Here is a 243,793-nt window from a genome sequence, read left to right on the forward strand (position 1 = left end):
TTTAGAATCATTTCATGCCTGGCAGACTGTAAATAAATCCTCATAGGAAGGAGATCAATATTTCTATTTGATAATGCGGTGCTATTTTGATGATGAAAAAATAGAATCTGTTTAAAACAGTTTAAATCACAAACTAATGCCACAGTAATAAAATCACACAACTTCTATTTGAGGACAGCTGGCCAAAAGTTCGCAATGAGTACTATTTTGTATTTTTATATTACTGGGTTGTTTGTCTTAATAATGCAAAGTCATCTGAAAAACAAAATGATAACCAACCAATAACTTATCAGTCAATAAAGAAATGAAAAGGTCTCAATACAGTTAGTAAAGGCCATTGGGCATTAGGCCAACCAGGTGGAGATTTTAATAATGTAAAGTGGAAAGTATTTTTGATTAACAAAATTAAATAAACATCTTGTTGAAGCTTTCACATATACTGTACCACTTCATTCACCATCATTCTACTCAATGTTGCAATCCCATTTAAACAATGAGCACCAAATTACTTATGTATTACATTGTATTATATTCTGAGATCTCTCTATTCATTTTTTGCATACCTGAAATATAAAATTCATATAACTATTTGTAAAACAAATACAGTACACTACTAAAATAATTCTAATAGTTTTAAGTGTCTGAGGAGCTCTATATACTTATTATGCTTTTCATTTTTTTATAAATAAAATTATTATTTTTACACTTGGCAATTTAAGTTATATAACTAAAGTTATATATATATATCTCTCTAATAACAATACAGTAACAATATAAATTCAGAGCACTATTAACTAATCTCTCTACAGCTTTTGTATATGTATATATCTTTGTTTAAAGTATTTCTATGTTTAAGTTACTGTATTTTGAATGATCTCCCACCATTTTCTTACTAAAAGCCATTAACCTATTGCAAAGGGCTTTAGGACCTTTGTCTATTAAGCACCAAAAGACATTTCAGTCTCATTCCAGCCTTGTATATAAAGCGGAAATAGAGTATTGATGCTCCATCTGGATGGCTGGCTGCATGGTACCTGACCTTCCTACAAATGAAGAGCACACTCATTCTGCTCCTTCAAGCATCACATCTAAGTAGTTCTGACACCAGGACACTCTTTTCTGTAGCTAAGACTGAAGAAAGGCTTTGATTTTCTGACACTTTTGCCATGTTGTCGACTCTTTCCAATACAGATAAAGATGAAATCAAAAACCTAAGGCTGTTTCCAGTTCAAATACATGGGTCTTAAATAAATTCACGCCACCTGCCACACACGTTCATGGTGTCCTCCATTTCAGAGTACGTTTCAAACTGTAAATGGGTAAGCAGAGAAGTTTAAATACATGGAAAATATCTGCATCTGGTCTGAAAATTAATATACAAATTATCCTAAAGAATATAACCTATGTGCATGTGTTTGGTCTACTTTAATTGCTAGTGTGTCTTCGGTGTTTTATTTATTTCTGACTACCTTCTATAATTAGCATTTTACCTCAAAATAAATCTAAAAAAATTAAATAGTTAACAGGCCAATATACTAACTAATATCTAATAGCTAATATAGTAACTAATATCCCCCTTTTTAACAGTAGCTGTAACTGCTATGGGACTAGAGTCCACTGTCCTTAGATGAACCCATTACTGTTATGAAAACCACATCCCTAGTTGTGTATAAAGCCATTGTCCAAGTATGGTTTTCTATCTTAATCAGCACTTCATGATATTGCATTTTGACATCTTGGTGAAATGCCATTTCTACACCATTCAGGAAAAAAAAATCACATTTGATAAATATAACTTGGCTGAAATGCCATTGAAAATGAACCAGAGTCAGAACTAATCTACTTATGGGTCAAGTTAGGTAATAAAGATGAATGTTTGAGTGTTATTGACCGTGATACAGCAGATCCAACCACAAAAAAGAATTCATTCTGATTATATATTAAGTAAGTTGTAAAATGTTTGAAATTTAGAATCACCAATAAAGGTTTAATGGACTGCACACATGAAGGAAGTTAAAATGTGTAATTTAAATCTAAAGATACAGATGACTAATAAAAAAGAAAGGGCAGGTTTCTATGGTTAAAAGTTCAGTATAGACTTTTAGAGTACTGTGAGTTAAACAGTCCTCTTCAGAATTAGATGTCATCAGGCATTCTTGTTACATTGTGGCTCTACTGTAAAACAATTTTACATTGGTTTATTCTTCTTTCAAAAGATAGACTCTATTCTTTGTTAATTATGAAAACAAGACTGGATGATATTTTCTATTAGAGCTGTTTTTTGTTCTCGTTTTCAGAAAGTGTATCTTTTCCATGTTGGCATGGATTTTTAACTCTTTTCTGAGTTAGAATGGTAAGAATTCTACTAAACCTATTGAAAACTAAGTACAGTATCTTGTCTTTTTGAAAGTCATGATGCTTTTACAAGACATATTGTCAAATTCCATATCCAATGATATTCTAATCCAGTTTTAACAGTTCAGAAGTATTAATGCTACCACTTGGATTTTGTGATAAATGTGGAATCCTTACTTATGACTACTGTATATTTTTTAATGCTATCTGTAGCTATTTATAGATTTTCAAAATGGATACTGCAGCAAAAATTAGAGCTTTTTTACAGTCTCAACTTCTTCTTACAATGTAAAGAATGTAGCAAGATGTCTTGAACGTGGACACTATGAACAGCAAATGCGAACATTTCCAAATGCCAGATTTTGGAACCAAAACAGACATTCATTTCTTTTTTTAATAGTATAGATGCCTGGTACAACTTGTGTGAAATCATTTAGCACAAATCATGCATTAAATCCGAAAATTGAGCCCCAGTAAGAGTATGTAATTGCTACCTTATGCAGTCTCTGAGGTTCAGCGTTCAGTTGAGTGATCAAGTGTGCTGCAAGCGATTGCCAAGCTCTTGAAATTTCACTGCAGGTCCATAAATGTGTGGCATGTTTCATACTCTATCCCCAGAGGGAAAGCAAACCAGATGGGATTTTAAATGCTAAATTTCATGTTCTACCGTTTAGTAGGTTAGTTCACCCCTCATTTGCTTACCATCTGTCATTGTTTCTGTTTTATTATCTTGCATGCCTTTACTGAAATTTTAGATATCCATTTTTTGCAGGGTCATCATAAGATACTGTACTCTCTATATTACAGTACAGTACTCAATACATCTCAATTTAAATAGTGCAAACTACTATTAGTACTTTATAGAAAACACCACCTAAGAAACTCTCCTCATTGTTCTTCTGAAACTATAATTTTATCTTTGATCTAAAAAAACTTATATGATCTTTCTTCTGCAAGAATGCCAATTTAATTGATAAACAGAATGTAATTGTAGGTATCTCTGCTGGGTGTCTAGAATTTGCAGTGGCAAAATACACATGGATGAGTACTTTAAGGGGATAATACTCTTGGAATGTGATTATTGTAAATTCTGTTTCTTCAGTAGTGCAGTGACCAGTATCATGTCCCAGTCTACTGGATGCCAGATCCTAGGGAATAGAAATGTAAATTAAATTTAAAATACAAAAACACAGCATTTTTCCAGTCAATCTTCTGGAAAGGGCATGATGCATATGATTTTGCATGTCTTCATTCTCTTTTTGAGATGGAGATGGATAGGTTACAGAATTGCTGTACAGTACTACCTCACTAAGCACAATATTGATTTTTTAAAATAATGTAGGTCAGTATTTAATTTCATAGTTCGCAGAATTGGCATTGTGGGTTATTGATGAAATAATAGATATTTGGGGAATTACAGTATATATGAAAGTCATTGTGAAATATTATATACAGTAGATACTGTACAGAAGATTTACTCTATTGAAGAAACTGTGGATTTGTTGGACCAGTGTTATGAAAATAAGGATTTAGGAGCTCTGTGTATGTGACATTTATCACAGCTCCCTTCAATGCTCACCAAAATTACATTCGTGTTTGTAGCGTCCAGATTAAATAGGTTACATTTTAGCATTCGCATTGAACATAACGTCTCAAGAAAGCCTATTGTACGCCAGTTACTGAGGTAAAGGAAAATTGAAATAGTCTGCGTTTATTACTGAATGTGTTTGGGAAAGTCGTTGTTTACTACGGTTAATTGTGAGTACTAATTTGTGTTACTAACGTGGAATACTTCACATACCACGTGGCTAATGGTTACTGGTTTGATTACTTTTCCCAGTAACAGAAATTCCGGATACCAGATGAAAAATGAAATCGTTTTTTTTTTCAACCCAGCTTCAGTTGCGCAACTCCGTATGTTTTCACTCACATTAAACCATTCTTACTGTACAGAACCTTGCTGCCTAATCCTCTAGTGAGAAACTATTAATTTATCTCAATATAGAGTTAAATTCTGTATTAAGTGTGTGTTCATTTAAGTTCTTTCACAAGGGCATTTTATTTCTGTTGACAGCAAGCTAAGAAGATTAGAAGCGCAGTTTTCAATTTATCTCACACCCCCAGACCCCAGTTATTGACGAATTTCCTTATCACATTTTGCCAGGAACCAGTCAACGATTGACATCATCTTCCGTATCTGCCGGTTTCAAATTTTTGATTGTTGCTGTAATAAATTAGTTTGCGGTTTTCTCCCCCAAACCCATTTTCTGCACAGTTTGTTGTTTCCAAGTCCTCAGTTTTCGGGATCTGGCTGGTGGGGTTGAAGTGGGGGGTAACAAAAAGTGAGTATAGGAGTTTGGGGGAGGAGTGTGTGTAAAAAGGGAAAGGGGGAGCAGAGAGAGGGGGTGATATGTGTTCTGGGAAAAGGTTGGAGATTTAGATAGCGCTGAAATTCAGTGACGCACTTCTGTATGAATTTGAGAAACATGAAAGAAGTATTTCAACCTGTTTTAAGGACACAACTGACTGGTGTGCGAGTCGTATTTTTTTAAAAAACAAAATACAACGAAATGCCACATAAATTCAGTTACTGAAAATGCGGTAATGGGAAATGAATGGTTTTCATAAACACTGCTTAGTTTCCCATGAGCTTGTACGTACGAAAGTTCGAAATAGTTTGGTCTCGATTTAAATAAACATATTAATACTTGCCCAGTTTTGGCGGGGGGTGGGGGTGGATGGGTCAGAGATGAATAGGTTAACTTTATGATCTTTCAACCGATACCCTTAAAAAAAACGTAAAGACGTTACATAAGGTAGTATCTGACTGTGACCACTATCAACTGTTGTAAAATATTGCAAATACGTGAAAAACCCAAATCATATAAAGCACTGGGAGAAGAAGATGCTTCAGTCTAAAACCCGCTGCGATCTCAGTGGTGGATATGCTGTACATGGGGAGGGCTGACTTTCAGATGACATTGACGCTGTGTAGATGAGAGTGGGGATTTGTGCTTCATGTAACGTCTCTGGTTGTTGATGTTAGACGGCGGCACAAGGCGAAGCTGCTCCTACCTTGCTTTTTTTCCTTTCAGCACCACACGCGTCTGGACAGCACCACTCCAAAAAAAACGGCACTTGGCTTCTCTTTTCCCCAAGGATAGCGTTTTCCGCTGTTTGCAAACATTTCATGGAAACAACTTTCTTTGGTTGGTCCCGACAAAATCACAAGTTTGGAACTCATCTGATGCTCCCATCGTCTAAATACTGACTGACTTAACAACATTATTGTGAGTAAGGCTGCTTGTTTTGAGACGTTAAAATGTACAGTAGTAGTAATTATTATTAGTGGTAGGAGCATGGACAATATTATAGCATTTTTATCAAGGTGAAGATGATTGCGGTAAACAACAATCAACATTCTCAGTAATATTGCTTTTTAAATGTAGGAAGGTAAATGAAGAAATAAAGTGTAGGTAGACACGGGCATGCTGATAGCTAAAAAGGTGTTTAGTGTGTTACTTTCTGAAGATCTGTACATAAAATTGCGACGCTTAGTCTTCCTTTGGATGAACTTGGAAACATATATTTGTACACGAAAGAAGAGCGCAGGATCCGGGCGCGCAAAGCTTTACGCTTTAGGCATCCCTTTGTTTTCGATTCCGACTGTGTTTCAGTGCTCCAAGAGAATGCTGTCAGTTTCCGTATCCATCAAAGCTAGTGAAAAGATAACCCTGTAAGATGTGTATTTATCAGCAGCGCCACATTAAGTTCCTAACTATACCCTTGATAGAATAACTGCGTTCGCCCAACTTTTGAAAGCTTGCAATGTGTGCCTTTTAGGAAGCAATGTATAATAGATTCGCCAAAGTTTTCAGAAAATTATTTACTGTTTCAATACCAATTTTGATTCGTTGGTAATGTATAACCGGAAAGATACAGGAGGTACCTCATACGATTTTCGGTTTTTTTTTTACGCCGGCATAATGTTTTAAACTGTTTGGTCTATTTCGTTGAAGTGCACCAAAGATAAAGAAAAATAACTGTATCTGTCTTTTTTCTGCTTCCAATTAATTTCTTTATCTGGCAGTTTGGTTAAAGCCCCTTCAAACAATAAATGCATAGGAAATATACGTGAACAGAACGTATTGCGGAACAGACAGATTCATTGCGAAAAATGGCAGTTCGTATATTGGTGAAGTAATTGTCTCATGTGGAAGAATTAATAATGACATCTGTATCACTGCCATTAACTGCATTTTCGTTGTTTTTATAAACGTAAAAAAATGGAATTGGAATATTGCTGCTGCTCTTTCTCGATGCTTGCGTTATTACGCATTCCAGACTTGTTTACTAAACTATATGTAAAACGGAATGGTTCTTAGTGGGCAGTAAAATCTGACGTTTTATTTAATGAAATTAGCCAGGTAGCCAGTACTGATTGTTGATTCATGTAATATTTAGCTATTATACCAGTCATGTAAAGCTGTTAGGTTGCTGGTTACAAAAAAAGTCTTATGATGGTTTAGCTGTCATAAAATTTTCATATGATAAAGTGCGTATTTCGTAGTATTTCGACATATATTTGTATATTTCACCCATAGAATACTGACAGATCCTTTGTTTCATGTTCTCAGGTCAACGTCAATCCTGACCTGCAAGCTGTATCAGCATCTATTATTTTTTTCCCCAATATTTGGTCCCAAAGTTGGGTAAAGACCGCGAAGCTGCTGTCTACGTGGACTGGTGCTGAAATCTCCCGTCCGTCTGCCAGGACCTCTGCTAAATCCAGAGACATGGCGACAAATGGTACGAAAAGCTCGGATGGACATATCTTAACTGAAGTTAACGAAGCGCCTACAACTAACGACAAACCCAAAACCTTGGTGGTGAAGGTCCAGAAGAAGAAAAAGGACATTCCAGACAGAGAAACATGGAGAGGGAAATTTGACTTCCTCCTTTCTTGCGTTGGTTATGCAATTGGACTGGGCAATGTTTGGAGATTTCCTTATCTGTGTGGAAAAAACGGTGGAGGTAAACATGCATTTCCTTGGCATCTTTTTTTAAAGGAGTTTCCAAACTACCATCAGCCAAATTGGACATGTCGTGCATGTACTGTACCTGTAAGAAAAAAAAAAGAAAGAAAAGCTGATGAGTCAAAAGTCAATTGTGTTGAAAGGGTACTTGTTTTTCTAAATGCACGCGCTCACAACGAAACCGCGAATTTAATGTGCGATTCCAGTAATTTTATCAGTGGATTTTTGACAGAGATTTTATAAATGTGTGAAAATATTTATTCTGTTTTTTTTCCACCTCTTAATCCCTGTCCAGGAGCCTTCTTGATTCCCTATTTTTTGACCCTCATATTTGCTGGAGTTCCCTTGTTTCTGCTAGAATGTGCTCTCGGTCAATACACGTCTATCGGCGGGCTTGGAGTCTGGAAACTCGCTCCCATGTTCAAAGGTATTAACAGGAAAATATTTCAAGGGCGGTATTTTCGCCATCATCTATGTGGATATACGCACTCGATTGTATTCCTTAAGTGTTGGACCTTTTCATTTATAATCCCGTTCCATCTGAAAAGTATTTAAAACGTTTTTTTTTAATATTACGCTTATACTTGTGGTTGGACTTGAACCAATCGGAAATAGTTTGGATTGGACGAGGATTTTGGTAATAAATATGCTAGTCCAAAGGTATCCATAACGTTTATTTTGGAAAATGTTATTAAATGACACGCAGATTGTATATTTCATCATCTTTTTATTACCTAGATTTTTTTTCTGAGCTCAATATCCCAGTTGCCTTGTCCATTACTGAATAGATTGTGCATAATTTTCATACCTTAGGTGTGGGCCTAGCCGCTGCTGTGCTGTCGTTCTGGCTTAACATATACTACATTGTCATTATTGCCTGGGCAATTTATTACCTGTATAACTCCTTTACCACAGTAAGTACAGACTTTCTTTTGAAAAAATATTAGCAAGACAACAGTGGTTATTTAAACATTTAAAAGTATGCTAATATACGTAAAGAGAGAACATAAAGACACTAAAAATTAAAAAGTGAAACATTAAAGAATGTTTTTTTTAAATATAAACGTGAAATGACTACATGCTTTGATCGACTTTTTTTCCATTTTGGATCAGCAGGTGATGTTCTAGTCAGGATCTGTTAAAAACAATGAGAGGGAAACAAAGAGTGTGGTCAAATGCATTATTCTTGTGTTTTACAGGACCTTCCATGGAAATCTTGTAATAACCCATGGAATACAGACAGATGTTATTCAAACTACAGCATTGTAAATACCACCAACCTGACCAGTGCAGTCATGGAGTTCTGGGAGTAAGACCACATTTTTGTGACGTCGAACACAACACAAAAGCAGTGAACACCTTTGTCTTATCGCTAAGGCCCAGTACAAATTAAAAAAAAAGACACTTTGAAAGATTTGAACTTGTTTGTATTAATAGAATTCTCACGCATGTCAATTCTGGTTTTTATAGACGCAACATGCATCAAATGACAGACGGATTGGAGAAGCCAGGCCAGATTAGGTGGCCACTAGCAATAACACTTGCTATTGCTTGGGTTCTTGTTTACTTCTGTATCTGGAAAGGGGTGGGGTGGACTGGAAAGGTAAGAGTTTTGTGTGGTTCCCTGCTACAGTATATCACAGCCTTGCACAGTTGCCTAGTTCAGACATAATTCTAAAAAATATACGCTTGGTTATCTGATATGGAAGACTTACTGTACAGGGATATGTGATCAATTTATTTATTTTAAAATTGGTATTTTTTCATTGTTTTACACATTTTATTAATTAATAAATTATTAAACAGAACTTGTTATTTTTTATTTCTGCTTCAGACATAGTATTGAATAGTTATTTGACTCACAAGTGTTCAGAGTGTTCAAAGGAAACTCTTTGAACATCACAAAAGCTAACATGGCTTCATGCATGTAGTGTGCTCTAAAACTTTAAAGTTTTTAAAACCTTCTCATTGCGTAATGTATGTAATGTATGTCATTAACTATAACAATTGACTGGGGCTTAATTTGTATTGATCTATACTTTGAATTGATTTACCTTAACTAAATACACAGATCAGTGTTGTTAACAGACTCTGATTTTTGGAGGCCCACTGTTATTACTGTACCATTCATTTACCTGGCTATTCTAGGTGCCTAATTGTGTTGTTCTTACTATAAAAGGTCTCTGAAGTCTATTCTGTTCCAAATCGAGATTAAGTACATTTTACGCTTAACCTTTGATAAGCTTAACCACGGAAGGTTCTGTACAGATCTATTTTTTTTGTACTGTAATGGGACTTTGACAGTGGCTCTGATTAACAGCACTATAATGTACATATGCAGTGCTCTCATGCTCTCATACTCTCAACCAGAATTGGCTGTTTTTCACTTTGTTTTCCAGGTGGTTTACTTCTCAGCTACATACCCTTATGTTATGCTTTTCATTTTGTTTATCCGTGGAGTCACTCTTCCCGGAGCAAAGGAGGGAATCTTATTCTACATCACTCCCGAATTTAGCAAACTTAAAGAATCTGAGGTAGTATTTGAACCAGATGTATCAAATTTCAGACCATAACATTCTTGAATCAGAATTCTTATCAGAAACATATTCCTTTCTCTTTACAGGTGTGGTTGGATGCAGCAACTCAGATTTTCTTTTCATATGGTTTGGGTCTTGGTTCTCTGATTGCACTGGGGAGTTACAATCCTTTCAATAACAATGTGTACAGGTAAGGGAGTGATTTCCATGTCAAGGAAATTAAACCCCTTTTCAGGAATCAAATACATTTTTATAATAGGTTTATGGAATGGTTCCCTTCTTATTTTTCACCTGTATTCCTACTAAGAAAAAGAGAGAAAAAAACTCCAGCTGTCTGGTCATGTAGGTCCTGTCTGTAAGAAAGTCAGCTGCTGCAGTTCTTAGCCTAAGGGATTTTACAGGCTTCTGTCTTCTGTTGGCATAGTAGTTGGATTTTCAGGCCTGTATAACAAATTAGCCAGGGAAACCCAAGACTATTTGTGAATATGTGATTTACAGCTGCCATTAAATCAGTAGCAATTAAAGCAGTAAGAGTTACAAAAGATAATTGTATATGATTTGTGGTGAAATGACCAAATATATCCAGTAATATCTATGTGTGTTTTGTTGTTTTGTGCCACTTAGGGACTCTATCATTGTGTGCTGTATCAATTCTTCTACCAGTATGTTTGCTGGCTTTGTCATCTTTTCTATTGTTGGCTTCATGGCACATGTTACAAAGAGACCAATAGCTGATGTGGCTGCATCAGGTAAGTTTAGTACTGTAAATGATCTTGCCATAGTCAGCATAAGGTTACCTTTAAATATCTAAATATAACATTTTGCACTTGCGAACTGGTGTTTCAAACAGAATGTTAGATAAATATCTAAAGTAAGCATGCAGGAACATCACCCTTTGCATTTTGTGAGCACAGATATAATTCATTATAATGTAACTTGAAGAACATCAGTGTTAAGTTACAAAGTTAAAAGTTACGTTAAAATATACTGTACGTCTTTCTTTCTAAGGACCTGGATTGGCATTCTTGGCTTACCCTGAAGCTGTGACACAACTGCCGATATCTCCACTATGGGCTATTCTGTTCTTTTCCATGTTACTTATGCTTGGAATTGACAGCCAGGTACCATTCTGGAATTATTTCCAAAATAATTTGTTTTAAGACGTTGTGTAGTGCATCTCACTCTTTTTGTTTGTCTTTTTAAATAAAATATTCTAAGCATTATGGCATACATTTTAGGTTAAGACGAACAGGTGCATTTACATTTCTTGGTAAATACTCACGTAATCGATATTTTCCATTAATGGTCCTAATCATTTAAGAGAAGCAAACAAATAAGGTTAATTAAGAAAAAATATTTCTCTCCCTGAACTCTTTCCAATTGTCGTTCTTCAGTTCTGTACAGTGGAAGGATTCATTACAGCTTTGGTAGATGAGTTTCCACGTCTCCTGCGAGCTCGAAGGGAAATCTTCATTGCTGTGGTTTGCCTTGTGTCATATCTGATTGGGTTATCAAACATCACTCAGGTAAGCATTTCACTCGTTTTTAGTGTTTTTCATTGGTATCCGACTGTGATGCTTTTTTCTAAACCAGCCCTGTTACTGGCACAGCTAAAGAGTGCTGTCAGACTTTTGGCTTTCATTTAGAGTCTGCAATATTTTCTTTGTATAGACAACAATTTCTAATCTTCAGCTAATACACTAAAATCTCTGGATCTGCGAGAGAGGGATACGGATGGAATAGACTTTACTGTGTACTGCTGTGTACCACCATTTTCATGTTTTGAATCCACTGATGCCTGCAGGTCAAGGATCATCAGACAGAGGAGTGATGCAGCTCTCGTTGACAGCAGTGCAATCTCATTGGTGTCTGACTAGTCATATTGGTTGCTGAGAGGCAGACATAGGATACCCTTACTGAGAGAAGCTCTTCCAACCTCTTTGATGTGCTCCTAGTCACAGTTAATAATATAAAAATATAATTTCATAATATTTCATAATATTTAAGGCATGTAGTAAAAAAACATACATTAATCTATCCATTTTCTAACCACTTTATCCAATACAGGGTCATAAGGGAACCAGAGATTATCCTGGCAAGCAATAGGTGCAGGGCAGGGTAGACTTTGGATGGGACGCAGTGCATCACAGGGCATATACAGTACACAGACACACACACTTGCACCAGGGACAGTTTTGCCAGAATCTAGTTAACCTACCAGTACTGTATGTCTTTACTGTGGGGGGAAAACTGGAGCAGCCAGAGGAAATCCACATGAACACAGAGAGAACATAAATAATCCACGCAGGTAGTGCCACAGGAATTGGACCCATAGTCCCAGCTCTGTGAGTCAGCCACCACTGCCCTTTTCCACCTAATAAAAAATGGTATGACCCTAATAACCCAGATATGGTGAATTTAAGCCAGGGCAATGTCACTAGGTGACTATAACAGGATTTTTTCTACTGGCAGCACACAAAAATAGGGTTGGAATGAGTAGGCCAAGGTTTGGTTTACTATCAAACAGAAACTCTTGAATTCTCAGGCCTCTGAGGTGTCAGTGAAGGACTTACAACTCTTCCAGTCAGTTCCAGCTCTCCTGTCAGGCGTTATGGACCATGTTCCTGTCAGACAATGAATGGCTTGATATCAAAGAGCATGTCTGTCCTTCCTCATTCTCCCTGTTCTTTACAGGACTTGAACCCGACAGCTAAGATGTAAAGAAAAAATTAGCATTCTCAAATTTGTTGTAAAATAAGACAAAAAACAAAATAATGTTAAAAGAAAACTTCATATTAAAAAGATAAAGAAGACAGTAGATTTACCATTCTCCCAAGATAACTTAAAATCAGAATAAAAGGTTTTACAGTTTTGATTTTGAAATCCAGTGCTTTGTTAAAAATAATCTAGGACTAATGGAGAAAGCACTTTATTTAGTTTAATTCCTGCCAGAAGACAAATGCTGAAAATGTGGGTCAATGTCACTGTCCTGATTTGGCTGATAAACATCTAAAATAATGAAATCATACTCCCTGTTACTTCTACTGGGCAGTAAGCATAATTTTTAAATGGTTTCTCTTTTGTAACCCATTTCTTGTCTCAGGAAATATTCTCGATGATTATTAAGCATCGACATCAAAGGCATCCACTTTCCTGTAGGAACATGACATTGCTTAAACCTTTGTATTTTAGATTTTTCTAGATTAAGCTGTGTTTCTAGCTATTTCTAGGCTTTTTATTGAGCTCAACAAAAATAAAGGTCCATATATGCTGCCAGTTTATCTTAGGATAATAGTGCATCTTTACTAATTTGTTTTTTTTTGTAAGCAAATAGATGCATGCAATTTTAAAAGTAAATAGATGTATTTCAATTTTATTAGCCATGACTATAAAGTACATTTTTGGAATAAAATGAATAGAACCAATAATGTTAGAATAATTTCAACTGGGAGGGGGTATTTTGTCCATTCTTATTGTTTATCTGAAAATTATTATCTGAAAATTCTATTAAGATGTTTCTTCACAGATCTTCTTTAACAACAATTAAATACAGTAGGTAATTAATTCGAGACTCACATAACATTCTGTATTAAAACAATGTATCAATAATAACACCTTTACTATAGTATAGTACTTTGTGCTAAACCTTTATAATAATGGTCTCATGTGTAATATTTTAAATATTTTCCATAAAAGTCACAACCAGACTGACGATCAATGTGATTATGTCATCAGGGTGGGATCTACGTGTTTAAATTATTTGACTACTACTCGGCCAGTGGGATGTGTCTGCTGTTTCTGGTCTTCTTTGAGTGCATTTCCATATCCTGGTGCTACGGTATGTATTACAGTCATGGTGTAAAACTCACCTTAAAATCCTTATGCATTTAGTTATTTTTTGTCCATTTATACAGGAAACTATTAAGTATGTGAGCATGTTTTTAAATCCCTTTTCTTAGTCAGGAGGTAATAAACTATCACTTCCTAATTTGATAAATTCCCAGATTCCTGAGGAGACACTAACAGAACACAATGCATATCTGTGCATTTCTGTCTCTTGAAGGTGTGAACAGGTTTTATGACAACATTCAAGAGATGGTCGGATACAGGCCGTGTTTATGGTGGAAGCTGTGCTGGTCCGTCTTCACTCCTTTAATTGTGGCTGTAAGCATCCTTTTTGTTTCTTTAAATGACATTTTAACATCTGGTTTGAATAAAATATACACTATACAAAATTTAATATACAGTATATACTAAAATACAGTATATACGTACAACTATACATTATATGCAAGATTTTATAGATTATATTTGACCAAATCATAAAAATGCAAAAAAATATCTGTCTTAATGATGGCTTGATGTCTTTTTATTCTCTCTAAACCTCTAGGTAGGTTGGATTATAGTGTACAAATAAATGACTGAAAAGTACAAGAACAGGAGGTTTCTATCTTGTAGAAAGGTTAAAAGATTAAGAAATCAGGGCATCAGAAAGTCTCGAATCACAAATTCACTGCTCTATGGCTACACTTCTGCCTATGATGTTTTCATGATGATGGTTGTCAGAAAACTGCATTGACTCAGTTCCTTTTCAAGGGTTCTGTAGGGTAACACAATTCTTGTGTTGCTTTAGGGTGTGTTCCTCTTCAGTGCTGTGCAAATGGTTCCACTCACCATGAACAACTATGTTTTCCCGGCATGGGGACAAGGAGTAGGATGGTGTATGGCTTTGTCTTCCATGGTGTTAATCCCTGGCTATATGGGTTACATGTTTCTCACACTAAAGGGCTCATTAAAACAGGTAATTTCTTTCACTTGTTTGATTGCTTTTAAATTGGATTTTTTGTTTGCCATATCCCTTTTTTTGACAGTCCTAGGCATCAATTGGCCGCAGGACTTTTGGAAATATAAAATATGACATTTTGTTATATTACACAGATTATGAGTATTTCAGCTTTTCATGAAAGACATACTGCATTGGGGGTGTATATACTGCATCATCCTTTATTACAGTATTCAGGATTTTGGGGTATTTAGGATCACTTTAGATTTTCAAATAACCATACAACCCCATGAACCATTATTTAACCCACTCCAGGGTAAGAAAGAGTGCACAACAGTATTTATCGGTAGTCTTAATATAAATGGATAATATGGAAAGAAAATGAATACTTATATATACTGTAATATTCATTAAAAAAAACTGTTGTGAAAAAATATTAAAAAATGCAATTAACTCAGGCCAATAAGAGCCATGGCACCTGTTTATCGTTGTTCTGTTGGACATATTCAAACAACTGAATAGAACTTCAACAGCAGGTCTAGTTACAGACCATTACTATACTGCTGTGACATAAGAAAAGCTATGCTGGTCATGCAGAACCACTGTGTCAGCTTCTGAGAGAGCTGTTGTTTTACAACAGGCTTCAGACCTGCGAAATAAAGAATGGAAAAGCTCGCCTACCGTATTTGCAACATCTGTGCATGAACAGTGTATTCTCCATTTCTTGCCTTGGTTACAACCATTTTAACTTCCTAAATAAAATATACAACTTTATATACTGTAGCATCACCAACTACAGAATCATCTGGGGTATTTATTTTAAGTGAATTCTTTCTATGTGCCTTCCAGCGTCTTCGAATAATGACTCAGCCTTCGGCAGACATTAGGACTCAAGAAAATGGACCCGAACAACAGACAGAGAGTACCAATCCTACTAATGAGGAAGCTTATATTTAAATCCTGCTAAACAAATGCTCACTTAAATGCAGAAAAACGTAATCATGGTTGAACGTGACCAAGGACTTCCATGTCTGAAATATATTCACCTACCTCCAGGGGACAAAATGTGACCAACCTGATTACAAAAATTGTTCTTTTTTAATTTGTAAAAACTTACCCAGCAATGTCCTAGTGATAGTTTGTATTGCATATGCAAAATGTTAGACTGTTAGTGTTTCTAAAATGTTAAACTGTATCTACAGAATCACTACAATTTAAATTACACTTGAAAATTGAATTTTAATGTGTAATATATCAAACCAGAGAAAACCACAAGGCCCAATGTGATTCAATACTATTGAGCTAACGTTTCAACTATTTTCATGTAATTATGCTATTAAGCAACATAATATTGTTGTGAAATTAATCATTAGAATAGATTAAATATGATTGTACAATAATTAAATATATAAAAAGAAGATTAATGTGTTTACGAGGCAGGTAAATGCAATATGAAAATTGTGTTCCGAATTTCAAGAATTAAAAGCAATGATTTTTATGGGAATGTGCATCAGGCAAGGACAAATTCTTGTGATAGATGTGTTACGTTTTGTAACCAATTTTTTTTTTTACAAATTATTCCTTGTTTTTTTAAATAAACAAGCTGTTTTGTTCACCCACAGTCCTGGGACAAATTATGCATAAGCACATGCCCACTTGGGATTCTAAATGGCAATTATCAGAGCCCTTAAGGTAATAACTCTTCTGTCACTAAACCAGATTAATGTTGCAACAGACTGTTACAATTTTATCTTAATTTTCTAAAAATCTTTGTATGAGATCGAACTCTTTTTTTTTAAGATTGTTGAAGTTTTCTACTTATTCAATTAAGTGAGAAGGACCAAAATCATTAAACACTTAAAGGCATTTATTCATGTGTGACATCTAGATTTGATGAGACAAAAATGAACAAATCTCCATGTTTCTGCAACACACAGGGTAAAAAAAGTTGTTATCATTCCAGCGACATTTTATCAAGTGACAGTCCAGAATTCTAAAAAGTCAGACCTTCTTGTTTCATTAATATGCCACTCCTCAGGTACTCATGAAAAATAAATGGTGAAAGTGACCAAATTTCTCCTGAAACTTATTAATAAGTGCTGTGAAGGGCTTAAGCCTAAAGTCAATCATTTTATTTTAAGCCATAGTCTAATTATATGACTGTGCAGGTTTCCAGTACTAAACCTAACTAAATCTAGAAACCTTACCACCAAACTTTAATTGTCATCAGACAACAGGCCAATTGCAGTACAGGATATTTTAATTTTTATAGAAAGTATATAAATAATGGAGTACTTTGGCAATAAAAATATAGATATATATAGAGAGAGTCATATAAAAAGAGAAAGAGTTGACTGTTTTCTTTTTCCCTGTTTATTTAGTTTACCAGTTAAAAGCACAAAGCTTTAACTTGCAATTGCCATTGTATTTACATAGAGAAATCGTTAGTTTGCTTCTGTGGCAGCTACAAGCAACAGGGATCTGGTTAAATAAGTCATTTTTATTCTCTGCAAAGCTATATAATGAAAATGTGCAATGAATAACCAACTGTTCAGTGAATTTTGTATAAAGTTACTATACTGCAGTTTTATCTCTTAAATAATGTCGTAAAACTGTACTGTGTATAACATGTAACTGTGAATGTCTGTATGACCTTTGAAGTTTCCGTCTAAATGTTGAATAATATTATTTGCTGTTTTCTGCAATAATATGTTGATCTCAGAATCTTAAGCACATATCTTACTGAAATGTAAAAATAATAATAGGTACTATGTCTAGTAAAATAATGTTTTGTATATTTCTATGTTACATGGGCCTAATGTATAATAATAATATTCTATATAAAAATAACATACCATGTAAATGTCTTTAGATGGTGTTATATGAAAAAAGCATGACTGTCCTATATATGTTACTGAACTTTCAAAAACAAATAAAGAATTATAGATTATGTGATTTGCTGCTTCTTAAATATTTGCTGGGACAGCATGAAATTCCATTTTCTTCTCCAAGTTGCATGTCTGTGTAATCCACTGGAGTTTAATAAGCTTCCATGACTGCCTCAAGGTATCATCATCATTTATGACTCATGTAAAGTAGGCTGCAAAATGAGGTCATTTAACCAAAAGAAGTTTGTAAACGTTTTGCACCACATTTGAATTGCTGAATAAGTCTGTAACCTTACAGTGACATTTCTGCTTTAGATATATAGTATTTGCTGTGAGTTTTAAATATGTATAGCCTTAAACTAAGAGCTTATTGATGCTTTACATTACAAAATGTTATATCCTCAAAAGTACAATTAAGTTTCCACTTAGTTAATGTAGGATTGATACTGTCTACTCTTCTTTTCCGGCTGTTTCATAAGGCAGTAAGGACCTGCTAAGAAATGATTGGTAACTGGAACGCTGAAAAAGCTGCTTGAAAATGATATTGGAAAATTCTGTTCTAGAAAGTAGCCAATAAACCACCCAGAGCATGTTGTGTTGGGAGATAATATGATTATTAAATTAATAAGAACCAGCATGATTTTCACTCATCTGTACACTCAGTAGACCCCCTGCACCACATTGAATTTAATCCAAGACCCGTCAGATAAAGTCTTAATTTCTGCAAGAAACCTAAACAGAACTCAATGGAAAACTGCCAAAATGTCAGAAGATTTCCAGAAAATATGTTGTAACCCAGTTTATTTAAAGCAGTTAAATTCCCGTTTTTAGTTAACATCGAGGGAAAACGGATTCACCGGCTGAATGAATAACGAAACAGCACTTACTAATAGCACTCTATTTTGTCCCCATCAAATATTTAGATTCGGAGTGGATTATTTGAAATGCAGACAATAAACATTTCTTATGTCAAGTCCGAAAGCACAATAGTCATGACACCGTCTTGTCTTCTCCTGCCGGTTGTCTGCGTGTGTTTAATGGAGACCTTTTTAAACTGTCAACGCAGATGTCCTGCTGTATACTACAAAGAGGTGGTGCAGTTCCACCTCATACGTACTGTACACTACGGCCCTGCCCAAGACTGAAGCTTGGTAAAGCGTTGTACAAAACACTTATATTTTATGTAGGTCAGTTGTGTCTCTGAGTAATGTACAAAGTAGAAATTCTGTGATCTAATTCTAAAATAATCCCGTTTCCGTAGAAGAGGCCTGCCAAACGAGTGGTAACTTTTTTTTTTATTTTCAGATAGCACTTCGTTTTGAAGAAGAAGAGGGAAGTCTAAAGTAAGTACTTCAAAGTTTACCGGCACGAAACATTGTGGTCTTTAAAGAGGTGAAGTAATAAATAAATTCCGTTGTTTTTGAAAATGTGTCAGCTGTACATATTGGATAAAAACCGTGCTATACCACTGCTAGTTTTTTGGAATTACCCCTTACAACATCTTCGAGGAAAGGGTGACTAGATTAAACAAATATTTATATACGGGGGAAAAACGTTTTTATGTGCAGCTACAAAACTGACGTGATTTCGTGTTTATCATTTTAAAACTTAGTTACTACGTTTTTCGAACGATACACACGTAGCTCGATTAAAATGGCGAACCTTTGAATTGCGATTAATAGAATTAACAAAATCAGAATTACAAACAAGCCGCTGTAACGTCAATTCTGTACGTAAATTTTGGAATGGAAAACTCTTGTATCACCAGCATTTGCAAAACTTTCTGATGAGGAAAATTAAATGGACCGTGAAATGAGCTGTGAAAAGGTACAACACAACGTTATTGTATTTAGGTAAACACAAACACAATGGACGTGCCACCAGCCTATCGCAGGACACATACTGTACAGACATACTGTATACCACAATTTCGCCATCGCCAATTTTCCCAAAAGTCAATGTCATCTACTAGTATGTCTTTGGACTATGGAGTAAACCAGAGCACCGGCACAAACCCATGTGAACACAGTGAGAATATGCAAACTCCACAAAGATAGCACCCCAGGTTCAGAATTGAACCTAGAGCCCCAGCTCTGTGACAAGCTTTTGACAAGAAGGCAATATAAATTAGAGATACCCATTCTACAGCAGTTAAATCCGTGTTTCTTGTTCACTACTGTATACTGAAATAAATTACCGTTATGAATTATCCAGCACCTGATCATGTCTTAGTATAGAAGACCTGTTCGCTCAGAGATGGAAAGGAAGTTCAGGAGTTTTGTAACATTACCTGGGTTTTCAGTTAATAAAGTAAGCTTAACACCATCTAGGGCAAATGTATAATACATCAGCTGCTTAAAAAGAAATTCACGGGTTGAGCCAACTTGTATGTGGTCCCAACAAAAAGTTAGCAAAATGGCTTTTGTTGTTTTCCTTCACAAATGTAAACACTTTATTATTCATCTCATCTTTTCCAGCAGTAAGTGCGTGGTTTTGTTCTTATCTCTTTCCTTTAAGTTCCAAATAATTGATTTTCCATTTGTGTGAGTTCTGTCATTTGACAGAAAGGTAGGGAGGCCTTTGAACACTGAGAAGCACTTATCTTTTGCTTTAAACAGATTAATAATGAAGACCCATTTACTGCTGGCAGTTATGCTTTCTCTCTACACCCGTGGCTTTTCAACTGTGCTTCATTCCACGAAAGGAACAGAACTGCATGAGGATGCAGAAGCAAAGACAGTAGTACCAACGGCAATGGAAGTGAGCTTTAGAATTGTTGGTAAGTTTTCAATCTGTCGCTGGTTTTATTCAGGTATAGAATTTGATCTAATCTACTTTGTGAAAAGGGGAGACAGACATCTGTTGTATGTGGTTTTTTGAACTGGAAGGCAGGGATAACCATTGTGAAAACTATCAATTGTGCCATGTGTGGAAATACATGTACAGTATTTGTATAGATTCCCTATACAAATTCCCTAGTGATCACTTCTAAAAGATACTCATTCATGGCAACACAAGAGAGAGACCAGGGCTGTACTCAGATTATAACCTCCCCCACCAAAATTCCTGAAGGCAGAGCATTACAGGAAGATGCAATTTGTGTGTTTTCTTGGGTATTCTCTGTAAAATGGCTTCTTTTGTAACTAATTAAAACTTATTTCAAGACTTCACTGAGCTGTGCTATGACTTTACTGTCAGCTGATTTTTGTTCCAACTGAGCTGGCTTTTTTAAGTGGAGCCCAAATAAAAGGAATAATTTTGCCAGTTGTCAATTAGTCAGATTATCGTTTTAAGTAAGGTTCAAATGTGAAACTGAAAATCTAGGTGAATTGAAAAACATCAGGCACTGGGGTCACCAAGTCCAAGAGTAGAAAGCTCATCTTAGAGATTCAACACTTAGAGACTCATCAAATGTTGTTAAATGTTGTGTTCACCAGCTAATTGTCAACTAACTTTTTCTTTAAATATTACATGCTATACATATTGTATGATCAGGTCATGAATAGAACAGATGAAACTAAGCATACAATCTCTAGCCACCACTGGTATACACCCATTTAGTCAAGTGACAATGTTAGCAGCTGCCTGCCACACTAGCCCCAGGGCAAGGAATAATTTACCAAATAGATGCTGCAGGCTCATTCTGTAAAATGTACAGACTTCAAAATGTAAATATAGACCTGCCATTTCCAATTGATTGCTTTGATGTACTGGCACCTGAAACACTGTAAAACGAATGATACCATTCACCTGGTACTGTACATATATGTGCTTGCCTTAGAAGACTGTATTGCAATTTTCTAGGCTAAGTATCCGGGTCATTTAAATCAGGAATTGCTTTACTGCATGTTAGTAAGCACGCTGTCAGACATATTCTCCTCTACAAACGATATATTGATGACTGCGTCGGTGCCGCCACATGCTCCAACGATCAGCTTGAGTTCTTCCTGCACCATTTCACCAACTTCCACCCGTCCCTCAAATATACGATTAACATATCTTCCACTACTCTTCCGTTTCTAGACATCCACTTGTCTATCAACTACCCCCGACTGTCCACTTCAGTTTATTACAAACCCACGGATTCACACAGCTACCTCCTGTACAGCTCATTTCACCCCAACCACACTAAAAACTCTCTTCCTTTTTCACAGTTCCTTAGGTTACGACGATTATGCAGCGACGACATCGACTTCGAGAACCAAGCCCTCGAAATGTACTCATTTTTCATCAACAGAGGATACCCCAGCAGTGTGATTGACAGGGCCCTTGCCCGAGCCAAAAACACCCCCCGGACCATCAACCCGATCAGGAACTCCCGCCGTAACAACCGCATTCCTCTGGTGCTTCCTTACCACCCTAACACACTTCCTATCCCCAGGACCATTAACCACAACTTTTCCATCCTACAGGATGATCCCTCCATTGGGGCCCTCTTTTCTGATCGCCCTATCATCTCATATCGCCGACCACCTAATCTGCGTAACCTCCTTGTTCACAGCTCCCTTGACCGCCCTCAACAACCATCCACACCAGGCACTTTCCCTTGCAACAGAGCTCGCTGTATCACCTGCAAATACACAGCCACCACCACACTCATTCAAGGCCCCTCAGGACAATTCCGGATCACCCAGACAGCATCTTGTACCTCCAGCAACCTTATTTACTGTATCTCTTGCAGTAAATGCCCAGCCATCTACATTGGAGAAACAGGAAGGAGACTCGGAGACCGTTTCAGAGAACACGTCAGGGCTGTAAAGATTAAAGATCTCTCCAAGCCCATTGTTTCTCATTTCACCTCTGACGGCCACGACCACTCTAATCTCTCCGTCTGTGTTCTCAAAGACGGTTTTCCAAACTCATACATCAGAAAGACCACCGAAACTAAAATTATTCTGCAGCTAGGATCACACCTTCTCCCTTCCCTTAACGACAGACTACTGTTCTTTTAAATTTTCTCCATTCATTGGAAGTTTCATTTCACACCTCTCTGCACCCATTCTGACTTCACACCTCTTGATTGGCCTCTCTTTCTATCCCCTGCTCCCGCCTCTCACTCCTCCTCCCTCCCAACCTTTGTTCTCCCGCTACTTTACCTTTGCCTACTGCCCTGTCTCTCTCACACCTGAAGAAGGCTCCACGGCCGAAACGTTGTGTTCTCTTTCTTCTTTTTTTCAGCATGGAATAAACCTATTACATATTCTCCTTAAGCCTATTGAATCTATAAAAAAATAATGTAGTATTGGATGTATTTCCTCACAGCAAAATATGTGCTTTGTTATTCCAAACTAAAGTTGAAATTGTATTTTTCGTTTTTTTTTAATTTTAACATTTGTTTCTTAAGTACTGTTGAAGAAAACTCACAGAATGTCTGTGCTGTTCTAAAGCTGACTTTTCTGAATACAAAGGAACAAGTAATAGGTTTATTCCATGCTGAAAAAAAGAAGAAAGAGAACACAACGTTTCGGCCGTGGAGCCTTCTTCAGTTGTGAGAGAGACAGGGCAGTAGGTAAAGGTAAAGTAGCGGGAGAACAAAGGTTGGGAGGGAGGAGGAGTGAGAGGCGGGAGCAGGGGACAGAAAGAGAGGCCAATCAAGAGGTGTGAAGTCAGAATGGGTGCAGAGAGGTGTGAAATGAAACTTCCAATGAATGGAGAAAATTTAAAAGAACAGAAGTCTGTCGTTAAGAGAAGGGAGAATGTGTGATCCTAGCTGCAGAATAATTTTAGTTTCAGTGGTCTTTCTGATGTATGAGTTCGGAAAACCGTCTTTGAGAACACAGACGGAGAGATTAAAGTGGTCGTGGCCGTCAGAGGTGAAATGAGAAACAATGGGCTTGGAGAGATCTTTAATCTTCACAGCCCTGACGTGTTCTCTGAAGCGGTGTCCGAGTCTCCTTCCTGTTTCTCCAATGTAGATGGCTGGGCATTTACTGCAAGAGATACAGTAAATAAGGTTGCTGGAGGTACAAGATGCTGTCTGGGTGATCCGGAATTGTCCTGAGGGGCCTTGAATGAGTGTGGTGGTGGATGTGTACTTGCAGGTGATACAGCGAGCTCTGTTGCAAGGGAAAGTGCCTGGTGTGGATGGTTGTTGAGGGCGGTCAAGGGAGCTGTGAACAAGGAGGTTACGCAGATTAGGTGGTCGGCAATATGAGATGATAGGGCGATCAGAAAAGAGGGCCCCAATGGAGGGATCATCCTGTAGGATGGAAAAGTTGTGGTTAATGGTCCTGGGGATAGGAAGTGTGTTAGGGTGGTAAGGAAGCACCAAAGGAATGCGGTTGTTACGGCGGGAGTTCCTGATCGGGTTGATGGTCCAGGGGGTGTTTTTGGCTCGGGCAAGGGCCCTGTCAATCACACTGCTGGGGTATCCTCTGTTGATGAAAAAGGAGTACATTTCGAGGGCTTGGTTCTCGAAGTCGATGTCGTCGCTGCAAAATCGTCGTAGCCTAAGCAACTGTGAAAAAGGAAGAGAGTTTTTAGTGTGATTGGGGTGAAATGAGCTGTACAGGAGGTAGCTGTGTGAATCCGTGGGTTTGTAATAAATTGAAGTGGACAGTCGGGGGTAGTTGATAGAGAAGTTGATGTCTAGAAACGGAAGGGTAGTGGAAGATATGTTAACCGTATATTTGAGGGACGGGTGGAAGTTGGTGAAATGGTGCAGGAAGAACTCAAGCTGATCTTTGGAGCATGTGGCGGCACTGACGCAGTCATCAATATATCATTTGTAGAGGTCAGGGACATAGCCAGTGTAGGAAGCGAAGAAGCATTCTTCTACCCAGCCGACAAAAATATTGGCATAGCTGGGTCCCATTCTGGTGCCCATGGCAGCTCCACTGACCTGTTGGTAAAAAAGATTATTGAAAGAGAATGCGTTCAGTGTGAGGACCAATTCTGCAAGGCGTACCAGGGTGTGGGTGGGTGGATCAAGCACTGTGCGTTTGTCCAGCGTGTGCTTGAGGGCTGTAAGGCCGTCATTATGGGGAATGACGGTGTACAGAGATGTGATGTCCATGGTAAAAATGTAGCATTCGGTGCCCTGAAATTGGAAATCATTAAAAAGTTGGAGCGTGTGGTTGGTGTCTTTGATGTATGAGGGAAGATCTTCAACCAGCGGTCTCATGAGGCTGTCGAGAAAGGCTGAGATGTAAGTAGTTGGACAATTACATGCTGTCCGTCCAGGGGTGTCCGGTTTGTGGATTTTGGGGAGGAGGTAAAATTGAGATACCTGCGGATTTTCTGAATACAAGACGTTTTTTTCTGAATAGGCTTAATCTGTTCGGAACAGTAGTCTTGCAGAATTCTGTAAGGTGTGATTTCACAATATGGAACTGTGTTACAAATACTAGTATGGTCAATAGCCCATGTGCTTTAAATAGTGCTGTTACACAGTAGATAACTCTAATATGCTCCTTGAATAAAACAATAATATGAGAATTTTCTAACATAAAAACATATTTTTAAAAAGTATTTCTTTAGTCCTGTTAATGCACTATATTTATTTTCTCTAAAAGTAGTATTATTCTTCTTAACTAAGTGGTTGAAAATAAAAGGGCAAATTATTGTTTACTTTCCACAATACTAAAGCACAAACAATCTTTTACAATACCGTCAGAAACAGTTAACTTTCCAGCGCTTATGACAGTTGAGAAGCTACAGTATGTACTGTACAGTAGATGGCATTATCTTTGTTAAATGCTTAAGATTTTTTGTCAACTCAGAAATAGAAATCTTTTTAATTATTGACTCTTGCTTAAAAAAAATGAGCCACATTTACAGTATATTTTCTTTATGCTTGAACTTTTTTGGTTATATGAGACAACATTTTTGGCAGACAAACACAAGAAATCTTTGGAATCCATCAGAGTTGTCATTTACTGCTGTTTGTTAAACAATAACAGTTCAGTCATATTCAGTGATTTTTGGTCAGCTGTTTTTTTTACATAACAATGCTGCTTTTGGTTCATACTGTAAAGCACATCTGAAGACTGCTGTTATTTTGTTGACAGTCGTTTCTTCCCTCATGGAAAACAACTCCCTTACTTTGACATTCTGCTGTCTCAAGGGACAAATATTTTAGGAATTTAGTTCACATTTTTACACCTTTAGAATAATGTTAAGAAAGTGTGAAAATAGGCCCAAGTCATCCATTGATTTATATTGGACTGTCCTTTTTCACCCTTATAATGTATTATGCAAAGATTATTTTGATTCAGTCTCTATCCGCACAATGCCCAGTAAATTTAATTGGGTATTTTTTATTGGCTGTAGGAGATACATATTCAAAGCCCATTCAGATGTACGACTGCTGTGATTGGCTAGTACCACAGAGTTGCCTTGGAAACCTTAGAATTGAACCATGAAATGCTGAGCATTGCTTGGATTAGCAATAATATGAATCCATACATGGAGATGCATGCAATGTGGTTTTAATTATAAAGGGCATTTTAGTACAACCTGATGTCCTGTATCTTAATTTTATAGTAGGTTACAAAACTGTGATTTATTGTTGTACTGGTAAATTGGGGAGAAATTGCACAGCCACAGATTTATGGCAAAGAAAGTAATCTGCCGTTTGAATGTATACATCTGAAGCCTGAAACCATTTTTTTAATAAGTATTGTGTTTCTGTAGAGATACTAAATGTTCATTACAGTGGAGGTAAATCTATTAAATGTTTATTTGGTGTGGTTTCCAGTAAACATAAGAATATTTTTCAATGGCATATCCTTGGAAATAAAATGCTCATTTGAAATTTTATATTTAACCCTCATGAAAGACTTCAGCCTGTTCAGAATCCTGCTGCCAGGTTACTAACCCACAGTACCTTGATTTGATCACTTCACTGTCATGCTGGAGGACTTCACACTGGTTGCCAGTGAGTTCCTGAATTAAGGTTAAATTAGCTACAGTAAGATATAAAGTCTTTCATGGGTCAGTGCTTTCCTACCTTCAGAAAAGTCTTAGCACAGAGGTGCCCTACTGTATCCCTCACTTCTGAAAAGGCTGTGTTTCTGCTTGTGCCAGAATACCACCTTCAGTTGGCTGGTCTTCGAACCTTCAGCTGTTATTGCCTGCGTACTGAAACTCCCCCCCCCATCCCCCGATCGACATCAGAAATTCTATAGCTATATTTTAAAACTATATTGAAACTATAAACTGCATTGAAAGCATTTCTTTTTTCAATGAACATAAGTAATGGCTTTTAACTGGAATTGTTCTTGCTCTGCTTTTGCAAAGGTATCATCTTGGATACCTTAGCATGAAAGGTACCATTTATCAAAAAAAAACAAACTCAGTAGCACTACTGGCTACCCAAGTTAATGCATTGCAGTCCAGTGAATGCATGAGTAATTTAAACATATGCATTAAATAGATCTCGGCTTGGGCAAATTTAATATTCTTGAAAACATTCATGCTTTTGGAAGAAGTTGGTTAGTCCTTCACATATTGTTTCCACTGTATTAGATAATTACTTTTCTTCCTTATAATGCTTTGTAGTGGCCAGTTTCTTCATCTGATACTGGTTTGATGTACAGTCAAAACTCATTATGTGCAGATATGAAAAAGATATTATACATTTTAATTCTGTAACTACTTAAAAGTTCAGCTTCACCTAAAATTCAAGGTAGTATAATGGCGTTTTATTGTCTTTCGCAATGAAATGATGCCAGTCGCTGAAGCAAATTGTTTGTTCCAAGGTTTTTAATATGGAAGTGAATCAAATTCAAGTTGGCACAAAGGTTTGGTGGTTAACTTAGCACTGCTAGCTCACAATGCTTGGGTCCCAGGTTTGATTTCTGATCTAAGCCTCCATTTGTGTGTAGTCTGCATGTTCATCACATGTTCAAGTAGGATTTTATTCTGGATGTCTTGGTTGCCTCCCAAATCCCAGAGGAATGCTGGCTGGATTACATGGTATCTCTACGTTGCCCATGTATACATACTGTATGTGTGTACCCCGTGATGGACTGGTGTACCGTCCACAGTGTAGTCCTGCCTTGGTGTCACGATCGTTACTCCTCCTCTTAAGGGCGCTCCAGCCCTTCCTCGTTCTGTCCCATTACCCACACCTGTTCTTTATTCCAGCCCCTCTTCTGTTCCACCTTATAAGCCAGATGCAGACATCATCCGGTGCTTCTCATTGATTTCCGCTTCGTCAGAGCCCGGGTCCTGCTGCGTCTGGCTCCATTATGTTTTTAACCTTCAGTTCCTGATTCCCCTCCCTTTGCCGGTCCCGACCCGGTTCATGGTTTTAACCCCCGGATGGATCGCCTGGTTAAGGACTCTTGCTTTTGTGTTGGATTCCCCGTTTGGACTTTACATGGATTGCTTTCCTCGGCCACACCTCCCCGGATCACTAGCACTCCCTGGACACGCCCCCCGTCTCCAGACCCTTTTCCTGCATGACTATTTTTCCCCTTGTGTCTTCACGATTCTGGATCGTGTCGTCCGCATAGGGCCCGGAAAGAACCGGATCGTGACACTTGGACTCTGAGCATCCAGGATCGAGTCCACGTCATTGTGACTGTTTGCAGAAATAAGCAGCTTCCTAATAATGGATGTTACTGTATGTTTACTACTTCTCAGGTAGATAAGCATTCTCCATTCTGCAAAAGGAGATGATGAATTTTTGAAGTTTTGTCAATCCTATACAACTTGTATATACTGTACATATGTGCATGTGACATACTGTATATATAATCAATAGTTTTCCTGTACCAAATTACAGTAAGCAGTGTTCTTTTCTTCTTTACAATTAACAGCGGGCCTTTGGGGTACTTAAATGGCAGTAGTGTGATTCTAGTTGTTTCTATCAAATATATTCGCCACCTCTCACTAGCCTACAGAAATAGCACAAACAGGGCAGCTATTAAAGTCTAATCTGGGCCAAAGGAAAACACTGGACAAAATTACCTGACATTATGTATTTGCCTTTAGCATTCAGCATACTTACAGTACGCATTTTATGTTTCAAAAGTTCAATGCGCTCCTAAAGCTATCACAAAACAACTATTATACACATTTGGAATTAATTTGCATAACCCCCCAAAAAAATTAGGACATAATTTAAGTGCAGCTGTTCCATGAAATTTACATTCAGAATAATTTTGGTAGCATTCAGATGTGGAGTGCTTCCCTTTTTTACATCACAGTTTTTGTTTCCCATAACAGAGCTTCCAGCTGAATTCAGTTCATATGATATAAATAAAGATGGAGCCATTAGTTTAACTGAGCTGTCAGAAATCACTGAAACTGAAGAAGAGGATGCTAGCCAGCCATTTCACACAGCTGATGCTGATGGTAAGTGTGGTATTTATGAATAATGATGATAATGAGACATAATCATACTTATCTATTTCATTATCTATCTGTCCTTTTTCCCAATTACAAGTGGGGTGTTAAAGTGTTAACTGCTGTCTGCTGTTGGGTTTAAGATGTTTTTAGCTTGGAGCAAAAGACTTTTGATTTCATAAAGAAACATCAGTGAATACAGTGAATCAGTTTTGTGTGAGAAGGTCTAAAATTAATTTTTACATACTGTACCAAGGCAAGCTGTTTTGTTGAAGATAAATATATTTTTCATAAAATATATATTTTCAGTGTCATTAGTATTGGCTATAATCGTTTTGTTTTGCAAAAGCTAATTTAATTAGAGAATGCATGGCACACAAAGGGCTTAGGGTATTATATGAAAACATATTCATATGCTTTGTATTCATTTTAAACTGTTAATCCAAAGGGTCAGGGTATCAGAGTAAATTTACTCAAATCAAATTTTATGACTGACATAAGGAAAGACACACTAGTGAATGCTTGGTGCAGTGTTATACAATATAGTGTTCTGGGTTTTCTTCAAGAATTAGTGAGCTGTCTTGTTGCATTGCTTTGTGTATGGAACCTACATGAGCTCTGATGGGCTGTTCATAGTCTTATTAAGTTTATGTGCAAATGACCCTTAATGTAATTTCTTTACAGGTAATAATATCCTGACACAAAATGAGTTTAAGCAGGCTCCCTGGGTTTTTGATGTTCCAGATGATGTTATTAATCCAGTAAAGGAGGACAAGGAAGGCCATCTGATCGTTGAAAAGGTGCATAATGAAAAAGAGTGATAAAAGGCTCTGTGTCAGTGTGAAGTGCTAAGCTTCTTCAGAACTATCTCGTGCTTCTGACATTTAAACAATCGTTACAGACTTTCTAATGATTTGCTATAGTTCACTCTAAAAGCGGTGAACTCATCATACTTTACAAATGTCATCACTATCTCCATCTCTGAATGGAATTGCCATGTTAATAAATATCATGTCCTTATGATCATATCACGTCAATTATACATGCAATTATACTAGCATTTATATATTCTAAATATTACTCTTTGAATATTTATTTCTGTTTTAATAAAAAATAACTAAATGGGAAAATACTTAAAATAGTCATGTAGTTTTATATCTCATTTTATATATGTGCTTTTTCATCGTCATATGTGCAGTGTATTTTCAATTGCCACAATCATATTTAGTTAATTCTTCACATCCAGTCTAAAATGCTTCTTTCTTTGCAGTAAAATCTGTTACCTGCTGCTCCTTGTGCAATTCTGTAACAAAAGGGGGTTCTATTTTCCTTAGCATGCTTTTCATCCCCTGTAGATTGTACAACACAGCTAAATGCCAAATGTATGGCATTGCTTCTAAAATATGCAATGCTAGTTTTGTTGTACTAATCATTAAGAACATAGGAAACACTCAGTAAATTGCTTTTTCTAAATTGTAATTGCCTTCATTTACATCTTTCTGTTCTAACAGCAGTATTTATATGAATGTGGTGTTTATTTATATTTTAGTTTTTCAAATTTGTCCTTTTCAGTCAGTCTGAAATAAATAGAATACTGGCACTTTTTCAAGCCATGTGCAACATATGCTTTGACTATAACAAAGAAGCTTTGCTGAATGTGACTCAGAAGCCATTGGTTACAGCAGCTACTGAAAAGATAGCTCCACTCGTTTTGCGGAGGCGAATATTTTCAAATATTGTAAAACAGAGAGAGATGTGAAATGTGAATGCTTTGGAAATAAGTTGTTTTTTTCTGCGTTCATCATCCACTGCATGGTGCACTTTGCAGGCATGTGTTCAGATACCATTTTTTCTTGTAATGTATTTTCCTTTGATAAATTAAGACAGGGAGGCTTTCTGTGTCAGCCAACAACTATTTCTTCCAACTGGAAATGCGTTTCATTTATCTCACGGTAGAAGAAATAAGGCAGTTCAAGCAGAGCAGACGTCTGGGCTCTCTCTTCATAAACTACAGCAACTGATCCTCATGCCAAGACTAAGACTGTTCAGTTGCTTTCAAAATTCTCTAGACTTTTGCGATGGTACATTTATCATAAATCATGTACAGTAAGTATAACAAAATTGTGTCTGAGCTAGCTACAGTATAACATCTGGAAGGATGGCTCCCCACACCAGCTAAGAGTCTTAAGAGTTTACAGTCTGCCTTTTTTTTCCACTTATACACAACACATTTTAGGAAAAGCAAAGGCTGTTTCTCAGACCAAGAGTTATCCTAACACTTCAGTACAGAACAGAAATGGAGTTTTTTATTGAAAGTTCGGGAGGAATGAAGGCAGCCGAGCTCATTCGACACAGCTGCTGCAATTCTCACTAATCCTGTCGTAAGCAACCGGTCTCCATATATATCAAACGTCACCCTCTCCTCTTCCTCGTTCGTTTTCTGCATCCCTCCTCCACCCCCTCTCCACCTTTGCAGCTACCCAATTGGTCGCATGGGGGTCCTATCCTCCCTGTCCAACGGCCAGGAGGTTGGCCTTCAGCCAAGCAGGTTACGCCAAATCTCCACATCACAATAAACGATTCTAATTTCTCCCAAGCTTTCGGCTGCTGTCATTCCTCATGAAACAGCCTTTAATGCCAGTGGCTGGCCTAATGTATTGCAAGTCAAGAATCTTGCAGAAAACTTCTCCATCCCCAGCCTAGTAACCCAGATAGTGGTCTAACCTGGCCATACTGATGAGGTGATCTAACCATTTAGAATTGCCCTTTATGTGTTTCCAAAACATTTAGACCAATTTTAAACTATTTCTTGTATTTTTGGTTACACAATGGAAAGTCACCATCATGTTGTCGACAACCATTTGAACATTTTTTGTACCAAACAGTGGTGAAGAAAGAAATTTCCAACAGACAAATGCCGGGAGTTTAGAAAACATTAACTTTTTAAAAATTTTCTTCTATACACTGTAATGCAATGTACTGTATGTGGTGTGCTTTCATTAATTAATTTTATTTTTACTGTAATTTTAATCGGATTCTGAGATATCGATCAATGTATTTTTACCATACAGAAGCTGTGTTGAAAACATTGAAATTAAACATGTCCTTAATTTATAGAACCCTTATAGATTACACACTTCTGTCCAGACCATCACAGTCAATTGGTCTGTTGCACACAACAATTAATGTATCATAATCCTTGTCAGTACCAAGCTGCTGACATCGATCAAGGTGGTTAGCAGAAAACCTTAATTCAGTGCAAAGAGGATTTGACTTGTCAGCTGGCATGAAGGTGTGGATCTCTTCATACGTTTTGCTATTTGTTTCATTTGTTTCACATTTTTTTTCTTTCTCGAGTCACCAGGTTACAGTAAATCACCTCATATCCCATCACCCATTGGATTCTCTCACTAATTAGGCAAGTGCACATTGATACATTTCTTTTAATATTTAGTAATTGGCTTTCTAAACAGGAAAGAGACTGGACTTTTGGTGTATAGCAGAATCCCAAGTATTATGTGTTTTTAAAACAAAACAATCCAGTAGTGTTGTTTTTTGTCTTTAATTCCAGTAGTGCTGGCCTTTTCCAACAAATTAAATTTCCTGCTATAGCTTGATTACAAGAGCTACTCTACTGTAGGTGTTCTGCCTCTGAATGCATTGAATGCATACTGTAGGTGGATGTATCACTAGAGCTTTATGACCTTAGTTTGGACAGCTGAAAGATCTCTGTACAGACCATTTGTATGGCTGTCAGGGTCATTGTGGGATTGTAAGATATTCTAATTCATGAATGTACTGTTGCCTGAAGGTTAGTATATATCCCTAGGCAACTGAAAGCTCCACAGATGCACTTTGTAATGACCACAATAAACAAGCTATTTTGAAGCATGCAACCTTATCAAATGTGAAGATTAGCTTTCTCTATTCTGAGGCTTCTCTTTCCTTTCCCAAAGCTGAGGAATCCAAAACTGAAATCATTTATCCAAAAACACCTGTCAGCGGTCATCTTGTATTGTTCAGCATCCATTAGCCATAAGGTAGAGATGGTGCAGTCTAATTGCCAGTTGTTATAAACAAAAAAATGTTTATGACTATGGCATATAAACTGGGCCTTCTCAGAGATGTCTTTGTTGTTTGCGTACCTTGAACGTTTGTAAAAAGCACAAAAAAGGTAAAAGAATAAAGCAGTGTTATGTCCTTATGTTGACATCCAGATGCTTTCTAGTGTTTTAATTATAAAATGTTATTTGAATTGCAAAACAAATAAGGAGAATATAGAATTACTGTACAGTATGTACCATTTATTTCCAGCACAGTTTAGCTTGAGAAAAGAATGTCACCCAAGGTATTGTGGTACACTCTAATTTACGCTTGACTGACATTTCAGAAGCCTTTAAAATTATCATCTGACATGGATTACTGTATTAACTGTATGCCACATTCCTGTGCAAGTACAAAGGACACGAAGGAGTACAATCACTGCACAGTACTATTTTTTCACCTTCATGTTGAGAAGATTGGACTGGCTCTCAAAAATCTTTGCTGTTTTAAGATTTCCACATTTTCTATTGTTAGAGATTTTTGACATACTGTACAGCATTTTCTTAAACAATTAATTTTTATAAGGAGGAATCATTGCTTTAAAACACAAAATGGAGTGTAATTGGAGCTTGATTTTTGCTTTTTGTTATTGGTTCCGGTTCTGTCATAATTTGACACTATTAGACAATTTCAGTTGTTAGAAATGAAGTTCAGTTGAAACATTAACTTTCGGTTTCTTTAGTAAGCTGCAACTAAATTTCACATTCAAAGTCATAACAAGTTTAGGCCCCAGACACTCTTCTGTTATAAATTAAGAACTGTTTCTAATTGAAATAATATTTAATGATATTGGCTTTTAATACATACTGTGATCTATTTAATAAACCCATTTTTTCCACAAACTGCATAAATTATGAATATTTACACATAAGTTCAAGTATTTTTTCATCTCCTTAGCAAAGTCTACGGTTTGTTTCACATGTTTACTGTATGTAACCTACGTAGTTTATGGAATGCACAGTAGTACTGTCTGGGTGTTCGGTATCTTTTCAGAAAATCAGTTTAAGTTTTTTGGCTATTATAAATTAGTAATGCTGGAATGCTAATACATCTCCTAAAACACTGTATACATTCTATATTTATTTCCTGTAAAAGGTATCTTACAATGGCAGTTAAGGATCCCTAAGCAAGAAACAGGCAACCAGCCATGTTATTGAAGCTGGTATCCTGGTATCCCTCAAGAACCAGCTGGATGAGATTATAGGGTCGATTGAACACTAACTACAAAATAAGCTAGATGGACTAAATGGCCTCCTATTGTTTTGTAACTTTTCTTATGTGTTTTATTTAAAAAATATTTAGTTTTATCTTTTAATCTAGATTTTGTTAGCAGGTCCTCACAAGTATTTCTCAATGCATTTTATTTCCCTTTTTTGTAATACTGATCTAGAGTTATTCTGTGCAAATTGAAAAAACATGCTGTTGAATGATAAACTAAATGAGCCTTTGGCCTTTAATATGGTGGTCTGAGAAATATTTGCTAAAGCTTAGATAGCACTGCACAATTTCAGGCAGTAGCTTTTTACAGTTGACTTTAGAGGCAATACTGGTAGCAAGAAGTATCAGTTTTAGGTCTTTTAGCCATGAATGGTAAGGATTCTTTTCCATGCTCATCAACTCACAGCTGTCAGGGGCTGTCTTTTTACTAGCAAGGGATAAGTCAGAGATTTATTCTAATTATCATGCTGACAGGAGAGAACAGCTACAACTTTCCAAGCCATCAGTAAGATATGCAGCGGGCAGAAAAGGTCCAAAGAGAAAAAAAAGGTTCAGCTCAAATAAATATATAGGTTTGAGAATGTTTTAATCACTAACAAGGTCAAGTTCTTTGTCTTTACGTCCATGTGCTATATACTGTACAGTATGTGCATTTACTATGGGGATCTGTGCTGTAATTTGTTGCATTCGAGATGAGGCATGAAAATGTGCGCATCAGCTCATCTCTTAGTTTCATAATAACTTACTTCCCTTTGAATTTTTTTTAGATTGGCCCAAAATAATCTCCAGCATTCTATCTGCTTTTTCTTTTATAATTTCCACTTGTTCATCCACGTAAGTGTATTTTGGGCATTGCGATATATACTGTACATGTTCTAGCCAAAAAGTTCAGTTCTGCAAACTACTGTATGAATGCGGTATTGAATTTATAAATGCATGAATTCTTCTTTTTAATTTTCAGGGAACACTGCATAGTGATGGAATAAAAATAGAACTTAATAATAGAACTTAAATCCAAAATGCTCTTGTACTGCGGAAAATTTGTATTAAATGTCATGCTAAATCTAGATTTCATGAGCCTGGGATATTTGATAAAAGTTTATCCAAGTGATTTTAAGTGGCTCTAAGTATGGAGATTGATTACTCTGAAGTAAACTCAGATTGTAAAAGACAATATTTACTGTATGTGGTATGACGTACGTGAGTCCCGGAGCTCACCAATCACTAAACACTTATCTGAGAAGCTGCTTTCCTCTCATAACTGTTCCTGGTTTGTTCTGTAAAATGCATGCAAAAACAAAACTATGAAAACGTTTTTTTTACCTTTATGTTTTACCTAATAAGGATGGAACCATTTCTTTCGTTATCAGACAGAATTTCAGTATTCATTCTGCTGCTGCAATCATTAGTAACATCATCAATAAAAACAAATGATCTACTGTAGTTCCAGAGGTGGCCATGCGTGACAAGGCCATGATATTACCTTCACTATCTTAGACTCACCAAGCCAATCTCCAGAATAAATTTAAATCTCTTTAATTCCTAGGAGTTATTTAGGCATGCAACTACATCCTGAAACAAAGTCTACAAAACCTTCATAATATTTGATAAACCAGTGACCTTTAGTGTCATCATGTGCAAATCACCACTTACCTAGCTTGGTACAAAAAGATGGGGAGAAAAGCTCATTGTCATTAAACACAACAGCGCTAAGCAAACAACCTAACTTAACCTCTAATGTTTGAAGAATGTTTATTGTTCTGTTTTAAATGGATACACTCTGATCTATGTTTCATTTTCACAACGCAAGAAATCCTGCCTTTTGTCTTGTGTCAAACCAAACCACCAGAGTAGAACATGCAATTTTCTTTCATGTTCCCACTTAAACTTGGCTTGTTGTTTCCTGCCCAAAGACATGTTGAAATCAATCGGGTTTAATTAGAGACTTGGCATTAAAGCTCTTTCTTGTCCTAACAGTTCTACATGCAGAGATAGCAAACAAGTACATCTTTCAACAGTTACAGCTTCAAAATGGAAGAGTTAAACAGATATCAGCAGTATATGTATTGTAAATATGCATACAGTATATGGAAAATTAGGTATTGCACATTAGGTATGTATGTGGAAAATCACTTAACCACATTAAATGCTGTGCTGTTTTGTAATTTTTTAGTTCTCCTGTTTTCTACCTTTCTTGCTCAAGCTACCTTTTTTGCTTCAGGACAGATTGGTCAAGATAGATATGGTTATTTTTGCTTCGGGTACACAGTAAGACATACTGTATATCTATCATGATATAGTGTGTAGATAAAGGGATGGCATGATTCTGCTTTTTAGCAATAAACTGATGAATTTTCTGTTTAAAATAGTTTATGTTTTGTAAAAGCATTTACCTTCAAAAATGAGTGAAAATTACGATACTCATATCAAAATGTATTTTTTTTTCAAATGGGAAATATTGTTCGTAATAACCTGGATAAAGATAAAATATCAGGAAGGTTTTTCAGGGAGTTCAGGTGTTGTACCATTATATTTGATAAAGCTACTGAAATTATCAAAAGGACTGTTTTAAAACAAATCAACATCTATGAGGTGGTGGTGTTCTTTGGGGCATACAGTATGCAGTGCCTTTCTTTCTCCTTGTAATGGATTATCTTGGTGTCATCATGCAAGTCTGTTATTGCCTAGTAAGATTCTATGTCAGTTCAGTTCATTGGTTTTACTGCTCCTGTAACAAACTGCATCACAAGTTGTTTTATTTGCAAAGGTTCCTTGGTTTTCTCTATTTTGCTCTTAGCTTATCCGGGAATTTTTTATTTAGCTACCTGTTCAAATGTATTTTGAACATCTGCAACTATCTCTATGATGATTCTTACATTTTTACATGATGTCTTATTGTATTATTTTAGCTGTAAGTCAAATATTACTGCATACACTGTATCAAGAATTAAATGTCATAAGATGGGATTTATAAAATGCATATGAAACAACACAGGCTTATTTTAAATTCAATATAAATGTATTTGCTTAAATTAGTATCTGTGTGGTATATGTACAGCAACACGTAAAGCTTTGTGACCAGCTTTGTGACAGACAATATTTGTACACACAAGAATAGGGGAAAGAATTTACTATACAGTATATTATATACAGTACACTATAATGTACATTGAAATTGAAATTAATATTAAGGTAGATTAAACACTCTGTACATTTCTTAAAACTTAAAGGGAGCTGGAATCACAAAATTCTGGAAGCATTTATCAGATGACACATTAGAGAAGATAAAGATTTAATATTTGGCGCAAAGTAAACGGGAGGCTAAAGTTACCTTCCCAGTCTAAGCACTTTGATACTGGAAGCATGTCTCTTTCCTGTGCCACATATTTGGAAAGGAAAGGATCTAGACAAGCAAAATGTAGTCAGTAAGGTGTATTACAGAATGATTAATAATTCATTAACACAATAGGTGACCAGCTCCATTCAGATAGTGACAAATAGATGGAAACCCTTGAAGACCGTCTTTCTTGTAGAAAGGCAATGGAAAGCAGCCAAGACTAGCTGTGAAAGGAGCCAAATATTAGAAGGCTGTTTTTCTCCTATGCTAATGTGTGGGAAATGGTCAAATGAGGTGTTAAGATGAATGATCCTGGCAGATGAAAAATAAAAATACACTGTTTCTCTAAAAAAACTGTTTTGAATAAAATTCCAAAGAAGAAATATAAAATGAGAAAATCCAGATTTTAAGTTTCTAATTAAGGAGTCTTAAAGACAGCCTTGTTCTTGCTCAGATCTTTGATGATCTTGTATTTTCATGGTGTTTATCTGTGAAGGTTGTGTGTAATGGTGGCTAGACGAACACAACTGTAACTCAAAGAAACACAGGCTGTAAGGGTAAGGGGTCCAGTTGCCTGGGACAGATGGCGACAAATTAAAAAATAACATTTTACTCTTAAAAAACTGTAAATGTTTTTCTAATCCATGGATTCCTTATCCATCCAGTTTGTTTCCATGTAACAAATGCACCTTGTGACATGAAGAGAGATCCATTCTAAATGTTGGCAGATTTCTAGCGATCGCTGATTTCCCACAACATTCAACATAAGCAATATGCTCCAGTGCTGAAAGAAAACATCCATGCCGAGCACAAAATAGTGTGCTCCATGGCTTTGCTACAGTCTGCGCCAACATCTTTGCCTTGGATAGACTCGCCTGCTGCAGAGGAGAGGGAGATGAAAAGCCTTCAAATGAAATTCTTCTCTATAAGTGCTTCTCTGTGTGAGTGGGTGTGTAATCTCTTGAACCTAGGTAATAGGAACATTACAGTGGAGATAACGTTGCGTGCGGACTGGACACTTGACATCTGCAAATGCCAGTCAATATGCACAGGAAAGATGGACCTTTTATCCTAGTCATATTTTTGTTTTAATCTAACTGCATTTGACTAGTGGGAACATACTAACAATAAAACATAAAGCATGCCATTTTGGAATTTAAATCAGTAGGCTTTTGCTAAAAACTGTTTTAAGGCATGCTTATTTATGTTTTATAAATCAAATCAACTCTCTTATACAAATGACGGCATTGTAAACACTAGGAAGAATGTTTTTTAAATGAAATACTTGAAATTGGCAACAAATATTCTCTCTTTATTTGTTAATACAGTAATGTTATGAATGCAAAGGTGCAGATGTTTTTGTTTTGTGAACAAACACCTACATATAAGATACAATCTTATAAATGCTGTTAGAACATATACTGTACAATTGCTTGGTATTTGGATTCTAAAGGATGGCTAGTTGACACAATTAAGGAGTATTTATACTGTAGGTGGAATTATATTTAGCATAAGTCTATGCGAGATTTTTAAATACCTCAAAACTTTTAAATACCTCAGGCAAGTTTTGAAAATACTGCTTTCTTATCCCTTTATTTTGTTTACTTCATGGAAACATTTTCGTCTCAGTGCGTAGCCTTTTGAAAACACATACTGCAACAGATTCTGTTTTTCAGTCTTTAGGTACGAGAGACAGACTTTGAGGTTATTATGGTTAAGTAGCTGGTTCTGCATTGGACCAAAGGAAAGATATAATTTACTAAAATGTCAGAGAAGAAACAGGTGTGGAATGAGACATGAAAAGGTTTAACAGCTGTATGACAGATTAGAGAGTAAGAAACTTACAGCACAGGACCAGAAAAGTGTCACATCTTAATAAGAGTACCACATTGAATTTGTTAATTTTGCCTCGCCTTTCTTTTCTAATGTTAAATTGGAGTTGTTTTGTGAAAACAGAAACAGTGACTCATGGTTCAGTGTTTGGGACAGCTGCTTAGACTATTAATTAAAGTGAATGAATTAAACAACCCTGGCCAATTTTATTTTCCCTTTGAATAACTTAGAAGCTTTGAAGGCATTTTAAAAGGACCAAGGAAAAAAAGAACTGTGTTTCTGTTGGCTTTTAGTCCTTTTTGAAATTTTAAACCTATTCAGTTATTTTGAGCCCTGAAATTGTGGGCTGGTGACTAAACCAGGAAGTTGGATGATGTGATTCCATTTATTAATATGTTTCAGTTTTTGATGGATAGGCTAAATTGATGAGTCATAGGCTTTGATTTGGCATACATAAAGATTGAAACATTACACTTCCTATTACTTTACATTTTAAGCATTCTTATTTCTTGTACCAATTAAACAGTCTTGTTGTGGAGACATAGGCCTCATTTGTAATCACATTCAGGAGCAGAGAATGTTTTCTGCAAGGCAATACACATTATTGAAGAATAGTTTAACAGATTTTGATTTCACAAATACACCCAATTATTCCTGAAGTTCCTATACCTTTATTAAATCAAAACTGAATGACTGTTTCTTACATTTGTTTATGAGAACATTTCAAGGACTTAATAAATGAAAAAATGTTTCAAAATGACTGCAGATTCCATTAATATTAATATTATTTATATTTATAGCTGAATTATGACATACAGTATAGGTTAATATAGAAAGGACACAGATGTATTTAAGATGTATTTTTACTAAACTTAAGTTAAATGCCTTGTTTTACTATTGACAGACAGATCTAAATTACCATCTTAAAAGAAATCAAGTAAAAACAAACTCATTCTGTTAAATATGGAGCAAGAAACTTGTATCCTGCAGGTTACCTACAGTACATAGTTCTATCTAGATAGAGGACAATACTTGAGAAGAAAAGCAATTATTCAAATTTATTTTCAGAACAATGAAAATTACTTTGAAATTTATGCCAGGTGCCTATAAGGTTTTTCTCATTTGTAACTTCCTATAGTTTATCATGCTTAATTTTCATGTTGCACTGATTTTAATTAAAGTAAATTGTTTTAGAAACTGTCCAAGCCACTGTAACAGAACAAATATAGGAAGTGAATTGGGAAATCTCTAGAGCAAACACCAGCTTCCAAGTGTGTTTAAACAGTACAGAAATACCACATGAAAACCATATCAGTTTAAACAGAACTCATCTGGCAAATTATGTGCTTTAAAACTTACTGTGTCATTGCTGGAACAGGTTTCATTATGTCTCTGAGTGAGTCTTGGCATTCACTCTATCAAAACACTGCAGGTTGGATAAATACAGAATATTGTTGCAAAAAGGGGGTGGGATGTTAACAGTAACAATAGTACAGTAATAATGAGAGTCGGTCAAGTTTTGTTTAAGTGCAAGCAAATTCTGAAAGATACAGTATATAGTATAATAATAGATCCTTAGAAGGGAATAATGAGTAGGGTTATGTAGCTTCCTTAATTTTTCCTGAAAAATTTTGGGGGGGGGAATTAACAGGCAATATCTTAAAACCACACAGGATACAATCTATAGCACAGTTTAAGGTACAATGGTTTCAGAGCCCAAACACTGTGTCCAGTCTTTCCCACTCACTCAGATTTACCAAATTTAATAAGTCAGACGTAGACACAGATCTTTAGCTGTTTCCATCGAATGAAAAAAAGAATCTTCCAGTGGTATGTCCACATTATAAATGGATGCTAGGAGGAGAGGGACAAAACTTTGCTTGGTGGATTTCAAAAGGGAAATCAAATCTTTCCACAAACATTAAAGAATGCAGTTCTTCTTCTAAATTTAAGCTGTGTCTCTTCAGTGCCTAGTACCTGATCGGTTTTGGTCTGTGAACCAGGAATCCAAGTGTTGAATGCTATGTGCAGTGACAGACGTTGGTACACTTAGTTTTATCATCTTTGCTTCTCGCCTGACTTTGTGCTGTAGCTCTTTTTCTGTCTGTCTTTTTTAAACTGAACTTGGCTGCTGGGAAACTCCAGTTTCATAAGCTGTCACACATCTGGTGTCTCCACTCAATTGGGGATGCATATCTGATCAGATTATCCCACTGTATAGCTCTGTCATAGATTTTATCCCCTTCTATATTGTAATTTTGATATAGTCAGTGCCATAGACTAACCAAGACAAATGGAACTAACCAAATGACAAACAAAAACATTTGACAAATGGTATAGCCTGAATATCCATACTATACCAAGACATAAGATATACTTTTCAAGGAAATGAAAAAAAGCTAACCAAATAACTAAGCACATAGAATTAACTATGTTCATTTACTGTTGAGTGCCAACAATATACTAGTTATTCATTTATTTGCTTAAATACATTTCACTTAATAATACTGTATACCAGGTAGTGCTTCAGATAAATCTACGTTTTATGTGAATTGTTCAAAGAATAATGTGTCATAAATATTGCTATAACGGCTCTTACTATTATGTATTCAGTTCTGTGATGGAAGCTGAAAAGAAATTGTGCTTCCTGCATAGGTATGCAACAATCCAAATAACCGTTCAATGCATGCAGACTTCATTCATACCCCAGTTACACCTGTCTCCCTGTCTCCAGGGCTCTTTGTTAGACCCAGTATTTATTATGAAATGCACCAACTGCATCACAGGCAATAAATAGTGACAGTAAAATAATCTGGTTTTGCACAGCAAACCATCATTCCCCTTGGCCAGAATTGAACAGATTTACAATATTTGCATGTTTGCTGAGGATTTGCTGAGACATTTCAAATACGATTTCAAATAAGGACAGTGTGGCTGAATCCTCAAAAATCTGTGTTCTGCTGTGGCTAGTCTTTTAGACAAGTCTTTTAAATATTTTTCTGAAGGAAACTCAATGGAAATATTTCACTTTGTAACAAAAAAATTATTGTGAAATATACTGTCAACAGACAGACCAAGAGCAGGGCAAAACAGTATTTCTGCAGGCTTTCAATAGAATTACATTTCTTTGTCATTTGTAGTGTTTGGTGGATAACTTATAATCATGACACAATTCGAAATATTTCTAGTAAGAATTCAGTACTCTGTATTGCTCTGGGGAAAGCTAATTGAAGTAGAAAATTACTACCTTTCATTTTGTTTTGCTGCACTTTAACCTTACAGACAAGTCCTGAATTGCTTTTGTATTACATAAAGAATGAGCACCGGTCTTTCAATCCAAATCATTATTCTTTGTGGGAATCCTAGGTCAAAATTCCAAGACTAAGATGTTAAATCTTACATGCAATATCAACTCCTCTCATTTTGTGTATTGTTGGACAAGATGAACGATGCTTTTATTAGGTTTACATCCTTGAAATCTCAATTCACAGTTTAACCCCATTTAAAAGAAATCTATAGATATCCCCAACTAAACAACTGGACTTAATTATCTAGAGAACAAAGTACAATGGCATTGATAAATGTTGCTATTAAAGCACAGGCGACATTATGTTCATACATCAGGAGCTAAATGCCTTGTGTTTGTCTGAGTCAGGAAAAAATATTGGTCTCCAGGGAACAGAGCACTTGTTAGACGTTTCAAGGAATCTAGGTTGTGATGAGACCTGAACTTGTTGCAATTACACTCCGAGATTCTCAGCAGTGGTAAGATCACTGCAGTCTGACACAGAGTTAATCTATAGGCTCTTTGCTCCTGCAGGAGGCCTGTTTAAGCTTCTTTTGTAAGTCACATAAAACACCCTAGTAAAGCCATATACACTATTGTCAGCAAATTCCAGATATGTTGGATACTCCAGACAAAAGAGCAAACAAGGGACATTTTTTAGGATTTTAGGTTACAGCCTTTAATATAATATTATTATATTACATAGCTTTCTAACCATTCAGTATGAGTATAATGTGATGCTGAATATTTCTGTAATACACTGACTTTTATTTCTTATAGCACCTGCATTTAATGAGATAAATCTCCACTTTCAAGTGCCTAATCCTCAGAACTATTAAACATATTTCTATTTTCAATTGGAATTCATTTTCATTAAATTTAAAAATCAGAACATAAATCTAGGGTATCATGTATTTTTTTTCCTTTTCTTTGACTTATGGTGATTTAATTTTACAGTAAGTGTAATTCATTGAGGTATTTGTTAATTTTTAATTCGCTCTTTCCTTGGTAAAACCTTGGATGAAGGTATCTGCCAAAGTAAAAAAGAACAAGTACAAGTGTTATTTATGGTCCACAAACAATAGGTTGCGCAGTTGTCTATAAATCATTTTACTGTATTGGAAGGAAAAAATATGCTGTGTTATACAAGAGATTCATACTGTGAGGGGACAGTGGTTTCTGAAGTAAAGTAATATGTCTTAGGAAATAATAAGATAAGGTCAGGAACAAGTTTTCTCTTGTGAACATCTGTCATGCTTTAGCCTGGTCTGCTGATTTATGAATACCCAGGACTGTCTTCTGGCTGGCTCACAAAAGTGATGCATCTTTAGGGCTATAAAGGAATCATCAAATACTGAAAAACATTCTGACCACAATTCTCAAGTGAGCTATAAGTATTGGAGGAATTAAGTCATCACAGTAGATGTCGGTCTATGAACACAAAACATGGACTGACCAGATCTCAATCATAGAAAGCAATGGAATCACAGTCATAGTGAGTTAGTGACATCAATACTAATACTTTTAGTTATAATACTTGTTTAAAGTTCTAGGCTCATATTCATAATTAAAGTATTGCAAAATATTTACAGCATAATGAAGAGAAAATACTGTTGGTTTTAAAATCTGAAGACTAGTTAGGAATGAGAACTACTGACAGTTGTTGTTTCACAGACATACACAAACTGGATCAACAAGAGACAGAGGGAATTCACCAGTGAAATGTGGCTTATGTGAGCGGATGGTTTATGTGTTGGGCTAGCATGAAGACCAGAAAATCACATCAGCTTGAAAAAGCAGCTGAATTGTATTAAGCAGTAGAATGCCAAAGATGCCACCTACTGTACCTGGTAAATTAATCGATATATAAAGAATCTTGAGATTTCCTGGTTCATACTGTACCTAGAGCTGTCATTAATTAACAGAAAAACAGAAAAGAGGCTTATAAATCTTAATACATGATTTGAAAAACTGATGGTGGATAGAGGGTTACCTAGTTTGCTTTGTAAGAGTTTAAATCATTAAAAGCTAATAATACTGTAAATGTTGTCGATGACAACATACACGTAGCACAATTTATTCTAATGAATTAATAAGATAAAGTGTTTACTACGAGGTTTGTACTGTAGTATGTGTGGCTATATAGTAGATGTAGATGTATAATTGCCAGAAAGAAGTACTTTCTCACTTCAACTGCCTCCATGGTTCAGTGCACACCATGTAATAGAAAACACACCTCTGTCTATATTGAAACTTTGTCAGTTGTTGATTCATCAGTCAGTGTGCTGTGCGTTTGTTTCTGCGCCATATTTCTTTGAGACTAAATATAACATTATTTCTAACTACTTGGGCTGTCTACCTAAGATGACAAATAGCTCTTGACACAGACATTGCATCTTCTTGCTAACTATGAATTTCTTTGAGACTGACAGAAGCTGGTGTTTCTTGACTGCATCATTCCTCTTCTTAATTATTGCCTGCACTGCTTCCACCAGTAAGCTGCTAGTAATAAATAAACCAATTACTGACTTTCAGCCTGTCATCAAATTTCAGATCAGGTCATTAAAAAACTATTGACTCTTCTGTGAAATTATTGCTGTAAATTATGATAAAATAAGGGAACTTAGCTAAGGTTCTTTGAAGTATCCTGTTTGACGTACTTAAGGTTTTCAGCTTTAATGGTATTTAGAAGTGATATTACTTTTCCATATTATAATAATAATAAACTTTATTCTATATAGCACCTTTAAAAGCGCTTTCAAAGCGCTTTACAGAATGAGAACAACAATAAATAAAAAGAATACACAAGATAAAACACAATTACAATATACAGAGGAGACCATGGATGGTGGTACTAGGAAAAGCAGAGTGGTGAAGAATAGAACCAATTAAGTAAAGGCTCTTCTAAAGTAGAAGGTTTTGAGTCTGGATTTGAAGGAGTTTAGAGAAGTTGACTCTGATATCCTTGGGCAGAGAGTTCCAGAGCTTGGGGGCATAACAGGAGAAGGCCCTGTCACCCATACAATGTAGACGGGCTTGGGGGACAGTTAGGAGACCAGAATTAGAAGAGCACAGGTCGCAAGGAGCAAAGACTTAGGAAACCTTGCATATATGGGGAATGGGTTATGAACTTCACTGTGTATTTGATCATGAACGAAAAGAGACAGTAAATTAATAGCCAGGCTAGTTCATGCTAAATGTGGTGAGTGCGAAATGTTGGGACCCGTACCTGTACTTAGAAAACTTCCCTTGGGTCCAAGTCTGAGAACATACAATACAGTATGTTAATGATAAGAGCTCCAATTTATGTTTATTTAAATATTTCTTGCGAAAATTTAGTGAGTAAGCCATCTATTCTCTGTCAGAACCACAAAGTTTTGCACAATTTGTAATATTAGGAAATACCATACTATCCTGTGAAATAGCTGTAGAAATAAAACAGATCGTAAAATTGTTTTGAGAAAATGGTTTGTGTAATCACTAATATTTACAAACATTCAGTGATTTGATCCAAACTTTTCATCAATGGATAATTGATTATAATGACAAAGGTTAGCACAGGTGAAATGGCACATTTAATTTCTTGTGGGAACTTTGTTCCTGTTTTACAGCTGAGTGATTGAAGATTCAGAAGCTCCAATGACCCAACAGCTACTGTAGGTCGGGAAATACAGTATGATAGTGTCTCAGGGATTAAATATGAGCTCAGGGTCTCAAATACAGTTGGACACATTCAGGAAGAATGAGCCATGTAAATTGGGCGAGTTTAGATTTTAGTGGAACCATAACCAAGCATTGCTGCTTAAGAAATAAACTTTATAGCTACAGTATGAAGGTTACTTGTCATATTATAGGGACAGATTATATAAAATCAGTTTTCTCTTTGTGTACAGTACATTATGTAAGAAATATTGTCTTTGGCTATGTCTGCAGTCTTTTTATGATGCAGATGACAGAGGAAATTCTAGGACAAGAAACAACTTGTACATACTTGAAACATTTCATGGGAATCATTTAGTTTACATGTATTAGTTTGTTTAAATCATTAGTTTTAAGGTATCAGAATACAACAATACTGTAATAATCCAGCAACATCTTTAGTTTAATGAGAAATATTACTATTATTATATCTTCTATTTGTGAAAAAGATAATTACATCCTGTAAAATACTGTAAAGCAGGTTATATTCAGGTTATATGCAGAAGCAGATTTACACAGACAAGATCATTTCACAACCTGATATTGTGTTGTATTGTATCACCACTGGAAATGGCATTAGTCATTTTTACTTAATGAGTATGGCAGTTCTGAAAAATTGGCTTGTTTTCATCACTCTGCAGAAATCAATGCAGTTATCCTCCAAAATGGCTGTCTTGAAAAATGGAGGTGAAGGGTGGAACATTGAGTTTTGGGGTCAGTGAATGAAACAGAATAGAAAAGACATCTCCTCAGCTGGAGTTGTGTTTAAGGGTTTATAGATTTTGTAGGTGGTCCTGATTGAAGATAATTACCTCTGTGAGCTGAAAAGGAGCAGCAGTTACTGCCTGAAGAGTCATTGTATTCCTTTCCGATAAGTACAAAGGGCCTACACTCTGCTCAGTTGATTCTCTCCACTATAAGGATAACAAAGAATGTTTTCACCTCACCTAAGCAAACAATCATGTAAACTGATCACAAAGCTCCTATATGACAGAAGAAGGCCTTAAAACTTGAAGTGAGAAATTTGAGAATAATTATCTTGGCCTTCTCTGTTACATAATGGCCTAGACAAACAGGAACAGTTAACTACATAAATTTAATGTTTTATACAGTATAGTGTATAATTAGTCGTTGTTCTGATTGCTGATTAGGTATGGTGGAATGTCTTTACAATTGAATGTGCATTACATTTTTTAAACCTAGTAATTCTCAAGAAGAATGTTTATTAATTGAAAATAAAATGACATTAAAAGTGATCAAATTTAAAATTATAAGAGATGTTTTAGGAATATAAAAAAAATTTACTCACCCACATGAAGAGCCAACAATGGCGTTACCCTGTTTTTCTTTATTACTGTTTACTTAAAGTACATTACCATTCACTGAAAATATGTTAATTATAATAGGATTTCCTTTACTTTCGGGCTTGACACCTCAATCAGCATTTAATGCCAAATTCAGTGTTCATAGAAAGTCTATTATCCTGTATGCAGCTTATCTAAGAATCAGATGTGATTACCTGAAGAACACAGCACTCTGCAAACTGACAAAAAATACAGTAATAACAAAATAGAACAGGTTTTCATGTTATCTGAGGTCAAGGTAGTAACACATCCAAAGTAAAACATCTGGGCAAACATTGCTATGATGACCCAATATGCACTACTAAAATTCTGATCAAATTTGTCAACTAATTATGGGTATTAATAACATGTGCACACTTCCCAGCTCAAAGTCATTAAAAGTTAGCTTGAATAGTGGTTTTCAACAGACCATGCAGTAATCTCAGACAGAAGTAATAAAATAATTACAAAGATAAAATGTTGTATTGCATTCCATGTGTGTTGTTAAAAGATTAAAATTATTTTTTCTGCTTTACAATAAAAGCAAAACACTGAACTAAAAAAAGAACACTCATTACCTATAATTTCATTCAAATAATTTGATTGTCTAACAAAAGTATTTTGGGAACCCTCACTTTAATATTTTCTATGCTTCCCTTCTGCTGCTTTACAGCCAACATCTTCTTTTACTGTATTTTGAAGTCAGTTCCTGACCTTTTTTTATGGATATTGTGCCTGTTGTTCAAGATGTGCTGCATTGAGATGAAAAGATCAATAGAAATTGGTTTCTTCTTTGCAACAGTAGCCTTCAATTCAGTCCACTATAACTCAGTGGGATTCAAGACTGTTGACTGAGATAACCAATCCATAGCTGTAATCTCCCTTTTTTGCAGGAAATCCCTAGTAGTCTTTTGCAGGATGTATAGGGTCATTAACTTGCCGCAATACAAAATTCCATCTAATAAGCCTTCAAGCGCTGGGTAACATATGAAATTTTCTGCTGCTTTCATTGATCCTTCTACAATAAAAAGGTCATCAGTGCCTGAGGACCACAATCATGCCAACACCATCACACAACCTCTACTCTATTAAAAACTGGGCAATGGACACTCTCATTTTCATAATTTTCTTCTCTTCCTCCAAACAAGCTTTCTTGATTGAAAAGGCATGTTTATGGAATTTTTTTACTAAAAAAATAATTGAAGACGTCGTGTAGCTTCATTATCTATTAAACAGAGAAATGTAGTTGGGTTTTTCTTACCCAGTTTTCAAATTGTATTTAAGTTTTAAAGGGGAGTCCCCATTTCAGACCAGTTATTAAATCTCAGTAGCAAAATTAATTGGCAGTGTCACAAAATCTTACAAGTTCGGAATTAAGCACAAAATCATGAACTTTAACAAAGTACTGTAGGGTTGCCATTTTTTTGCAAACAGCTGGTCTCACCACAGGCTACAGCGAGTGTTTGTGAGAATTGCGATGTGATGCAGCCCTTCCTGCTCACTATTAACTGTAATGACTAATGTAATGTGAGGTACTGTACGAGCGAATAATTACAGGTTGTGAAGCATTGGAGAAATGTTCCAACATGATCAGCATACAGAGTAAGCAGTATTAATTGAAACTCCTTCCAAAGTCAAGAGCAATATTTCAATTGAAAGAGATGTACTGTATCAGAAGCCTGTTGTTTACAATGTCATAAGGCTGCTTCAAGTCACTGGAAATTTTGTTGCCTCGTTCTGAATCGCAGACAATGATGCCGTTTCTTTCCTACCCCAAAACATAAATATAGTGTTGCAGTTCCCTTTTTAGGATGTTAGGAAGTTTGCAAACAAGAGGGCATTAGGCCCGTAGGAATTAGACCATTTGGCTGATGGTAGTTACTGTACTCCATCTGACGAGTACTGTACGTGAGCCCATTTCTTCAAAGATGTGATTCACTTGTTGTAGCCTGCTTCACAACTGCCACAGCTGTCAGTGTAAAAATGTACCTCTTTTTAGTTTTCATTTATACTGTGGTATCCTGGTCCACTCTTCATTCTGAAGAAGTTCGTAGAGTTCATTTTGTCACTGCTTGTAAGGATTTTGAAAATTGTTTTCATCAGAGAGCACATTGTTTCCAGAGCACCAGTTTTTGTTCTATATCATATTGAACATAATTGTACACAATAGTCTCAATGAGGTCTTGTTGGTACAGTAGCCTGGTAATATGCCTTGATATAAATTCTGGAATTTTAACAACATTTTTCTTAACAGTGTATACCAAAACATCTTCTGTGTACAAAAATAGTTAAGATAAAACGAATGACCACCAAAATGCAGAATCGATATCAGTCCAAAGGGTTCATTTGGCAAAAGACAATGTTTCTATAAATGCTTATTGAAAAGAAGTATGATTTATTGAAATAAAAGACAATCATTTGGGCTCACTTGGTCATCTCTCCACAGATCAATTCCTGGTTATCTCAAAGTCATTATGGGAAATAACTTATCCTGAGCTTTTTTATTTACTTGTCTCATCTTATTTCTCATTGCAATATGATCCTATGAATTTATGTTTTTGTATGTTTTATTATTTTTATTTATTTTAAAAGGTTTTGAAATTGACTGCTTCAAATCTGATTACTTAGTGGCAAATACAACACAGAAATGAAAAATATCTTCCTTTGAGGTTGAAAATTTTCCCTGAAACTTTCCTAAAGACACAGTCTTAGGCAACAATTTTTTTCTTTCTATAATTTATCACTTAATTTTACAGGCCACGAGCCTGGAGTCTTTTCTTTGGCCAAATAATACAAGACATGCTTGAGGCAAAGATATTTTGAAAGGAATAGAGAAGAAACAGATAGCATTCACTATTTAGCATTTACTGCATTTCATAGTACACTGAATACAGATCCCAGAGAATTAGACACAGTCTTTTTAAAGCTAAAGAATGCTTCTAGGAAAGCTGCAAGAAAGGGCATTAAAAAGAGAAAAAGCTGTTGATCCATGATGCCTTTACACAGAATAGGCAAGATTTTATTAAAGACAGGCTAATGTTACGAATACTGTAGATCGTACTTTTAAATAGAAACGAGATAATGTGGAAACACTTAGGAACAGAGCCCTGTTGTTTGTTGGTGTTTTATTGAGTAACGTTTTGAGGTACAATTTCTTTTGTTTTTGTACTCTTCAAGGGTCTCACATCCTCTTCCAAAGATAATAGAGTAAAATATCATAAAATAATAAAAGTAAGACTTTGAGACTCATGCCCTTGTTCCCTTAAAAAAATGGCAGGTTAAGATTCTCAGATTATTTAGCTACTGGCAACCAAACAAGCTACAGTAGATGAGCAGAACGGCCTCCCCTTAATGTAACTTTCCATGTATATTCATTTCTTTCTGTAGCCTGTCCCATATTTCACTAAGTTACAATTCGAAGTAGCAACCAGTTTTGCTGTCTCATTTGTTCATTTTTTGTCATGGCATGTAAGGTCATTATGTATTTCATTTACCTACAATACTGTACATGTAACATTTTTTAAAGAATGAAAAATATTCCCAGCACTCTTGCCTCAATTCTGGGCTGCGACATGTTCTGAGTGGAGTGACCATGCTCTCTAAATTGATGCCTATGTGCTCAGGCGTAGTTCCATTTAACACAAGACAGGGTCCAAGGTGTGACAGCCCTGACCAGAAATATGCAGTTTTCCTATAATACTTGGCTAGATGAGTGAGCTAGTTTGTAATATAAAAATATAATATAATATAAAAATATATAGACACTTGTCACATTGCACAAAACAGCATTGCTAATATAAAGAGTCCTTTAATTCACACGAGAAATGCCTTTTTTGTTTAAACAAAAACACAGTGCGGTAGAAAATTATTAATTTAGATACATTAATATATTCTGCACATAGGGAGAGCTCTAACATTTTAAATAACGTTTTGAAGGACTAAGATGTCCATTTTCATGTGGTTCTCTTTCACATCCTATTTGTTTCCAGTACCAAAGCGCTTTTGCCTCTAGGCTAAGTATGTCTGGTAGACCTTTTCATGTACTAAACCAAGAGCTCTAGCTGAGCCTGTTTTTATAAGATTTAACAGTCATGTAATATGAATTTCACTGATGATATTCTGTGTTCAGCATATACCAATAATCCTAGTAATCTGACCATTTTAGTCTTATTGTTGGTGATTACAAAAGATGAACTCTTTGAGTTGTTTTGATTTTTCAAAACAGATTCAGAGGTTTGATTTTCTAAATATGCACCGCTTTTATATTGCTACACATAACTGTAAGAATAATGCATTTACATCTTTCCATCCAAAAATATTTGTAATCAGCTAGGTTGTTAGCAGCATTGCAAAGAACACAGTATGTGCAAAAATAATACTAATAAGCAAAATTATTTTGCTTTCAATCATAACGTGATGTTTTTGTATTATGTTGTGCAATGTTAAGACAATAGTCCTGAAATGAAGAATAATTTTGTATTGCAATTTACAAGGTCATTACCAAATTTAAAAAACTAATTTAACCAGAACACAATGCAAAGGCAGAAAATAATTTCTGATAAAGCTGCTGAAACCCCCCTCATTCCCCAGAAACACCTGGACATTTTCTTCTGAGAGTATTCTATTATAGTTCCATGTCCGAAGAAGTGTAACATCAAACACTCATTACCATGAAAACTGGTAGTTACCATTTGTACATGCTTCGCTGACTGCATGCAAGATAATGGCTCTACAAAAGTGACATTGTCACAGGCTGAAACTTTTTTTCCTCTTGTTGTGAAAGAGAAGATCATTTGCTCAATCAATATAATTATCTGAAACAAATATAGCACAGTCAACAATCACTTTAAAAGACAAAAGTGAGGAAAACAGTGCTCTGGATTTGGAATCTGAGAAGCCAAAAAAGCTATAAATGTATATTGTACATGATTTTTAATAGAATTTATGTTTTCCCTACTGTTATAGAACAAAAGAAATAGCAACAAAAAAGCAAAAAGAATGAAAACATTTGAGTCTTACTAAGTGACAATGCAAATAAAATGTGAGCAACAACTTTAAAACTGATAAACTTGGTGTACTGTGAAACAATTCAAATAATCAAAATATCTGACTGAAAGTCTGGTAGGAAAAAAATACTTAAAGTGTTCAAATGAATAACTGTCGAGAAATACAGACTATATAATTAGCCTTCATTTGAGACATACTCTATATAGCATTAATACATGGGCAATGTTGAGTGTGCTGTTTTTATAATGAGGACATACTGTACCACACAAACTGACTGTTCTGTTTGCTTCATTCTCCATGTGCATCTACAAGATTGTACAGTGTCTCTTTAAAAATACATTTGATGCCTGAGGCTTGTGAGTCTGTGAGACACTTCCAGGTTTTTATGTCAGATTTACACATGATCATTAATAGTGGGCAATCTCCACAATTTTTAATCCTTTTACGTATTGGAAAATTAATGTTTTAAATTCCACACAGTAAAAAAAAATGTTTTGAAATATAATAAAACATGTTTTTGTTAATGAAAGATGGTGCAGATTTTGTTCTCGTTTTTCGATAAAAATACATTTTTATTGTTTTAATAGCATCGCACTTTTCTGCAGACAAAATCTGGACAGTATTCATTCCCTGGTTAGGTTGCCTGCTGTGTTTCTTTTTTACAAGATACATTCTATCCAGCACAAAATGGTTCCTATGTACAGCCATATTCATATTTGTAAGCAGAAAGTAGAAATATTTTTCTCTATTTTTTTCTTTTCTGCATATACTGCATGTAATCTAGCTGAAAGGCTTAAATGTTTTTTATTTAATTGGTCAAAATATTTTGCCTTAGATCTTACTGTTTGAGACATTTTCATATTCCAGTCTACAGTATATTAGGATTGTTGGTTGCAGAAGTAATGGTGAGTGGAAAACTAACATTGAAATATCAGTGAAGGTCTCAATGCAGAGTGTATCTACTGAATTTTTACAAGACCACATAAAAAGTCAGTTTTATTGGCAGCATTTGAAAATATATAAACAATTACAGAATCAGTAATTAATCAGTATAAGAGTTTTAATAAGAACTTAATTGAAAATGGTGAAATATTCTAACAGTTCAACATTTGTAGCAGTGATAGGTTAGATTCAATTTCAGTAACCTGTTAAGTGTGGTATTTTACAAGACAATTGTTTTTTTCAGAAGAGAATATTTATTCAACTAAAAAAAATGAATTGTTGTGCTCATTGCCTATGGTCTGATTTTGACATGTAGGGTAAGACAATGCATGAAAAAAAAATATTTCACTTACACTTTGGAAATACAAAGTTCATTTTCAAAATTTGAGAAATGCTTTTATTAGCACACTTAATCTGCTTTATTAGATGGTGCCATGGGTCACAATTTACTAGATAATTAATTTTACTTTTCCATCATAATAATTCCTGATAATTAAATCAAGTGATTAATTAGCTCAGGAAATCAATTTGCAGATCTTTAGAATTTCCAATTGAATATTATAATAATTTCTTGGGGAGCCTGGGGCTGAAAAGGTGAAACTTTAGAAGTTTGATGTTTACTAATGATCTTGTTAATGTTTGTTTAGTAAAAACTTATTATGTTGGTTTCTGATCAATCTATTATTAGATTCTGAGGAGTCATTACTCACATGAATATAAAAGGTGCAGACTATTTCCTAATATGTGCTTTCATTTGGAAAACAATTTGCAAATCCATTAACAAAATTAAATTACCAGTTTTTAAAGTAAATAAATTCAAACCAAGTGTTCATATAATCTAGGTGCAACATCTCCTCCTTTGTACAGTATCTGATGTCACAATGTACTGGCTGTATCTGCATGATTTAGGCAGTCTGGTTTTTAAAACTAATTTTAATTTATTGCATGTACACAATTTATCTGTTATTAGTCTTCAGGCTTTGATCATAAGCACATCATTTTCTGAATAAAGATCAGTTGGTAAAGATTTTCCTGAATATTGTCATACAAGAAGATGATGATGATGTCTAAAATATTCTTAACTGTTTTACAATTATATAATCCATGAGATGTGTAAGAAAAATTAATACGATAGAACATTACTGTCATCTTTCAGATTATCACTTATTTGGTCTTCTTCAGGTATTAAAATTGAGAGATACAAACGAATACCAATGCCCAACTCTAGCCTCAATAAAAATTTATATGGAATTGATCTCTCTGCCCTATTATTCTGGATCAGCACTCTCGTTTACTACTTAATATTTTAATAGCATTGTAATATTATATTGTAACCCAAGATATTTCAGAATGTTATCACACCTATAATCCTGCATCTTAATTGTTAAATTGATCATCAACCCTTTTGTAACTAAAGCCCTGTTTTAAACAAATGTTCATATTTGTACTGTGGTACTAGAACTTCTGTGTTTTTGTCAATGGAATACTGAGTGGATACCTAAAGTACTGAATCTAGGATTCTTCGCTATCTAAATGTGACAAAGGGATGTTTGTCTTCCACTGAAGAGTTAATAGGTCTGTAGTCTGTTAGTTGCTCTCAGTTCCCTATAACTTCTAACCTTTTCCCTCATGGCTTTGAAAATGAGACTTTTGTCTGAAGTGGTACTATGCTGGATTTAACTTGTGAAATAATCCAGAAATGAATAAATCAACTTTGCTGTCATCTACATACAAATGTAATCAGTGGAAACTGCACGTTGCTATTTTAAGTGAAGTAGCAGAGAGCATTTATGCCTGCAGAGCCTTTTGGAAAAATTCTTGTGTTAATGGTAGTTAATTTTAAATTTAAATATGAGCTTTGGTGATGTGGCATTTCAGGAGCTACTGTATAAGTGGTTGCTCAAAAAAGATTCTCATTATGCAAGTTCTGTATACAGTTTGCTGCATATTCACATTAATTTGAATTTGTCGAGCGCTATCTGTTGTAGCATCTACGTCTCAAAGTTGAGATAACTGGCTGTGTCCAGGGGCGATTGGAATCTGTGCACAGTGACTTTTTCTGACGAAATCAGCTTTCTACAATTGCTCTGTTTGATCCAATCTAATCACACTGTTCTAGCTGTGGCTAAGTGCCCAATTCAAGCCTCAGCATGCAAAATGTATGTTCAGTCAGGTCTTGTTTTTTAGGCTACATGGGGAAGAATTCCTCAAATGTGACGAAAAAGATTTCTACAGATTTCCATTCATCACCATGTCCTTAGTGACCTTCTACAGAGCACTCCTCCCCATTATGTTCCTGTCTTGTCTATTGTCAGAGCTGATAACATCAGATTGTTGTGCTGAAGGCCTATTGCTAAGTCACTGCTGATTAAGGCCCTAACCAAGAAGAACACTGAATCATTTTAAAAGGCTTTATTAGAAGATGCCTTAAAAATATTTTTTTCTTCGTCATTGAGCTATTGTCTGGGGTGAAAGCAAAAAATATATTTCCTTTGCAAACATAAAGGGTCAAGTGAGAAATAATAGGATCCTAATTAACAGTTTCAATCAATGTTCGGGTGTGTTTTCAGCAGTTATACAAAAAATTCCATCTCATTAATTTATTTGGTTTTGCATTTGCTTGTCTTATGAATAGAATTTTGTTTTGTTGATTGTTATATTGACCAGATTACATTGAGGAATGACCACATTAGAAACCAGATCAAATTTCAGCACAGGTTTGCTTTTTATTTTAGACTCTATTCTTCTAATAGTATTCCAGATATTAAGATAATTACTCAGGGTGTTCTACTTTTTTGCAAAATATTTATTTATTTTTAAACTGTATTACAGGAAAAGTTAATCAACTATGAAGTAACAGTAGCAACCTGATATCAATAACTAGATTACTAAATGTTCTTAGAATACAATGGATTTAAGTACTTTTTCGTTTTCTGATTGCTCAGATGTTTGTGCAATTACTTATTAAAAATATGTACATACTGTATACCTGAAATGTATTTTTTGTCCAGTCTCACATACAAATAAATGTATTGACATATAAAAACCCTAATACAGAAATGCCCCTTAACTTTATTTTTAAGACTGGATAATAGAGCATTTGCTTTGGTGCTCGGCTAAATCTGTCTCTGTAATTTCATTACAGGGAGGGAGGTGTTGCTGCAGAAGCCCAGGGGTTATTGTTAGTCTTGTATGCATATGAAAAGGGTATGTCTATCTCCAAATGCAGTTGTACCTCTGCTGTGGAACACTTTATTATAGCTGTTGCTGGTGAAAGGAATGTAATGCAAATTAAATCTTCCTCACACACACCTCCAGCCCAAAAAACAGGTGATGCAGTTTTGTAGATACACTGATAACATCATGTAAACAGGAGAAGAAGGAGCTGCCTGGAGGAACACGGAGACAGTGACAGAAACTATACAGCGTGTCTCTGAAGGGTGAAACCACAGCCAACAAATATCCCTGTCCCTACAGGCTTTGCCCATTTCTGACTCTGTCGTCTGCAGATAAAAGATGTGAGTATTCTAATAGCCAGCCTCTTTTCTCTGCTTCTGGATAAAATGTGACATGAAATTTTCAACAGCCAAAATTAAGACACATTAGCATTTCTCTCACGTTTTTTTTTTCAATCATGTTCAGGGATTCTTAATTTTTGTAAAAGTGATCAGAAATATGATTAATCGGGTAAGAGGGTAAAAATAAGCCAACAAATTGGGATTGATTATAATATAAACCCAAAACACAGTATAGGTTTGTGTAAAATGTAAAGATGTACTGGACGTTTATTTAAGAAGACAGAAGTACATTGTCCATACCATAGGTACTGTATATCAATGTGATACATTTGACTTTGCTTTCATTTTTAGAGCAGTCTGGTTCATAGATAATGGATCCTATGTCATTACAGTCTAAATCTGTCTTTCAAAATAACCCAAATAAGTGCTTTAAAAATAGCACTCAGATTTTTTTTAAATGAACAGCGTTTCACACTAAACATGCATTTACTTTCTTTTTAATTGAGAAGGACTGTTTTGTCTGTTTCTAAATAACTGACTTTGGTACAGTTGAGATTGCTGGTCTGTAATCAAGGTCTCTGTCAGTAGTCCCAAAGTGCACATCTTAAGTCCTTAAAGAACAGATTGCTGATTACTTAATGTGTAATGCTTTATACGGGCAGTACCTGGTTAAAGCTTCTCTAATTGGCATCGGTGAAGTTTTATCTGGAGTAGATGTCTGCTGTATACCACGTGGGAAGCAACTATTAACTTTTTCAGATGGAACTCAGTCTGCTTGGAAGCTTCTATAGTTGTGAATCATTCCATTACTGGATACACTTTAAATACAGGTTTATTAATTACAGTGCATTTACACTTTGATTACCTTGTAATTTTATTACATTTATACTTTGAAATACATGTGTTTACATAAATATGTAAATGCATTATGCATTACACTATGTACAAACTTTCTAGGAATGCATTTCAGAGGCCTATGTCCTAACCACCCATTAAAACCTCAGACCAAGTATTCAACTCTTAAACAGCATCTGCAAAGGCCAAGTGAAAATTTCCTTCTAAACCAAATAGAATATGACCTAAAATTAATTCTGTCTCTCTAAACCCAGATGCTACTAAATCAATAGGAACCTATTTCCCTATAATAAAAATGCATACACTAATCAGGGGAGGCCATTTTTAGCCAAAGGATTCTTTACACAAAAAGCACAGTTCCTAACAGCAACAAAAGGGCAAGCTTTCCTAATGAAGCTCAAATACTTAACCCTTAACTGATCTTTATGGATTATCATGACAAGCTGCTCTCTCCCACCTTTCTGTCACCTGTCCTCCTTCGTTTCTTGTTTTTTTCCCTACCTGTCTATTTTATGTTGTCTTCCTGGACTGATTGACACTTTAAGCATTTACCCAAAACTTAATTAAAGTAATAAACTTTACAATTGCTTTAATCATTGAATCGCACATCTACATCTCAGCAAACATTCACTTGCTTTGAAGTGTTGAAATGTTGAAAACCAGCCAGGTGTTACCCGTTGTACCTAGATTTGTAAAGGCACTTAATAGCATAGTTATTACTTAAGATACATGAGGTCCAAATACAGAATGCATTATGTCACCTAGTCTTCCTAAAAATGTAGAGTGCAGGGAAGGTGTGCTCAATGTGGCTAACAATAGGCCCCAATAATAATGAAAAAACAAACAAACAGTGCTTGTCGTAGATCAGCTGGAGATCCACAGCTGATATTAATTAAGATGTGACCTCCAGCAAATATCTAACAGAGAAAAAGGCAGGCTATAATCCCAGCAGAGAGGGGGTTAATGATGACCTACAAGTAACAAATGGCATGCTGTGAAAACATACATTTATAGTGTAATTACTGGTTCAGTCATTCTGTCACAGACTTACTACATACATTAACATGTATTGAAAAGTGTAACTAAACTACAATATTAGTAATATTTAAAAATGTACAGTATGTACACATCATAACTTGAGGTATTAAGGTTTGCTTAAATAAGAATTACATAATGCAATTAGATTATCAGCCATATGATTTTTAGCTATGTGGGGTTTGCATATGCAATTTCTTAATGTCTTATTTATTATGTAATACTTATTATATTAATAAACAATAGAGTATAATGGTGCAATAGCCAACCTATTTTGTAGATTAATTGCATGTAGCAAGACCCTAATCCTAATAGCTTGTACTCTACCCTTAATTATAACTCTTGGTTTCTTTGCAGAACATAACTTCTTATGAAAATATTTATAATGTTTTATAAATGTATTAACAGGTGGCTTATTATCCATTTAGTATAGTGCAAGTGTAATTTTGTAATCCTAAAATCAAGTTTGTCCATTTCTGTATACAGTATGTATCAAAATATTATTATATATTGCTATAACTATTGCATAGCATTAAAAATAATAGTATTTTATTTTTGTGTCCTACTGTATATACAAAATACTGCAGGTTCTTTTAATACTTCAGATAGTTTTTAGGGGCTCAGATGGCATTATATTTAAGGTCGCCACCTTTCCCTGCAGTAAGCTTTGTGTTTCCCTAAGACTACAGCCAAAGAAAGGTATCTGCTTGTGGCGCTAATCAGGATTTTTACCCTCAATGATTTTTGTCAGTTTTTGCCTCAGTACATGTGCTGTTCATTCTTTAAATGCTAGCAGCACTCGTCTTTATGCACTTCATTTATGTGTCAGGTGAAGAACATAGCAATGCCAACACTTTTTAAAAAAAGTTTAAAAATTGCTTAAAGTCAGTTGTTCTCAAACAATAGTATATAGATTCTACTGTATACTATTCATAATCATAATTCCTCTTAACTGTGCATGCAGGTAAACCAATCACTAGTACATCTGTCCCTTCAATCATTTTAGATAAAATCCTAAAGTTTTTAGGAGGATATATTGAAATACTGTACATAAATGGAATTTCAGAGAAATGCACTGTGGGTTAGAAAAAATTAGTACTCATGAAAGGACAACTTAAATAAATAGAGAGTCAAGTGAATTATATGGTTCATATTAAAATGATTTATTTTCTCCTGATTTGCTGTTGCAATTTAATGATGTCACCAGTGTGTGCCTGAAGGACCTAATTTCCACTGTACTGTACATGGTTTGCGTGACTTTGCTAATAAATCATTATGCTAATATTTAATGCCACACTACTAAAGCTTAGTTGTGCACAATTTCACGTCTGCAAATGCTACAAAGTAACCACATTGGCATTAGGACAAACTTCTGCTGCAAGGCAATGGTGAATCAGAGGACTGATGAGCCTGAGATACTTTTCCATTCTCATCTGTCAGAAAAACTCAAGGAATTTCAAAGTGATGGGCAAACCTAGCAGTAGAAGACAGATTTCCAGGCACTCCTAAAGCAAACAGGGGGCTGTGTCAGCTGTTGCTAAATTAGGACCCAGCCTTTCAGTGTCTCTGAATTAGCTTGACTTAAATGATTTTGCTGCCAAGAACATGGGCAGCTTAAGCATTGTTCTTCAGTTCTATGCAACTGCAGGAGGCCATTGGCTGCCCAAAGATGTGATGCAGTCTTGGATCTTAGATATGTGAATGTAAAGAGTTTACAGCTCTATACATGTGTAGTGTTTCATAGCCGTTCAGGGACGCCAAATATGTAATCATAGTGGCTCTCTGAAGGCACCAGTTCTGTAGGGTTTGGGCATTTACTGAGACAATTATCAATTGTAGCAGTAAATCACAAAGTTGATTCTTTTGATGGCTTTAGAATCCAACCATGCGATATAACTCAAACAACGCACACACACAGGTACTAATACACGAGGATACATTTATTAATACATAGAATATGCATGTAAACCTAACAGATCTTATCGTGAGGGTTATCAGAATACAAAAGGTATATATTCAATCAGTTACGAAGTGTTACACATCAAGAGGACATACGTTCAGTATATCATTCATTAAGACCGTTTCGTAAAGTGAACTTGGTTACAACTTCTACATTAGATACTCAAAACAAGTACATAACTCTTAGGAATTAAATTGATATCAACTGGTTGGGATAACAATTGAATTCTCGAGCTGTAATGCATTGAAGTTGAATACTCATCCAATTTCTGGGGATTCAGATCTCCTGCAGGCACAAACAATCAGCTGCAGGCTTGTTGCTGTCCAATCCGCGCTCTCTGGCTCCGTGCCAGGCTGTGCTGTGCGGCTTGCGACGGTGCGCTGCTGATGCTCACTGACCGGCTAGTTAGTGTTGGCTTTAACTAGCAAAGTTTGTGCACAGGAGAAAAGATGACTGTGGATCCCAGCAAGTCAGGAAGAGGACCGGTTCGTTCCTGATGAAGAGCTAGTTCTGAATAGTGATTCAGCTGTCCACAGTTCTGACCTGTCCACGAGGCCTGCTGCTGGTTACTCTCTGGCAACCTCCACTCTAGACTCTTAGAACAAAGGAAAGTTCTGGCACTCGGACACACTGGCCGTTCCGTGGTTGTCCGGGCTGAGTCTCGGGATGGTCAGGAGGCGCGCTGCGAGAATGTCCTGCCCTTGGGAGCCTTCTGCTCCTGGGCCGTCCTGCCCTGGAATTCTCCTTTGAATTCCCTTTAGAACAGTCCACAGAATCCTCTCCAGAATCTTACTGAATCTCCCGAATCTGAATCTCGTTGAATCTCTGAATCTCCAGGCCTGTGTTGCCTGTTTTTACCTGGAGGAACTTCAGCTTGTTGATTGGCTGAAAGTTCCATGGGCATCAGAGTCCCACGTGGGTTACTCAGCCCTACCAGTCCCTGATTGGTTGATCAAGGTGAGATATGAGTCACTTAGTCCTGACACTTAGTAATGCAGTCCAGATGTCCATCCGGCACTCCCTAGACTGATAGGCGCCAGCGGATGACCATTGATCATGATAGCCAGGCTTAGCTAAGTGCACCCCCCTTTGGGAGCTGTCCTAGGAAACCTTAAATCACCCTAATGGTCTCTCTGTGGCTGCACCACAGAGATGAACAGAGAAATGGGGCCTCATTTGGGAAGCTCAGAAACACTTAATTCTGCCTTATTAATAAGCCTCGCTGCTACACATGCTTTGTAGGATAAATTGTATGGTTCACCTGTTTTAGGCCATTTTATTGCAATTTAACTCGTTATTCTTCAACATTTTACAGTACTGTGTAACAGTCACTGCTAGAGCAACTGTGTGCAAAAGAGTACACATGAACCCCTCCAGGGCAATTCAGACTTGCTCTTACAAAGGATGGTGTGTTAAAACCATAGGAGAACACAGCAAAAAAAGAGGAAATTCCCCAGTCATATTCTCCATGGTAAACTTTAGTAAGAGTTCTTCTTGACCAAAGAAATCAACTAGCTGAATCAATGGAGACACTAGCTTCACATGCAGGTAGAGCACTGTGATCTGAGATCTCTAGTCAGCTGTGAATGAGGCTTCTCAGGTGATACTCCTGGCGGCAGGACAGGGTTGGGACAAATTGGCCAGGGTTCTCTTTACTCTCATTGAAACCGTAACTCCTGCAACTTCCCACATGCCAATAGGAGCCGGAGGATCAATGACAGACATGCCATTCCTCCAATCAGCACTATCTCCCCTGTCAGGCGCCATGGAGTTTGCAGCGTATGGAAAGGTGAAGGGGCACGAGAGGCGGACAGATCAGAGGAGGTCGTCTGCCCTTCCTCGTTCTCTCAGTGCAGCCCAGGAGTCGTCACTGGGAGCCAGGATATAAAAGAAACAACTGATGATTCCAATTTGGTGGGAGGAAAATAAAATATACAGTACAAGAAATAGTTAAATAAAAAAGGACAAAAATGGCAAGCAGTACATGATAAAAACAGTTTTGTCATTATTTGAAGACATACACCTATATCACAACCTCCTGAGTTTTGGTCTCTTTGTTATTTGGTACTGTATTTTGCCAGTTGTGTACAAGTAGCTGCACATGTTTTCAACATTTATGGACAAAAGCCTGCTGGCCAGAAATGTGTTGTTAATACTATAATAAAAGCCAGCACTATACTGTGAATTGAATCCTACAAAAACCAACAAGCCAGTGAATTAATATGGGAGGGTGCATCTGTCCCTGAGATATTTGATTATTATCCACACTAAACCTTAAATTATCATATGAGTAGCAAATTATATTTAATTGTGACCTACATTTCTTCTGCTAATTTTATTCTTACAAGAGTTAAGAAAAAATGAAAAATACAATGTTTTCTCAACAAAGGTGACAGATAAAAAAAAATAAATTTTACAGTTTGTCTATTATCCATGAACTAGTGCTTTTCTCGAACCAGTACAGTGAAATGTAAGTAAACAAAATACTCCAACAAAAAAACTTATTTATTGCAAAAATGAGACAATGCCACCTTTATATAGTTCATCTGGAAATTTTTCTTTGGGTTTGTTGTGTTCTGTGAATTGCATTTAATGTCTAATTGAAAGGTACAAGGGATTACCACAAGTCTGAGAGAACACATCACTAATCATAGTCACAAATCACAAAAATGGAAAATCCAGCCAAGTTCATTTTGGGTGCTTTTCACATGTCACATACTGTACATGATGGGCATCTGAATTATAAAGTACAATAAATCGTTTATTTCCCTTAAATCCATGCATTGACCAAGCATCTGTCACCTTTATTTCATTGAAGAAAGAGAATAATAGAATTAACATTTGCCATGTTGGTGTTAGAGGCAGTTTTCTATTTTAAAATCTAAAAGAGAAAATAATAAAGGGATTATTTATTATTTCTTTAGAAGAAAAAAAGCACATCGTTTTGTAGTCTAGGATTTGAAAACCCCTACACTCCTCTTTGCATCTTACAGGAGCAGAATTTCATTTAATGGATTAAACTCCCCACAAAATAAATGTAAAAGAATGTCATCACCTATCTTCATAATGAGTTGACTCAACATACATTTTTGTAAGTTATCATTTACTGTAGAACTCTGAAGGCTATAATGTCATGTATTGATTGATAATAATCAAGGGAAAAGGTTGAAAATTCACTTCATGTTGTTTTTATATTCTCAAATGGTAATGTAGACCTTTTCAGAATGAGTAAGAACAAATCAAATATTATTGTGTTGTTTGCTATTAACAGGATCACAGCTATAGTTTTATTGTTAGACTTTTTTGTGTACACTTTTTTAGGACCAGTTCCCAGGGTAACATGAAGATGACAGGTTAGCTTGTTATACATGGGCATTCTACCTGATCATACTGTAAATAACCCTGTGGGGAAATGGAGACATACATTTCCTTTACTGGGTAGAATCACTGAACCTCCAGGGAACTCGCACACAATTGGCAACAAAAGCCGACTCATGCTTTCTGATTTGATTTTTTAATTCTACATCTTTTTTTATTCACCTGTCAGTCACACCAAATGTAGTTTAAGAGGCTACAATATTGATGGTTCCTTATTCACTGAAATATATCATCGCAGGGAAAGGCTGCCACTTGTATTCAGCAATCTTTAATTTAAGATGCCTGAGCCATCCCTGCAGATCCATCATTGCGGCTGTGTTATCAACAATAAGTGAACTCTCTTAGCTCTTTGTTGTTTTATAATTTCATTTGAATAAAATGATGGCAGTTACGCATTTCCACTTCAGTGCTTAGTGCAGCACGGAGACCCCAACCCAGACCTTTGGAACCTGCCTCAGGACATGGAAAGATGATTGATCACTGTAATGAAAATTAAACTTACCAAATTAAAATGACTTCAATTAACATTACATTTAGGACCATTAAAGCACAGTATGTTAAGAGGATATATTCTGTCCTCTGTGCATATAAGTGTTTATTTGCTGTACAGAAATAGTCATCCAGAATCTTGTCAATCCTCTGCACCAATGTGATGGGATTATACACTGGCCTGGCTGCCCTGTCAGTTTCACTCTGCTTCACTTTTCTGTCCTATGTCAGGAGCTGCACAAAATAACATAATAAAGAATACAGAGTGTAAACTAAGAAGAAGGTAAAACCACAGCTCGTCTGCTTCGGGGTTTTAGTCTCTTCGGCAAAAGAAAAAAGAGACTTTTTCTGTGCTTTGGTGCTGTGTCACACAATTTCCTTTCATTGTATGTGTTTCAATTGCCTCGTATATAGTGGAAATGTATTGTTGGCCAATACTGCACAGTTTTATTATTGTTGTTGTTATTTTCTCTATTAGACAACTTCATGTGCATAATGTATAATTACAATGGTTTTCTCTCTTACTGGGGCATATAGTTTGTGATAGCATATTTACCTAACCTGAGGGCCAAAAAGAAATTCTGGCTGACAATCAGCTCATTAATTCACAATGAAAAGCTGCAGGAAAGCAGTTATTGTAATATGGTTTCCTGCTGTTGGGTTGTTCTGCTTGGGAAACACAATGATATCTATTCTGTGTGTGTTTAATTTGCCTTAGCAGAGAAACTATAATGCCCAAATTAATGGCTCACATTTGAAAGGGTGCTTAATGAACTCCGAGCTCACGGCTAGTCTCAGGGCACTTAAGCTGTACAAACTAGGTTTGCATACTTTCCAATATTTCTACGTGACAGAATGTGGAGCTCTGGTGAAAGTAGAAGAATTACAGTGACTTTTAAACCTCCAGTTTGAACCATATACTGTACAAGCATGAGGTCTGGACAATATCCACAACCTTGATGAGCTACTCTACTTCTTCATCTTCTCACCTATCTATTATCCTCTTTTAATGAAACAGATATTGCAAATACAAATTACAGATGAAACATCTGGCATAGCTGAGGAAAACCACATGACAGTGTTACAAAATAAATGCTTTACTTAAAGATACAGTAACAACAAAATGAATAAAATCCCCTACAGCATATTTACTGCTATGTCCATTGATACCACTTTCTATTTCACTAAGTGTTACTGTAGCTGTTTTGGAATCTCAAATGGCTCTGAGCTAAGTGGGTGACAGCAGGTAACCTGATAGCCCAGCTGCTGCAACACCTGTTCTCTTTCCCAGGTCACATCTTTGACCTCCCATTAGCCCAGACATATTTTTCTCATGTGGTGTAGTTTCTTGAGCCATCTAAAGGCTACCAAAGTTTCCGAAAAAATATTTTGGAATGTCTCCATCAGCCTTATTCGAAGTGGAACCTAATCGTGTCACTCCATCAGAATGAATTTCACTTAGAGCTGTTCTCTTGTTCAGAGGCTTGATGGAACAACTATCTTCAGCCCGTGTGAAACATGTAGCATGACAATATTGTAAGAAACCATTAGTATCACAAAACTGTGAAATAAAGAAGGCGTCCCAGGCCAAACTTACCATTATGTCACAGTATATTGTCAGTTGGTTCCATTATTCTGTTTCCCAACTTGCTGCATGTGTCGAAATTTCAGAATTTTGCGTCAGCGTTGACTTGCACCTTAAGGAAGGACAGTTCCCGATGTAGCAGCCAATACATGCTGATAAATCAGGCTTCTGATAGACTCTGTGAGTCTTTTTTTTTTTTTGCTGGATTTACTTTTTTTTTCCCCAAGTTGAAATTTCACTAGATGAATTACTGAAACTTTGTAGCTGTTTGTTTTTTTTGCAGTGGGATGTTAATCCATAGAACCCCTAACCTACCCATTTTATCATCAGTGAGAAAAGGAGGATACAATTTTAACTGTGTATTCTGATAGTCTGAAGTCCTAGAGTTTTGTAAGGTTCCTTATTAATCTATTTTTGTAGATGGTTACATATAGCGTGTGCTAGCAAATACATATTCATTATTTGTCCCCGTTTTATTTTTTGCTGGCAAATGCAAAACACTCTCCTCCCGCCTTTCACACTCCATCCAGGTTGTATCTTGCCCTGCTGGCAACCTAAGGCTTCCATAGTCCGATGTTTCCCAGCCTTGGACAGTGACCTCCCTGGGCTCATAGACTCTCGTACTGTAATGGAGTCCTCCATATGTACTGTATAGTGTGAAAAAAGAAAAAGATCCACTTGAAACCAGGTAAGGGAATAAAGAGGTTGCCCGTGCTGAGTGACCATCACTTTACCAGCGCTTATGTCAATGCTAGATCAACCTTTGCTACAGTTCATTGATAAATCTAACAATATGTTGTCATTCGACAAAAGAAAAACTGGTGAACAGGGAATCTCTTTCCCAAAAATAGTAGATTGATTTGAGGAGACCAATATTATCCAGTTGTGTTGGCATTTGGTGATTTGGATTACATGCCAAAATGTAAATGTCCTGACAAGGAACATTTTGCTTAGCTAGGTTGACATCTAAAGGCATTAAAATGTAATGAAGATATAATGAAGATGGATCACCTATGAGCAAAACCATTGTGAGCTATGGTTCTGATGTGTCATTCTAAAGATACAGAGACTAGGATGGGCTGATCCCTATTGTTGCTCCTGCATAGGCTTGATGGCTCTCCTGCAAAGGGTTGCTATCAGAAATGTTTTATCTTTGTTAAGTTCAATAGTGAAATACATTTCAATAGATTAACTCTTCAGTTTCTCTTCTGTACAGTGCCTCTCTAGTTTAATTACAACCTGACTACTTTTGAGTTTCTTTTACAACAAAGAGCTGACCATTGTGAAAATCAAAACAGATAACAGATGCAGCAGTTTCTCCGGTTTGCGTTACCTTCCAATGTGACGTATTTGCTTTCTTCCCTTTGTTGTTCTCTGTTTCAATTCAAATTGTGGTCAATGAAAAACACAGAAATAAATGACCATTGGCCATGCATGGGCAATGTGAAGACAAGGTTTTACTGTTCGATTTGTGACCCTGTCTGGTGGAACCATACAGTAACGTACAGTAAAATCAGTGAATATTCCTTCTCAGCTGTTCCTCCAGCTGTTATTAACATCAACCCCCCAGGCACTGACACAGTGATTGATGGCACACTTACACGACCATAACTTTCCCATGTCAAGCCTATTATCGTACATACTACAAATCACGGTGGGGAATTGATGGAAATGAGTTCTCTAAAGAGGTAGCATGGAACTGATTTATTTCCCCATTGTATCATACAAGAACATGTAGGAACCCCGAGGAACTGAAGACTGGTTCAAATTACAGATGCACATTTTTTTTGTTTCACAATAATTTATAATGAGTTATACTGTATATATAAACAGTCATTTACATTAAAAAATAATTCACCAAAGAAACATAACTTCCCAATGAAGCTAATGGAAGACCCATATTATACATCATATTTCTTTGTGCATTGCTATTGAAGTATTATCTTCACATACTTCTCAATTCCGTTGGCTATTCTGTTTTTTTGCTTGGTTTTCTAATTAGTTATTTCTCTTCTGCTGTCTTTATAAATAAATTAGATTGAAACGTGAGTACAGACTATATTGTATATACACACCTACTGTATGCTCTGAATGTGTGAGTTTTTGTTTGGGCTCACAGGTCATAAATAATTCTTTTTATCTTATGAGTTATTTCATTGATTGATTGAGTTTATTCCCTAGAAATGCTGTACTTTGGTATAAAACAGTCAACAATTAAGTTCAATGGTTAATATTATTCCTTTGACCTTTTCAAATTTCTCATCATTTCTTCAGATAAAATGCCAGAGTGAAAATGGATAATGGATTAAATTTGATGGAAATGTCTTGTCAAGCTCTCAGGGTGAACTGTGTATCCCTTGAGCTATTTTAATATCTACTGTTTAGCTTGGTAAACTCAACATACATTAAAACACTGTTTTAGTCATTTGATACAAAAATCTCTTTCCGCACAGGTTCCACTATAGGTTCTTGGCATAAAGCATCATTTAAAGGTTTAAAACTTTAAATATCCAATTCCTGGTCTCTAAAAAGGAAAAGAGGAAACAGACAACAAAAGCAGAAATTTAATAGGAATCAAAATGGTCTTAGATTTATATCACACGTAAAATATGGATCTGTACTGTATGTGAAATATGGACCTGGAAACAAACATAAAAAGCACAGACCATAAGCTTTTATGGCTTGGGAAAAATATAAAAGTGTATAAGACTGATCCAAAGTAAAGTATTCCTGACAGGGCCGAAACAAGCCCACCTGTCAGAGAGATGGATTATTCACATTACCCTCCTATGCAATTTGGTAGAGGTTTTTTTCTACACTAGAGAATGTTCAAAGAAACTGGTATAGTTATGTTCCTCCTTTATAGACAGGACCATGAACAAACTGAATAGCCCATATCCATAAATGCCAACCTGTTTATAAGTTTGGATGTACAGGTCAGGCTTTGCATTAACTTGGCTAGAATCTGACAGTTTATACCCTACTGCACAAAATATTTGCATGATAACAGAAATTAAGAAAAAGTATGTACATTTAATTTATTTGATAAAATTTACTATAGGAAATCAAAAGCAATATACTGTATGCAAAATTATCTTTGATAAATAATTTAAAGATTGCACCATTCTTAAAGGGCTTTAAAAGGGGTGATCCTGAGCAGAAATGTAAAAATACATGCTACATTTCAGATCAAAGCCTAGCGGCTATGGTTTAATATTTGTAAATTGCTAGCATACATATTTATCATTTGTCCTCTCATTTTCTAACCAAAATATCATTTTATCGTTTTATTTTTAAAATGTATTATGACTTAAACTGCTTGGCTGAGTTTAAGGACAAAGGACAAAGGATGAGGAGTCACCAAGGGGCAGCTGCAAGGCTGGATATGGTGAAAAAGATGAACAGTATGGATGAGATGTACTGTATGAGAGGGAGAAATGAGGACTGCATATAGTATTTATTACTGTATGTTGTAGGTGAGGAAATAACATCCGGTTGATTCCGAATTACTGAGGATGATTGAAGTTGGCTGTTGTAATTCCTCCCAAACGTTTGTTATAAACTCCATTTTCTGAAGGATGTAGCATGTGAAATATTGGTGTAGTGACCGACATCCAAGTGTCTTTTTTTAAAGCTAAACAGGATATGTTTGACACTAACTGCAGAGATTTAGCAGTTATTGCCAATTTTAATATCCATTATTACATGTTCACATTTGAAGAGTAGTTTTTTTTGTAGTAAAGACCACTTTTCATTAATTGTAATTTTTTTATGTATTTACTATACCATAATTAAACTGAAAGACACAGATCTGTATGTTCTTCACCATGAATTCATAAAAAACACACATTGTTCCTTTTGATTTCTTTTAGTGTCATAATATGGTTCTCGATCAACAATGACCTTTGATTCACCAATTGAAAAATGATAATAATTTTACAGTTAACAAGCATAGAACTTGATCAGTGCTTTTTTAATAAAGGATTTTTATAAAGTGTGTATATGGCAATATAGCAGGTCTGTTAAATTCATTCTTTAAATGGCATATTTGATTGAATGGTATTTGTATATTTAAGGATAAGGGCAAGGGAATGATGCAAATCTACAAATTGAGTTCCAGTAATCCAGGCTGAAATGTCAAACTTTTGCTCACTGCATTCACTTTAATTAAGGATAAAACGCACTTTGGATATAGTTGCCAAATACATTCAAATTCATGTGTAAGGACATTTTCATTCTTTAAATCACTCATCTTAAACCCACACCCTGTACTGTATGTGCATTAGCATATAAAAAGATATACAATATGACTTTTAGCACTTTCATGCTCATATATTTATACAAAGCTGTACAAGTTTTCAGGAGGAACACAGTTGAGGAAAAGTGAAGGATTTTAGATTAGAGATAAGATGAAAAATGTCATCAAACACAAAATAATATACAGTAGTCCTCTCACCCTAGCACTTTAGTCCTGTCAGTGCTGAGAAAGTGCAGATACTTTATACCAAAGGTCTTGACACAACCTTACAAAGACAGATATGTGATTGAAAACTTTGAATTTACTTGTGCTTCTACTTCTGCCTTTGATTTCAACCCTAATAATATTAACATAGTGTGACATTGATTGCTATAAGCACAATAATTTCCATGAGTCTTTACTGCCCTCAGGTGGCTATTAAACTCAACGCAGTCTTTCAAAAAATAAAAGACATTTTGTCCCTGGCCAACACTTCTAAAATGTGTATTTGTCTATTATGCACTGGTGCAATACTACAGTTTGTTTTTCAAGGACTCAGTGTACTTAGCATTATGCAGACAGAAGTTTCTTTGCTGCCAACATCCACTCCTTAAATCTTGCTGCCAAATTGTTTACTATCGTATTCCATGACAATAGAATTTTCTTGGAAGCCGTCAAAACTGGTTGATGTTCTAATTTCTTTTCTTTACATAGTCCATTGTTTCATCCCTCAAAGCCAAGAAATGTTATCTTCACATGCCTGAAAGACTAAGGGTATCTTAATGCTCTCAGTCATGTTGGAACATCCTGTTTTAAGCCCAGCCTTGACATTATGGACAGCTCTTCCTTCTGCCATTGTTACTTTAATCAGTCTTAAAGTGATTCTAAGCAGAAATTTTAAAATACACACTACATTAGAGATCAAAGCCTAGGGGCTATGGTTTAATATTTCTAAATCGCTAGCGTACATACAGTATGTTTCATTCCTCCTCTCCAATGGCATTTTAATCATTTTATTTGTTTAATTTATCACCATTTTTTATTTGGTGATATATGCACCAGGAATTATAGAATGTGGTTGTAGTAATTTATAATCAGACACAATAATAAAACCATCATTTATCCTGTATTAATCTTGAATGAATAATGAATGCATAGAAGTATTTTAAATCTGAATAGACAAGTTATGCTGTAATTACAGTTATCCATGTAGCCTCTATATAAGGCATGGTATATGCTCTGAGGAAGATGAGGCTGAGCCTCAAAAACTAGCAGCTTGATGACTTTAACATTTTGTGTTTGATAGTAATGGAGTAAAATTAGATTGCCTTTTGCACACACATACAGTACATGTATTTGCTGGTAACACTGACATATATATTTCAAACTAGCTTGGTAACAGTTAATACACCATGTATTTGGTGTTAGGAGGGGATTCATGAAGGGGTTATTATTGAATGTAAACACTCTTTGTCTGTATGGGTGAGAATGAAGAAGTGCAGAGACCTCCAACTCATCCATCCATTAAGCCTTTTAAAAGGAGCAGCATACAAGGAGGTTAAGTGCTGATAGGAGAGGTGGTGTGTAATGCAGATGCCTAAGTGTGCTGTTTCACTGGAACCTGAAGGAACCCCGACTGCCCAACCTCTGCCAGTACTAAAGCAATTGTGTGCTGCCGTCAGGGGCATCCTAGCCACAGTCATCTGGTGACATGACCCAGCGTCTGACTTGAGATGTCTGGATCACTTACTGTACACTCAAAAGCAAGCTTCTTTACCAGCTGTAACTGGTTACCAGTTAGCCCTACGTGACTTTCGGTTTTAAATGGTTTACTTTCGGCATTTCAGTTTCCTTGATTGGCTTTCATTTTAAACTAATGTTTTCTCATATTTTACAGTGTTGCATTAGCAGTAAAGAATAAGACATACAATAACAGTGGTATGCATTTCTTTGACAGGTGTTGGGAACAGTATTTCTGTCCTTTATTCTCTGCATTATGAAAGCTGAAGGTCCCTTTAATTAAAAAATGTGGTACAACATGGCTACTTAATATTCCTACTGAAATGTACAGTACAGATTGAAAAACTGTTTCCCCCCATTCCTAGCGTTCATTTGGCAAACATTAGTGTTACATTAAAAAAATCCTGTGATTCTTACAGATTGGACAGTTTCCTATTTATCCACAAATACCGCATACCGTAATGTTGATTAGTAATCTTGACAGACCAAATTAATCTTTCATAAGCCAGTTTCATAAGCTACAGTAAGATTAACACTGGCTGTCTGTGATTACTACAGAAAAGGGTTGTTAACTCAGCGGATAGAGTCTTTGGCAGCTCTGTCTCATCAGTAGACATGAGACAATAGAATCCTTAAGAGGTTATACAGTATACTGTATAGCATGGCCTCTGTTGGAGACCTTTGAGTCAATGTACATGGCTTATATTTCCATAATACTTTATCAATAAATACATTAAAAAGAGGTGTTTTATTGTGAATTCATTAGAAATCTGGCTATGAGACAAAGAAAAGCAGAAAATATTATTTTTCAATATTCTGTTGTTTTCCCACTATTTACATTTCTAATACACAATCCTAATTCTTTTTAACATTCTAATATTTCTTTCTATTTTGAATAGTAGAAGTTGAAGAATAAATTGAGTTCAGTTTATTTGCATATGTGTCAAAAACACCAGGACACGTCATAGAATTTTTTTTGGTGTTATCATTTGGTCATACTTAAAATTAAATCTAAGAGAAAGAAAATATACATGTATAATGAGAATAACAGCAACAAGCTTTGTTTTAGAAGGTGCAAGAAGCAAATAGCCCTTCTTGGAGTCACATTTGTTGTGTGTGGATTTCCGTGCTTGCACTAAGAATACATTATAATGTTGTAAAGCAGACTTATAGTGCCACATGATGGTCAGTACTTTGAATTGCACAGATAACAGCTTCTATTCAAGAATGGCAAAAAGGAAATTCCAGACAGACACAAATAATATACAATTTATGTCTTAAAAGCAATGAATGTTTACTATGTGAACTTTTACATATAGACAATATAGGCTTACTGCCAGAGTCGCATTACATCCTATAATAAGAAATGTTTCATGGTGGTATGACAACATATTTTCAATTGGTCCATTAATAACACTTCAGTGCTATTTTATTTTTAAAAAATATTAGGTATTTATGGAACAACATCCTAATTTCATATAGCTTGCAATACTAGTGTAGCAGATACATCAAACATGTGTCATAGCTACAGATTAGTCTTCAAAAATCTCTTTTTATGTTAAAGCTATTGTTGTTGTTATGAAACCAGACTCTTCCCATTGCTTTCTTCTGTGTTCATATTATATATATATATGTTTTCTATGATTTCCAGTTGACACTCAGCACGTGGGTTTTAAAATCGTGGTAGGAAAATGTCCATTTTTCTTCATCAGGAAGTCTAGATTGTCCCCATTTCTCTTCACTGTACTTCCCTTGCTGTTTTCATTTTGTATCTTTCATCCACTGCATCTGCCCCTATCTGAGCAATTACACTGTGAAATTTCAAACACTATTTATGCTCAGATTAATGTCATTTCAGTAAAAGGAAGCAATATGAGCCAAAAATACAAGTATTATGTTCTCTGTTTATACATTGCTGAAGAAAAAAGCCTGTATTACATTGTGATGATGCAATTAACTGTCAGTGCTCCCAGTTGATGCTTTCAAGTGATTATCTTCAATTTTAGAGAGCTGTTTATACTTGTCTTTTTTAACAATGTCAAAACATATAGACTAAATGCCTGTAATGTCATTGAGTGGCCAAATGGTGCAACTCTTGCTGGTTTCCAAATAAAGATACCATGTAGGAGGTTTATCTTTAATCTTCCAGTGTCTGACACTGTGGTACAAGTTAAGTAAGCCTGTACATCAAAGTACAGTTGCAGTTTTATCATAAGCTAGTTATTCAACAGGTGGCCAAAATAATGAAATATTTTTTTTAGAATCAGTATCTATTAGTATCATCAGTTTAATGCAAAAACAAATAAATATTAAAGACATATTTTAACTGTAATTATCTCAGTAATGTTATTATTTTGTGTTTTATTCCTACCCCAGGAGTAACATTTTTTTGTCTAAAACCCCTCAGTCTGTTTGTCCTGAAAGCTTTACTCTTGACCTCATGCAACGACCTATCTGTCAGTGAAGCTGTGTTGTTCATCATTTCAAATGGATCACTGCCTTTCCTGCTTTCAGAAAGGCCTTCACAACAAGTCAGATGTGGAGCACAGCAAACAATGTTAAATTGTTTCTCCTTGATGAAATATAACTTTCCTTCTAAAAATGAAAATTATTTTCCAAAATGAGTTGTTTTTTTTCCTTGTCATTTTAATGGTTTTCTGTTTGACTCCTCTTTTTAAATGGTTTTCATTTTTTATTAATTTCCACATTTATTTATATTTTCATATTTTCCCGTGCCTGATATGACAAAATCTTATGGTCCTTGAGTTCAAAGGAGCGTGAAATTAACATTTGTTATTGTTTTTGCTCTGGAGGAGGGAAGGTAGTTATGAGCCTTAATGAACCATTTATGTTGTGTTTTCCAAATGTGTGCATGGTTAATTTTGATTACTATTACTTTTTACAGTGTAGCTATTTATGCTGCCATTGAATTTAAAAGGCTTTTATTTGTAAAGCAGAATAGCTTTAAAGAGTCCAAAGAGTTTCGTCTATGATTTTATGTTACTTAATCAAATTGGATCATAGCTGTTTTGAATCCTATACAGTATATAAGATACTGTATTATGTACTCTAAATGACTATTGTCTTAATGAATGATCATGTATTTAATCATACCTACAGGAGATGTCTGTCATTCATTATGCTTCTACTATACATAACACTGTAATAGATCCCTATAATCAACAAACTTAAACATTACTTTGCTTCATCCACTGTCCTTGAGTGTAGTTTCTGTGACTAAATATTAAGTGTTGTAGTTTTGGGGGACTTTCTTGCCTTTAGATCTGTGATGTGCTCAGAAAAAAATTAAGAATATGAAAGGATTTCATGCTACGCTTTAATGGGATTATTCTCCCACTGGAACAACGTAAAACGTCTTCTAAACTCAATGCTTCACAATATGAGTATCACATTATTCTAGCAAAGCTAATTTTGCAATCTTCCTAATTTATCAAGTGTTTACTGGCACATGTGTGTTGCACTGCGCTGTCATGATCTATAACATCATGCATCTCTTGAGTTAGAATAGTAAGAAAAGAAGGAATAACAATTTAAAACTTACTTTTTAAGAAAAAAATGTTTGTTTTTTTTCCGTATGGAATGCTCTCAGCACAGGTACAATCTGTGTGAAATGCCAGTGTTTTTGTGCTTCAAGGGTATAATATTGGTGTTTTCAGTGTATTGGCAGCACATTTATGAGCATTGGATATATGTTGTGCTTTATTCACTCTGTATTCACAATGTTAATACAGTCTGTGGGTCCACACCTTTTATATACACTCACATTCGTATCTCAATGAAGCACAGCCTTGGCAACAGTTATGCCATATGACATTTCATATCATGCAATGCAAAATGTTGCCTGTCTTGTTTGGTCAGTGAAATCCAATTCAAACTCCTGGAAATAAGTGACATGGCACTGTTGAATTAAGCAAGGAGCATTTATCAACACACTGATGGTGGAATTTATGGGGGAAAACAGCATTCATACTCGCAATAAAATCATACTATTCCTTTTGTTTGTCAAGGGATTGTTTAACACACTCCTATTTCCTTTTGCATGATTGGATTAAATAGCTACTTTGTAACTGATTATTAAAACACAAGCTGTATGTTAATCTGCTGTACTGACAGTTCCTATCCAACGACTGCTCCAGAAACATTTTATTGCTATTTAATCAGTCAATCAGCCCTTAGGATGATGGGACCCCCGCAAACCACAGTAATAATGGACAAACGCAAATGCACTATACTCTAATGGGACAGAAAGCTAGTGTACATGTTCACATTCTCTGAATTCTCCTTAACATGTCCGTATTTTCTTCAAGTCAGCATTATTAAATCTTGCATTAAAGCTTTTTAGTTTTGTTAATTTATTCTACTAAACTACACATTCATCTGCATCCAGTGTTTTTGCTTTTATCGTAAAGAACCATGAGATGATAAGGGTACTGCCTTCTTTTTCAATCTGCTTTTTCAGAGCCAAGCAGTGTTAATAGGAAATTACCTTCAGCCAATAGGAATTAAATAAGGAATTTGTTTCACATAGACTTACAGTATCTCTTCAAATCTTAAAAAGCCTCTTTTTATTTCTATGAACACCTGTCTACCTTGTAATATAGAAAAATGCAACAGAAAGGACTGAGAAAATACGTTTGTAGATCGACTTATCCTGGATGCAGAGCTCCAGCATTCTGAACTCCTACTTTTCTGCTAGAATACTTGTTTTAATATTTATTATAAGCTTTATATATATTGCTGTATACTAACTGACTAATAGAAAGTGAAAAGCCAGCATTTTACATTAATGAAATTCAGTAAATATATATAAATACCAATTATATATACTATTATTACATACACATGTAAATATCAGCCATTTGATCCATGTAGTGTGGGATATATTTAGTGGAACAATATGAACAAAATATAATTTCATTTGATGGGATGTTGTAAAAAATGGAAGGGTGATTTAAGTTCCTAATGAAATGTTAAAATAAAGGAAACACAAATCTGCTTACATACAGAACTGATCTACCTTTGTTCAATTTTGATGCTAAAAATTCAGTGAAGTACGTCTGCAACATTTACAGGGAGAGAAGGGGGCCGACTCCTTTTTGTTTTGTGTGCCTTTAATAAAGAGAGCAGCAGGGATGCAGATTATATAACAACCCCACCTCCTCACATGTTTGACTGTGTGACTGTCAAAAGGATGAAAAGAGAGCAGGAGGGAGAAAGAGAGAGAGATGGAGAGAGATGAGAAGGGAGAGGGGGGGTGGGTAGCTGTCAGAAGAGGAAGAAATAAACAGCTTCTCAGATAGGTGCTGGTCACTTCACTTGTTAAACTCACTTAGGCAAGCACCTAAACTTAAACTGTGCAGCTCCATTGGCATGTTAATGGGATGTAACTAGATTGATTAGGCACTTTGCATACATTCAATATATTGAATTGCTTTTTCAGCAAAGCTGTTAGAATCCGTTGATATCCTTTCGAGTGTTTCTGAGAAGAAAAAAAAGAGCAAATCTTACAAGTGCATTTCCATGATGAAAAGGTGGTCTTTGAAACTCAAACCTGTTATCAGTTGTGTAAATCTTATCTTTTTTCATGTTTTAAAATCACCATTTGCCTTTTTTAACCACATATGGAGGAGTTAAGCCAGAGTCAGATTTGTTTCTCAAAATGCAATTTCTTATTTTGACTTTTCAGTGTGGCTCATGTGCTCAAAAAGGGTATGTGTGGAGTGGTTTGCATAATTATCAGGAAGTGCATCATCAGAACAATGTGTTTGGACAGTCTAGTTTTGAAATAATGATGTGTTTATTTCTTATTTAATCCCATAACTGGCATATGACCGTGCTTTCCATTTTGCATTTTCGTTTTAATATGTATGACAGCTTACAGCAGGGGGAATGATAACCTCTCTCTATCAGTAGGGAGCTATCTAGTGATGGAGTACATACACTCCAGCTCTAAACCTGTGAATATTATATTTGTTATGTTGCTGCACTAGCCTGGTGATACTGAAACTGAAAGCACTGCACTGGAAGCTGGTCACAGTGAAACACAGTCGTGGTCAAAGAGCAAAGAAGGGTCTAGCCGGGATATTGTCAAGAGGCGGTTGTCAAGCTGAGGGGAGTCTGAGAGCATGGATCCATAGGCATTTACAGAAGGTGTCCCAGAAACTGAGGACCATGGTCTGAGGTGATATCCGAGGGGAAGCAGGGGGGAGCTGGAAAATCTCTTGGATAATGATACCTGCCATTTGTGGCGCTGACGGCAGGCTGGGTAACAGAATAAAATGGGCAACCGTAGGAAACCTGTCGACCACGGTAAGGATCATGGCACAGCCGCTGGAGTGGGGGAGACCAGTGATTAAATCCGCTGAGATGGAGGCGCATGGACACTGAGGAATGGGAAGGGACTGAAGCCACCTCCTGCGGGCAGAATTCACACTCTTCCAGTTCATCTGTTCACAGAGTTGCTGTGCCTGTTTGGCTGATTTCAAATTTGATATAATATCGTCTGCTTCCGCGTATTATAGTAATTGTTTTCTGACATGTCCAGAGTTACATACTGTAGGCTGCACAGGCTTTGCCATGAGTAGAGACTCTAAATATAAAGTTCAGTCCTCCTGCAGCTAGCTGCTGGATATGGCCGCTCTTTCGAAAGTTGTTAAATAGTGACAAACGTCCTCATCTGGATTGTATGGATGTGATTTTGGTCCTTTGCGTGTGACAGTTGTAACTGTCATAGCAGCTGTTACTGGGGACCAAGAGGACATTGCCATAATATTTTCTCATTGTGTCACTGCCAACAGACGCCTCCACGGGTGAAGTCCTTTCCAATAGACTGGGGACATTTGCAGCTGTAAAGGTCTCCAGCGAGCCTCCTGTTTCTCCTGGTTCCTTATGCGCTGTTCTTCAATAACATGCTGTCTAGACAGCAGCATTCGCTGAAGGTCTTCTGTACCAGTTCTGTACCACTCTCTCAGGTTCTTTCAGAATGGCTAGCTGCTGCACCCTGGGATACCTCTCCATCGGCCTCTGGAGCCTCCTCAGAGGTGTAACCTTCTACCTCGACATTGGCACCACAGGTGTAAAAACTGTGTTAATAATAAATTGACATGTTCTTTATGCATCTTGAAAATCAGGGGTGTTGTTTAACAATGCAGGAGGCTTAGCATCCCACCGCTAACACCATAATGAGAGGGGGACAGTCCCACAAAGAAAAATTGAATTGGGGATGTGTCCTTCTAGGGGGGGGGGGGACACCCCAAAAATGAGATTCACCAAAAATTAAGTTGAAAAGTTGACAAAAAATGAAAATAGCTATTTTTGGAAATAAATCATTCCTCGCAAACAACAAAAAATTGTTTTTCAACCAAAAAAATCTTCCCGGAAAATGGGGAAAAAGTTCAAACAGAAAGTCGGCCAAAATGGCAATCCGCTTTCACTAAATTTAATCTTCTATCTTTTGAGTTATTACCACTCTGTCTATGGGGCTCTAGCGATGATTATAAAGACCTTTAACTTCTTCTCTTCCCCTTACCCCGTCTGACTGTTCATTAGGGTTTCAATCCCCTATTCCCCTCGAGTGGATGGTTCCATTGTGGTCTTACAAAAGGGTTGGAAAACCTTCAGAAACTGTTATTGTCCATCTTCTTATGACTATGATGATGTCTCATAGCACCTATACTCCATAGTTAGAAGAGGTGTTTTGTTATTTTTTTATCATTCGAAGTGGAATCGTGAGTCTAGACCTTTCAGACGTTGCGGAAATATGTTACTGTCTTTACGGCGCTTTACCCTTACAGTACATTGCGATTTGGTTATGGTCGCAATCCTAAAAAGAAAAAAATATATAATTACAAAAACAGGGGAATAGGGAATAAAGCCTCATTCCATGGTTCTTTAAAATACTTTAGGTGAGTTGGACTAGTGCCAATTCGTCACAGTTTGTAAAGAAGGTCAGAACAGATGGAATACACATTGACAATCACCCATACCACGTACGGACAGCTCCGGTGGCAGTTTCAGTCTATGAGAAGATGTGGCTAGTTACCGAAGTGTTATGGGGGTGCGAGTTGGAAATTGCATGGAAATCACAATATTTAGATGAGAAGCAGCCATGACTCAGATAAACCCATGCTTATAGTTCTTACAAATATTGTATAATGCTTGGCAAAATGTCACTGACATTCCATTACATGTGTGACCAGAGACAGATTAGATGGCTAAGGCTCAAAAGTGAACCTGAATTCACCAATTGCTTTAACGGTTGCAAAAGAGATTTCAAAGGGACTGCCTCCTCAAAGTGCCTAATCGATATGTTTTAATCTGTTTTAAGGCAAACATTGCTTCAAAGGGTGTTCCTATGTAGCAGTTAAAAAAATAAATTGAATGAAAAAACTCTGGGTATGGGTGATTCATACTGTAAGTAAAACATAGACCTCTGTGTTTTGGAAAGCGCAATGCTTGCCTCTGTATATTTGTGTGTCGAAATGGAAGGTTGAATTTGAGAGCTAACACCATGACAAAAAGTGCACATGGATGCAGGGCTAGGACTGTATATATTACAGCTATCATGTCTATTACTTCATCAACGTGTAAAACAACTCCTCCTATGATTCCTATAAGACTAACACTTTATGAAATTTGAGTAAATAACAGTAAATGAAAACATGTTCTAATACAGTATATCCTTATATTTAAATTTAAATCCAGCTTTGTGCCATTTACTAGCTTCCAGAAATAACTGATCTTTCCCACATACTGAACCTTTTACACAGCTGGATTGAGTGCAACGGAGTTTATCGTTACTCAGAATAATGGAGTCTATTTTAAAGTAAATTATCCCAGTACTAATCCATTAGTGTTAATGGGGGTCCTGCAGATAAGGTGGGGATTACACTAAAGACAAATGTATCTTCTGCCATTGTCCCTTGAAAACATTGGCATGTTAATGCCAGCAGGTGTAGCTATTGCTCTTTTAGATGAATAGCTGAGCTCTTATTTTTAGAACTGTTTTTTTAAAAAAGTACATAATTGAACGTTAATGGACATTGCTTTAAAATAACCACTTAATTCAGTTATATTTACTATGTTTACTGTTTAAGAAAAAAAATATGAATGTGACTCTCTCTAGGGTTTTATCAATTAATAGGGTTAAATCAATGTTGTACTTTTATTTTTCTTCTTAGCTGTCAAATAAAGACATTCTTGATTACCTATTATCTTATAAAATAAACCTCTATAAATGAAATAAACATGGTTTTTAATCTTTTATTAATCCCACTACATAGTGATGCTGAGAGTAGAAAGAACTGCTCAGACTTTTCCTTGCTATTATATTGGTGGGTTTATAGCTTGCCAGTGAAACTTAAATAACAGCTTTTGACTGTGAAAAGTAGACACTTTATTCCATCTAGTTTTAAATGCTATAGTATTAACACAGAGAGACTAAATTTTCACTTCTGAACATCAGCTACTGTAGTTTTTGGTCTGATGCTAACATACAGTACATAGATTTACTTAGTGGATCTCTCTAACTATACTACATTGCAGTATTTGGACTTCCACATCCAATAATTTTATTGGAAATTTGCTGGGAAATTTAAGTCGATGAAAATTAAACATTTGGTAACTATTAACTGAAATGTATTTCTGTTTACAGGCTATCTGTGGTGATACCAAATTTCTGTTTTTGAGTTCCTGCTAGTGGTATACTATAGAAATATCCAGGATAATCAGAGACAGAAAGTGAGTAAAACTCTCATACCCACTCTGCGCTTTATTTGAGAATTGAATCACATATAATTTGTTGTTGTTAGTCCTTTTGTACCAGTTGTTGTTGTTAATAGCAATACACTGAGAGGCATTAAAAACACAACACGAATAGCATCTGATGTGTTTTAATGCCTCTTGGTACAGTATAAATTAAAAGATGAAACACATGCATCAATAAACTCCACTAACCCTTGCAGCAGAATAAGGGAATTGTGCCAAAACAAGCATTATAATGCATTCAGCATTTTTTTCACAGGATACGGCAAACACAGCAATGTGAAACAAGACAGGATAATCTCCATTTCTGTACACAGAAAAAAGTCATGATACAAAAGCATTGAAACAGAGGACTCTGCTGACCTCCATGATAAAGGAGGTCATATTCTTGTGGTGGATCTGAACTCTTCCAGTACTGATGGTTATCTGATAAAGACATCAACCCACATTCAAATTTCAGATTGGACTAGCTCTGTCTTAAGATCTGCTCTTGTTTTCTACTTCAGTTCTGGATGTGTTAATGAGAGTTTAAAAATGCAGTTTAGTAATCTGTTAAGTATTTTGAAATACAGAATCTGTGCTCAGTGGTTCATTTATTATTACACTGCCTTTATTAAACAATATTCAGTGTGAAGTTCAGCAAGATATTCTGTATGTTTTGATTTAAAGGTCTTAAAAAGACTCAATGTAACAACAGCCTATTTTATAATGCAGTGACCTTATTCCAGAGCTCTTCTATGATATGACAAGTAGCATCACATTTTTATGAGCTGAAAACGTCAATAACAAGTCAAGAGCCGTAAATCTGCTTCTTCTGTTTTATCTGGCCCATGCAAAAACCTGTAGAAAGATATTACTGCTACCAAAATAAACAAATGATGGGTGTGCTTTACAGCACTATGACTAATTCAGATAGAAGACAAACTATGTGAATAAGCTCTAATAAAGTGCTTAATTAGTGCTTTACACAACCCCAACAGACAATAACAGTGAATCAAATACAATAAAGAGAAATAGAAGTACAATTTACAATAAATGGACAAAGAAAAATGTGGACAATAATTTAATCACAACAACTAAACTGTTTTGACATAATATAGTCAACTGGTGACTCATGCATTAATGCATTTAGCATTTTCAACAGGATAAAGCAAGCACGTCAATGCATAAAGAGACAGAATAATCTGCATTTCTGTAGAAAGAGCAGAAGAAAGTTGGTTTCTATGCTATGCTTGAAAATACTACAATGCATCTCACATTAGATTCTGTAAAGTCCTGAGTAAAACAGAGGGAAGCCCCTCCACCTTTATCATGCCATCTGCATCTCTTATCTTATCTCTTGTAAATCTGTGGAATTTTATTCAGTCCCCTTTGCCAATACAAATCATTATGTCCTCCAGCTTTTGAAGGCAGCTCTCAAGAAAGGACCCTGTGTTCAGCTTGTTTTTAGGTATTTGTATCAGTTGACTCATCTGACATCCCCTGTTGAAAATAAATCATTTCAATTCAGTACTCCATGTTTTGCATCTTTCATTAACTTGTTTTCCTTAATTGAGGGCACTGTGCTATTACTCGGTTATTGTTTCATTCCCATCTGTAAAATAACTTGCCCACTCCTTTTTATTTCTCTCTTTTTTTCGTTCAATTTATTTATAAGACAACTGACCCACCAGCAGCAGGACAAGGGATAATGAATCTGATTTATTTGGATAATTATTCATCCAAAAATTGCATTTCCTGTGCAAAGTGTTTATATAATCATATCACCCAGACCAAAAAAAAGACTTTTTATGTGCAATAAAAAAGTTCCAGAGTTAAGAATGCCATTCTGAGAAGAACATTTTGTCCCTATTCATAGAAAAAGCTTTGATGCAGTCACATCCAAATCTGATATCTAATAACTGGCCACACAGTGTCTCTTTTTAATACTTCAAGCGTACTACAAGTCAATAATACTTGTTGCATAAAGAAAAATTATACATTTTTACTAGGTTTTCTTTGTGTTTACAAAATGAACCTCAGGTATTTTCTTTTCACACTACAATTTCAATTTCTAGGCTTGATTTGAGTTTTAAAAGTATTATATGTGTTGTAGTTATACAGTACAAATTTTTATTTTTCTAAAATGTCTATTGACTACACAGACACAGAATAGAGTTTATGTTACTTACCCAAACTTATACTGGGAATATACTTAATATTAATATAAATAATATTTAATATAAATACTGGGATTATACTTAACATGACTGTGGAGCAACATATCCACTGTCAATGGATATTATGATACTGTATTTCTATAAGTATGCACATTATTCATAGGTTTTCTTTTATTTAATCCCTTCCATTTTAAGTCAAAACATCCCTTATACTGTAGAAGCATCTTACTGCCTAAAGAAAATGCTAAACATTAGGGCTTGTGTAATATTTTGGGACATGTTACCACAGGGGCTACCTTAGCAACCATGTGAATTGTTTCATGGTTATATATGCCAGGTATTTATCTTGTGATAATTCAATCCTATTATATTTTTGATGTGTACTGAATGTGCTGGTATACTTGCCCTGCAGAACTGTACTGTACAATTCATATTGATAGAGGAGGTACAACATTTATTTATAGACTGTATGATGGCTCACCCTTACCCCACAGGTCGTTAGAATATTAATTCATATACTCATATGACTGCAGTAATTTATAGATGTAACTAAATAAATATATACTGTATTAATTTCTATACATACTGTATACTGTATGATGTATTAATTTCTGTTGTACTTCATGGTTATTCAAGAGTATCACAGCATACTTTTTAAAAATAGTTGTCCTAAGAACCACTTGAGCAACTCAACCACAAAGAGAGTTTGCTTCAAGTGAGGTTTGAGCTTTGTGATCCACAGCTCACGGGCTTTGGGCTCATGCCTGAGTCATACCACTTGCTGACTGTGACTGGGTTCTCCAAACAGCAGAACCCATTCAGCAAATATTTTGGTGTCGCCAGCAACAGCAATGATGTTGGTTCTCAGCACAACAACTCCTGTGACGTCTTGGGCACCTGCAGGCCCTCAATGTTGTTAGCAAGGGATTTTCTTCACCTTCAATCACAGCCAACCCACCTATGAGTCATTGTATACAGTGGCTTGTAGCATGTTCTAGAGGTGAGTAGCTCAAGAGATGGTGAGACCGGAGGAGCTGGTGTGCTTCTTCTCAGTCTCCCTTTTGTGAGTAGGAGACACGTTGCTGTGAGCTGAGATGCGAAGACAGACTGGCAATTATAAACTGTGTTGGTATATAATAAAAAACATTAGTCTTCCTTTCAAATCTTATTGGTAGAGGTGAGAAGTTTTCATTAAACATGAAGCCTCTGAGGTAATGTCTGTCTTTAGTTTACATTTCTTTAAGATCTGTGCAGCTGCAGGTTAGGATTCTCAGAAGAACAATCCAAATCTATCGTGATTACTTGGCTTGCAACTGAAGCATGCGGATGGGACTTTCTCTTTTCAAACATCTGCTGTTGTTTGGTCGAACCTGTATTTTCATGCCATACTTTTTGAAACTATCTTCCTAAAAATGTTAGATTGTTGAAAATACATAATGCACAGGACAATAAGAAATAATCCTTAATCCCGTTGATTAAAAACATTTAAAAAGGAGTCATCTTTAGGGTCCATGTAATCAAAATTAATATATTTCCATGTTTGTATTTTTAAGTGGAGTAATAACAGCCAAAACAGCAGACCTTGTCTCTACCTTGTTAACCCCAAACCTGACCTTAAAACTCTTCTAGTTTCTTTAGTCTTTAGTATTTTGTAGCAGCATACAGTACCTACTTTTGGACCTAAAACTCTTCACTCAAAAGTGGAAAGATGGAGACCCCTTAAAAACATTAATACAACAGTTCTGTAACTGCCATCATTCCCCACATTATTATGTATATACAGTAATGTACAGTATATAGTAAGCATGTATGAAAAACAGCAGAAGGATACATAAAGAAAAGTTAATTGAACATTTTCACAACATTTGGAACACTTGTTTGACACTTTTGCAGAAATCTTGTAACAGCGTTAAAACTGTGTTCAAATGATCTCAAAGTCATGGCCGAGAACTATTCCTGGAGTAGGGTTAGGGTTAGCAATGCCATCATACTTTGACTTCAGTTAACATCATATTTGCACTTCTCAAGTCAAAGGTAAGACTAGGTGATATGAATTGCAAGATTTGTGGAAGCACAACTTTAGCTGAATCACATATTGATTATTAATGCAAACTTCAACCTCGGATAATTTCAAAATAGTTACATATACTGTACATGGGTGAAATACAGAAGAAAGATACAGAAGGAAAAATTAATAATTGTACATTTTCACAACTTTTAGAACACGTGTTCAACACATGTGTGGTTTCCACACAATCATATTATCTTGTGTCCATTCCACACAGAAATGTGTTTAATCAGAGAAAGCAACATATGTTTAGTGTCTCTTACACTATCACTGTGGATTATTGCCCAGTGTAATTGACGCTGATAACGATATCAGGTTAAAGGTGCACGGCACGAACAGATGGATGATGGGAACTACATCATACAATATTATTTAGGCGCTGGTCTCTGATATGTTCCAATGTCTGCAAGGTCATAACAGAGAAAGGAAGTAAGCAATCATATAGAAGTTTATGGTGTGAAATTTCCACTCTGATGACACTTGTGGACATCAACCTCTGGGACGGTCTATAATACTGATTTATTGATGCTTCAGACAATAATCTATAGAATAAGGAACTCCTAGAGTTTTAGCTGTCTGCAACAGGCTTATGCCTACTTATTTTTTCCATCATACTGGTCATTAGAACTTGAAGAGTTTTGGCACAGTATATTTTTTTTTAAATGTGAACAGGTTATGTGGTGTTAATAGGTTTATTAACATCCATCCAATTGCATACAGTATTTCAAAAACTCATATGCTTTAGCTGGCTGAAACACAGTTATTAAATGTAATACATAAAATATAATTAACAATAAACATTTAATAGTAAGTAGTGCTTGCTGACTAACACATTTTTAGCTTGTAGAAAATGTTCAGAATGTTACTTACAATGAGGAATTTCAACCTGCAAGCAATATACTGTAGCACAGAATTTTTCCCTCATTGAAAGTCTTTGCCTAAGTCTCCCAGGATTCAAACAAGATGTGTGAGGCAATGTTAAGAGTACTGTATCTACTATCACAGAATTTATTTCAGAAAAGTCAATAAAATATGTACATGCATTTTAGATAGATATTAGGTAAATATGCATCTCATATTAAGATTGACTTGAATTGTTTAGACTTACTGAAGTGACTCACCAGGAAGGTAACTGCCAAAACAAAGGTGTCTGCGCATGGTTTCGCAATGCAAGGCAAAACAGATGAGCAGCTCTGAATCAGTTGACTGCAAATGTCAATCTAAGGTGTCAGCAGGCAGTTTAATCTAGTACATGCCATTGAGAACTTCACAGAGAAGGATGCTATGGTTGGATTGCAGTGCATAATCTCCTTAGTACACATAAAGAAGGCAGTGGTCTACTAACAAGTGGGGAAAAAGTCATATGGTAAGATAAGTCATCCTTCACCTTTTTCTCAACAAGTTGATGAGTATATGTGCGGGACACACTAAAAGAAGCCTGTAGGCTAGAGTAAAGGTGAAGGGTTCTGGTGGCTCTTTTATGGTTTGGGTCCACTCAAACCCTTGGGGAGCAAAGGCAAATGCCAACAAAAACAAAGCCATTCTGAGTGATCGCATTCATCCTATGGTGAAGCATTTCTATCCTAATGGCAGTAGAATCCTCCAGGATGGCAATGCCTCCTTCCACAGGGCATGGGTGGTCACTGAATAGTTTGATGAGCATGAAAACAATGTAAACCACATGCCAAGACTGTACTCAGTGCTCAGATCTCAACCCAGCTGAACACTTATGGAAGATTCTGGAGTGGCACCTGAGACAGCGTTTTCCACCACCATGAACAAAACTCCAAATTTGGGAATTTCTCCTGGAAGAATGGTGTTGCACGCCTCCAGCAGAGTTCTGGTGAAGCAGTTCTGGTGTCTCATGGTGGCCAAATGACCTGTTAATATAACTTTATATTTGTGTTTTCCTTATTTTGGCAGTTACTGGTAAATAAGATCTTTCATCATTCAGATGTTAGACTTGAACTCACTACAAGCCATGAGTCCAAAGTCTTACCTACTGTGCATACTACCTCCCTTCAGTATATATGAATCCAATATATTTCTAGTACCACCACCATTGAAAAATCAAGTTCTTTGCTTTACAGAAAATATGCAGTATTCAATATTTAGTCAGGTAATAAGCAGTTAGGCCCCCTTAGACTTTTACTTTTATTACTCTCTGTGTGCTTATTTTCTCTTTTCATAGGGTTATTCCCGTCAAATGAAGGCTATAGGCAGGCGATGGAATGGGTGCAAACATTCACCTGTCAGCAATGGTCATCGGTTTTTCATTTCAAAACTATTCCTGTCAAATGTTGCAGGTTGCAAACACCATTTAACCTAGATTTCTGTTGAATAATGACAAAGAGTGAGACACAATAGTGAAAGCAGGTGGTATTGAAAACCATTTCAGTGGACGACACAAACTGTGCTTTGTCAATCTAAAACCATCAGGTCTCTAAATGTCTTTAGTACAGTATATTGACCCTATGATCTCTTTCACCTCACTGCCTTTTGACTTCCATCTCAGCCAGCACAATGTGAACCTACAATCTTTGAAATGTAGTCATTTGTATTCTTATTTGGTAGTATTTATTGGAGACCTTTGCGTGCATTGCTTTTCTAATAAGCCAGCACTAATTTGAAATGTCTCCAATTGCCTGCGAGATTCAGACAGCAGCAGCACTTCTCCTTCCTGTCATTTTGATGTCATCATCATTGTCATTCCTTTAAAACAAACACTTGTCTCATGCATTCAAAATAACCTCATGTTCTCCAAGTGTACTTGCAGTATTTGTATTAACTTGACTGTTCTCATAGTAAGTCAGTTGCTGAATCCTATTGGTTTACTAAAATCTCTGGAAGGGTTTACAATATATGTTTTCCCCTCAGAAAATTAGCCTAAAATATCAAAGAGGACTGCATTTCCCGATGTGTTTGTTTGAGATAAAAAGTTATCAAGGTGGGGATTGACAATAGATACAGTAAGAAACACCTGAAATGTGACAGTCCCACTACATATAAAGAGTACTTTTTATTTACTTTTTATTATTCCACAAGGAAAAAGGAAATCAGGAGAAACCTAGCTGCTAACCACATATTTTTCTTGAAAGTGGAGAACTTAATGAAGCAGCACATTGGGGAATCTGAAACACACCTGCTTTCTGACCACAGACTACATTTCAGCCTGCAGGCAGGCTGAAATTTCAACCAGTGACCTTTAACCTTGTTGACAAATTCATTTTTCAATGGCTTGCAGCAAACAAAGGAGCTCTGAAGGTTTGAAGGGGAAGAAGTGTGATGCGAATGTTTCCTCTGTGTTGCATGTCTCTGTCAGATGAAGAAAATAAGACAGACTTATATAGAGAAATGTCCAGAACAGGTAGGAAAATTGAAAAGCTTTGATTGTTGACTAACTATTCTGATAAACCAATGAGAAGCAGATGGGCAACATAGACTGATGGAGTTGAACCAAGGGTTGCCATGGATTTTCAGAGTTCGTGTCTATCTGAGAGACAAAGTAGACAGAAAATTTGGATCTTACAACCTAAAAAATGCAGTCAATCAAGGCTGAATATTTTATTTAAACCAAATGTATTCAGTCTATGACTATATAAGCATTTTTTTCTTATTTGCAGAACACTTTAATTTAATCTCTGTAAGATAACACTATAAAAACAATCATTCATTGCTTTGAGCCCTGGGTAAAATGCAAGGCAAACAAATTAAATCATACCGAAGTGAATGACCTACACTGATCCTTTGGCACTATCATTTAAGCCATTGATGATAGTAACCAGAGCATCTTTTTTGAAAGGATTGGCTTAGAATACTTTAACACACAGTTTCCCAAGCCCTTATGTCAGGGAACATTATTTTTGTAAAGGAACTCTGTTAATGTGAACCACCACATTCAAATTATGAGAAAAACAAATGTAGAAAATCCAACAATGGCACCAAACATAATTGTATACAATATTATTATACAGTACTTAGTTGGTGTTTGATTAATGGAAAATGTTACATAAATACCCACTATACACCTGTTGTGAGAATGTAAATGTATTTTAAAATGCTTTCATGATACAAGTGCCATTTGCATGTATTGTGGAATTACTGAAAAACACTCCTCACACCCTGAGCAGTCTTTAGACTGCGGGCTGGAATCCACTTTTTGTTTTCATTTAATGTCAGAAAGTGCCATGAAAGCTGTGGTTCTAATTCAGCAATCATGTTGGTCTTTATTGTATTATTGTTATTTCAATTGTGATAGCAGTCTATAACATATGTAGCATTGTAATGATAATTGTGGCCTATAACAATTAATGTTGATGATGCATTGCTATTTGTAATTTAGTAACGATAGTTGTCTGCAGCATACTTATTATAGTTGGAATTCAGCAATGCAAAATCTTCATAAAGTACTTGTAACATGGAAACTGTAAGGGTGACACAAAATCACTTGAAATTCTAGGATTGCAGTCAGACAGCTGAGTAATTTTTCACTCCTCTAACACTTCTGCTGTGTAGTGAGGTGCATAATGGCTGCTCCACATCACACAGGAGGTAGCTGTACTTCTTTGTTGGGTGAAGTTGGTCTATTTCTATATAAATACTGAAAGTATTTAAGATCTAAAACATTCATTTAAAGCAACCAATTAGAAATATGCAATTTGAAAAAAATACTAATTATATACTAATTTCTAATTATATACTATTCACTTGGAAGTGTTGTTTTAAAGCTAATATTACGCCACATTATATGAAAACCCCATAATTTTAACAACCATACAAATTAACTCTGCATGTATTAACACATTCCTAAATCCAGCAATGGGACCCTCCCCCAGGATGGAAAGTCCAGTTCGCCATTTAAACAGGATTAATATAGCAGGGTTCACCTGAACCAAATTATACAATCAAACAATGAAATCAAGTGGAGCTGGATTAGATAAAACACATAGATTAAATTATGTATAGCGAAGAATAAAATGTTCAATCAGTGTAAATAAAAGAGGGCTCAGACTGGTTCATACTGTAGTTGCAACTTAGTCATATTTTAGTTTGCAGTGTAATCCTGTATTGTATTGTGATTTAATGACGTAAAGTGGCCCATATGTAATTTAGTAGTGGGGTTGTCTTGCATTATGCTGAAGTTTGAGTTCAACTTAATTAGATTAATTTATTCAGCATGTAGGCCTCCTGGGGAGTATTAAATGTAATATTTCTTCAAATATGGTTCAGATGCTTATTGAGATTTGAGATTAGAGTATGCTAGTTCTGTTTTAATTTACTTATAAAATTTGTTTAAATAATATAGTACAGACAAACAATACTGTCTACTCTGAAGGGAGGGGTCAGTATTTGACTAAAATGAAAGAATTTAATGAGCAGAACTTTTTAAAGCTTATTTTTTACTTCTGCCCCAGTACTGAAATTGACACTGTTGGAGTGACAGTGCTCTTTTTAACTTCATAGAGTATGTTTCTTGTGATGGCTCAATGATGTGGTGGGAGAAAAGTGAAGTTGTTGATAACAATGGTTATTATCTTAGTTTTTAAGACCAATTACATCAGTATCACAAGAAAAATGCTATCAGCTTGGTTATTTATATTTTTCAAAAACCATCCCCACTTTTCTATAATTATATCAAGCCTCCCATGAACGAGTCTCTTCCTTTCTGTGCTCTAAAAAAGAGATAATAGATCGGCTTACAGTGAAGCAGAGTAAAGACAAGTGCTCTCTCTTACAATGGGTCCATAAGAACTGCTCATTAGATACCATGGTAGATACATTTAGGATAAAGCAAATTTTATTATGATTTTGTTTAATTTTTTTTGGCCAGTGAGTTCTTATACAAAAGATAACAATGCATTAAGCAGAGCAGTTCAGACACTGCACCATGAAGCCAAGATAGTGTGCAGCAGCCAGTATAACATTAATTAGAGCTGTCTAGTAGGCAATTTAGATTGCAGTGCTGTGTAGTGAATATAAGTCAAAATAGTTCTGTGTCTATGCTACATTTCCACAATACTTTAAAAGCAACATGATTTTCCAGTGGTATTGGATACCCTAATAAGCACTGACATTGGACTATCTAGTGTTGAGTGTTATTTTAGTAAATCATGCCAGGATTATCATTACTCTTGGTAAGTGATATCTACAGTATATAGAGTTGTCATTATGATAAATATATAACTTAGATAATACAGTGAGTGTATACTACGAACAAGTTAAACCCCAGATTTGGGGTGTTGTGCCATTAAACTGTCCGTTGAGATGGTGATTGAAAGTGTTTGTGCATCATTTTGCGCAATTCAACAGTCACATTATGGGCTGTGTAGGAGATGAATTGTTCATGTGAACCAAACATAGCTGGCCTGACACGTCATCCCCTTGCTTACTGTGAACAAGAGCTACTAAAAGCCAATATTCATTAATTTCATGCTACCATTGAATTTTAATGAGACGTGCTGCTGTGAGTAGGCAAATTTAACATTTCAGTATTATTTGAAATTGAAATCTTAGGGAATCAAATAAATGCAAGCAGAATTTAAGAAAATGTGTGTTAATGAAAGCAGTGTATCAATACTAAACCAAAAGACATTTAAGAAAATGTGTTACCTGACACAGCACAGACAAAAACGCAGCTTCTGACTGATATTGGCGGTTTCAATGCACTGTCATGTCATATTAACATACAGTAACTTATACCAGCAAGCAGTGTACTGTATATGCTGTCACACACAAAGGAAAGGAGAATCACAAAGGTACCCCAAGCCTTAATTTTAAGAATTTGAGACACATTGTTTAATATACTAGAAATACTTTCAGTTCGCATTAATGCTCTGAGATAATTTGATTTTATGTGCTCAACAACAGTTTAGAACTTGGTGCAGGTAGTTGAACCTTGTTTGTTTACTTATCATATGACATATCTGAATAGCTGATAATATCCAGGCACTTCTTATATCCTGTTTGTAAAGCTAAGACATACTATTAAACATCAGAGATACTCTGCATGCAATATTTTCTCATAAAATACATAGCTCCTTGGCTGTGTATAAGCATACATTTTAGGAAGAATCTTTGATGTCCTGTCTTTGAATTAATTCTGCTTTATCTAGTGAGATGGGATTGTGTGCTTGCTTTGTAGGCTGATTTCATTATTTGTCTTGCTGAACAGCACTTCATAACCCTTAGCTATACTGAGATGAACCCCGAGGGAAATAAAGACTTAAGAAAAGATGGATTTTTGTTCTGGATTTCCGTTGAGTTTTAGTGGCTTGTAATAATGTGTTACATATTGTAGCCAGGTTATAGGCTAGCTTCTTAAGACAGCTGCTTAAACTAGTTGTGTATCTTGTGTAATACTATTGAGCACTGGAACCTAACTCTTCACAAACATTATTGACTTGTTCCTACTATATGTCCTCTGTGGACTAGCTCAAGACCCACATCTATTAGAAATAAAAAAAAGACATTTAAATGTTAGTAAAGGAAATGTAAGAAACCTGTTATTAGCCCTTCAAATGAAATGTGAGAGCTAGAAAAATACCACACATTGAGCACTTCTAAGAGAACAAAAGATTAATCATCCAGGCTTTTCCTGTTTTTCTCTCCATACAGTACATATATTGTGATCGATTGTGCAGTCGACAAGGATGGTTCAATATTAGGTCAATCCAAATGAAACCAAATGAAATACTTTTCTGTTGTCTTCAACATACTAAATTACTGATGATAAAATTAAGGTGGACAGACCATAAATAAACGGAATTTTAACAGTGAAATCTTTTATTCTTCTGTTCATTTTTAGGAAGAAATAATTGGTCCATGTAAAGAGTACAGCTATTTGCAGCCTAATCACAACTGGTTTCCCAATTAAATCTGTCATTAAACTGCTGTGAACACTATTAGATATTATTTCTGTATAAAACCACCATCTGACCTAACAGGAACAGAACAATTGCCTGAAGCCGTTGTCTTGCATTCAGAAGTGTTACCAATTCAGAAGCAGAAACAGGAAACAAAACAGCTGGAGACTGACATGGTGAGTAGTCTGGACTGTCTAGAAACTTCATGTCTGTTTCAGCTCTGCTGAGCACCTCTGATACCAGGCAGCAGGAGAGTAACCTTCTATTAAAAGGTGATTAGCCTATGATTTCTGACATTTCCTACAATACAGCCATACCCTACATTTATTTATTGACCCTCTTGTTCTTTAATATACTGTGGAGAGAACAGTTTTCTAAACTGAGTTTGCATGACTATGTTTTGCAAGTGAAAAGTCATGGACTATTCATCTTACTGCAAACATAGGGGAAATATAATTATTATTGATCTATTACAGAGAGACTAGGCATGTGAGGAATAGATTAGGCTAGTAATTTGCTGTTAAATTGATGGGTTATACTGTGCATAATCCTTTAGAAACAATAATCATTAAAGTTAGAATTTTTACAGCACTTTAAAGCTGTAATGTTTTCAGTCACCTGCAGGATTAACCGTTACGATTAGTGGAGCATTACTTATCTGAAACAGATGTTTGCTTTCCTGGTAGTAACCACCCCTATTTGAAAACACGTCTTTTTTTTTCACTACAACATGATTTTATTTTGTTTTAAAGAAAATAATTCCGTTTGTTTTCACCAATGAAGCTTAATACGTACTGGCTGTAAGAATCATTTTCTGATTTGTATCTGGGGTGAATATTAAATGATCACAACATGCTTCCGTTTACAAAAGTAGTTTCCACAATTCCCCAAGAATGGTGTTCTCTACTGTAGAGCGGGAACAAGTGTTAGCCTACAGTATGTGGCTACAAGCCATCCGCAGAATTGCGTTTGTAGTTTGCTTTTACCAGTCAAATGAAAGCGCAGCCTTGCCAATTCAGAGGTAGGAACTTGTTGCAGTCTTTGGCGTAGTGCAATTTCAGTTTGAAGCCTACGGTATGCGTGAAGATGGAGAAACTGGAAAAGAATCGGATTGTTTTCTCACTTCTGCGGGAGAAGGCGACCATCCCGCGAACAGTAAGGAGAAGGAGCTACTGTACAGTACATGTGGAAGTGGGTGTGAACACATCTCTGAACAGTGAGCAGAGCTGGCGGATTCCAAGCGTCCAGGGCTTCTTAAACATTAACCAGCTGCCATACTCTTCACGCTCCTCGGGTTCAAGTATCGGAATAAAAAGGCGCTGTGGGTAGCTTCACCTCTTTGCGGGTAAGATGTTTGTCATGTTTTACAGGGTTTTCCCCCCCGATATGTCTCCGTAACTGCCGTGTTTGTCGTGGAAAGTTCATATTAATTCTAGCTGTTTTAATGGGTTATGGGGCTTCCGTAAATCCGAAACTTGCTTTATTGTACGCTGCCTGGACATTGCAAAGCAATAAAAAACAATGAAAATACCACCGTAGTCTGAACCAATGAGATTGAATGAATGAAAACTCAAAAAACTTTTTAAAACCCACTACAAACATCTAAAATATATATTAAGACCATGTACAGTGTATAGACCTACTGTACGTATTCGGAACTGTTAGCTAATTAAGATATATGTAAACTGTATTTTAATAATATAAAGAAAGCTATATTTAGCGATGTACTAAAAGATTTCACAATACCTAATAAATACAAAAAAAATAACGGGAAAATATTGTGAATATAGCAAGAAATGACCCTTTAACTGTGAGATGTTGCTTTTCAATATTTCATTCCAAATAAAGAGGTTATTCTGAATACATTTGTACAACAGAGCTGTAATTGCTATATGTTCCACAGGTGGCAAAATCGTTGAATACCAATAGCATGTGCATGCTCCATTTCTTTGCTACAGTGTGTCGTAACTTGTAAACTTTGTTTGAACATCATGTTCGCTATGTATACTGTATATTTATGTCACTCTAAAATGTTCATCATGTACTTTTGTTCTTTTATTTGAAAATCTGCACGGTTTGTAACATTGATTTTGCAGCTGTGGTGTATGTATTTGTTATTGAGTGAAAATCATTGAACAGAGTAAACGTTTCCATAGAAATAATCAAATGGAGTATAGAAAAGAAAATCAAGGGATTTAAAGTTGTGAGATACATACTGTAGGTTAAATGAGTGGTTTTATTCACTTTTCAAGGTCAAGCAAAATGCTGTACAGTTCTACATTATCTTTACTTAGTAGTTTTAATATAATTTTAAATTACTTTGCATACTGTATTTCACATACAATAAAATAAGTATTTTTCTGCCCTTGTTTTATATTTGAAGGATTATTGTGTTTGGGGGAAACAAAGGGGTATCTGTTATAAATAGCACTTTGAATCTGACATATCACATTTAGACTTGTGTCTATAGAATAGCCATTACACTAAAAACAGTAAATATCTGTTTGAACTACTGTATATGGGTGGTTCCTTATAGAAAACATTCATACACGGTTAAAAGTCTGACTGTAGTCAGACTGTCTTAAAGTATTTCAGACAGTTTTTTTCTCAACACTGTAGACTTCAGATCAGTAACACTGAGTGTTTCTGCTTCATTGGTAGCTGACTCAGAAGTGAGATTATTTTGCTAGTTTCTACTGATTCTAATGAACATCAGTTAAACACATCTAATGCAATGAAGCTGTATTGCATGTGAGAAGTCAGTTTAGGATTAACATAATCTGTCAGAGCTGTGGTGGAGATTCATGATGTCAAAGTGTTACTGCCAAACTTTCATTTTTCTTTTTAAACCTAAACAAAATATGTTGATATGTTGATCCAGTTGAGATTGTCTTCAAAATACATGCAACATATGCTCCGTGTAATTCTGCTGTAATGTTTTTTTTCACAAGTGTGCTTTTTAATTTTCCAAAGACTTATTAAGTCATCACTTTTTGATATTAATCCTTAAAAAACTCACAACTCAATACCTTTTGTCATATGAACTCATTAGAGAAATGCAAATTAATTAAAAATCTAAGATGTGTTAGATTGCAGAAAAGTAGATTTGTTGAACTAAACTGTATCACTCATATGATCTATTTGTTGTTTTAAGTATATTGAAATATATAGAAAACAAGTGTGATATCAATAGTTTTTTTTTACTGTGTATGTAAAATGCAATACAGTTCTGAGCTAAAAGTTAGGTTGGGCCAGGCTTAAAGAGTCCATTGAGTCTTTTTGAGGAAAATGTATGTAATCCTAACATAACATGCAAAAGAAGATATTCAGTGGATTTGGTTAACATGGTTAAAGGAGACCATGTGACTTTGCCTTACAAGGACTTATCATATGTTTCAGCTTAATGCAAAATCTGTGCTATACTTAAAAGTCCAACATTTTAAGGGAAAATTCAGTTAGAATTGTTTCAGGTGTAAATGACAGCTATGCACAGCATCAAATTATCTACTATCTCTGTATACTGATATTTGTGTTGAGGATGTAGACGAATTGTACAGGAATGTATTGATAACATTGTTTGTGTGTACATCATACAGTATAAATAAATAGACATGCTCTGACATTCAAAACAGGGGACATTATAGGCAGCTGATAGAAGTCAGTAGGAAATAAAGCATTTGTCATATCACTAGCTATGGTACTCTAGGAGTTGGAATCAGGTGAATCAGTTTTGGAAAAAGTTATGCTGTATTTGTTTTTAATCTTTCTTTGTAAGAGATAAATTCCAATACATTTTATAAATGCCTTTTAAGTTGTGTTATGCTTAGGCTATATTTTATTTTTTTGGGAGTCTTTTGTTTCTCTTGGCACTACAATTCGGAAGACACACAAGCTTGTGGTCACCCAAATTTAGCAGACGTAGCGAGTCCTGGGTGTTCTGTAGAGTACCCCCGCAGTTGTGCAGAGATGTAGACAAATGTGATAAATGGTGCCATGAGAAATATCAGGCTTTATCTCCACATAGATAATGCAGCAAAATGCAGATCACCCCTCACACTACACTAGAATGTAAGGGGAAAATGAGACCTTTCAACAAAACGCACTTGCTTGGTTCCTATTCGCTTATTGGACTGAGAATCCCATCCCGTCACTTGTTGAAGATTTCTGCAAATCATCCTCCACAGTATAACCTGGCAGCTATTTCCTTTTCAGTAAAGAAACCTCCAATACTTGCACTTAATAGAATACATGTTCTACCCTCATCATAGGCACTTCCATGCCCTACTGATCCTTGAGAGATGGTCATTGCATTGTTTTTAAGGTGATTAAAGTTCAATACATTCCTAGCAATAACCATGCACATACTGTAGGAATATTTTCTACCCGTGCTTATGTGTGCCTGTGGAAATTTTCGTGGAACTATTGGCAAGACAATGTAACATCTTGCAGTGCATCAGGGTGCATATTTTGCTTTGGGCCACTGGGCAGAAACGGTTACCTGCGCGTTACCTGACACTTCCGCTTATAAGGACTCTTCAGGACTGTGTGTGCCTGTGCGTGCCCATCCATTGTGCTATTGTTACGATGCGTTTTTCAGGACCCTGTGCAGACAGCACAATCTGGAAGGGAGCGAACACACACAGGGTTGACGGAGGAGACGAGGAACTGGGCTGGTAGACGAACAGGGAGGGCGTAACGAGTGTGCACTGGTGTTCGGGGGGGGGGGGGCGTGGTCCAGGCAAACAAATCCAAGGGAGTCCAGGGGGAAAACCGGGGCGAAGTCCAAAAGTCCAAAACCCAGGAAATCCAGGATGAGACGAAAACAAAACACAGTAAAAAGCCGGAACGTGATACGGTGCAAGGACGGGGAATAAAAACAGGTAACGGGACCGGGCGCTCCAAGTCCTGGACTCGGCTGGTTCAGGACGCCGACAGGAGGCCTATGCCATCAAGCCGCAGACTTAGGGCGACTTGGTGGTCGGCGGGCCTCCAGGCTTCCGTTTTCCAGTGCAGAGTCTGCTCACTGCAGAGTGAACGTCTGGCTTTTGTAGGGAAGGGCTGGAACAGGGAGCAGGTGCACAAAATCAACTAAAATGTGAAAGAGCCGGAGTGCCTTTAATGGGGAGGGATTACAATCGTGACAGCTACATATCACACTATACATGCCATACAAAAATGAAAAAAACGATATACAATAACATAGCCTCGACCTTTAACGTTACATGGCATCAATCACATAAACAATGTGTGACATATCACATTCCAAATCAGATTCTGTTCTACTAATGACTTCAGTCCTTAATACAAGGATTTTTACATGGAATTTCAGGAGGAATTTCTAATTTAGAAGAGCGTGCCATTACATAGTATTAACCTAATTTACGTATGTCATTGCTACAGATACATGTGTATTTTGCCAGGGTTGCACTAAAAATACTCAGTGGTTAAAATTATTACAAAGGTAGTTTAATGGTGTGACGTTGGTTTTTGTTACTGTCAGGTGTCCCTTAGCAAAGTTCAATGTTTGCATTAATGTTGAACATCTTGTGTTAAGCTTGAAGACATGTTATATTCTCTGTTTTGTAACAATTGGTATATCACTCTGGTGTATCTGCCTAATTCGAGCATTAATATTGATGCCTGCGTTTCTACAACAGCTCTAAAAGCCTTATTCCAAAAGAGCCAATGAAGAGGGAGATACTTCAGACGTAAGCCTTTTATGTGTTTTCCACAGTAATCTGAGCAAATTACATCTACCCCATCGGCATTGCTGCATAATTTCAATAGCACTTCATATTTACTCAGTTGTCTTTAAAGTACTGAAGAGAACTGTTTTCTGAAGATTTTTTACGTCAAAGTGACCCAATTGCTCTCCAGCTTTTTCTAAATGTTATAATGAATTTTTTACAGTTGTCATGGTAGCTTCTCACATTAAAGGACATAGAAACAAATTATCTAGTTATGGTGTAGGTGCTACAATAGCAAGATATTCCTTTTAATTAATTGAATTTAATTAGTTGAAAATAAAAGACACAATTTCACCACATGCAGTTACAGGCTGGGAAATATGTTTGATGTGGAGTTTACTTTATTAATGATTTCTAGTTTCCAGTACTACATATGAATGCTGAGCGTACTGGGTAGTTAATTAAAATTTTAAGATATCCGAACTTGTTTGTTGATGTACTCGGACACTCGTAAATTACAAGTCAACTGTATGTACTAAAAGTCGTGTATATTTATGTACTAAAAGTCGTGTATTTATTTCGGATACTTCCTTTGCATTCACTGCTTTCTTAAAAGCCATCTGAGACTTCATGTACAGTAGTCAGGATTTAGCCATCTTGTGCCATTTTGCATGATTAATATGAACATATTGTTAACTGAACATGTGCATATGGGCAGGAGTCTGAACATATTGCCCAGGACACTTTTGGACGGGATGTGGTTTTATGTTTTCCCTTCAATCAAAAGAAAGCATGAAAATGGTTATTTATTTGCAAAGATGAATACTAATTGCAATACATGATGTATGATGACAGCTCTTTTAACTTTACCTGCAACTGATCTGCATAAAGGAACCCTGTTATTTAGTGTTTTTTTTGGAAGAACTTGTGCATCTGGTTATACAGTATATGAATCTCCCTAATTTCTTAAGTGCAACTGAAAAGGTGCATTTAGCTTCGAGTGGCCTTAAGTAAAACCTCACATTTCCCTGTAAAACATCAATTTCAGTAATGAAGTCAGTCAGATCTGTGCGGGGGAGTCAGTATTAATCTCAGTTAAATTTAGTTAGGTCATGAGCAAAGTAAGCAGTAAGTACATTTGCAGATGCCTTTTTGTTTTCTACAATTCATGTTCTTTTGCCTTGACTTCTTCCTTCAATGTTCGCTTACTGCTGCACTAGCAGAAAAGCTGTTTTGCTCTAGCTTAGTTACACTAGTGGTGTCCTCTCTCTTTCCCTTGCCATGTCTGATTTCATCTTTTATTTTTTCTGTCAACTTCAGTATTCTCTCGTTATTTCTTTTGATCTTGGTGCATCCTCAGTGCCCTGTAAATTGTTTTCCTCTAATGTTTTTTTAATAATTTATTTGGCAAGCCCCTTTGGCCTCCGCCTTTTAGATCCTCTTACTGGTGAAATTATTTTGCTTTGCACAGCTGCCATTGTGTCCTTGAAATCTAGCCATCCAATTTGTAGTGTTTTCTCATCCATTACCTTACCTGTATCTGTGGGGATTGACCAGAAATTCATTACTCTGTAGTTGTTTTCCCAGACATTGTGTCACAGCTTTAGATGTTACGTTTGGAAATATGAAATAAAGTTCTGTTGATAGCATGCTGTGATCTATGGTCCCCAGTAGTTGTCTACCTACCACTCTCAACACTGCCCGGATTGATAAGGACATCCTCTCTTGGCATCCTGAATATATCAGGTTAAGTCTTGGGATTCAGTCTCATTTGCAGAATCCCATAGTGGCTTTTCCTAAGCTGTGCCAAAGATGTTGAAATCATAATGGTTTTACTCATCTTATTTGCATTTCTAATTTCTTTATAGACTAAGGTAATGTCTGTAGTTATACATTTTATAGGTCAAAATCTACTAAACAGCTGTAGAAGCTATTGAAACTTGAAATTTGGCTCTAAATCTGCATGAAATAGAGCTTTCAGTATTCATTCCTACACTTATTCTGCTAACAGGATACTGTATAAGAATATGTATCTTCATTGTTTGTGGCTGGTGGTTCCAAAATTTAATGGTTCTTGTTTTTACCATTAGACAAAGCATAATGTTTACAAGTCACTAATTTGTTTACAAGTGGTTAATTTTTCATGTGGTGTTCGTGATATTTTCTAAACACCCTGGGTTATTTCTTACTTTCTTTCAACTCACTTTTCCCCTTACTGTAGCTTTTAAAGAGTTGAGCACCATGAAAATCATGCATGGTACCATTTCAAAATGCCATGCGTCTGTGCAGAGCAAGGTTCCTTAGCAACAGAGACATGTCATTTCATGGCTGCTGTTCACACGCACCCTCATGTGTTCTCTGCTGTCCAGGGCTAATTCACTCACTCATATCGACATGAAAAGACACCTAAATAAGCTTCATTGTGTTTGATTAAAAGGTGCAAATAATGGGTGTGTGTCTGTAGATGTACAGACATACTCTACAGTACAGGATATAAATGTTCGAGTGGGGAGCTACGTCAGCATGCGATGGCTACAAAGGAAAAAGTAAAAATTAATTCCACACTGAAAAATAGACGCAGCACAATTTTGTGGATGTTGAATCTCCTTCAGGGGTGATGAAATGTTGTGTTTCTTTTTTCCGTTGTTCAGTGTGGAATTAACCTTTACTTGTTCCTTTGCAGCATATATAATATCACACTTCTTTGTCACTCTGAAGTCTCTTCCTAGCAGTGTTCATTCAATTAATATAATTAATGAGTTTCTGAGAGTGGAGACTTGGCAGACAAAAAGGAAAACAATGTCTGAGTCAGGAGGCACTGATAACAAAATACTGCACTTAAAAACCTTATACTGGAGTAAATAAATCATCTCCATCTGTATTTTATATTGTAATTTATCAGCCAATACCAAAAGGTACATGTGTAAATGTCTGTTGTGGAAAAACTGTTGAAAGGTTAATGATAAATCACATTTATTTTCATGGCTGAGTTGTAAAAATTAAATACATTAATGGTTAATTTTTTGTTTTTTTCTCATTTGGTCACGTTCCAAGTTTTGAATTTGTATTTGTTCTTCCGATTTAAACTATGGCTACAGATGACGTTTTCATAGTTTTAATGTGTCATTAAAGGCTTCTGATTGTATTTACAATTCTCTGAAATTATTCATAAGTGAAACATTTCACTAATGAATATTTATTTTGATTTTACAGAAGTGTAATTAACAGAACAGATGGGTTTGGGGATAGAATGCTTTTTCTTTCTTTTGCTAATAGTTGTTAAGAATGTAACTGTGTTCTGAGTTGGTGCTTCATGCCCGAATTGTTTGGAGAAAGAAACCCTCCTTTCCTATTTTGTGTTAGTGCTATACTACTGTACAGTATGTTGACTATCGTTTGTTTAGGTTACAATAAATACATAACATGAAATTAGAAATCAGTCTTTTATTCTGCAGGGCTCAAAACAAGACTCACAAAATCAAATCACCTTTTGTTTTTGTCATTATTGTGAATTTTTATTTTTCTGTCTGCTAAGGAAATACCTGCCTTGGTGATTTTGTTTTAAATTAATTTAAGTTTAACTTCCAGATCTGTAGGTTTTTAGATCACAGTCAGTGCATTTAGTAGTTAATTAATGATATCATGGAGCTAGTGCTTCCAATATCAGTCTTTTAATATACAGTTTGTAAAATGAGCAGATTAATAAGACGACATGAACCAGAGAACACAAGTGCATGAAGAGCATGAGAACAGGAGGCACATTTTCACACAAAGGGTTGTGGAAATCAGATACAAGCTGCCCAGCCACATTGTCAAAGTTAACACCCTGGTTTCTTTCAAAAAGTAGCTGTACGAGTTCCTCAGATCATTCTCTAGCAACTAAACGAGCAAGATGCACAAATCATATGACAGATACATAAGAAAATAACAGAAATGTGTGCCCTGTTTTCTTAAACAATTATGGGTTGAATTACTTTTGTGCTTTTAGTTATTTTCAAATGGTTGAAGAGTCTCTCTGTCAGCTAGAATTCTTTTTTCAGCACCTTTTTTCTGTGGCATAAGACTTAAACCTCATTAGTGGAGGAAGCAATAGTTCCGACTATAGCAACAGCTACTGTTTTGGGATTCTAAAATATCAAGGGTGGAACTTTAATTGCTTAGCAAGTATGATATCAAATAAATATGGCATTTTCTCTGTCTTATTGCGAACATAAGGAATAGAATTTATCCTAAGGTAGTTACAGTTCTCATTATAACACTTACACTATGAACCTCAATCACGAATCATCCACATGATATGAAATCAGTCCAGACAGATCTGACAAACATTAAGGATGTGATAGAATGTGGCTGAAACGAGATACTCCTCATCTTGTTTGTCCTTTGTGTGGAGTTACAGCAGCTTTATTGCAGCCCCTCTTCTTCCATGATTTGACCACATAAAATAAACTGATCATTTTTCAAAGCTCTTTACTTGCATAAACAGTAGGCATCTATGAAGTGGTTGTTTTTTTTCCTTTTTTGAAGCTTTGTGTCTTTGAACTCAGACAGCTTCTCATTTTTCTGTTGAATCTTTTTTTAAAATCTTTTCTTTGAAATGTATTTTTATCCAGCTTCTTTTTACTGAAGAAAAATAAATATGGAAATAAATGAAGACCCTCCTGCCTCTTTAACGCAGCACTAGATATTGACATAAAAGAAGTTTAATTGCATTATGTCCTGTTTAATGCTTTTGACTAGGACAAGCATTAAGCTCTGCCCCTTAGGGAAAGTAACAATTGAATACGTATAATTAATAATAGTCTTTGGTATTTTTTGTTTCCCAAAACACTCTTTGGACTGTCGTAGTTTTCAATTTTTTATGCCCATTGAATTATTTTTGTATAGTTTTCTGAAATAATTACAAATCATTTGTTTATCGTTAAGAGTACGTTTAACATTAAAATTGAATGATCTGTAGTTAGATATAAAACGATATACGTATCTTAATGGATTTTAGATTTTAGATTTTTTAAGACATTTGATGCTTTGTCAGTAGAAAACAAGGCATTTTATTAGAAAATATGCAAGGCCTATACAAATAGCATTAGACCCATGCATTTCATACTGATATTGAAACATTAATTCTATATGTTGATATCAAACAGTATTTCCAGTTTTTCAAATGCTGTCATTTTTTTCTGTTTTCATTTTGTAGGTGTTACCAGAGAAAGATCCAGGACAAAAACATAATATGGTCTATGGTCTTCTACATTTTTTACACCATGTGGACAGACCCAGGACTTCAGTAATGGAGACTACATCTGTTCTTTCCCTCATAGACAATTCCTTCAATGGCACTTGGAAAAAACAGTCAGATGCTGAAGAAATAAGACTGAACAACTCAAGTGTCACTTTCCACAACCAAATAAATGATGCCTTGCTTGGACTGGTTCTCGGAACTGTGTCGTTGTTGACTGTGATAATGAACATCTTAGTCCTTTACGCTGTCAAGAAGGAGAGAACGCTGCACACAGTTGGGAACCTCTATATTGTTAGCTTGTCTGTAGCAGATCTTATCGTGGGTGCTACTGTGATGCCCCTCAGCATTGTGTATTTGCTGGAGAAGGAGTGGAGACTAGGCAACATGGTTTGCCAGTTTTGGTTAGTCATGGATTATGTAGCCAGTACAGCTTCCATCTTCAGCCTCTTTATTTTGTGTGTAGATCGGTATCGCTCTGTGAGGCAGCCACTTAGATATCTCAAATATCGGACCCGGGCCAGGGCCAGTGTGATGATATCAGGGGCCTGGCTTTTGTCAATGACATGGGTCATACCCATATTGGGATGGCGGACCTTTTCCGACGTCGATCCAAGGCCCGAAACGGAAAACAAATGCGACACGGATTTTCGATTTGTTACCTGGTTCAAAGTCCTTACTGCAGTTTTGAACTTCTACGTTCCCTCCGTGCTGATGCTGTGGTTTTACGCACAGATATATATGGCAGTGAGAAAGCATTATCGGCAAAGGGAGATCATCAAGGAGTCGAAGCCCTCTTCTTACAACAGGAACTGTTTTGCTAACAATTGTAAAATATCTGGGAAGAGGCATAAGACTGATGTAGTCAGACTGGAAGAGAGTGCTCCTCAGGAATCTTCCCACTTTGAGGGTTTGATTGATCAGTACAGCCTCGGACAGCAATACTACCCAAAAGACATAAATGAGGGTATAGAGACCTGGGTTGAGAAAAACACAACTAACTGCTGCTACCAGGCTGCTTTATTCACTATTCCCAAACATCAAAAGCAGTTGCAAGAAGACATGTTCCTGACAGATAAAGAAAAGCACCCGCTTGCTTCTCTTGGTACACAGGAGGACACAAACGAACAGCATCTGGCCATGGGTCCTGAAACACCTTTGAAGATGGCCTGCTTGCCTCTGGGCATTCTGCAATCAGAGAATGAAGATGTCAACACAATGTTTGTGTCAGTCAGTGACTGCAATTTAATTGTGCCCAACTCTGTCGCTGGCGTCTGCGAGATAACAGACATTTCTGATGTTCAGAGGTTCGCCACAGTCCTGTGTAAAGATGAGTTCTCACATCCTGAGCCTTCATCGTGGTCTCACAGCAATAGCCCCAAGGTAGATACTGCCAGTGTGAATAACCTGAAGCAGTCTTGGCAAAAGTTCTGCTCCCAGTCCAAACAGTATGTTCAGAGCCTTCGCATCAGTAAAGAACGGAAAGCTGCAAAACAGTTGGGCTTTATCATCGCAGGTTTTATGGTGTGTTGGATCCCTTACTTTGTAACCTTTATGGTAATGGCCTTTTGTAAAACATGTGTTCATCATGACCTGCATATGTTCACCATCTGGCTAGGATATATCAACTCCACATTAAATCCTTTCATTTATCCCCTCTGCAATGAAAATTTCAAAAAAATCTTTAAAAATATACTCCATATTCATTCCTAATAGTTTAAAGGATTTTTTCCACGTACCACTGGGTGTGCATTATTGTGTTTGGTATTACGATAGTTCATACCAAATCATCCCAAACCTCCCTACAAGTCCGTTCAATTTCTCTTGAAATTACCCTCTGTAATTGACTCAGATCATTTCCAAAAAGTCTTAAATGAGAAAGGAATCAGGACTGTTTCAGCATTCTAAATGTAAAAGGAAACTATTTCAGGACTAATAGCAATACATTTTTTTTTCAATTTTACTATTCTGAAATGAGGAACCTATTTTACGCAATTCAGATGTTTTTGTGTAAAAATAATCATGCTAATTAAAGTCTTTCTCCAAAAGAAAGTTCCTTCAACAATGTGTGTGAGACCTACGGTGGTTGATCTTGTTGTTGCTGTGCAGTACAATGACATCTTCCCCATGTGTTCACAAAAGATTAAAAGAGCATAAAGACTTTCATTGCCTTAGATTAGTACTATCACCTTAGTCATCATCCTAAAATAACCTCTGGAAAACATTTTTACTTATTAGCATTTCAATGAGCTTCTATTCCAGTCTGAAAGAGGCCTTCTTGCTATTCAGGTTAGTGTTTATATGAAAAGTATTCATCCATGTTTTGAAAGCAAATCTTAGATCACAGACCTTTTATGTCCAAAACAGGTACCACAGTTTCTGCTATTGATGTTGACAGCATGAAACATAGTGGCCTTTTACATTTCCACACAGAAAGAATTGTATAGTATTGATCCTAGTGTTATGTGCGTCATTTTGAAATAATTTATTTTGTAATTAAATGTTAAAGATGATAGTCATTTAATCACTAATCAATAAATCCTTGTATTCATTATCGTTAAGAAATATTTTATTTTTAGAAATATGAATGAACAAGCTGCCCTGCCATTTAAAAATTAAAACATACTGTACCAATTAAAGGCTATTTGATTGGAAACTTACTGGAATCCTAATTTCTCTCAAACCAAAGAACTATATAAAGAAGGACTAGTGATTCATTTGTTTGTTTCAGTATTCTCATTATGTAAATATTTTTTTTTCCTTCTCCTTGTAGGCAACACTGGACATTGGATATATACTGTATGAAGCAAATCTTTTGTATTTTCCAATAACTATCTTATATTCATTACAGAACAGACAAATGTTTTAAAAAGTGGTTTACGTGTTTCATATTAACTTAATGTTTGGTTGAAAATGGAACTGTGAATTTGAAACAACATGCAACCTTTGTGTTTTATTCAAAAATCTTATGTAGAATCTACTAGTGTTTGTATCTAAAAACAACGTCTTAAATTTATGACTCATGCTATTTATTGTTCACTTTATAAAAATATTTGTTAAAGTTTGCTGGATCAAATTAATGCCTTTATTTATGTGTTGAGTAAATTGTGTATTACACTGTGCTGGCTGTATTTACAAAGTAATCTATTATTTAACTAAACAACATTGTTTTTCTTTGTCGTAGCATTTTGATACATTTTCCACATCCATTGACGGTGCACTTTATTCAGAAATGTAAAATGTTTCAGTAACGTGTTATTTTAATTCATGCCTGTTTTGTTAAAGAAGTGACAGATTTAAATTTGTTTTAAATAATTGACAAAATTAATCCTTCAGAACAGAACTTAATAATTCACAGGCCAAAAGCAGGAAAAGTCAAACAAATTTGTAAATACTGCACATTTACTACAATGGACTGGCGACCGATCTGAGGTATACCCCATCTTGAATCCGTTATTTGCAGGTTCCAGCTCCATTGCAAACCTAAATTGGATGAAGTAATAAGAAAATGATGGATACCACAGTAATATATCATGTAACAATATCAGTAATGGTTACGAGTACTGTAATAAACTATTTCAACATCAATTTTGTATTTGTTTTTCAACGCATATGAAAGGTTATCTTAGAGAAATACTATATTTCTATCAAGGAATGTAGAGCACTATTACAAGAAAATATAAGATTTTGGCTTTACTGTTACAGTGAAAAGGAAATGGCAAAACACCTTATACAGAGATGTAACAGAAATATTGATAAAGAAAGGGCTTATCTTTCCCTACAGCTTACAATATTTACAGTATTTGGGATCTGCAAGATTTTTTTAATAACATATTTAGATATAGTATCAAGATTAGTGTGGTTCTTTTTCAATAGGACTAACTACCAAGCAAATCAGTTTTAAGTATTTGTAATGTCCAAATACATCAAAACCTCCAAGGTTCAAAGACATAAAAACAGTAAACAATACTGTAAGCTTCAGTCACACTACCCATGTTTAAGATGATTCAGCAGTCATTTGTAATGCCCAATAGAGTCAAATCAACAAGACTAACTGAACTACTTCAAAGGTAAGAGCTTCTGTCTGGACATAAAAGAGCAAAGTCTTAATAATCTCTCTTTGAAGAGACAATAGGCTCATTCAGTTCAAGAACGCCTATGGAACCAGTACCAAATTGACTCAGTACCAAATGCTCCTTTCTCAATGGAAGATGTTCGTGTTTTTTCAGAATTTGTAGCTTACTCTAACAACCTTCGGGTCCACTGACCATGGCTCCTGAAGATTGACTGCAATATGAAAGTGTGCAATTCTGAGAAAAACTTAAGGACACGACACAATATTGAGAACTAAGTCACAGCTAAATAACATTCCAAACACATTGGATAAACAAAAGCTTAAATTAAACATTGACAAAAAATGAAAATGGACAAAATAAGTAGTAGACTCTTATAGCTTTCTTTTTTTTGTTGTGATCATCCACTTCACATCTCGTATCTCTTAAGAGCTGGGTTTCTCAAGAGTCCAGAGGTTATACATTCAGAGGGGGAAATATTTTGTGGTCTCATAAAAGTATGTTTTCAAGAATGGCTGTGGAATGTACAGTGACACATACTGTATATCAATAGCATGTAGTACCAGTAAGATGTACAGTATGCTCAGTAGTACGGTATATCATGAATACAATTGGTGATATCATGGTGTACAAAATTTGACAAGGTACAGTATATGGTAGGTACAATTGTCTTCTTTAAATTCTAGTTGTAACAAATGTATATTTTGTAACAATTGTAAACATGCTTTCTAAAGCGAGAATGCAGGCTTGTTTCAGAGGCTTCAAAGCTATTTCTCATCTGTTCCTAATTAAACATTTATTTTCAGACATGGTGCATGAAAACTAAAAATTATTTTGCAACTTAATTAAATACTGATTATTTTTAAACAAAAAAAAATGTGCAGTGTGAATTCAGTTTGCTAACAAGGTGTCAGCTTGTGAATCAGTCCTGTGGCACTTCTGCACTTAACCGAGCTCGTGGTCCACAGTGAAAAGTAGTATGCAAACTGATGTCCTGAAATGCTTATGGACATGCAACACAGTACTTTATGTACAGAGCTTCTATCCAAGTTTTAGCAGCTTTTAATGCTCATGATCATGGCATTATTCTCATCCAGAATGAGGAGATGGACAGTTCCTTTCTTCAGAAGTTTTTTTTGTGCCCAACATTAACTCTATCAACAGGTTAGTTAACTCTATTCATATGGGAATAGTCATGTAGTTTAACTACATTGTACAGTAAGTTATTAAATCTATGATAAATGTGATCATGCAGTATGCTAAAATATGTTTGTTCTGCATGTATTTAAAAAGACAAATTGTGTGGTTTTGTGTGATTCTGTAGATTTAACTTTAAATGCTATATATATTTATTTTTTCAACAAGCAAAAAACAAGACAATGTCACAACTAAACTACTGTATTCAGTGGTGGCAGAGGTGAGGGGGGGATTCCATCAGGAGATTATATTTTCATTCTCATAGTTTCGTTGTGGTGCCCATCACAGACAGTTTTTATTTGACTGCTTGTACATACCAACAGTAATAAATAGGTTTAATATGTTTAATGACTATATCTGAGAAATTACTCAGGTAACTGACAAAATCCCTAACATGGTTTCATGAATATTTGAAAGACATTAGAAATGTTGCTTAACAATAGGTAACTCTCATATCCATAGTACAACAACAACACTGTACCCACTAATTATTATTGAATTATTGCCAGTAGAATGCAGTATAAACTGTTTAAGATTGATGCAGTAATAAACAGATCTCAATGGGCTTTTGAACGTTTTCTGAACTAGAAGATCTTGGTCACTGGTAGATAGCAGACGAACCTTTTCTACTACAATTTCCACTAGGGCATATGTTAAATTGATTAACGTAATACCAATAAATTGGTTTTTAACAGGCTTAGACTTGTCACAGAGAAAAGAATAGATCAAGGCCGATTCGTTTTCGATGGCGCTGCTGAGCAATTACTGTAGTTCCTAGCATGGACACTTAGGACTGCTGCATCTGATGAACAGGCACCAAAAATGTAGTTTGAGTCTCCAGTTCAACTCGTTCTCAGTATAGCCAGACTAGAAAAACCACATCACTACATGCACTGGTCATGGGAATTTTGAAATCTGTTCAGGATATTTTTGGGGGAAAACCAATCACAAAATATCGTTTGTTCGTCGATTGCTGCAGTATGAAACAGGTTTAAATCTTTCATGCGGCACCACGCTTTATTTATCGATATCATGTTGGGATCCATTTTGTATTAAACCAAGAAAAACGATTCTAGTTTCATGTGAGGCAACTCACCTTATAGTTCGCTGCGTTGCTTCGTGGGGAGGTAACGTTACTATTTTAGCTACAACAGGGAGATTTCCTTCTTATCAGAATGAAAAGGAATGGTGCATATCAGTTTTTCTCGGTTTTTTCGTGCTTGGCTGTCTGCGCCTTTTTGTTTCTGTTTTGGTTCTTTGTTTTTTATACAATAGTTAATGCACCGTAACCTGTATTTAAATGTAATGCCTTAATGCAGTAAGTGGTTTCCACGGTCGACTTCTGTGGATGAAAATATTGATTATTTTGCATGCAACACTAATCTATGTTAGTGGCGAAACAAACAGATAGCTATAATGGCCAGGCTACGTGTGCCTTGTCTACCTTGTTAGCTTCAATTTAGTTCCTTAATTTTTTGGATTTAAAGATTTACGTAAGTTATTGCTAACCTTTTGGCTTTCATTTTGTAATGCAATTAAAAAATGTAGACGATATCTACTGGATTGTTATTATTTAGGTCTTGGAAAGGCTTTTTGTGGTAAATATGGGATGTTTGTTAATAATTTCACATTCCTAGTTCTGCAGACGCCTGTACTATAATAAATCAGAAAGGATTATACATTTGGACGCTGTAATTTGTTGGAAATTCGTATCACTCCCACAACACTGGCGTAACTAATACATGACGTGCATTCTTTGCGTACGTCTGACGTCATTCTAAAAGCGCCCGGTCACAAATGTCGAAGGCGGAAGTAGCTTTGGTAAGTATGCAGGCTGGAGCATTTTGTTGTTTTTTGGTCTGGGTACATAACAAAATTATACTTAGTACAGTTTTTTCATCCAGCTTCCCTGTAGTCGGAATGATATGCCTTCTCTTCAGAACACTTGGCTATCTAATAAACATGATTAATAAAATATATGTGATGATTTCTTTTCGAGTCCAAATAGAAGTTACTCCTTTTCATAGTGAAAAGCACATAGTGTTGGACTGCTTTCTGTAAAATCTGCAAAATATTCTACGTTTTCTTTGAGTTAAATTTTCTGTTTATGATATGAATCTAAATGATAAGGTGAGCTATATAACTGTCACGTTACAGCTACGTAGCTCAAAGCTGTTGCATATTCATTTTTCATTAAAACGTAGGTCGTTACCTGACTAAATAATAACCTTATTCTTGCCCGCCTCATTTGGTAAGTGTGTAGTATGTTAAGGATGGATTCTGAAGAAAAATAATAACCAAGAAAACAATGCCAGCATGCGTCTTTATCAGAAAGTAAAACAGTCAAGGTAACGTGGAAATTCAAACTCTTCATTGTGTTATAGAGCAACAATATGTTACTGTTTCATAAACCTGCGGCTCAAAGTGGAACGTATACTGTAGCTTCAAGTTAAAACTGAAATTTACGTGACTACTAAAATTAATCTGTAATTAAGATTGATTAATGTAAAATAGCCAACAAGTTACTAGATGATGGTAACTTGTGGGCTATTTATTTCCAGTGCTGTTGATTCCACCTACAGGAATAGCATAATTAAATGTTTTAAAGAAATGTGTGGGATTTTAGTTTGAATCTATTTCTTGAATATGTAACAGAACAGTATGCCTCTGATATGAATACAGATCTTCTAAAGCACCTGTAGCACTGATTTAAGATCTGATGACCACTTACTAATTAAATGCTTTTAGTGCAGTCTGCATATTCAGTTCATTCTTTCAAAACTCCTGCTTGCCCTGTTGTTATTCACTTTGCTTTTTGAGCTTAGTTTTTGAGCACACTGTTTTATCTGGGTGTGTAACAATAAAAAGTCCATGTGAATTAACCAAGTTTAATGGAGTGTTTAAGTGGATCCAATACTAACATTTGCAAATCTATTGATATAGTTGCCGCTTCTTCAGGTATGAACGTTATTAGTATTTGATTAACCTTGGAAAGCCTGTATTGATAAATATGATCAATAAGTAACTCCGTAGGGAAATAAAATTGTTAGAAAAGAAAGGTTTCAGTATTTTTGTCTGTATCTGTAGGCTATGTTATAAATGTGTATACTTAAATTATAGATTTTTTTTAGATGTACTTACTGGAGAAACATAATCTTGTGGCTGTTTAAATTGCACTGAACTTCAAAAGAAATTTTGAAGCATATGTACAAATATGTACAACCTGCAAAAAAGCTATCAGTTTTTTTGTGGCAGGTACACTGACATTTTATTGAATGACATAGGTAAAACATTTGTGCTGATTAACATCTGTCATCATAGATGGTGTATACTGTCCTAGTTCATCCAGAAAATGTTCATGGCGGCTTAACTCTGGCAAGAAGGGCATTCATGTCTTAAGTATCACATGAATGCCATTATTATATGAGCAGCATGAGGATGCGAGTTGTCCTGCTGTAATCAGGTCGAGCAGCAAGTGAGGTCCCAGGACTTGACCAATGTAGACATCTGCAGTCGGGCTGTTATTAATCACTACAGGTGGAATTCTGTATCACCTAGACACTACTGTCCTTACCAATCACATTTAGAGACATCGCCATCGGTTTTAGTGTCCTGGCTTGTGGTCTCCTTGATTATGGCCTGTCATTGACAGGCTGTGTTTGACTGTAACGTCTTTCAAGGTTAGAAAATGTACCTGTGCCCAGTCAGCTCTTTCACTCATGAGGTGATTCATTGCTTATGTAACAGTCACTCAAGAGTATCACGATTAGTAATACATAAACAATTCATCAGAATGACATCAAAAACATTTTAATCAAAATCCATACCTCATTTTGCTGTAAACATATGTGAATAGATAGCGACAAGTTTATTTTGATGGTCAGTTTATATTTTGTATTGGTCAAAGTCTTGCTTGTGTATTCACTTTTTACCTACCAATAATGTTAACATCTTAATATCTAATAAAGTGTTATGCATCTTTATTAATGGAGTTTAAACTACATTGTATTAAGATATAAATATTATTTTTGCTTATACCATTGGTATTAGTAACTATTTTGCTAAAATAAATAAAAGACTCATACAAACATAGCACCTAGAAATTCAGCGAAGAGTCCAAAGATTATATGTTATGGGTTTTAAATATTTTCTCTTCCTCTGCAGATGGTTTAGCTGCTGGTAGAACAATGGTCCTTAAATTATTTTGGAGTCTTGATTTATTCTTTTATTAATGATTGGTATTAGGCAGAGAATTTCACTGAATAGATACAATCAAGCTTTCAAGATCTGGAATATTTTCAACTGGAAATCATGTAAAGCACCTCTGAAGTACAAGCCATTGGCATGCATGTAGGCTCACTTTGCTAATTTAAAAGAAAGGGTCTATTTTTGTCTGATTTTACCAGGCAGAAGTGGTATTTGGACAGTGATCACTGGCTTAACCATTAGCATTACATGCATATTTTAAGGACAAGGTCAGTATAATTTGTGAAGTATTTAAAGTTCCAGATGTGTATTGCTCAGTGATTGCATTGAGCCTTGGGTTCTTTTAATCCGTATCAAATATGCTGAAAAGCTCTTCTTTAATGCATCATGTTAAATGTCAGATAGAAGATGAAGTAGGAAGGAAAAGCAAGTCTTGCTGTCTAGTGCAATTTATCAGTTTCTCAGTCATTATGAACCGTAAATGCATTTTTTACTTGGGTGCTTAATCATAATTTGTCATCCTGTATATCATTAAAATGGCATTAAACTGTTCCTAATTTCTATTTATGTTCATAATAGAGAAAAGTAAAGACTGAATAGTTTACTACAGAGTTTTCACATGGACAGATTCAGGATTATCAAGTATTGTGAATGCTTGTTTGCCTTCAAAATGTCAAATTGTTTGTACTACAAGAAAGGATTGTTGAGCTACAAGATCTTTAATTTTGTGGTTGGGGTATTTTGTTAGAATATCCAGAATTTAGCATTTTGTTTAATTTAAAATGTGTATAAGAATGCCAGATGGGATCATGTAAATGCTTAAGAGACTTGGTGGCGCCAGTATTTAATTACACAAATTGTGTTGTCTGTCTTATGGAAGCCTGTTGAATGAAAGTACGTTCATCCACAGCAGAGCTTATTAGGGGATTAAAATCTGTTTCACACTTTGAATCTCTGAGTTTAAATAAAGAAGAAGAATTATTGTACGAGCTGTGTGTCTTTTGGTGGGAGGGGGGTGTTCCAGTGCTACTTTACTTTACTGAGCCCTGTTCTTCGTGTTCAAAAGAGAAAAGAGGGCTGTTGATGTCTGTGTAAAAAAAAAAAGTTTGGAGATGTATGGCTTCCAAAATTATATATATTTTTAATCTGGACACAATGGAAAACTAAGAATTTAATTGTTTGATTTATATCAGTTTTTGCATGAGTCAATTAAAAATCAACAGTTGCATATCCTAATTTTAGAAGCACTAAAATGTCTGCCTTCGTTTGTGTTTAATACATTTTTTTCAAATATCAACTTTTTACTCCTTTTGACAGTAAAGAAAAAACTTTTCAACGTGAAATTAGTTCTTTAATCTTAATCTACAAATTGATACTTTTATCATTTCTAAAACTGTTTCTTGCCATTTTTTTTGCAAAATAAATTATTGTGTTCAACGAAAACTTTGAACATATGCAGTAAACAACAAGCAAATTCGATGTGGACTGTGATAGGTTTGCATTTTCTTATTTGCATCCGGTTAAAAAACTTAAATCAAAGTTACTGAATCAATTGATATTCTGCACGAATCTAACAAGGTGATGAAATAAGCTGTCTTAATCAACCCATGAATTTGAATTCATCCTGATTGAAGTAATTCATTAATTCTGTTTATGTTACTAAAAAAGGATACTCCTTTGAGTTAAAAAAAGGTCATTTACAATAAAATGCAATAAAGACTGATGAGTCATTCCCCTTTGATTTATATTCAAAATTTGCTATTGAAGACTGAGTGTCCCTTGTTTCATTAATGCTTATTTCCAAACTCAGCAGAGGTGGAGGTAATGTAATTAAGGACTTTTTTTTCTTTCTCCTCCTTTTAAGAACATAAGAAAGCCTGCAGAAAGCCTGAGGAGGCAATTCATCTCATCTTGTTCATTTGGTATTTTAGTATCTAAGACAAAATTTTATTCAGCTGTATTTTGAAGGAGCCTGAAGTTTGGACATCAACATCAGCAGCAGACTGGGAGGCCTGTTTAAACACTCAAAACTCTTATGTATAAAGAAGAGCTTCCTATTCTCCACCTTAAGTAAGTTTCCTTTTAGTTTCCAAATCATTGATAGGGATCAGGAAGAGCAATTGGCCTAAAATGGATCTAAGCATTACATAACTGTTTACTTTGGCCCAGGTAGAGATTATTCTTAAATTGACTTGCTGTTACATGTTCAGTGAACCAGTTCTCCATTCACATGCATATATTGCTTTAAATTGCTAGTGAACAGGTGACGTTAGAGCACCTATTGGTATTAACTGTCCTTGCAGTTTAAAGAATTTTAATATGTTAAGCAAGATATTCCTTTTCTAAATCCATAATGGGATTTTAAGAGACAGACAATATTTCCTAAGTATTCTTCTGCTTTAGCTGTGACATTTCCAGACTGGTTTATAGTTTAATGGTTCAGTGTTGCCTCTCTTTTATGAACTGATGTTAAAATTGCCATTCCTTCAATCTGTTGGTACAGAGCCCATCTTAAGTGGGAACGTAAATATCCTAGTTAAGGGTCTATGACTAACATTCCTCATTTTTTTTAAGTAAGACTGTGAGAATGTCATCAGTCCATTGCAATTTATTGCTGGCTGTAATCTCTCCTAGCCCCTGTAGTTAGTGTGTGATTTGGAGGATTTTCTTCCTAAGAAAAGGTCTTTGCAAAAAACGTTCTTTGTGGGTTGGAGATGTTTATTCCTTAATATCACGAAAAGGAAAATTAGTTTGTTCTTGCCAAGCATAAACATAGATCAGATGGAGGTAGGACTTGTGGCTAAACTAAAAAAAAAAACGTTTTGTGAATGCGCTGTTCAGTTGCAACCAGAACGCAGTTTGCGCTTGATCTGTTTTAAAATGTTTTGGGATGGTATTTTGTGTTGAGGGTACAGCGTACAAACACGTGAGCTGTGCGCTGTGTTGTACATTCTGTTCCAGAAGCAAACCGAAGTTGTAGAGCGGAATGGCGGCCCTGCCCACAGAGAGAGGCGGAACAGCTCAGGTTGAGCCGCCCAAGCTGCAGTTTGCTCCTTTCAGCAGCGCCCTGGAAGCTGGCTTCTGGCACGAGCTCACGCAGAAGAAACTCAATGACTACCGGCTGGATGAAAGTCCAAAAAGCATCAAAGGGTACTATTATAATGGTGAGTGGAGTCAGGAAAGGGGTAATGTATGAGGAAGCGCATTGCAAACTGTTCAAATGCTGCAAGGATTTAGTTTAGAAGGTCAGATGTGTTCCCTGTGAGTTCACTTCAAATGATTGAAAAGCCCTCAAAACGTAAAAGATGGGCTACAGCTTCCTGATGCCAGCAGGTCAGCATTTCAAGTGCTTGGACGTAGAGTTTGGCATTTATGAGATAAACCTGCAAGGGGGATTGACTTGTTTGCCACCAAACTGAATCCAGTTTACTTTACATTGCCAGCACCCTGCAACTCACAACTGGCAGCCCACTGAAGCTCAGCAGGCATGAGCCTGGCCAGTACCTGGAGGGGAGACCTCCTGGGAAAAACTAAGGTTGCTGCTGGAAGAGGTGTTAGTGAGGCCAGCAGGGGGCGCTCACCCAGTCTGTGTGGGCCCTAATACCCCAGTATAGTGATGGGGACACTATACTGTAAAACGGTCTGTCTTTCGGATGAGATTTAAAACCGAGGTCCTGACCTCCCTGGGCATTAAAAATCCCAATAAAAAATCCCAGGGTGTTTCTTGAAAAGAGTGGGGGTGTTACCCCGACATCCTGGCCAAATTTCCTTTACCTTTGCCAATCATGGCCTCCTAATATCTATGAATTGGCTTCATCACTCTGTTCTCCTCCCCACTGAGAGCTGATGTGTGGTGAGTGTACTGGTGCACTATGGCTACTGTCGTATCATCCAGGTGGGGCTGCATATTGGTGGTGGAGGGGAGTCCCCATTACCTGTAAGACACTTTGAGTAGAGCATCCAGAAAAGCGCTATATAAGTGTAAGCAATTATTATTATTAATTTACTGTACACATTACAGAATTGGAGAGCGTTCAGAAGTCCATATTCATGTAGCTTCAGCTCAGAATTTCCCAATTAAAATAAACATTTAGTTATAGTCATTCAAAGACATAGATATAAACTGCCCACCTTTGAACCCTTCTGCTTTGAGCTTTGGTTATATCTTTATTAGAGGCACCACATCTCTGCTATACAATACATATGAATTATGTACTTATTGTTATGATATAAACTTGACACATGTCCAGTCAGCATCCAGTTTGTCTCATTCACAGGTCAATAAAAAGAGGGTATTGGATGCAAGTTAACACAGCTCTGTTGTGCAAAACTGTGATTTATGTAATCTGTTGTCTTGTTCATGTTCACCTTCAAGGTGATCCTGTTGGGCTCCCTACTCGATTAACCTTGGAATTCAGTGCCTTTGATGTGTGAGTATCTAAATTTAGAATGTGGTTTGTACTTCAGATAAAGGTTGTACTCTGCTTCATTACTAATAACATGAACGTGGCAAAAGCAAGATGTTTCAGACTGTTGAGGGTCATTTTTTGCTGTCTAGTCGAGAGTACTTAAATTAAAAAAATAGGAGAGAGAATAGAAGCTCAGGAACACTGTGTTCTGAATAACAAACCCAAGTTTTATTGAAATAGATTAGTTTTTCTGAAGCTCTTATTTTTTTGCTCTTTCAACATATTGCATTATATAACTGTCTGCAGTGCAGGGTGGCTGCCATTGCCATGATTAACCTGATACTTTTACTTTGCTTTTCCCTGTAGAACTTATTCATATTTTCCTTTTAAAGCTCATGCAGTTGTAGTTTTTAGATTAGATTCCATGATATGATCTTTAAAAATGGCATGGTTTCAGCTGATAAATAAGAGACCTGTTATTTTGTTGATGAAAAACAGAAATTATGATGTAATTTTGAATTACATAAAGCTTTCGTGTCAGGGCAAACGGGTGCATTCTGGCAACATCTTGACCTTTCTTTTCATTTATGAGAAAGGCCAGTGATGTTCGGCGGAGGCACATTTCATGTAACTGGCTATGTGTGTGTTCTTGTATGCATGCATGCCAATAATTGTATTGCAGAAAGGGCGGCTGAAATCATTGGGAAAATGAAAAGAAAAGGAAATTCTTTGTTGACAAACTGCAAGCCATGTGTTTACTGATTGATTTTACTCTTACATACAGCAGGACAGTGAACCTTTTACCCGTGAAGCAAAATATAGTGTGAGAATTGATTCCACATTCTGGTAAAAAAAAAAAGTTAATCTGTCATTCCATTCCTTTTCAAAGTTTGCCTCCTGAATTGTTCTATGCTTCGGAATAAAATGTTGCAAAAATGTTGTATCATTGGCATGCACACACCAAATAAGCCATGAACGCTCGTGTTCTTAATGAACTAGCGTGTAGCTACAGTACATGATTGCCATCTAACTTAAATATAGTTGACAACCAAGCCTTGAAATTTGAAGACAGTTAGTGAATGTGATGACAGTGTGACCAATTAAACACCTATAAAGATTTGTCACCAGTAGTGAAGTTAATTTACTTCAGTAAAACTGCTACTCTATGTATTTAGAGATGGCCCCACTCCAACCCGCTGTTGCCCTGCAGTTGGTACTCTCTACAACACAAACACTCTGGAATCCTTTAAGTCTTGTGATAAGAAAACACTACTGGAAAAAGAAGCCAAGCAGGTAAGTTAAATATATGTAAAGTCAGACTGGCTACAAAAAAAAGGGGGCTTTATGTTATTACAGAGACTTCGTAGTGAACTGTAGTATTTTAATTCTGTATTTTGATGTCATATTTCTAAGATTGGAAAAGTTTGTTTTGTAAGGCTTTAGATGTTTTATTGATGGGCATGTCTTACGCAAACTCCAAATGGTCATAAACTGTGACCTTTGAGTATTTTTAAATCAAACAAGGAAAAGCCATGGTCTTTCCCGAGCGAAAATCTGGAAAATGGGTGAATAAGAGTAGTCACAGTGTGTTTCATTTGTCCCAATTTTAACTTGGTCCATTAAAAGAGTGCATTAAAGTCAATTAAGGATTTTCAGTCCTTAAAACTTGATTGAATAATTTTCATATACTTAAAAATGAACAATCTTGATTAATCTTGACATTTGTAACGTTCTTAAAATGATGGAAAGTATAAACTGATTTTAATATGGAAACGTGCCATCTATTAAGCACACACAAATTTTATTTGCAGAATTTCTGTTATGTGATGAACAATAATTGTGTGTGTAGAATAATTATTGTATTACATATTTCTACTTAACGTGGTCACTAACTAAAGATATTCAGCATAGAGCAAACGCCATATTTCCATATTTGTACTTTTTGCCGGTTTTACTAATAAAACATAGCATTGTACTTTTTTTGTATTAAGTAATTTTATGTAGAATGTTATATTAAATTAAGTTTTAGGGGAATGGGCTTATCTTTAGTGTCATTCACGGAAAAACAGGTAATATAAACAGTGTAGAATTAGACAACATTTTTCATCTTTACCATATAAGTTATACTTGATATATTTGTTGTTTCTGTTTTTTTTTGTCATAACTGTATTTTGTTTACAGATATGGGATGCAATACAGTCTGGAGAGGTTTTAGAAAATCCCTCAATTCTAAGCAAATTTCTTTTATTGACTTTTGCGGTACGTATTTAGAACAGTGATGATAAGAAACTCTCTAACATTTTGGTTTCATCTTCTTATTGATGTATAATTAATTGTTTTGTATGACCACAGAAACCTGTAAGGGTCTTGAGATTACCATTTGGTATGATTATTAGGTCTTTGTGCTTTCCAAGAAGAACTAACAAAGTTTAAGTTTAAAAAGTTAACTGCAGTGAAGCTTAGTGTTGCGTAACATTTATTTTCACAGATATTGCTTTGTAATAAAATTCAGCAATGCTGTTCGGGCGTTATGGAGGCACAATGGTTAGTGTTGCTGCTTCATTGTGTTGGAGCCCTTGGTTCAATTCTTGGGGTTCTTTCTGTGTGGAGTTTGTATGCTCTCCTTGTGTATATGTTTCCTCCGGGAGCTCCATTTTCCTCCATTGCTTTCTGGGATCGGCTCCAGGTCCTTCACTACCCTGTATTGGATAAAGTGATTAGAAAAAGGATGGATTAAATATTCCACAGATGTTTTACTGTATATGCAGTGCAAATAAAATGCAGTTTTTCCTATAAAGCCTTTTATATTCCTGAATGTTTTGACAATATAATTTTCCTCTCACGCGACATTTTACTCATATACAATAATTTATTTTTCCAGGATCTAAAGAAGTATCATTTCTATTACTGGTTTTGCTTCCCTGTCTTGTGCTTCTCAGAAGGAATTCAAATAATTCAGCCGCCTGTTACTCTTGAAGAAAAGTTCTCTATTAAGCAGGTTTGTTGGATTGGCATTGAATAAGTAACATATACAAAAAGTATTTCTTTTTACGAGTGTCCGAAACTTGTCTTTGCAAATTTTACAGTCTTGCAAATGTATAAAACTGGGCCATTTGAAAGAGTAGTATCACATATACAACACACTCTCTAGAAGATGAATATATTCTATTGTCTATAAACCACATCTCTTGGAATGGCATTGAAGAAGTGTTCCACCTGAAAAGGGGTTTTGGGAACCTTCTTTATGCAGCTGACCTTAATGTAAAGTCTTATGCACTGACTTTAAATGTAGAGTTTCATTTGGGAGACACAAATACTGTTTTTGGACTACAGCACATAAGTTATTATGCCATCACATTTCAATGTCTTTATTATGTTGCCTTATATATTGATTAAAAATAACCAGATTTTCTTATATGATATTGTCGCAGACTCAAGCATTGCAGAAGGCTTATGATAGTCTTTGCCATGAGAACGGGGCTACGGCTCTTCCGTATTTTCTTGTGAAGTATACAGAGGACTGTGTTTCAGTATCTGTGCTCGGAAAATGGGATGACTTCTTCAAGGAGCAAAAGAAGGTATGGAGACTAGAACAACGCATGGGCAAGTGTGCAATATTACTCAGTCATGTAATAACCAGCATAATATGCAAATCTCCAAGGATGTAAGATAGGATAAAGTGTGATCTTAGTGTCATCACAAGTATTGTGTTACAGTTCATATATTACTTCAATAATACAGGCAAGAAAAGGTGTAAGGCAGTGTTTAACATCTTCTGTAGTTGTGTTCATCTTCTGGAGCAGACATATGTACAGATGTTCCAATCTAATACAATGACAGTTCATTCTTTCTTTTACTTTAATTGACATATTCTTTCTGTTGTCTTAAGGTTACAGTTGCTGTCTATGATCCTTGCACTCTGCCTCAGCATCCTGGATGGCCATTGAGGAATCTTCTTTTCCTTATCGCCTGCAAATGGTACAAAGTTGCAAAAGACGTATTGTTTCTGAGCTTGATGTACAGTAAAATGTAGAGCTGTAATGTAGCTCGCATTCTAAACATGCAGATTACCTTAAATATGAACAAATTTGCCCTGATGGTAATTTTTATTTTGGTCAATTTTGTTTGTATTTTACATATTTTAATGTACATCGCAACATGGCAAAAATCATTTAAATTTCAGTATCAAAAGGAGAACCTATTAAATAACAGCACTCTTCATGATTGCAGGCGTACAATACTTGTTTGAATAAGTCCAGCTATTTTATATTCAGCTTCTTCTTTCTGTTCCTGACGTCAGGGGTGGTCTTTTGGATTCAGTGGAGGTACTATGCTTCAGAGACAGAACCCTGCTGGGCACAAGGTCAATTAAACACAGCATCATCTTCGAAGTGGAACTCCCAAGGGTTTCAGCGAGCGCGGGTAATCTGCTTTTCATCCTAATCAGCTCCCTTTTGTCAAGCTATACAGTTCGGAAATAAAACAGAAAATCTTGTCTTCCACAATTGTGAGAAAAGGATGAAAGCACTTCTGCTACTAATAGTTACTGCTCATGCAAGTTTCTGTGATCTGTGAAGTTGCTTGTTTGTTGAGCTTTTTTGCGTAATTAGGGACCATCAATCCCATCTTTCTATTTTTAATTAAAGGCTGAAGTGCTTTAATTAACCTCAATAATTTATTTATGGGGGAAAGGATGAAAGAAACAGACATGACCATTATTTAAGAAGTTATCAGTAGCTTTGATTACATTTAATTTTCTCATAAGGAAAAAGAAAAAATAAGTTTTGTATTAATTTTCTGCTGTGCTGATAACTGGGCCATAGAACAACAGTTGAGAATACAGTATTTTTTGCCCTAAATTGAGATTTTTGATGTATTAATCTTGTAATGCATTATTTTATTCCATATAGTTTAATTTGTGTTCAGTCTGTGCTTTCCCAACCTAGTGATTTGTACAGTGCCGATAGAAATTGACAATAATTTCTGGTTCATTCTGTATCACAATAGTTCTTTTCTGTTCTTTTCTAGATGTGTGGAAAATAGGTGGTACTGTATATCACTCATTGAACTAAGGTCATGCTGATGGTTTACCACAGATTTGCCAGTAAACAAAAATGAAATATCATCACCAAGTGATATAACAATATACTGTAATATGTTGGTTTAAGCATAAAAGTTAAACTTATCCAATGACTGTGTTATGATGTAATGTAGGAACTTTTTTTTTAATTTGTGTTCCTTCCTAGTACAGTTTTCCGAGTTTCTTCAAAAGTGGTCATACATAAAATAATTATATTTTAAGTGCCCAGAAGGAATTATGGGAAGACAGAAATGTGGTTTTATGTTTCTTGAGTTAATTATGGGAATGCAACAATGTGGTTTTGTGTTTCTTATATTCACTGTGGGAATTTATTGCTGCTTATACCAGAATATGTTCTGAGTGCTAGTTCAGACAAGTAAATATTCCAGCTGTGCTGGAATACAGACGTTCTCAGTTTTTGAGAGGTTAGGCTTTCTGAGACAAGTTCCTTACTTTACTCTGCACAAAAATACAGGACTGCAATGTCTTGTTCATTCATTCCAGAGCTTTTGTGCCATTACTTGGTTTGAAAATATTGACTATTAGAGTATTGTAATTTGAGTTTTATTTAAGCATAATAATGTAACACAGTGATAAATTAGGGTTCAGGGACATGAACCATAAATAAGAGCTGTGCTAAATGTGCACCTCCTGTACTTTTGAGTTGTGCCAGGTCTTTGAACCAGACACTTTCATTATATGAAGTGGGATGTGGTCAAACAACAGACCAGTATGATACATGCATCAAAAACAAAACTACTGTGTAAGGGTTGATATTTCTGTTTAAAACTGCTTATGTGAATTTTTTTTCCATATATTTTGTGATGGATCAGAACAGACATGATGTCATAAAACCTGATTTATGCTCAATCGATAATTGTGTATAACTTTGAAGAAGTGCTAGGACATTGATCTGTGATCTGTATTTTTAAAGGATGCCCAAAAAGTGTGGGCTGGGAGAAGAATCAGAAGGGAGCCATGGGCCCACGAATGGTGAATCTTAGTGAATGCATGGACCCTAAAAGGTACCGTATGTTGAACTATCGTTTATGGCATCAGCTATTATACACTAAAATAAAAGCTTATATAGCCCATCCTTTTGTTTCCCACTACCTTTTTTAAAACACATAAAGCATAGTAGAATGATTTCAAAATTCCCACTTCTTATACTTTAAAATGCTTAGTTCATCTTTTCAAAATTGTTGCTCTTTCAAGGGTATCGTGTGGAATCTCCTAAGCGTTCTTGACATTTTCATGACACGATACTGCACCTGCCACCTGTTACCATGTTCAGAGTTTTCCATTTCAAGCCGTTGCTGAAAAAAAAAACCCCATCTCCCCTCTCGTTGAGAAAGGCTGGCCGAGTCCTCGGTCGATCTGAACCTGAAGCTGATGCGCTGGAGGCTGGTCCCATCGCTGGACTTGGAGAAAATCATTTCGACCAAATGTCTGCTGCTCGGAGCTGGAACCTTGGGCTGTAATGTTGCAAGAACTTTAATGGTAAGGGGCTGGGATCAAATTGGTAATAGATAAATGCTAATGGAAAATGCTGCTTAAAATTGAATGAGAAAAACTTAAGCGCATTATTATTTAAAGCTTTTTTGCATATAAAGGCCAGATAAACTACCAACCAGTTTGACAAAATGTCGGGCTTCTTCAGTGTATAACAATTTATGTTGAATTTAGTAATGTGTTAATGCAGCTTGAGAGTATAGGTTTGTTAACTAAACTAAGTTAAGTAAACAGCTCTGTCTCCTTACCAGGGCATTTTCAGATTCAGATTGTTCTTTTCCCCTCCTTTAGGGCTGGGGAGTGAGACATATCACGTTTCTGGACAATGCGAAGATCTCGTACTCCAATCCAGTGCGGCAGCCTCTGTACGAGTTTGAAGACTGCCTTAATGGGGGGAAGCCCAAGGCTCTGGCAGCAGTAGAAAGGCTTGAGAAAATTTTCCCTGGAGTGGTGAGCCCTATTTAAACCCTCAGATGTCAGCCTTTGATCTTTCTTTGCATTATTTGAAAAACGCACAAATATCGGCTTTTGTTGCTGATTTTTCTATCAGCTTTACCACTTTCAGTGGTTTGCCAAAGCACTTTGGACACATAGATTAGGGAGTTTAGTCTTATTGTACGCTTTTACAGTATGTTGTTTCCCAATACTTTTACTGAACCATACATTTGGTTCATATGGTCAACATACAGTATATATATATACTTATGGTTTTCATTTCTTTATGGGGAATGCCAAAACACTGAGATAAGGTTCACCTTATGAGCAGTAACACTAATTTTCCAAGATTCAGATGTCTGTGGCTTTTTAAATGACAAATACGAAACTGTAAGTGTTTAATACAGTCATTTATGTTTTTTTAACTAATAGGTTTTCATAGGTATTTATTAAGCAAAACTGTTTCTGATTTACTTTAACTCCAGTCCTGCTCTCTTTCTCCTCTTTTTTCATTTAAAACTTGGCAATAAGTTTAATTTCTTGCAAATGTCCTTTTTTAAAGAATTTGTACTGGCACTCTGAAAGTGCGTGACTGTTATGACAGACTTCTTTCAATTTAGTGTTTTAATACTTTCAATATGTTGAAAATAAAGATATTGAATCAAAACAATTAAAAATTGCACAGTTGGTAGCCAAGGTGTGCTGGAGTTCAAGAGGTTTTTTATTTCACTGTACATCCTCAGTTGTGAAAGAACTGTGAAGAACAGGATAAATACTGAGATTTGGAATTGGTTGTTTCAGGATTGTCTGATCAATATGGGAATGCTGTGAGGAATTTCTAGTCCTTAAGAGTGCCTTGGGGCTTCTGGTTTTCATCTCATTTCTTCTCCCAGTTTCTTAATTTCAGTAATTACATGATCATTTGGCTGAGTATACTCCATGTCTATAAACAATTAAGGAGTTAATGAGCTGGAAAACCTGCAGGACTTTGGTTCTTTGGGATTGGACAAGGGCCACCAGTGAACCATAGTCCAAGCAAAAGAAACATAAAGACCTACGTTGATATATCTCTTATAAGTAAAAAAAATGTTAGAGAAAATCAGCCTTAAAGCTTAACATATTTTGCACTGAATTGTTCAACATTTGTTTTGTTTTTTTCCTGCCTTGTACATTGTGTTCTTGATCTTAACATGTATAGCAAATATTAAAAAACATCGGTAAATAAAGCACTTTATTAAGATACTGTGCTTAAAGGACTATCACTAGAGTGTTTTATTAATTTAAGATGCAAGCACATTTATTGTAAAATGCCTTATCGTTATTCACGGCTGGCTGCTCGTGCCTTAAAAGAATCCAGCAAAATTAGCAGCTTTGTGCTTCGGCTTTCTATGTTATCTTAAAATAATAGGACACAATTGGGGAGTTGATAAGATGGGCAATGCCGAGGTGATGATTGTTGCTGCATCTAATCAAATGGAAAAGGCTCATTGGCAGAGGACATACTAATACATGAGCAAGACATCTGTCAGGTCTGGCTCTGTTCATGTATGAATGAGAGGACTAATCTATTTAACCGATAGTCAAAGAAAATTCATCTTGCAGCAGTATTACAAATAAAAACGGTTTCAAAATTAAGCGTCGGGGTGTTGACCTCGGTATCTTGACTATGCTTCACACCAGGCCTGCACAATCTCACCCTCCTAAATTTCCCCTATTCATTTGATCAATGAGCTTATTTCTTACTTCTCTGCCTGATCTGCAGTGCAAGGGGGCTGCTGGCACAGAATGGCTGCCTCATGTTGCCCATGTAGGTGCTGCTCTTCAGTGGTGAAGTGGTTCTCTTTTATGTAAGGTGTTTTGGGATCCCTCGGGTTGAAAATGCAAGTGAAAGTGCGGTGGCACTGTGGCTAAGGATCTGCGCCTGTGGCTGGAAGGTTGCCGGTTCAAATCCCACAGCCACCAGAGGAATCGTACTCTGTTGGGCCCCTGAGCAAGGCCCTTAACCCCAACTGCTCCAGAGGCGCTATATAAATGGCTGACCCTGCGGTCTGACCCCAAGCTTCTCTCTCCCCATCTGTGTGCCTGTGTGTCTCATGGAGAGCAAGCTGGGGTATGCGAAAAGACAAATTCCTAATGCAAGAAATTGTATATGGCCAATAAAGTGATCTTATCATTTATTGACCTATTTCTCAACATATGCTTCTAGTGGCATTCTGGTTTAAAGCCTTGCATGAATTTTGGTGAAAATATATAAAATATACTGTACATATATATCTCCTCCTTGTTTTATGTTTGAACATATATCTTTAGACACTTTTGCCATGTCATATTTTTTCTGCTAAAATCTGCTATGTGTTATTATGATGTTTACAATCAAGGACACATTACAATGCTAGAGAAGTGCCAAGCCTTTCCTTGAATGACAAGTGTCTTACTTGACCCGAATCCATAAATGTCATCCATGTATGAACATTGCCATTGGATCAGCTGTGCACAGAGGAATTGCATGTGTAGGTTAACATAGCATTTTCTTCCTTTTCCCCAGAATCTGTAATGACTGCTGATAAGAATCAAATTAACTCCCTCGCCTGGTGATGTTATCAACATTATTAATTCATATTTTTATCTGCATTTCACCAGCTTTCCAATTAATGAGTGGCCCCTCTGTCTGTCTTCCGTAACTGTGCTGAGGGTCAGGGCAATTAGTCGGTGCTATCAACACAGGCAGGGGGCATAGCAGGAGCTTCCTGCCAGCCGTTTCTGCCTTTCTCTCTGCTAACTTCAAGCCTTTGTGACAGATCAGATAACAGGTCGTAGGCAGTGAGTATCTCCTACTTCACTGTGCTCTCCTGTTGTGGCCCCTACCAAAATAAAGGCCGTTTCTGGTGCGCTTCATTCGCGCAAAGATTAAACAAATATCGGATTTATTTTCCAACATTTCCAGCCCTGGCAGGGTGTGGAGAAAGGGGGTCGTTGGAGAATTCTCCTCCGAGCCGTCGCCGTCCTTTCGCTAATGAGCCTGTTATTTCGAACTTTAGCGAGGAAAGGTGAAAGCCAAGATAAGAACGAGGCATGTTGAATTCTAAAAGGCATTGCTCTGATGACGTGTTTTGTTGCAGGCTGCCAAGGGTTATAACATGAGCATACCCATGCCGGGACACCCCGTGAATTTCTCGCAGGCGACAATGGATCAGGCTTGCACCGACGTGGAACAGCTGGAGCAACTCATCGCTTCACACGACGTTGTTTTCCTGCTAATGGACACGCGGGAGAGCCGCTGGCTGCCCACCGTTATTGCTGCCAGTCAGAGGAAGGTAATTCAGGCCTACGATAGAGCATAAAGGCTGATTATTCCAGCTGCTCCAGTATATCACCCTGTAACTTGCAACCCGCTGAAGCTCAGCAGGTGTGAGCCTGGTCAGTACCTGGATGGGAGACCTTCTGGGAAAAACTAAGGTTGCTCTGGAACAGATGTTAGGGGGGCCAGTAGGAGGCGCTCACCAGTCAATCTTTGTGGGTCCTTATGCCCCGGTACAGTGATTGGCACACTATACTGCAAAAAAGACTCTGTTCTACAGATGAGACTTAAAACCGAGGTCCTGACTGTCCGTGGTCATTAAAAATCCCAGGGCATTTCTTGAAAAGAGTGGGGGTGTTACACCAGTGCCTAGCGAGATTTCAATATTAATAATAATGAAACAATTTAGTGCCTCACATATTTAAATTTAAAGACTAACTGTGGGAAAGGGTGTTTGTTTTGATGATGATAAGTTCTTTTAAAACAAAATATATATTTTTTAGTGCTTTTTATTCCATTATTCTCTTTTATCAGTACCAAATACATGATTTCACTTGGTAAAGTAAGAAGAACTAATCTTCTAGTCTAAGGAATGAATCATGTCAACAAATTGATGGTGGTTTGAAATAATTGGCTTGGGATAGTTATAAAAAATAATAAAGAATAGCTGTGGCTTTGAAAGGTTTGAAGGCAACAATCCTGATTAAAAAATGCTGGTTCTGACACAGAGGTCTTGCAACTTCATTGTACCCTTTAGGGTAATTGCAGTGTACAAAGGCTGTGCCCTAATGGAGCAAATGGTTACTGCTTATAATTTTACCTATGGTTCTTAATGTATGTTTTTTCTGAAAAAGTACAATATTACACACTCATGACCAAAACACTATAATTTATTTCAAGCAAGGCTTCATCTCCTATTTAGAAGCTTACATGACTGATATCAGCAACATTTTAAAGACCTTCCTGCATGAAGGCTTATCCTTTCATTGTGCATAAATACTGCTTTATACTGCTGTAATTCTAATACTTTTTGCCATTGAGGTGTCGTTCTTATTTATTTAGTCACTGACATGTACAATAACAACATGTCGTTTATAGGAGACAAATAGTAATGTATTTTTTATTTAGCCAGTAGGGCCATTTCATTAGACCATGAGCAGAAACAGATGACAGTAAAGAACTTAGTTCAGGTGGGGAGCTGTGTCAGCATGCGTAGGCTGCAAAGGAACAAGTAATAGGTGCTGAAAAGAAGGCTCCACAGCCAAAACGTTGTTTTCTTTCTTCTCTATTCAACATGGAATAAACCTATTGCTTGTTCCAATAAAGAACTTATGCAACAATAATAATAATAATAGCTATAATTGAATTGAATAAATGCAGTTAATAGTTAACAGCTTATATAATCAAACATTAGTACGACATTATAAACAGTATAAGCAATCAAATAACCCCTTTCTAAATAGGTAAACTACACTTTGCCATATTTTGCCATAACAAAACCTGCCAAAATCCCTGCAAAGCTGTTTGATCCAGTGTTGTTCTGTGCATTTCCACTGTACTATCAGCATCTCACATTGAGGGGTCTCTTCCCCCCGGATCAAATCAAAGTCCCATTATGGTGAGGGGGAGACATTGTGCTGTAGCTGCCATCCTTTGGATGAGACATTAAGCAAAAATCCAGTGGCGCTGTTTCTCAAGAGTAGACGTGCTCACCCTGGTGCTCTGGATTCATTCCTCTCAGAGCTTGTACCAGCTTGCACTAGGTGGTTGCTCATCTTCGGTGGTGGATGGAGTGGGTACACTCTTATGTGTAAAGGAGTACACACTCCTATGTGTAAAGCACTAGTGCTACTAATCCACAAATGACAAACCCAAGGAAATGTAAGTTTGTTCTCACATTAGTACCCTGTTGTACATGGCACAGGGTTAGCCCTCGGCTTTCAAACAGAAGTTACAATGTGCGTATTCTTTTGTCTTTTGTCTTTTGTCTCCCCTCTTCCTAAAGCTGGTTGTTAATGCTGCTCTTGGGTTTGACACCTTTGTTGTAATAAGACATGGCCTGAAGAAACCCCGGCAGGCCGAATCCGCTGAGGCAGAGCCCGTGTCCTCCACCTACTCAGCTGTACCAGGAGCCTCGCTCTTCTCCAACATCCCTGGGCACAGGCTTGGCTGTTACTTCTGTAATGACGTCGTCGCGCCCGGGGATGTATGTACTTCAGAACCTTTTAACGTTTGTGCTGACACTGTTTGGGTTTTCCAGGTTCATGCACAAATATCCTCCTTTTCTGTTCTTTTGTATAAGTGTGGAGTTCTTATTTAAAGAACTACAGTGAACTGCCTTTCAAAATGGTGTCTGAAGCAAAAGTCATTTTTGACAACGCTGTCAAGTGAGACGATTGCTATTGTAGCTGTGCTGTTCATTTTTTTCAAGTAAAAGATTTAGCTAAAGGACATTATTACCTGGAACTGAATATATTGTGGGAAGAAAAGTAATTCACCTGTTTGAGTTGATTTTGGTAGGTGTTGATATGGTGTTGGTACAATTGTCTAGAAAAAAGCTTTAATTTCATTAATATCAGTATTGGTGAGGTAATGAGCACTAGATATAAAAAAAACATTTGTGTGGGCTTGTGTATCTATAGCAAGGATGCAATGAAATGCAATGAAATTTCTTCAAAAACTAGCAGAAATGTAAAGATTTGGGCACAACAACTCTTGTAACTTGTCAGGTACCTGTGGGCCTCAGGCAACTTCAGCAAGAGATGTTGCTTCTCACTTGATGCTGTGGCTCAAGTATCTGCCTTTTTTATGTAGTAATTTCAAGGAAATGCTTGAAAGTGTCAAGCATTTTGTGAAATGATCACCATGGTCAGCAGTCATTTAAGTATTTAAGTGAATGAAGGTTTTCATACATTTCTGAAGGTATTTCAGATTACTTTGGGAAATTTTTTATAATATGCAATGGTCCCAAAATACACAAAACGTATGATATGTATGAGGGTTTATAATTGACATCTACTGCATCACTGTTTAAACAGCACGTTTTAGGGAATAGGAAGTGTTTCTTTACATGAACATACAGTATGTGTAGTAGTAATTGTCCTAAAAGGCATAACATAGAGGCACTGAAGTAAATGAAGTAAAATGTCAGGCAGATAAAACCAGAGACTGACTCCCATTAACGCTGGCTTGCTAAATTTTTCTTTTTGATAGTCCACAAGGGACCGCACTTTGGACCAGCAGTGTACTGTCAGTCGCCCCGGGCTTGCCACGATAGCTGGAGCTCTTGCTGTAGAATTAATGATTTCCATTTTACAGCACCCAGAGGGGTAAGTTATCCTTTCAGCGAACTGCTCTCTTTTCGTTCCTCATTTCCGTGATATATGAATTCTTGTTTGCTGGGCTAAAATGATGAATTTGGATTTTGTGAAACAAAAAGGACGAATATGAAACGAAATGTAGTGAAGTCGTGCCCCCCCTTTCTAATAGCATGCTTGTATGAGTAATTATTGAGAAATTACATGCAGCCTGATTGTTTGACTGTTGTATGTAACCGATACACATTTTAATAACGTAAGAGACAGCAATGGCTAAACAAACAGCAATATGTCCTTTTTACATGAAGAATATTAAGATATGATGTTTTAGTTTGTATTTTTTCTTTGTCTTAAGTACAACATCCTCCATATTATCATTCTTATTTAGTATGCAAATGTTTTTCCTTAACCCAGTTAACAATGTTTATTTTCAATCTTAATTTTAAATTCAAGGCTGATTAAATGTGTGTAGCTTTCTATTATGTTCTTCCTAGGAAACTGTTGGTTGCACATTGACAAGCTATTCTGACAATAAGCCTAAAATATTAAAGGACCACAAGCTGATAGATGTGTTTACAATATGTCGCTCTTATGAATACGTTTTTTTGTTATTTACCCCTTTTGTTACAGAATCAAGCCTCTGAGAATCTATTTCAAATTAGTTTAACTGAGTGGATTCCCAAAAGGAACTGCAGTGTTGCAAAATATTATTAGTTTTGTTTCTGACGAACTTCATTACTCAAGGAGGTCACTGCTAATAAGTCAATTTTAAGGCAGGCTAACTTTAGAATAAATTTACTTGGCATTTATCTTTTTTTTTCCCTAAGTTGAAAAGAGAAAGACAGCTATGTAACCAGATGTCACAATTCATTTCTGTATGACCTTGACCTTAATGCATGTAGTTGAGCAAAGTGATTCTCTGCTGCTTGTCTAGGCTTGTCTTGCAGTGTTATATCCCCTTAGTTACGATTTCGAAATATATTTGTAGTGCTTTCAATATCTGTTTACTGAATTTGTGAAGTCTTGTGACATAAATATAAACATTGAAACGAGCATGAATTTTCAATTTATGTATGGCTTCATAATTGTAATTGCAAAAGAAAATAAATTTACACAATTTCATTAAAATTATCAATATTTGTAAGATTTTGACAAAAATTTTAGTTTTCACCACATCTCCAGAGGAATAGGCAGTGCACATCCAGAACACTTTGAAATACTGTCTACATTTATAATTTATTTAATGCTAACCAAACTAACATAAATGGGTTGTATTCCAGCAAGAGCTATGTGCGTCATATATGTACTGTATACAATTTAAAATGTTTTATTAAAAAAACAACTATCAGATACATAATAGCTGCGTTTGATGCTCAGGCTTCCATTACAGAATTTCTGGCTACATGGCTCACTATCACACCTGCTTCAAACAAGTCTAAAAATGTTCTTGAGTGACCCTCCAAACACATTAAGCCATAGCAAAGGACGTCTCTGTAAAGCCTGAGTAGCCTGACTTTCTCTTTAAAGAAACCATCAGGAGTGAAGCATGGTTGATTACTGCTAGAAAAATGTTTCCTAACAACTGTGGTGTTATAGTTTAAGACCAGCACTGATGTCTTTTCTCATTACCAATTTTTTTTCACAGAGATAAAAAAAAACTTTTTTTAAGTATGCGTAGGTCATTTATGGAATAAGGAATGCACTGAAAGTTTGGAAGCTGAATACATATAGACATGTAACTGTATTAATTTGGGCATTGATGATTTTGCTAAAATATTAGCCATAGTGAGTATATAAATGCTGACTGTTAGACTGGTAGTGTCATGAAAGAGCAGAAATTTTATTTTGCGCTTTAGCTGCTCTAGAATCTCCCTCGCTATAAAATGCACCAGAAGGTAACAACAAAGACCCAAAGAAAATGATTCATTTTAGAGTGGTCATTTACAGCAATTTCAAGATGCAGACGGGACCAATCCTAGTATTATGTGCAAATCCCTTCACTTAGATAAGCACTATGGAGGCTTTTTGAAAAATCTAGGCATTACTCTGCAAGACACCTACCTTCACAAGTGAGAGGATGATTACACATCTTAAACATAATGAAAAAACCTTTAAAAGGTATTCTTGTAAATGCACTTGATTCATACAGGTGACATTTTATCTATTGCTCTCAAATGAAAAAGCACATTCACTGCTAATGCATTAGCTGGCTCAATGTAATTCAATCAACTTTGTGCTGTATTAATATAATTGGATTGCACATTTTAATTTTAAATATAAATCCACTAGAACAGTTAATAATATGGCATTAAACAGAAATAACTGTTCACATGATGATAAACATGAAATAATGTACTGTATAAAGGTGAAAAGAAAAATAAAGAAATATAAGTCTCAAGAAAATACGACTTGTTGACTGTTCCATATTTTTCAAAACAGAGTGTAATAAAACCCCATGAAAGAAAAAAATCTTTAGCTTTTCAGGTATGAAATACCCATTTGTTTTTGTCCCTCTAAAATTCATTTTGGTAGCTAGTTCACTTCATCTTTAGAGCTGCTTGGCTCAGTTATGGCCTCCACATTGTTTTGTGAAGGTAAAATGAAAGCTTATTTTCATATTTTATGGCTATATCAATTCAACCAGTAAAATAAGTGAGCAAAAATCTTTGCATTACCTACTGTACCACTCGAGTTCCCGTAAAAATTGCAAAGTCAATAAGAAGAAAAACTGTGTTCAACTTGCAAAACATTTTTACTTCCAAGAGGTATACTGAAAAGTATGAGTAGGTAGCTGCATCAGCATTTCTATTCTTCAAAGGAGCAAGTAAAGGTTTATTCCATGCTGAAAAGAGAAGAAAAGAAACACAACGTTTCAGCTGTGGAGCCTTCACACACCTGAAGAAGGCTCCACAGCCGAAACATCGTGTTTCTTTTCTTCTATTTTCAGCATAGAATAAACCTTTACTTGTTAAAATTACTGAAAAGTATGTGTAATTCTTAAAAATTAGGGAAATTAGGGAAAATAAATCCTGCAGGGATGTCCATTGTCTAAATTTGTATTCTGTTTCCTTGTAGATAAACTCTGAAGCTCCGAACCATGGTGACAGATTTTGTTTTGTGCTGAAAATGTTGACTAAACTGACCCTATTGTTTCTTTTCTTTGTCACAGAGGTTATGCAGTAGCCAGCAGCAGTGATGACAGAATGAATGAACCTCCAACCTCACTTGGTCTTGTTCCACATCAGGTCAGTCAACTGAGAAAATCTGCAGGAGGTTTTGCTGTTGTAGTTTGCAGATTCACCAAAAATGCATGCATATACTATATTTCTCTGCAGTTTGTTCATTTGTTCCTTTCCCCTTTTGTTATTGAACTAATTTTGCTGTTGGAGATATGACTAGATTTACAAATGGGCAAATTAAAGTTTCTTCCAAATGTCGCATACTCTTGCCAGGATGACTAATGTTCATCCTAGAGGAACTGCCTGCAATGCCCATCCCTATTTTAAATGTCTTTTGCTTCTTGCGTCTCACAGCCATTGTTATCAGTTGATCTTAAAAAAGTTAAAAATCCTTGTATTATATTGTGTATAGCATTTGCGCATATAGAGTATATGTATTGAATTGAAATTGCAGTAGAAATTGACTAAAGCTAATGCCTACCCAGATTCACTCAGACATACCTGTCTGCAGTCTAAATTTTCATTGTTCATTAATACAGTATTTAAAGCCTGATTTTTATTTATGCTGAGAGGTGCAGGATTAGATATAAGTAGAATGAAAAAAAAATCTACAGTACATATCATTATCATGAAAATTAAAACATAAGAATAATCAAAGGAAACCATTCAGCCCATCAACACCATTTGATATGTAGTACTTAATTTGATCCTATGATCTCATCCAGACCCTACTTGAAAGAAACCAGGTTATTAGCCGCAACATTGCCGGGTAGTTTATTTCATATCCCACAACCGTTTGGGTAAAATAAAATTATTTCCTGTTTTCAGTTTAAAATGCACTTAACAGTGTATAGCAGTACTTCACTGTCTGGTAAACGGTACCATCTTTGGCCAAGACATTCAGAACCAGGCATTAGTAGATTTTCCAGTAGCATATTAACTGTTAAACCTATTAAATATGCGTATGTGTTTTCAGTTAATGGTTTTCTAGCTTATCACATGACATTCTGCCCCTGCTTTGAAAAACTTCAAGCCTCACTGACCATAATTGTCAGACATCATTATAGTGCTAATTTTATGCAGAAGAATGAGAAGGAGACAGATATCATTGATCCCCTGACCTATGTGGAACATAGTGTCCTTTCCCAAGAGGTGTTTCTACTGCAAATCAGAAGCCTGCTATCATGGGATTGGAAACAATTCATATTTATGATGGCTTCACTGCCAAACAAAAAGGAGTTGGTTGAATTGTGCACCTGAACACCACATGATCATTGGAAATTGCAGGATATTCCCTGAGGGTCTTTTCAGAAAAGCAGTCACCTGCTTCATTTACATGATCTGTAGAGCATATGGTTATGAAAAGCTTTACAAATAACAGGAATTCAGACCCAAACAAGTATCTAAATTAGCCGGAAACAGCTGTGTATTAACTTTTTTGGAGGAAAAGACCGAATAGTTACTTTCATGTTTCTGCAAATACAAGCACAATACTGTATGTTTATCAGCAGGCTTATTGGAAAAGGCTGTCGTTTGTGTAACTGGTTTTATTGAGTCATCTCCTAAATCGAAGAGACCATTGACATAATTACGGTCACCTTGAATGTAAAGGAAGACACGCAATGCCCCTGAAGGGGAGAATTGATTCCCATTTATATAGGACTGTTTCCCTCCCATAAATTGATTTTCTGTTGTTAACTAAAGATACATCTTAGACCTGTCAGCCCTGTATGTTGCACTAAGAAATATACTCTCACAGTGGTCCAAGTAGTTTAGCCTGTTTTACCCATTCCATCATGAACATTTTCAGATTGTGATACCTTTACCCTCAATGATTTGAATCCAAATGGAATTATCCCACTTTTTAATGCTGCATTCATTGTTTATTACTACTGCAGCATGAAGATGAAGACAAATGAAATAAATATACAGTTGTGGCTTACTTATATAAGAAAAAAACATTCAAAACAATAAGCTTTCAAAAATACATCACTTTTACTATACCCTATAGAGAAAGAGGATTGCCAGGTTAAACTTTAAAATTGTAACCTTTAGGCCTGTCTATTCCCCTCTCAGGTTGACTGTGCTTGACTCTGCTTCTCCACATAATTTGCTGTACTCTGTGGTGATTGCCTGAGTCAATAGACAGTTACCATTCTGTGAATCTCATAAGGGGCAAATTAGCACCTCACAAGTTCTCTGGAATCTACAAGGTTAGAAAGAGTGCTGTCTTAAATAATAATAATAATAATTGCTTAGACTTATATAGCGCTTTTTCTGGGCACTCCACTCAAAGCGCTTTACAGGTAATGGGGACTCCCCTCCACCACCAGTATGCAGCCCCCACCTGGATGATGCAGCGGCAGCCATAGTGCGCCAGAACGCTCACCACACACCAGCTATCAGTGGGGAGGAGAGCAGAGCAATGAAGCCAATTCATAGATGGGGATTATAAGAAGGCCATGATTGGTAAGGGCCAATGTGAAATTAGATCCACATATACATAATGTAATGTACTTGTGGAAAGGCCAGGGTACTGAAATTACTGCTTCACCCAACCTTTTGCAAATAATGCCATCTACCGAAAAACAGAATTTCACAATATGAACTTTCACATTTATTATAGGATTAGATGGAAAATGTGTACTGACAGTCTGACTTCGCATAACAACCCCAGATCAAACCGTGTGATGTAGAAAATTAAATGTTGAGCAAAACAGCCAGCGTAGTGAATTGCAAAATATGAGGAACTAGGCTGCACTGCCTTCACAATCACCTCTGGTTTATTCAGTAGTGGAAGTAATAGCACTTCTATTCCCTTTGCATTTCTCTCTGTGTTTAAAGTTGTAATTCGTGCAGTCATATCACAACCAGTGGTTAAGTTCCTTAGATTAATGATTTTGTAAACACTTTATCACCTTATGATCACTAATTTAGAGATCAAACATTCCCATTCAGAGAAGCGTTTAGATTGCTGTTGGGTGATACAGTGCAGTGCAGTGAATCTTATTTTTCTGATTTTGTTTGTATGCTGTTCACTACAGATCAATAAAGGATCATTCAAGATCGTTACTTATAAATACTTAGATAAATACTTACGTATTTCAGTTTTGTATATATGTTTATGTTTTAAAGGCAAGTAGTTTTAATCGGAATTGGCTAAATAGCATTTTTGTGATAGATAACATCCAGAAAGGTCATTTGTTACTTGTAGCTCGATACAGACATTAGAAAAGACAGACATTATTATTTATACAAAAATGAATTAGCTATGATTTAAATTATCAAGGGTGTGACCAATTAAAGCTAAATTCCATACTGAACTATTAATAAATTATGCTATTGAAGTTTATTTTAAAAAAAATATAGGCATGTTTCTTTAACAGATACTTCAGAGCTAGAATTGTAAAAATTCTCTCTACACTTAATTTGTTCCTTTAATTCACGTGGAAGAACCATAGAGTGTTTTCCCAGGGTTATGCTATAGTCTGTTTGTCAGGCACGGGTGGGGCATGATGATGACTTCTCTAATTCCCTTTCTGTTATGAGACCACACTGCCTCCTTGTGGTCTAAAAACTGACAACCCACTGCTTTTCCTAAGCAAGAAATTAACATTTGACATAAGATGCCAGACTGAAGCAAGATTGTCTGAATTTAAGAAACTATTGCACTGGTCTTCGTTTCCATATTACTTAATAAACAGATTAAATTGGTCATATTACCGATCTGCAATGTATGCAGATATGGCAAGCAAAATAAATGCAATAAAAATAATCATCCAGAAAGAAATGAGGAAGCGATTTTCTTCGGCACCTGTCATGTGATATTAAAGGTGTAAATATGCAATTAATGAAAGGTTTAAGAACAGTGCTTTTTGTCCTCTCCCATGTTTGACAGCTGGGATGCAGCGACAAGATTTAATTAGCTATGATTTGTGGTATCAGGGGTGTATTTCTGTCAAATTGAGTTACAAAATTCTCATTGTTTCTCCTTAGTGGGCTAGTTAGTGCCAGCACTGTGATCATATCCCTGTGCTGCATCTTGCAGTGGCCACTGGCTTTATTAAAGCTGTCACAGTCAATCAGTGTCATCTTGTGTAAACGCGTTCCATGGCATGGGATAGATATTTTTTGTTCTTGTCGAGGGACCTTTTTTTAGTGTAGCGGGTGAAGCACCAAGGGCAAATAAACATTGATATGCACAGAAATTCAACCAAACAAATTTGTTTTTTTTTGCTTTCTTTTGGACCGCTGTAGGGCTTTGTAAAGTCGCTGATTGTAAGGGACACACAAATAAACAATGTTTCTTTTTATCTTTGGCAATAATAAAAGTGTGTAATGCAGCAGAGTCGTCAATATCCAATAAAACATTTCCAGGCACTCTTGGGATTTGCTTCACTAGCCTGGGTGCTTTCCTTTAGAACACTTGAAGAACGGACTTTATTTTACTGCAGAGTCACACTGAATTTAAATAAACGTGGAGAGAAAAGCACTCAGATTAATGGTCTGCTCTCAGTATTCTTGTCTTTATAGGTTACCAGTTATTTACTCACTTCAGTAATAAATATGGGAATTACCTGATTAATACGGGTGGTGCAGAATGTTTCAGTTCTTTGTTTTTTTTGCATATGTAATTTTGTTATCTGTATAGAAAGGCGACTGGTGATTAATTTTGATTAATTTTGTGCTGGAAGTAATTGTTCTATTACTACTGCAATACCAAGTCATGCTCTTGAACTGATTGATCGAGGGGCAACAAACATCTCCTCTCAATATTTTTTTTAAATTATTTGTAGTCATTGCAGTCATATGCGTCTAATTCAGAGGGGAAATGTGTCATAATATCTAATAATAGAAAACAAAACCTTCTGCCTGTATTCATAAAAAATAAATCATGTTTAAGGTGTGAATGTCTTCTCATTAACCATCTGCTGAATGACTGGTGAAAGCTGTTGTTTCCTCATTTAATCCATAGTTTATTGTATTTTCAAATACCTTCCAAGATGGCCAATTTGACTTCGTATCATAGAGTAGTTTTTCCCTGTTTCAGCTTAGTAATCAGTAGATTCATGACTATACTGAGGCCCTAAACATAAAGAACCCACACTGTCTCATTAAGGCAATTAATTTCTTTTTTTTCCCCAGCAAATTATCTTTCATCATTTATTTCCCTCCTTCATTTACATAATCTGTAGAGCATTAGGAAATTAGTTAGGGAAGGATTTTATTAACATTGTCTTAGGTCTAGAGTACCTTGAAGTATTAGTGATATTTCAGAGAGAGACATGCTATTAAGAAAAGATGAATGATAGGCATTTTTAAATTCATCTCACCAAAATATTTTGTCTCATTTTGACTTTTTCTGAGCGAATATGTAGGACTTTTCTGACAAAAAGCAATTAATAAACCTCTTGATACCACTAGAAAAGTTTACTTTTCTTTAAGCTCAACAAAACTAAATGATATTGACATTGAAATTGTTAAAACGTTAGCCCTAATCTGAAGCACAAATCTTCATATATAAATATGCATTGTGCTCTGAAAAAGACTGAAGTGCAACATAACTACTTAGTTTTAATTTGCAAGTGAAACTCTCGTCAAAAAAATTCAAAAAGTAATAATTTGCAAAAACCATCAGGGAGTATTTAGATTAAATTAATAGCACTGCACATAGAGCAGCATTTGCTGTCTATTTCATTAGCTTTCATGGCTGTTGCTGATTCTGGAGAAATTAATTGACTTGCCTAGTTATTAAAATTGGGAGTTCAATTGAAGCCTCTGGTAATGCAGGATTTTACTTATGGTCTCTCTTAGTTCTGCTTCTTCAATTCAGTCTGAGGAAGCAGCTACATTAAAAAAGCTTTTTGATTAGTGTACCCTAATGGATGTAAGCTTAGTATCTGCTTTATTCTTTCTTACATTAAAATTTGTTTTTTTCATAAGGGTCTCCACCAGTGTTTGTATTTCAATTGGCGAACACAGTCAATATAGGAATGTCCACACTGACAGTCCAAAAGACATGGACTTTTTCAATGTTGAACAGACAAGACTATGAGGAGACCCAATTCAAGTAATCAGAATTTTCAAAGGCATCGACAGAGTCAGCCCAGTTAAAAGTGAAATGCAAAACAAAGAAAAGAAATAGAAACATATGTGGAGATGTTTTTAAAACCAAGAGCAGAAGGCACTTCATTACCCAAAGGGTTGTGGGAGTCAGGAACAAACTACCCAGCCAAATTATTGAAGCCAGTTATGTGGCTTCAGCCTTCAGGAAACAGCTGAATGAGATCCTTTGATCAATTCGCTATTAACTTCCAGTCTAGATGAATGAATAACCACCTACTGTGTGAAACTAAATGTTTATGAGCAAATGTATTTTACAGATTCAGAAAACAGGTTCCTACAGTGCTCTTACACTTACACATTGAAGCAGCTACAACACATGCTTTCTTAGTCATTTGTGATGTTTTAAGCGCTAAACTCTGTTTTTAGTTATTGATTTATTGTATTTCGTCTTGTTTGGAAGAAGCATGTTGGCAGACACGCTTGAATGTAGGAATGAACTGATGTTAATGTATTACCTTCAGCAGTGTCGTTCAGGACACCAGGGGGTGCTTAAGTCTTTCATATTATTTCTCTTGACACTTCATAGTGAAGCATACGTTCCTTAGCATTTCTTTCTGTTTATTTTCTCCTTTATAGATTCGAGGATTTCTATCAAGATTTGACAACGTCCTTCCTGCTAGCTTGGCGTTTGATAAATGCACCGCCTGTTCACCAATAGTAAGTTTAGCACCTTCATTGTTTTTAAAAAAAGCATCTACTTTTTGCATGGTGAAGTAGGACAGTAGGATTACTATGTGATGTGTTCTTTGTATTGTTTTATTTGGCTGATATTAACAAAAGAATCCTTTGCATGGCTCTCAGGTAACATGACCTAAACAAAACAGATTATTAGCGGCTTTTAATGGCACTTAGAATTATTACATATTATGTTTTATTTGTCAAGCTTCAGTTCACTGGAGCCAAAGCAGAGCTGTAATTCAATATTATACATGTATGAGTACTTATTTTTTTCTTGCCCTTTGAGGAGCCCCACACAAGGGTTGTGTCACAAATACAAATCATTAGGGAACATCTAGTGGGGGAAATTGTGCATTTTGCGTAATGGGTCCATATGGTTTTAATCATGACACAGTTGGTTGTTGATGTCATTGTCACATGCAAGTAATTAACCTGCATATTGAAGCGTTTTCTCCCCTGGGGTAACAGGGTGCTGAAAGGCTCACATCTCATAAATCATCTTTGCAGCTCAATGTCTTCTGCATGTGTCAGCATGCAGGTCTGTGCATTGCAGCACTGTTATTTTCAACCCTGGGACACAGGCCACTACATGTGTGTGTCTAGCTCAGGGTTTCACTCAAATTTGGCTTCATTACATTAATATCTGTTAATAATATTCTCCCCCAAAATCTTTAAATTGATGTTCTCGGAATGATAAAAAAGCAATGCAATATGACAAAAGAGATGACTGAACACTGTCATGCTTTCTTTCATACTGGGGCTTAAAGGTTTTTAATGGTAGTGTAAAGGCATTTGAATAGTGATAAAACGAGTCAAGTTTAACTATAAATAATTCTTCTGTAGGAGGCAAAATATTGATTTGTAAAAACCCTATTTTTACTGGAGTCGCAGAGGAAAACTGGAGAATGGAAAGTTGAGGATCTTGAAATAAAGTAATGTATAATTTTAAAGAGCAGTTTGGGCTTTGAGAAGAAAAGTTGTAGCACACCACTAATTTCGCAGAGGTTATAGTGGTGAGCTGTAGAAGCTGAAAAGTGAAAAGAAAAGAGCACAATGTTTTGGCTATGGAGCCTTCTTTGAACTCACCTCTAGAGGGCTCCACAACTAAAACGTTGTTTTTGGTACAGACTTCCACTTGTTCCCTGAGTGGTTTTCTATATTGTTTTGTAAAAACAGTTTCTAAAGCAAATATCAATGAATAAGATGTTTAATCAGTTTATTACTGACAAAACAGTATTTTTCCTGTGCACAGAAAACCATGCAAACTGGCACTTTGCTTTGTATTGAGCTTTTTATATGTATTTGTATTATACTTTTTGTCTGCTTCTGTAGTAAAGTCAAAAATCATTTTTGGTTTCAGAAAAAAAAAACATCAACAACTTTTCATTATTGCAGTATGTATGTTCCTGTCAGAACTTTCTTGATATAATTCTGTTATAAACTAATTCTATAGGCAGGCTGTTGAAAAGTAATTTTATGTTTGATGATGAAAGTGAGTCTACAGTATATTCTTTTACATATTTAATCTCAGAAGACCATAAGAACCAAAAATAGTCATTTTATAAAGCAGGATTTTATTCATTATTTACCAGTCAGTGCAGTTTGTAAACTGTAAATTGCAGTTCTGTTCGATTTGCCATTCCCTTAATGGTAATGCAAGCTACATTGCAGTTCCTTTCTTATGGTCTTTCATTGACATAGTCCCCTTATAGTCTTTTTCTTTCAAATAATTTATTTTTACATTAACTTCAAAACAATTTTTAATAGGGAATAGCCCAAATGTCACATTGTTCAAAATGCAGCTAACTATCAATTGAAGTGGAGATACTGGGGCGGAGCGGTAGCTCTGTGGCTAAGGATCTGCGCCTGTGGGTGGAATCCTACTTCGTTGGGCCCCTGAGCAAGGCCCTTTACCCCAACTGCTCCAGGGGCGCTGTACAATGGTAGACCCTGCGCTCTGACCCCATGCTCTCTCCCTGTGTGTCTGTGTGTCTCATGGAGAGCAAGCTGGGGTATGTGAAAAGACAAATTCCTAATGCAAGAAATTGTAAAGGGTTAATAAAGTGATGTTATTATTATTCAGTGAGAGCAATAGATTACATATAGTGATTTGAGGCATATGGCCAAGCTGATATCTCTATAGAGAGACGACAATTTTAATTGTGATAATACAGAGACTTATTATTTTACTGTCTAATGGCTTACAATATGATAAAATGATAAAATATGGTGTATGATTTAACTGGATTCTACTAAAAATAAAAGAAGATAAAACAATTGGAATATTGGAATATAAATGCAGCCGAAGGCATTTGGTAAATCTCTTAATACAGCAATTCTGAAATTGAATGTTTTCCCCTTCAATTTCATATTTCTTGTCTAAACAAACTTGTACGTGCTAACTCTTTCATCTGACAGTAGATTTATGGGTTTTTAGATTACATTAAAGCTTTGGTTTAATTCAGTGTGATCTGTGGGAACAGCTGTTTGTAAAAAGTCAAATGCTGTGTTAAAACATCACTTTGTTCCTAAATCCTAGTTTGAAAACACATTTAAAAAACTTGTACAATGTTCATTTAATGTGTAGTGCTGTTTACACAGGTAGGATTTGTCTTATCTGTGGTTTCTGTCATAGTGTATTTTAGGTTCTTAAGCAGTATTTTTAACAGTAAAAATCAATAATCACCAGATGCAGTAGCTTCAAAGAAAGGACTGAAGAGCTGTGGCATTTTTATCTTTGCAGACAAAAAAGCTATCCAGTTGCTCCAAACAATTATAGAAGAAGAGTAGTTGTGAGGGCGTGCCACATTTAACTAAAAGAGGCTAATGTAAAACAGATGTATGTCCCCTGTGTCACATGGTTGCTAGGCTTTGTGAGCTCCATCAGTCAAAGCTAGGGATCATGGGATACACTTCTGGAAAACATAATGAAATCTTGTAAATGTTCCATTGCTTCTATTTCCATGTTGCTAAGCGATGGCTGGTTTATCTCAAGAATAACTGTGCTGACCTGTAAACACTATGAGGTTAATATGCTGTGAAAAATAAATTAGATAATTTGTCAGAATAAGCAAAAACAACACACTAAAATAAAATGTGCTGCAACCACGTTTGGCTCCTGTAATGCTGACATCACATCAGCATACAGAGAAGCAAAGAAACACTATCAGAACAAGGAAAAATGATAGTAATCTCCTCACGTTTCTTCTGAAATTCAGGGCAGTATTCCATAGTGTGGCTGTTATGATGGGGACTAAGTTATTTCACATTAACCAGCTGTCAGTGGAAACTGGACCATTTTTTGTGTGGAGAAATTGAGTTTTCTGCTTGTCCTCTTATCTGTGAATTATCTTCATGCTACAAGCAGAGGTTTATTCAGTCATGCTGTCAATCCAGGTCCTTTAACACACTATGTATATCCCTATATCCAATAAATGTCTCTGTTAAATAGCCTCTTCATTGTGGATAACGCCGTACGTTTTACAATCATATAGAAAATGTGCATATGAAATTGCTGTTTTTTGCAGGTGCTTGATCATTATGAGCGGGATGGATTCCAGTTCTTGTCTAAAGTCTTTAACTCTTCACACTCCTTCCTGGAGGACCTCACTGGGCTGACATTGCTGCACAAGGAGACCCAGGCGGCTGAGGTAGGAACTGACCTGGGGGATTTAGCTTCTTCAGTGGGATGAGAATTTTAACTTTATGGCTCTAGCAATGTAATCTTATACTAGATCATCCAGTGACATTTCTACCCAGTACAGTAGAAAGTAGACCTTGACGGGTTTATTTATTCAGCCTGGCAGTCATTTGTCCACTATCAAGACAGCACGTCTTACCAGAAGCCCAACTACACTTCAGTTCACACTTCTTTAAGGAAACAGTGTTTTTCAAGGCTAATGCTGATTAATAAATGTCAGAAGTCTGTACTATAATGTTTTGGAGCAGGTCATTTTGATATTTCTGCCTAACTGGAGATGGATTTAATTGTTTTTCCTGAACCACTGAAATTATTAAGATCTCCAACCAGATGTAACATGTGGAAGTCAGAGTTTGAATCTAAAATGCTGCTGCGTTCATCACTTTTTTGTTAGTGCTCATCCTTATCCAGTAAGAATGCAATAGGTATACTATGCCAGGACCTGAAAAATGGCAGCCTAACGACACTCTGCAAGATCATAAAACACTTTCTTAATTACAGGTCTTTTTTCTAATGCAGTGCTGAGGGTTGTATCATTTTAATGAATAATGCAGTCCTATTCTGTGCAGTAAAACCTTGAGATATAGAAGGCCTTTCATTTGACCAATTTGAATATTCTTACATATTCACTGATCTATTGAAAAATGTTGTTTCATATTAAAAATGAATTAAATTAAAGTATTAGGTAACCCAGGCGTACCTTATCCAGGATGACTAAGGCAGCTCTGTTAGAGATTCAGAGCTGTTCAGCCTTCTATGAATGTACAAGGAATACTCCAATGAGAGACAGACTCCGCAATATGAGCCAAATTATGAAAATATGATTGGAGTTTCTGTTCTGTTAAGGTTTGCGCAAAGAAAAATAGTAACCCATAATACGGTAATAAAGCAGAAATCCAATGAAGGTTCTCACATATTTTCAGAAAACGTTTTCAGAATAACAAATCTAAACTTTTTTTTTAAAACTCTTGGCTTCTGCAACCCACATCTGGCTTTCATTTGGCTCCTTTGGAACATTTTATGTTTTCTGACAACAGTTGGAGGTTGGTATACAGCTTCATCAAGATTCTCAAATGACAAATATGGCTACAGAGACCATTAGAAACTGTGGGAAAATCCCACGTCAGCACTTTGCTTGCAGTAGCAATAGTTTAAAATTCTAGGAATTGAAAAGATGGAAGGAAGAATTTGGTAGATGCTAGAGGAAACCTGTTTTTACAGTACCTTAATGAAAACATTATTTTCTGACAGCCTCCAAAATGCTTCTTTTGTGTTTTAATTAATGATTTATGTATTATTATATTGTTATTGTTATTTATTGTTGATATTTTTTAAGTCCTCTTTATTTTTGCATATGTGCACACCAGTGTATGTGTGTTGTTAAAACATAGACGTGGAACAAATTCTTTTTATATTATTTCACAATTACCTGTAGTTTATTTGAGGCCAGAACCTTTGAAAGATGGGATGTCTCTTTAATTTGTGTCTCTGACTTGATGCAATATCCACTGTTTACCAGATTTACCAAGGAATATCTGAGAAAACTATTCACGTATGGGTTTGCATATTGGGTTATCCACATAGATGATGTGACAAACTCTTCTGACAAATGCAGAAGACCAGAGGTTCTTAGTCCTGTCCCTGGAGTATCCCTGTGTCTTGTGATTTTCATCTTAATCAGTTATTGAATTGCTTATTGAACCAATTACTTGGTTTTCTGCACTGAGGACATTGTTTTACAAATGGTCTCCTTTATTTGTGTCCTTTCCAAGAAATATAGTGAGCAGAACTCTGAGTCAGCGTGGTTTCAAATTGTTGCTCCACTATATCTTTCTAAACAACTCTTACTGTTTGCTAATTGATGATTTGCAGACATAGGTGAGAATTTCACTGGAAACCCTTCATAGTAAGTGTTTTTATTGCGCATTGGTTACATTCATCCAAGTCTTTGAAACTATAAACTTAAAAATTGAAATGGTTTTGAAAATACAACCGATCAGATCAGTTTAAGAGTTCGATGAGTCAAACTTATGAATTTTAGCTTGAATAAAAACCAGGGGTATTCCAAAACAAGGAAAACACTTTCCTGGTATTTAATTCAGTTTGACTTACTGTAAATTATTGTTACTAATGGCCAAGGTTCCTGACGTAGCATTTCAGATGACTGTGAGGAAGTGATTGTCTGCCCAAGCAGCTTCTCTGTGATTGATGGCCACTTTGTAAAATTGAAATTGTAGAAATTAAAAATATATGCTTAGGAAATGTAAACCAATGCCAAAATCTGAAATCGAAATCTGAAAGTATAATTCATGAGGCAGATAAGGCTAAACTTAATTTTTTAAACAAAATGAAACAAAACTTTGCTATAGTTGTGAGGAAGAAATATTGCTTTCAACAATTTGGTACATACACACACAGACATACAAACCCATGAATATAAACAGGAGAAGTTTTCAAGTTTGTGCATCTTTTCTTTTGCATCACTGACCTCAGTGTCATATGATAACGCTTTTATGCCTAAGTACAGCCTAATTTTTGGGATGAGCTATTATTTTGGAATAACTCAAAGAAATAAGCAACATTTTCATACTGTTCCAATTAGTTTGTGACTGTGGCATGGAAGAGAGGAACACAGAAAGCAGGTTATTCACAAATACCAACCACATAGCTCATGAGCCATCAGTATGCTATGTTTGCTGATTCGCTGGTCTGATTGAGCGTTCCTGCAGAATGTGGACTGGTCACAGGATTCTCATAGGAAACCATATTTTATCCCACTCAAAAAGGAAGTCTGCTTCTAACCTACACAGTACTTCCTTGTTTGTAGGCTGTGTGGTCTTTTGGTCAGGATAAACACTGCAGGGTGACTCACCGAAATTCAGGGTTCAAATTTTTTTTGTGTGTGATTGCACTGAATGCGTTTTTCTATAGTTCTTGTTTACACTTCGGTTAAGAGTTCTTTCTCTTCTCATTTCATTTTTAAGATTGATGCCAGCTAGATCTCTCGTTTTCTGCTTGTTTAAGCCAGGTTATTTCTTTTTCACACCTATGTCACACCTCGATCGCTCTCCTTCCCTCAAAACATCACCCGCGTCAGAGGTCCAGGGAGAAGTGGATTTATCTCTTTCATCGGTTTGTAGTGCTACGAGCGAGCAGGAATCTCTGACACTCGACACAAAGAGGCTCTGTCTGTGTCAGAACCATCCTGGATTCATATCCGCCCACCACCAGCCCACCCTCTCCTGCCTTCGTCACACAAGGCACCACTTGTGTAGTCTTAGAATACATAATCATGTCTATTTTTCTTCTATCAGGCCTTCCTGTGTTCACTAACTTTTTCAGTCATTCAGATGGATGTGCACTATTGCCATAAATAGGTTCATGCTGAATAACTCTGGAAATAGTATGAGATACAATGCTGGTTTTCAACATGTGAGAAAGCATAATGAGCATGGCTTGTCACTTTGTCTATATATTTTTAGAAAAAATAAAGCTTACGGATGTTGAATATTGATTAGGTGTTTTTGACATCATGGCGATTGTTTGCGCATTAATAACTGACACCCTCAAGTGACTTTGTTGAATAAGAGCTAACTTACCCCGTGACTGAGAGAATCGACTGGGAGTCAATATGTCCCATGTAACATGAGAAGAGTGCTTTTATGTCATTCGCATGTTAGAGCAACACCAGGGCTGGGCTTGCTATCAGTGGAGCAAAGTCCCCTTTACTGAAAAATCAAGGTTTTGTGTACACCATTCTGATGGATGTCAGCAGGCATGTTGCAGACTAGTAGAACAACAGACCCATCGATGAGAAAGACCAGGTGTGAGGATCTAGGCAGGAGTGTAGTCTTGTTGCTACAGAGCATCACTTTAATGATTGATCAGTGTAGACGCATGCTTTATGGTTGCCATTAGATGTTTGATTCTTCACGACTCATTTGCTTTTTTGTGGTCTCATTCTGCATGACAGTTATAGGTGCACAACACATACTAATGTGTCATTTAACAAAGGCTTTGCTGTGAGATGATAATATGATAATTATTCAGGTGGGTAGCTGCGTCAGCATGCGTAGGCTCCGAAGGAACAAGTAATAGGTTTATTCCATGCTGAAAAAAAGATGCTCACACCTGAAGAAGGCTCCACGGCCGAAACGTTGTTTTCTTTCTTCTTTTTTTTCAGCATGGAATAAACCTATGACTTGTTCATATGATAATTATGCTGTGGATGCTCACTTTGCCTCTCATTGCACATTTGAGGAATGACCAGGGGTGTACTTGTCTGGCCTGAGATGAAATGAAATTGAAAGATTCCCACAAGACAGCCTTTGCAGTGTAGTTTAAAGCATACATTATGATGATGATATACAGCTTGTACTTCTTTCAAACAGTGGCCATATATGCTACTAGCCTGTAACTGCTGATCAATTGTGTTGATGACAAATTTCCTCATAATGAATGTATATTATGAATGTACCGGTGTCATGTGTGTTCAACACAATGTTGAAACACGCTGGCTACAAAAAAGGTTGTCATTTTCCTGATAAAAAACATTTTGAATTTGTTGGATAAAGCAATACTCAGTTCTGTTTTTGATACATTTAGAATGGCCAATTATTTTGTTATTGCAACAGCCAGTTGGGTGTTTTTCATTTCTCGGCTTGCAGCTATGAGCCCACTGACTGTGGGAAAATGGGAAAGTCTGTTGTGCCCATCTCATTGAGGGTATCCCTGACACAGGGAGTGACATGACCTTCTGTGCCACTCAGGAGGCCAAGACTTCTTAGTAATTATATATCTGTAGGACATGGACCACAATATAATCACAGATGTAGATTGAGCAGGTCTGAAGTTTTTAGTGCATACTGTACATATTTTGAGCTCTAATTTGCCACTATTACAAAGACTACGCATTAATAAAATTCTTTTTAGAGAAATTCAGTAGAAGGTCAATTTAGTCTGTACATACTAAGAGGGAGTAATACAGGGAACAATCCTTGCCCACAGACATATTATTAAAAAGTTTTCCTCCTTATGTTTACACAGTTCCATGCTCCTCTTGCTCATCTCCTAAGCCAATGTTTAGGGAGCCAAACAGCAGGATAAAGTTGGGCTATAAATATACTTCAAATGTTAATAACACCTCCATCACACAACTACACTAAAAACATCCAGCTGAGATTCTGGACAACCAGCAGTTCCTTCTCATTAGGGAGCAGATGAAGACCAAGGGAGAGAAAAAATTGTCTCAATTTTTCTCCAACCATGTTCCACTCCAATTTCTGCTGCTTGTAAAACAGAGTTTGTATCTGAGGCAGAGCTATCAGTGAAGTACATCAGGTTTTACGTGTGCCAACTCAGAGTGAGATAATCCATCAAGCTCAATACAAGAATCAACCCAAACAAAGTCTTTAAATAAGGGTTTTTGTGATTCATAAGCTCCAGAGGAGGAAAATTGCACAACATGCTCTCAAATGATATGTTGATAAAGCTGCTTTTGTAATCTGGGCTAGGGAATTTATAACGCATGTTTGGTATCTAATGAACAGTTGCAGGCTAAACGGGCCCCTGTAGATTATTGTGTTGTGTAAAAAACACTAGTCGGTTGCTACTAGCTCAAATTATAACCAGATGTTTTTGAGTTAAATAAAAAAGCATGCACTTTTTCTTCTAGGCAGGGGTGCAATATGCATCCTTCATATATTTGGCCTTGTGCATCTTACATGATAAAATGATGCAGTAAGTGGTTTAAAATATAAACGTTATAAAAATGATATAGTATATTGTGGAACATTCCCAACTGATTTTGAAACGTAAATCTTTTTTTCCCAGCATTCCAAGCTTTTTACTGTAGAGAAAGTGTAATTCCATCATTATGAGCAAATCATTGTCTTTTTGTCAAACTATTGTGATTTTGTGAGTAATGAGTAATACGGTGATTTTAAGGCACTAATTTAAGCTCTAGGAATCCCACTCGCCTTGAGTTCTGGCAACACGTGATGTGATGTCTAGGCATTGCTTGAAGGTCAGGCTCTGTGCCATTTTCAGAACGGCTCAAATAATCTTGTTGTGGCACTTTTAAGGTGGTGTTTTCTGTCCGGGCTGTGCTTATTTCAACCGCTCCTTATGTATTAATGGTCCGTCATAATTAGTCCTTTTTGTACATATTCTACAGTTCATATTTCTGGATTTTTTTTCTGTTGCTTACATATTCCTTAGACTGCATTCCCTAGCTCCTATTGGTTTAAATATTTACCAAGGAGATTTAACTATGAGTTATATTAGATACTGTAGGTGACTGTTAATTTTGTTAAACTAAAAATATGTTGTGGATCAAATTCCAAAACTCCTTTGAAATAAAAATAACTGCTTCCATTTCCAATATCCAAATGACTTCTTTGGTGGACTACAACGTTTAAATCCTTTCCAATGCTATTGTTGAAATCTCTTTTCATTTCGTTTCTCGGTTTTCGTTATTTTGTTCTAGACCAGAACAAGCCTTTGGAAATCATTATATTCACATTTTTATTTGCAAACAGTAAATACAAGAAGTCAGATGACAGCTATTAAAACAGATGACCTTTTTTTTTAAAAAAAAAAGATTGACTTAATGTCCCTTTCTTGCTTTTTTTTTCTTCTGCTATAAATACGGGGTATAGAATAATGCATTAGGCATGTGCAGTAATCCTATAGCTGTGAGCCAGTTATCCCTATAGGCCTTCTCTGGTTGCACCCTTTACATGTCATGGAGTCTGTTCAACCCTGTTATAGTAGCAAGTGTGATCTCTATACATGGCAGCAGTGCTTAGGCGCCATGGAAGATTTATGCATTCACCCGCTTAGTCTTATATATGCAGCGTATCGCCTTACAGGTGTGCGACTGTTAATTACTCTGCAAAGCTGAACTGGTGTACGTGTTTCTGGAGTGTTGGCTGAGAATGCCCACTGGCTTTCTTCCCTCCATTTCTTATTGTTGTACTGTGCTTTCCAATTTCAGCAGTGCCCAGAACACAACTAAAGCTGGAATTTGACCAGCAACCAGTACCTCAGCTTTGTGTTGTGACACAGTTACACTACTAACCAACTTTGGTAAGCAGGAAAGCACATATTAACTCAAATGAATTTCAGTCATTCCTAGTGATTTTCTTCTGATTGTTAAGTGAGTGGCTTATTTGACTGGGTGATGACAGGTTGGAAATATCAAGACATGTTCTTTGATTAATGGAGACCAGAGAGCAATCCCTTAGGAGCAATTTAGATTAGCCAATCAAATGCAACCTGTGTGTCTTTTAGTGGTGGGGGGGAAAAGTGGAGAAACAAGACGCCCATTGCTCTGGCCAGTTTGTACACTGTTAACAAAACACATTATCATGAGTAACTAGAGTTTCTACCAATAATTTAAACCTCATGAGGTTGAAAAGATTTTATTGTATCACATTTGTATCTAATGGGTGTTTGAAGTTACAAGGGACATCACTCTTTGTCCCTTAACCCAACAGATCAGTTACTTTCTGAACAGTAAAGACCATGCTGGCATGATCTCAAGATGAGTGCATTTGTTTAGCTGCTTCAGCACATCGATTAATCATTACGTCTGTGACATTTTTATTTTTGTTTATTTTTTCAAAGCACCCTGTATGGTTCCCCATGGAATGTCTTTGTGTTTGTATTTTGCTCTTTTATGAAAGAATGTGTTGATAAAACATCACTTCTTTCACATTCACTTCACCATTTTTTACTACAAGAAATATCGGTGTGATGTTCACAGTCGTAAAGATATCTGCTCATAGTTTGGAACAATACCAACACATTAATTTGTCCTGTCCTGTTGCTTTGGTATCATTGCAGTGTTTGTGAAACTTTCCAGTATCTTCAGGTCTTTGCCAGGGTGTTATGTTAAACCTCATACTAAGAAAATCCTTCCCTTTTGAGGTTGTTATAGACACTCATTTGCCAGTCTGTCGTAGCTCTTGTTGTCTCTGAGAGACTATTTTTAGATGATCAGGCAGCATTTCCAGCCTGAAAACACAATTCTACAACAGTACAATTAGTATGATATCACAGAATCACTATATTGATATCTCAGTAAGTGCTACACTAAATTACATGGATAGGTTCCAGGTTTAAGAAAATTTTAAATCTTTCTCTGAATTTTTCCTCCGTAATTGTTACTGCATATTGTGCTATATTGAGAAAATAAAGATTGTATTCCAATGTTAATGAGTTTTAGAAAGCATTTGAGATAGGGTTAGGACTAGTCTAGGAATGGGGTAATTTTTCTACTGTACATTTTACTTTAAAAAGTGAATCCATAATGTGACCCGACTGATATTTTGCATTACAATAATTTTTTCGGATTATGCATCTTGCACTTTTCAGGATTTTGGGTGTGCATACGTTTCATTTGGCAATGAAGTGCTAAATAAATCCAATTTAGATAAATATTCTGATTTCAAGTTTCATAGAAAGCATTATAAAGCATTTAAAAATATAAAGTATTTAGAAATATAAATGCGTTTAAAGTATTGTAAACATGCAAGTTAAGACTGTAATGTGAGTTGTTTAAAATGTAACCTATATTTTGTTTGAATCTGTATTTGTATTTTTGAGGTACATTCTTAGAAATTAGTGTTCTTTCATTAAGGAAACACATGGCTGAGTCCTAATTAATGTTTGCTGACATGCTTTGCTGATTAATGGTATTAGTCCTGTTTCTATTTATTTTATAGTCTCAACTTATTTTAGCTTGAGTTATTATTGAAAATACCCAGCCACCTAAAGGAGACAGGTCATAATATTTACTTAAGCAAAGTCTGTATACTGTATGATGGCATTAGTATCTGTCCTGTGGTTTAAGATCTGCTGTCTGAATTAGGACTCTTTTTGTTGATCCAAAATACAGATTAGGTTTACCAAAGCTGTGCTCAAGCTTTCAAGTGTAGTGCCTTAAATCTTTGGCTGATCTCCAGTTTTCTTCATTAAAGTTTTTTTCTTTTCCTTTTATTAGTGTTTTTCATAAAGTCTGACCTTTAAAAGACTGTTTGGCACAGCTCGCTCTTGATTACAGTTGTGATCACAAAATAAACTGGCAGTTACCTTCTGAAACGAATAAGAGATGTAATTAAAAAAAACTAGTTTCTACAAGCCAAATGTTTAAAAGGACAATGATTTTGAATAGTTTTACACCCTTCGGGTTAAAAAAGCACTCTCAATAATAGCACCTGTTCAATTGTACATCCCATTTTCCACACCAGAGATGACATTTTTAATTTATTATAGTCCAGCTTTGATGTGTTTTTAAAAAGACATTTTAGAATACATGGTGTTTGTTCAAGCCTTTATTCCATTATTATTAACAGCACCTTATTCGTGGAAAAATAAATAACTTTTATTAAAAAAAAAACAACATAACTGCATACTATAATCATTCTCAAGACTCAGCTGAAAGTAAGCCATTCACTTTTAAATAAAATTTCAAACTGCATTTTGCTACGTAAAGTATTAATAATCCAAATCCTTTAGTATTCTTTACTTACTGGATTTTGGTGCATGGATATATTATTTGTGGTTAACCGCTGATGGACCAGAAATAAAAATGACTACCAGATTTATGTAGATGTAGTGCAATGACTGCCTGAAAACTGCTTTTCTATACTGTCTCTTCATTCACTCTAATCATTCAGACTAAAGCCAAATTCTTTGAGTTGTTTTTGTTTTCCATAGGTTTTCAATTTGTTGCGGTTATTTACCCCAGCACATACCCCACACTAAACAATGTCAGAAGACATAGTATTGCTTTCTAGGCTTTACATTCTAGTCTTCTGGGTGCTTTGGTTTGACCTTGAAATGCTGTTGAAATGAAAAGTGTTCATTTTCTTTGTAAAAAGACTGGAGAAAGACATGATGGATAAAAGCAGCCACCTGTAAGATCTGTGGTGTTTGGGGCAAAAGTGGGCTGAAACAGAAGTCCCGCCAGCGATGCATATTTTTAAACGTGGGCTTCCACAGCTGTTACAGTTCAAAGACCAGATCTCATAAATCTAGAGCTGTGAATTGGTGCTCCACAGGCTCCACCCCATGATGTGTTTTTGTGTTCTTATACTGTACATTCAAGTTGCGAAAAAGAAAACAACACTGAGATCTAATGGATTTAATCAAATATAAGATAAGATAAGACTTTATTGATCCCCAAGGGAAATTGATGTCTATTATACGTAGACATCAAATAAAATCACAAAAAATCTGAAAGAATACAGGCATAAGAATATAACGAAGTTCGCGGTTACAAAGTTAGCAGGTCAATTTCACTTATGATCTCTGAGCATTAACATAATCCTGTCAGCGTTGACGCACAAACCTGATCAGCCTCTGGATAGTCAATTCTACCAATTTTCCTGTGCAGCTGCACCCAGCTGGCAGAGAGCGTCCAGTCACGGAAGAGCTGATTTCCTGGGTTCTCGGGACTAATGGGCCAATTACTGTAGCAGAAATCTCATTCTTCAGGCAACGTCTTTCACAGACAGGCTGCCTTCAGTCATGTCAGTAGCAATCAACCCATCTTCATTATTCGAATGCAGCATGGTTGTATCTTTTCCTGTTCTTGCCTTAATGGAAATTGCGTCCTTTTGACAGGCTGTTTAAATAGATTCTTCAAAACGAATTTCGACAATTTTAACTGAAGATGAAATACAAAACACTGAGAAACTGACATGTTATGAAATCGTGATTTGGGGTCAGTATTTTATCCTAAGGAACCATTAACATTAAAAAAATCACAAAACTATGGTCTGTCTTAGCCACAATATTTTGCATCAAATCAAATAAAACTGTATAATAAAACTGTAAGACCTAGTGTATAATCTGCTAAATGCTCGTTGGCTTACTTTCCCCATCGAAATCTATCAAAGTTTGTCATTCTGTGTTGTTTTATTTTGCCTTTAAATTGCATTCTTGAGTCTTTATTCTTCTTCTGAAAGGTGTTTATTTAGCAGTGCTGTTTTTTCCACTTCTTTCCAAGGGATGACTTGCACTTAAATCATAATAGGATCAACATCCATTTAAAAAAAAGGTTATGACCAACCATGATTTGCAAAAATAAAAAGGTTATTTCACAGTAGAGACATAAACACACAAAGGCATCGATAAGGTAAATTAAAAAGCAGGATCTTTGTGTAAATAGATTTCTTGAGAAGTTGATTATGTAAATATGCATTAGTCTATAGGAATGGAATTGAGGAATACTCTGTATTAGTGTGTGTACACTGCGAATATCACCAATAGTATAGAAATTCTACCTGTATGTGATATTATATTTTTAAGAATTCTGTAACTTTTTATTGTCTCTTTTTTTTGTTGTATCAGCTAATAGGAAATGGTCAGTTGCTTTTTTGGAAAATATATGCGTTGTGAGTATGTGCTTATGTATCTGTACATATCTTTGTATAGATGTGCAATATATATTTTAAAATATTTCCTAGCACTTTAACAGCTTTAGTGTTCATTTACCCTAAGCCTGACATTACACATTTGCAAGCTCTGTTTTAACTCGCGAAGGAATGTGGTGACTTTTTGCTATAAATGTGCTACCTATACTTTTTGAATGTTTTAGTATTTACCAAAGGCCTTTTGAGTTCCTCCTCATCCTTATGCATTCTCACTCACATCTGGTTTGAGTTAGCTCTGGGTTATAAGGCCGACCACATTTTTTGTCCCAGTTGCCAGCTGGGGTTTGCACATTTGACAACAATGCACAATTTCCTTGCTGTCACACACTTCAGAAGTGGAGGCTTCTTTTGCACTGTAATTTTTTTGTATTTTCAGCTAGAAATGCTCAAGTAGTTATTTTGTTTTAATGTACCTATGTTTTGCATTGTAAATGATAACAGAGAATCCATGCAGATTATAAATCCAAATGAATGAAGCTATGTTTTGGTCAAAGCATATATTTCCATAGCTGGCAGAATATTTCTGGCAAAAGTCAGAAAAATACTGGAATATAAAAGCAGTGCAATCATTCATGATGTGTATATATATCTTTTAAAACTACAAAATGTATAGGTACTGTACCTTTTTGTGATTGATGATTTGTCCTCTAACGGTACTTAATATCCCCCTTTTGTATGTGACTTCTCGTTTGGTCTTGAAATAAGCCCCAAAATACTGATTATTCTGTTCTGAAAGCCTCGCTGTTGTTTGTCTTTAAAAGCACACAAGACACAGCCTGTACCTTTCTGCTTTCATTTGACATTAACTTGAAAAGACAACTGGTACGTTATGTTATAATTATAGCGGGTGTAAAATCTAAACATTTAATTACTAATTTCTGAAAGTATAGTTGTATAGAACTTGTATACAGTATGTTTTGGATTTGCTTTGAAATTCTTAACTTTATTGGTAGTTATGTCTTTGTAACTTCTTAAAAAGAGAAATTTCTGTATGTGAGATCTGTTTTATGTACTGCTGAGCCGCTGATGTTGTGAACAGTAGAGAAGTAGGGTGGTAGGCATCTGTTTTAGGAATAAGTATACTTATATGTCAATAGTTTTCAGAGATGTCTGACCTGCTCTCTACAAAATAGCAGACTGAGAAAGAATTTGTACACAGTGGTACCCATTGCTATTATAGTATATTTGCACTTCGCCCTACTATTTTGAAGAAGGTCTCTTGTTATCCTGAAAGGTGAAACCTAATGTTTTTTTGTTCATTATTTACTGAATATTATGAATGTTCTTTGACTGCAGACAGAGTGTGTACATTAGGGGTAACATTTATATGTTGTAGGAGTTACAAGCTTGTTCTCTGTAAACTGTTATAACCAATTTAAAGGACTCAGAAGTATTTGCTTTGGTATATAGGAAAGGAAATATGTCACAATGTCACAGCATTCACTTGCCTGGAGCAAAAAAAGTCAGACAGCTTCTCTGTACGGAGGAGCAGCAAACCACAGCTGTAGCTTGCTTGATCACCACACCCATGTCAGAACGGATTTGTTTTTGTAACTACGATTCCTCTGAATCCCTACAAAAATAAAAGATTGTTCCTATCTTTGTTTTCTGATTAATTGCATTCACATTTGTTCCTTTCTTATTCTTTTACTTGGTGTCTCTCTGCTGCAGTGTTTCAAACAGAATACGTTTGTAGAAATCTTTGGTTGTATGTGCTGAAAGTAAATGGCGTTGAGTCACACTCCTGAGGGAATGTGCATTAGAATTGTTTTTGAGAAAAGCAAGCAGTTCAAGATTAGCTACATAGGGGTGGAAGATGATGGAGAGCTTGGATATGCTAGTAAGTCAGAGGCCTCAGATAAGGGGAAAGAGCTTAATCTCCTCAAATTCATCTGTTGTTTTTTTCTAGAATAGATTTCTTTTAGACTTGGTAACAGATTAATCACTTTCACCTGGAAATGTAACAATCCAGGCTTTATTGTTAGATTTATTTCTATAAACTCTGTAGTTTTATTTGTCTATGTTCACGGCTCAGGCTTTGTAACTAAATATTGCTGTAAACACCATGATAATGGTTGAGATGAATAATCAAGTCTGGAAAAGCACACATTTCCAGTTACCACATCCGACTAAGGCAGCTATAACTGTTTATAGGATTGCATTTCTCTTCTAGCTTGTGCCACCTTCAGGAGAAATAAAGTGAACATACCTATGAAAAAAAACTATATATATAGAGATATAAACTATATATATTTTCCTGATTCCCTCTGTGAACGGTGATTCCTCTAATGTGATTTAGACTGAGAACCAGGAAAGTACATAGGATCAACAGAGCACGCAGGCTGCTCAACCAATACCACAGCTGTCCAGTACTTTTCTGAGCTCAGCATTGGGGACTGTTTCAGCAGACACTAAATTAGTGCTCTTTCCCATGGAAATGTCCTATAGATATAACACTTTCAAAATGTAATTCCCCACGGTTTATATCCAGGAAGCAGTGGCATCCATTGGATTTACAAAATACAACAGAAGGATGTTATTTTTTATAACCATTTGCTGTGGTGTGCAAAATTATGTCATGCCACTTCTGCTTTTTTTCCCTACTGTTGCTGTTATTATTGTAATTACTGTTGTTTCTTAATAAAATAACACTTTAAAAACACCTTTGACATGATGACACACAGAAGCGTTCTAACTGCTGATTAAAAGTTGTAATGCGTGTGCACCTTCCAGTATCGGCTCTCACATTGAAAGGATATGGTTTTTTTTGGGGGGGGTCTTTTTTAATACTTTACATAGCAGTCCTAGCCTGAATGAAGCTTAGACCATTTAGGGGTTTAAGAATGTTCTAATCAGAGCAGGGGAAATTGTGTCTGGAGAGGCTTTTTTTTTAGTTGTCCACTAGAAATTGCATCCAGTATTCTTCCTTCAGTTCATCAGTGCTTATATCCCCTGCATGAAATTGCTTTTCTCAGCTTAATTCTAAGGCAACAAACAAGATGTTCAGATTGTGCTGCTGTTAATACACTCCTGCGGACACTGGAAATCGTGGGAATCAGGTGGAATGATGACATCATGGGGCACAAGGCTTTTAGGTGTTTCTTTTCTTTGGTTTAAGGCATAAATGAATCTGTCATTCTAGCTGACATAATAAAAAATGAAACACCTTCTTCAGAAATAATAATTAGCAATTACAGTAAATGACTGTATATATAAAAACAAAACAAAGAGTCATGATTGTAAATTCTTCCTGTGTCCAATCTAGAAGATCTCTATTGTGTTATTAATTTCTAGTCTTCTATTTGGAACATACATAAGCGTGTAGGTTTTTGTAAAGCCCATAATATAAGTTTAAGTTTTTATTTCTTTGTTCAGAAGTAGTCAGAAAAGGAGATTGCCAGTTGATGTCATTTTAATTGAAGCACTATAACCTTTAAAGCATCACTCAAGCAGTGTTTCGAATCAAAACAGACTTTGTTGTTTACAGTCCATTGGCAATCACTTGCATTCTTCAGATCACAGCCTCTATAAAGCACAAGTTATTTCCTGTCCAGGAGATTGGAGCAGACAGAATCTGTAATTGTTTGTGTGAAAGCCCCCTTTAAAAAACTGTCGCTGTAATGACAATAAGGAGGTTAACAATAACAAGAGGGACCGTGGATATATTCAGTTTTGTTAATGGGGTTTAGGTCAGTTAATAAGATTTATTTGTCATTCACAATTATGCAAATTTAGAACTTGTTTTCTCGATTATTGTTCCATTCTTAAATTTGCTTTTAATCCATTATGCTTCTGGAAAGTTACTTAACTGAAGTAACATCAGCAGTTCCAACAGGGTAAAAGCTGACAATATAACTTTGTGAACTCTTTCCCAAATGTGTTCTCAGCTTTCTCCTGCCTTTCTGTGCTCAAAGAATCAAATGAATATTAATTCACGACTGAAGACTAAGGTAAATCAAACTAACACTGCTTAGTTTTGCTCAGCTTTTCTTCTGATTTGAAAAAAGTATTTCCACCAACTGATTGAATATCTGGCTTTTAAAGGCCTTAGGCTTTTCTTGTTTCACCGATTACAAAGCCTCCTTTTGTTGTTAACAGTATTACATACACAGTTTATATGTAATAAATGCCTGCCACTTGGAAGGAGTTAAAAGAAACTTGAAATCATCCCCATTTATTTTCATAAACACCAAAGCAAGAAAAGAGTTCTTTGTACAAAGAGTAATCTGTGGGTTCCTTCATGACGATAGAGCTGATGGAAGTAAATATCGAATCTTGACAAATTGCCCTGTGGTACATAGGAGAAAGGCAAAAGGGTGTAAACATTTGTTTACAATGCAGTGGGACAGTCTCTTCCTTTTAAAATGCAACCAGGGAGAATGTCATAAAAAACACTACACATCCAGACAATTTACAAGTATATCCATGTGCAACCAGACAAGGCTTGCCATTCCTGGAAGAGCGTCTTTGTGGGTCTGCAGGTATTTACTAATAATAACTGGGTGTTAACTTACTGGAAGAAAAGGTTCTTGTCAGGAAAGAGTTGTTTTGCCACCAAACAAGTGTTGTGGGGAAGCAAACATGCGTATTACAGCACTTCCAACTTTGTTGGAGATTTTGGTTGACTGCTATTGTCGCAAGAAAGACCACATTGTGTAATTTGCTTGACTAATCTCGGCTTTTGTGCAAAAACAAGCATCTGAGTGCCATTGATCACATTGCTGTGAAGAGACATTTTTGTTTTAAAATGTTTCACTTCAAAATCGAACCAAAACTTTAGACTGGCTGACTTGTGAAGTGTTCAGACAATTTGTTGTTTTTCTCCACACATCATTCCATAAACGGTCAAGACTAAGCAAGAAACTATTTGCAGATATGCCAGGTGGAACTGCTTGTGAGATAACCATTTAGACTGAAAAACTCATTGACTTTTAGTGGGAGGGGGCCAGGTGAACACAATTTACTATCTCTTTTAAAATAACACACATAATGTGGTCATACACAGACAGGAAGACATGGAAGAAGAAGAGCATGTTTGCTGAATAATGTTTCGTAGGTAGCTGTCAAAATAAGAATACGAAAATGCTCTTGATTTTCACAGCCTGGTTAGTATTAGGAGTAAGAGTGATGGTTTTAAAGAATATTTTAGCAGAATCTGGCTCTGCAGGGATTCTCAGTTCATTACAGTTGACACCACTCGTCTTGCACTGCTCTCAGACATCTTGAAAACATATGGAACAATAAAGTGCAAATATCAATGAAACTACAAGAACAATTTAAGTAATCCCAAAAATTGAAAGATCAAAATTGACTATAAATCTGTGAGGTCTGCTGTCAAATTAATATTTAATTAACATTTCATTATACCAGTCCTAAAATTAAAACAAGTTTGAGACCACCAAGCTTTCTGTTCATATCTTAATATGTCTCCGAAACCTCTTCTCCAAATAATTTAGAACATGTTTTTTGAAGTGAAGCTAATGGAAGCTGATTGCCACAAAGAAAATTCTCTTGATAAGAGCATGCAATGGGTTTATTGGTTGAGAATGTTTTTAATAAGCTATGCTACTCTATAAACTAAAGAAAACATTATTTATCGAATCACCACTGTTGTTAAACATCTCACTACTGTTGAGTAATAGGTGAGACGAATAACAAAGGAGGCATTGTTGCTATTGTTATTGCTGTTTCAAAACCATTGTTTTTTGAATGTAGAAATCTTACTGGCAGTAGGACAGATTAGATTTCTGAAAAGCCTCTAGCTTGTTCTTAGGGGGAATTAAATTGTACAAGTCAAAATGAGCTATTTATGCAGGGATCAGTGTCCAACCACAAGCTTTGTATCACTCATCAGAGGAAGCGTCGTACTGCTGGTATCTATATAAATGCCCTTGTGCTTGCATGATCAATATATACTGACGACCAAATGCCGTTAAAACTTTTCTGTTCAGCAGTTAACTGCTTTGGAACTGAACTTGAAGTATCAGCAAAAACCATCTTTCACGGTAGTTGGTGAAGTAAAGTGTAAATTACAGCTGTTTGTGTGGGCTTTTAATTAAAAATTTCTACATTCGTTGGTGGCACATAAAATAATGAAAGGCAGAAGGCTAATGTAAAAAATAAATATGTATATAAATGCCATTTCTATATTTCAGACTGCCGTGCACATTTTAATTAGAAGGAAAATTCAGTTTTGTTTTTTTTTTTATTTACTCCATAGTGCGTTTCAGCACAGAAATTAGAATGATCCATGTACTTGCTTGTATGACCTTTTTGTTTTCCAGCTAAAGTGTTAAAGTATACTGGTGAATTTGGATTCATTTTGAAAGAGTCTGGCACTAGTGTTTACTAATTAATTTATTGTATTTACGTATCGCTTCTTATCCCAAAGGATACCAAAGCATTTTACATATAGGAGGAGACCTTATCAAGCAGCAGCTAGTCTTAATGAATGGCTGTCCCTTACACACTATATCAGGTAAAGAAGTGTGAAATAGTTTCACCAATTAAATTATGAGGGAACGTTATGTAGATTTGATGAATTTTTACTCTTAAAGTACCATGAGATTTTTATGAGCAAAGTAATCAGGACCTCTGTCCCATATCTCATCCAAAGGCCGACACCATCCACTGCACAGTTTCCCTGGTGACCATACTGGTTCATTGGTTCTTTCTGTCTAGTTTCATCCACCAGCACCACTTACAGCAGCAACCTGAATTTCCTTTTCGTAGACCTACCACCAAAGTGCTGAAAAAGCCTTGGGGCCTTGCTTCACTTCTGTGCTCCAACAAAACCAGACTCCAAGGTTGTAACATTGCTGCTGGTTCAGTATCGTAATCAGATTTTTTTATCCTCCTGGTCTGGCTGCACCCTTTCTGAACTTCACTGCAACCCCCTTCATACACAGGGGCAGCGTGCCTTTTCTGTGTTATTTGGCACACCCTTTTTGCTTTGGCGTTTAACCTCTTTCCTGTTAGTCTCAAATATTTGAGGCCTTTGTGGGAGAACGAACTGCATTTTTTCTTTATTGCACTTTTTTTTTAAGAGACACCTGTTTTTCATGAGCAGATGTTAGTGATCTGTGTATTTTGTGTATTACTTTCAGTGTGGGGATGAATTTTGAGAATAGTTTCTTACACTATTGTCATTTCTGGCAAAAGCTTGATGGTGTGTGTGTGTGTGTGTGTGGGGGGGGGGTCTCTCAATACAAAACAAATTTCAGAAATACTGAAACTATTTGTATCAGGAACTTTCATCCTGTGTGGAGAAGAAAATTGTAATGAAGAAGAATGAGAGCCAGTGTGTGGTCCCCCCAAAAACAGGAACACAAATGTGTGTGATTGTGTGCTTCCTAGTAGTACTTTGTCCAAAACATGCGGAAATATCTTCACCAATTCAGTATCTCGGACCAAATGAGTTCTGTAAACCTTAAAATCAAATTTTATGTAAGTTGGATTTCACTCTGGTGTCATATTATTTTATACACTGCTTAGGTCACGTGAAGAGTTTGTAACATAATGAATACATCATGTTCTACAATAAATTTTAATAATTCGCTGATTAAATAGACTATATAGGAATATAAAAGCATGGATTAAATAGTAAAAGTAATTTAAAGAATCACTATGCAACTGTAAGCGGTTCATGCTTAAAAATATTAATAAAAGATACGCCTGATTTTTTAAAAATTGATTAACTCTGGTTTTATGTAAAGTTGAATTTGCATAAGTGATGCATAGCCTGAGAGTCCCTTTATATATACTGTAAAAAGACATGTTCAAGGTAAGTGTAAACGTTATCGCTTTATCAATTATCTCAGCCTCTGATCTTATTTGCACATTGTGAATAAAGAAGAAAGTAATTTTATGTTGATTTTTATGACAATCAAAAATGCCCTTACCCAAACACTATACTCATCCTTCTCATCTCTATGTCTATCGGTACAGTTAAAAAAAAACTTTGTAGAAAAGGCTGTAATGTTTTAGTTTGATAGTTCAGATGATTCTTATTGTGGGAAAGAAAACACAACTTAGCTATGCTTATGTTGGCCGGTGTCTGAAAAATAATTGTTTGCAGATTCATTTTGTTTGTACAAGCTTGATTGTGATCTCGTTATATATTTCAGTACCCAAAAGATTAAAGGGGGGGATCACTGCTGCAGATACCAAGCTTGAATTTGTCCATTTTGTCGTGACTTAGTCTGGGAAAATTAAGACTTTTTTTTATTGATGTGAAATGCTAAAAAAGGAAAACCTTAGTTTTGTTAGCAGACAATTGGAAATTAAAAATATAAAGCTTTATGAACAGATATACTTCTTGTCAATGTATTGGAGAGAATATAGAGTTTTTCTTCCTGAAAGGCTTTAGCTTTATTAAAGATTTTGTATTAGAATATGATAGTAGTCTTTATTGTACTGATTTATAAGAATTACTTCAGACTCCATCAGTTTGGATTATTACTCTAATCACCCCAAAGGAAGGCAGGATAATTTAAGGTGTTAATGTAGGTGCAGTTATAATGCAGCATTTTCTTTTTCTTTGAAAATGAAGTAAAATTTTTAAATACATATATTTCTTCTTCAATGTTAAGAAACCCAGAATTGCGTCTGCACAATTAGCAGTAGCTTTTTTGCATAGATGTGACAGGACCAGCTGATGAAGGACCAGTCTGTAGGAGAAAGCTGAGAGGGTCTCCTTGTTAATTTCTTATTGTTGAATTCACAAGGTTTCAGAAAACAAGAGAAAGCTCTGTTTTTCAGTAGTTGGCTTTGCATGAAACAGTGTTCGTTGTTGGCAATGAAAAAAAGTTGGAATGTTTTCCTGTGAATGATAAAAGATAATAGAATATAAAAATAGAATGAGTACCTATTTTTTGTTCTGAACCCTTTTCCTTTATCTGCCTCCTTTGATTGAAGTTTAAATCCTATTTTTATTATAAATTTGTAGCTAGTGATAGACCAAATGTTTCTGAAATTGCGTAATAAAACTCCAGTAAGGTTTTTAATGGATTCAAGGTTCTCAAGAAACGCACAGAAAAATAATCTTGGCTGAGTCAAAAATAAAAGCTTACGTGGGGATTCATATCCATTAAAGTTTTGAAAAAATTCAGAGCATTTGAATGAGACTGTAGTAAATTGTTGGCAAAAGATAGTGCTATTCAGGTTACATAAGTCTTTTTTTTCCTCTTTCTTCCTTGGTCTGCACAAAGGATCACACACATGCAAAGCTGCACTGATGGAGTGAGTCCAAAGAGGGGCCTTATTTCTGCTTTTGAGCTTATCCGTTTGAAAGCTTTTCCGCTGCTTCTTCTTTTGATGTTTATTAGCAAGAAAGTAGGCCAATAAAACCAGTTCTGTAACAGTATGTTTCTCTTTGCTCCTGTTCATGGTGCCTTACTTTGTGTAGTTGTCTTAGTAGTTCACCTTTCATATCTCACCTTAGTTTCTTCTTTTTCGTGGCTGGAGGGCATTTCCTCTTTTGCTGGTGTGATGTTTCCCTTCTGGTGACTTTTGGTGGGCTCGAAAAAGAGGAGACAGGCTTTTCAGAATGGGCTTTTTCTTCTTTTCCAAAATGTTCTTTAAGTGGTGGTGTCAACCAGATTTAAGCTCATGGTCACTGAAGAAAGCAAAAATAAATGGGGCAGGAGTTTATTTTCCAAGGTACCATCTGTGAAGAGCAGTACCATTCTTTATTACATAGAGTAATCTCACATTTAAAATCTCAACTGTGTTGGAGCCCATGGAACATTAAAGGATACAGAAAGGCAAAGCACCAGAAAATGTAATTGTCTAAAATATCAAAGAGCATTTCAACTTTAAGGTCACTGGTTCCATAAAAATAACAATAAGTCATCCCAAGAGGACATTTTGGATCCCCTGTAGGTTGTGTGGTGTGAAATTTAAAGATATGCACATGTAAGCAATTAGAATCCCCTGGGGCAGAGCTTTTTGTAAGGGATGTCCATATTATGAGCCCTGAAGAAATATGACAGGTCACACCCTGCTTTTAATATTTTTGTGGGGGTTGATGGAAAAAAATGAAATGCTAAAAGCATATGCTTTGGAGAACCGACTTAAACCATAATGATTAAGTTTAAACCCTGTTTACGTAATGGGATATAATCAGAGTATCATTGAGCCTAACAACATGATTCTATTTAAATGCTTCCTAAAGTCTAAAATCTGAGTTGTAGCACCATTTACAGAGACCTCTGTCCAACTATGTATCTGTATTTTTACATGTGTATATTTGTGGGTTTCACTATACGAAGTGAAATGCACCTGGTTTTCAAATGTTAGAGAAAGAATCTAAAATTATCTTTCTAGATATTGCTAATTTATGGGTTCATTTGTTAAATCTTTTTTTTCTTAGCAGTGTACCACATTTTTCTAGTTTAGCCTTACTAGCCCCTTTCCTGTGGAAACAGAAAAGTGCAAAGTTTTTGGTTTTCATGTGTAGGGCAGTTCTGATAAGGTTAATGTGTAACCATTTTGAAATGTGACATATTACATCTTTGTGCTAGATTTTAGACCTCTTATGTAACATATAATATTCAGAAAACCTCTCTTGTTAAGCTGTGAAGGAGTTTCTTTGGTAGAAATACTGTATATGAGAAATGTATGAAGGATGGATTATTTCCTAATGAAAATCAGAGTGGGCTGAATTAGCCAAAAACACATACACCATTAAATCACGTCAAGTAGTTGAATACAAAGTAGTTTACATCCTTTTGTCATCTATTCCCATTGAAGCTCAAATGAACCCTTTTGAAACAATGATCACAATCAAGAGGACATCATGCTAATTTCTATAATTCAAGAAAAATAAGTGTATAAAGTAATAGACACACTTACCAATTAGGTCACATTAGCCCAAACCAAAATGCACTTTGGTTCTTTTTGGGTGTGGACTATCACTTCAGGATAATTAACTGTGCAACATTGGTTTGTTAACATTAAGGTTGGTTATATTTTGTAACCTGTCCTGTAGTATATAAGATAAGGAATCCTGTTTATTTTTAACCTGCCTCAAAACACCAAGCTGTTGTAGCTAATTTCACCTCTTTTGACAGTTCTTGTGTTGAATTTATGTGAGTATACTTGGAACACAAAGCAAACTGAGTCTCTGAATAAATTAGTTAGACTTAACTCCAGGAAAATCCAAAACAATCTTTCATCCCCAAACATCAAAAAGATCTCTTTTGATGTCAATATGTTATTCAGGATGACTAATTATGTAGTGTGGTAGATTTAATGTTTTTTTTGTTCTTAGTGATGCTCTTGAAGAGACCTACACAGTTAAGCCCCTGAGGATTAGTGAGATGAGACAAAATAAGGAGGAACAGAATCTAACAAGACTTAATAGTAACATAGCCAGGAGGAGTGTTGTTCTCATAAGCTGTACAGCATTAAATGTCTTAAACCATTTCAGATTCAGCCCTCTCCATAAACAAGGTGGGGTTTAATTAAGCATTAAAGGAAGGTGACAGCAACTCATTTGGTTCTATAGGCCCAACAACCGATCTCTTATTACAGAAATGTCTTAGACTGTTCATAATTGGAAATTTGAATAAATACCCAAGAAGCATTTTGTCAACCATTTTCTCCACTGCAGTAACAATGTCAGGGTTTGATGTACAGCAACTGAACATTTCTGAGAGACTTACTTCATTTTTGGGACACATCTATAGTCATCTTAAGATAAGTTAAGTTATCGCTACTGTACAACACTTTTATGTTTAGCTTTAGCCATTTTACTAAGATGTTACAAACACGGTGACAGCACCATTCATTTCTTAGGCACCTTTGCTTGGTTTCTGAGCTTATGTAACGTTACGTACAGTAGTAGATTGGTCTATGAAGCCACGGATCACAGATTACATTTACATTTGGGTTGTAAGTATGCAAAATATTTTTGTATTTTTAGTTTGTTGTTATACAAGATGGTTTTATATTTCTCTAGATTCAAGTATCAGCTTGCTTTTCATTTATTACCAGTATTAATCTTCTTTTAGATATTCTTTGCAAATCAGTATTCTACAGTATGTATTATGACATGTAAAAAGAGAGAAGTCTAGGATTAACATTTAGCAGACAAGCTGCAAGGGAGCATGCCCCTAATTAGACCTCACTATATGCACATGGTGTGAAAAAAATATAAACAGATAAGACATTAAATAAAAGGCACAAAAGCAAAGAGACCAAGCTGGTACATGTTAAAATTTATTACATTCAATTACGAGCAACCCATTATATACTCCTTGTTTATATAAAGCAGAAACAGTTTAAAAGACCCAGGAACCAGTGTGTAATTAACATTATGACACACATAATTATAGTTTCACTGTTTTTTGAAAAACAAGGCCATGCTGATATGCCAAAACCACTAAAAGGATTGTTTATGAAAAATCTTTTTGTTGTAATCTGAAGTTCCCGTTCTGAGTATCAGCAGACTTTTATACATAACATTCATTTATTGTGGTCATCGATATCAATTCAGAGAGTAAATCAGTTAATCCAGATGTGAGGGATATTAAAACTGAAAAACTTAAGGTTTTCGTGATCTCATCCTGATCTTACTGGCAGTGTTTGAGCTGAGTTACTACTATAGTATATACAATATAAAACTGCTCAGTTCTATGAAAGACAGATTTTGGGCAATTTAAATTTTCTGTGTATTGTTTAATAATAAACTGTGTTCATATACTGCTTTTCATCCCAAAGGAATCCAGAGCTCTTTACATACAGTTGGCCCATCACCGAAATGCAGCACTCACCTGCAGTAGCTGATGCGAGGCAGTAGTCCCACTGCTTTTCAAATCAGGTGGAGAATTATTTCACCTGTTAAAATAAGAGGGAACTTTAGGGAGTCACATTTCCCAACCCCAGAGTGAAATTTATCCAGAACATTGAGATTAAGACCCCCGTCCTGACAATCAGTGACCAAGTAATCAGGGCCTTAGTTTTACTATACATCTCATCTGAAGGATTGCACCTCCTGCTGCATGGTGTCCCCAGTCACCATACTGGGGCACTGGCTGTGGAAAATGCAAACCAGTGATCTAAAGTCTAAGTTCTGGAGGTGCCGACCAGATACAACCACGAAAAATAGAGACCCAGAAAACCAATTAGATTTGAAAACCAGACATGGGGGCACCTGGTATAAAGAATATCTGTGCATTTCATGTTTTCTTAAATAGCTGAAATGTATTTCCAACTGTAATGAGGGAAAGTGGAATTCAGGGAATCTCAGACTGACGGCAGGCCGGGCTTATTTACAGACATGGAGGTGCTTCTCAGGTCTACAAGAGATCCTTTCTGATGTGTATGTGATTTGCCTAGAGTTAACTAGCATGGCAGTGCAACTTCCTGTGGAAACGGTCTGGAAACGTGATTAATTTGGGAGTGTGACACTCACTGAGGGAAACCAGCCTTTGAAGTTGAAACGAATGTGTCACGCTCTCTCCATGATTTGGAAACGGTACTGTAGCTTTGCTGAGAGCACTTGGGCAGGAATCAGGGGCAGAGACTTCAAAGTGAAACATTCGGCCAGCTTTAACATCAGTGTTATTGCCTGTTTGTCTTTGCCTTTGTTCAGGCAGGGCTTTCGATTTGCATGTGAATCGTGCGGAAAGCTAAATCAGGTAAGCTGCCAGTGAATGCCCAGGTGCGAAGGAATAAAGGGCCGTGTTGTGGAGTGTCCTCCCTGTCATTAGCGCACAGGATCCTGAGTCCTTGCTGCTCCAGGTGTACAGCGCTACAGCGCTACAGAGCAGCCCTGGCCTGTGACCCACATCCTTAACTCTCTGAACCCCCAAAACTTGTCACAAAGGAAACTCGTCACAAAACTCTGATCCCGATGCTCTGCTGAAAATATCAATCATAGACTGATAATGCATTTTTTAATGGGATTTCCCCTCTTGACGGTACAAGTGAATATTTAAGGTTGTTTGTATCTGTGTAGTATATTTTAGAGGTATATGAAAAGATACGTAACTTTATGCTGTCAGCATTACAAATTTTTAGTTACCTGAATATGTACTTTTACCAGGAAGGATTAATATGTAAACTGTAGCGCAGATTGCTACAGATTTCTTTAAAGCTTTTGTTCTTTTTGTTTTGTCAGCTGCATGTTATAGCCTGTTTTACATGTAGGCCCTTCTGAGGAATTACATTTTTAAGAGCGCACATTCAACATTATTTGGACATGGTAATATTTTTGAAGATGGAATTATCTTCTCTATCCTTAAATTAACAATACTTCAACATTTATTGTGTAACAATTGTTTAAAAACAGACAATAGCTACCTATTCCTGAAAATCAAAATTGTTCCTTTCGTTTTGTAGTGGTATCAGTTGTTAAAATTGCAGAAATGTTTTTGAAACATTAGCAGTCTGACAAATTATAGTACAAACCTACAGTGACAGCATTCATTCATTGTTTCTTGGCTGCATTTTATTCTGAGGGTTTGTGTTGAAAGATGCAGACACATTGTATTATGGGGGAGGTTGTTGTATGTCCTCAAGAAGGAGTCTTTTCTAATAGGTTATATAAAATTCACCTTGATAATGAAGAACAATTACAAGACAGTGAAATCATAGATGAAAACTTGGAGCTTGCCGTTAGACATCAAAGATTAATTAGAGGAGTGCAGGAAAAAAAATCAAATAATTAAATATCCATCTTGCAAGTCTTATACAGTATATAGTGCATATAATTCAGATGCAATCAAATACTGCATTAACCCCAGGCAAAATGCAGATTCAAGTACATGGAAAAGCATTTTTATGTCAGTAGAATAGTGTTTAACACTTAATTGCTGTGGTTCTGTTACTTTACTTCTTTGAATCAAATCAATTTACTCTTTACAGAGGTCCATTATGGGTTAGGTCACATCACATGCACTTTCAGTCCTTATTGTCAGTGGTTGTGACAAAGCCATTAGCTTTGTCAGAACCACTGACACTAGATGTCTCAAACAAGTAGATATGCAGTATTGTCTGTACTGTACATACACCACATGTCCAGTTCTATGGTACATGTGTTTCTGGTTTAGAACACAGTTATTCCATTGCTTGTGAAAAAAAAATGTGGTGATTGGGCAGATAACTTTGGAGTCTTTATGGAATGTTTTTTACAAGTTCTAACAAGTTTAATGCTCAAAATGTGAATGTGTTTGGATTATAAAAATCTAGTTAAGTTTGGTTGTGACGCAGGATAGTTCAAAATCAAGACATGAGACTCTGTTTTTACTGCTTTACCAATTGAAGTGGGAGAGTCATTAAAAGAAATCAACCTGGCATTTTGGTGAACTGTTTCACTTTTATGTAACCGGCATGGGTATGTTCAAAGTTTGTATGTTGAGACATTACTAATTATCTTCAACACTGGACTGCTTGTGTTATTTGTAGTTTTGTGTTAAACAATAAAAAGTAATATAAGCTTGTACCAGTTTCTTTTTCGGGTGCAAATTTTAAATGATAGATATGAGTACTCTCAGGCCTGATTAGTTTTGGAAGTGCAAATGGGCAGCTTGAGAAAATTAAGTCTATTTCTGCTGTAAGGAGATCCCCAAGAAAAGCAAAAGTGAATTTTCAGAAATACAAAATTGAGTTTTAGACTTCAAACCCTTTGGGCACATGACATGAGAAACCCTGGCAGATGTTTAGTGTAGTTACTTATTCTTAGCTCATTACTTGGGGGTTGCTGATGTATTTTTCTGTTATGAGAGACAGATTTGTTGTTTGGCTTGTAAGCAAATATTATCTTGGTCCCAGATGAAATCAAAAAGATGTGTTGGGAATCTTAAATGCATACATATATATATAATAAGAGAAGAACACAGATATAGTTTGCCAGATTTACTTTTATATTTGCCATGTAGAGAAAATAAAACTATCACAGCAGTGAGTGAAGAGAGAGGCACAATCACAAACAAGTACACAAACAGTCCAGGAAATATACACATCAGATTCCAGGAACCCATTGTACGTGTCCACTTACTAGCACGTGTTTAAATAGAAAAGGTATAAAAGTGAACTTTTATTAAATGAATCATTTTAGATGTGACAGACATAACTGTAAATACTGAGCATCAGAGGAAACTTGTCACTTTTTATGCATGTGTGCTTCTAGAAAAATAAAATCTGGATATTGATTAAATGTTTTTGGCATCATTTTGATTAATCATTAAGGACTTTTAAGTTTGTTGGGCATAGGTGATGAGATGATTTAAGCTGGTGAATGTCGGGCCTGGTAAAAATTAAGAAAGCAAAATAAAGGAACCAATTTACCCCCAGTTAACAAGACAACAATGTCTTCATGCTATTGGTATGTTAGAGGCTCAAAGCACACTTTTGCTCCCTGTTTGTAGTTTTGTGTAATCACAGCCAGCAGTTTCTAGCCAGAGATGGTCACAGGTAGGGATAGGCCACAATGAGTCTGGCCAGAAGTGTCTTGTCCATGGGTGTCAAACTCAATTTCTGGAGAGCCTAATTCTTTCTTTTGTTTCAATATGAGCTCCTGGGTACATAGTGGGTGTAATTATTTGATTAACTACTTAATTGTAATACATGTAATTGGGTCTGAGGTGTTTTATAAATAAGTGTACCTTTTGCAAAATGTTTACAATTAGAATTTGTTGCAGGTATAAGTGATATGTTCATTTGTGAAATAGAATCTTAATTTATTGTGCTTTTTATAAATATTTGTTGAGCATTTTAACAAAATATTATTACATTTCTTAAGCACTGACTTTTTATTGCAAATAAGATTTTTCAAAACAAATACAATGTTGCAGAATTATTCTAAACTTTACCAAACATTACAGCTTTATTAATGTTTTGAAAACAATGAACCATTTATAATTATATATAATTGCCTGTTTGATTGAGAAAGTGCACATTTATTTGAGTATAATTCTTTCTAGGGATGGCAAGATACTGAGCTTACCTGATGTTATTCCATTGAATTGCCAGGAGCATCATGTTAGGTATTGGAGTTGAGTAAACCTTAACAAAAATAGGTGGTTGAATAAAAACAGCTAAATAAAAGCTATAAATAAAGCTTTTCTTTATAATTATATCAATTATTAATATAAAATTTACTATAAATATTAAATTATAAATATAAAATGCAGCTTAAGATATGACCATGCCCCACCTGTGTAATGAAGATCACCAGATTGTTATTAACATGATTGTTTAAGAGGTCTGTCTGTTGAAGAGGTTGCCTGAAGAATGAGATATTTTAAGTAACTGGCAGACTAGTCCAGAGAAACAAACAGTGCAGCCTTTTGTGGGACAAGACATATCCTAGAAGGCAAGATGTCACCATACCAGCACTGGGCCGTCACATCGGTCTTATTTATCTGTGTAATTGTTTTCAGAATCTAGTGGCTATAGCACAAGAAATTCCAGGAAGAAATAACCTGAATGGGCTATAGCTCACCATTTGCATACAAATTACGTTCATGCTCAGAGGTCATTCAGGGATAATGTTGACAGCTGAGACATGAAATTTCCATTTCTCAAGACAAGACTTGCAGAGATGTCGTAGTGAGCATTATGATTACTGTTTACTTCAACTGGTGAGACAGTGAAAGTGTGAAGAGGAATCTCATTTAACACGAGAACACTTGAGAAAAGAATGCCATGACCAGCCTTTTCTCCTTATCTGAGTTCAACAGGGATTATGTATTTATGGACTGATTCCAATAGTCTTCTTAAACAGTCATTCATAATTTCATTCACATTTCACTTTCCTTTTCAGATCTGGGATATGAGTGATGATGAAAGCATTTGAAAACAGCGATGAAGCAGAGGAGTGGGAAGAAAACTGAGAATCTTCACAGCTTGTTGGCTGGAATCTAATGGGGACGTACTACTTGAAAGCAGAAAATAGATCTTTACATTTGCTTTTTCAGATTAAAATCTTGTTAATACTGGGTTCAACTCATAACATGTTGAGGCAGCGGACTTTGTGTAACTGGTAATGTACGTTCATCTCGATCTTACACGTGTTTTCAGTGAATAAGAAAAACATTTTATATTTTACTTTCATATCTGAACATACATTTCCATACTCAAATGGATTTAATCAGTGATAATGCAGTATGCTGTACATCTAGGAAAAAGATTCCTGTGACCCAATATCCAAAAAGTTGACTCTATTAAAAGAAGTTTAAAAAGGTATGCATTTGTGAAAAGTGTCCATATTGTCTTGTTTGACTTATGCTAGTATTTATTACAAACCAAAGATTGATATGGAACAAGGAATTAAAAATAATTTGTTAAGTTCTTATATATATGAGGAATTACTCTCAGCAATATTAATAAAGGCTAATGTACGTCTCAAGGATTTTCAAAATCTTGTCATGTGGGATTGCAAATAAATATCAGTAGTTCTCTGTATTAATACATTATATCTTACATTATCAATGCAGCTGTTTAATATTGAAATTGAATAAATCTAGAGGAATGGCATGAAGTGAATGCTAGTACGATAAAGATTTTTAATTTAGTTTGTGTGGGGGGAAAATTTAAGACCATGGTGTCACTACCTTCCTTCTAGATTTTAATCCATATTTTTGTTACTCAGATTAAAAAATAATCTATATTTTGATTCCAGATCAGTAATTTTTCTAATCTTTCTTTTTAGATGCATTGATCTAAATGTTTATGAATTTTGTGTGTGTGTGTGAAAATGTAACCAATTACTATGGACAGAAACATAGAAAGATGTACCAAAATCTGTTCCAAAACTTTGTGTCCAATTTGCCATATCTGCCTAATTATTGAAGGTTCTTAATACATTGATTAAAAACAAAGCTGGAACTACAAACAAAATGAAAGCAGGCTGAACCAAGCTTGAAGGAGAAACAGCTGCCTTTGACTTGTTAGTATTTCCATTGTGACACAGCAGCCTGATGCTGGTGGTGTCATCTTGTGCTTCAGGTGTTTACCATCATAATATTAGTGCATTTGTAATATTGAATAGTGCTGGGTTGTGAATTAAAAATGCCAAGTACATGCAAAGAATAGATGTGACAATATTGGTATTGCGGTATTCTAAAGAGCAGTTATGAGGGTGTTATTACAATCAGTTTATCACCGGAATTCTGCCATTTATCTTATATTACAAAGAAAATGTTGTGCTTGGAAAGTAAATATAACCTTATGGCAATTATCTGATGTAATTTTTTTTTTAAAAGGAAGAAAAAAGTAGAAAAATACAAAATGCAACTGGACATAATCAATAAGCCTGGCCCAAAAGAGTCTAATATTTTAGGTGTTGCTCAATATATCTTGTAAATGTTGCAAAGATACCAGGAAATATGTTCCATGTGCTTTATAAGTTTTTTCCCCCACTTCTGTACTGCTGTTTTTTTTTTGCCTAAGGATTCTTCCTTTGCATCCTCTTATATAGAATATGGAATGTTATATGGAATGCTTTTGATTTATCTCATTTATTATGCTGTAGGCAATTCATCTTGAACACTCCGATATTCAAATGAATGTTTTTAGCCTCTTTAAAAAACTAGGGGAGGGTGATGCAACAGAGTGGCAACATTCAGAATCTTGCTCAAATGAGGAATGCTCTAAGTAAAGTACTATGATTTCAAAGGCTGTGGTATGTCTTCCCAGAAAGACTTATACTACTCACTCCTTCTCGCTCTGATAATTGTGAATGAAACAGCTGGATTTTTAACAATCTTTGTACAGAAATTCTGTAAACATTCTAACAAAATGAATTTTTATCTTACAAGTCAAGTTTTCCTGATAGTAATAGCAATTCAAGCATTTTTAAAACTTTAAATCACTCTGATCTTTCTTCCAAGTAAATGTGTAGGAGTGTGGATAAATACTTTTGTATTTATCCAGTAGCAAGATTTGCAATACCCTGCCCAGTTTTCTACAGATAAAAATACACTTTCTACAAAAAAACCATTTCCCTTTCCATGAAATGTGTATGCATTATTCTGAGCTCATTAAAAAAAATGAAACACAAGATTGTAGTTTAAGAGCACTTTATTGTTCATTGAGGCTACTTTTAAGTACAAAAAAGGTGGCCTGCCAAAACCTTTTTTTTTATTTTCAGGAGAAACAAGGCCACAGAAAGAGGGTATAATACAGATTTTACAAAACAGTTTAGGGTATTTAGAAGTACACTGTAGATGCATCTTCCATGTAAAGGAACTTTGTAAACAGTTTGTTTCAATGTCAGTTATCTAAGGAAGCACAGCTAGTCTTCCTCAGGAAATCAACTATTTAAATAACTTTTAAGATTAATCCCAGGCAGACCGGGTTCAGTGTGGAGTTACCCATCTCAGACAGGTAATTCTCTAGCTGAATACATTTGTTCAATTCGCTTACATAAGAGGCAAACTGCCCACAGATCAGCATCTTCAGTGTTCGATATTCTACTGTAACAATGCTCAGTAGCCTTTAGCAATAATAAACTAGTGGCTATTAATGCTAATGCAGTGTTCTCATAGAATAACTGTGTTCCTGCACTTTTTAACCTTATTACAGACAAATCTACAACAAACAAAAAAAAAGATCAACTTTTTTCTCAAAAAATGCATGATTACAATAAAGAACAGGGAAAATTAAATAGCTACATATCATTAACAAATTAATTGTTCCTCAAAAAAATACCTACGAATTTTTTTTCTGTACATTCGTTACGCACAGCGTAATGATGGTCTTAAAGTTACCTATATAAAAAAGTGTATTTTTTTATTTAGTGATTTTCCTACAGTGTGTAGGGTATTGAAAGCCAAAGCAGAGACGAGTGTTTCCCACCCAGAAGAATGGAAGTGAAATGTGAAAAATACCTTAGGACACTTTACGGCTGTACTCTCCTGTTCATCGGTTGACAGAGGAAATATCATGGCCAAATATGACGCATGACTTTTCTGTAACATTTGCATTGAATTAAAAAAAATCGACAAGGAATTCGGCCGTGAATTTTTTGTTTTAAAGACGCCTTGATTAATCTCCATTCAGACATTTGTTTCAAATTGCAGCTGTCTGGCAGCCAGCTACCCTTTTCTAAAAAAAATAGATTTATCATTTAGCACTGTCATATAATGTTTGAAACGTCCTATGACTGAACTGGGATGATGGAATGTATGGACACATGACTTCTATACAAGAATGCAAGATGAGAAGCGGTTTAGTAAAAGCCCAGCTGTGTTATATGAATGCTTCTGTCATCTTTGCTTCTAGTTAGTAGCTATCAATATTGAGCAAAACATAATGCAATACCTGTACAAAGTTCTCTAATGGAGGAATGTATGCTGCCTAGGCACAGGTTGATAAGTCAATAATTCACAAGCTGCTGCAACCTGCTACATAGCTAAGTTGTTTAAAGTAGCAGTTGAAACAATTAATAAAAAAAATAGGGAGCAGGTCAACTCTTAAGCTGACCAGTCTACAGCTGTTTATGTATACCTTATTCAGTCATGCGCAAAGCTATAGCATCCTGTACCACGGATTAACATTATATAAATCTAACTGTTTATATATATATGGCCTGTCCGGAGGCTGTCCTCTGTTGCTGGCTGCTACCATAATGAATATCACATAAAAAAAATATTGAGTACAACTGTACCAGCAGTAAGTATATCTAGGACTGTTACTGACAAAAATAAACTAATCTGAAGAAAGGCTAATAGCATTAAGATTCATAATATCTATACATTAATAGATACCAGCTATTTAAAACATGCATCAGTAAGCACTATTTTACCCTTCAAACCTCAACTATGCTAGCAAACAGCAGTGCTTAGGAAACAACTACAAAACACATAAATGCCCATGTTTAGAAAATGATGCAGTCCAGTTGTGAGCACCAAGCATTAATAAAAGCATAGTCTGAAAACAGAGACAGAAAGACCTATAACCTGTATGAGACCTTCCCTCACCAAAGCACTTCTTTTTTGCCTTCATGCAGAAAGATGCAACATCACCTAACCATCGTTGTCAGCAGTTTGCCCTCGGAGCACAAAGAAAACGTGCACGCCTGACATGAAGTCGACAAGCAACTTCTACCCATCTCCCAATAGTGCAAATCAGACCTGGCCTTTCTTTTCAAGTAAAAACATACAAAATTACATAACGGAGGAAATAAAAAGCAAACCACACAAACTCTACACTCAAGAAACAAGAAAACAGGGAGGAAAGCACTGAAAGAATGGCTTATTCTTTATAGGGGCAGCAGATTTGCATCAGAGGTTTCTTTGGTAACTGAGGCAGGTGGTTAGGATGCTATCTGAAATAATTTCCTAATAAAAATAGTTCCTGCTAGTTTCTTTTTTCTTATTTTGGGCATCCTTTACTGCAAATGCCAAGCAAGTATGCAAAGGTACTTAAAAACTTCCTCCCCTTTCTCCAAATTGTTTGAAAAGATATATATTTAGCACTGTTCCAAGCTCAGCCAAATCATGCATGTTGCTCTGAGTTGAAGGGTTTGTGGTCCACTCTTCACGACACCACCGAAGGGGAGTGATTGTGGTTGACCATGTGAGAGGACGGAGGGGACTGGCCCCTTCGAGAAGCTGATTCAGGGCTGCCGGACACACTGCTCTTCGCAGCCTTGATCTGAAGCCAGGTCTCGCCAAGGGCTTTGGCAAAATGGTCGTCGACGGAGCCGGTAATGGAAACAGAGTTTGTCACTGGCTCCGGCTCCTTGTAGTTCTTCCCGAGACTTCGGCGGAAGTGCTCTTCTATCACCGGGTCGCACGCGGTGTTAGCTAGGTGAAAGGAGACGCAAAAGCAGAAACGTTGAAATAAAAACGGTTCAAGAAGCCCTTCAAATCGAATCGAAACTCCAGTGAAGGTTTGTTAGAAATGTACATACAAAAAGCGTATGCTGCGTAGAATTTAACAGATATACAGCATTTTCTTCAAAATGTAAAGGAAAAAAATATACATCTGTCCATAGAAGAAAAAAGTGGTTCCTTGTGTTCATCTCAAATAAAAAAAAAAAGGCAAGATCCTATAAAAATCCCAGCTGAGCAATGAATGTTTTTCCCGTGACCTGAAACTGGCCTCTGCCCAGCCAAGGGACAGAAAGTGCCTGTATTCCATGTCACAGCAGCATGGGTATGTCAAAGCAGTCAACAGGGACATAGGCTGATGAGTTTAAAATTGGATTTGAAGTCGAGTACGTTTCTATGCAATTGGAGTTTTGATTTTACAACAGAAGTAGGTGATACATCTACAGCTCAGAGTTTATATATATATTCTAAATTTCATCTTTGTGGCACTTAACTGAACACTGAACAGACCAGAGGTCCAAGATTTCATACTACAGTATTCCACATGATTCCACCTTTTTTACAGGTCAAATTCACAGACATTAATACATGCATTTTGACCTCGGGTGCTTTAAGGTGGACTGATTTCTGTTAGGGATAATTCCATTTTGTAGGCAGCACAAAGGAGGACAACAAGCTCTTGTAGGTCTTATAGAGGAGAACTGTGACTCACTGTTGGAGGGTCTCCTGTAGCTGGAGGGGAGGCTGGAGTTGCAACCACTGTGTGAAATGGGGCAGTGAGAGAGGTTACAATTCCGGTTGTTTGCAGACGCACAGGTGATCACCGAGGGACGATTCTAAACAAACGACAAAACAGAAATATTTCACATTAAAAATCATTTTTTAAAATAAGTTTAATCCAATTTTCTTTCACATTTTTAGTTTAATTAGGTACTAATGTATTTGGCTGCTGCTTTTATTCAAAGCAATTTACATTTGCACCCTTTCATACTGCTGGGTATTTTTACTGGAACAATTCGGCAAAGATACAAACTGCAGTGTCTTGCCCGGGTTTTGAAACCCGGGTCCAGAACCCTGAGCACTGATCCATTCGTGGATAGTCAAGGCCCATATACACATGAACTGAGTGTAATACCACCGACAGGCTCTGACTGATGCCGTCACATTGCATCCAGTTAACGTGATGACAGCCATCACAGTCACCACTGTAGGGATACCTCACCTCAACACATTAAGATGTGGCCACTGAACTTGCCGGTCTCCTTTACAAATGACAATTTGGTGTTGCAACCAAGAACATAACTACATCTAATCTTTACTATGAATCTGGGTTTAAATTTCTAAAATACTGCAATTTATTTGCACAGTTAGACTCTCCAATATGGTTAATGATCTACATTCACATTATTCTTAGTGGATAGTGTTATAGTTTGGTGGCTGGCCATATGTTCAACATACTGTCAAGACTGAGTACCTAAATGTGCATCAGCTGATTTGACTTCTAGATTTGATTCCTCGTTTGCTCAGGGTCAGTTCTGCCAGAGCAATATGAACCAGCAGACCTACTGACCGAGAGTCCTATTCCAGAAATGAATCAAAGGCTTAACATAGAGATAACTGCAGGCCCGGCACTGAGGAAAGGAGAGGGGAAAAAACTGCTTCCACGGGGATGTCTTCTCTCCTCAAAATGCCTTTGTCAAGTCAAAGAAAACGAAGACTTCCTGCCACTGGTTTCTTACCTGCTGCCGCTCAATGGGGGAGATGGAAACGGTCCTGGCAGCGTCCATACTGTTCTTGGTCAGTGCCAGTGGCTGATCCATTGCCAAGCTGGGCATGGGGGCATACACGTGATTGGCATGGACACTGATGGCAGGCACCGCAGCGCGCTCGATTGGGCTGCGGCTGCGATCTCTGTGATCCTTGCGGTAATCCCCATTGGCAGGCTTGCCTCTGCGGAAGATAAAGAGCTGTTATGCGCAGCCCCGAACAGCATGCAAAGGGCTTCACCTATACTGCCCACAGAGGACTCCTCAGGACTTGGGGAAGCTGGGCAACAGTGAAGAAGTAGTCGGAGAAGCTTCTTTATTAGAATTTTAATTTCAGATGGTTTGCGTCTTTTATTCTCTACTCCGAGAAGAAAACACCCCAAATAAAACTTTGCTTTGCTTTCGGTAATTAACAGCCCAGTGCACTATAGTTACCCATAATAAACTGGGCTTGTTGTCTTTTTAAGCAGAAATATCACGCTTCATCTGAGCAGCTCACTGTTCTTACAACAAGCAACACATTACAGCGTTCATTATGGGAATGGATGTGGAGGTGATCCAGACATGAAACAGACACCTGAGTGACAGTATCAAAGGTGAACAGACACCCGTACACTCAACTGGTTCCACTGGCTGCAGGAACAGTCATGCTCTTGTGGGGGGTCATTTGTGTAAAAGAACAGCACCTCAATAGCTTCCATATTCACTGTACTCTGCTTTTATTCAAATTCAGTTGTGAATTAGAAAGCACAAACATTTAACATGTAGCCTGATCGAACCAAAGTCTGAAGGCATGGATTATTTTCAAAGGTGACATTTACGAGACAGGATCTCTACTAAAACAAATGAAGAATATGAGCTGCACAGCTTCAAGGTCTCCTGTCTGAGCAGCGGGTTTCAATACCAGAAATCAAGTGAATTTTCTTACTAAGAGAAAATAAATGGGTCCTCAGTCTGCTTAGGGAAAATTTCACCTTCAAACAAGAACATCCAAAATGTACCAATTCGAAAGAAGAGATGTAGTTTTTGAGAGGTGTATTTTCTCCCCACCACAGTGGTGTTGTTATACAGTACATTACGCCCTTCCTGTAGAATCAGGCTACTCATGCTGCCAACTGTACAGAGGCCCAGGAAGGGGACTTCTGGGCTGTTCAAAGTTTAAATCAGAGCTTCTAAGAAGCCTGACAATACTAAAAATAATAATAAGTGTCTGACTTTCCGGATGAGTTTATAAGGACTGTGTAGTTGCCTTTGTTGATCCTGCAGCTTCTTTAATCATAGATTTGTGGTTCTGATGCACGTTGAGAATGTTCTACATCACAGCGGCACCACAGATCGCTTTCACACTCACAGCCTTTCAAATCTATCCATGCAACAACTTCATGAAGCAAAATCCGCAAACGTATTCAAGCTTCAGAGTGTAATTAACTTTCTCAGTGCACCCATTATTAAAGTCCTTCCATAAACTGATACATTTATAGACAGATGTTTGTAGTTTACATAGTCTACAATGACTGAGTGGCAATACAGGAGAACAGATAGTAATGCCCGAGAAGTTCAGTAAGCTCAAAACTGAATAAAGAAATAAAGAAGAGCTTGGTTTGTGGCTCCAAGTCATTCTGGCTTTAGAAAAACTTTATTGGTGGGCCTGGTGTCTTCTGTTTTTTGTTCCAACCTCAGTAGTCAATTAAGTCATTACCCTATTGTCTCACACCCATGTAGGAGTTTTCTTTCACTGTTGATTATTCAAAATTGTATTTTTCTACCAAACACCTTAGAGATGTATTACAATCATGCAATTATTGAATGAGACCAACTACGTAACTCGGAGGTCAGGTGGAACAAAGACCACAAGGGGTCCTCCAGGAATTCAGGTTTGAGAACCCTGGACCTTGTTTTGGTTGTGGAAATAGTCACTAGGTAACCAGACAGACAAGGAAACTGCACTGTACAGTGTTACATCCACCAGAAATGTCTTTTGCCACATACAAACGGCCTGAATGAGAAAAGCCCATAGTACTTGAGGGCCAAGCAAATAAAAAAACACAGGAGACTCAGTTTCCTTCCTTCTGCTCCTCTTTTATATTAAAACATAGGATATATTCTGGTCATTTACTCCAGACATTCAAGGTCAAGCATCCTGTATAATCTCCTCTTTGGTAGCAGGAAAGCAGCTTACAACACTCAAAACCATTCACGTATGATCAGCAGTAGCTTGGTTTCTTTAAAAACAAGATACTTCACACTTCTTTAAATGGCAGGCCGTACAAGCCCATTTCCCATTTTTTCTTCTCCTGTAGCTCAGCTTTCCGGCAGTGTTTGTATGGCTAACATGAAGAAACATTTCTCAGAATTCTGTCTAGCCTCTTTTCTAGGCTAGTCGGGGGGAGGTGGGGATGCAGGAAAATGGCTTCTTAAAAATATGAAACCAAAGTTCTTCTGCACAACCTACTTTACAGCATGCATGGCTTCAATCTCCTAGACCTGCATTCAGTAAAAAGATACTGATCTACAGCAACTGTTTATATCTGGCTCCAGTGCTCATCTTATTTTATAATAGTTGTGTACTTCCAACAGCTCCATGGAACTAGCATTCTCATGTTCGCCTGGTAGCTTTAGTGGGTGTAACGTGATACTGTTTCCTTTCGCTGCATATTTTGCTACAATACTAATATGATTTTACTTCTAGACTCCGTGCCCGATAGGTCAGAGCCCATACCTGTAAAGTCTTTTTTATAACTCGGGTAGTCAGGAGTTTGCTCACTCTCATGATACCGATGTGAGAGCTGCCACGCTCATGAATGAATGTACAGATTGTAAATCCCATCAAGTTTGACAAACCTGCTAGCAAGAAAACAATTCAAATACGTCTCTGAATTTCAAGAACTTTTTTTCCCTCATTTCTTTCCCCGTCAAACTTGTGTACTTCATTTCATACAAATAAAAGGAAGTACACAAGTGTTTTTTTTTTTACTACAACAAAAAGAAGGGCATGTATTAATTAATTCAACTCCTTTCACACCCAGAAGCAACAGGGAAGTAACAAATGCTCCAGATCAAGCCAGGCAAGAAAAATGGAAGATTCCAAGATATTTCCTTCAGATCACCGATCAAAACTTGTGGGGCAGGCCAACTCAGAACGCACCTGATATGTCCTGTAAATAATGAATGCGACAAATGATTAGTCAGAAGGGGTTAAAGGACAGCAGTAATTTGTTCCTCTCCTCAGCTCCTCTCGCCAGCTCCAAAGGAGCAGAAATATCGGAGGGGAAATGGGAGTGTGTGGGGGGGGGTATTGTGGATATGGACTACTATCTACAGCCAATAATTGCCTCTACCTCTATAGGAAAGCGTTACCTTACGGTTCAAATTAAATTCAGATGAAAATATGAGACGGCCATCTGTTTCCACAAAAAAAGGATAAGGGAAAAAAATGGAAGTTTTTTTGGTACTAACCTAACTTTAATCATTGCCAAAAAAGCATGAAGACGGCCCAGCGTCCTCCCACAAGAAAGCCTTGGGCCTCTGAAACTTGGCATGTTGTCTTCTGGAGGAAAAAAAAGGCTGGGCACCCTTCCAAAATAAAAGTCTCCTGCTTACCCTTTGTGTTGTTCTGCTGAATTAAAAGCATTGGCCTACTACCATATCTTGCACAGCGCACAAATTTAACTTTGATTTCAAGACGACCCATTCTATTCCCAAAAATATAAAACTTAGTACAACGGGACAGCACACTACGTAATGTAAAGATGTTCACAAACGTAAGAATGTTCCTTTTACAAAGTTCCTAGTTATGTGCAGGCTGCAATTAGTTTTTTTGAATGGATATAATATTAGTCTATTATAAAATCATGATAAGCCCACATGGACCACATGACAAAGCAGTTTCTACTACCTTATTTAAGCACATACTCTTCCTATCAGTCGCCAGTAAAGGGCTATATTTAGAATATCCCCAAAGCTGCAAGCACGATGCTCACCTTTGCAAAGGTGAAACATGGACCAAGTATTCAATGGTTTGCCTTGATCTTAGCAGTTAGCCTGAGGTGTGCAATTGCGTTCTCTCACACTGGTCTAGGAACCACAGAAGTCCCGATCAATGAAGTTAAATGTAGCCCAAAGTCTAGGGCTTCCTGTACAGTAGGCTTGAAATTAAATATTCAAAACCTCTAGGTCAGCATTTTTCTTTTTAACACAATTGGTTTTATTTCAATTACCCATCCCTCTGTAAACAAGATATGGTCTAAGTTTGTAAAGATCCTGGTGAAAAGCAGCTGTCTCCCTGAGTCAGTTAAAAGTGAATTCAATAATGACCTCGGAGATGACCTGATATTCTGTCCCCAACACTCCTTAAGTTAATGAATTACATGAATTGAGTCCCCTTTATCTCCGACAACAACATAACGTATTAAGGAGCAGTTTAAATGCTTATCCTTAAAAAAGCTTTAACATTTATTTTTTCTTCTTTTACCTCCTTGGAGGTTTGCTTTGGAAAGATACAGGAAAGATCTGGGACAAATAAAAAAATGGAATAGACCACAGGATACAGCGACTCTCTGCAATTCCACCATGAAGGGCATCTCTCACAATCTTGATATATGCTCAACACCATTTTTTGGCCCATTGTTATTGCAACACCTGCAACACTACAACAGTATACCAAACCCCTGTGGTGCCCTGCATGGCTTGATGAAACAGTTTGTCCATATGATCAGTTGTAATAAATGCATTATATTGCTTTTATCATAAGAATGATTTAAAACTTGAAAATAGAATGAACAGAACATCAAACCCGTAAGAAAAAACTATGTAGAAGTCAGTGGTATACTATGTTTGCATGCAAAATATTTGAAATATATACACGAAAGTTCCATTAAACTCAATTTGAATAAACTTATTTGCAAACAAAAAAATAGGAAAGAGGTGAGAGTTCTTGGCAAATGTGTTTGCATACAGTCTAAAACAAACACTACATTCCATTAAGTTACACACCCAAGATTTTAAAGGTATAATCTAAAATATCATGGAACGTGCTTACAGGTTAGGATACGTACAAGTCAGAGGTTTGTGGAATTCAGGTTATGGAATAAGGTATTCAGCTCCAGATAAGAGAGAGCTTCGCACCCAGACTGCAGCTGGTCTCTTTTCTTAATTTACCAAAGTCACTTGACTAAATATACTCTACTGGAAACAAAGAAAGGACTTTCAAAAGACATTTTTCTATGCCAAGGTAGGTTGAAAACCTTGCAGAGCTAGAAAACAATTAAAAAGCACACATAAAGGAAAAGGGAACATATGTTATACTTATCATACGGTTGATTCTTAACAGCAGGAAGCTACACATGGAAGGGCTCTGGGTACAGATTCTTCTATGTCCTCATCAAGACAATGCAAGGAAACCATAAAAAAGCAAACAATACTTGAGTATATAGCACAAAGTGAGGGATTAAAATGGAAAAACCACCCTTTACAAAGCTTAAGTAAGACCTAGCCTAATTTGCAATATTTAGGTTTTGTCACCATACCACAAAAAGGGTATTATAGCTATAAAAAGTTTGAAGAGCAACAGAACTTCTTCTTGGTCTCAGATTAAAATCATATACAGGTGGGTTAAATGAACTAAATGTCTTCAGTCAAAAAAAAGGAGAACTCATTGAAAGATACTATATCCTAAGGAGATACTACTTTAGATCCAGTAGTGAGAAAAAGGCAGCACAACTGAATCAGAAGCAACTGGAATAAAACTTTAGATTCACTTAGTTACCGAACTAACAATTGAAGAAGTAGGTTGTATGGCATATTCTATAAACATCCTTATATTTTTAGGTTAATTATTATGCAAATAAAGCAATGATAACTTAAAGGAGGCTAGTAAGCTGTACATCCAGTTGCATAACAGATGTACAAATGGGAAAAAGTGAAAATAAAAAATATTAAAGGCAAAATAATTCAGTTAGGGATTTAAGAACGTGAAGATGTTGATTCTTCATAATTTTTTCAAACTGCTGTACAAATCCATGAGAGTTCTGTAGTTAAATATGAAAATAAGAAAACTAGGATTAATTTTTAGTTAAAAAAAGTCTTAAACAAGTTAGCAAACAAAGCACAGGTCAGGTTAAGTTAAGGAAATGATCGCACTATAAGAGCTACATCACTGAAAAACCTATTGCACTATAAAGGAGAAGTCGTCCTTGGAGAAGTTACAGCAAAAATACTAAGATTGGTACTTGAAGGTAGGGATTTCAATTTCATACACCGGCCAAGGAAAAAAACAAACACTACAGATTATCAAAGGTTTGTTCAAAGTACAGCCTTCTGATTCTGCGAGCGCTACAAAGCGAGGTACAAGTTAAAATAACAGTGAATTAGATGATTTCATCAGCTCTAGCTACCTTGGCTTTTCCTAAGCTACATGTGCTGTTTGGCAGGGCGAAAACCATGAGAAAGGGTTGTTCTGGCAGTTCCCAGCTCCCAGCACTGACTCTTATGGCAGCAGAGGCGCCTGATGGGGGAAAGGCTGATGTCAGCCCTTCTGAGCACTGCTAGCTGACAGGATAAGGAGGCCTTTGTTTTCAGCTGAACTGTGAAAATGAGAAAATGGCTTCAGCCTGACAAGAAACCTACACAACACAGGTTAGCAGGAGCCCGTGTGTTGCTTTACCCTGTCCGCTGAATATTTTTTAGCACAAAAAACAAAACAAAAAAAGCCCTGTTTTTTTTTAATCCATAAATAGCGGCTACTTGCAGATGAAAAATTATAAATGTTCAAATGTATGCTGGTGTAAATGTACATGTATACTGGTACACACTTAATCTTCATATGATACACATTGTGTTTCTTTTTAACAGTGACTCAAATGAAATGGGGGGGGGGAAACGCATCCTACAATAATTTCACGGCTATGTGCAGTGAGCTGCACTGATCTTTTAAAGTGGAACTTTGCAAACAGGATGTTTGAAACCCACAACGTCCAATAGCTCCATTTTGTTTTCAAAAAGCTGCTTTTCTCCAAGAAAGTATTGTTTAACACAGAAGAGAGAATCTAATTTCAACATTTTAAGTATAAAGTGTGTCCTGGAGCAAAAAAGATTGGCAGGAAAGGAGTAATTTTCCTCCCACAATGCCCTAGCCTGCCCTTCGTAGCCAGCAAACCATAACAGAAACCCGACACCTCCTCCATGACTGCTGGGCTAGGAAGTGTTAGGTATCAGCACTTCACAAAAACAACCAACAATGGGGAGAACTCGACTTGTCTCTGAAGTTCAGACTCCCCTGGACAAACCTTTAAGAAATGTAAGCCAGATATTTCACAAAAGGTACATTTTTTGGAGTGTACATATTCAGTCTTTAGTTTGATTTAGAATATTCAAATATTCACATCCAGTAAAAAAAAAGGCTTTGTGTACAAAGTGGTGTAAAGTTAAGAAAATGAAGATATTTTTTTTAAATGAAACTCATCCTGTACTTCGTTAAGGCTTATCACCTGCTGACCAATACGACTACACACTGCAGTGTCCAGATGTTTTCTATATATATATTTGGATAATGTAAGTCCAGATATGACCAATTAAAAATTTGGTGAATTCCTGACATTTTAGTATCACTGCCTCCTAACACTCAGTACATGCCACACTTTTCAAGATCTAGAAACACTCTTTCTACTACCACTGTAGGCATTACAATACTCATAAAATATCCTCATCCCAGCTTGAAAATGCCACCAACAGCCACTTTTCTCTTCCTCTGCAATTAAATTCAAATCACATAGTTAAAAATTAACCTTGATGTGAACAGAAGAGCACTTTCTTTTAAAACTGAAAAAGGCCTTTCTGTAGACAAGGACAGGCTGTAGGAGTAGTTGAAACCACAGTGCAAAGATCATTAATTTAGTGGGTGGAATAATGTGCTACATAAAAATTCTGTTTGGTGCTTTTACATGTCAGTGGTAACTAAGCTGTGGAGTACCAATTTGAAGAACAAATGTCTTCAGTCGCAGTATATTTTAAATTCTATGACCTTATTTAAATGAAAAGATCCAAGTCTCAAAGTTTTAAAATCAGTAGTAACTGAGCATTTACAGTAGTTAGTCTCTGAAGCGTCACAAAACTCAGTTTTTCGTGTTGCATTAAATTCACTGATTTCCAGTCAATGACAAACCCAGTATTAAAGGAGTCAAGCAGCACAAAGCAAATGAATAGATCACACAGTCATCCCAAATTTCCATTTCAATGCAACTTCACCACAACACTTTACTTCCACTGTGATCAAAACATGTTTATTTGGCCCTGAAAACATGTTTCAAATAGTTAAAGGGATGGCATAAGACAGTGATTTGCATTTGCCAGCTAAATAAAAATGTCCTCACTGTGTTTAACAAAAGGGATCAATTCTTTCTTCAAGCCGAAGCACCTTGATTGTTTGGTTTCCTCCAGCACTTGGATCCTAATTTGTTACACAAATTCCAAGGCCATGAACTACAGACTGGGTGCTCTGACTAACACCTCAGTGAGTTATTTAACAATAAATAGCTGTGTCTGTAGTCTTATGACTGAACACATTGCCTTCGAAACAGGCAGGAATCTCAGGAATCCAAAGGGCCTCTTGAGCAGCTACCATGAAGGCATGGCCAAGCACCACAAACAGACTATATGCTCCAATCACCGTCCAGGAATGCAAGGAATCTTCAGACCTCAGCTCCATGCCAACCGCTGCAGTATTCCAAAGCCCGAGAATTGTGCAGGAAAAACCTTTTTCAATTTGATATGGCCTTTCTATAACCTCAAAGAAACAGACAGGGTTTCTGCATCTGCTATGTTTACCCTGCTCATCCACGAGATAAGAGAAATAAATCCATCAGGAGTAGTACAATTCAGCTCCATCAAGCTTTGTAAATGGATGTTATATACAAATATGAATGCAAAGTGCTGTGCTTTTTATCCTGCACATCTAATTGACCATTGAATTGAATATTCACTCTCATTGTGAGGCCAAGAGTAGTCTGATTGATATTATGACATTACTACAGCCAAAGTAAAAACTGTGAAGAATAAGAAAATTACAAAAAACAGGAATAATTGACTTACAGCTGTGCAGCAAATAATCGGCTCATTTTGGCCACGTGCTCATTGTCACAGTCAAGTTCATCCTCTACTTGGTCCCCACTGAATTTCCTCTTATTTGGGCTGATGGGTGGAGGCCCTGTCCTATGATTGGAGACAGAAGACATAGGCATGGACTGCATTCTGGGCTCTGCTCTTAAAGCAGCGTCACCTGCAAATCAGAAGCAAAACAATGCATCTTAGTAAACATTATTAATAAGACACCATGTAATGAAACTTAAAAAAAACTGTGAACTAAGACTTCAGTGTGCATGTTAACTTAAGTGTTTCACAAGACAGAAAACTCAGATACCAAGATACTCAGATCCAACCCAGGCAACATTTAAATGTTTAAAAACACCAGGACTACCACCTACCAATATAAACTGGTTTAAAAAAAAACATTACTGGAAAACCATCTAAGAACGATTTAATAAAATGTATATATTCACAGAGCCTAAAGGGATCAAAGCACTATTAAGTGCAATAAAATGTGGTCTTAAAATCATATAAAATACAGACATTCTAGGATAAGGAGCTTTAATTTATGTTTAAAAACAATTTGACAACAAAATCAAAAGATTTATAAATGGCAACACATAGCTGCATAACTAAAATGTCAAATTACCATAGAATATATTCAAAAGCATAGTATTAAATGCAGCAATGTATGAATCATATGGTCATTGCTTTTGCGTCTTGCTGTACAATACAAAACACTACCAAGTCTTTACGATGCCTGGGTGTTTTTAATTAAAACACTGTGTACAACTGTGTACTTTCAAACTACAGTACAGTCTCTTTGCTGAATATAGCATCGTGTACACAAGAAAAGCATAATTGTCAGTTGGGAGCACATATATATTTTCAGTATATCTGGAACTTGACAAGAACAAGTCTGCCAAAATACTGAAGGATCTGTTTGTGAAAAGTTAAGCAAAAAAACAGTGTTTTCTAGATACAACTGAAAAACGTAGGTACTGTAGCTCACAGTGGACTGTACAATAAGATGAGTAGGATAACAGCTCAATTTCAAATAGCAATGACAAACGGACCTTCCTACTAACAGAGGGTTGCACTAAAACAGGTGAGATCACAGCTTTACAGTGTTTAGCAGTGCTATGTATATTTTGTCCTTTAAAGACCCTCTATAACCAGAAAAAAATCATTCTTTCTGTTGAAAGTAATTTTTTATTGTAATGTATTATCTTTTTAGATCAGGCGCTTTTCAAGTCACATTCTTTGCCATGAAATTCCTTTGCAAAATTAGACTACGGCAAAACTGTTCACTCTCAAATCAACACAAAGGTAGTAGCCTTTTAGGTACATTTCCTTCCTTAGAAAATTAACTCCCATACAATCCACAGGTAACTCTCCTCTGCAAAACCTTTCCAAAGATATTAACTCCCAATTAATATTTTCTGGGCTTCTACTGGATTTTAATGACTGTAAGAATAGTAATAGAAATCATTGTTTGCCCCCCATCAACCCATTTCAATTTTCAACACAAGGGAAAAACCACAGCTCTATCTTCTAAACAAACGGCCCATTTTCCCGACTGGCTTGTCTCTTGCAGTCTGACCGCGCTCCATGGCAACGGGAATGACATCATTGGCCTGGCAAGAAAAAGCTCTGATAATACAACTACATTTCTGCAAATACTTCGTGTCACAGCTCCTGCAGCGCATTACTTAACTGACATGTCTGCTTGAGAAAAGTAGAATCTACGATATGCAACAGCTTATCTGCAAGCAGTTAAAGGATAAAGTGTTCAAATACACTTAATGCACTTGCTAATCTGAATAAGAAGGGAACAGCCTATAGACTGCACTGAAAAACATACAGCCACTGTAAAAACGAGTTTACACATTGAGATAATCCCAATACTGGTTTCACAAAGTACTCAAAAAAAACTAGTACTAAAATAAAGCTAATTTATACAAAGTTACAATGTAACTGCATACAAATCAGGTCTTTAGCTTTCAGCTCTACTACCAAGCTATAAGAACAAGAGGATAAAGGGAAACTTGCACTCACCCTTCCTCCCACATATGCATAAAAAATGTTTTTTGTATCACATTCAGCACATCAAGGGCACCACTAACCTAAAAATGGAGCATGAGCCACATGAGTTTTGACTATCAAATTATTCAAATATTACCCAGGTTTGTTTTTTTCTTGCCTAGTCTGTAAATGAAACTGAAATGTAGCCTATGCACAAGAGACGTGCCGCAATACAAATCTCTGCATCTAGATTTCAGCCGGATGATTAGGTTGAAGATGCATTGCACTAAGCTCTATGAATGGGGGCAGGGGCTGGGGGCATATCTTGCCAAACAGCGTTTGTGCTGAGACAGAGCATTATAGTACAGTAACTTTTGTTGAAGAAAAGGTCCTGAGCCATAAAGATCATTATCTGTCAAGAAAGGCGCATTAAAATGTTTGATCTAATCAAAGGCAGTCATTAAGTGAAAATGATCAAAGCAAGGCTCTCTCTTGCTACTTCAAAAAGTAAACTCAGGATGAGATCGTGTTTCAGGGCTATATGATCATTTTTTTTCTTTCACAGCTTTATAGTAAAGGTGCTACACTAATTTCAGCAGGCAGTTCAGGTTACGGATGCAATGTGACACAAAAGTGCTGCTTTTAAAAAAGGTAGGAAAACAACTGGAAAATTCAATGAGAAAACAATTACAGTGTTGGAAGTAACAAATCAGTGAAAAGTGAACACAAATCATAAAGGCTCACAAGTGGGAAGTCTTTTCCGAGTTCCCAAAGTTAAACTTGAGAGATTTTTGTACTTCAGATGAATACAAAGACAAAACACTCATGACCAGCTGCACATTAACACGTTTCACAAGTGTTTGGGTTTTACCCTTAACATCCAGAGAGAATGATCCCCTCAAATCACAACACAAGCAAGACTGAACAAAACGGCAATGCAATATTACTTTGAGGTTTTCACCTTTCAGCTCAAAGCAACTTTTTGGCCGCGTTCAGCAAGAAAAGTGTCAGTGTCAGCATTCTATCTGCTGGCTCTGTGCGATTGAATTTAAGCCAACCACAGAATGCAATTGCTTGCAGGGATGCCATCGCAGGCGGGTTGAAAGCCAGCAGCAGCAATGCACACCAGATGTCATACAAGGCCCGAGGAGGCTGGAGGAAAAAAAAAGCTGCCGACCCAAATTCGCTCCAGTCAGGCGCCGACAGCCCAGCCTTAGGCTCATGTGCACTCTTCACTCTAAACAAGTTATCTCTTGAAAGCAATTAATCAAGCTTCTCTCCTTTTTAGGCCAATGACTGTCAATGAATGGCACTGGATAATGAATACAAAAAGGGAGACAGCTTTAGGCACTGACTTTTTTAAATTTAAAACTAGTTTATTACATAAGCACACTGAAGTCTGATACAGAATGGTACTTATAAAAGGCCTAATACACCTTATGGCTACAAAATGTCCTACTGCATTTACTTAAACACAACAAATAAAAGTCCCATCTTGCTTATGCTGTTCAAAGTCACGAGTCATGAAGAAGAAAGTTGTCATATAAAGTGCACAGCAGTGTGTATGAAAAGTCTACAGCTCCAGCCTTCACTATGCCATGTTGTTAGTTTTGTCTGGGGACTCGATGAACCTCTTTTCATACCTAGCCCTCCAAAAGGTAGTAAAGTGGGAAAATAAACTCAAGTCATGTCATGAGGGAAGAACAGGCATTTTCTGGGAGAATCCAAGGCTTCATGGGCTCGGGAGTTCTGCGAGTTCCCTTGATGGGATCTAAAAAGAAGGATCTAAACAAAGAGCCATCAGGAAGCAACCTCTCCTGTTCCCACGGAGACGACAGCATCAGAAGAACATAAAGAGTTCGTAGATACGAAGAAGAGTAGAAAAGCTTTTTCTGTACTTTCTCAAAACACAGGTCATATTGCCATCATGATTATATATAGCTAACTAAAAAGGTATGCACTGATGTGACATTTACAATAAACCAGAACATGACCAGATTGCTCCACAACACTAACATGGTCTGGCTCAGGAACAGATTCACATAAGATGTAAGGCAAAAATCTGAAACACAAATGTTCACAGGGTGAAGTGAGGCTGGAAACATTTCGAGAAGCTGGTGATTGTTTCTCACATGGATTCGTTGAATGTGTTCAGCCTCATATGAAACAATTCTATTGTGGTGGCAGTGTGGTGTCACACGTAGGGCTCTGGACTCACCATGTGAAAACTGTAGGCTTGCTGTTTCACAGGTACTTTTACTTTTCAGACTGCCCAGATGCATAATAATAATAATAATAATATTATATGAACCAAATAATAGTAATAAGATGACTGAGTCTAGCAACTGTCTTTGTCGTCAGTGCCCTTGCAGCTGTGAAAACTAACCCTAGATGTTGATGGCGTTTTCACTAGAAAGCAACTCAGAAGGAAAGACACTGGTTGAGGAAACCAAAATTAAGAAATCAGCATAAAACAAACCTAAGTCGGAAGTTAACAACTCCAAACAGCTTGAAATTGACTGCAAAACTGTGGTCCAAATCTGACATTGTTAAATTAAAAATAGGACACACATTCGCTGTGCTACTGTCTTGAATGGTGGCTCTGATTGTACATTTCTATCCCCTGTCACTAAGCCATGTGATTAAACAGTGGAATGGCTGGGGGAAACATTCCAGCTAGCAGCCTGTTCGTTAACTGGACCCGAGATCTATTATGCAGGCAGTTAAATAATAAATCCTTACATGTAATACCAGGTTAGTACTTGAAAACAATCCCTGGAAAGCAGTAGTACCTCTTGTAACACTTAAAGTCACGTGGATTTATTTTAATAAAGAGTATTATTAAAATACTTTTCTTGCTTCATCAAAAATATAAACCTTTAGCACACTAGTTTAGAACAGACGATAAAGGAAAAGTTTTCCCTGCATAAATAAAAAATATTAAAACTTAGAAAATCGAATGTTTCTTTCAGTTATTGCAAAACAGAACTCTCCTTTATAAACATCCATCTTTTTTATATCTGGTCAACAAAATAGCCACAGCTCAGACAGTGAAAAGCTGCCTGTTGAATTCTCTAAAAGCAAACATGGAGAACTGGGCACAAATACACACTCCTTCATGCCAAAGATGTGGAAAGTTACAGACCAAGAAAGATCTTCAGGTAACTCAGAAATAGTGCATGCGTTTTAAGATGACTCACCTCCAATGTTTTTATAAAAAAGTAGGCCACATGCAAGTTTAGCTCTTACTATTTTTCTCTCTCCTCCTTCTCCATTCTTTGCATACTACAATGTCTTCTGCATTGAGGAAGACTGTCCTGTTACAGAAGCAGCTTAATATCCTCATAGCCTATGGTATCAGACTATCAGTCTCTGCATTTATGCCAGATAAACACAAAGTGTTGTCTGCACACAAGAGTCCAAAACGCTTCCATAGGACTTTAGTAACAACTCTGTGCAAAACTTCAAAATATGGGCGTAAGCAAGTATTTGCTCAACTCTGAGCTTTCCAAGACAGCTTATAAATTATGCCAAAAACATACTTCACAAGTGTCTAGATTTTGTTTCAGGGTGTAATAAAGCTGAACCACCATAAAGACAACGTCAGCTGATTGGACTTTCTCAGAATCAACAGTGAAATACAAACCAGAGGAAAAGTAGAAGCTATGGACAAATATGTTTTAAACGAAGAATGGGAGGGGCTTCCTGACACAGGGTTGAGGGGAGACTGATCTGATTTTGGACTATTGTTTGAACCATTAGCCACTGTTTATACTACACACTCTACACAGGAAACAGAACTCTGGCACACATGACGGAAATCACAAAAATGACTTGAAAATTCTGATTACAGTGAGTCAGCCCCATTCAAGCATTATGAAATTTGTATTCCCATCAAAACAAAACGCTCGGAAATGAAAAGCAATTCAGTATTGCTTATTACGGCAATGCTTGTGTAATTGCACAATAAGGCTGTGTAAATGGAACTCAGAACGGTACCACAGACAGTATGTAGCTGCAGTGCCAATTTCTACCTACTGTACTTGATAAGACGCACAACAATAATAGACCCTATTCCACAAGTTGTGAGCTGTGTGGCACATGAAAGGACCGATTCATTCTTCACAAATGAAAAAAAAAATCTGTTTACAGCACATAGACAGCTGTACTAAAGTCCAATGTGTGTTCACTGGAAACAGCACATGCAAGCGAGGAAGGCAATGATACAGTATGTAAAACTTTAAACATTTGTCACATATGTTTGTGGTTCAGCTGTTTATACTGGAAAACAATGTTAAGGAGAGAAAAAAACAGTGCAATAATGACAAATGACTTCAAATCTAGACAAGGAATCACTATTTTTAAACCATATATTTTTAAATCCTCAATCCTTGTTTAATGGACATAAAAAGGAACAAGTGACAACACATACTCCCAAGCAAGTCTTTCTGAAAGTGGAGCATTACAGCATAAGACTGAGTCTTTGCATCTATAAAACACTATAAACTTAACATTCTTCACTCACCTGAAAATTCAATACATTACATAAGGGATACCCCAATGAAACCAATACAGTAGTTTTTAACATCCCAACCTATTTTACACTAACGTTTTTGAAAACATTGCTGAATCCCTCTATTTCAACTTTCACGTTTTACTTTTGCAACAGTCTGAAGTGTTCATTTCTGCCCATTTATACGGCTGGGCTTCTTTGCTGAATCGGACTGAAGTACTTCAAGGGGATTACAGCAGTGCCTCACCTGAGATTTGATGACTACTACACAGGACAATTGTAAACCCCACTTTGCCATTTAGGCATTACAGTGAAGTGTTTCTCAACAGAATTCTGCCTCTTAAAAAAGAAAAACGTTTTATTATATAACCTAATACCTCTGTAATACGTGGAGGATTACACAACTAATATAATGCCTCCAGCAAATAAGTATACTAAATTAGCACTAAGCAGTATAATACTTTTCATAGCACATTTAGCTAAACAAAAACAGCAGTGAAGGTTTGAATATGAAGTCTTAATTCTAGATTCATATTGGAATTAATGTACAGAGAGAAACTACAAATATCCATCAGACAATTAAGAAAGACCCATGGAAGTTAAAAACAGTACAATCAAAGGTAATCTCATGAGATAATAAAGGATGTATGACAACAATTCAAGAATTTATGACCAAAGATTGCCGATATTTAAGATTTGCCACACTTCAGGGGTTCTTACAAATACTTTCTTTGGTTTGACTGATTGCAGCAGAAGCACCTACTGAGTTCAAAACACTTTAAGCCCCGAGCATGCTTACTAAGGAATTTCAAAGAGAAGAAAGTCTTTGAGAGTGGTGTGCCTAAGTTAGCCATGTAGTAAGGATCACTGGAAAGTTCTGGAAAGTGTCTTAATCTAAAACCTTTTCTTCTTTCTTACTGTAAATTTACAGTTCAAATGCAGGAAACATTGCAAAGCAGGTTCTCTATATATTCAATATTCTTTGGAATTGCCTTGTAAAACATTGCACCTTAATGGCAAAGTGGGGAATCACATGTTGCAACATAACTTCTCCTCCACAAGTGAGAATAAACTTACAGCTTGGTTCGTTGCCATCGTCTACGATTGGCCTTTCTTTGCAACTGTAAATTGGAGAAACGGATCCAAAACCTTCCTTAAAAGTTCTGTAGCACTAACCCTGGCTCGCCAACGGAGCAATTAAAAGTTTTGCACCAAGACGCCACATTTTTTGCTACCTTCACTACTAGAATATGAAAAACCAGACCGCTCTGTAGCTTACAGTGCACTGGCTTCCTGATCTGAACAGAGTACAAATCAGAACGAACCACAGATGTTTCTGCTCAGAATGCAGCCCATATCACATTACTGTCGTTTGACAAGTGATTGCTGTGAACAGGAGGCTGGTACAGAGTGCTTCAGCTGCCCAGACTCCCAGACCATTCAGACAAGACCTGGAGTTTCTCTGATAAGCTCAAACCTCAGGACATTCAACAGATAACGGAATCCCTTGAACCACTTTTAATAAGAAAACCATCAGCAGATCTCACTACTCATGCCACACTAGCACAGAAAAGTGTCCATTTGCTGCATTGCTAACTTAAACATCATACCTCAGCTCAAATATATACAGTAGTATTACAACACAGATAAGGCTAATCGTGAACTTTAGAGTATCTGATAAGCCCAGGTTTTAAATGCTGTCTGCTGTTGTGTTTTACAGTCAAGATCTTCAGATAACTGGAGATGATCACAACCGGAACATTCTAATAAGACATGCTACAGAAACATTGAACAAGTACTGTATATGAAAGTTGGTTTTCGATCTTACAGAAACATAACTACCGCCATGTCTTTAGTTTTCCCACCCTGCATGTTCAGGAACTCAAACTGAGTGAGAAAATAAAGGTATGCCAAGGTATAGTTGTTAAACCCTGAAAACCCTTTTCAGGGCTGTGATTTTTGTGGTTATGATAGAAATCAAAGATGAATTCTAAAACTGAGAGCCACACTGCGTTGTGAAAGCAGCATCTGTGACATTCAAAACGTTTTATTGTTGAACTAGGTTTTAAATTACCGGACAGATCACAGGAAAGCAAAAAAGAGACCACAGCAACTGGACTGTAAAGAATCTTCCTTTAAACAATTAAAAATGTTAAGCTAAGTATGAAAACCATATGTCTCATTACAAGGACAAATCCCTCCTCTCCAAATGACAATGACGCTAAACTTTCTCTCAACTACTTCCAAACTTCGGGAAATCGTCTGGCCTTCCCTAGAAATAAATTGCAGCAACTGTCTGTGTGCGGTTTCAGTTAACAAAAAAACACTGCATTCTCAAATCGAATTAGTTGAGTACGGCCTTCTTTCCGTTATGTCGGCAAGCCATTGTAATTCGTTCAGTCTGCACGTAGTAAAGACGTGGTCGCAAGATATTTTACCGGACACCTCACTCAGCGCATATTTCATAAGCAGCACAGCAATTAACTTTCACTACACGACGAACTCGATCTCCTCATTGATAAAAGCTCGCTTTCCTTCAAGGAAGGGAGGGGTTAGTGTGTCCGATTACTCCCCACTACGGGGCAGGAAACATCGTCCACTGTCGGTGATTTTTTTTCCCCCCGTCCTCGGTACAGCCCAGGAAATAACAAGTCAAACAAAGATTGAAGTCTGTACTACACCCGCCCCACCTCTGAACACTGCCATTTCAACACTGTCAAAAACCAGACGACGGCATCCCTTTGTTAATACGAAGTCACGTCTCCGAAACCATGTTATTTTAAAACTAGTGGGAAAAGAAGTAGTTTGAGCACTGCACCAGCTAAGTTGGGACGTGATGCAATTTCCGTCCCCTCAAGACACTTTTTTCCCCCCCAACCTGTTACATTACTAATTATGCAACGTAGCAAGGAATCTCATCAAATCTTGTTAACATTAAATTACAGAGGCGATATATTTTCATATAAGCGAGGTTTTGTGCGCTAAAAAAAGGCACCGATCCGAAGACGTCATTAAAAAAACATCTGAAACCCCCCCCCCCCCGGATAATTTGACACCGCTACTACAACAATGGGCATGAAAAGCAACAATGTAAACGCTGGGAGAGGGAAAAAAAACACGCGAAAAGTTACGGTTTACCTTCGTAGCAAAGAATCCCAATGTTGTTGTTCATTTTGTCCAGATACTGGTAGTTCAACAGGTCCATTTTCGTAAGAAGCATTTATTGGGTTAGCAAAAAAGACCAGCTTGTTTGCTTCCACCCAGGAGAGAGAGAGAGAAAACGGCACGACCGCTCACTCAGCTTGTCTAGAACACAACTTCAAAAGCTAAAGGCCCAGCCTTTAACTTCTCTCTAAGCAAAACAAAAAAAAACTTCAACCCGTCAAGGGGTGATGCTTTCTTTAAAAGTAAGGGGCCGTATTACGGTTTTCGCAAGGTTTTTTAGAAACCCTTGTGTATGCTGCGCTTTAAAAATAGATTTTGAAACTGTTGTTGGGACAAAAAGAGAGACGCGCCAGTTCTCCTCACAGCCCGCTGCAAGTTAACTGCACTGACAAGCAGGCTATGCGTGGTATGACTCGTATGTAAACCAGTTTCCTCTATGTAGGCTCTGGGCACTGGGCATGCTCGTTAAATCCCTGGAGCGCCTCAAATGTCAGGGATTTTTTCTGCACAAGATCAGCCTCCAAAAGCGTCGAGGGCTCGAGCGAGTGAGGGAAATCACGAAGAGATGGAAAGGGGGGCAAAAAAAAAAAAAGGCGGAGCCATGTTATAAATGCGTGTCACAGGAAACAGTGCTGCCTCTGCGAAAATAAAATACAAAGAGGTCTTTTCAAGGATGCACAGTCTCCTTACTTTCCCCACACATAGTATTTATATTTAGAGCATTTCAATCATTGGAGTTCAGTATAAAATCTGCAAGAGCATAGAAAAAAAAAACCGGGTGATCTAATTAATAAAGTCTTGCTCCATACAGAGATTGTAAGACTGAAATCTGCCCGTTGTACGTCCAAATATTATTTAGGAGTTTTGCTTGTTAATGAACTGATCTTAACAGTGTAATTCTTAAACTATCCCACTTTTAATTGGACAAAAAATATTCATAAATGTTCATATTCATTGGTGGTGGTGGAGGGGAGTCACCATTACCTGTAAAGCGCTTTGAGCGGAGTGTCCAGAAAAGCGCTATGTAAGTGTAAGCAATTATTATATTAATTATAAAAAAAAACCTTTGCCTGTTAAAGGCAAAGCTGACATGACATCAATAATCAGCAAGCTGCTGAAACAACCAAATGTCTCCGTTATTTCTACAATTTTCTTGGCAGGCCACGGCTACTTTATCTGGTTTTTAACATCTGTATTTGACACAGTAACAATTCAAAAGTGTAACGACACGTTGATAGCAACAATAACACAAATATACATTCAAAAACACTTTTAAGGTAAAATCGTGAACTTCAGAGCAGTAAGACACGTACACAATATTGCAGCTTAGGAAAGTCTCACATTCTACATGGATTAAGCTATAGTGAAAGCCCTATCAGAAATGTAAACAATGCTTTATACAAGATAGAAGTATCGGAAGATACAATCTCTACAATAACAGAGGATTGTGGTTTTACACTGGAAACCCCCTTTCCAAGAAATCCCACTTTAACAGCCCCAGATCAAATAATCAAATGTATGTCTATAACGTGTACTAACAATGCTACTATTAATTACAAAATATTAAAAGTAGATCTACAGGCCAGGAGCAGAATAGAACCACTACAGAAACCATGTGTATGAGCAGCTTTATTTCTTAATATTTCATCATTTTATCATCTTGTTGCATATTGCAAATGAAGACGCAACCCTGAATTCAAACATTTTCCCAAAGAAAGCTTCTGCATAGTCCTTGTGTTTTTAACATAGGTTAAGAAGTCTTCAGATGAATTATCAGTACCTAAACTCCAGTCTTAGTTATGTTTAAAGGTTATCGTACTGAAATGCCTGCTTTGAGTTTTGGATAAAAAGCATGTTGACATATAACTCCAAGGAAAAAAAAAACTTTTTTATATTGAAAAACCTTTACAGTAAAGAAAATAGTACTCATATGAATGAGTTTTAGCCTTCGAAGGCATGGTAAAAAAGTAAATGTGAAGAAATGTATTTTTAGGAACCGTCTCCTGGAAGCTTTTAATTCTGTTGATTATGAAATCTCCCAGGGTTCTGTGGTATTCTGAGGATTTTAGCCCTACATAATCTCTCTCAAAGAGCAAATACTGAGAAGTCAGTATTGTTTTCTGCGTTAAGTATGTTCTAGCTAAGCAGGATTTATGTTCTCCACAAAAGTAAACATCAGGTTCTGGGAAGAAGTTTTATATAACCATCCAAGCTAACCCAAAGTAATAGGTGTGCACACATCCTGCTTAATGCTTTGAAATATGATGACAGAAATTAAAACATTAAACGGACTAAGAAAGAAATGTTTGGCTTTAGATTCACTATGGTTAGTCATGAAGTTGTAGTTGCATATACATCTACGATTAACTGACACTTTTTAAAACAGTTAACAGATTTAATTAACTCTTTTTAAGACCACTTTCATTAAAGATGAAACTTGAAAGACAATCTAGAGACACAGGGCAGCCATTCAGTCTGTAAAACCTGAAATAATTATAAATACTACAGCACAAACGAACATATCCTTGATATTAACAAGGAGAATCAGAAGTGAAACCAAAGATTTTAACTCCTCCAAAAAAATGAGCACAAACCATAAATTCAACTAGATGTTTGACAATCCATCACTTGCAACTTTTTTGTGGACAATCCCCAGCTAAATTTCTAAATAAAAGATATGAGCTTAAATGCTGATCTTGAAACGCAGCATGCAAAATTCCATGCAATACTACACTGACCCCTAGTGGTAAATTTATCCAGAATTCAATTTTCATGACGTTCAAGGCTAGGTCTTGAATTTAAAAATTCAAGCCAGCATTTTGTGGGGTTTAATGATTGGTCTCATGAACTCTCACTGAAGTAAAGCAATTCAAAGCATTTTTGCTAGAAAGTGTGTCCAACAAGGATGTTTTAAAAGGCATGAACAGCTTGTCTTTGAACAGACAGAACAGTTTATTAACAGGCTGCAATAAGAAGAGGAAACCTCTAAGTAAAAAAAACTTAAGCAACAGTTTTCCTTAATTTTCTCATCTACCAACGTTACTACTGCAAATCATTTTTTAGTAATCCATGATCTTTACTCTGTTTCTTTAACATGCTGCCCAGGAACCTTTAGAAATGGTAAAGAAGTGGACTGGAGTGTCCAGAAAAGTGCTATATAAGTGTAAGGAATTATTAATTAAGAAGAATGTGAGAAGAAAAGATGTGGGATTAGTAAGATTTCAGTAAGAAGATGATCAACAGCACTGTCCTACTGATAGATCTTGTTATACGTTATAAAACTATTATATATGCATGTAAGGCCAGCACAGAGCCACAGTTATTATCACTGGTCCCTGGAATGATCCTGGAGTTTGCATATACTCCTTATGTCCACATGGGACTTTTCTGCCTGCTCCGATTTCTTCACACCTTCCAGGGATGTGCTGGCTATGATAACTAGCATCTCTAAATTCTCCTGGTGTGTGTGCATGCCCTGCAGGACACAGGCATCCCATCAAAGGTGCCCTCCTTGCATGCCCAGTGCTTACAGGAAAGGCTCCAGGTTACAACACCCAGTGGCGCACATTGTGTTTCTGTACTGTCCAATAAAGAGGTAAAAAAAAACCCATCAGAGGTAGTTTCAAGAACATGTGGTTTCTCATTTGCTGCGGATTGGGTTTGCCTTGCATTAAGATGAAAGAAATGAAATATAGCAACGTCTTCTTGAATTAGGTTTAAACACGGGCTCCACCTGAAAAGTGTTTACACTGCACAAAACTCGACTTGTCTAGTCCACCTGGATTTAGAGCCTGACAAGATGTTAGACGATCACAACATAGCACTGCAGGTGGGTAGACACCCAGGTGGTAAGGCTTTCACAAACCACCATTACAACACTCCCAAAATCCTCTGCTCTGCACCTGCGATTTATTCCAGGTCATCAGAGTGATGAAAATCTCATCAATCAGGGCAAACCTCACTACCTTCAATCAATCCACACTGCAGCTGTGACTGTGGAAGGTTTGTGAATGCATTTCATTAGACAGTTAGATGGATGACTGACTCCTCAGGGTACAGGTAAAGGTGTAAACTATCCAGAATCACAGAGTCGGCAATCCCCCCACCCCCAAAGGACTTGTTCTGCTTCAGAATAGAGGATTGAGAATAAATTACTGTTCGGAATAAATCTGCTTCACTTGGCATTTTCAATACGCATCAACCAAACACTCAAAAGGGTCAGCAGGACACCAGCCACAGTGTCTGCCATTCTAGGTTTCACTAATTGCTAGAAATGCTTTGTTGACCTTGTCAAATATTCAGTCAAATGCGAACTGTTTTAAATTGACAGGTCCTAAATGGGTTTGAGGCAGAGAGAATAATAGCTAAAAAAACAGCAGAGAAAACAGATCTAGCCTATTGTTTCACACATTTACACACAAAGAACATTCATGTAATAATAAAATTAAAAGGCTGACTTCCAAAAAATGAGGTTATTAACACAAAAGACTTTCAGGGCAACATGCTCTACCACCGATTGGAAACATTTTCTGTAGCTATACTGTTTGATGTAAAGGAACCTTTACTGTACAGCTTTAAAGCTCATGAAAGGCTAATCCATCATTTTGTATTACACTATTACATATTAATATAGATCATATTACATAGGATCTCAAGAATGAAAGTGAACCATTCAAACAAAAGTCTTGAAATCCTTTGCATGTGAGGTTTGCCAACGGTGTTAAAATTCAGGTTTTTCAGGTCACACGTTGACAATATTGATTCATGCTTCAGTTTGCCGTCTTGATGTTTGGTTGATTTCAACATTTTAAACTTAAGATGTTATTTACTTACTTACAGTTTTATTAACATATGCTACATATATTACTATTCATGTTCCTGGAGGATATCCTCAACAGTGTATACCCAAAAGTACATGAAATGTTTAAAAATGTTCAGTTTGTGTAAAGAGAAAAAAACTACACTGTTGTTCTGACAGCTAAAAGTAGGATAAGGAGGAAAGGCTGCCTCACCCAGATTAATTTACACAGCAACTCCCTGCTGAGTATCAATGTAATTTTCCCTCCGGCCAAAGCACCACGCACAGTTAAAAACTGGAACTTCTTAGTTTCGTACTTCATCCAGTGTTTTCATTTTAAAAAGTTGTTTTTCGAGTTTGAGGTAATGTTCAGCAGCCACAAACGTCACATCTTTCTTTCACAGAACTCAGAAGCAAAGCGCATTTCAGCACCTTGATATACAGTAACTATTGATAACAAATGCGTATGGATACACACCTTTCCACTTATACATTCCAAACGTATTAGTTAACAAAACAGAGCATAATACATTATATGTAATTTACTTCTAAATGAACATGAATCCAAAACCTCCAGCTTCCTTTGTTAGGGTGCTTAGAGAGTTAATGAAAGGGGTGTGCCTCTTCTTTAAAGCCTTATGGACAAAGCTCAAGCATTGGTTTACCTTTTGTTTCCTCAGTAGTTTTTGTAAGTACAGATCCACCACAGCACAAAAACATGCTCTATTTCAAATATACTGATGTTTTTTTTTTATATTTCCAAATTAATATCTAGCCAACGCCAGACTCCCTGGATTTCAGTTCAGCAAATGAACTATTTTCAGTGGTACTGCTTAATGTAACCATGACCCTCACCAGGAAAAGAGGAGTGAAAATGGATGGATGGACAGACTACTTCATGTTTTAGATATTTGACAGAACATTTTCATGTTTGTATACTAAAGGACGGCACATTAACTCCTGCACAAAAGAAAATAAAGTTTACTGCTCAGTAAAGGAAAAACAGACCTATTGCCTCAAGATTGTACAGAAGAGCTCCACATTAAATTTCAATTCTTGCTTTCTAATAACTTCCTGGTAAATCCCTGCCCTTAACTGTATAGGACTGCTGTAGGTGAAAATGATTTTATCCTCTGAAAGGTAATAGCAGCCCTGTACGGACATATTTCAACTCCTTAAATGTTAGATCATCCAAATGTGCCACAAAGAAGGGTCCTCAGGTAAACGTAACAACATTCGAAGCAGCTTTGAAAAGATTTAAATGGTCACCTACGCCTTTGTATCCAACAGCCTGTGTGCAGTCTGGGTATTTGTGGTTTAAAAAAAAATAAGTTACACTTATTCAAAATTGAAGCAGCCAGCCTTTGACATCAGCCAATTGTATTGTTCTGTTTCTATGGTTGCAAGACCTTAGTCCTAAGAGCTTTGCTCCTGGCCCCACTTCAGCTGATGCAACTCCCTCTGCTGCAATGAAGCTGTGACACTAATGCGAATGGGGGAGCCTCTGTGCCGGGTTATGGTTTGGGAACTCTGATTCTGCAGCAAACTGCAGGTTGCTACAGCTGCCCCTCACATGCACTGTGAATTGCTTACAGCAGCAATGGAAAGTCTACCACACTTTTTTAAATTGTTTACCATTTCATAGTTAACACTTTTTTTTCTCCTGATAAAGGTAAAATAGATTAACATGTTGATTAAGATATTTAATACTACCAGATAAGATGTACTGTAAGTAGCTTATTTGACAGTATTACTATAAGTTCCATGTTTTTTTTTTACCATTATCCCACTTGTTGCAAAAGGTGATAATGTACAGATTTTCTGTAGAAGGAAGAATTACTGAAAAGTACCAATCAGAGGAGTTTCAATTTTATTGACAATTAAAGGCAATAGTTAAATACTCACTCTGAATACTTCACCCCCTATACATGATCGATTGTTCGGAAAGAAATCTGGACATTGGCATAGGGCTACCTTCATTTCTTACTCAAATCTCCCTCCCTCCCCAGTACTGAATTAGGAAACATTAAACCTCACTAACCTCCAAAAGACCTTAATGCATTCTAAATAAAAAGCAGCCCACAGATGAAACAAAATAGTGCACCAAAGGGATTATTTAAACTAATTCCATGCTTTTCAATTGACCTCTCTCATCACCAAGATTATAGACCTAGCTCTAACTTTACTCTCACTTGCAAAGGGATTAGTGGGGGTCTATTCACACTGAAGACCTTGCCCCCCCACCTCTGTTCAATACTAAAGAAAATGGTTCTCATTGGTTTTAAAGACCCATTGTCTCAAATTTCACACACTCTGCAAAATATCCAAGCCAAGTCAGAACAGTACCCCCATTCAGTGAGTTGCTTAATCCATTGTCTACAATTGTGGGTAGTTTAAGGAGACAACAACGGCTCACAAACACTGTATAATTGGAATGGCTCTGTCAACAGTGTGCAACTGGCCCAGACTCCATTGGGTGAATAGAACGGCTAGCATATAAATATACAATGCGGCAATTCAGAGTACTCTAGGCAAATAAAAAATAAAATAAGGTGTAATATACACATTTAATTACATACAGCCCTAGGCCTATACATATGCCCACACTCACAGAAGCAGTAGAATTTGTGAAATTATCGACTGTCAATTAATTTTAACCTAAAATATCAGAATAACCAATTTAGATCCATTAGAGTTGTCAACATCTGTGAAACAGCGGCATATTTTGTGACTGTGCTAATTTAGAGCAGGACTGTGCACTCCAGGTGATTAGATATGGCAAATAATTGTGTAGTTTAGATGGGATGGTTGCAATTTATTTATGATCTTGTAAGAAATGGACTGGCATTAAGTTAATAGCAACCAAATGAGCAACGTGGACCAGATAGACTCTTCTTGCTTTTAAACTTTGTAATTATGCTTCTGTAGTCATATTAACCTATCCCCAAACACACAGAATATAAAACTTTTCTTAATGATGAAATATGTGAAACTAGTGGCCACTCAGAAAATGCCTTCAATGGCATGTTCATGTGATCCGAATCGTGGTATACTGGTAATTAAATCACATTCTTTGCTAATTTACAGCACCATTTTATCTTGTGAAATACTGAGCTGGAAATTCAAATTTGGTATGGAGACAACATCAGTCGAGATTTTCTAATTGCACTTTCAATGAGCTTTCAGATATTTCAGACTATATTTAAGAAATGCGTTGCAAAGGTACCAGTTACACACATGAAGGGCACGATCTTGTCTTATCCAGCAAAATTAATTAAAAACTCCATGGCAGGGCTCTAAAGAAAAATTAGACTTGCAAATAGTCTGAGAAACTACAGTGTTGTAAACCCACCTGCACTAATAGCTGAAATTACAGGAACGTACTCCTATCCATATATGGATCTATACATTCATTAATCCTTTTTGTTTGGGGCAGAGGACAAAACCCTTCTCTACAAAGGCTTATTTCACACTAATCTGGCTTGTATGGATCCCTTTTCGAATGAAGTAATACTACCTTAACAACATGCAGTTTTGTACTCCTCTGTGCAAACTGCTTCCTTTTAAAGAGGGTTCCTTCTCTTGTCACAACTTGAACACCTGAAGCATGCATGTTCAGATTATGCAAGAATAAAGCAGGACTTAAATGCCCTTAAATCTGCCTTTTTCAGAAACTTTCATGCTGCAACAGCAATGACATTAGACAGGATCGGGATTTTGAATGTTTTAAAGGGGTTAATCATTCAAAATGACATCATTTGTTCAAAAGTCGGTGAAATCCCTATTTGTTCACAAGACAGAATGAGATCTGTTCAGACTGCGGTAAGGCGATTAAAGGTTACACAACATTTTTGAAATTTCCAACGCGTTGAACACGGTTTTCCATGCTATGATGTAAGCAAACAGTTTTATTGAACCAAAGAAAAATCCCTGCCTTATTTTAAATAAAAACAGTCATTTATAGTAGAGATTTTAAGTATGCCTCATCTCAGAAAAGAAATGAGCAATTTAAGGATTAATACAGTTTTTCATATGCATGAAGTACAGTCAGATCATCCATGGAAATATTCAATATTTTGCAGCTTCATCTTTTCTAGTTCATTCTAATTCTAGGTCTAACTCATTGTCTTTCTCAATGTCATTTACATAATATAGGACAGCAGGAGTTCTCTCAGCTCTGAGTGATTTTAAGCAACCCAAACTTCTGTTCTATGTGAGGAAAACCTTAGATCAGGCCTCAGTGTTACAGTAGCTTCCTGTGAAACAAGTTTCAACAAAACACTCTGATCCACTTCCTGTTTGGAGGGATATGAAGAAAAATGGGGGCACCTACGGGTAGTTCATGAGTAAAGTGTTTGGCTGTTAAAATTAAGCACTGCATCTCCATGAAGGAATTATTTTATACATTTTTTAGAAATTAATCTTAATTACAGCCTTTTTTTATACACATATTATTTCCCCCAACAAGAGCCTGCAACACAAATAACGCACTGATGGCAAAACCTGTCACTCTTATAAAACTGGAGTTTTAAAGAGGGAAAACATTTCAGTATGAATCACACTTTAGTAGAGATGACATTCTCTTTTGATCAAACCAAGAACTACTGTTCTTGTACACAAAAATGCAAGCTCCCCTTCTGACTAACGCTTATTAGCATAAATATTAGTTTATAAATATTTTGATAACGTGGTGGTGTTTAGTTGCAATGACAGTTACATTTTTTTAGCACGTACCATATACCAAACATCGACTTAGCATCTTATGACAGTGGTAACTATTACATCTATAACCAGCAAACATATCACAGTGAAATGTGAGTTTGGGGGCTGTGAGGGGTGACAGCCCTCAAAAGAGCAGCTTAATTCTAACAAATTTAGAAACTCTTGATAACTCTTCACCATCTGGATGCTGACTTTGCCAGTCATGATAGTTAAAATCATGAATCAACACAATGCTGTGAAAATAAAGCACACTTCATGTCTAATTGTTTACATGTATTAAATGTCAATATATTAAATCACTCTTTGAGCAACCACTTTCTATTAGAGCAGAAAACGCAGAAGATGTCAAGCAGCCCATCCATACTGCATACTTTTCACAACACCCAGAGAAAGTTCAATCGTAGCACTTCATTAGTGAGTATTACAGTATTTATACCTGCTGCACATGCCCAGGCAAACTACATTTTTCACAAAATACTTCATACAGCACTTTTTTTGGTCTCCAGATATCTGTTATACTCTCAGTGCTCTCTATATATACTGTACATACTGTACTAATTGTACAATAAGTGTGGTTAACTTCAAATCAGTGCTCCGGGCTAACCTGGGAAAGAAACATAAGGACCTAAACTAAATACGGCTCACAGACAAAAATAAACATTTTGGTTTTGTACAAAGTCAACATTTGTCATCTTATCCAAAACAGACAAAAAAAACTCCTAATACCATATACAGTTTCCTTCTTGTCTGATATATATAAAAAGAAAACATCATTTTACATTAGAGATCACTGTATATTTCAGTATTCTGCACTACAAATTCTAAACAATCCTCAACTCCATATCAGTTTTATTGCTCGTAAATTTGGAGACTTAAACCAGCCAACCATGTATTATGCAGACTTTGTGAAAACATACAAAAATGTTCTTAGCAAGGAGGTCCAATACAAATAAAATCACCAATTTGCAATCACACTTACGATTTTACACCCAAGTACCACAACACACATTGCATAGTAAGTTCTTTAAGCCGTAGTGGCTACTTTTCCTCTTGATTTTTGCATTTTTATTCCCCCCCCCCCCCCCACAAATACACAAGTCTCCATGTCATAACTGTGCGAAACGGTAATTAGATACTACCCTCTCCACGTGGTTAAACTAACAGCATGGTAAGTAAACGCAGAAGATCGACTGACTCAAGAGTGAAACTGAATCCTGTAGTACACTCCTGGCATTATGCACAAAGATACTCAAAACAGAATCTCCTGCACTTAACTGCCGGCAAAGTTGTGTGTATCTTTTCAAACTAGTCTCTCAGCCACGTTCAGAACCCTCATTTCTCCAATAGCTGCCTGCCTTAAGTTTCTTCATGTTTGTACGGTGTTGAGCTTGCATTCCAGTTCAGAAACTGCACGCCACAGGATCTCCCATATCTGGTTGAGCAGCTGCAGTTTGCCCTCCTTGACCTCCTCTTTTTATGAGCACTGCATGCTGGTATCACCTTCAGAACTGAGCACACAATATGATTTAACCTACCCCATTCGTTGCTCAAAGATTTATGCGAGCCCCAGAAAAGGGGAGAATGAGGGCAAGGAGCCTAACACTCCAGCCTATCCAAGATATATGTCACTCTATGCTCCTGCTCAGCATCCAAGTCCCAGATGAACTTTGGATCAGCTATTACTAAAGATTTACTAGTCCTGTCAGTAAAACCAGAGGTCGCCCGGGCAAGGACAAATCAGTATGCCAGAACATGTTTCTTTTGGCAGAGGATGATCAACAGCAGCACTACAAAAACACATGAAACCCAAGACCTCTAAACCATGCAGGCAAAACAATGGCATCAGACAGATGTGTGGAAAAAATATTTTTTGTTTTATTGAAGCTGCTGCTCTTGTGTTCTCAGAAACCACACACACAACAGAAATCAACAAGAGGAGGAGGTGACTCTTTTTACCCCAGTGATGTATTCCCTCATGTACTTTTTCTGAGGGAAAACAGCTTTTTGTATGATGAATGGTTCATATACAGTATTTAACAATAATTACATTAATACTTCAGCAGCTCAGACACGTCCCTTTATTTCATGCTAAGTGTCACTGGCCAACCTACGAAGATCAAAGAAGGAACAGCAACTATTACTCATATTTTTGCAGCACAATAATTATTATTGTGCTACATGAAAGGATCAAGTCTTTTTGACAGAGTGCCAAAAACCATTGTTCAAGCTCTGGCTAGGGCTTGTCATAATCGCCTGGGGAGAAAGCAGATAAGCAGTTTTTTCATGTATCTTACTGCAAGCACCCAGGGAATGATAACTTGCCAATACTTTTCCTCCTCCAAATAAAAACAAATAAAACCAGTTATGCTTATTAACCCTTACGTTTCCTTCTTAGTGCTCTTGCATACAGAGAAGTATCGCCTTACTCTGCTCATATCAGATTCAGACATTAATACACCCATCCCTCAATTTATAAACCTCATTCAATTATCGAAAACATTTGTAAGGTATTTCCTTTCACTTTACATGTACAACTGTCTGATCACTCAGTTGCTTATTTTTACCCTAACAGACCATTGATCTGTCCAAGTAGGATCACTAATAATCATTACCCTATCTGCCTTAATGCAGCGGTTAAGACGGACAAGATAAATAAAATGTTTAAAAATCCTATGAACACACATGCACTAAGGAACTCTTTTTGGGAGGTGACAGTGGGAGATCAGGCTTTGAAGACAGCATCTTCCATTGTAAAAATCTCTTTGTGAGAGAATAACGAAGTATGCATTTTCAGACCTGTTTCATAGTGAGAATTAAAAAAATTCATGGTGAAAACAGAGAAAAATAAAATCTGTACAATACAAATGGGACAGACAATTAGCAAGTATTCCAGCTTCCTGTTTTAGGCCTGCCTTAAAATATACTTTGAAGTCTAAAACAACTATTATTGTTGAGTCTTAGGGATGCACTAAGTTAGAGTGAATAAAGTCATGAAGATTGTCTAAAATCTTTCATTGATCAATAAAGTATCCTGAATCAAAAACAAACTGAAAGATCAAATAAGACCAGACAGCATCCGCTCATTTGTTGCCTTACAGATGTTCTGTCTGTTAGGATGTTGTGTGAAACCATTGTCTCTTGATAAACTGGGTGGACGCTGCTTGGATGCTTGGTATGGAAACTGTGCCGCATTACCATATTCATCTTGAACCCTTTCTTCCAGACTTGGGAACTACAAAGTGATATTAGGCTGAGATTCCCTAAAAGCATGTCTTCCAGGAGATCTATGGAATGGTAACAAATTTAGAAGTCAGAATAAAAATAGATCTTATAGGAATGGATGCAAAGAGATTGGGTTTTAAATTGTCCCTATTTTTGAAAGCCACCCAATTTGCAATCTGTCATTATTGTTTTATTTAAAGCTCATCCGACCCGCCCACCCTTTAAGCCCATTCGTGGTTTGACATGCTGCAAGCACCACAGTGCCCCCACAGGAGGGCTCGCACTGATTGGAGGAGCGGTCTGTCACTCCCACATGTCACCGCAAACCTGCGGGTTCACAGGAAGCCACGGGTGCAATTTCACCCCGAGCCAGCAGAATCCAGGCTCACTAATCCGTGCCCCTCCTCTGGCAGAGCTCTGCCACTCACGTATTACCACATGGGGAATCCACGCGACAATCGGTGACATGACTCCGGCTTGAACTTACAACAGGCTATAGAGCACAACCTGTTCTTGAAGCGAAGCCCCTTTATTGGCCAGGCCAGTCAGGAACTCCAAATTGAAAATAAATGCAGTACAACAACTTCCCAGCGCACGGGAATGTGTAGGAAAATGTTTGATTCCTCTGAATACTGGAGTACCAAAATGATACAAAGTCAAAAAAAGGTAAAAGAGCAGTGTTTTAACTTATCGAATTAATCTTGATGGCATACTGTAGGTGGCTGGAAAAACTGACAGACCAGACCAGTTAAGTACCCGGGAAAGAAAATCTGGATTAGACAGACAGGTGGAAAGAAACTGAAGATAAAGAACATGGGACAGAAGAGGACTGGAGAAATTCTCATGGGGTAAATGTTTTATTCCTCTGTCACTTGCAGTGAGACCCAGGTACAGTACTGTAGGTAGAGCATCACCAGACTTCAAAAGATCCTCTGATCCTCTGATGCAAAACACGTCTAAGTTTTGGTTTCCAACTGCCCATTCAGCAAGCGTAGATTTTTTCCATCGTTAAAATGCAAATGCATTCTCATTTGCATGTTTTCAACATCTGTATAATCAGATGCAACTGTAGTTAACTTTATTTTGTTGGTTTTGGAAGTGTTTTCGGGAAGTTTGTTTGCATATGTAAGCCATTTAGGTAGATTTCATGTTGGTTTAGTCTACACAAAGGAGTGGTAGGGAGAAATTCCATCATCACCCCTACAATTTGCAAAACCTTTTACGTCTTTGAAGTTTCACAGTAAACATTTCAGATGTTTCTGCACCATTTAAAGTGACTGTATACTGTATATACTGTACACACAGTATTTTAATGCACATAGACATGGAGATTTAATAAAGTGGGTTTATTTTTGTTTAATCAGTTCTTAGCCAAAGAACACTACAAAATGGAACTCTTTGTCATTCGCGACTTTGTTGATAAAAAGATCTCCATTCTCACTTAAAAGCTACTACTGGAGGTAGTGAAATACTGTTCAATGTGTTGTTCACTACCACTTTTGTGGTACCTATATATTATAGCTTTAAGATATTCACTGGTGATGCCCAAATACCAGAGAAATTGTTTTGGAGGTGACATCTTTGGTAAAAACACTTTTTGGAGCTTTCACCTTCATCATTATGGTTTACCTCTAAATTATACATAACTTCTACTTCTAACATTATCTGTATAAGCAGAATTCACATGTTAAATGAGTAATAAACTTGTCTGTATGTCATAGCCTAAGGCAAAGCTAGAAGTAGGTTATCTTTTTTCACTTCATACCAAAAAGGATGCATTCTATTGTGCAAAATTGTACTAACAAATGTTTTGTTTCAGTCAGCATACAAAACTATGGAGTACCGGGATTCCTTGATTGAACTTACCTGGAAAAGATTTCAAGAGTAGACATTTTGCCTAATTAAACTAGCATAATTGCATGATTAAGAGCATTTTGTTCAGGGGTATTTTGCTACAGCAGTGAGAAAATGTAAAGCATAGACTCAAACCCTATTTTTATTAGGAAATTTTGTTAATGTACGTCTTTACACAAAGACTTGTGTGGGATCTAGAACAAGCTACAGAGGCACATTGACACCACAGGAAATCGCGACAAGATTACCTACTTGCAGCTAATTAAGCTAGATGTGTCAAACAAGCTCCTCTCGTTTGTAACTGTTCTTATATTTTCATGTATTTATAGCATTCTCTACTGCAAGACAGCATCCATAAAAGAATCTGAAGTCAATTTTCAATTCCTACACACATTTAATATTACCTGTACGTTTATCAAAACACTCAAGACTGTGGTAAGACAAAGCACGTATGTCTTGTCTGTATCAAGAGTGGTTTTGGTTTATGCCCAGCTGTTTCACTCTTCATTCTGACATGAACGCACTCTTTCCAGGCTGGAACATCAAGCAATATCTCAGTGCTGGAGGCATGAGGCAAGCAGACATGCCTGCTGCCTTGGTTTTGACAAGAAATTCAACTATGTGCCAAGTGCCGGAGGAGGAATGGAGATGCACAACGCTGAAAGCACTCGTAGCTCAGAGACTCGGGTGAAGGCAGGTCTCGCCCACATGAAAGCAGGCAGTTCTCATTTTGGAATGGGCTTTCACAAGGTCAATCAGCAGCTACTCATGCTACACTTTTTTTTTTTTAGATTATATATATTTCTTTTTAAAGTGCCGAAAATAAATATTGTTGATATGAGCTCGAATTGTTTTTTTCACTAATGACTAATGATGAAACCCCCATAATGTCAGTTTTCTAGAGAAATCTCTCCACCAACACAATGCTCTTATTCTGTTTCAACTCACCGTACGAGTTACTAGTGGCTTTAGCTACAGTACCACCACAGGAAGGAAACTGAAGTTTAAGACAAAACTGCTCGAACTTGTAGCCACCTTGTTAAAGAACACCAAAGATCTGCCCTACCTGGGTCAAGCGAACAGACAAATCTATAGTTTTATTTTAACCCTTGTCAGTTTTAACCAAAACTGGCTGTTAATTACCTTCTTAATTCCTATGGAAGCAGTAAGGGTGAACTTAATTTTTCCCACATGGCTTCTGCATTTTGGCTTACTTTTTGTTGAATAAATGATGACATGGTGAAATCTGTGATGTGTTGTCTGTTATCTGAGGCTAGATTTGTCTAAGTATAGAAGTTGGTGAGGACCAGACAATTGTTATTTATGCCCTGATATGTAAAAGCATGAATTGAAAGAGGGTGTACTTTCTTTTTCATAAGACTGTATATTAAAATGATACGATTATAAAATATACTTATGGAATTAAACATTTTGAAATCAATTTGAGAAAAAATAAGATCAAAGCTCACTTTTTTTTCTCCTTGCACATTAGGCCTTTATTTAAAAAAAGAGATTAAAATGAAACTTCTCTGCAAGCTGCTTTAAGTAAATGGCAAGAAAGCATATACTATACACAGTGGTATTTGCTGCTGTACTACCGGTAATAGCAAACAGCTGCATCTTTTTCTGCTTTGTTCAGAACCATCCGGCAGAAGTGGAAGGGCTACCTATCAGGCAAAGGGCTTTATTACTTAGAATACTAACTGAATAGGGAATTATGCCATAGTTATTCTTCTTTCACCCTCTTATATTCAAAATCTCTTCCCATCTTCAACGGCTGCAATTGTCTAAAAATATGCAAGATCGTGATCATCTGTGCCATGAAGGCCCTTCGCAAACTGCACTTGTACAGAATGGCTCATCCAGCACTTTGTATACAGCAGTGCCCCCAGATTTATATAAAGTGGGGGAATTAAAACACAAAGCTCCAAGACTGTTCTGTTTTTATCTGTTCCATTGATGCAATGCTGGCCCACTCAAACTTAACATGTCATTGGATAGGAGTCACTGGTTATTTATTTCCCCAGAGCGTGACAGGAAATAAGACTAGTCATCACCTGTAACACAAGAAAGGAGCTGTCAGGAATATCAATTGTCCAGGGTACTGAATCAGAATGGACTTTTGTGCAGCAGAATTTTCTGAGGAAAATGCATTTTAATTTCTTATTGCCACACTGTTTGTCCAGGACGACTGGCCAGCTGCAGCCCGCAGTTACTATATTTTGCATCTTAGGTCGGCTTCTACAATTGAAAGCTGACAACGTTAATATGCAAATAAGAACAATAGTTCTGGAAAATCTGAAATAATGCTGCTTTTGTAATTGTAAGCCTTTAGCTTTCACAAGATTATTATATAGGATATATTTTAAATATTCATATCAAACCAAGCTATTACAAAGAAGATACTAATGGAGATCAAGGGAAAGAAGATGTCACACGGGCCAATGCAAATTAACTCTTATCTTGGCTGAAGGGGAAAGGTGCATTTACTGGATTATAAAAGCAGTAATCGATTGTATTAGAGAATGATGCAACACTTGTAATATACTGTACAGTACAAAACATTTAATTTTTGTTGCGAGAAATTATTAGATGTTAAAGTACAGTATAGCATGGCCTAGATCACCAGCCTGTACAAGTTATTCCAGTCCTTTCTACCTATGCTGAATGCTAGACTTAAATATTAACTAGATTCTTAAAGGAGTGGGAACTGATGAAAGCAAGTGCAGAGCACTCACACATCATTACAAACCAGCTTGGAGTACTACTAGTAAGTCATTACTCTCACTGCCATCTGGAAGCAGGTCCATGCTGTCATGCTGATAGCTCTTTTTAGCTCTGTTGCGCTTGCAAAGGGAAAGGCAACAGCATGAGGTCTGTTTTTTTCTGATGTTATCGGTTTTGAAACATATAATAAAATAACATATAATATCTGTTTTGAGACATAACAGAAACAAAATAACATATTCATTCCACTTGATCAGGCAAAATCAGCATGATTTCTCACTTAATTCAATTTTTGTATTTTTTCCCTTAGTTGGGCCATCGATGATAAAAAGTGAAAATTAAAAACAACGATGTGATGCTTTCATTGGTTATTGACCATTTGGATTACAGATACCAAATGTGGTGACATTCTGCTCACAATACAGTAGTACCAATATATCAGAAAACGACTTATTCTGGCAAGGAATACAGCAATTCAGAGTCCATCCATAACGCACAGGTCACAAGGTAGGACTATACTCTATACACAGAATGCCTAAGGGACAATATAATGACACCATGACCAGCACAGGAAAAAAAGGGAGAACTTCCTCAATCCACACAGATAGCCCCCAGACCAGAACCTGTGAGGCAGCAGTATCACGACCCATATGCACTAAATTATATTTTGGTCTGTGAAATAGTACATCAAACACTTTGGCACTTGCCAAATTGTCATGAACTTCTTCTTAAGCACTTCGAGAAGCCACCTTTAAAGGTGATATCAAATAAAGCTTATTTATTATTATCATCATCATCATCATCATCAAATGGAAGACATACAGTACAAAGAAACAATTTGCCAAGTAGTAAAAAATAATCAGTTAAATTCCTAATTCACAATTAAAATTAGGATAAAGCTTTGCTTCTGGACAGTGTTTAAAAAAAAAAGCTGAAAATCCTAACATGACATTATGCTTGTTTTCCAAAATCCATTCTCAAAATTGCAGTTAAAGATGACAAGGTCAAGAACCAAGAACTACTTTCATAATCAGATCTGGTTTGACAGCGGTTCATAGTTTGAGGTGCAAGAGAACAAAATGGTTTAATTTACGATGCTCTGTATTTTCACCTCTGAAAGTAAAAAAAAAGAGAGAGACGCCCTCTTAAATACCATACACCTAGTTATCATTGGGGGTAGGAGATGATTATTTTTATTTTATTAGAGGAGTGGAGTGTAAGTTTCTACAGATTCAGTACAGGATGGTACTTGTAGATCTGAAACAATGACATATACATACCCTTTTAAAAGGCCCGAGTAATATACAGAGTGGTAGAACATAATATAGGCATGTAGGGCAGTTTAATGTGACAACCTCCTTGTGGACAAAATAAACGCTCTTAGTCCCTGTCTCACCTTTACCACAGCTGTGCTTACCAAGTGCTGGCTGTGCCCTCAACCCGCGTTCTTTTTCCCACTCTTTGAATCAGCGGGCTGACAATCTTCGCAGCTCTCTTTGGCTTTTTCTTTTCTCTCACTCTTAATCCTGGACACCTGTACTCAACACCACCTGTAGCAGGTGGTTTTCCAGACAGCCTCATGACATTTTTGGTTCAATGGATCACCTCGCCTCTCAGTTGCCTTCCGCAATTACTATGCGGTCCTGTTCCACGCGTTTTTGGTCCGGCATCATTTTTTTACGTGCTCAATTCAGAACCGATCGCTTTCTGACACCCATCCCTCCCTCACCTCTTCTTACAAACAACTCCCACACTCAGAGTGTCCTTAAACCTGCACAGAACATTTTACTACAACAGCAATGTTTTGCAAGATTTTACACAAATTTTATATTCAGTGGTAGGAAACAAAAGAAACCAATCCTTTTTACCTTAGATACTGTGCTATACTGCCTTGCTTTTAAAGACTGATTCCAATGTAAAGGCAATGATTGCTAAATAAAATCTCATTTGAAAACATGTTCATTTTGAATTGTGTTCCTCTACATGTGGGTATGCCCTGACAGCCATTTTGACATTGTTCAATTTCTTTAGTGCGCTTGTTGTGTTTTCTCCTAGGCTAAAAACCCTGCAAGAACTGGCCTTTGCCCTGTTTTGAACCAGTCCTAGCACCCTCAAAACAGGAGGTGTCACCTCACTGCCCCCTTAATAGCAAACTCTGTCAGATGCAGGAACTTTGAGAAGCAAGAGGCAGACTTTCAGGATCAACAGCCAGGAGCTGCATTGATTGCTACTATAGCTGCCAGCCCATTGGTCAGCAATGACATCATTTTATTGCATTTCTCTTCCCTGTGAGGGTTAGAGACCTTGAAAGTAGCTGATAAGCAAACACAATAAGAGGAGCAGAGCTTTGTGCCTAACCTCCCCAACACAAAAAAAAAAAAACTCAAAAGAACAGCATGGAACAAAGGAGTAGCTATTCTATGAAATCTTATATAATTGCACCACATTAATGAAGAGCAGGCTTCATATCCGCATTACATCCAGTCCAGTAAAATGTAAACCATTCCTATACGGAATGTAGGGTTTGTTTTCAAATTCAGCCATTTACATTTTACTCCAATTCATTTGAAAAAGATCAAATATATAGCACAAGAGAGAACAAAATCTAAGAATTCATACGGCCAGCAAAACTTTGGATAAGAAGGATGATTTTGTCATTCATCCCCTGACTTTTACTAAGACTATTCATTTCACCAAAACAAAAACGCTGCCTTTCAACCCCATGTTCATCGGTTCGAAGCGCCACTCTGCCTCAGTCTTTTATACCTACAGATTGGGTGGCTTTGTAATGAACTGATAAAATTTGCTTGGCAAATTGCTTTCAAGGCAGACATTTGCATATGAAAAGCATGTGACATCTGGAGCAACCACTCTGTGTAACAGCCGAACGCTTTATTCCCAGGAAGAGGCAGAGTTTAGAAGAACTCTATTCAGTGCAAGGTGCAGGTGTGAAATATTTACTTGCTGGTCTACAGCCTTTTTCAAACGTGCCCATCCAAAACGATAGGCCGCTGTGGCGTAACCAGTCAAAGTTTCAGATGTTTGGAGAAAGAAACACGTGGAGGCTTCTGGTCAACTGAGACACAGCGCAAAACTTAAAAAATAAAAACATGCTCGCCAAGAAGGACAGCAGCACACATTGTACAAACGCTTTAGACACCAACACCGCCCTGCCCATTAACCACAACTGGCCACAGGTTGTATTGACAAAAGCATTGCAGTGGAGGGGAACGTGCGTGTTTGGTACTGTACTGAAAAAATGCCACAGGGGGGAAAAAGAAATCTTTCACAGGAAAATCATTGAGCAGTAAAGGTCAGCATCCAGCTCTGCTCTGTGTGTTGAAATTACAAAACCAGTGGCAAAGCCAAAGCAAACAGACTTTTCCAATGAGCAAGTTTCAGAAAAGAAAAACCTCTTGGATAGGATATAGCTCTAATGCATTCCTTATTATAGAAAGCATTGTATATATTTCTCTTTTTTAAACTGGCTGCATAGGTTGTTTCAGCAAAGAAAAGTCTTATTTTTATAGATATTTCTATCCCTTCAAGGCAACTTTTTATTTTACCAGTTCATGAAATTTGGGTCTGCACTCAGTTACTCTTCACAGTATAGGAGTATGCATTCCAAAGGTTTGTCATCAATAGAAACAGAACAGCAGTGCTTCTGGGTTAGCAGTGCTAATTTACTATTATGGACACAGATCTGTTGTACACTGCTTGTGCATAATGCTTTGTAAAAATACAACACCATGACATAATGTCATAATGAAACAGAGGATGGGGAAAAACAAGGGGTTTTGAAAAAACTAGTTCAGACAGTATACATTAAAATTCCACGCTATTTTATTTCTTCTTTTAAATGGAGGGAATGATTTAAAATATCTCAGTCTAAGATCTAGTTATTTTTACAAAGGAGGTTTAAAAATCATATTTACCTATTATTTTGCTTGGAGCATTTCGCAAGAAGTCCTTAGAGTTACATAACTTGTTGAATCATAGTATAATACTTCATATGGTAGCTATCATGTCCTGACTGGTTTCTTCATTTCAAGTCAATTATAAAGGACATTCAGAGTTGCTTTATACTCAGCTCAATAAGAGTAATCCAAATAATCTGATCCTAAAGCACACATAAGTACTTCTACTAAATCAGCAGTGAAAATCTGTAATTCAGTTATTTTTATAAAGAAATCATAAACAACTTCATGTCAAACTGGCCAAGTAAGTAAACTGCCTGCTGAGCAAGTTTGTTTGTCCTAATCCAAGCAAGAATTTGCCATGTTTGAACAATAGACAGAATAGAAAGCTTATACTTTTACAAGCACTTGCTGAAAATGTCTACAACAGCAACCTGTTGTAGTGTCTCTTTGGATTGCACAAAACAGAGTTACAGTAAGTAACACGGATAAAAAAAAATATGTCCATCATAGTTCCATTTGACAACTGTCAAAATGATAGCAACAAACATTAAAATTGCAAATATCCTCCTTACCTTAGCAGGAATAATCCTTCTAGGGTAATCAGCCTGAATATTGTTAAGCTCATGCTAAGATATGCGAGTGGATGACTATATCAGCTCCTCCAGCTGGAAATCCTAAATCCTAAAAGCTCAGATTTTTTCCCCAACTTTTCAGATGTAGCAATTGTATTTTAAATGTTCTCCCCAGGAATTTTTGTCATGCATTACCTGTAATAAAGTTTTTTTTTTAATTTTCTAAATTGAGGAGTATCTACCAAAATACCAACTTGAAGGAAATCAAGGCATTAATCAAAGTCTTGCCCTTTAAAAGGCAGCCAGCAGAGCTAAGCTAATTATAGGATGTTTCCTGCCACATTTCCCTATGGATTAAAACAAGCACACAGCGACTACCACCTGAGCTGTCCTCTGAATGACAGAAATTCCCCAGAAGAGACAAGATAGCTAAAAACATCAAAACAGTCACAAACGACAGAAGGCCACTCGGCCATCAAGCTCCTTTCCTTCTATTTTTCCATGAATTCCCCTTCGAAAACACCCACTCCAAACTGGGCATTTTAGAGTACCCAAACAAACTTAACTTGCATGTCTTTGCGGGTGAAAGGAAACTACAGTCCCTGGACTAATCCCACACACCCAAGGGAAAAACATGAAATCACCACAAAGACTGGAAATGAACCCTTAACCTGGACCATGGAGCTGTAAGGCAGCTTTGCCAACCAGCATGCAACTGTGCCAGTGAAATATACTTGGCTGCTGTTTTTATCCAAAGCCACTTACATTTGTTCATTACATAAAGCACAATTTTCCAGTTACTAGTCCACAGCTCCACTCTCCTGCCATTAGATGATTAACAATGTCCAAACTGTGGACTTACAATGTAATCCGTAAACAGTACTCATGACGGGTAATGAGCTCTCAAATTCAGAACAAAACAATGCAATTTTCTCGCCATACTGGATGAAATCTCAGGTTAACAAAATATTTTGCTACCCATAATTATGTCGAGTGACATCTTAACAAAACACTCAAGTGACTGTTCAGTTGCCAGAAGGTTATTTGCTGCTTTTGCAGGTGTCCCACAAGATCATCATTATTTTCTACCTGCAATAATTTGAGAAGGGATTTAGCTATTTCACACTGACAATCCCCTTGTTGTTGTGAAAGAATACTGTTCTATAATCAAACTCACATTAGTGAAAGTCAGCCCTCACACTGACTAAATAGGTGCCCTTATTAAGCCAGACAAATGTAATATAAATAAATGGACTCAGTGTGCAAATGGAAGACACACTGTACACTTTACAGTTTTTGACTATGCATGTTTCTTCATATATTCCACCTATCCAAATAGAAAATCAAAATTTCTCATTTGCACGTAATTGCACCATATTTCATTAATTAATTGCATAAGTCTCAATTAAGCCACCAAGCCCCCTACATTGTCCTATTTCTCTTAGGGTAGCTTATTCCCCTAAATTCCCTCAATATTGTTGGTACAGCATCCTTGATCACATTTTAAAACTTGCATTTAAAAATGACAGGTAACCAGAGGCACATGTTTTAACATTTATGGAAGATAAACTACATGAATTAAAGACAATCAATTCTAATTTGAGCATTAACATGTTTCATTTCCAAATACACCAATTACAACACTTTAGGTTCAGCTTTTAAGCGTATTTAATTTGAATTGTGACTGCAGTAATACAGCCAGCACCACAAGTTATCTTAAAATGCTTTTTGACTCAATTTTTCCTTAAACAACAGGATGTGAAGAAACATGAAATGATTAAGCCTAAGCCTATTTTAGTCAGTTCCAGTAGTTTGAAAAGTGCTCATAAATAAATCTAGTATTAATTTATCATTTGCTTGTAGATGCACATTCAAATAACTATATTAAGTATACATCCCTAGGAGACCATTTCGACGTCTTAAATAGATTCTCAACTTACGTTTCTCATCATCTGCGTGTACTAAAGACGCTGCTCTTGACAAAACATCCAGAGGAGTTTCCATTCTTGGCAAGATCCTACAAGTAAAATAAAATATTACAAAGTGTTGCCAACTGTGTTGTTGAGGGATTATGAAAGGAAGAGACTTTGGCTTAATTTTATCAAGAAATGTCAAGTTTCCAAAACAAGGCAGAAACATAGTAACAGAACAACGATTCGCGATGACGCATCGTGCTGCCTTTCAAAGTCAAAATCTTTTGTATAATGCATCTTTATAACTGCACTGTGCAAAAAAGAAATTTAACTAGAAAAAAACGTACTCGTAGTTTTCAGTTACAGTTCATTGGCCCCAAGCTCCTTGTTTACGTCTACAATAACACATAATAAATGATGAATGAAAATGAAGCACCGTAGTTTAAACCTTAGGATAGAGAGCATTGCTACAGCGAAGTATCATGTGTGCGTCCTACACTTCTACATTCCAAGGATACCACTTATCCTATACTTATTGAAAGAAAAACGACCATTAAAACAGTGGCAGTTAACCCAGCCCTTTTTTAAAATAAGCAACTATAAAATACAGACAATTTAGAGTATAAAGGCATCTTTTAAATGATTCTTGAGAAGAAAGTGTATTCAATTAGCATTCCCAAGACGTTTTGTATACATCTCAAGAAATGATCGTCATTAGACAAATGTTAGCTTATCTTCAGACGTAGTTCTATATGGCACTAAAGGATTTATTTTTAAAGGGACTTGATTTGGCCTTTTGTTATTTTCTCAAACATTTCTCCATAGAGGGAGTCAGAACTTTAAATCCATGAGCCGTATCAGCACGTCAAGTTTTCTAAGAAAATGAGACATACGAGTATTGCAAATGTGTCGAATGGTTACGAAGAACGCTTCTGCCGACTTGCACGCTCCGTTTCACTCAACACTTCATGTTCTCGTTTTGTAAAACGTAAGAAATGCATTGCGCTCATAATGACGTTCGCATACCAAGAAACACGCTACGTTTTGAAGTTAATCGCATGTTTTATGCGTGCAGCGCTTTGACAAATACTGCACGTACTGTAGCGTTCAGAGTTGTACGCAAGTTTTCTATGCATCTTCAACGGCTTCTTGAACGTAGCGCAAACACGTTACACGCTACACTTAACAATACAACTTGGACACACATTCATCAGCCACTTTTTAAGAGTACTTCAGCGTGCGCGAAGCTTGTTCCGATCACTGAAGTAGTCTTCAATGTTTCCTCACCCCTGTTGGCGTTCCTACCACTGTTCTCCTCCATGTACATGCCTGTTGCCATCGTAATACATACAGTAGGTACATACCACCTTGTAGTGCCACTTTTGGAGTCCTGAGGTTTGAAACGCAGAGGATTTTGCTGTTACTGGAACTCAACTCCTGATCCAGTCTCGGGTCACGGAGAATGCCTATGAAGATAAAGTATCCGAGAGCTGAAACAAAGGCAAAAGAGCTTGTTCTGATTTAGGACCTCGCAGGGAACTACACAAGAGGAAGAATGTGAGGAATGATGGAATTCTCTTCCTAGCAGGTGGTGAAAGTGAAGAATTCTTATTGGCTAAACTCTCCGAAGTGAGATCAGCATAAATTATGATAATCGCACGCGTTACATCACATCCTCGCCAGCAGCAGGTACAGGACAATAAGGAAGTTGCAGTCTCATATTCCAACAACAACAAGCGTGCTTCGGTGTTTGATGAGGTGCAGGATTCCTCTTGGTCCTAAACGCAACTTCTGTGTATCACTATGTGTGGACGAAAGCAACTCGTTGAAATTAAAATGCTTAACTCTACGGCACCCTCTTTCACTCCGTTCTGCAGGATTGAATCTTTTTTTTTTTAATAATTGCATCCAGTTTTACTGCTGTAACCTGTTATGTGTGATGCTACAAAGCAGAGAAAGTAAATCAATACAGAACAGAGCCAGAAAGCAACGCTTTGATGTCATCTACATCAAGTAATCTACAAAAGTAGTATTTATGCAAGTAAACGATAGCTTCACAGTTCCGATCTGTAAAAAAAAAAAGCACTTTGTGTGCGTAATGCAATCAGAAATATTGGAAATGTCATTAATTTAACTAAAACACGTAAAGTGCTGTTGTGTATCAAAGTAATGAAACAACAACTGATAAACGCATTTATTCATTTATAGCCAAAGCAGTAGCACATACCATACTTGAAGCCATAAAACAACAGAAGCAAAGCAAATATACAGAATATACAGTAGTTACTATACATTACTATAAGCAAATGTCTTAAGATGTTTACCGATGTTCTAATATTCACTCAGTACTTTTCCTTCTTTATGTATGTATATGTATGTTGTTGTTTAAAGATCATAGTTAATCGTGGCAATTCTGTATTTTAAAGTAGAAAGAGTAGCCTTTTCTATCCCTGGTGTCCTGGCCATAGTCCACTCAGGTCTTGTGCAATTTGGCCATCCTTAGATATTTCTAATTAGTTAACAATTAGTATGAACTAATGTAATTAACAAGTTAGTTACTTGAAACACTAAGATTTAGCTCTTTGAATATTGGCAAAAAAATTCAATAGAGTGATATGTTATAACCTAAACTTTTAATATTGTTGAACCATCACAAATTAAGAGATTTTAAGATTGTAAAATACCTACCCAGTTTATACTGTTTTCAAAAATTTAGAAGAGCATTTTAGCCTCTCTTTGTAATTCATACCAGCAGGGTAGGATTTTAATTTGAGCTCATTCCAACTGCTTCTTAAACCTTCAGTTTGAGGCTATAGAGCTGTCTTAAATTCTCCAATCCAAATCTACATAATTTACTGTGCAGATTTAGGGAAACAATTGCCTTTGTTAGGTATAAGCACCTAGAGTATTAAAGATTACATAAGACAGGGCACATGCTTGCCATATTTTTTTAACATGTAACTGATTTGTTACACTTAGAATACTGAATGGTATGAACTGCTGTCAAATCAACATCGTTGAAAGCTTATATGCCAGATGCATTTTAAATAATCTTACAACAAACAGAGCCTGTAAAACTTTATTTTCACTTTGGAAGGCCTGATTTCACAGGAAGCATGGGGAATGTTCCAAGCTGCCTTTCCTTGACCTGAATTTGTGCTTGCCAGCTGCCTGCCTTTCCAATTGGTCCCCAAGTAGCTCCTTTCCCAGCACTTACCACCTGCTTTAACGATCTTGGCATTTGCTTCTTTTCGGTGTTGAACAGCAATCCTAAACATCTTTTATTGAATTCATGTCGACTAATGTGACTTTGTAAAATAGGACGTCTGAGCTCTGGGAATAAAGTAAAATCATTTTAGAAACTTTTTAGCACGTAAGGCTGCCCAAGAAAAGCCTATTCCTCTTGAAATATCAGGAGGAATGCCAAATAGTTTCACTTTTTTCGAAAACATTTGTTCGAAAACCAGTATAATGCAGTAGGTCATTGGGTGAACATATTCTGAAACACAATGGAAGCAAAAATTGCCATGGCTGTTGAAGCCACAAGGATGCTATGTTGTCAGAAAAAAGACAGTAATGTTAAAACTGTAAGCTCCTCCATTGTTTGGCATGATCTGCATGTAATCATACTGTATAATGTTATGTGTTTGTCCTTTTTTGTAGTTTTAGCATGTTTTTAGACATCCATTTACTTTAGTATTGCTCTTGCCTATCTCATAAACAGACAAATTCCACATATGGTTTAAGTACAATTGTCCTAGCTTATCTGTCATAAACACAGATAGGTGATAAATGGTTTTAAATTGTTTTATTTATCATTAACAAGATAAGGAGACGTTTTTCAGTGGAATTGATCATCACTAATTATGGGATTTCTAAACCACTTTAAGAATAGCAAATGACTGTGCTATGAATGACAGACAGAAAGGTCTAAACAAAGCTATATTGCAGGACTCATTATATAAATGCTATAAAATTTAAGTAATGAGTAATGGCCAAATTAATCTTTGACAAATAATGGGATACATCAGCACATATCCTTTAGTATAAATGCAAAATGTCTATGTTGGCATGATAAAACAATTATCTAACACAGCATCAGGAAAAACACACAAAAAATTTAAAAATTGTTCTAATAAGCAAGGAGTTAAGCTACATCGTTATGGTAGTTCACGGTTGTAGATCATTTCTAAAAGTGAGACCTCAAGCCATGTGAATAACTACAGGATAGCAAAGTCTCAAGAGAATTGTGCAAAAATAACGTCTTTCTGCTGCAACTTCCCATGGAAGTGAAGCTTGTAAATAATTTGCCAGTTTGCTTTAGCGAAAAGGATCAAATTGACTCAGCATACAGAGCTCTGGCCCAGGAGTAAAGCAAAAGGCCGAATTATCGTGGAAGAAATGAGAAGACGCTGAATCTGTGTCTGTACCAGATCTGTCGTATGGTCACATCAGAAAACAGTTTCACATTTTAATGTGGTGGAATTTTTTAAAAATTCAGTAAAATAGTTTTGCTATTTTACACTTTACATAAAAATTTGATTTAATATCTTTCCAGCAAAATTATGGGAAGCGAATTGAATTGTATATGCATAGGTAAATGCTCTGGCTGAATTTACAAATGTGGAGAGGAACTCTTAATTTACACTTTCTGTTTCTAAGTAAATGACAAGGACATGCAACCACTAAGACTGGAATGTATGATGACAGGCTGTTGTTACCGAAAATAACCTGATTGTGAAACAGCAAGATTGATTTATTTGCCTAAACTACAACCTAAAACATCATATCATGAACCATCCAGAAAGGGAATACTGTGAGAATCCTCCTGAGTAACTATAGATCAGATTCACTTGATAAATTAATTGCTGTACATAATTTATAACCAACCCGAAGTCAGACATTTTAATACAGAGATGTGTCTGTAATAGGGCAGCAAGATCGTACAGTGGTTAGCATTGCTGCCTAATAACGCTGAGGCCCTGGGTTCAATTCTCTGGACCTGGGGTGCTATCTGCATAGAGTTTTTATATTCTTCCCATGTTCGCATGATTTTTCCCCTAGTCCTCCAGTTTCCTCCCACAGTCCAAACACATGCTGGTATGTTAAGTGGCTTCTGGGAAAATTGGCCCTGGTGTGAGAGTGCGCAGGTACTGTATGTGTTTGTGGCAGTAGTTCAAGCAGGTACAGGTAGCTGCATCAGCATGTATAGGCTGCAAAGGAACAAGTTAAGGTTTATTCCACGCTGAAAAGAGAAGAAAAACACAACGTTTCAGCTGTGAAGCCTTCTTCGGGTGTTTGTGTCAGTCTGCCCTGCAACAAACCTTTGACCCTCCAGGGGTATGACCCTGCTTTCTGCCCCTTTCTTGCCAGGATAGGATCCAGCTCCAACGCAATTTTTGTGCTAAAATACCAAATATTTCATGAAACTCATATCTGACTTTTTGAGGAGCACATTTTCCAGAATGTTTTCTCCTCCGGAACAAAGAAAGCTCTTTAAAACAAAGCCGTAAAGGACCAAGAGGGAAATGCGCTTCAAATTCAAGTGTTACCTTTGCGTTGATAAGTGAAGTTGTCAAATGAAAATACACAAAGTAATGAAACTGGTGACTTTTATAGCAAATATATTCAACAGGTACATAAAATAGATGACTTCATTCAGGTGGACTTCCTTCTTGATCCCTTCCACATTTTCCGGAGCTTTTTCAGACTATATGATACAGTTTTTATCAAGCCTGAGGAAACAGAAGGTGTTGAAATAAAAATCATCTTTCATCTTACACATTTTGCACATTACTTACTTTTTAACCTACAGGGTTGACAGTCATACTTTAAAAAGCAAATTAAAATAGTCAAAATAAACCATTATAAGAGAGTATTTTAATTTCAAATTTACATCTGCATCTATTTTTTAAATGCTACATTTTTACACAAAAGAGGTACCCAATATTTTTCCCTTATTGTCTCTTGCATTAATATAAAAAACAGAATGGTATTACTCTTATTTATATGTAAGATTTCCAATCCCATATTTAAAAGCTGTTTATCTTATAACTGAAGGCAACACACATTCATTCAGCGGCCCAGGCTGACTCTCTCTCTTACCAGCAGTTACAATGCCTTTGGCACTCTGTGTTAGGCTTGATGTCTTGACAATTGAAGATATTCCTGAAGGAGCAAAATTAAATAAAGTGAAGTGTCATTTTGTGACATGCTGAAAGAAAAAAGTACTGTGCGCATTTAAACTTTAAAGAAAAGCCTAGAAAATGACTTATTTTAGTACTATGTAAGTAGAGGTCAGTGCACTAACTGGAAACTTGGATTTCATACGGAAAAACACTATTAAGTCTTGATGAGAGGCTTTGTTTAAAAATTTTGAATATTTCACAGTAGAAGTGCAATTGTTTCACAGAACAATTACAGAGACAATATTTTGTGCATTTTATAAAGACAGCACAGTAGTCAGCATTTCCTATGAATGTGCATCTAGCGCTGAAAACTGTAAAAAAGCATAAACTCTTTTCAAATGCACATTTGAAAAAAACAACTATTTATCTAACTGGAATACAGGTTCTGGAATACACATTCTGAGACAGAGGCCAATCCTGCAAGTACAAGTGTGTCAAAGACAGAAGATAATTTGAAACAACAGTTTGAAACAAGGATTTTATTAACTCCTGACTCCTGTATCATGCATGTCAACTTTATATGAGATATTTAAAGTATGGAATCAGGTAATACAAGATTTTGATATTTTCAGGTTTGACAGGTTCTTCAAGCACAGGTTTTTAAATTGCTGTTGCTTAAAATACAGCAACTAACTATTTTTATGGTTATAACGATCAAAACACTTTAAGAAAATATATTCTCATTTATTATTATGCTCCCAATAGCAGCCTAGGTTTAGTGAAATTCTAAAGTTTGACAACATGCATATTGGCAGAAACCCTGCAGTTATGATGAATGGCGTGAGATAGTCTGATCACTGCGGGAAATTTAATATTTACTTTTCCACTCCATTCAAAGGTACAATTGTCCAGGTGAAAAGAGGATTAGGAAGTGAAACAGAAGATTCATTGAGAAGCATGTCACTTTGTGGATAGGTGCAGACATCCAGCAAGACAAAATGAGCAATGCTGAATTCAGGGAGAAGGCAAGGGTGCACAGATGAAGCTTACCTTGCTGCACCACTAATCCACAGTCTGGATCCTGAGCCACCTGCAGTAAGATTTCTTCTACATCCCTGTTCTTTCCAGGTGGATCTACAAGACGCGTAATCTCTTGCTGAAGAGTCCTGGGTAGCCCCATCAGCTGTGTGAACTGACCCTCTGGACTTTTATCAATCTTAAAAAAAAGTATTTTTTTAAAAAGTACAAAAGTAGTTTTTAAACACCCAATTACAATCTGCCTGTTGGAGAAATCCTGCACATTTTATTTTATTCCAATACAGCACTCCCAGCATGAATAAATGAAAATATCATGATAAATAAGAAGCATTCTTATTACTTATTAAAAACACATTCTTTATTCCATTTGCAGCATTGCTTGTTCATTATACATAAGCATAACAATTTATAGCTTTGTATCTACTACATCTTTCCTTAATAAACCTAGACAGATTCTCACAGATTTTTTAAATTTATTATTGTAGTTATGACCCATTTTCTACCACTGAATTCAGATTTAGTGCTAGCTTTTTCTAATTGGGTTAAAACCTGATTTTTTTAGAAATGTAATCATTATAACTGGATATATGTAATATACAGGCCGTTTTGTGCATTGGACAGCAACATTTGATGTACAATAAAGGTGTTCTGGCATCGCTCAGTAATTTTAATGAGATTTCCTCCTCGCTTAAGAAGAACTGTAAGAGCCATCACTTTGGATGAGTGTAGGCATACACTGCCTGGTTACCAAAAAGGATTGGTTACACCCATCTAGGAACGGGGGACAGCATAAGAGGGGTCTGGATAGTGAAAATGATGGAAGAAAACAATGGCACAAAATCCTATTCTGCGTTGTGAAGGGAGTGTCTGTACTCCAGCCCTACCTGGCAGTGTAAATGGACTTAGCAGGCTGATTATGCCTCTCACAATCTAAATCATTAAAGTAAATCCAAACTGAGGTTTATGAGCCAGATGTATTAGTGGTTCCATCCTTGATACTCTCTGCTACCCCCACTGGTAGTACAGTGGATTTTTACATATTGCTCAAGGCAAAGGCACATTCAAGGAAAATCTTTTCAATCTGTGTTTGTACAGTAGTCTCCAAAATCATGTTTTCAAATTGCCTGCGAAAACAACAAATTAATGCAACAAAGGAGATGGCTCACCTCTAATTTCCCCTGCAGTGGCTTGTAAACCACCTGTGAGCATTCATGAAGAATGTTGCCGTAGAGGTTCTGAAAGTGTGGCAGATTGCCCCTGACGATATTCAGAACCTTGGATCGGTCTTCTCCTATTACCATCCTAAAATCCCCTACGACAAAAACAAAGGGTATTAAACAGCCTGTACTTGTAACAGTAAACACACAGGACATATCTGTAATACCAGCCAGTAATCCACAGCTGTCGCCTAATTAATGTTTAATATTAATTCATCTAAAACCTCATATGATGAAGCCCAGTTTTACTTATTGCTAAAACCTTTAAATCACCTCAGTGTCACTTGCACAGGTGTTAAGTGTTTATCGTCTTTAGTGTAGATGATCCAGTAGGTGGCACTTTTTCCAATGCAGCAGAATTTCCAAATCAATGTGAATCACCTAATATGGTGACAGGGGACGTTGCATCTTTGGATGAGATGTTAAGCCAAGGCTCTGACTGCCTGGGCCATTAAAGACCCAGGAGCACTGCTTAACAGAGTAGGAGTGTTAACCCACAGAACTATACATACTAATGCTACTGCTGCACCTACACATTTCCTTTTATAGACTTAACGAGAATCTCCCCCTAAAATATTGATAAAGGCCTATGGCACAGAACACGTGGTTTTAAGATAATCACCGGCATAGGAGAGTCCAGCAATTTGGACAAAGAGATCCTCCACTGAGAAGCTCTCAGGCAGCATGAGAAAGGCGGCCGTGACTGCACTCTTCAGGTTACTGACCAGAGCCGCCCGCAGCTTGCTGCTGTCATTCTGAACCAGGATTTTAACCTAGAAAACACCAGCTGTCATCCATTTTTACAGCTTTGTGGGCACTCAAGATACCAAACCAATAACAATACATATCAAAGCAATGCTGTAAAAATAATGCAAGAATAAGAATTAAAGATAAGGATTACAAAAAAGGAAGATGTCAACTATCAGAATTTGTACCGCTTTAACAAAATATTATTCACCCGCACAAGAGCGCTAATTACATGTCACTCCTTCATTGTTTTTTTTCTATTTCTTAATCTTATAAAATAAATATCTCCTAGTAATTACGAGAAGCAGAAAAAAAAGTAGTGTTTGAAGTGCAAGGAATTGGAGATTTCTCATTCACTTAACCCTTGGGCCAACATTGATTTTTAATTCTAAATTATTTTTGGATGCGACATGAGGATTTGTTAGTGAATGAGATAAATAGAAAAAATCTTCTTCAAAGACTCTATTAAAGATCACAACTTCAAACTGAAATTAAATTTCCCTTTAACCGATGCAAAAATCAAATGTATTCTGAATCAAGCCCTCACTCAGAAACATTTTTAAATAAATACTGCCACCACCTGGCCATTAAATATAATTGCACTCAGATTAAGTCATAAAACCTACATTTCCATTTATCCCCAAGGGCCCTTTCAACTAAAATGCTCTCATAAATACTGGAAATACACATCATTACAAATGGCAATTCACTGTATGCTTTTAAGTAACTATAGATAAAGTCAACCCATTTCATAGGTAGGTAAATGTCTGTTTTATGTCCTTACTGGTTTATGGAGCCTCCCAGCAATATATAAGGTCTTCCAGTGAAACAAGTCCTCAATCAAAGCATCTGTGCTAATGACCCCATACTTGATCATCTGTAATATAAAAAATGGCTTTATCATTTTGCTTGTAAGATTAGAATATTAATTTTCACTATTTACAATTTTTATATCAAAGCCTTATATTGTATAAAGAACCTGTAGAGCAGTTTTATGCAGCGGTTAACAAGAAAAGACTCACCCTGCCATCACATGGTACTAATGTGTTATAATAGACTCGGGCTCCATGTTGGCTCTGAATGCTGCTGACATGTCTGGGACCCAGGTACCTCAGGAAGGAATAATGCTTGTGGTTTTTCATCAGATTCATTGTGTGCCAAGAGACTGGATCATCCACAGCAAACACAAAATCAAGCATATTACTCTGGGGGATTTTTAAATAAAAATAAAAAGGTTAGAATAGTATAACATAATAAAGTCAAATACACATAGACAAATTGTATTCTCTAATTTACAGTATTGTAATTCTCAAAAAGAATTCTACATATTTAACAGGGAATTTTCAATTAGCGATTGAATAAGAACTCAGAAAACAGGTAATTAGACTGTCTGCCTAAATTGTTCAAATTACCAAATTAAACTCAGGGGTTGGAATAAAAACAAGAAGACCAAGCAAAAGAGTGGAGCTGCCTATCTCCTATTGAAATACTTCTATCCACTTTCTGTCAGCTGTCCTACCTGAAGTCAAGTAAGTTGTGAATTTTGCATTACATCCTTTTTCCATTTCTTAGCAAAGACAGCTGGTGCATGTAAATTATTGGGGTTGTCAAGCTCAGTTCCAGCAGAGCCTAGTGTGTCCTGGGTTTTGGTGCACCCTGAGCTCTCAGTTACAGTACAGTACAGTATATACTGTCACAGCCCAACTAGATTAGAGCATAATTGTAACCCTTCTAACCAGGTCCTAAGGTGATTTACAGGTAACTGTACCTCTGAGGAATTGAATGTTTAGAGCAATCAATTACAACAGACTTTAAGCAAACCCTAGATAAGTCTAAGAAAACAACCAAAATATTTTCAAAGATTATTCAGTTTGTAACAAACGCCAGACAGAAGACACAGGTCACTCCTGGAACCGAGTCTAACACCTAAGACATGGTCGACAAGTCTATCTCCACACAGAATGAATATTCCAGAAGTCATTTTTTAAAAATATATTATTACAATTCTTACGTAATTGGCTTTAATGGGTAAATGGTTTTTAAGTGTACTGAACACAAAAGTACAAAACAAAAGTGCGTTTGTATGTACTGTATTTACTCTAACTGCAAATAAACCTTTTCTTCGCAACTTTCACGTTCGATTTAACAGATGACAGGAAAATAAGAAAACGTGACTTTGCTGAAAAATTAAGCACTTCACGCTTGATGCTATCCCGCCCATTTAAAGTACAAAACATCTAAACCTTTTCATTTTAGTCATTTCTCCTGAAGTTTCCTCTGTGCTTACCCCCATCTGCCCATGGGTTGTCCCAGATTGTCTAAACACGCCCGATCCGTAGGCAAAAGCCAAGCTCATGTCCTGGGGAAACCGAGATAAAATCTTGCGGTAGATGACACTTGTGGTCTGTACTGCTGGTAAAGACATGGTAGTAAGTTGTAAAAAAGAAAATGCATAAATAACACATTCAAATGAAGGCAATATTCTTAGAAAAATGAACGTTAAAACTAAATTCTACCGATACAACATAGTGCCCTGCTTTCTCATGAATACCTAGCAATCACTGCCCACATAAAACTTAATATCTACGGACATCAATAGTCCTACAATATAACCCTTCCTCATGTTGTAATTGTAAAGGTTACTGCAAAATTCACATGATAAATGTTACCAAAACCATAGAACGAGAAACAAATCAGATTAAGAGAATTTAAACAACTCCCTCTAGTGGTGTGGAGGTTTTTACAGTCACTGTAGGGAAGAATATTCCCAAAATTCATATTTGCAACTATTTGGTGTGTTTTATTAATGTAATATTTTATCAAATTGATGGTGTCAACTAATGTCAATATCTCGTAAATAGAGTATGGGTTCACAACAATTAATATGATAAAAATAGGTACGGGCAAGTATACATTCAATACATAAAAGCACCATTATGTAATTCGTTTAATAAAAATGGCCATTTTAATAAAATCTATGATTTCTATTAACACTCTTACTGCTACAAAAAGATGATTTGACACTTTCGTGTAAAGAGATGAATCATATGCAATATGTCTGGAAGAATAAACCCGAGCTTGATATACGCCTTTTTACGTTTTTCACATGTGCCATAAAGAAAAGTATTTTTTCATGCTTAATGAAATAAAGTTAGGTGAATGCATTAGACGTGTAAGGAATAATTCTAAGGTTGAAAAACGACTAACTGCTGAGGAATGGATGTCCAAAAAGGTTATTAGAAGGTTATTAACAGGTTATGGCTGGTGACATTTAGTTTAATAGGGAAATGCTCTTATACCTGAGGTTGTTTTTTCATTGCATGCCGATTCTGTTGCTGGATTTTTTTCCAAATTTCTAGTACAAGAACATTAGAGCACCGTACAACAAAAGTAGTCTAATTTATTTTAATGTCATGCTGTGAAATCTGAAACAAGTATAACTGAATATGCATTTGGTTTGAAAACATTTAAGTCGAGTTCGAAGATTTTTTCGCGCACATCTACTAACATCAAGTTACATACAGCCTTCCTTTTCTGACCCAGTTATTCTCAATAGGATTATGTGTCTTTCATCTTCTGTGGTGCCTTTCTTGCAGTTCTGATGATGCCTCCGGAGATTAATTTTACTGTCAGAACATCTAAATATAAACCTCTTTTCATGCTGCAGTTTTAATTGCCCCTTTCCAAACAAAAGTTTCTCTACTGTAGCTCAAGCTGTCTGAAATTTACCGACATACTTGAAAAAAGGATAAAGGTCTCTCTTTGGCTCAGATTTGTGTACTAGGGTACAAGACAGATTTACAGGTTATCATTAAATTCAGATATTAAGCATTTGTATTTTATTTAGTTTCTAGTAAGAAAAATGTCAACATTCATATTTATCACAAAAGCTGTCATAGCCATGATTTACACTTTGTTTACATTTGACTAAGCAAATCATTTCATTCAGTTCTGCTTAATACAGAGATAATCGAGAAACCAGATGCCTTCTGTTTAAAGGCATACATCACTGTCAGGCAGAAATTTTGAACCTGAGACAATTTTCATTTTTTAAACTGATTTATATTGGATTTATATTTTTTCAAAAAATATTGCAGGCTTTATTATCCTTTTAATAAACCTAAATTATATTTTAATTGTCTTCTTCCACCATTATTACAACGTTTATTTCTCAACTGCATGAAATCAACATTATACACAGGGTGTTTTTATTCGCTTTGGCAGTTGCTGTTGGGCAATATACACTATTTTGGGTGTTTATTACTAGATAAGCTGGCCCTTGAGCATTTCCTTTAAAAACTTTACTCTTTTGTGCATCTGACATCTGTGCCCTTGCACTGTACTGTAGGTAATCCAGTTTGCAATCTGTGAGCTATTTATGCATACAAGTCTCCCAGGAGCAGGAAACAGTTTTTTGAATCACACTGTTGTCTCCTACAAAATGTGAAAGACTCAAACAGCAAGTTCCATATCTTGCTGCTCCCTCTTGGGAACATCAAATGAGTTGAAGTTATTCCTCTTGCAATATTAATGTCCCTTTAATCTAATTACGCAACACATAATTAAAGCAAGACAGCTTAGTAGCTTATGCATCATAGTTGTTATATAATTATTTTCAGGTCTTTAATAAACTTGTTAAATTATATGTACAGTATTAGAGTACACGATTTGTGTTTGCTTGTTTTACTGTCCGAATCACACAATCTAACAAGACATGGCTGGATTGTGATACTCAAGCACAACTGGATCCACTCTGTGTTTGTACAGAGGCTATAAGTTATCTCTATCAACACAAGGTGCTTCTAATTACTTGAAATGTTGGGAATGGCTGTTGAAATCATAATGGCAAATGGTGATAATCAGTAAAGTCACACAATGGCAAATGTTAATGCTATGTGTCTGCTATATAAGACGCTTTAAAAATGTACATTATTCAGTACAAAACAATGATAGCCAAAATAAAGATGTGCATTTGGGTAAAAAGAATTTCCTATTGTTTGCAGAAATAAATAGAACAATCTGGGTCAAAGGCCCACTCAGCAGATGAAATGATAATAGCCTGGAGATATTTCTTTCACCCAATATCACAGTGAACATGCTGGTTAAGAAAGCACATCTAAAGCAATAGGACTGCACAAACAAGGTTTACACTGAGCTAGAATAGGTTCAGTGGGCTGCTGTTAATTGAGAAATGATCCAGCATCCAATGGTCACCCCAGGCTTATTGTAGATATCTGAAAATGAGGTCCTCTTTTGTGATAATCTATCTCATGAATAATAAAGTGTCTGTGCCACATGAGTGTAAAAATACACTGCAAATCGGAAAACAATGATGAGCACTTCAGCTTTCTATTAAGAGATTTTAATTATCCTGTCATCAACATAACAATATTTAGGACACACTCTTGTAGGTAAGTAGTTTCTATATCCAAGCCATATTGGGCTCATTCTGTTTTCTGTGATGTTAAGCAGACAAGAGAGGATGTGACTCCCACCTCACCCAATGTTGCATGAGGTTCTAGCTCTGAGATTACTCCCAAGAACGCTAATTTCCTTCATACAGCTGGGTGGGCTGCAGAAAATCGGGTAGAGTACCATGAACCAGGTATAACAGCAGGGGCTGCAGCTGGGGCTTGAAGCCACAGCCCACCAGTTATTAGACCACAGATTTAACCACTAAACTACCCCAAGAACTTTCTTGACGCACTTAAATTTCCTTTTTCCTATTGAATGCAAATTTGTCTGGATAGATAATGGCAGAATGTATCTGGGCAGCTAGCCTTATGAAATGTTGTGGCATCCTGTTAAATATGCTGAATGGTATTTTCATCTCAAAGAGATTCCGTTTCCTAAATTCCGTTTTCATATTCTGCTATGCTATAAAGAACAAGGTCTCACTTAGTTAAGAAGCAATGAAAATGCTGAATGCATTTTGAACATCACCGACCTACCAGGCTGTGGTTATTAGTTGCACATGCTGTATTTTCTCCATTTGTAATCTTAGAATTTCTGTATAACAAAATGTTTTTGGTATAATGTATGGCTAAAAAAAGATGTCTTGATTGCTAAAGATTTTTAACTGTTACTGCTTTAAAATGTAAAAAGTTTCGACATCAAATATCAAATCGATAGTAAATTTGTCAGTACTTGGTATTTGGATTGTCTTGTTTTAAAGTTAGTTATTTTTCAATAATAAATCAAAAAGGAGAAAAAATAACCTCAGAATTAAGTAATCTACAGAGAGGTCAAAATTTATAGGTAATAGGTGATCAGACAGATGATCGAAGCATTTTAAATGAATTGTTCAGATAGGTAATCTTAGGTAATATAAATATGGGACATTTATTTAAGAATTTCAAGATGGACTGAATATCGATGACGTTGATTTGATGTACTCTCACAATATGGAAAAACAGGTTCTTTATTATTACTTTCTTGCATCAATACCCTAGGTAACAAAAAATAAAAATGTAGGCACATTAGAACCATCAAGAACTTAAAATATGATGAAATATATTGATATTTTCATCATGTTTTGCAGTATGAATTAAGTATAGAAAATATATTAGATGATATCCATCATTTGCTTTAGAATTGTCATGTGGCATAATTTCAAATACACAACTGCTAATTAGGAAACAACACACTGGAGATTTGGCAAGTTTGAATTCTGTATTTTTTTTAAAAGCCATTCAAAGTAGAAATGTTTATAATTATGTATGTTATATGTATCCATGATTGTGGCAAAAGATACAAAATTATCATAGTAATGAAGTATAATTGCAGCCAATTAAGTTTGAAGGCAGAGAGGTAACATCCATTATGTGAGCAGCCTGCAATCAAAATCTTATATCTGAATATGCAATTTCAAAAACAAAAGAAGAAAACATACTGTAACGCAACGGGGGCTCAGGCGGGCGCCCTTGCCGCATTAGGTCGGCCCCGCACCGTCGGGGGCTCGAACCCGGGCCTCCCGCGTCACTCTGCAAGGACCCAGCCCGGTGAGCTAAAGAGAGATCTCTCTACAGCCCAGTAGCTGTAGTCCTGCTATCACAGGGAAGGGCAGCGACGTCACCGCTCTGGTAAGCCAGCTCTTACACAGTGCCTGTCGGCCGTAAGCGTTACAATACTTCTTCTATCATGTTGGAAACCAAATCTGTTCTAATTTTTCTTAAAATAAATTGATATTACTACAAAAATGATTTCTCAATGCCATATTTCATATACTTTTTAAAAATATTTGTGTGTAATATTTTCATATTATAAATATGGACATGTTTTGACTATTAACACCGACGTGGAAGAAGCAGAGAGCTTGACTGTTCAATGACATATGCGTTTAGTTAACACAATGCATGTCAGTGATGGTTGACTTAGAGGTATAGTTGTTAGTTCTGCTGCCTCACAGGGTCCTGGGTCAGTTTCCACATTGGGAGCCTTCTGAGTGGAGTCTGAATGCTCCCTGTGTTTCAATGTGATTGGTTTGCTCTGTGCCTGACAGGTGTCCAGTCCAGTCTGTAGCCCAGCCTTGCACTCTATGCATCTACACCTACTGTACCATCAATAAGCAGCTTCCTTATTATTGATTTATATATCATAGTCACAGTAATATTTAATGATTTTTACACTTCTGTGGAAATCAAATATTTGGCAGCAGTTAAAAAACTGATTTGTATCAATGCATACAATTTAGTCAAAACAGCTACATCTATATCTTATGTTCTGATTCTTACAGCTCTTTGATGTGATACTTAACATAAAAAAAGCAAGCTACACATTAATAGTCTTTATGTCAGGCTCTAATAAAAACAGCTCTGGCATCTTCACCTTCATATTGTGCTCACTGACTCTTACAGTTTTCAGCGGACAAGACAAGAAAATATAGCAAAGACTACTACTGTGACAGTCCAATGTCTTTAAAAAAAGGCAAAAGCTGAACAGCATGGACTGAATATTAAAGCCTACTTAAGAAGCATTCTGTGAACGGAGTAAAATTCATTTTTTAAGCTGTTTTACATAATTAGTTAATAGTATACTATATATGCAAACTGCAGCGTGCTTTGACTTGCTATCTTATTCCATGCATTTCCAGTCAGTGCTTTATGATTTATAACACAGTGATCCACAGTATAATTCTTGAAATACCAATACATTACAAGTTTTACATTTATGGCTGTAGAGACTTGTGAACTATTAATTAAGACAATTTGATGATTTAATTAAATGAACAAGAGCTAAGGTGGATGAAAACAAGAACAACCTTTATCTCTTCTTAAGTGAGTAAGAAAAAAACCTAAAAGATATTAATAAATCATGAAACTGGATAAATAAAAATAAAGTATCCTACACTATATACTGTAGAGGACACTGAGATACAGTATAGCACTAAACCACACCCATTTACTAAACATGTGCCCTGGACTTTGGTTACTTTCAGAGCATTATGTTATAGAAATATATGGGCACATTTTCATGTCACAGTTGGCATTCTGAGAGAAAATTTTCAAAAATGCTGTTGCCATGGAGAGCCAGATGTTGATTTACTGCATACTTCCAAAAGGTTTAATACTCTGGCAACATAAAGCAACCAATGAAAGTTACAACGTGGTAACGTATTAAATACAACAATTATGTAATTTTGTCTGAGTACTCCTTAACGTGAATGCATCTAGATCACACATCATTTCGTTGTTCAGAAAGATGGACAGCCTGGCTGCTATGCGATTAATTTTAATTTGTTTTCTGTGTGACTGCACCTAACAACCAAGCCAGTTCTTTCTGCATAGGCAAGATCTGTATTTATACTTATGAAAAAACACACAACTTGCTTTAAACGTGAATTGGTTTAAATAATTGTTTTTGTATGATTCAATGGGCTTAATGTTCAGACCATTTTTCAGGACTAAACAATTTCATTCCCTTTTTAATTTGTATATCTTGTTTAACAGCATGTGTTTTAATCACCATAAATGTTGAAACTAAGGAGATTCATTTAGAGTGTACACTTTACAGAGTGTGTTTTTTTCTGAACAAAGTTTTTCAAGTAATTAAAAATTAGAACCTAAACAAACACAAAAGAGATACACTTGGCTGAACAAGCTTTACTTGAAAATTCTGTCAGTCCACAGGTTAACCCTTAATGAACACAAACTGAGAGCAAATGAGGCTGAATGTGATCAAACTAAACATCTCTTCTTTCTTTTTCCATTGTGCTTTTTTGTGTGTGATTTAAAAAAACAGACAAGCACACAAAACAGACAAAAACAACATATGCAAATGCTAATGTGCAGGATATTTATTTTAAACTTTCTGTATTGCCAGCTTAAATTGTTTTTGTTATATGACTGGTATGTGAAAATTAATGTGAGCAGATATACAGTATAATTACATGACCTTCATAAAATAATCTCTTGCGCTATCATATATATATTTTTTTATTTTTAATCTCATAGATTGAAACTCTAGCACACCAGAACAATACAGTAAGTACGTATTACCCTTTAAGAATAACTGGAGTCTGAAAATGGACAAGTCGCAGTTTGTTTCAATGTCTTTGAAATGTATTCAGGACTCGATCACATATCCCATTTTCAACCACTTCTGTCATGTTTAATCAATCAGCAGGATGTTTCCAGCTCTCTGCAGAGTAACTCTTCATTAAGAGGCTTAAAAACAACTTGTGGAATCACTAT

At 36.4% G+C, this 243,793-nt stretch overlaps 6 protein-coding genes across 7 annotated transcripts; 4 read left to right on the plus strand and 2 right to left on the minus strand.

Moving 5' to 3' along the window:
• Nucleotides 1-4,823: 4,823 nt before the first annotated feature.
• Nucleotides 4,824-17,666, plus strand: slc6a1b (solute carrier family 6 member 1b). Its single transcript, XM_088916546.1, has 15 exons — nt 4,824-5,645; nt 6,993-7,389; nt 7,687-7,818; nt 8,205-8,305; nt 8,591-8,700; nt 8,862-8,994; nt 9,791-9,925; nt 10,015-10,118; nt 10,553-10,677; nt 10,937-11,049; nt 11,323-11,454; nt 13,664-13,766; nt 13,992-14,092; nt 14,562-14,729; nt 15,561-17,666. The coding sequence occupies exons 2-15, from the start codon at nt 7,152-7,154 to the stop codon at nt 15,666-15,668; spliced, it is 1,803 nt and encodes a 600-aa protein (XP_088772672.1). The 5' UTR covers nt 4,824-5,645; nt 6,993-7,151; the 3' UTR covers nt 15,669-17,666.
• Nucleotides 17,667-18,871: 1,205 nt separating this feature from the next.
• LOC148835405 (uncharacterized) lies at nt 18,872-33,112 on the plus strand. The gene is made up of 4 exons (XM_088917365.1): nt 18,872-18,942; nt 20,218-20,378; nt 28,775-28,903; nt 29,579-33,112. Exons 2-4 carry the CDS (start codon nt 20,225-20,227, stop codon nt 29,713-29,715), a joined length of 420 nt encoding a protein of 139 aa, XP_088773491.1. The 5' UTR covers nt 18,872-18,942; nt 20,218-20,224; the 3' UTR covers nt 29,716-33,112.
• A 72,110-nt stretch (nt 33,113-105,222) lies between these two features.
• Nucleotides 105,223-108,843, plus strand: hrh1 (histamine receptor H1). Its single transcript, XM_088917342.1, has one exon. It carries the CDS (start codon nt 105,253-105,255, stop codon nt 106,969-106,971), a length of 1,719 nt encoding a protein of 572 aa, XP_088773468.1. The 5' UTR covers nt 105,223-105,252; the 3' UTR covers nt 106,972-108,843.
• Nucleotides 108,844-112,273: 3,430 nt separating this feature from the next.
• Nucleotides 112,274-177,920, plus strand: atg7 (ATG7 autophagy related 7 homolog (S. cerevisiae)). Its single transcript, XM_088915630.1, has 20 exons — nt 112,274-112,349; nt 116,599-116,804; nt 117,696-117,898; nt 119,110-119,164; nt 120,319-120,436; nt 121,325-121,402; nt 122,025-122,141; nt 122,575-122,721; nt 123,033-123,121; nt 123,444-123,565; nt 125,158-125,248; nt 125,579-125,723; nt 126,027-126,185; nt 129,290-129,484; nt 131,474-131,674; nt 132,682-132,797; nt 135,955-136,030; nt 142,667-142,747; nt 146,296-146,418; nt 175,683-177,920. Exons 3-20 carry the CDS (start codon nt 117,721-117,723, stop codon nt 175,713-175,715), a joined length of 2,124 nt encoding a protein of 707 aa, XP_088771756.1. The 5' UTR covers nt 112,274-112,349; nt 116,599-116,804; nt 117,696-117,720; the 3' UTR covers nt 175,716-177,920.
• Nucleotides 177,921-177,922: 2 nt separating this feature from the next.
• vgll4b (vestigial-like family member 4b) lies at nt 177,923-226,540 on the minus strand. Of its 2 annotated transcripts, XM_088915633.1 has the most exons (6): nt 226,336-226,540; nt 224,999-225,075; nt 191,547-191,733; nt 182,436-182,646; nt 181,409-181,532; nt 177,923-180,669 (listed from the first exon to the last, which is right to left on the minus strand). In XM_088915633.1, exons 2-6 carry the CDS (start codon nt 225,060-225,062, stop codon nt 180,401-180,403), a joined length of 855 nt encoding a protein of 284 aa, XP_088771759.1. In that variant the 5' UTR covers nt 225,063-225,075; nt 226,336-226,540; the 3' UTR covers nt 177,923-180,400. The 2 variants fall into 2 exon arrangements, with proteins under 2 accessions (XP_088771759.1, XP_088771758.1); XM_088915632.1 differs by lacking the exons at nt 224,999-225,075; nt 226,336-226,540 and adding an exon at nt 201,217-201,738.
• A 611-nt stretch (nt 226,541-227,151) lies between these two features.
• On the minus strand, nt 227,152-236,745 carry tamm41 (TAM41 mitochondrial translocator assembly and maintenance homolog). The gene is made up of 8 exons (XM_088916790.1): nt 236,389-236,745; nt 235,124-235,306; nt 234,886-234,978; nt 233,977-234,127; nt 233,304-233,449; nt 232,150-232,315; nt 231,077-231,139; nt 227,152-230,706 (listed from the first exon to the last, which is right to left on the minus strand). The coding sequence occupies exons 1-8, from the start codon at nt 236,524-236,526 to the stop codon at nt 230,630-230,632; spliced, it is 1,017 nt and encodes a 338-aa protein (XP_088772916.1). The 5' UTR covers nt 236,527-236,745; the 3' UTR covers nt 227,152-230,629.
• Nucleotides 236,746-243,793: the final 7,048 nt, after the last annotated feature.

Source organism: Atractosteus spatula, chromosome 5, assembly GCF_055471065.1.
Source record: "Atractosteus spatula isolate fAtrSpa1 chromosome 5, fAtrSpa1.hap1, whole genome shotgun sequence".
NCBI lineage: Eukaryota > Metazoa > Chordata > Actinopteri > Semionotiformes > Lepisosteidae > Atractosteus > Atractosteus spatula.

What these genes read in the sequence shown, in the direction of transcription:
- slc6a1b (XM_088916546.1), top strand. Translation starts at nt 7,152, where the DNA reads ATGGCGACAAATGGTACGAAAAGCTCGGATGGACATATCTTAACTGAA. An exon ending in GCAGTCATGGAGTTCTGGGA is followed by an intron (nt 8,701 to 8,861) that starts GTAAGACCACAT and finishes TGGTTTTTATAG; the next exon opens with ACGCAACATGCATCAAATGA. An exon ending in GGGTGGGGTGGACTGGAAAG is followed by an intron (nt 8,995 to 9,790) that starts GTAAGAGTTTTG and finishes TTTGTTTTCCAG; the next exon opens with GTGGTTTACTTCTCAGCTAC.
- LOC148835405 (XM_088917365.1), top strand. Translation starts at nt 20,225, where the DNA reads ATGAAGACCCATTTACTGCTGGCAGTTATGCTTTCTCTCTACACCCGT. An exon ending in AGTGAGCTTTAGAATTGTTG is followed by an intron (nt 20,379 to 28,774) that starts GTAAGTTTTCAA and finishes TTCCCATAACAG; the next exon opens with AGCTTCCAGCTGAATTCAGT. An exon ending in TCACACAGCTGATGCTGATG is followed by an intron (nt 28,904 to 29,578) that starts GTAAGTGTGGTA and finishes ATTTCTTTACAG; the next exon opens with GTAATAATATCCTGACACAA.
- hrh1 (XM_088917342.1), top strand. Translation starts at nt 105,253, where the DNA reads ATGGTCTATGGTCTTCTACATTTTTTACACCATGTGGACAGACCCAGG.
- atg7 (XM_088915630.1), top strand. Translation starts at nt 117,721, where the DNA reads ATGGCGGCCCTGCCCACAGAGAGAGGCGGAACAGCTCAGGTTGAGCCG. An exon ending in TCTTCAAGGAGCAAAAGAAG is followed by an intron (nt 122,722 to 123,032) that starts GTATGGAGACTA and finishes TGTTGTCTTAAG; the next exon opens with GTTACAGTTGCTGTCTATGA. An exon ending in TTGCTGCCAGTCAGAGGAAG is followed by an intron (nt 129,485 to 131,473) that starts GTAATTCAGGCC and finishes CTCTTCCTAAAG; the next exon opens with CTGGTTGTTAATGCTGCTCT.
- vgll4b (XM_088915632.1), bottom strand. Translation starts at nt 201,298, where the DNA reads ATGCTTCTTACGAAAATGGACCTGTTGAACTACCAGTATCTGGACAAA. An exon ending in CCCCCATTGAGCGGCAGCAG is followed by an intron (nt 181,533 to 182,435) that starts GTAAGAAACCAG and finishes TCGTTTGTTTAG; the next exon opens with AATCGTCCCTCGGTGATCAC. An exon ending in CTACAGGAGACCCTCCAACA is followed by an intron (nt 180,670 to 181,408) that starts GTGAGTCACAGT and finishes CCTTTCACCTAG; the next exon opens with CTAACACCGCGTGCGACCCG.
- tamm41 (XM_088916790.1), bottom strand. Translation starts at nt 236,526, where the DNA reads ATGTCTTTACCAGCAGTACAGACCACAAGTGTCATCTACCGCAAGATT. An exon ending in CTGGGAGGCTCCATAAACCA is followed by an intron (nt 234,128 to 234,885) that starts GTAAGGACATAA and finishes GGTGTTTTCTAG; the next exon opens with GTTAAAATCCTGGTTCAGAA. An exon ending in CAAAGGCATTGTAACTGCTG is followed by an intron (nt 230,707 to 231,076) that starts GTAAGAGAGAGA and finishes CTGTTTCCTCAG; the next exon opens with GCTTGATAAAAACTGTATCA.